Source organism: Lepidochelys kempii, chromosome 6 (assembly GCF_965140265.1).
Source record: "Lepidochelys kempii isolate rLepKem1 chromosome 6, rLepKem1.hap2, whole genome shotgun sequence".
In the NCBI taxonomy this organism is placed as follows: Eukaryota; Metazoa; Chordata; order Testudines; family Cheloniidae; genus Lepidochelys; species Lepidochelys kempii.
In genome coordinates, this window is record NC_133261.1 from 87,555,283 (window position 1) to 87,802,238 (window position 246,956).

The following is a 246,956-nucleotide window of genomic DNA, read 5'->3' on the forward strand; positions in this document are numbered from 1 at the left end:
ATTTTACTGTATTGACAAGCTATGTTATTCCATAATTTAATTAGAAATACATGTACAACCCTTCATTTTGCCATACTCTGACATATGTTATGCTGCACATAGATTATACAGTATTCACACACACTAGATCTACATACAATTCACCTCTCATTGTGGATGTCATAGACTCTTAGGGTATGTCTACACAGCAAAGAAAAACCCAGACCGCCCACAGCTGACCTGTGCCAGCTGACTCAGGCTTGCAGGGGTCAGGCTACGGGGCTGTTTCATTGCTGTGTAGACTTCTGGGCTTGGGCTGGGGCTCAAGCTCTGGGATGCTCCCATCTCGCAGGGTCTGAGAGCCTGGGCTCCAGCCTGAGCTGAGAAGTCTACACAGCAATGAAACAGCCCTGCAGCCTAAGCCCAGTGAGCCTGAGTCAGCTGGTACAGGCCAGCTGCAGGTGCTTAGTTGCTGAGTAGATATATTCATAGAGTTTGAGGCCAGAAAGGACCACCAGATCATCTAGTCTGACCTCTTGTATATCACAGGCTACTAACACCCTATGTCTTTTTTAAAAATTATTTTAGATAAATGAGTCAATTCCAGTGTTCAAGAATGTGAGAAACTGATAGCATGGGCTGAAGCCAGGGAGAATTTAAACAATTCTTCCCCATATAATTCTATCATTGCACTTTTACCTTGTTCTATTCTCAGACAACAGCATTTCTAAGGGAAAATGATTACTGAATTATTAAACAGCACCACCACTCTATTTGCTATACTCACAAACTGTCCACCACACATACAGGGCCATGAATAAGGTGTGTGAGTATGTATGGGAAATGTATTGCAAAAGAACCAACCTGATGTGGACGAAATGAAGCAACTCAATTCTGCATAATTCTCCTCTTCTCCCCTCAACACACAGATAGTCTAGGAACTCCCTAGAACTTGAGGAGTGTTACACTCTTGCAGTTATGCATACAGCCTCTCTCTTTAATCACAGATGAATTCTGATGTTAGGACAGATATACAGAATTTCAATCACGGCTAGACACAGGTTGACTGTGCATTGTGTGAAAAAATACTTTCTTTTGTTTGTTTTAAACCTGCTTCCTATTAATTTCATTTGGTAACCCCTAGTTCTTGTGTTATGAGAAGGAGTAAATTACACTTCCTTATTTACTTTCTCCACATCAGTCATGATTTTACAGATCTCTATCATATCCCCCCTTAGTCATCTCTTTTCCAAGCTAAAAAGTCTCAGTTTTATTAATCTCTCCTCAGACAGAAGCTGTTCCATACCCCAAATTATTTTTGTTGCCCTTTTCTGAACCTATTCCAATTCCAGTGTATCTTTTTTTGAGGTGGGGCAACCACATCTGTATGCAGTATTCAAGATGTGGGCATACCATGGATTTATATAGAGACAACATGATATTTTATGTTTTATTATCTATCCCTTTCCGAATGATTCCCAACATTCTGTTCGCTTTTTGAACTGCCACTGCACATTGAGTGGATATTTTCAGAGAACTATCCACAATGACTCCAAGATCTCTTTCTTGAGTAGTAACAGCTAATTTAGATCCTATCATTTTATATGTATAGTTGGGATTATGTTTTCCAATGTGCATTACTTTGCATTTATCAACACTGAATTTCAACTGCCATTTTGTTAGCCAGCCACCCAGTTTTGAGAGATCCTTTTGTAGCTCTTTGCAGTCTGCTTGGGACTTAACTTACCAAGGTGCGGTAGCTGGCAGACAAAAGCCCTTTCCCCTGGAGCTTTTAGGAGGCACAGTTTGAAATGCAAACACAAGCCAATGGTTCAGTGCATTAAATTGTCCCGTGTCTCCATCCCTCTCTCTCTCCAACCGTGTGAAGCTGCAGCAAGCAGCTGTATGGTAATGAGAGTGCTGGTGCCTGGCAGTAGAGGAAGTACCCCTAAAGAGAAACACAGTGACAGACACACAGCCCCAATTCCATCCCAAAGTGCAACTGCAGACACCTTAGATCATTTCAAACTAGACTGGACAAAGCTCTAACAAATGTACAATAGGGACCACCAACCCTGCACTGACAAGTGGGATGGACCTGATAGGAGCTACAGAAGGAAAAACCTATGATTCACTTGCTGAACAAGTCAAGTGTAGCTTGACACACATAGAAGCCAATCTTCCACCTTTACAAAGTCCTGGTGCTTCTTTTCCCAAGGAGCCCTGGAATGGGGAGAGGCTGTAAGTGCATGTGCTTTCTGTTGCCTTTTTTCGGGTAGGAATAAAAACCTAACTTAGCAAACTATATCAAGACTAGACACATGTCATTTAGATGGGAGATAACCTGGTAATTAAAGAGAAAACGACCCTTACATTGATATATTTCACCTACCTTCACAGGAGGAGGAGATCTTGTAAGGCTGGGAGCGGACGACTTCCTGTTAAGTTTATCCCTTTTCTTGATGTGATGGACTAAATTCACCTCACAGGATTCACTTCATGACGGGGGATATGAATTTGATCCATTGCTATAAGAAGATCTAAAACGTCTTAGTCCACGAGGCAAACGCCTTGCAGAAGAGGGAGTAAGTGATGGTGGGGCCCCGAGGAGGGAGGAAATAGCGAGACAGATACACTGAAGAACCAGCTACAGTCAGGACATAAACACGTGCAATACATTAATTCAGATCAATCTCCAGAATTTTAGAGGGAAGAGAAATTGCTTCTTTCACTTTACCAACCTCCCTAGCTTTAAAGAATGGTCATTCCAGGAGAAGCTCCCCTAAGGTAACTCCCTGGACTCCCATGGTCTTGGGAACTGTAGGGTAAGCATCGCCGAGAGCCTGCCTGGAACTCCCAGGGTGGGTCTCTAGTCAAGATGACATTTGGTAGCCGTCAGACCAGACACCTGGGGTTTCTGTGGCAGCCCATACCCAGCGCTGGGCTGGGGGGAGCTAAATTGGTCTAGCTACAGAGTGGTCAGAAAGGGGTACTCCCCGTTGGATGGGTGTATTGGTTGGTGTTATTCCAAACCCCAGGCAGGGACCATGAAGATCCAAGGGCAGAGTCTGCGTGGGCCCTGACCTGCGTGGGACGCCTTGTGCCTGCTCAGACCCTCTGTCCCTAGCGGGAAGGATGTTCAGAGGAGCCGGAGGGGCCCACCAGCTAGGACTCAGAGGGCCCCCCGCCGCTCACACACTTGAAGCTCCTTCCCTTCCCAGCCCATCCTCCTCCCCTCCCTCATCCAGCGGCGGCTTCAACTCCTCATTGGCCGCCCTCTGCTGAAGGGAGGATGACGCCTTGGCAAACAATAGGCGCCTTTAGGTATAAATGCACCTCGGGCAGGCGGCGCCGCGATGCTCAGCGCTCCTGGGGGGCTGCAGGCTCAGCCCGGTGCCCTGGCCCGCGCCACCGCCCCGCACGCGGGAAGATGCCCCGGGGGTTTCTGGTAAAGCGGAGCAGGAGGGCGGGCGGCTCCTACAGGGTGCGCCGCCAGGAGAGGGACCTCCAGCAGCCTCTGCAGGTGCCCCCCGCCCAGAAGCCCCCGCCCCCGCCGGCGGCTGAGGCCGGCCCCGCCTTGTCCCCGCTCCCCAAAGCCGCCCGGGAGGAAAGGGAGCCGGTCGCCCCGCCGCCGAGCCCAGAGCCTGCTCCTGGGATAGCCACTTGCCGGCCAACTCCGCCCGGGGGCCCGGCCGCCTGGGCTGCGGGGGGCGCCTGCAGCGCGACGGGGCTGAGGAAGGCTTTCTTCGAGCGCTGCCTCAGCTCGCCCGCCCCCGCCGAGTCCTTGCCGCCCGCCGAGAGGCTCCTGCTGCCGCCCCGCACGCCCCTCCCCGCCCCGGGCGGCCGGCTGGCCCAGGAGCCGCTCTGCCCGGCGCTGAAGCGGCCGCCCCGGGCCAAGGCGCCGGCCAAGAAGCCCAAGGCCCTGCGGAAGCTCAGCTTCGCCGACGAGGTGACCACGTCGCCCGTGCTGGGGCTGCGGATCAAGGCGGAAGGGCCGGAGGGCAGGGCCGGGCCCCCCGCGGGCGGGCGCACGCCGCTGGGCGAGTTCATCTGCCAGCTGTGCAAGGAGCAGTACGCCGACCCGCTGGCGCTGGCCCAGCACCGCTGCTCGCGCATCGTGCGCGTCGAGTACCGCTGCCCCGAGTGCCACAAGATCTTCAGCTGCCCCGCCAACCTGGCCTCGCACCGCCGCTGGCACAAGCCCCGCCCCGCCGCCAGCGCCGACGGCCCGGGCGCCAAGAAGCCCCCGGGCGCCCCGTGCCCCTCTGAGGGGAAGGAGAACAGCAGCGAGCCGCGCCCCGCAGCCCCGGAGGGGCCGCGCCAGCCGCCGCCGCCGCCGCCGCCCGAGCAGGATCAGCACCCCAGCGCCGCGGACAGCTCCTGCTGCCGAGACCTGAAGCCCGCCGGCCAGAGCGCCCTGTGCGGGGCGGGCGGCGAGGGGCTGAGGGAGGCGGCCGCTCCGGGCCCGATCCCCGGCGACAACGAGGTCTTCGTCTGCCCCTACTGCCACAAGAGGTTCCGCCGCCAGGCTTACCTGCGCAAGCACCTCAGCACCCACGAGGCGCCCCGGCCGGCGGCCTACAGCCCCCTGGAGCGGGGCCAGATCACCTTCCCCTGCCACCTGTGCGGGGCTCACTTCCCCTCGGCGGACACCAGGGACAAGCACCGGCTGTGGCACGCCGTGCGCGAGGAGCTGCTGCTGCCCCTGGGGCAGCCCGAGAGCAGTGCCGCGGAAGGGGAGCAGCAGATCTTCTCCTGCAAGCACTGCCCTGCTACCTTCTTCAGCTCGCCGGGGCTCACCAGGCACATCAACAAGTGCCACCCCACGGAGAACAGGCAGGTCTTTCTGCTCCAGATGGCGGTCAGACCTGGCTGCTAATGAGTAAGAGGGCATGGGAAGGCACGGGCGCCGACAGGGGACTCTCGTTCATAGGCATTGAGCGGTCACCTTTCGGAGTCCCTTTAAACTGGTGTTTGAAATGTGTAGTGCTCCCGGGGGAAGGGGTGGATTTGGTTGTAGTCTGCACTGTTAATGACTCTCCTATAGTTTAAATAGTTGATTTGATAGGATTCTTCAAAACCACCAGTAAACTAAACGAATCCTATCCAAGCTGTAATTCCTATGGAAAGTCGCAGTGTGTGCATACATGTCTACGAAGGAAAAATCAGGAAGGGGCAGGGGAGAGGCTGCTAAGTGGCAGCGAAGGAAAAGGCCCGTTGCCATCATGCCAAAAGTTTAATAAGTCAACCCTAAGTTGACTACGAATTATCCTTGCTGCCTTAATGGACTTAGACTGCAATGTGTGTTCTGTAAATCCAAGAAGTGAGAGAGAATTAGTGACAAGAGTCATATTTTCAGTAAAGTTGGGGCGTTGGTTCTAGGCACGCCCCCCCTCCCCTTACCACTGAAGGTTAGTAACAGTATTTTGAAGAGCTCTTATACAATGCTTGAAAAGGCGAAAACTATCCAAACATAAAAACCTCGGGCTGGCTGTGGGCTTTGGGGAGCGCTGGGGAAGAGGCTACTGCCAAAGTGAAAGTAAATCTCCTGTCCCCTCTCCCCCAGGATAGAAGTAAATATCCTATTTAAAAAGAGTATTATTTTTCGTCAAAAAGGGAGACTGGCTTAGTTAAACTGTTTTAATAGAAGCCCCGGCTCCTCAATTTTAATAATTTATTATGAAGTGTTTTCTTCGCTGTATCCTGTATTAAAAGTACATAAAGTTAAATGTTCATATTAAGTCAGTGTCAAGTCCTATATAACTAGCAATACTTATGGAGAATTAACCGTACTGTCTGCTGTTGGTTATTATTGGCTATTAAAATATGAAGTGTTAACTGCTTGTTAGCTATTTGCGCATTTTCTGATCACTCTATGTTGTATACTCTAGAAAATGTAGTGTAAGCGAAACGCTCCCCTCTAACAAGTGGAAAGCTTTTGCGATTTTAGTGGGTTGCTAGTTTAGCCACGACACTACACAGAAATGGGTACATTCCTTGCATTGTGTTTTATCCAGAACTAAGGCAAAGAGCACCAGTACAAAACCACCACATAGGATGCCTGTAAACGATCCATTTCAGCGCCCAGGATTCCAAGAGGCTACGATCCCGAATCCCCTCTTTCTCAATTAACTCACACTCCAGCTTTTGTGAACATTAGCTATGTTTAGAAGACACAATCCTTCTACCATGTTGCTAAAGAACAGATGTGATAAGCGCCCCTTCTATACTGACACGCAATATTAAGTTTCCAGTATTATGGCCATTGGGACCCAGGGTATTAGAGAGACAAGGTGGATGAAGTAGTATCTTTTATTAGAGCGACTTCTGTTGGTGAGAGACAAGCTTTTGAGCCCCAAAGAGCTCTTCTTCAGGTCTGGGAAAGGTACTCCATGTCACAGTTAAGCTAAACAATCTGTTTCAACTTGTATTTAAGTAGTTAACACACATTCTAAGGGACCATTCAAGGTGAAGAGGCCTGTTGAAAAATAAGATTCTCTCACCCACCTTGTCTCTCTCTACATTAATAAGTGCATTGACTATATATTTCCCCACATTGTAGGGCTCTGTCTAAAAGTTTTAGAATATCATATTCAGAATGCAAAGATAGTGATGTTTCCTCCTGAATCTCTACATACAAAAACTTATTTCAAAATAGGATGGTAAAACTTAGGCAAAAATGATATTTTAATAAAGGATTTAAAACTAATCCTTTTCCTGAAGCTAGCTGATAGGAATGGGTTAGCAGGTGATTTTGTATAGACTAATGGATTAAAATAATCAACACCTGTACCCTCTCAAATGAGCAGAAGAATCAATTTAAAATAGCTGGATTGGCATCCTCTACAGTAATTATTTCTTCACAGTTTAGCATCTATACACAAATAAAAGTATGAAGACAGAGTAGTGAGACTTATATAACACAAGATTAAAGAGACAATATTAGTTTCCTGAGTACAATTATGAATGAGAAGGGTGTTTCTCTTGTTTGGCTCAAGAACTCAGAAGAGTCAATCTATAAACGGGGGAAAACCTTCACACAAAACTCCTGCTGAAGCAAAAGTTTCAGCTCAATAACACCGTTTTGTCAGAACTTATCTGAAGAGTGCTATTATTTCAGAAGTGCATCTTTGCAGTGATCTGTTGAGAAACCAAAATGGCTTGTAATTTGGTATTCCAGGAAGGCTTTTAAAAAGTACCAAAAGTCTAAAGGGAGGTTTTACACAAATCTAATTAATTTCCTTAAAGTAAATTCTCCCTTGGAGAAACTCAATGAATGAGACTATCGCACCGCCAGCCTTAATCTTTGCTCCTACAATCAAACAGAATGAACTAAGAACAGACTAAAACCATATAATGACCATCAAATGCTGTTCCTGCAACTAGGTAAGAGCACATAGCTTACACAGCAAGATGTTCTCATGTTTTCAGAGGATCTGTGCTGGAAGCACTATGAGGGGCTAAGGCTAGAGATGTAAGAATTTACACCAAATTTAATAAGGATGAAAACAAAATCACATATTACACCAACCCTTCCCAAACCCTCTAATATATCTGATAACAGACTAAGCCACTCATTGATTTGAATAACAAGAGTCCAATCTTTGCAGAGGAATGGATAATATAAAGAAGGTGGTAAGAATAATTTTATTGTATTATTAAATAGCATGTCTTCTCTTTAACCATTACAAATTTGTAGATACTACATGAATGACAATACATAATTTATATTTCTATTGTTGCCTTATGGTATATTTACACATGCAGTTAGTACCAATGCCATGCTACATTTCGTTATAACAGAATATGCCCAACTCAAAACAAATGTGAGCATTTCATCACCTGTAGGAAAATACCTCTGGGTGGGTGGTATGTGTACTAATCTGCACGTATATGGTTAGAAACCCCCCCCAGCATTTCAGGTCAGACTCCTGGAGAATGTTCCCTTTTCTTCAAAAGTACACATCACTGTAGCAATGAATTTACATCAGAAAAGTGCTTTTATGTAAGAAAGCGTAATATAGATCTAAACTCTGCAGCCTGATGATAAAGGCCACAGCTTCAGAAAAGAATTGACTATTGATACCACTCAGAAAAGCAAACGTTATAAAAATATTTGGAAGCCAAGCATAAATAGAATTTCAGCACAGTGATTTTTCTTGTATTTGGGCATAGGTTATGGCATCACCTGCACAGTTATGAAATGATACATTACATTGTGAAGGAGTTGGTGCTGCTAGCAAATTCTCTTATTTGAACTCTGAAATGCTAAAAGACCATTTATTTTAAGTATTTTATTCTTATAACATAAATAATCTGTACACATCCTGTGCATTAACACTACCTGTGACATTTGATAAGGACGTTACAAATGCATTTTCAATTTAAAATTGTACATTCATTTTCAAATTGTACATATTTATTTCTGTTACAAAGAAAATTTCAATGGGGGCACAATAAATATAATGTAATAAGACTGCAGTCTCCAATTCTGTGTGTGCCTTGAGATTAACAACAGGGTTAAAAGTGGCTATGTTAGACATCATCATCCTGGAAGGTAAAAAGTGCAGAGAAGAAACTACACTGAAAATAATATGGCAGCCTGGAGTTTTATTAAAAAAATAACAAAAGCTAAAATATTAAATTACAAATAAAATTCCAGTGTCGCTGTCTAAAATAAATGTACAGGAAAAGCCTGTGCTAGCTATGGGAGACACACATATCAGGGACATTTTCCTTTAACTGAAAGCAGAGAGTCAGTGCGTTAGGGGGTTGCTGATCACTGTTTATTAGAAAGCTGCAAGTTTCTCAATGTTTAGGATTTGTTGGCTGAGCCAGAGGAGCGGCGAAGTTTCATGGACATTCGGCTCTTGCTAGTCCGAGGAGACATTGGAGAGGCTAAATCGGTCCCGTCCACCTGCACTGCTGCTGCTGGAATTTCGCCTGGCTGGGTCTCTGGGCAGAAGCCTGCAGAGGACACCAAGCTTGTTAGTACAGTCTTCCTCACTCACAGAAAGGAAATCTACAGACACGGAACAGATGGGAACTGGAGCTCCGCCATCAGTGCGCAGCATATACTAACCCTTTACCAACTGTGGGAGACTTCACTGCACATGAAAGTAGCAACAGAACACATTAACCTCGAGAGAAAAAACTATGCCAAAAACTCTGACTAGTCTACAAGGTACTGTAAACCTCAATCTCTGCAATGAGACAGGGTTGAAATGGGCAATACCCCCATTCCCCTCACCATGAGGGCAAGCACCACAGCTTTCTTCAAGGATGGAGAGTTATTATTCCTACTATAACCAGAGAGAAAGCGAGTTCACTTGGCAGTCAGAATGTGAAGGCTTAACAGCTTGGTGAGCATGCAGTGAATTCTAGGAAAGCAACTGAAAAGGCAGAACTGGGGGAAGGGGATCAGTAAGGAGCCCTTTTTGATAGGACCTAATCTTTAGTAAAAAGCACCAGAAGAGAGATTCCTCCAGATGCACAAGGCAGAAGCTTGAACAGATCTTACTAATTGGATGTGGTACATGTTTTATTCTCTTTATTAAAGGAACAAGATGAATTTAAGATTACAGAAGGCAACTCATTACCTGAGCACCCTCAGTGGGCCCAGAGCCTTTTTTTGAGAGCTGATTATGAAAACCACACCACCCAATTCTTCTGTTCTCAACATCCTTTTCCACAAAAAGATGCCAAAGGAAAAGTAACAAACGTGATATCAAATTTGCGTTCTCTCTAATTATTTCTGCGTGCAGAGATTTAGAACTGTGTTCATCAGTCCCTCTTGAGCATCTACAATAAACAGGGTTGGGTGAATTTTTTTCCTTGAATAGTTTATTAGCCAAAAAATGCAGTTTCAGCTGACCTGAAACTATCAGTAATGTGTTGAATTTGCTAAATAGTTTTGACCAAACTGAAGAACTTGAAATGTTTAGATAATGTCAGAACTAAGCATTTCATCTTGAAATATTTTGTTTTGATTTCAGGCATTTTCATGTAAACAAAGTAACAGATTAACAAAACATGTACAGGGGTGGGGAAGACGGTGTCCCTTATAACCTTTAGTCCAGTGGTTCTCAACCTGTTTATCATTGTGGGCTGCAGGTTGAGAACCACAGCACACTCCTCCTAACCTTCCCCCCCACAGTCCCTATGCCCAGTGCCCCCCTGTCCAGAGACCTCTCCACAGAGCGGGGTCAGGAGCGAAGCCCTGGGTGTGGAACCAGACAGCTGGGACCCAGACCCGCTGCATGGTGCTGGGCAGCCGCATTGGAGACCCTACAGCGTGAGGCTGGACCCTGCCAGCCATATCCTACCGCGTGGGGCCGGGCAGCCAGACCCGGACCCCGCCATGGGGGGGTCTAGGCAGCCGGGACCTGAGTTCCACTGTGCCTGGCAGCTAGGACCCCTGGCGCCAGACCAGGAACGGAGCGCCAGCAGCCAGACCCGAGGCATTGGGCCAGAAGTGGAGCCCCACCTAAAACCTGGGGGTGCTGCAGCACTCCTGCAAACCACTAGTTCCAGTGCTCAACCCCCTCACTGCCCAGAGCCCCCCCAAACCTGCCCAAAGACCCACTCTCCCCCGACAGCAATGCTCCTTATGCGGTCTTCCCCTCAGCCAGCCCCACCCCGTGCCAGACCAGAGCAGCACATTTTGAATTTCTTTTAGCACACAGCTGGTCCACATGCAGCCTGCGGGTTGAGAACTGCTGCTTTAGCCAGTGCTTAGAATACTCTCCTGGCATGTGGGAAACCCAGGTTCAATTCCCCTGATGAAGCAAAGGGATTTGAACTTGCACCTCCCACACTGCAGGTGACTGTCCTAGTCACCAGCCTATGGGATATTCTGGTGTGGGTCTTTCTCAATCTGTCCTGTTAAAGCTGTTCTACTTAAAAAACAAAACAAAACACAAAAAAAATTGAAGTAGTCATTGAAGCAGGAACTTGAACTTGCGTCTCCTACATTCTAGGTCTAATCACTTGGCTTATCAGGTCACTCTCATGCTCTTTCCCTGGCCCAATGACTATGGATTGCTCCTATGAATGACAATGAACAGGTCAACAGACTCTATGGCAGAGGTTCCCAAACTTTTTACCTCATGCCCCCCCTTACCCTTGTCTGTGCCCCTCTCCCTCCCCGAGCTGGGGCCGGGAGCAAGGTCGTGGCTCTGGTGGGAGGTGTGGATAGGGATAAGGGGGCTGATGCTGGGGGCAGGGGTGGGAGCGGAGCCTTGGCTGGGGCTGTGGCGGGGTGGCATTTCCTCCCCATCCTCCGTGGATGCTGGCCTGAACCCTAGCCATACCCCTGAACATTCCTCCCCTCCCGCAAGGGGCATGCCCCACAGTTTGGGGACCTCTGCTCTATAGCCTGGTAGTTAGGGGACTCACTAGGATGTGGGAGATGACCGAAGTTTAAGTCCCCACTCCCGTAACTATTTATAATAAATGGAACAGCTTCAACAGAACAGATTGAGAAAGATCCACAGCAGAATATCCCATAGCTCAGAGACTAGGACACTCTCCTGCACTGTGGAGATGATGAAATTCAAATGCCTTTTCTATGCCAGGCAGAGGGGAGAATTGAACCTGGGTCTCCCACATCCCATATGAGTAACCCTAACCACTGAACTAAGTAGTATAAAAGAGGGCCTTTCCTTCCCCCTGCACATTTTATGAATCTAAGCCTTTGCTCCTGTGAAAATGCCTGAAATAAAAAAAATTGAGGTTGAAATTAAACATTTAGTTTTTGATCCAATTCATTTCCCCCCCAATTTTTCTGATTACAAAACAAAAAAAACCAATGCCCCCCCAAGAATCAAGGAATTCTATTTTCATTTCAACTCAAAACCATTTTTTCCTGAATTTTCAGAATTGCCATCAAACCACAAACTATTATTCACTCAACTCTAACAGATAAACTTAACTAATTATAATTAACTTGTAGCACAGCCAGGCCGATTGATTTAGCTCATTACCTGAATCCTTTCTGATCACTTTGACCTGTAGAAACTATGGGTGAAAACCTGATCCCTCTTAAATCAAAGGTAAAACTTCAATAGGCTTCAATGGGACCAGAATTTCAACCTATATTTTTCCTGTACCCTGGCCTCTTCTGTACAACATAGATGTAACAATCAAAACTGAGGCTACCACTCCTCAGTGTAAGCTCAATGCACGGAGCGTATCACTTCATTACACATATACATCTCTGAATATAATTTATTCTGATGATGCCCTAAAGTGGCCAGTGAAATCACATACTCAAGTCAGAAGTATGCACCTAAAACATATTGCCATAAACCAAACTGATTAAACAACTCAGATGTTCTATTTGACCACAGTACTTCCCATGTTGTTCAAACTGACATGACTCACCCAAGTGACAGGGGGAGGAAAAGGCACTGTGTTATTTGTTCCCCAGCTGGTGACAGTAATTCTATTCATGAACTAGGTACTGCACTGCCAAAGAATCTGGAATGGTACTATAGTGCCTAACTCACTATGCCTTATAAAAAATGCAAGTGGGGAAACACCCCCCCCCCACCTTTTCATTTTCTGAAATTCTATCTTGCTCTAATTTTATAAGGAATTAAAGTACTTCAAATCATGGGAATTAGAGAACAGAAAACAACCACGGATGTTTTGCACAGCATGCCATTCACAGCTAGCATGGAAGACTTTCCGTTTCAAGCCTTTGCCCTTTACCTTGATGTGGCCAGTGCTTTCTAGTGGAGGTTTTAGAAGGAGAAGAAATATCACAGCATTTCTTTCTTTGTTGAGAATGAAGAAGTGATGAGGAAGGAGTGGACACAAGTGGGGGGGAGGGGGAGAAAAGATAAAAGTAACAGGTGTGAGACACTAGACACAAACCGCAAAGATTGAAGGGCATTAACAGATGAGCACAGATGACAGAATAGATAGAATTTCATTATGTAACTGCTGTTCATGCTACAGGTTAAAGAGAATGACAGGTTAGTATGCATAATGAAGCAATAGCTCTGAAATCAGGAGTTCTACTTACCAACTAAAGGTTACAAGGAAAAAGAAAGAAAAAAAGAGTTCTATAAAATAACCTAGATCCAGCAGCCATATTTACTACAAATGCAATACATGCCAATCATCTATCTTAAGCTCTTTTAAAAAGTTTGTGAAAACAGTTAAATACTTCCCTAAAAAAACCTAGAAGGAAAAAGAAAAATGGAAGTTTGATATTTGGTTTCTGTTCACCATCACTGTTTCACATTTATAATATGCTCAGAATTACACCTAGCATAAAAAAGGAATGAGCTGAAAAGATGAAATAGGGAAAAATATCAGTGTAACATTTGAGCTGTATTGTGAAAGTCAAAGGGTAAATCAGCGCATGGTGTTTTACCTATAGTGTCAAGAGAATTCTAACATTCACCAACTTTCAAAAGAAAAACCACCAATTATATTGGATAAAGAAATACTTCAAAAATAACATAATTTTGATGGAAGTATTACTCCAGTATTGCATAATATTTTGTTTACAGTTCTTAAACAGAATTTTTTCCCCAAAATTCTCTTTTCTAGGAAAGATTTTGCATTTCTGGTCTTTTGCTCAGATTTCGAATGAAAAAATCAAAGATTAAAAATTTTCTGTAGGATGGAAATTCCAGTTATGCACAGCCATAATTATGATCCTTGCAAGTACCTTGACCTAAAGCAGGGATAGGCAGGGGAATTCCTGAGTTCTCTCCCCAGCCCTGCCAGCCATGCAGCCTTAATAATGAACCTTTACAGTTCTACAGTACCTTTGCTACTGAATTTCAAACATCACAATCCATTGTAATTTTCAATCCCCTCCCACAGAGAGGTGAGCATCTTTATTCCCATTTATAAGTGGAAAATAGAAGGGAAGAGAGAGAGATTAAGTTACACTGAATTAATGGAAGAACAGATTAAAACTCAGTCCCCTCCATCACAATCCCCGGTCCCAAAACTAAACTACTAAATCTCACGGCCTTCTGTCAGGTGGACAAGTCACAACTTCGATGTGCCCCAGTTCCTCTACCTGTAAATTGGGATACATACCTACTGCTCAGGAGGCCGGAAGAACTGTGTGAATATTGTTTTGAAATGTTCAGTCACTAAACTATTCTCTATGGGATCAAAAGGCTCCTGCCCTGTTCAGGGATGGGCTAAATGGTTATAGGATCCAGACTGATCTCATGACACAATATTGTGACCAAATGAACTGTGCTAGAGGAACACTTTGTTTATAGGAATCAGCATAATTATCTACGCTGGTCCGCGGCATTGGAGTGAAAAACAGGAAAGGGAAAAAAACTCTTCAGTAACAAGCTAAGGATCTGAGCCTCACTTTGTCAATAAGCCCTTCCACAGCCATGATTTTAACATTGACAAGTATCCTGGCCTGCTCTGCATCAGAGAAAGCTGTCTTACTTTGGGGACTGGTATTAGCTCACCTCAGGTTACTGTTACAACCTCCCAGGTTACTGTATTCAAAGATATATTACAGGTTACTGTATTCAAAGATACAGGCAGGACAAGCATGAAGGCAAAATAGCCATTCTATTCTGTTTGTCTCAAACACACGGTAAAGCTCACTTAAAACAAAATCATTTTAGCGTGTCCACCTATTCTGCAAGTCCAGCTCCTATTAAGATAAACAAGCTATTTCTCCTATAGGCAGAGAGAGAGAGAGAGAGAGAGATATTACTTCAATTTTTAAACACCTGGGAAGTGCTCAGATACTATCATCTTCTAAGAAACAACTGTAGTGACCAAAATGAAGGTAACAGCTCTTTCTAAGGTTTGCATCTTCAGTAAAGTTAACCAGTGTGTTGAAGCACAGTGTTGAAAACATTCAACAGTGTTTAATTTGCCTGTTTTTCAAATATGGTCAAAACATTGGCATATCAAAACTAAACAACAGACGGTCAGGGACAAATGTATTTACAACAGTTGGTGATTTTGTCTTAGCTTCACACTTTCTGTAAGTTTAATCTTCCCCTAAAAGGTGAAATTGTACGTACTGCCTCCTTATAAAGCCTATATTCATCAGCTGTACTAACATATGACTGGTCTTGGAGATCATGGTTAGATTTAAGAAGACATTTGCCATAAGGTTATTAAAATAATGGAATTGGGGGCCCAGAACACTGAAAACCTAAAAATATTTTGCGCCCCTCTTCAGCCACCCCTATTTCTAGTCAAGAATGGCCATAAACTGTGGAATTAGTGAGCATTTTAAAAAAATCAGATATCCCCATTATATATCTTGAATTACCAAGCATATCAAATTTAACAAATATCCCACATGGTTAAGTAGAATTTAGACCTGTCAATATATTTTAAAATGAATGTAAAAACTCCAAAAGAAATCTAATACAATAATATTTTAACCCAATTTCTAAAAAATACAACAGTTAGTGAGACAGGATGCATCCTTACGGTTGTTGAGAAATTAGATGTAAAAATGGTTCAACCCATGGGACCAATTCTCCACTCTGTTATGATGGTTTTAACCCTCATATAACTCCATTGGCTTTAATGGTGTGTAAATGGCATAACAACATAGTGTAGGCCTTATATTTGTATCAGTGCTTTTTATAGAATCCTTTTGAGAAAGCATTTTGAAATCCAGGTTTAGGATTTCAATATTTACCTGGAACAGTAATATTTATTTCTGTCAGACAAGAGAGGGTTCAGTAAGTTTGTTAATTTACTTGGAATAAAGACGAGAAAATCCGAATTTAGTTTTAGCCATCTGCCCTCAAATTGGTACCTGGTAATTTTCCAGATTTCAAAACCAATTGATTTAAAAAAGTGATTTCTTCATTGTTTCTCTTATAATTTATAGATTACTCTGCACACGTGAAGCTAGCAAAAATAAGTAACTGCTGTGTAAGATGTACTCATTTTCATTCAATGACCACTAATATTTAGACAATGATTGCATAATTTAATCTATTCGATTTTTTAATAATAAAAGAACCAAGTACTCAGGGCTCTGATCAGGGATGGCAATACTTCTTTATCATATTTGTATTAACATAGCTTTTATCCATGTAAATATGTAACATTTATAAAAAGACACTTGTTTAATATAAGTTATTTGCAGAAATTAAACTGTGTCAATAACTTTTTTTTTAATGAAGTCTATAATAGATACAGTACATACATGGTTTATATATTCATATGTAAGAATAATTATAATATTCCTGTTGAGATTGCCATTGAAAAATAGTTCATTTGGTAGAACTGTTTAACCTAAAATAAAGTTTTAAAAGTATTTGTTCAAACTGCAGTTAGAGAAAATCAAGAAAGATTATTTTAAAAGGAATACAGGAATTGCCATTCCAGAACAGACCACTGGTCTAACTAACCAAGTGTTTGATAATCGATGCTTCAGAGGAAGGTGGCTTTGCTCCACTTCTCCCCAAAAATACACCAGACAAATTGTGCATACTATCCCTCTAGTGCAGGGAGGTAACTGAAAGCGAATAGATACAATTGAAACAAATACCTGAGTAAGTACAAAAAAAAAAAAAAAAAAAAAGAAGAGAGAGAGAGAGAGAAGGCAACTCCAACCATGTGGAATAACTACTGAATACCATTAGGAAGGAGGAAGCACAGGTATTTTTCCTTTAAATAAACACTAGTAGTGTAAATATAAATGTTATTTCTAAATTTCTTAGGAATCCTGTTTTGAATCTCAAATAGGTCAATATCCTGTAGCAATCAAGTCTGCTGATTAAGAGATGTGTAAAAAACATGTTACTTTAACATATTTCTTATATTTAGCTTATTTGTTCAGTTTAACATTTATTGTCTTTAAATTTAGCTTCCACTTGTTCTTGAGCACTTGTGCTAGATTTCACTATCCAATTTCCAATCCTATATACCTCTATTACATTCCTACTTCCGGTCACATTTTCAAACAAAGTAATCTCAGTGTTTTTAAGCTTTTCCAGTATTTTTAAGATGTCCTTAATCTTTTCTCGACCAACGCAGCCCATGTGTTTTAGAATGTATTTATGTAGATCTTAGACATTTTTGCAATCAGAAAACCAAATATAAAGAAGTACCAATTTACCAATTCTAATCTCATTTGATTTCCATCTATTGTTTTAAGAAGAAAACTGAACTGATTTTACTCAACTGCAAATGTGTGAATCATGGCATTTTGATTTGCTTTGCATTAAAATTACACAAGTTTATCAAAAAAATTTCAAGTGTTATACATTCTTCTCCTCTTCCTCTCCTACAGCACCATTATGGAACATCAACGCAAGACAGTACAGGGTACAAAACACACCACTGCCATTCAGTACTACTTGTTCATGCTGAGAAACAAAAGGTCAACACAATAAAAAGTGTTACTAGTTCAACAATTGTGTCTACCATTAGTTGCTTTAATCCCATAACCACTGTTAGTGTTTCATGCAGACCTGGGATTAGTAAAAGACTAAAACTTGAAGAAAATGTAGTGGTAATTTCTCAATCAATGTGAAATTCTTTTTAGAGTGAACAAGGGTAACAAGAAAAGTTTGCATATAACTTGGTTACAAGTTTAGTGCTTTAGTAAAAGTAGTAAGAACAGAGGGTGTTTTTGGACATTTTGTCTTACCTTCAGATAAACAGAACTGATATTTAATGATCTAAAAAGAGGGGAAATAAAATAAATGAAATAATCATAAGGAGTCACAAAATCATCATCAGAACAGGAAGGCCCTGAGTTTCTCATTTTCTTAGTGATTATTATTTTTATTAGTAACTGAAAATGCAGTACCTTCTTATAAAACAGATTCCTAAAGATAAAAAATGGATCTGAAACAATTTTGTTGCTTCTTAATATTTTGAAAATATAAAGTTGGTGAATGTAAAATTTTCTTGGCATTTTAATTGACCTTTTACATTACAGTAAGATAGCAATCTAAAGCTGTCTTAGAGAAGGTCTAGGAATAATACTTGAGGATTCATCAGCCCGCAGCCCAGAGATTTAGTTTGAGCATGTGATAAACATTCATTCTAAAAATACAGAACTTGGTTGCTCTACTAAAATGTTTTGCCAAATCATAGTGCCAGGCAACAAACTAAGGAATTAAAGGCAACTCTCCTGTGGTTATGAATTACACAGTTGCTCAAATATGAAAATATAACATCACTTTGTACATTTTCAGATTAATGATCAGTCTTCATAATACATAAAAGTTTGGAATTTACAGATTTTATAAGTAAGGATACTGCATTTTAAGTGTCATTAAACACTATGGAAAGAATTTCTTTATTGAATTTCTTACCTGAATCAGAGGGCAAATGGTGATAGGGTGCTGGACAGAAAACCTGAGCAGCAAAGTCCTCAAAAGTTGTGGGTTCTAGATGGTGTTGAACAATTGTTTGCAGATATCGAGCTCTCTCCTCATAACTGGTTTACCCAAGAGTTAAGGATCAACTTTAAATCACAGCACACATTTGCTAAACACTAAAGCTTACTCAGTAATTCAGCTATGTTATTCCCTTTAACAAATTTATTCATGTATGTGCATATTATAAATTTCAATGACCATTTGCAGTTTACTAACACTGAAAGTATGGCATTTTTGGATTAAATTAAATTATTCTCAAATCTTTATATAACATTATTTTAGTTAGCCAATAAAAATGATAGTTAAATAGTGCAACATACATTAATTAGAGATGGGTCTGAACCTAAACTCTGGATCTGAACCCCTTCTGAACACTGGGATAGGTTATGTACCTGATGTGTACCTCATGGCTCAGGCTATTTCAGTTATAATACTGTTCCAACAGCTGGATGCAGCTAAAGTAAAATATCTTTGAATAAGGCTACACACTGCCTTCAGGTCAATTTTACTTTCTTTTCTTATGCACCTCAAAATTGTTTCAATCAACCTAAGATTACAGATTATTTTCTAAAGCAGCAAACAGACTTGGTCATAACACTGTTTAAAATTAGGTTTTAAAAATTCTGTAATTGTAATTTGTAGGGGTATAGTGTGAAAAATAACTATCATTAACAAACAACAAACTAGAATCCTTCTCTCAAAAAAATTCTATATATTTTCAGTGAAAAATAACCGTTTCCATAATCCCTAAACAAATGCATGTAGTTAAGATAAATACATAGCTTAAAATGAGTATCAGAAAAAAAATACATAGTCAATTATGCCATTAAAAAAAGCAGACATATTTGTAAAGAATCTGCAGGACCCCTAAATACTGGCTAACAGAGTGTCGGAGGGCACTGACAGCAAAATACCGTACTTCCTTTTCACCACATTCTCCCTCTCTGATATTATTGACTGGAGACCAGTATCTTGAAGTGTTGTTGCTTTAGAAGAACCCTCTCCAGGTTTCTTGTTCCAGCAGGCCTGATTGTGCTGTTAGCACAGAGAAAGCGAGAAAAAAAAAAGAATATTTCTGCTGTTCATGAAAGCAAGTATGGAAATGGCTGTCAAAATGTAGAGCAGCAGGTAGCAACATACAATTATCAAGAAAAACGACCATGCTGACTTCATGTTGTATAGATCCTGAACTGAGAAATCAGTTAACCTTTTCTTCCACAACTTTTAAAGTTGTCCAGCTGGACTCAGTGTGTTGAGTTAGGCAGGCCATATTTAAATATCTTACGTGAGCATAAAAGAAAAAAAAACACACTCCTACAGTATATTCTCATTAACATGTGTATTTTTAACAAATGATTTACTCTTTGCAAGTATTAACATTTTCCATGAACATATTTTTGTTTTCATATTTTAGTAAGAGGCCTCACAGAGTGGAAGAACAATCTGAGGGTTGGCAGTTCGGAAGTCCTGAGTTCTAAACCTGGTTGTGCTGGTGACTTGCCATGTATTTTTAGGGAAGTTATTTTACCTTTTTTGGTCTCAGTTTCCCTTTCTGTAAAATGGGGATAATAGCTACCTATCTTTCTCATTGGTGTGTTGTGAGAAGTAGGCTGAACATGTAAAATGCTATATATAAGCACTAAATACTATTAAGTAGATGAGCCTGCCATTTTCAATTAGGATGAGCAATAAAATTTCAGCCCTGAATTAGGACTGAAGATAATACACTTTAGGTACTCTTCTGGCTTTCACAATTATATTTCAGCAATTAAAAGGGATATGTAGTGATAATCCTTATATGTAACTATCGCACAGGAAGCGATTACAACAAACGAAGTATATTTGAGTAAATTACTCTAAGAAAAAATGTGGCCAAAATCAATAAATACAATATACTTTGTCTAAAATAATTTTCCATCAAAAAATAGACACCATAGTATTCTTTGCTTATACCACAACTTGAGTACATATAAATATTGAAATCAACTGTCTCTCTGGAATTTTTGAAATTCTTTCAGAATACTGAGATAGTTGAACCTCAGAAGAATTCTACTCCGAAAACATTATAATGGAAACACTAGGAAAAGAAGAAATAAAAAACCCTCCATATAAAGTTCTTAAGTTGGGGGACATACACAGTACTGAGCCTTAACACAGGAGACTAATATAGCACAGTTTTTAAGAGGCTATATATAAGTGACAGGGGATGAAACTGATGGTTGAAGTCTAAATAATACTACATATCTCAACTTGTTGAAAAGCACTTTTTTCATTGGGGGAGATTCACAGCTGCTGAATTTTCTGCAGTTAATAGAGTCCTTTGATTCACAGCAGTGCCCCTTACACAAAAAATACTGGCCTTTGTGTATTACCAGAAGCTAATTTTCTATTTGGCTGAAAAGAGAAAAATGGGGTTATTGCTTCTCCCTCCTACGGAGCTTTTCATTATGCCTGATGCACTCAACTTCTAAGCTCTTCTGAGAAAAAAAAATAACTGAAGAGGCAAGAGGTAGAAAAATGAGCTTGTTAGCACATTAGAAGTGAAGTATCTTGGTGGGCCCTAGAAATTCCCAGTGGTGTGTTAACTTATCACTCTATGCATGCTGGCACTGATAGTCTCCCAATTGATCACTCTCTTTTCGCACCAAAGGTGCTGCCAGGAAGCAAAGGCTGAAGGCCCACAGGAGAACAAGCTGCTATCAAAACAAGCTGTTTTTAAAAGTCTGCTTGAATGGATAAAATGTTTCATGGAAAACTAGGGTAGAGACACTTACCTGCTTTAAAAATGCTCTACTTTAAGAGGTCTCTAAATGAAACCTTTTAGTTTATCTTGTTACATCTGAAGCTTATACATAAATAAGGCAGAAATGAGGCAAAAATTAATATTTCGAAAGTAACCAGGACATTCCCAATCTAAATACATACCTCCAAGTCTAAGGGGAAAAAAGTCCTGGTACAGTTTCTGATTTAGTAGGGCAGTACTTGTTTTTATTATATTATCTCAATACTATAAACCTTCACTTAGCAAACCCAGCAAAATCATCCAATTAGCAAACTTGCTCATTTTAGCAACATTTAATAGAATTTTTAATAGCTGGCTGAAAACAGCATCCTGTGTCAAGCTTTTTTTAAAACATGAAAGCCAAGGCCAGAATTACCAATATTCCATATTGTATGGCTACAATGCTCAATTCTTTAAAACAAACAGCTTTCATATATTAAGAACAGAATAACTGAGTGTTTGGGTTTTATGTAGACTAACATGGCATAATTTTGAGATTTACTAATTCACAACCCAAGAGTAATTTTATTTTTTAAACCTAAAAACAAGTTGATTTTCATGGTTGAAATGCTCTGATTATAAATTGCGTATGGATCTGAATATCTGCAATAGCAACTATAAGATACAGTAGTTAATTTCTACATCTATTCATAATAGGCTAGATATTTATCCTTTAAAAGGCTGCTCTCTAGGGAAGAGTTCTTAGCACCTATAAATTGAGTGGCACATATAAACTCAATGGCTAATAATAATAGGCCAACTCAAGCTGTACTCTCATTGTGAATGGATGTTGCCACTAGCATTGGGAGGATGCAAGAATGGACCAAAAGAGAAAGAATCTGGGACAAGAAGTGTCGACATAGACAAGCAGACAAATCTAAATCTGGAATTCTTTCAAGTGAAGCAAATGAAGATTCACAGGTCTAAAGCAAAATCTACAGATTTTGCAGAAACTACTAAGCTTTATTTATTGCAGGAACAGTTATTCTTCAAAATTTTATCGATACAAGGAAGAAAACAGTAGCAGTACCCTTACACATTTTAAATGCCACTCACACTTCAATCATTGCAATTAACAACACTGGTATTCATTAACTAAATCATTTTACATATGTATTCATTATCTTTCAATTACATCAATACTGTAAATATGGAAGTAGTTTTAGGACTACTGATTTGCACAGGGGAACTACCACTGAACTCTTGGTTGTCACATTAAATATGAGTAGGCAATCTGTCAGAAAAGCAACTTCTCATATTTCCTCCTCCTAATCACACTCCATCTTCTCCCTCCTCTATCACTGTTGACAATCTTAGTATCTTTATCTTCAACTTGGACTACTCATTAGGTCCTCAGGCTGCGTCTAAATTTTGCAGATTCTTTCTGCATCACATCTCTAAGATACAGCCTTTCACATTCATCCACCCAGCTAAAACTCTCATCCAAGCTCTCATCACATAGTATATTGATTACTGCTTTTTCTCTGGCTTTGGCAAATGCAGTCTTACCCCATTCATATCCACTCAGAATGCTGCTGCAAAGATCATTCTAGACCACTGCTTTCAACCATGTCACTACTCTCTTTGCATCCCTCCACTGGCTCCCCATTTTCTATTGCATAAAACATAAGCTGCTGGTCTTCGTTTTTCTGGTCTTTCATGGCTTACTACCACCCTTTCTATAATCTCTTTTTCACTATCAAAATGTTGGCTCCCATCTCTGATTGCCCAACGATATCAGCCTCCATCAGCCACTTGTCAAATTTTCCAGCAAGCACTTTTGTGCTTTTTCCCATACTGCTCCTCATGAGTGGGAGAAGCTCCCCGTAAGCATCTGTAAAACTACTTAATTGTTCTCCTTAAAATCTCTTTAAAACTTTTGCTATGATGACTACAGAAATATTGATCACAGTTAGCCATTCATGCACTAATACTACTGCCTATCATGCTGACCAGCATTGTCTCAATGTTTCCTTATACTAACCTGTGTCTGTCTCCATGTGTTGTCTCGTCTTATACTTTGATTGTAAGCTTTTGAGCAGGGACTGTCTTTTTGTTCTGTGTTTGTATGGCACCTAGCACAAAGGAACCCTAGTCATGGACCAGGACACCAAAGTGCTATGGTAATACAAATAAATCACACCCTAGATGTTTTGTGAATTTTAGGTTTTCTTCCTTTGTATCGTAACTAATTCCTCTACATTCATCCTTTCTACCCTCTCTTTACTACTACTAAAACTTCTAACCATGGTGTTCTCATCTTTCCACTTCATTAGTACAACCTATCCTCTCTGGCCTCCCCACTTCTCACCTCGGTCTCTCACATTAACAAAATGCTGCTGCTAAAAACATCTTCATCTCCTGCACTTTTGAACATGAACTCCTCCTCCATAAACACCTTCACTGACTTCGTTCCCACTACATTAAACGCATCTCCTCAAATTCACTTTCATTTATTTAAATAACTTGAACTTTGCCTATATCTTTTCTCAGTAACAGCTCCCCCAAAACTTCTAGAAACAGGCCAGACTCCATCGCTGTAGCATATGAATACAATTCACTATTTATCTATATAAACTTATTTTACAGATAAGAGAGAACTTGGATTTTATATCCCCACAATAAGCTGGGAAGACCTATGGTAAGTACTAGTTTGACTGAGGTAGTAATATGCATCCTATTTTGTAGGTCAAATAAGTGTTAATTTCAAGTGAGAAAAAATAAAGAAAAAACAATATCAACATCTAGCTATGAATATTAATATTATAGCTAATATTTCATTTGACAGCTTTATAATCTATACATCATTACCATAATCTCAAAGTACTTGCAAGATGTTGGAAGAAACAAAGAAAGAGAATAGTTTGGTTGAGATGGAATTCCCAAACAACCTGTGTTGTGGAGACCTGATTCCCATTTATGAAAGTTCATACTGAGGGAGTCAGCTGAGAGACATGTGTCCACTCATTCAAATTGAAATGCTAACTCAAACAGTTGAAATATATGAATAAACATCTCCTGAAAAAGAGCATGCGAAGCTACATTAGTATAAGAGTTCAAGAGAACTTACAGGGAACAAATTTAAATGGCGCACTTGAATCACAAATGATAGTTCATCTATAGTATTTTTCTAAGGAACAGAAAAAGTGACCCATCATTTCAGAGACTTGACATCAATAAGATGTTTATGTTCAAGCCTATGCGTTATCAGATGATTTTGTAGTCTTTGAGAACATTTGAAAATAAGTCAAAGACCAATTTGAACTCCTGAAATATCCTAGGCTCACACAAAGGTTCCAAGATTTTGGCTCAACAGTGTTATGATACTGGAGGAGCAAAATTTGCCTACAAGAGAGGAGATCCATGCTGACAGAAAGGTATCTCTGGGAAGACACCAAAAAGCTGTTTTTCCATCACTGAGATGATCTCCAGTTAAGAGGAAAGGCACTTGCAATGTAACACTGCTTTCTACAGTCCTCTGAGTTGATTCACCAATCCTTTGTCATATGAAGTGGGAGCTCCAATCTGTACTTAATTTTTAAATCATGCCAACTGTTTAAACCAGGGTTTCTCAACCCATGGGTTGAGAGAAAAAATTTTGGTCCCCAAAATGTTTCAAAGGATTACGTGACAGCTCCTGTCCCATGGAGCTGTCTGGGCTCGCCTCCCTGCTCCAGGCACAGCAAGCTGTAGGGTCCCAGCGCCACTATGGTTTAGCCCAGCTGTCATGACGACGAGTCCGGGTAGGCCAAATTTGATTGAGTGGCACTCCAATCCTATGAGCTAGGTCACAACTCCGCTCACACAAATTTGAGTCAGGGCCAAACCTGAGCCGTGCTGCAATCCCACAAATAGCAACACCTGGAGTGGAGAGCAAAGCCCAGCCAGCCTCATAGCACAGGAGCTGCAGGAGCCGCCCCTGTGGGGTGAGTGCTGGGCAGGACCCAACCCCCCCATGGGGGGGCAAGATCTGACTGAAACCACCCCAGGGCCTCCACCCCCAGATTATTTACTGGGTTGCCACAGGCCAAAAATATTTACAAATGGGTCTTGAGCATCTCTGTATAACTATCAATTTATCTAGACATTTATACTGCAACATCACCGTATTGCATGAAAGTAGAACCTTTGAGCACCTATGAGCACATTGCCTCAGGTGAAAGAGGCTCTTTTAAGGGTAGGCTAAAATTACTCCCTGTGACCAAAACATAGCTTAGAGGACATTTTTAAGAATCAAGAGAAACTCAAAATGTGGACATTACGAATGATCATCAGAAATACAGGTACCGCTGCCTCTCTGGATGCTGTGATTTGATTGTAGATGGCATGGCTATGACTGAGCCCTAGTCTACACTACGAGGTTAGGTCGAATTTAGCAGCGTAGATTGATTTAACCCTGCACCTGTCCACATGATGAAGCCATTTTTGTCGACTTAAAGGGCTCTTAAAATTGATTTCTGTTCTCCTCCCTGACGAGGGGATTAACGCCGAAATCGACATCGCTGGGTCGAATTTGGGGTAGTGTGGACACAATTCGATGGTATTGCCCTCCAGGAGCTATCCCAGAGTGCTGCATTGTGACTACTCTGGACAGCACTTTCAACTCAGATGCACTAGCCAGGTACACAGGAAAAGCACCAGGAACTTTTGAATTTCATTTCCTGTTTGGCCAGCGTGGCGAGGTCATCAGCAGAGGTGACCATGCAGAGCTCATCAGCACAGGTGACCATGCAGTCCCAGAATTGCAAAAGAGCTCCAGCATGGACCGAATGGAAGGTACTGGATCTGATCGCTGTATGGGGAGACGAATCCGTGCTATCAGAACTCTGTTCTAAAAGACGAAATGCCAAAATATTTGAAAAAATCTCCAAGGGCATGAAGGGGAGAGGCTATAACAGGGACCCGCAGCAGTGCCGTGTGAAACTTAAGGAGCTCAGGCAAGCCTACCAAAAATCCAAAGAGGTAAATGGCCGCTCCTGGTCAGACGCTAAGACATGCCGCTTCTATGATGAGCTGCATGCAATTCTAGGTGGTGTCCCTACCACTACCCCACCTCTGTGCATTGACTCCTGCAAGAGGGGAGTCTCACGCAACAGGGATGAGGATTTTGGGGACAAGGAAGATGATGAGGAGGAGAAGGATGAAACCGTTCTCCCCGACAACCAGGAACTGATTATCACCCTGGAGCCAATACCCTTCCAAGGCGGGCTCCTGGACCTTGAAGGCGGAGAAGGCACCTGGTGAGTGTACCTTTGTAAATATAATACAGGGTTTAAACGCAAGCACGTTTAATGATTAATTTGTCCTGAAGACTTGGGATGCATTCACGGCCAGTACAGCTACTGGAAAATTCTGTTAATGTGTCTGGGGATGGAGTGGAAATCCTCCAGGGACATCTCAATGAAGCTCTCCTGGGGGTACTCCCAAAGCCTTTGTAAAAGGTTTCTGGGGAGGGCAGCCTTATTTCATCCTCCATGGTAGGACACTTTACCATGCCAGGCCAGTAGCATGTGGTCTGGAATCACTGCATAACAAAGCATGGCAGCGTATGGTCCCGGTGTTTGCTGGCATTCAAGCAACATCTATTCTTTATCTCTCTGTGTTATCCTCAGGAGAGTGATATCATTCATGGTCACGTGGTTGAAACGGGAATTTTATTAAGGGGACATTCAGAGGTGGCTGTTCCTGCTGGGCTGTTTGCCTGTGGCTGAAAAGAAGTCATCCCTGCTGTTAGCCACGTGGTGGGGGGAGGGGTGAAGCGATCATCCCAGAAAATTGTGCGTGTGCGTGACCTTGTACCGAAAGCACATGTGCTATGTAATGTTAACAGCTTGGTTCACCATGAAAGAAAGAGTCTACCCATTGTTCTCTAAAATGTGTCTTTTTAAATACTAATCTCCTTTTTTCCCTCCCGCAGCTGCAAATGTGTCAACGCTCCCCCATCATCTCTGTCCCAGAAGCTAGCGCAGATAAGAAGGCAAAAAAACCGCACTCGCGATGAAATGTTCTGAGCTCATGCAGTCCTCCCGCACTGAAAGTGCTCAGCAGAATGCGAGGAGTCAGAGTCCAGGAGAGCACAAAATGAATGCGAGGACAGGAGGGATGCGCGAGAGGAGAGATGGCGGCAGCATGATGAGAGGAGGCAGGAGGCAATGCTGAGGCTATTGGAGGATCAAACTGATATGCTCAGCGTATGGTTGAGCTGCAGGAAAGGCAGCAGGAGCACAGAGCGCTGCTGCAGCCCCTGTATAACCAACTGCCCTCCTCCCCAAGTTCTATAGCCTCCTTACGCAGACGGCCAAGAACGCGGGGGGTCCGGGCACACAACCACTCCACTCCAGAGGACTGCCCAAGCAACAGAAGGCAGGCATTCAATAAGTTTTGAAGTGCAGCATGGCCTTGTCCTTCCCTCCTCACCCACCCCTCCCGGGCTACCTTGGCAGTTATCCCCCTATTTGTGTGACGAATTAATAAAGAATGCATGAATTTGAAACAATAATGACTTTATTGTCTCTGCAAGCAGTGATCGAAGGGGGGAGGTCGATTGGCTTACAGGCAGTGGTGAGCTGGAGCCGGTTCGCACCGGTTCACTAGAACCGGTTGTTAAATTTAGAAGCCCTTTTAGAACTGGTTCTTCCAGGAGGAACAACCGGTTCTAAAAGTGCTTCTAAATTTAACCAGCCCAAAGTGGCGCCTTAGGCACCGACTCCATGGGTGCTCCAGCCCTGGAGCACCCAAGGGGAAAATTTGGTGGGTGCAGAGCACCCACCGGCAGCTCCCCACCCCACCCCCGGCCCCAGCTCACCTCCGCTCCGCCTCCTCTCCTGAACGCGCCACCCTCTCCTGCTTCTCCGCCCTCCCAGGCTTCCCGCGAATCAGCTGTTTGGCGGGAAGCCTGGGAGGGCTGAGAAGCAGGCGGCAGCTTCCCGCTCAGGCCAAGGGTGGCGGAGGTGAGCTGGGGCGGGGGGGCGCAAGAAGGGCCGTCCATGCCGCAGGGGGTAACCCGGGGGGGGACATGCAGGGGAACCGCTCCCCACCCCAGCTCACCTCCGCCACCCTTGGCCTGAGCGGAAAGCTGCCGTCTGCTTCTCAGCCCTCCAAGGTTTCCTGCTGAACAGCTGATTCGCGGAAGCTGGGGGAGGGGGCAGAGAAGCAGAGCGGGGCAGCGTGTTCAGCGGAGGAGGTGGAGCGGAGGGAAGGTGATCTGGGGCTGGGCGCAGGGTGGGGAAGCTGCCGGTGGGTGCTCTGCACCCTCCAAATTTTCCCCGTGGGGGCTCCAGCCCAGGAGCACCCAGGGAGTCGGTGTCTAAGGCACCCCTTTTGATGTGATCAGTGGGGGGAGCGGCTGCTCCCCTGCTCCCCCCCTAGCTACACACCCCCACCCCTAGGAGCCAAGGGACCTGCCGGATGCTTCCTGGGAGCTGCCCCAGGTAAGCACTGCCGGGACTCCCCACCTTGCCCCCTGGCAGGTGCCTCTGGCTCTGAGGGGTGGGCACCCACTATGGTGGCCCACGAGACCCTCCTGCCCGGTTCTGGGGGCAGTCAGGGGACGGGGAGGGGGGTGGATGGGACAGGGGTCCTGGGGGGGGGCATCAAGGAACGCAGGGGGGTTGGATGAGGCAGGAGTCCCGTAGGCGGGCAACGACCCCCTCGTGGGGTGAAGAGGGAACCCGTTGTTAAGATTTTGGCAGCTCATCACTGCTTACAGGGAAGTAGAGTGAACCAAGTGGGCGGGTTTTCATCAAAGAGAAACAAACAGAACTGTCACACCGTAGCCTGGCCAGTCATGAAACTTGTTTTCAAAGCTTCTCTGATGCGCACCGCGCCCTCCTGTGCTCTTCTAACTGCCCTGGAGTCTCGCTGTGCTTAATCAGTGGCCAGGTGATTTGCCTCAACCTCCCATCCTGCCATAAACGTCTCCCCCTTACTCTCACAGATATTGTGGAGCGCACAGAAAGCAATAACAACAGCGGGAATATTGGTTTCACTGAGGTCTAAGCGAGTCAGTAAACTATGCCAGCGTGCTTTTAAACGTCCAAATGCACATTTTACCACCATTCTGCACTTGCTCAGCCTACAGCTGAACAGCTCCTGACTACTGTCCAGGGTGCCTGTGTATGGCTTCATGAGTCATGGTATTAAGGGGTAGGCTGGGTCCCCAAGGATAACTATAGGCATTTCAACATCCCCAATGGTTATTTTATGGTCTGGAAAGTAAGTCCCTTCCTGCAGCTGTTCAAACAGACCAGAGTTCCTGAAGTTGCAAGCGTCATGTACCTTTCCCGGCCACCCCACACTGATGTCGGTGAAACGTCCCTTGTGATCCACCAGTGCTTGCAGCACCCTTTCGGTTTATGTACTGGCTGCCAAGGTGGTCCGGTTCCAAGGTAGGGATATGTGTTCCGTCTATCGCCCCACCACAGTTAGGGAAATCCCACTGCAGTAAAGCCATCCACTATGACCTGCACATTTCCCAGAGTCACTACCCTTGATAGCAGCAGCTCAGGGATTGTGATGGCTACTTGGATCCCAGCAGCCCCCCACAATAGATTTGCCCACTCCAAATTGATTCTCGACTGACTGGTAGCTGTCTGGCATTGCAAGCTTCCAGAGGGCTACTGTCACTCGCTTGTGAACTGTGAGGGCTGCTCTCATCTTGGTATTCCTGTGCTTAGGGCAGGGGAAAGCAAGTCACAAAGTTCCATGAAAGTGCCCTTACGCATGCAAACAAGTTTCACAGCCACTGGGAATCATCCCAGACCTGCAACACTATGCGGTCCCACCAGTCTGTGCTTGTTTCCTGGGCCCAGAATTGGCATTCCACGGCACGAGCCTGCCCCACTGCCACCAGGATGTCCAAATTGCCGGGGCCCGTGCTTTGAGAGAAGTCTGTGTCCACGTCCTCATCACTCTCATCACTGCACTGCCGTCACCTCCTCGCCTGCTTTTGCAGGTTCTGGTTTTGAACATACTGCAGGATAATGTGTGAGGTGCTTACAATGCTCATAACTGCCACAGTGATCTGAGCGGGCTCCATGCTTGCCGTAGTAGAACACTTCAACCTCTCTGGCCACTCGGTAAAAGACTTATGGGTGGCAATTTTGCAACAGAAAAGCTTCAAAAACAGGCTCCAACTGAGAAACTGCTAAGCTTGAATTAATATGCAAACTAGATACCAGTATCTTGGGTTTGAATAGAGACTGGGAGTGGCTGGGTCATTACACATATTGAATCTATTTCCCTATGTTAAGTATCCTCACACCTTCTTGTCAACTGTCTAAATGGGCCATCTTGATTATCACTACAAAAGTTTTTTTCTCCTCTTGATAATAGCTCATCTTAATTAATTAGCCTCTTACGGTTTGTATGGCAACTTCCACCTTCTCTGTATATATTATATCTATCTATATCTATGTATCTATCTTCTTACTATATGTTCCATTCTATGCATCCGATGAAGTGGGTTGTAGCCCACGAAAGCTGATGCTCTAATAAATTTGTTAGTCTCTGAGGTGCCACAAGTACTCCTGTTCTTTTTGCTGTGGTATAGCATCTGCAGGAGAGCAGAGTTGCAGCGGAAGCGGTAGCCCTGACAGCCAACAGAGAAACTCGCTCTCGAGACAAGAGCAGAGTTGCAGTGGAAGCGGTGGTTCGATGACAACAGTTAGCAGTACTGCGCTATCTGCTGAAAGCAGTATGGCGTCCATACGGAAAAAAGGGGTGAAATGATTGTCTGCCGTTGCTTTCACGGAAGGAGGGGCTACTGACGACATGTACCCAAAACCACCCACGACAATGTTTTTGCCCCATCAGGCATTGGGAGCTTAACCCAGAATTCCAATGGGTGGCGGAGACTGCGGGAACTGTGGGATAACTACCCACAGTGCAACGCTCCAAAAGTCGACGCTAGCTGCGGTACTGTGGACGCACTCTGCCAACTTAATGTGCTTAGTGGGGATACACACAATCGACTGTATCAAATCGCTTCCTAAAAAATCAACTTCTATAAATTTGACTTAATTTCATAGTGTAGACACACCCTGAAAAACATTTGCAGACTACTTTAGGGGCAAAGGAACAAAGTTTCATTTCACTGCTAACTGGAAAATGGGAATCCTCAACTTGCAAATACTTTCTAGTAGAATGAATGGACTAGGACGCTGGTAGGCTGGATGTCAGCTCTTGCAGGCATTAACTAAAAACTGACACCCTCATAGTTGGAGACCAGAGGAGGTCACCCATATGTTAGTTTTGCTCAAAATTGGTATTCATATTAAAAAATGTATTTAGTGTTTAGACTCTATGAAATGCTTGTATGGTGCTGCATGCATTAATGACTTATAATATTGATATCCCATGTTATAAAGCAATACGTTTGCTCTTTAACTGTAAAAGTGTTTGCTCTGAAACTATAAACTCCCATAGTCAGGACAGAAACATTACCAAGTGTGAAATGCTAGTTTGCCACAGGTGTGGTCTCCTGCCCAACAAAAGCAGGTCCATAGACACCAGACAAACCATTGTGGAACATCATAGGACAAAAGACTTTGTTGATTGCTTCTCCCCCACACACCCACGAAGAGGAGACATTCAGGTGAACTCATCACATTATCTTGAACCCTTGGGAAAGGGAAGGGAATAAAAATCCCTGATAAGAAGAAAAGGAATCTTTTGGCTGTCTGAACTCTGAAGGGCCAGAAACTCTACACCAGCGGTTCTTAACTTGCGGCCCAATCAGCACACAGCTGTAGCCCATGTGACAACCGCAGGGCCATACAGTAGTATATATATTGTGTGGATGTCGCCCACATAACACAGATTGCTGCATCTGTTGTTCACAATGGTAAGTAAGTTGAGAACCACTGCTCTAAACTCCTCACCCTCCTGGGTCTGCCCCGAAAGAGACTTTGAATAGACGGATCACTACAACTCTTAGGATTTAGATGGTAACTCATTTTTGTGTTTATGTTTGCTTGCTTTAACTTGTAAATAACTCTCATTCCTTCTTCCTAGTTAATAAACTTTTAGACAGTCAATTACAGGATTGGCTTTATGCATTGTCTTTGGTATAGGACCTAGAGCAGTGTTTCTTAACCTGGGGTGTACACACCGCCTGGGGGTGCGAGACATGCCAGATTTTTTTAGAAGGTAAATAATTGAAAACACAAATTAAGCACAGACACGTAAGTACAACTACTTTGTTTCATCAAACCTATGTATTTAAGAACATACATTTTTAACGATTACTGTAATATACAAACAGGTTTAAAGAACTGACCTACTTCAACAATTTTTGATAAGGGGGGTGAGAACATATTTTGAGAACCAAAGGGGTTCAGGCTGCAGTAAAGGTTAAGAACCACTGATCTAGAGTATCAGTTGATCTGGGGTAAATGACAGGTCTCTTGGTACCAGAAGCAATATGGATGTGGTATGATTTTTGGTGTAACTGACCATTTATCACTAAGTCCAGTTTGTCTGGGTGGCAAGATAGACTGGAGAGTCTAAGGGGACAGTCTGTGACTCTATGGTAAAACTGTTAAAGTAATCTAGGAATTCACATGTGTTACTGGCTTGGTGAAATCTAATTACAGAACACTACCAGTTTGGAGTGTTTGCCCTGAGGTTGTGAGCCACTCCAAACAGTGTGATATAGGCATTTAGAATTTCTTTTAACTGCATAGAGTCAATTTCTATAAAGCATGGTTACAGTTAGAAGAGCAACTATGAGAAATGGCACCTTCTTCATCAACATATCTGCTCCTCATGAGTCTTGGGAGTCATATTTGCCTACTTTACGGCTAGAAATAAGTTTACAGTATTGACAGTGTACAGCGAATATAATTAAACAACCTGCTAAAACTGCTATTTGACATCACAAGTCAAAGAAAAGAAAAAGATCACCCTGTTGGTTTACTGGCAGCATATGTTGGGGATCAGAGTTTTGGCTTTTTGCTCCCTGGCTCGGAAGAGGCAGCAAGAAGCACAGAGGCAGTTATTAAACAGAAGATATACTACAATTTGGGGCCCTGAGAATGACGGTGGTGACAGATATTTTTGGATAGATTCCCCTAAGTAAGTTGTGATTTTTACTGTCAAGGGGATAAGGATGAGTCCATATGGAAATAGGACAAGACTTTTGTAGTAGGTAAAGATTTCTGTGGAGGATCGTGGAAAAACATTGCCATAATAGAATTTGTCTCTTGAAGGAAGCCAAGACAAAAAATTTAATAAATATTTCTCGACGTGAGAAATCTCTCTCTGAAAGAGAGGATTGGCCAATGGCTGTCAAAACAGCTGAAGTCACTTTGAGTCATTGGAATTTGTGCTCCTTATTGGCTCTGAGAATTAAAGATGTAGGATGGACAGCTACTGATCCAGTGTTGGAAGCTCTACACCTAAAACCATTTCATCTGTGGGTGGGTGACCAGTATCAACCAAACACACTGAGATGCATAGGTGAAGGTCTTCTGTATTCTAAAAAGTGATTCTGTTGAAGAGGCATTATGGCATTCCCTATTTGTTCTGCAAGGATTTCCAGATCTAATTTGCACAGTTTACAAATAAAGAAGTATTTTCCCCCTAACTGCCACTCCTGCTAACTCAAATCAATCTGGCATCTGAAAGTCAAGCTGGGTTCTTTTCTGCTTATCTTTAACCATTAATGAAAATGTGTATGACAAATTCTGCATTGTGTATCTGCGTTTTCTGTGGGGCTGCACAGATGTACTGTAACTGAGTGGACAATCTGTATCTGCAACTGAAAGTTATTAACAACTCTGCTGATGCATAAAATAGAATCCAATTCATTCTCCCATTTTTGTGTGCCAGCTCTGAAACACTGACAGAAGTAAAAAGGTAATTTTGTCACTAACGCAAGCACATAAGGAGTCAATCTATGGAGTAAGACCACCCTATTTTCAAATGGATCAATCATCAGAGTAGAAACTCACTTTCAAACAAGAAATCTTGTCTTGACCACACTGGACAGTGACGGTCAAAGGTTTAATAATTTTATAGTGCTATGTTTTTTCCACATGAACTGAGCTTGCAGTATTGGGGACAATAGCTTTGCCATAACATGCAATAATTTCTTTCCTTATCTCATGTACCTCAGCCAGAGGTTAGGGATCTATTACAGGAGGTGATAGGTGAGGTTCTATGGGTCTGCAATATGCAGGAAGTCAGACTAGATGATCAGATGGTCCCTTCTAGCCTTAAAGTCTTTGAGAGCTGAGCAAAAAAACACAGAGAATTCAATGTTGGCTGATGGTCAATTTCTCTTATCCACATTTTATAAATATTCTATTTAAAATGCTACAAAATATATTAAATAAGTTATCCAAAAAGATCTTAAAAAGAAATGTGCATATTATATAAGCATCTGTATTCATTAACCTAAATATCTCATGTTTTAATAAAACATTCACATGTAAAACAAAATTATCCAAGAATAAAAACTCTATAAAACAACTGAGTATTAAAAACAGTATCACATAGTATCAGGTAGGCGCACTACTGATACAAACAAGTTAGCCTTTGGTGTAAATCTTCTATAATTAAAGGCTGTTAGTATCAGGAGATGCTCTCTGATGTAACCTCCAGGAAAATGTAAGTATGCCTCCCCGAGGATAAAGTAATATATATGATAGCTTTCACATATGTGGTTAAATATCAGTTCCAATATTACTAATTTTTTATGTTGGCTCATTTACTTTTTTTTTTTTTAAATCAAAACATTTATGTTAATTATACCTTAGGAAAATGAAAAAGGAGAAAGCATCTGGGCCAGATGTGCTGAAGTCATTGGGAAGGCATCAAGTATTTTACAAATTTCTTCAATGATATTCTTAAGAAAAAGAAAATGTTGGATGAATGGCATAAAAGCTTTGGAGTGGCTATTTTTTATCGAACGAAATATTAGACTGTTCTAATTATTGCCCAATTAAGCTGATGTCACATGTTATGAAAACATGGGAGACAATTATTGAAAAGTGTCTGCGTGGAATAATTGAAATTTGGATGGGTCAACATGGATTTATGGTGGGAAGGAGCATAGCTGATGCCACATTTGTACATAAATCCTTATAAAAAATTCAAAGGAAAGACAGCAACTTGACATGGTCTTTGTGGATATGGAGAAGGTATGTGATCACACACCAACAGAATTAGTTTGGTGAAGTTTGTCTTCTTCAGGATATGATGGAGTGACTACTGTAGTCAGAACTAACTGGGACTATAGTAGAGAATTTCCAGTAAACACTGGCCTGCATTAAGGGTAAGAGTTAAATGCCTTTTTGTTTGCAGTTGTCACGGATGTAATAAATGAGAATATATGAAGGGAGCTACCTGGAAACATGCTGTTTGCTGATGTTTTAGTGATAGGTGCAGAAGACTGAGAGTCCTTGTCAGTCAACTCTGAATTATGGAAACATAATTTTGAGCAGACTGGACAGAGTGAACGCTGGTACGACCAAGGCTATGATAACTGGGGGAGAAGGATTCATCATAAAGGAGATCACAGGCAGATAGCTTAGAAAAGCAAAATAACTTAAATACCTAGGATCAATGGTGCCCTCCTGAATGATGCCTGGCATCATTCTAAAGCTGCTTGGTAGAAATAGCAGGAGCTGACCCCAGTTCTTTGTGACAAATGATGTCAATAAATTTAAAAGACAGAATGTTTAAAACTGTAATGCACCCATTCTAATGTATGGAACAGAGACTTGGCCAGCCACTAGAAAAGAAACTAGTACACACACTGAGACAAAAATGAAGATGTTGAGATGGTCAAATAGTTGGACACTATGTGAGAACAAATGAAATGAGGCTGTAAAGGGTTTAATACAGGTAGCTCCAATTGAAGACAAGTTGCGGGAGGCTAGGCTATGTTGGTATGGGCATATTTAGTGGAGACCTGAGAGCTAGATTGATAGGACGGCTATTGCAATGATCATGGATGGAAGATGACCAAGCAAGAGACCAAAGTCTCGGTACGCGGATAGGATATCACCAGACCTCAGACCGATCAATCTGCATGACAGCCTGGCATACGATCATGAATTTTGGAAGAAGGCTATGAAACTCACCACTCCCAAATAGGGAATTGTCAAGAAAGAAGAGGACACCTAATTGTTACTTTTTGTTCCAAAAAAGGAGTTCAATTTATTTTCAATTACTTTAAAAAGCCTTTATGAGACCTATAATATAACAAAATGCACATCTGCCATTGCGGGGGGTGGGGGTTCACTTATTTCCATTTAGCTATAGGAGGCCATGAGGTCACAACAAGGATAGTAAGCTAACAATGTAAAAGGTTGAAAATACTGCAAAACAAGCACAGTGTAAATAAAGTTATATCCATTGGACCAGGGGTGGCCAACCTGTGGCTCCGGAGCTGCATGTGGCTCTTTATAGGTTAATATGCAGCTTGTTGCATAGGCACTGACTCCAGGGCTGGAGCTATAGATGCTAACTTTCCAATGTGCTGGGGAGTACTCAGTGCTCAACCCGCTGCTCGGTCCCAGTCCCTGTTCCCACTCCACCTCTTCCCCCAAGCCTGCCATGCCCTCGCTCTTCCCCCCCTCCCCACCAGAGCCTCCTGCACACCGCGTAACAACTGATCGCAGTGGGTGAGAGGTGTGGGGAGGGAGTGAGGCACTGATTGGTGGGGCTGCCGACGGGCAGGAGGCGCTGCAGGTTGGAGTTGGGGGAGCTGATGGCGGGCTGCTGACACATTAGTGTGGCTCTTTGGCAATGTACATTGGTAAATTCCGGCTCAGGTTGGCCACCCCTGCATTGGGCTTTTCCAAGGAAATGATATTATAATTATCTGATTTATTGACAAATAATATATTGATAGACATTTTCTTAACATATACATTCATTTTACATTAACTTAGGCTTAATAGGAGGAGTGTTCACTTATACAAAGTAAGTACTTGCCACAAGTGCTATATTTTTGTCAGAAACTGTAAATGGAGCATGCATCAGCAGCAGTACAGTATATTTAATATACTGTTGTACAATCCTTCTAGAAACACTCTAGATATAGTACAGGTTGGGGCACAGTGTTTATTTTTTATGTTGTTCCATCAGATTTTATCACTAAATTCTTCAGTGGTTTATGATATCTTCCATGAAGGAAAAGCAGTGACTTGTCAGAGCAGACAAAGCTGAGCTTTAATCCATCCCTATAACCATATTGCCAAGTCTATATTGTTTACAATGCGTCTCAATTAAGAGACAAGCAGGACACCTGGTACTTCTTTATCTAAGTCTCACGGGCTGCCAGATGACTCAAAATCCATAACAGGTGCTAAGGCAGTGTGAGTGTAGGCACATTAATACAAGCTGGGTAGGATAAAATTTGGACCATACTTAACCACTTACAACACTCAATTACTAAATGAAAAATGTCAGAAAAACTGCAGCAAGCTACAACTCATTCTCTTCTAAAGTTCATATGAAAACATTTTAACAGATTAACTGTATCTGTGGAGAATTCTAAATTGAGGATTTAGGGTCACTCCTGTGGACTTACATTTGTAATTAATATTTTCAGAGTATTAACAAAACATCAAAGTTGTATAAAATTTTATATAAATATTAAAATAAGAATATATTCAATATACTTAACTGTTGATTTGGTCAGTTCCTTAGGTAACAAAAATTGCAAACATTTTAAGCACCAGTTCTGTCAATTTTGCAGTAAAAAAATAGCCATTGATTCAGCAACAATGTAAAACAATACTTCTACCCTTTAGAATTCTGAAGTAATTTTATTAAGCTCACAGAAAAAATGCAAACATCAACCAATTCTCTTCTTAAATATTTTTAAAACAAACATGGGTTTCAAGTGAGAAAAGCTAAGGGATAAGAGAGATTACTTGCATGGAAAAAAAAATGTAGAGTTCTTTTCAGCACAAAGATGTTTTAGTTCAGCTAACAAATAAAGCAAGCATCTGGAGTTAGTATTAAACTTAGACACTGACAGACCTAAAAAAAATAAATTTCAGAAATTTTACAGTGGGCAATTACTTAAGAGCTATCTGTATCTAAATGTGCAGTAATCAAATTAAGTTTCTACTTAATATTGTAATTATCAAGAACACAAAATAGTGATTTTATTACGAGAGTACGCAGTAACAAAGTACAGTAAACTGTCATTTAAGACAGTGTCATAGTATCTATGATAAGCAGCATACTGGCTTAAACTAATGCACTATATGCCTCTAGGGAATGACAGGCTCAGAGACTGGATTTTAACATTAAAATCTATCCATTAATCTTGACTTAAATATAATCTACTCTACAGTAAGAGGAAGAATGGGCATTCAATGAATTATCTTTTTGAAATACAGCAGGGGCATATTTACTAAATCATGTTAGTAGAAACTCTAAATTTTACTATAGTTTGCTGGTTCTATGTTTCTCATTCTATAAATCTTGCAGAGCTGAGGATTCCCATTTTTGGTATACTCGCCATTGGATCTCCATACCACAAAGACCAATTTCTCATGTCTATAATGGACTACCGATTAAATTCATGAGTAGAGAGGTTGAGACACTAATGGTTGTGTTTATAGACACTTCAAAGTTCGTATTTTAGTAACAGACTATAGGAGGTGAAAACAAAACAGTGAGATAGACTTGGATAAAAATGGTCCAGTCCTGAAGTCCTTATTCAGGCAAATTTCCTATTTTGACTTGAGTAGAATCTGTCTTATTAAAGACTTCAATATAGGGATCAGTGTGACTATAGGACAGTATGTGTTAATTATTAGAACTAGCACCACATAAGCTCCTCTTTGGGACTTATGCTGGCAAAAGCAGGCACAGTGTCTGCACACAGGCAGCCTCTTGCATGTCTTTGTGGGATGTCTATGTGAGACCCACAGAAGCAGCTCTGGAGGACAGGGATGGGGCAGGCCAGCAGACTGATGCTTAAACTGGTGGCTGAACTTTGTGACTTTGTCCTCACCCATAACTATTTCACATTTGGGAACAATGTATACCTTCAAATCAGCGGCACTGCTATGGGTACCCACATGGCCCCACAGTAAGCCAACATTTTTATGGCTGACTTAGAACAACGCTTCGTCAGCTCTCGTCCCCTAATGCCCTTACTCTACTTGCACTACATTGATGACATCTTCATCATCTGGACCTATGGAAAAGAAGCCCCTGAGGAATTCCACCATGATTTCAACAATTTCTATCCCACCATCAACCTCAGCCTGGACCAGTCTACACAAGAGATCCACTTTCTGGACACTATTGTGCTAATAAGCGATGGTCACATAAACACCACCCTATACTGGAAACCTACTGACTGCTATGCTTACCTACATACCTCCAGCTTTCATACAGACCACACCACATGATCCATTGTCTACAGCCAAGCTCTACGATACAACCGCATTTGCTCCAACTCCTCAGACAGAGACAAATACCTACAAGATCTCTATCAAGCGTTCTTACAACTACAATACCCACCTGCTGAAGTGAAGAAACAGATTGACAGAGCCAGAAGAGTACCCAAAAGTCACCTACTACAGGACAGGCCCAACCAAGAAAATAACAGAACGCCACTAGCTGTCACCTTCAGCCCCCAACTAAAACCTCTCCAATGCATCATCAAGGATCTACAACCTATCCTGAAGGACGACCCATCACTCTCACAGATCTTGGGAGACAGGCCTGTCCTTGCTTACAGACAGCCCCCCAACCTGAAGCAAATACTCACCAGCAACCACACAACAGAACCACTAACCCAGGAACCTATCCTTGCAACACAGCCCATTGCCAACTGTGTCCACATATCTATTCAGGGGACACCATCATAGGGCCTAATCACATCAGTCACACTATCAGAGGCTCGTTCACCTGCACATCTACCAATGTGATATATGCCATCATGTGCCAGCAATGCCCCTCTGCCATGTACATTGGTCAAACTGGAAAGTCTCTACGTAAAAGAATAAATGGACACAAATTAGACGTCAAGAAGTAGAACGTTCAAAAACCAGTTGGAGAACACTTCAATCTCTTTGGTCACTTGATTACAGACCTAAAAGTGGCAATTCTTCAACAAAGAAACCTTCAAAAACAGACTCCAATGAGAGACTGCTGAATTAGAATTAATTTGCAAACTGGATACAATTAACTTAGGCTTGAATAAAGACTGGGAGTGGATGGGTCATTACACAAAGTAAAACTATTTCCCCATGTTTATTCCTCCCCCACTCCTGTTCCTCAGACATTCTTGTCAACTGCTGGAAATGGCCCACCTTGATTATCACTACAAAAGGTTTTTCTCCGCCCCCCCCCGCCCCACTCTCCTGCTGGTAACAGCTCACCTTACCTGATCACTCTTGTTACAGTGTGTATGGTAACACCCACTGTTTCATGTTCTCTGTGTATATAAAATCTCCCTACTGTATTTTCCACTGCATGCATCCGATGAAGTGAGCTGTAGCTCACGAAAGCTTATGCTCAAATAAATTTGTTAGTCTCTAAGGTGCCACAAGTACTCCTTTTCTTTTTAAAAGGATCCAGTTGCTCTAATCACTACACTGCACAGGCAGTGCAGAGGGATTGCAATTGCTTCTCTACTCCAGAGGCTGGTGTAGATAGAATGTGGGGGTGCGCTGCCGCCCGATACCCTGATTCTAGATACGGAGAGGTGAATTTCATCTCCCCAAACTCCTTGCACTTTATCTGTGTAAAGCTTATGTATGTGAAATGATCTTCACTCTACCCTGTTTTTCTTTTCAAAAAATCCTTAAAGATTTTGCTTGGTAACAGTAGGATTGGATCACTGATGTAAATCTTGTACTCTTTGCAGAGACTACATTTTTAGCTAAGGTTAACTGTCTGGAAGCAAACTGACTGTTTACCCTGTGGCTCTAACATGAATGTAGAGTTCAAATGTTTTCATATCATCAGAAGTATAAGCTTATATTGTACATATATACAGACAGACAGGGACAAGAAGAAAAGTATTAAAAAGTTTCCTGTGAAGACACCACTAAAAAGGATAGGACTTTATAGAACTAAATTAGAAATACTGAAAATATGCCAAAGTGCCCAGTAGAAATAATATTACATTTATACACACATAAATGAATTAACTGTTTTCAATACAACACCAGTACAGAATAAGTAAACTTCTAACAAGAGAAATTTTGTTACTAAGTCCAATCGACTATATTTTCTTCATGCTTTTGCTTCTCCCATCACAGGAGAAGAAAATATTTTTCCTTTCACAGGCAAACTCTTGTGCAGATATTAGATTATCAAGTATTAAGCATGAAATTATGTAAAGGCAGCTGTGTAATTATGCCATTTCTATTTGATTTTTGTAACAAAGTTCTTTTATGCAAAAAACCTTGAAATAAGTATCAGATCTCAACTATTTTCCCCTTCCTTATTTTGAGCAGCAATTAGCAAAGCAAGCCTTTTACCCCTCCTTCCCTGTGCTGTCAAGCTGTTCAGAGCAGTTTGCAACCCTACAATAGTACTATTGTGAACAGTGTCTGGGCTTCCTTCCCACAGAGAGTTAAATGGGCAGTTCCTGCTGCCCATGATTGGTGTCCAGTGAAACAATACTCAACAGCCGGGTTTTATCTGCTCCACGCCAAAGAAGTGAAGCCAGGGAACCAAAGCCTTCATATCATGCTGAACCATATGCCAACCCTGCTGGCCCCAAAGGTTTATCACTAAGAATCAGGATCCATCATGTCCCCTGTGAAATTTCACTTCACATAGCTTCTGTGAAATGCATGGCTTTGCTGAAAATTGAACCTTTTTCACAATTGGCAAGAACAGATGGATGGTAACTGTGGCTTGTCAAATGGAAATTAAAAGATTTTTAATAGCCTGCATTCTTATATGTTTGAGAGGAGAAACATTCAGAAGGAAAGAGATAAATTTGTGACCCATATTTGTCAGATGGAATTAATCAGCAATTAAAATATTTTTAAAGTATTCCTAAAAAGAGTCTAAAAATGTATTGGGTATTAATTTTATTAGCAGGGCCAAGATTAGGATTCATGATCTCCTGAGTCTTATATGGTAATTCCCAATTATTGCAAAACTGATTTTTAATACTTGTTTTATAATGACTTCTTGAGTTTTTCTGTAAAATACGTGGCATAATACACAATGGTGTGTATATGGTTTTACTGGTACCACTTCAGGATGGCCTGATCACTTAATCAGCACTGTTACATCAACAAATCTATCTCTAAATAGTTACATGCACGCGCGCACACACACACAGGTTTAGATATATAGTTTTTTTTTCCTTAACAGTTGCAAAACACAGAAGACAAGTGGGCATGTAGATACTACCTTTTTTCCAGATTTCTTAGTAATATATATTTTTAAATCTCTCAGCTGGTGCAGGATAGTATGATCTAACTGTTTTGATGACCATATGTAAACACACGCAGAAATAGATTTGACAATATTCTCAACCAACTCTTTTGAACAGGGCCGGCTCTAGGTTTTTTGCCACCCCAAGCAAAAAAATTTTTGGCTGCCCTCCTTCCCCCCGCCCCCTTTTTTTTTTTTGGCTTTTACACGTTTGCACTTTGCTATTTTTTTTGACTGTTTAAAATAAAAAAAAAATGAAAAAAGAATTTGTAGTTAGTGAAATAAAACAAATTTCCTACTAGTGTACTCATTTAATTTTTAAAAAAATCACAATTACAAACAATTTGGGTTTAACTATACACTGTAATGAAAAAAGTTCGTGTCTTCCAGTGCGCCCCGTTTCTCATAAATTAAAAGAATTTATATGAACTGAATTTTTCTGGTTTTTATACTTGCATAGACCTTTAATAATTCAGTGAAATCTAAATTTTTTGCAACGGTACTTTCAACTGAAATTAATGAGAGTCCTAACAAATGATTTTGAGACATGGTGGACCTCAAATAATTTTTTGGTAATTTCAGTTTTGAGAAACTGCGCTCACCAGAAGCCACTGATACTGGTAATGTTAAAAGAATGCGGAATGCTATAGCAGGGTTTGGAGTGAAAAAATAATTTCTTGCTATAAATTCTAATACTTTTAGAGGAGAAGTTTTAGGACTTATTAGCTCAGATAAAGCTATTAATTCATCATACAATTCTACTGCATCAATGTCAGCAGCGTTATCAGTACTGAGCGCTAAATGTAGGTCTTGGCAGTGCTTCATGAGGTCTTCTTTGGAAAACTGATTTTTAATGTTTCTAATACTGTATATAAATTCAAAAGTTTCACAATGACCATGCAACTGATAAAATCTTTCTTCAGTGGAAATTATAGCTACATCCAAAATACAATAGAAACATTTAACTTTAAACCTTTCTTTTGGATTGAGAATAGGATCATCATGAGCCTCATAACAAAACTGTCTTGTTTTTTTTGAGAACAAATGAATTGTTGAGGTGTAAACGTTGGTTCCAAATCAAGATAATTTGCTATTGTTGTTGCTTCTTTGACCGTTTCGTCAAATCCTTCATCTGAATGGTATTTTTTAAAATATTCCAGCGTTTTATTCAAAATCGTCTTTGCCTCGGATACGTCTATGGTTATATCCTGCATAACTTTGCTGGTCAAATTAATTTGATTTAGAATATTATGCCAAATAACTGTGCAACATGAAAATTGAAACTGCATCATTTTCTGAGCCAATGTTTCAGCTTCATGTCGAAATAAAGGATCATACGACAAGTCCTGGCTTATTTCGAATAGTGCATCGTAAATCTCTCCTGATGAACATCGGAATGGTCTAATAGCGTCTATCCTACTTTCCCATCTCGTTTGACTTAGAGGTTTGTGTGTGAGTTTTTGTTCAAGATGCTTCTTCAAGACTGCCCAACAGTGTGTGGAAGCACTAAAAAAGTTGTAAATTGCTTGCACTGTGGTAAAATACGAAACGGCATCTTTAGATGATTTGGCAGCATCACTGACAACCAGATTGAGCGAATGCGCATGGCAAGGAACGAAAAAAGCTCGATTTAAATTCAATATTCTTTGCTGTACACCTGCATGTCGTCCTCGCATGTTTGAGCCGTTATCGTACCGTTGGCCACATATTTTCTAAAGGTATTCCATAGTGTTCCAGTCTCTGTAGAATTACATCTGAGAGGGCTTCCCCAGTAGTTTCGTTCACTGGTGTAAATTCTAGAAAGCGTTCACAAATTTTCACTTCTGCATTTTCATCAATTTTCACAAATCGTAAAACTATTGACATTTGCTTGGTTTTGCTCAGATCTTGAGTACAATCAACTATAATTGAGTAATATTTGGCATGTTTCAAATCCAATAAAATTTCATTATGCACTCCATTAGAAATTAATTGTATTCTCATTTTGTGTATTTTTACCCAAATAATGGGTGTGAATCTGTCCATCTTTCACTCTTCATACATGCTCAGCCAAAACACTATCAAAATTTTGCCAATAACTCAACCAATTTCAAGAAATTTCCATTGTTATTCTCATATAAAATATCCGAGGATCCACAGAATGCAAGATACTGTTTGGCTAGGAAATTAATGATTGCCAGTAAACGTTCCAACATAGCTTGACTACGTAGAATTTCTGAATTTAGCAGACATTGCTGTACCGCAATCGATTGTTGTACCAGAACGTAATCTGTTTGACAGCTCAATCCAATTTGTCAACGAGTGTAAATGATTTTTTGATGTTTCATGTTCTTTCAAAAGCTGATGCAAATTTCACCAGTCATTAAAACTTGCAGTTGCTAGAAGAATGTCCAAGTTACAGAACAGTTTGCAGAAAAAAAACCCAAAAACTACATCTTTAGTCTGTGAATACACTAACCACAATCTATTAATTTGTTCCCCATTTTTCATTTTTTTCTTCATACTGGATGACATAAATCGACGATTCGACTCATTAAATGGATACTCAAATGTAGGATCTAGTTTTGAAGGACCATTTTTCACAGTAATCATTTGCATTGCATCAGTAATTATTGTTGGCCATGTACTTGGATCCGATCCTATGTCAGTCTCTCCACCTTCCAATAATTGTACTTCAGTTTTACATTTGGATAACAGTTCTTTGTTTCTGGACTCTTCAGCTGAAGTAGTAAACCTTTGGATGGATTGTGATTATTCGTCTTTCTCAGTTAGTGAAGATAATCTTTGGTCGGACTGTTGTTCATCTTTATCAGTTGATAAAGATAATCTTTGGTTCGATTGGTCTTCATCAGTTGATGAATAATCACTTTTAATGCATTGCTTGGCGCTTTCTCCTTGATTGTCGACTTTTTAAAAACACTTATATGAAGTACGAGATAGTTTTTCTAATTCTTTTTGCTATTTCTCTCTTTGTTGCCGGTAGGCAGCACCGGAAAGTCGTTTTCGTTTCTGTCCGGGAAATTTAGCCCTATAACCACTGGCACTGATGCGACACAGAGTTGGCACAAATGGCGCCGATATGGTGGTACAGTACACACAAGTAATCATGATTCCTGATTTAATCAATCAATAACCCTTAACATTAACACAATTACGCATGTTCAAATTGAGTGACCATGTCACAGCGTGACACGATATTTTTCACGTCTCCTATCGCACTACTGTACTTGGCCGTAGGTAAGGCACTAGTCATTGGGGCAAGAGTGCTCCCTACGAGCTGGGACACACCCTGGACCCAGCCCTGCCTGGCATTTTCCCAGAGCTGAGGCCGCCCAGCTGGAACTTTGAGCCTGAGGGGCATGCGATAGAGAGAGCTCCGGGGCTGGGCTTCGGCCAAAGAAGAGGCGCTGGGCTGGCTGGCTAGATGCTGTCCCTCTCTGCCCGGTCACTTGCCCCCTGCAGGGGGGAGGCAGGAGGAGACCAGGCACCGGCGCGCTGTGCGGGGCTGGGGAGGTATGCGGCAGCCTCTGGGGCTCCAACAGGCAGAAGCTCCCCAGGTATCCTGGGGACCATCCTGCCCAGCCCAGCTCTTACCTTGCAGCAGATATGGCCTGTGGTGGACACTTTCTGGACGAGTTTCTGGGGGCCCTCATGCTCCCCCCTCACTGTCCGAGGACACATCTCCCGCCACCAACACTCCCGACGCTGGCGGTTGGGGCTGCTGCTGGATCCCGGCCCCGCTCATTCTTGCCTTGGCTCTGGCCATCTTCTCGGACTCCTGCCGAGAGAGAGCACATAAGTTCGGCTCAGCCCTCCCCTTCCCAGATAGGAGGTGGCGGCGGGGACAAACTGAGGAGGAGCCCGCAGCCACTATGTTCCCGCCCAGCCACTATGGTCTGCCGCCACCTCATGCGCTCTGCGGCCGGGGCAGGGCCGTGCTACCGGCTCCCGCCTGAGGGGGTGTGGCTGCTGCCCGTGGGAGAGCGACGGGGACACACTCCCCACTGAGCTGGCTTCTCCTGCCCTGCCGCACAGCCAATCAGAGCAACAGGCTGGTTACCGCCCCCCGGGGCAGTCAGGATCCAGCCCAGGACGCTGCCTCAGGTCGGAGCTGGGGCCCCAGCATTATGCTGCCCCTGGTAATTTTCTGCCCCAAGCACCTGCTTGCTTTGCTGGTGCCTAGAGCTGCCCCTACTTCTGAAACCACTGTTATATTCTACCAGACTGCTGTCTGTTAATTTTGCTTGTAAAAAACAAAAAAAAAAGCCATGATTCATAGAATCATACAAAACAGGACACACACATCTTTTGCATACCCATAACTTTTCTAATTTTTACCATATTAATCCATATTTGAATTGTATGTGAAATCCACATCTATTATTGCTGATGAAGATGACCTGCAAAGGATTAAATCAATATTTATACTGTTTTTTGCTTCTCTATGATGTGTAAAAGGCGGCCTCTTTTTTTTTTTTCCCATTTTTTAATTTTTACATTCTGATTGGGTTTGTTTTAAACCTTAGAAATATCAGGAATATCAAGTCTAGTTTTCCTCAGTTTTGTTGGAGAACTTCTGGGAGGCATCAGGGATGTTTGTACAAGCTATAACATTTAAAAAGGACAAGAATGTTAAAACTTTAAACAGAAGGCTTTTGTTACCCCAAAACGTTAAATTAATAAGGTTAAACAGGTATCAACAAAAACTGTAATTTCCTGCTAGCTACGATGAGATCATACTTCATAAGATTGAATTAGTCATCTTGTCTTACAGCAAGAGAAAATCCCATATTTGTTTTTATAAAACCATTTCAAGTATATTTTACAATGGTGTAATTAAATATTGATTACGCCACCGAGTTCAAGAACAGTATATTTAAATTTCAGGCTTTAAAACAGGAGTGAGAGACTAACAGGTATAAATGAGACCTCTCCAAGGCAAGCACTAACTCCTCACTATTAAGCCTATATATGCAGTTATAATTCCAGAACTTGTATGGGGGTCCCAGAGAACAATAGGATTCAGAACTACCTTACTGCTTTTCAGGGCACTCCACAGAAATTCTGTTTAAACAGAAATTCTCCTGACATAAAACAGTAAATACATTGAAGGAATTCTGTGTGTTGAATAATATATATCAGATATAGGCAGGTAGATATGGGAATGAACTGAAATATTCATTTTTCTAACGTAGGGGGGCAAAGTCAATCCATACAAAAATTGAGACAAGAACAATCTACAGTACAACACTCTAGCAACGATATGAAAAAGTATGTGGCTCTGAAATATTTTTTTCTGTAATAGAAAGTGACCAGTGATGCCAGTAGCCCACCTTGAAAGAGTTTCATAATACAGCTTTATGAGCGGCAAATTATGCTAGCACAGACAGGTCACTTTTGCCTCATTTATATTTGGCTCTTTCATCTCTTTCCAACATGTCTCCTGAAACTGGATAACAGAAGAATTGATAACAAAGCTGTGTTACTAATTCAGCAACAATTATTGACAACCTGTGTTTTTGATGCTAAAATTGTTATACTAAACTAATACTGATCTAGCTAATGAAAAGAAACAAAAGCTTGTGAAAAAAAGTCAGCATTTTTGAGTTTGGGGAGGGGCAGAATTTTTAGCTTTTGATAATTTCACTTACTGTTACCATTCTAATATCCTTTGTTCTGAAGAAAGAAATACGCAATGAAGAAAGTGAAGTAAAGTACTTATGTGTCCTTACAAAAATACACATATGCTTGATACATACATCCCCAACACAGCTATTGCAGTTATTTGAAGTGTTTATGTGACAAACACCAAGATAAGAGTTTAAAAAACAATCACAAATGCTGGTTCAATCAGTGGTCTCTAGTGGTTAAAATCAAGGCATTTAAAGTGATGCTCTGGAATTATTCATTGCAAAAAAATTCTATTCTTTCAACAGGTTACTAATAGATGATGTTTGAGAACAAGCTTGTACTACCCTTAAGGTCCAGTTGTTACTCAGAACACTGCCTAATCTTGCTCCCCAGTGTTGCATTTTAACGCTAATTGCATTGATCAAGCCAATAAATTGGACTCAAGGGACAAAAAACACTATCAAGTACCTACCCTGACAAAACTAGAGGTTGCAAGAAAATGCACTTCAAATACAAGTAAGGCAAGACATGATAAGCGAGGGAGAGGCTATCAAAGCTTGAAAGACAGTCATCAATACTGACAGATTACTGTAATTCTGGCTGTCAGGATGATCGATTTAAGCAGCATATGCCAATCAATACTCTCCTCATTTACTGAGCAACATTAGATATATAGTTAGGTAAGATGTCCCTCAGATAAGACTCAAACTACATTTAATGAACATAAATAGCACAATTTATGCTTTGGAATTTGTCTTTTTTTAAAAAAATGGGAATAAAACATCTTACATAGCAGTACAATTATCCATACAAAATTTAGTTTACATAGTTTTATCGTTTTGAATTTTCACTATTTATAGGACTACATTATCATCCATAATATATTTTAGAAATAGCTGAGTTTATAACATAAGATCCTAAAATGATTTGTTTGATTTTAGAATTTTTAAATATATGATTTCTTATGAATTAAAAGACATTTTCTTGGGTTTTCAAGAGGTTTGCTGTTCTGAGTACTTGAGCTGACTTTGGTTTACAGAAATCAAAATCCTTCCGATATATTTCCTTCAGTATTCTTTTTATAACTACTCATTATTGTTTAAATGTCCTTCTGAAATCAGTGACAAATGCATACATTAAACCAGTTTGCTCATAATAAAAAAACTATACAAAAATGGTTTGAACTCTTATTAGAGTTAAATGTAAAACAATTTTAACCCCACCTCTGCTCTCTAATATTTAGGTAATCTTACTTAAATGTAGAAAGTTGTACACTATGCTCGTTGCTTTGAAACTGGAATACCTGAATAAACTATTAAAAATAATCTGATATAAAATTAGCATACATACCCAATTTTTAAGGGTAAATAAATTCTTATATTTCACATGCAAAACTAACTTATTTAATCTTGAACTGGTTAGAAGATGAGGAGAGTTTTTAGTACAATTTAGTTCTGCAATAATTGTCAAATCTACCCATGACAATGTGCTAGTGAGTCTGGACAGAAAATGCATAACTGTTGTGATTTTTTGCTTGGACTTGGGAAGCAATTTCCTTCATGGCACAGTGGGAGGGACTTTGGATATCCGGCCTTCCTTTGGCACACTCAGCAGGGATCATCTGTTTGGATCACGTAGCATAAATCTACATACACAATCTCTTATGGTTAGGGATGGTGTGAATATTCACCTAAAATAACAGTATTGGAAATGCCCAGATATCTGTCTGGGGCAAAAAATCATCAACACTGAACACCTAAAATTAGCTTTGTTGTCCATTCCTCCCCATCTGTGCAGTGCCAGATGTACCTTTTTTGCCGCCCCAAGCAGTGAAGCAAAAAACAAACAGTTGCCGCAGAAGTGCCGCTGAGGAAGTAGTGCCACCCCAAGAATGGCTGAAGTGCTGCCCCTCCTGATTTGCTGCCCTAGGCACCAGCTTCCTTAGCTGGTGCCTAGAGCCGGCCCTGCATCTGTGGTAGGGGAGAGTCAGAGATGTACATTTTACCCCATGCCCTAAACTACATTGTACTTCTGAAATCCCACAGCCAAATCTTGGATGCTCTGGGTTTTCAGAAATATGGTGCAATATGATGAGTGTCCTAGAGGTGTAAGGTAGTTTGAACAAAACTGCAGCAGCAAAATTCAGTGCAGGGGCAACGACAAGAGGATGTATATTTCCCCATTTTCAGGAGAGGCCACAGTGATCAGTGGTAGCCTGCAAAGCTATCCCTAGGGTATGACGAATGGGGGCAACCGCCCCGAGCTCTGCGCTTTGGGAGTCCCCGTGCTTCCCGAGGAAGCGGGAGGGGAGGCAGGCAGGGAGGAGCCACCCCTACCAACCTACCAATCTCCCACTCCCCCCAGCACCTCCGGCCTGCCGACAGGCCCCACTGATCAGCCCTTCCCCTTCCTCCCGGTGCCTACAGCTGATCAACTGTTTCGCGGCATTAGGAGGCACTGGGGGGGAGGGAGCAAGGGTGAGACGGGGCAGGGGCCTTGGGGAATGGGTGGAGTGGGGGCAGGACCTGGGCAGAACTGGGGGGAGTTCCCCCCAGCAGACAGCAACTCGCACCTATGTCCCGGGCCCCACACCTCCCTAGGGACAGCCCTGGTAGCCTGGAAACTCTTCTGTCACTATTTGGGGATATATATATTATATATATGTGTGAGAGAGAGAGAGAGCGCGCGCACGCACGCAAGCAGCGCTTATGACATTTATATTGGGTATTCAACGACTGATGCAAAATATATGATATTAATTGAATACAAAATGCTGATATTTTTCTTTCCTAGACTTGAGAAATACGGTGGTTGGGGTAGGAGGAAAAAAGAAACTGGCATTAGTGAACCAGTTTCCTGCCTTCTACTTTTATATTTCTATGTTAGCAGTACCCATGTTTATGAAGAAACCTATGATTAGAATTGTGAATAATAAGCAATTCCAGATCATATAAGACAAAAAACCTCAGATTATTGCAAGTTGTACTTAAAGTTGTTCAATTCGTGAATTAAAAATACAACACGCAGAAAAAAATAAAGTGCTCTAATATATATTTGTTAAAAGGTTATTGAAGATACTAATTTAAGACCCATTATTCCCCCTACTTTGGTTTCTCTGGCATAGAGGAGTTTCCTGTGTTGTGTCATGGCCTAAACGCACAGATTTCTCATTATCCAACTAAGTCAAGGCAATCCAATGTTGTCTATGTTCAGCTCTCTGTAGTCTCCTGACAGAATGGCTCCTCATGGAGCCGGATTCACAGTCCAAAGGAAGAACCTCAAACTCAGTCTGCAATTACCTGAACCATTTTGCACAGAAGTATGCCATGTTGTGTAGCTGGCTACTTCGCTCACCAGCTCCCAATCCGTGGATTTAGATTGCTGCAGAGATTCTGCAGGATCTAGGAAAAAGGAGAGAGCATCCTGTGGAGCTTGCACGAACCCAGTGGTTCTCAAAAACTTTAGCTACCCGAGGACCCCCATTTTGATTTAAATTTTTTTGCAGACCCCAAGACCCCTGCTCAGCCCCAGGCCCCACCTCCACCCCCCCTCTTCCCCCAAAACTCCACCCCCACCCCACCTCTTCCTGCTCCTGCTCCACCCCTGCTCCTCCTGTTCCCCACCTCTTTCCACCCCATCCCCCAAGTGCACCCCATCCTCCTGCACACCGGGGAACAGCTGTTCTGCAGCATGCAGGAGGCGCTGGGAGGAAGGGAGAGGAGCTGATCCTTGGTGGCCCCGGACATGATTCCACCCACTTCCCTAAGTGCACCTCCTTCCCAGCACCTCCTGCATGCCGCTGAACAGCTGTTCCCCGGCGTGCAGGAGGCGCTGGGAGAGAGAGGGAGGAGTTGATCAGCAGGGCCTGCAGACCCCCTGGAGTACTCTCATGGACCCCAGTTTGAGAAACGCTGCACTAACCTTGATCTGTTGGTTTCAGTTCCACTTGTGGAAGCAGAAGAGCTCTTAGTCACTATTTTCTCCCCCCAGACATTTTTCCAGAGCTTGAGAATCTTTTATTTTTATATTCTGATTTAAAAATACACATCTTAGAAGTGACAAGATTAAAAAGAATTGGCTGTAGAAAGCAAAAAAGGATAACATTGCTCTCTAATACTTTTACTTTAGTAATAAAGACAATTAAAGTATCAAGTTCGGTGGAAGAGGAATACCTCTATGAGCCACTAACGTTCATTTGGTATAATACCCTTCAGTTCACTGTTCAAATAACTACCTTAAGGTTATTTTTTAAATCTCCCTTCTGACTATTCACAAATCACAACCTGAAAACTTAACAGATCAATATGAACTTTTCTTAATTAAATGAAAAAAATCTGCCCCAGAACTTGAATGGTACAAAATTTCTCAGTTTACGATATATTGTTACTTCACACCATTTTTAATTTTAAGATAAAAATAAGATGGAATTTCAAACATGGAAAGATTATCTGAAGGCAGATGTTAGTCTAAGAGGCACAACAAATATGAGCTCTGTTTTCCTGTAAAGCCCTCTTCTGGGCAAATCAGTAGAAAGCACATCAAATAAATCAAGTAAGCCCCTCTTCATTAGAGGTTTGAATTTTACAAGTAACTTCAAAGTATTTTCAACCTTTAAGTGAAACCTCAGAACATTATCTCATGAATAAAACAAGTGATGGAAACTATAAAGACTCAAAATGAATATGAAAAACAAAAGATGTAGGGAGAAGAGTAATGTGTTGGTGTACAAGGAAGATTTTTTCCATTCTCATTAAAACAAATATGTTGAAAGGCTAAAGGTTTGAGAACAATGTTTCAACTACTAACTCTTCAGGAATATACTATAAAGAAAATGTAAGACCAGTTAGTGTCCAGGCAGAAACCAGGTGTTTATAAATAGAAAGGCTAGGAAACACTATTTTCCTAACTATTTAGCAACCCTGCTTTATATATCTTAGTTTATTGATATTGTCTCCTTTTCCTTTAAATTTTAGGCAGAATTCTTAATGGACATTAGCCCACATTACAAAATCTCCAAAAACATTTTTCATGGATTGTCACTTTCTCCTAGCAGAGAGCTGCAAGAGCAAGATCATGTTATAGTTCAAGACCTATATGCACTGGCAGAATGGTGTGGAAAGATTCATACAGTGCCTATTTCCAACACACTTAGAGTTGCTAGCACTGCAAGCCTCTTACGAAAAAGTTTATCAAAGTAAACAAATTATTTATATTGAATGGCAAAGTTTTTGAGTCAAGAATAGAACTACCCCCTTTTCTGTAAACCTACATGCATGTTTTCTGAAACGTTTTCTCCATGAAAGCTTATTTTTAAAAAATGGAGGCTCCCACCTTTCCTCTTCTAAGCAAGCAGGTGAGTTATGGGCTAACTCAGCAATCCAACAGCATTACATGTACTACCCCACGGATATAAAGATCCTAGATTGATCATTTGCTCTGATGGTGGCCGTAGCATACTAACAGTATGCTTAGCTGTTGGAGAGAGAGTGCCTTTCATTATTTTGCCAGCAACTCTTTTGGTGGGTCCAAGAATGGCATTAGTGGCACTAGAAGGTGCTATAACAAGTCTTACTTATCCAAAAGACTGACTTTTTGACACAAGGATTTGTGGAGTGGGCAATAAAGCATGGAAATTCAGGGAACCAAGGATTTTTGAGATCTAAGAAATTGAGGGGGATTGAGGGAACAACTGTAAAATAAGATTCTAAATTCCTGATTGACCCAAAATGAGATTTTTAAAGGCTTCTGTATTGGTACTATGAATTAGAACAAACATCCTCTGACTTTACCAAATTCAGATTAGCTCACTGAACTGTATGGAAATCCCTGATCACATATTCTCACTAAAAATCCACAAATGAGCAAGACCACTTAATATCATCACATTCTATGTACTGAACCTACCTACTGATAGGAAAATCAGAAATGGTGGAGAGTTTGAACATTCCATTGTTCATGAGACATAAGCTGAACACCAGAAGAAAAAATGATCTACACTTGTATCATGCAAATACTGAAGCCAGGTGGACTGAGAGCATCTTGCTGGGCTGAGGGGTTAGCGGGTGGTGTCTCCTGCAGGTGCTGCTGCCGCTGGCACCTTGCACACTGGAAGGCAGATACATTAGTCCTAGAATATTAAAGGCCCTCTTCCCTACTAGCTGAGAAGGGGCTACCTCAGGTCAATTAGGGACACCCGAGTCCAATTAAGGGCTGCCTGAGACCATTTAAAACCCCTCCTTTGGTGAGAGAAAGGGGGAAGAGAGAGAAGCAAGCTCCTTCCAGGCTAGTGGCAGCAGAGAAATAAGCTGCTCCAGGAGAGGCTGTGCTCCTTCTCATATGGGAAACAGCCAAATCTGAGTGCCTGCTAGGGGAAGGACTGACACCCCAAGACAACCAGCAGGACGACACCCTGCACCAGTGAGGAGACAGCGAAAGGTGCCCCCCTGAGTTTTTGTGTTTATGAGACTGTTTCCTTTTTGTTTGGTGGAGGATCACCCCCTCAGGCTGACGCTGAGGCCTATCCTGAAAATGTGACCAAAGGAGCACAGAAGGGGGAAGGCAAACCCTGCCCTGAGTGGGGCTGATTATCTGAGGACCCACCAACACCAGAAGGGGAAATGCTAAGTCTGGCGAGACGAAGGACGTGCCATGCCACACTGACCCAAGATTGTCTCTCTAATCCTGAGACCAACACAGCTATAACAATACTGTAAATTACAATGGTAGTTATTTATAGACTGTGCTCAAGTCACCTCTTAATCTTTTCTTGAAGCTGAATAGACTACTGAGCTCCTGTAGTTTCTCACTACAAACATTTTCCAGACCCTGAATCATTCTTGTAGCTCTTTTCTGAACCCTTCCCAGTTCTTAAAAAAAATAAATAATTTTTTTTAAGTGTGGACACCAGAACTGGAGACAGTATTCTAGTAATAGTCTCATAAATGCCACATACAAAGGTAGTACCAGCTTCCAGCTCTTGCTTGATATTCCTGTGATTACACATTTAAGGATCATGTTCATGCTCTTAGTTACAGCACTATCCTGGGAATTCCTGTATAGTTGGTTATCTTCCAATAGAATAGCAAAAACATTTTCAAGGGTGATATCTATAATAAAATTCCAATTGCAAAGCAGTTACAGAAATCTACACACACACACGCGAGAGCCATAACATTTTGAAACAGTAAAACACAAAGTTAATGAAATCAAACTACATGCACCTAGACAGCGACACCAGACTCTTCCCTTCAGTCACCATTACTCTTTCAGGTTCCAATCCTGCAAAGAGTTGCAGATAGTAAGTAGTCCCAGCAAGCATGTATGTGGTTGAATAACTGGGGCTCTCGAGATCTCCACCTTGGCTTTTTATATCACTAAAAAGCCCCTTCCGGAGACGGAGAAGTACACAGCTGGGTATCACGTGACCAACAGTAATCCAAAAATGTCTTCCAGGTAGCATATACTACATACTGAATGATGGCATGGCATGGTGGGATGAATATCAGACTGGAGTCAGACTCCTGTGTTCTAATCATGGCTTTGAAATCAACTACTACAGTGGTTTTGAACAACTTTACCCTCTCTCAATTTCTCCAGCTTCAAAAAGGAGAGAATACTCAACTACAGGGCACAGCTGCCAACTTTCACGTGGTAAATAAGCACCCCGACTTTCACAATAAGCCAAAAATCAAGCAAACCCCATTTCAAAACAAGGCCAAAACAAGCCAATCCCTAAGAACCCCAACACTCTATATGACTAGATCCCCCCAGCGTGCAGTCTGGGCCTGTGGTGAGCCTGCTGTGCACCTGTGAATCTCTCCCCCGCTTTGCCCCCACTTTCCCATGTTTGCCAGGAGCGGAGCAAAAAAACAAGCAACAAGCTACAAGCCACGCAAGCAAAACCTACAAGCCAAAAAGTAGCCAACAAGCAACTCACAAGCCAATTAAGCCAAAACCAAGCCCAATTTCTGCATTTTTTTTTGCAGATTAGGCATGTCTGCTACAGGGTTTGAAGAATGTCTCTGACACTCATTTGCCAGAACACTCATCTAATCTGTCATGACTTGTCCCCTCAAAACCCAGTCTAATTTAATTACTATTGCCCCATCTTCAGTGTCATTAATAAACCACAATGCTGCTCACAATTAAATCTGCCCCTCCTGTCCAAATAAACAAACAAAAATAAATAAATAAAAATCAATTTGGTTCCTGCTACTTCTTTGTAGGGTTCTGTTGTGCTGCAACTGCCCCACTGCTGGACATTCAGAAGGTCCTTGACGTATCATAAACCTCTCCACCTGGGCCCTCTGTTCCTCCCTCCTGTTTACCCTCTGAAAAGTCAAGGCTCCAACTACTCTGGTCTCTTTCATCCTCTCCCCTCCTAAAAATGGACTAGTATGCCTGAGCCACTGTACTCCCTCTTTCTCCTTTTCCCTCCTTCTAAAGGAGCAGCAACAGGGCTATTCTGTCCTCCTCTTCTCCACAGGAGCAGGCAGGGGATTCACAGCCCAATTCACCAGGGCAAACATTTTATTCATCCTGAGAAGGAAGATATTTGAAGCCCTGCTGACATCCTTCACAGAGGTATCATGAAGATTAGATAATGCAAGTGTTTGCATTTACAGTAGTTAAAAACTTTTATCGTCAAAGTATTATGAAGAGCAGTGAACACAACACATAATCTGAGCATAGGCAGATGACAACTCACACTATGTCACCAATTAATAATGCAGTCATTTAAAACTGGTACCCAGTACAGTACATTGACACTTAATGTGCATGCTAAATGGGGTCACAAATTCCAACAACATACAGAGGATATCTTTCATACCAAAGCAATGCTAATGATTTAAAATGATAAATGTCCATATTTTAATGATGACCACTGTATATAATAATGATGTATGATAATATGTAGATAAGCAACTACAATTAGGAGCACAGAATCTGCAATCTTTGCAGGAGTTCTTGCAGTATATACAACCTTCAGGTCCTGGACAAATTCAGGGCACAGAATTTAAAACCTGCAGATTACATCTCTGGGATTTGTTACATGCAAAAGTACTCCTCACAAAAGCTCAGATACACTGCTACTTTGCATAGCACATAGAAGGTTATTTCAAGGCAAGTAACTTTCAACTGTCCACCCTGCATGGTTCAGTACACACATAAACCCCAGATCTTTTTGAGGTCAAATGACGGCAACACATTTGAAATTCCGAGTCCAAGCCACTTTGAGAGAGAGCCAAAAAACAAAAACAAAAAAAACCCATCAAACAAAAATTCAAACACAAAACTCAGACCTCTCCAAAAGTGAAATAATGGTGCATCTGCATATCTGTCAACAAAAAGAGACTGCAGAAATGTCATTAAATGTGATCAATGTGATACCATCATCCATCTATAAATCTATATCATCATATCAAATGGGACAATAAAAGCAAAATTACACAACTACTACAAAGTCAATTTCTGAAAGAATACAGAACATTTAAGTAATAGTCTATCGGCTGACAAACGCAAGGCAATAAATCTACACTGCAGGTAGAAGTTAACATACAGAGTTGAAAAAAAATCTTAATTCCAATTTAACTCTCCTGTTCATTACTTAAAATAGATACAAGAGCATACATTTACTTGGTCAAAAACATAATAGGAGAAGTCAATCTTAGAAAGGGGAGAAATGTAAAAAGCAACAAACCATTTACTATGTAATGATATATATGGATAAAAGTATGTAGCTATATTACATCAAGTGGTATTAATTTTTTTCTTTTCTTAAAGTGGACTAGTTTACCTCATGTTTTTATTTTCACTTCATGCTGTTCTGTAATTTTATTTTCTTGGGAGCGCCTAGTTCTGAAGTTTACAGAAATATAAAATTCTAACAGGAAAAGGCTATAAACTTTTCAGGCATCTCTATAAAGACATGCCTATGTAACTCTGATGATGGCCTGGTGCTCTTAACTGTATTATACAACTATGTATCGGGTACCACAATAATCAAGCTAATAAGCAGCAATAATAGAAAGTAATTTTTCTCTTTTTGAAACAAAAACAATCCTACTGGGATTGAAAAACAAAATTACACAATGTTAATGAATAAATATCTACTTTCACTAAAGGAAAAAGCTGCTAATAATACCACAAATCAGCTATTTTTGGAAAAATCTGTATATGAAATGGACTTGTATGTGAAACCATCATTCCTTATTTAAAAGCACAAAAGGGTCTTCATTTGGGCAATTTTAAAGCATTAATATGAAGTTTCTTAAAAAATATCAGTTTAAAATATATTCCCTGAATTAAGTTGATAGAAATCTAAGATTTAAACAAAAACATGAGAAAAATGTCTTTAGCCCTAAAAAGTCAATGTATGTGAAAACTGTACAGGTGAAAAGGATACAAGTTTTGGTATAATGGAATCAGTGATTTCAGCGCTCGGCTTGCATTTATAGCTGTTGCACGAACCATAATCGGAAGAATTTTTCCATTAACAATAGCGCCATCGAAGAGTGGACCAAAGAATGGAACCTGAATCAGAAATTAATAAATTCAACCCTAATATGAAATCTCTGCTATAACAATTGGAAATCAACATTAACAATGAGAGCGCATCATTTTTTCCCCTCCTCCTCATCTCTGGTTAATCAGAACAATTATTTGTGATAGACGTATTATTTCATGAAAATACACAGCCATATAACTACATGATATCCTTGGTAACAGGTAATTTTTCTGCACATTCTGTTTTAAGTAACCATTTGAATATTGTGTCTCATACAGGCTTATTTTCAACACTTTCTGCCAAAAGCCTAATAGTACGTCATGTATGTGACACTTGTGAAGTTCAAAGGCTAGGTGAGGGGAAATGACTACCCACTTTAAAAACAATTACATTTTCAGATACAGCATGCATCTATAGCGTGGAACCATCTAAATGTGCACATAACGGTCATCTGACTATTCTTAGATCTTCATCCACCACTCTTTCCCCCCATTCGTTGCTCTCATTTTTTATATCACATCTATAATTAGACCTGTATGCTTTTTGAAGCAAAAACCACACATGAAATCTTGATCCCCCACTGAAGTCAATGGGAGTTTTGCTGTTGATTTGAAAAGGGCAAGGATTTTACCTCCATGTCTACTTTGTGTGCGTAATGTATTTTAGCACACTTTGGGAGCCAAGTACCTGAATAATAAAATCAGTCTGAATGCTTTTTGCTTATATGTTAAACAAATTGAAAATAAAAAAGTATGATTACAGGTGGAAGGCCTGATTCCCTATTTGCTCTCATGTGTTTCCTTCACTGCAGTATTAATTATGATAACTTCATGTGAAACTCACTGATGTCAAATCTTGCATTTGTGTGTACATGATGAATTGATACATGGCTAACTATCAGATATGTCTGCAAATTCAGGAGTTGCATACACAAACTTATAAGCACAGTTTTAGAAGTTAGGCTGAGACTAGCAGAAAGTTTGATCCTTAATATAGGTATATCCCCAAAAGTCCACAGAATTATCTGGCTCTAATATTTTGACATCGTATTTTTCACTGACCAGTTAGCATCTGGGACTCTCCCATCACTCTGGATCAGCTGTGTGTGGACCTCTGGGGATCTGTGGAGCACTTGCTGGTGTTTCACAGATAGAGGGCTTGTTACACAATACTGGGTCTCTACTTTGTTTTTAGCTACTAAATAGCATCAAAAAAGTAAAAATATACGAAATACCTTCCTTTTTGCATATGTAAACAATTGCTGTAGTTACCACCACAAGGATTTTATATGACTACAAAAAGGAAGAGAAGTTGTCTATATGGTGGTCATGAAGGGGAGAGGTACCCAATAGGCAATCTGCTAAAATGTGATCCATTCTACAAAAGAGTTTTAGTTCACTATTTTTGCCATTACTCTTGCCATTACTCAATTTTGAGAATCTTGAAGTTATCTAGTTTGATTGGTGAAGTCATTCATTTTCCATGTAATGGAAGATGCTATTAGAACGGGATGTTCCCTTCTTAGTTAAAGCAATTAAAATAATAATAAAACATGGCAATAATGCAACCCCTCATACTTTCTAGTAAGAAAAAAATGTAGTTTTAATTAAAATGTGTGCTTCCTTGGTAGTACCATACCATTTATGGCATTAGTGTTATACTGAATGCCATATGAATGCCACTACCATGCCACATTCAGTGCCATATGGTTGACTTCCCATTTCTCTCATGTAGTGTATTAATATTTATAGTAAACAAAATCCAGTGTAGTGAAATATAAATCTGTAAATCCATGCCACTGCCATCACACCTATGAATTAAGCGATCCAACCATTCATTGCTGCTTCTATTCCAACAGCTGCTCAATCCACATTGAATGGTTGATCTGGTGCCGTTAAAGAGTACTGCTATGAGAAAGACAGGGAGGCAACCACACTAAGTCCCCAGTTCAACAAAATATTTAAGCATATGCCTTACTTTAAGCAAGGCAAATAGTCCCATTAAAGCTAAAATGCTTAAATACCTTTCTGGGCCTGAATTCCTGTGTGGCAGTCTAAAGGAAAGGTAGAAATGGCTGAGAGAGTAAGGCAAGGAAACCGGTAATAGTGAATGGAGCAAGGAGGAAGAGGTAGCCAGCTCAGGACAGATCTAGGATTTGGATTCATGTGCTAATACAATACAATAAAAATCTAACAAACCAGACTAATTTAATTTAATCTAATCTCAGAGTTAAAGTGACTACATAAAATACTCTAACCTTTGTTCTTGCAGTTTATATTAGTTATCAGAACTGCTTGATGGGATTATGGCCCTTTTGTTCACAGTTGCTTATTTTCCTCTCTACACTGCACCCAGTATACATGACTTCTATCTTGTAGCTATTACTACTGTCATTATTAAAGGAGGATTACCTTGTTGGATTAATATATCACACCATAAAAAACAGCAACATATCTAGACAACCCAAAAGTTAGTCAACACATGAGGGAAAACAAAAAATTTTACCTCTGGTTTTTTCATGATCTGGATACTGAACATGTGGTTTTTCATTGGATAGATAACAATAAGAACATCACCGAATTCTGTAGGAATTATTCCTCTTCTGTAGTCTCGAGTATGCTCTGACCAGACAATGTGCACTTCATCATTTCCTAAATGTCTTAGCTGGAAAAAGAAGGGAAAAACAAAATTATTTTTAACAGCTGAGTACACAGTACTGCAGCTGTACAGATATAGCCAAGGCTTGTATTCCAAATGACAATGAACTGAAGAAGAATTTGTGGGGTGCAGAGAGAGGACACATCCAAACCACATTGCAATGTCCCTGATTTAAATGCAAGTCAAAGCAAACATTCACAATTAGGTCTGTGTTTAGTATGTTGATGTTAGGTATGACTTTTTTAAAATGAACAGCTGTGACAATATAGAATATTTCCAAGTTAAATCTACTATTTTCCCTAATAAAATTGGTAGAAGATGCTTAGTGGCTTGTATTTGATTTACCAAAATACCTTCAATCCTCACACCAAGATTAATAGGGACTAAGTTTGTAAGTGTGAAACCTTTCTATATCAATTCTCAAAGCAGTTTGAATGCATCTGTGGCTACAAGATTTGTATTTGAGGAATTTGGAACTTTGCTCCTCTTGTCAGAGTGGAAATGGGCTACCATCAAATAAAATAATCATAGAGAAGAATGTAATCTGGATTTTCCATGGCCCCAAAACCACTGAAACTAAGTATGTATTTTTTCTTGAAACCTGAATACCTTTGCAAATTTTCAATGGCCAGAAGTTTTGTGATAAACAACTTATTCAAAATGTGCACCACTGAAATCATTCTGAACAATAATATACTAGGTCAAAAGAAATACTTTTAACTCATTTAGGGTGTGACTTTTAAAACTGGTCAAGATTGGCTGAATTCTTCCATTAAGTCAGTGGTAAACTCCCATCATCTTTCGTGAAAATAGAATTAGGCCAATGATGATCCGATGAAGTGAGCTGTAGCTCACGAAAGCTCATCTTCAAATAAATTGGTTAGTCTCTAAGGTGCCACAAGTACTCCGTTTCTTTTTGCGAATACAGAATAACACGGCTGTTACTCTGAAACTTTTGAAAATCTCAACCTTATGCTCCAAAATTCATCTTCTGTTAAAATGTATTCTTTCCTGAAAAGTCATTGCAAAAATGGCATGAGGTGGCTCCATGTTATTATTTCTCAATTGATTTCCTGATCCAATGAGTTCAGTGTACAGATAAAATGATGTTTCCTTCCACTAAGTGACAGCCCTGAAAACTCAACCTGGCATCTGAAAAAGCAAACTGCTTTCCCTCTCATACTTCATCACCAATAACAAAGGTTGTATGTGACAAATTAAGTCTCCAGTTACACATGTTCTATCCCAAAGTATTCCACAGATGACATCTCTGTTGGCCCATTGCTTTCAGTTAGCTTACACAGCATTACATGATTGGAATTTAGTAAACTATTCTGTTGATACTCAAGGAACAGAATCCAACTCACTCTTTGAACTGTGCCGGCTCTGCATTGATAATAAGAGTAAGAAGTAGTCAGCAGACACTACCCTGAAAACACACACACCCCTGTTAAATAAGAAAGGGCCTCTTTTACAGTCATTTTAAGAGCATATCTGTACTTTTATTTAAAGTAAAACCTATGCAGCATCTCTGGATAATAAACAGATACCTCTGAGTAGAGGATGATTTAACAATATAACCTACAAACCTTCTAGAATACTATTTAGGATTTACTTAAAAGGGAGTAAATTTTAGGGCCTAAACAGGTTGTTAGTGGCCTTCTTTGCATTATTACAAGTTTGTGCTGTTCTCTGTTGGTTTGTAATGGGATACAAGAGTTTTTAAAATAAAGACTCAGTGAAAAGAGACTCTCACAATTCTAGCAGACAAGGAGGATGTTCTTGTGGCCCCGTACTGTACTGAACCTACATCTCCTGAGTCTCAATTCCTGACTCAGGCACAGACTTCTTGTATGATCCTGAACAAGTCAATTCTCTCTCAGGGCCACATAAAACAGTTACTTACACTACAGTGACTGGTTCTTTGGGATGTGGTGTCCACACAGAGTTGCACTCTGATGTGTGTGTGCCCCATGCACACAAGAGGATTTTTTTTTTGTTCATGGGGGCCACACCTGCACCCTAGCACTCTTTATAACAGAGTGTATAAAGGGTCAGGTAGCTGAAAACCACATTCAGTTCCTTTAGTCAGAATCCCATAGGATCAGGACTCTGATTAGCAGGGAAGGAAGGCAGGCTATGGAATCTGTGTGAACATATCTTGAAGCAGCACAGTTACTGTAGGGTAAGCTACGGTTCTCTCTTCTTCTAGTGAGTCTCCACACAGATTCCACTCTTGGTGACCTACAAGCAATTGCCTATTGCCTGGAAGTGGATTAGAAGAGTTCTATTTGAATGAAGATTGTAAGAATGCCCTACCAAAGCTAGCATCTGATCTGGACTGCTTGTACCAGGCAATAGTGAATGGTAAATCATAGAAATGTAGGACTGGAAGGGACCTCACTAGGTCATCTAGTCCACACCCCTGCACTAAAGGTAAGACTAAGTATTATCTAGACCATCCCTGATAGCAGTTTGTCTAACCTGTTCTTAAAAATCTCTAATGACGGAGATTCCACAACCTCCCTCGGCAATTTGTTCTAGGGTTTAACTACCTTTACAGTTAGGAAGTTTTTTCTAATGCCTGACATTGCTGAAATTTAAGCCTCATCACTCCTTGTCCTGTCCTCAGCAGTTAAGGAGAACAATTTATCACCGTTTCTTTGTAACAACCTTTTATGTACTTGAACGCTGCTGTCATATCCCCTCCCCCGGGTCTGACGGGGGACAGGAGGAGTTGGATAGGTGTGGGAGTCCTGGGGGGCCTGTCAGGGAGCAGGGGTGTGGATAGGTCAGGGCAGTCAGGGGACGGGGGGGCGGGATAGGGGGTGGGGAACTGAGGCCAGGGGGTCCTGGGAAGGGGCAGTCAGGGGACAAGGAGCAGCGGAGGTTGGATGGGTTGGAGGTTCTGAGGGGGGCGGTCAGGGGGTAGGAAGTGGGAGGGGGCGGATGGGGGCGGGGGACCAGGCTGTTTGGGAGGAACAGCCTTCCATACCTGGTCCTCGATACAGTTTCGCAACCCCGACGTGGCCCTCGGGCCAAAAAGTTTGCCCACCCCTGTAATTACAGTCTGAGACCCACTTAGTCTCTGAGGTGACACGCGTTGTCCCTTAATCCTCTCAACAAATGCCATAAAGAGTAAAGGCATACACCTGAATGGCCTAGTCCTATGCAAATAAAAGGACAACGCTCTTACAACATTGAGCTTGTGGAGTTTAATTTCTTCTCGGAAAGAGAGCAGTTTATGGAAGAAAACGGGGAGATGAACGGACTGATTGATGTGAAAATTCTAAACTACCGTAGGCAGAAAAGTTGGGTGAGGACTCAGAGTGTCTCTGTCTTTGTGAAAGATCATATATGGGTGACCTGCCATGAAAGCCTAGATCTCTTCCATCTTCCTACCTGATATGATGGCTACCAGAAAAACGGTCTTCATTAACAGGTGGTAGAAAGAGCAGGTAGCATAGGCTCAAATGTGGACCCATCAGTCCTGTTAAGGTCCCAGAAAGAAGAGGATGGGAAAGCATGAGTTGAGGTCTCTTAGAAATTTCATCCATGTGGGATGTGAGAAGACTGTGTGATCGTGGGCAGACAGATTATCACAGATTGCTGCCAGGTGCATGCTTATTGAGCTGAAGGACAATCCCAATTGCTTTAGTTAAAGTAGATAGTCCAATACTGATGTAATTAAAGCTTCAATGGTGAGTTGCTGCTGAAATGCCAAAATAGAAAACTGTTTGCAATCTGGTTGAAGGTTTCTATGCTTTCTATAAGCTAAAACTTAATAGAAGAAGCTACAGCCTTTGTTCAAAGTAGTTTTCTCACCAATCTACCTTTCAGCAAGATGGCTGACCACCCGCCTACTCAGGATCACCCACAAAATCCAAAGTGCTCTGTTGCTTTGTCTTCTAGATGAAAGATAACTTGGAGTTCGTTGTCCCTCTCTTTACAGTTCAATGAAGGTTTGAAATGGATTCTTCTGAAGATTACCTCCCAAAATAAAGTTCATTCAAGTTGTGAGGAAGGCAACATGGAGTCTCCTGGTGAAGGAAGTTCCATACGGGTTTCTTGCCCTGCTGGTGTTTGCTAAAATACAAATTGATCAGTCTCCTGCAATCTCCTTCCACTACTGTCTTGATGGTTGTAAGCAGGCATGGTTGTCCCTCCATGTCTGTCTCTGAGGGATGCCACACCTCCTAACAGTCTGGTCTGCTAGAGTATGCTCAAAACAAAGAAAGGGGGAATTAGCAGTACTCAATGGGCCTTGAAGCATGGAGGGGCCGCAAACAGTCTGGGCTCTGGCCAGTGGTCAAGACAGAGCAATACTAAGTTATAAGTCCAGTCCTCAAGCAGGGTGGGGCAATAAACAATCAGGGTTCTGGCTTGCAGTCAGGCAGAGCTGTACTCCCAAACACAGTGTTTATGAGGCTCCGGCAGGGGTGAGCACCCAAACACACAGCCTATGGGGCACAGGCATAAGGAGCACAGACCTCCTGGCCTAAGGAGGGGGGAGTACTGTCACCCCATGGGTGGGATGGCAGGAGTAGGGGGACTTGGGCCCACCCAACTTCACCGAGTCCCAGCCCAGGGCCCTAACAGTTGCTGAGTGGTCTGCCACTGGATCAACGGGGAATCCACCTGCAACATGCTGACTGTGTTTCCGGTGGCACCACAGACAGATGGTAGTCTGGTTCCCCATAGCTGCTTCCTACTCTCCCCCCAGGGTGTACCTGCATCCAGGGGTCATCATCACTCTCTCCAGGATATATTGCCAAGGATAGCAGTAACAGCTCCTCAGTGTTGGGAGTGGCAGGGCTCTTTGGAAGGTTGGGCTGGTACTTGGGGCAACAGGAGTTCTCCTTAGCACCCCGCTCCAGCAGTGGGGAAGAAGCATCTGTCTCCCTCAGCAGCTCCCTCCCAACTGAGCTGCTGAGCCAGCCTTTTATACTTCCTCTTTCTGTCCTGCCCCTCTGCTTCCACCCACCAAGCAGCTTGCGGCGTTCCCTCCGCGTCCGCCTCGAGGGAGGCCACACCTCCTTGCTACAATGGTCCTATTTACCTATTATGTAATCTGCATTCCCATTGTCTCTGAGTGTACCTTAGAGATGCCTTCCAGGTGGCAGAACCACATTCCGTTGTCTATGGTGGAGTAACTTCAGCCCGGCCTGGCAGACACACTTGGATAACAATTTCCAATATTTTTGTAATTTTGAATTTGTCCTATGTACATATACCACACAAGATATTAATGATCAGTATGTTATTAGCTTTCTATTGATATCTGACGTGACACCTTTTAGATACAAGTTATGCCAGTACTGAGTTGGGGTACATTAACTAGTCAGATCAGCTGAAACTCACTACCATATACCAATGAGCCCCTTGTCCTCGTGCACTGGGATGCTGTCAGGGTCACAAGGAGTCTCTGAAGAGGAATGGAGCAGACTAAAACTGGATGGGATACCCCATGCTGATTCTCTTGAGGACTAACAGTCCACAGTTATTCCAGTTCAAGCCTACTGGAATTATGAAAGACAGTTACAAAAAGATGACTTGGAAGTGGATCCCACAGTGTTCCAGCCAAATTCTCGATATGAGAGTCAAAACTGGATCTTGCCTGGGGCCTTAGATTGTGGGGCAAGCCAAAGACAAGGCAGAGGGTCACCTCAAGTGAAATCATTAACTTTCTTAGGGGCTCCGGGGACCATTTCTGTGGCTAATATTGAGACAGTAGTCTCCGTCTTAAAATGGTTGTTTGCCTTTGATGTTTCCTCTTTGGGGCTGTGACATATAGCCCTAAGGACCTTATGAATGTCCTGGAGTCTTTTAGTATATGGAGTGCTTCATCCATGCCACTATTAAAGAGCTCACTGCCCTCAAACGGGTGGTCTCCTATAATCGCTTGGACCTCCCTCCAAGACCGTTGCAATCTTCTCATTTGCTGCAGCAGAGCCCATTGTCTTGTCTGCAGCATCTGATGCATCAAGTGCAGCCTTTAACGCTGTTCAGGCTGTGAGCTGGCCCTCAGCCATGAGGGATTTCAGTTCCTCATTCTGGTCCTTCAGAAGCCTCTCTATGAAAATTAGAAAGTCTGCCCAAAGCAGGAAATTGTATTTCAAAAGCAGTGATAATTTGCTACCTCTATTTGTAGACTTGCTGAGAAATATATTTTCCTCCCAAAGAGATCTAATTTCTTTGGGTTGTTCTCCCAAGAAGTAGATTTGGGTTGTTCTGGTTGCTATGATTCTTCTTGAGTTGCTTGAACCACGAGAATATTGGGGTAAAGATGTTGACAGAAATATTTATCTGGTGCAGATACAGAGTCCTCAAATGACTGCGGTCAAAGTCTCAGCTGGTGCCAAAGATGTGGCCAGTATTGTAGTGATGGGCCTTGGTACAGAGGTACTCAGTGCTATGGTTCTCAGTGCAGAGGCAGACAGTACCAAAGTACTCTGTGCTAGGAGATTTGGTGTCATGATCAGTGACTTGCTGATGGTACTGGAGGCAGTACGGTTCTTGGCGTGGGAGAGACCACCGGTGCTGACTTGGGTTTCAGTGCAGGTACACAGAGATGGGACACCATTTCTTTAGGCATTTAGAATAGTAAGCTTCAGGGGAGGCTTTTCGTCCCCCATTTAGAGAGGGGATTTTGTGTCTGTTCTGATCCCTAGTGCAATGCTCCTTACAGACCCTTTCCAAAGACGTCACCAATGTCACTGATGAATGCTGCTTATGAGGTTTCACAGGAACCTGGGGTGGTGTCTTTGCTCACCAGGTCACTCAGTGCATGGGATGAGCCTGGTACCTAGAGCTTCTTGGAAGGTCTGCTGGGATCCAGTAGGGCTTGCATGGACACTTCCAGGAGGAAGAGTTTCAGTTTTGCCTCCCTCGCAGCAGTTTAACACACACAAAGGACCCAAGGCACAGTAAACCTGTAGAACTCATTGCGAGGGAATATTGTGAAGGCAAAAGCATAACTGGGTTCACAGAATAATTAGATAAGTTCTTGGAGAATTGGTCCATCAAGGACTGTTAGCCAAGATGGTCAGGGATGCAACGCCATGCTCTGAGTATCCTAGCCTCTGCCTGCCAGAAGCTGGGATTGGACGAAAGGGGATGGGTCACTTGATAATTGCCCTGTTCTGTTCATTCCCTCTGAAGCACCTGGCATTGGCCACTGTTGGAAGATAGGATACTGTGTTAGATGGACCACTGGGGTCTGACCCAGTATGGCCATTCTTATGCTTTTTGAATCCTCTTGGAAAAGGACTTGTAAACTGGGCAGTGCTCCAAAGCACAACCCTCTTCCAGGCAGTACAGACATTGGGAATGCCCATCATTCACCAACATCGCTGCTTCAGAGGAGAGGCAAACCTTGAACCCCTGCAACTTGAAGTCAAACATTTTAAGTTCTTGTAGAGAGGTGCACTTGTACAGGGGAGTGGGCCCTTGTACAAGAAAAGAAAACCTATCACTACTCTGAATAAATCTAAAGTTTTGGAGGTTTTTTAAGCCAGTAGGCAAAGAAAATTTATTTAAGTTAACAACTAACTACAGAAATGAACCAGCTCAGAGCATGGGATGTGGACACTACAAGGTTTTGTCTTGCTGCCACACGTGGTAAGAAGGAAATTAGTGAGAGTTGGGGCTGCCCCACCCTTTATACTCTCTGGTGTAGGGAGCGAGAGGATGCCCAGGGTGAATGTGTGGCCCCCACAGACACAGCTATTTAAAATAATCCAATCTTGTGTGCCTGGGATGCAAACACACCAAGAGTGGAATCCGTGTGGATAATCACTCAAAGATTATGTTTATAAATTGTCATAGCATAATTGAAGTTGACGGAGCTATGACAATTTACACCAGATGAGGATGTGGCCCTTTGTGCCTCAGTTCCCCACCTGAAAATCAGGGTAACAACACTTTCTTTTTTCCATGCTTTGTCTTGTCCATTTAGATCATGTGCATGAATAGTGGCTAGCATAATGGATCCCCAATCTGAGTTGGGAATTTAAGGCATGACCATATATAAATGATAAACAATAGAAAGATAATTTATCCCTTTCAGCTACAGTATATGCTTTGAACCTCTTCTTCATTGTTAAAAATAAGTAAAAACACTCAAAAATTTGGAAAAGCCAAGTTATCTGCAATTTTAAATCAAAATACTTTAAAATATTCTTACTATACAGCCATCACCATGTGTCAGCTTTCCTAATATGTTTATGTTAACTGAATACAAAAGAAATGTGAAATAAATATAACCAGGAGGGATGATCAAATCTAATTTTGATACATTAGTGTCATATGCTGTACATGTTACAATACCAGCCAGACTTAATACTAAGCTGCAGGCTACACTGAGATTTCCAAATGGCAGATTGTTTTAAGTGATACCAAGTATAATTGAAGTAATAAACGATAGAAAAAGCAAAGCACACTGTCAGGAAAAATTTAAGTATTTACTTTTTAAAATTAAATGAGTTAGGTTTGGAAAGGCAAGACAACTGAAATAATGCAGGGCTCAATTTACAGAAAATTCCTTTTATTTATCTCTTGCATTAACCCTTGAACTCTTGCCAAAATTATTTGTAATTTCTAGTACCCACTTATCTAAAGAAGGAAAGGGAAAAAAACTATTTCCTTTTATAACGAAAGCTAGTCTTCAAATTTTATTTTGTTTACTTCAAAAATAAAGTTCACTAGAGAGGTACAGCAGGAACACAACACAGCAGAAAAATTTAGGAAGCAGCTTCTTATTGCAAAAAGGAGTAGTTGTGGCACGTTAGAGGCTAACAAATTTATTTGAGCATAAGCTTTCGTGAGCTACAGCTCACTTCATCAGATGCATTTAGTGGAAAATACAGTGGGGAGATTTATATACATAGAGAACATGAAACAATGGGTGTTACCATACACACTGTAACGAGAGTGATCACTTAAGGTGAGCTATTACCAGGAGGAGAGCGGGGTGGGGGTGGGGGGAAAAACCTTTTGTAGTGATAATCAAGGTGGGCCATTTCCAGCAGTTGACAAGAATGTGTGAGGAACAGTGGTGGGGTGGGGGTGGGGAACAAACATGGGGAAATAGTTTTATTTTGTGTAATGACCCATCCACTCCCAGTCTCTATTCAAGCCTAAGTTAATTGTTTCCAGTTTGCAAATTCATTCCAAGTCAGCAGTCTCTCGCTGGACTTTGTTTCTGAAGTTTTTTTTTTTGTTGAAGAATTGCAACTTTTAGGTCTGTAATCGAGTAACCAGAGAGATTGAAGTGTTCTCCAGCTGGTTTTTTAATGTTATAAATCTTGACGTCTGATTTGTGTCCATTTATTCTTTTACGTAGAGACTGTCCAATTTGACCAATGTACATGGCAGAGGGGCATTGCTGGCACATATCACTTTGGTAGATGTGCAGGTGAACAAGCCTCTGATAATGTGGCTGATGTGATTAGGCCTATGATGGTGTCCCCTGAATAGATATGTGGACAAAGCTGGCAACGGGGCTTTGTTGCAAGGATAGGTTCCTGGGTTAGTGGTTCTGTTGTGTGGTTGCTGGTGAGTATTTGCTTCAGGTTGGGGGGCTGTCTGTAAGCAAGGACTGGCCTATCTCCCAAGATCTGTGAGCGTGATGGGTCGTCCTTCAGGATAGGTTGTAGATCCTTGAGGATGTGTTGGAGGGGTTTTAGTTGGGGGCTGAAGGTGATGGCTAGTGGTGTTCTGTTATTTTCTTTGTTCTCTGGGCCTGTCCTGTAGTAGGTGACTTCTGGGTACTCTTCTGGCTCTGTCAATCTGTTTCTTCACTTCAGCAGGTGGGTATTGTAGTTGTAATTAGTTGTTATTGCAGCTACTTTTGGCAAAGTTACATATATTTAGTGTCTATCTAACGCACCTTCAAGCATTTGGTTAAGTTCTTCATAAAATGTTGTTTTAACATTAATTTTTTTACTCCTGTAAAATAATGGATGTGATTAATTGCAATTTTATAAAAATATTAATATTGCACTAATGGCCATGCTTTATGGTCTTATGCCTTTAACCATCCAGTTTGTATTAAAATCAAAGCAAAACAATTAGCTATGAATTATGGGTCTATAATTCTTTTGAAGGGCTTTGACAATGTCAAACTAAGCTTGAGCCATTTATGTAATCACCAAAAGTTTCAGTTGGATTAATAAGCTAATAATTAGAAAATGACCTCTTTTGTTTTAACACCATATGTATAATATATTAATTAAGACACTTTCACACCCTCCCCCTCCAAATTTCCTCAAAGTGCTAGCAGTAGCTAGATAAGGGGGTAAGCTGCATGGGTGAATGTGATATCACTCCCATGGTGAATTGTGAGATTTTATAATTCTTTCTTAATTTTGACACTTTCATCATAATGTTACCTTTGTAACTGTATTTAAAATATTTTCTATTTTGACAAATCCTTTCACTTAGAAAAATTCAAAGATGAAGGATACATATGCATTAAAAATTTTATTTTTAATTCATCGTTTAAATTTTAATCCGATCTCTAAAGCATTCCCTTCTCTTCCTTTTCAATTCATCTTTTTTTCTGCTCTCTAACTGTTCTCTTTTGACTCCAGTGTTTCTAAGGTATCTAAGATACTTAAAATTTTATTTACTATTCAGAAAGATTGATAGAAAATAAGTTTTAAATTGGCCTAGCATCTGAAGCACTAGAATCTTGATACTGCAGTGGTTGGGCTGGCAGGAAGAAGTTTTATTTTAATTAAATTTAATTTCCATTTATAAGATGAACCTATCATCTACCTCTAGGCACATTACAATATAGAAACCAGCAACAATTCTTCAGCCAACCAAAGTACAATAAATAAATTGTTCAAATTATAGAAATAACACACACACTTAAAAACATGGCTAAACACATTCAAAACCCTCAGTGAGTTCAAGATCCAAGGTCTTCTTCCACACAATTAGAATATGTCTATGCTGTAAAAACAAAAAACAAACAAAAAACCACAGCAGTAAGTCTTAGACCCTGGGTCAATTGACTTGGGCTCAGTAGCAGTGTAGAGATCCCTGATAGGGCTGGAGTTTGGGCTCTGAAACCCAGAGACAGGGATGGGTCTTAGAGACTGTGCAGAAACGTCTACACTTCTATTTTTAGCCATGTAGTGCAAGCCTGAGTCGATTGACTAGGGCTCTGAGACATGTTGCTGCAGGGTTTGGGGTTTTTTTCAGTGTAGACATACCCTTTTTTATCTCCCTTCATTTCCTCCCCTTATATCACCATTTCTGTGACCTCAGTAGCGACAGTTTATTTTTATTTCACATTTTATATAATCTTCTGCTGTAAAAGGTCACATGCTACACACTGTATTTAGCACATCTTAATAATAAAGAATAATATTGTGGATTACTACTGTGAGTACTGCTGAAGTGTCTAAAGGTTCCAACTGGAATCAGAGGCCCAGTGTGTTGAGCACTGTAAAAACACATGAGACATTCTCTCCCCTGAAGAGTTTAAAATCTAAATAGACAGACAGAAGATGGGAGGAAAAATAGAGGCAAAGAGAGGTAAAGTGACACGACCAAAGTTACACAGCAAGTCAGTGGCAGAGGCCTGGTCTACACTGGGGGGTGGAGGGGGGAAGGCGGAATCGATATAAGTTATGCAACTTCAGCTACATGAATAACATAGCTGAAGTCTATGTACTTAGATCTACTCACCGTGGTGTCTCCACTGCGGTGAGTTGACTGCTGCCGCTTCCCCGTCGACTCTGCCTGCGCCTCTTGTGGCAGTGGAGTACACGAGTCGACGGGAGAGCGCTCGGGGGTCGACTTATAGACATACCCTGAGTTAGGAATGGAATCAGGTCTCCGGACTCACAGTGTAGTACCCTATTTATTAAGACCATACTGCCTCTCAGAATAGTCTAAATCATTGAAGAATGTGATTACAGGTGAAAGTGGAAACAAATGGGGTTTAGGTGAGAATATCAAACTGTAACTGTGAAAATGGTGACTGATTTGTACTTTTAAAAAAAAAATTTATATCACCAAAGGACTGGACCAACTCTGAAATGTGGCTAAAGGTATTAGCTATGTGGAAAGGATTGAATTCTCTTGAAAACAGATATAAGATTCAGACTGCACTTTCTGCTGAAACCTGTAACGTTTAAAATGTTGGGTTTTTTTAGTTATCTAACGAATAGTGGAAACAAATTTTCATTACGTTTTCCCCACATCACTTTTTAAATCACTCTAATCCAAAAAGGTTATTGATACATATTTCTGTATGCAAAGTACACTGGTTTCTTCAAAAAGGCTGAGACAGGAATCATATTGTTACTTTAGTTATACTCATTAAAAAATTATGTTGTTTTTGCTCTTAAGATACTTTAATAATTTGGTTAGGAACCTAAATACATTGACTGCACTTTATGAAATAGAAGAGTAGAGTAGGAAGTACCCATCTTAGGCATGCAAGAAAAATATTTTAAAAAAATTGTATAATACCACTTTTAGAATTAAAAGTCAGTTTATAACAACAATAATGATAATAAAAAGATATAAATTATTTTCTTCAAGTTGAACAAAAAGAACAAAAAAAGTCATTAATAATTGAAGTTGCCAGAGGCATGGCTATTTCTCTCTATACTGTCAACTATCTAATTTAATTAGAAGTATTAAACTCCATGCTGAGGTCAACCAGCCTCACTTCCTCCAATATTACACTTCAGCCAGTGCTCATTAATGTGTCTACTGAATGGATTAGCACATCTGAAGATATATGTACAGAGGATAGGGGGACAGTCTAATGATAGCCAATTGTTCATTTGTAATAGGACACATGTTTGAGGCCTCAACTTATTATCACTAATGTGGAATTTATTAAATTCTAAAGAAAAAATACCAATACAGAAAGCCATTTTTCCCTTAAGGTGGATATAAGAGAGCAGACTTCTGCTGAACATTTGTGTCATCACCAAAGCTATACAACTAAATTCACTAAATGTTGTCAAGTTCCGAACATTTTGATTTTCTTTTAAAGGCAAATGTTCTATGAACATGCTTAGCTGCAAGACTTGCAGAACAACAAACATTCATCTTTGAACTATGTATTCATCAGCTATTTCGAGAAGTTAACAGTTCACGTCCAGAAGTCTCAAAGCACTAGAACATGTCATTCAGATTTGGAGCTTTTTCTTCCACATAGACTATTAACTCCGTTCCTTTTCCTCTCCTTACATCACCATTCTTGTGACCTCAGTAGCAATAAGATGTACAAATGTGACATCATCTCTGTCAAAATAATTGGTTGGTAGAAAGTAATTTAATAACACAATAGTCCACCCACCCCAACCAGCTTTAATAATATATAAACTGTTAGAGGCACAAGCATCGTATTCTTTTTAGAAAAAACCTACAAATTATTTTAAAGGAATGATTTCTAAAATCCCTTGATATACTGTTACCTAAGGGAAAAGCTGTATCCAAAACCACCTACCTTTTTTGTTAGAGAGTCATCTGAATCAGAAGGCATTCTTGTTGACACATGAAACATTACTTCCACTGTAGAGGTAGCAAAATATGGAGTGGTCAATCCAGTGCTTTTGTTTTTTTGCAATCCTCCCATAAAGCCACAATGGTTTGTGAGATTCACCTAAGATCAAAGCCCATGTAACATTAGGGGGGGAAAAAGTAATATCCGGTGACAAAGATACTCTTCAGAGAAAGCCTTTTCAAGCATCATCATATACATTTAAAAAACCCATAATTCTCTGCTGATGCTGATCCTTTTGTACTATTAAGTTTATCTAAAGGAGCAGAGACTTCCTAATTAGAACAGGTTTCAGAGTAGCAGCCGTGTTAGTCTGTATCCGTAAAAAGAAAAGGAGTACTTGTGGCACCTTAGAGACTAACAAATTTATTAGAGTATAAGCTTTTTTTTTTTTTTTTTTTCCCCACAAAAGCTTATGCTCTAATAAATTTGTTAGTCTCTAAGGTGCCACAAGTACTCCTTTTCTTTTTACTAATTAGAAGGATTTAATTAGAAAAGAAACTAACTGCAGTGAAGGAACGTCTGTATTTATTGGCACAAGAGGGTAGAACAACAATCTCAGAGACTGGTGGGAGGTAAAGGTTAAAGGGAAAAAAGCAAGAGTGGTGTCTTGTCACTCTCCTGGGAGCCAGTACTAGCAGTTGCTTTTCTTCTCCTCAGAAGACATGGGGAACCACCAAACAGAGAATCGATGGTGATTGTTCTGGCTTTCCAACAGAAAGGAAGGGCAGGCAACTGCTATAGTGCTGCTGGCCCCATCACAAACACAGATATTGCTGTCCCATATTTTTTCCCATTCCTGAACACTGAGGAGGGAAGTAAGCAGTAATCCTTTTGCAGTGGGTTATTTCTCTTCGCATTATAAATCTAAATTAAATGCCTTTTTAAGTCGGGATTACTTTCCTTAACTGAATATTAAATGTTTTAGCCTCTTGGCATGAAATTCTGGATTTTTTTGTTGGTATAATAGCAAATACATTATTGCCTAGTGTGAGATTAAATATGTTTGAATCTGCTTGATTTAACTTTGTAAAAATGTTGCTGCAGAACTGCAATAATACATTATAATACGTTATCAGGTTTACAAAACTTCTTTAATAGTAAAAAAAGTGCGTTTCCATCAAATTTAAGTGCAAATTTCCATCATATTTGCAAATTTTCAGTTATGGCTTTGAATTTCAATTTTCCATTCTTATAAAGTGAAAATTGATGCTTTCTGATAAGAAAAATTCCCTACACTTAGAATGTGTGTGGAAAGTCACTAAGCAAGCCAAAATTTGCCAGCTTTGGTCAAAGCTTTTTCATAGCTCAAGTCAGGAGCTGATATATTGCCTTGGAATTAACATACAAATTCAAAAAGCAAGCATTAGTCATCTAAGCTACTACTGTTTCTTGATCATTAAGCAAACTATTAAATATTAATTTCAGGTGGCACTTCCAAGAAAGCCAGAAGCAGTGATGATTCCTGCACTTCCGTGGGACAGGTCTGTGCCTGAAGCTTCTTCTTATTGGTGCTAGTGGGGGGATCTGTCTTGAGCAGCCAGAAAGAGATGGTGATGACTGTAGAAAAGAGAATTTGGACCAGGGGAGAGTCAGTAGAATAGAACTACACTGAACTAATGCTCTAATGGTGGTAGTGGTACTTATATGATTATGCCATACCATCCACTTCCGACTGGTGAAAGAGATGGGTGTGTGTGTGTGTGTCGCTCTCCAGCAGGCAGGGAGAAGAGGAGAGAGAAGCAGCATGCCATTATTTCTCCAACTCTCAAATCTGAGCAATGTGCAGAATCTTAAATGAATTTAACACCTTTCAGGCCTACACAGCAATACAGACATAGTTTAGTTAGTGTATAAAAGTCAGGAACAGGGTGGCTTATTGCACACTATTGAACAGCCTCTGATTATGTAGAAGCTTCCACAGGTTCCCCTTTCAAAGCCAGTAAAGCTTTGCTGTCTCAACAGTTGATCTACATAGCATCACTGACATAAGTATAACCAGAATTTCCCTCTTAGTGTCCTATTTTCAGAATAGGATGTTTCAGTAATTGTGAGCAGTAATAAGGAATAATAGAGATGGAAGATTAGAGAGAAAAACAATAAGCCTCCTGTTTTATATTTGTTTTCTACAATCTAACACAAAACTCAGAAGTTATAAATAAAACTTAAAACACACACCTCCCAACCCAGGCCTGCTACAAAATCCTCATAGGCTTGGCTTCCTCCAGTGTTAGTGAGGATGGAGTGTTTATCTTCTTGTCCCTCAGCAACATAAAATACTGCAATCTTGTGTGTCTCTCGGCTGTAAAACATAGGGTTGTCATTGGATTGTCACAGAGTATGAGTTCACTTTCAAGTCTTAACACAGACAGAAAATAAAAACACTATGCACAGATCACAGCTTTCAGAATCAAAAAGGCAGTGAAAGTGTAGTATAATTAAAAAAGTTTTTCTTTCTATTCTTTGACCATCTTCTATCTTTTCATGTTCTTATCCTCTTCTATTCCTTTGCCTTCTCTTTTACAGTTTGCTAATAGGAACTTTCACGTGTGAAGGACCAATTCAGCGTAGTGGGACATCGGCTGAAATCAGCAGCAACAAATGGTATAATAATGTAGTCAGAAAGTTGAATACGAGTTTTACAGCTGAAGACATGAAATAAACAAAACCTATGGGTTGGGCATTATTTTACATTATGAAGAAGACCCCTCATTACCATTAATAGTGGTAATCCTTGCGAATGATAAATGTGTCTCAGGAAGATGAATTTAATATCCTGAAGTAGCAAGGTAACTACTTGTTTCCCTGGACTGCTGATTGGTGGATACAGAGTTGAGCAACTTAACACAGTTTCCCACAACTGCCCTACTAATTCTGATACTACTAATTCTATAGCTGTTGAGACAGACTCTTGATCCTTGGAGGACAACTGACAAAATGAAGAGTAGCCAGCAAATTGTAAATTCCTTGGCCCACTCTTTAATGTATTAAATACAGTCTTTCATATTCAAAAATACCCTTCCAATAAAGAGAAAGAGCACTAAACAAAATTTAAGATCTTTTAAAAACTAAATGCATCTCCAAAACTTGCACTTACTCATCTTGAAGCTAACCTACTGATGGGAATAAATACTGAGATCTCAACAATGATACTTGTGTACTAGATTATATTTCTCTGACATTCACTACTGAGAGCAGATGCTATTTTGGCGTCCATTCATAAAAGATTTAATAAAACATCTTAAAAGAGAAACTACAAGCTTGAAAAAGTGGCTTGCAATGGACAGTGACTGAAACCTTTGTTGGTCACGATTTCATCCTGAAATAGCTTTAGCTCTCCATGAGAACCTCAACTCTAATCACTTTCATTCATTCTCAGATATTGATGGCTTTGATCCACAGCTATAAAATTAGTTTCAAAGCTACTGTAACTGAATTTTAGTATGTTTCCCTTTTATTAGATATGTAAGTACAGCATTTGGGCATTATAGCACGTTTTGCATAAGGATTTTCATGGAACACAACAAAAATAGTATTTGACAAATGAATTACTTGTTTTGGGGGTGCAGGGTTTATTCTCTTTTATGATAATCTATTAATTAAATTTTCATTTCATTTTAGTTTCACTTAATTTTTAGCATGTACTGCTTCCAAAATTTAGTGAACATGAATCACTTATTGGAATATAAACTAGTCTCCAATTCCATATAAACAATAGTTCAAACCCACTTTGAAAAATAAAATGATTAAATAAATTAGTAAGGTAATTAGGCAATTTTTAAAAGATAACTTACCATTGTCTTGAGTCCAAATTTCTAAGTTCTCGAAGTAACTTTTCATTTTTTTTCAGGAGATGAAAGCTCCTTCTAAATAGAGAAAATTAATAACATTTGTATTACTTGTCCAGTAATGGGTATAGGACAATACAAAAACATATTACAGTTCCATTCATGCAATCACCCACAATTTTCTTGCCTTCTCAAATTTCCTTTAAAAATAAATTATACACATTGTCAATTTTATGCCAGAAGGTCTTCTGCATCCTTCTTGAAGTCCTCTGTGTAACTCTACTTTTGCCAACTTTCCCCTCTCAACCTAGTGACTTCAGCTCTCTGCCGAAGGCTGGACAGGACTCCCTTTGGAGCCCACACAATTTACTACATAGTAGGCCTGAGGATAGCTGCTTAGTGATACATGACAGATTCACAGATCTCAAGGCCAGAAGGGACCATTTGTGATCATCTAGCCTGACCTCCTGTATAACACAGGCTATAGACAGGTTTCAGAGTAGCAGCTGTGTTAGTCTGTATCCGCAAAAAGAAAAGGAGTACTTGTGGCACCTCAGAGACTAAAATTTATTTGAGCATAAGCTTTCGTGAGCTACAGCTCACTTCATCCGAATAAATAAATTTGTTAGTCTCTAACGTGCCACAAGTACTCCTTTTCTTTTTACAGGCCATAGAATTTACCCAAAATAATTCCTAGAGCATATCTTGCAGAAAACCAACCAAACTTTATTTAAAAATGGTTAGTGATAGAGACTTCACCATGAGCCTTGGAAAATTGCTCCAATGGTTAACTAGTTTCACTGTTAAAAATTTACACCTTATTTCCAGTCCGAATTTGTGTAGCTTTAACTTCCAGCCATCGGATTGTGTTATATTTTTCTCTACTGGATTGAAGAGCCCATAACAAAATATTTGTTCACCGTGTAGACACTTATAGACTATATCCAAGTCAACCCTTAACCTTCTCTTTGTAAAAATAGATTGAGTCTACCACTATAAAAACTGAACTCTACATTCCTGAATTGCAGAGCAAAGCAGAGTATATCAGCCCACCTAGTCATCTGTAATGCTTTTTGTCTTTTAAGAAACAGTTATGTTTCAGTAAAATAACCTCTATTCAATTTTTAAACCTTCTTGATATTACCCATAAAATACACCGAAGTGAGGTTAAGAGCAGTACCCATTGGAAAACAGGCTGCTTTGGCAAACTAAAGGCCCACTTAAGTATTAAGAATGGTTGCAACACATTTGCTACCAAAGTTCTTTGTGATCAAAATGTTTCACTCATATGACTGCAATATTATTTTATTGATCCAGACTTATTCTAGGTCTATAGAATATCCATTTTCCCTTCACAGCAGGTAAGTATTTTGATGCTTAACCCTGATCTTCTAATTATGAGTTCCAGATTTCACTCAGAGATATGATTTTAGAAAGGCCCTTACATTCTGAAATACTAATTCTATATTAAAAAAAAAGGTACAGTCAACACAAAAAGTACCTTTCTTTCTCACAGAATTTTTTTTCACCCTCTATTGTTATTTGCAACATTCAAGATTATCCAAACTGAGAGAAATGAGTGGAAAAAAATCCCTCTACTTTTCAGATTTACATTTGTGCACTTTTCTAGGGAGAGGATATGTGCATCCCCTTTCCTCAGGCAGGGCAAGAGAGTGTTTACCAGTAACCCAGCAACAACAAACTTGCTGCTATTCCACAGCTTGGGTCTGGTAGGGAAAGGTGCCTCGTCTTCCCCATACTCCTACAGACGCATAGAAGGACAGCAGAGAGGAGGCAGTAAGGGTGTCTTTCTCCACCAATCTAAGGCTTCTTAATGGAGCTGCTGAGGAGAGCAGAGTAGGGAGAGAGAACATTCTCCCACCAATAGCATCCCTGCACTGAGCTGGAAAGGACCTGTCTTCAATCCCGTCTGCATGGATTTTAGGGAGCAATAAGATCATCAAGCTGTTCCCTCCTCTCCCCAGTTTCTCCACACAGTGGGTTGAAAGTAATAAAAAAAGTTTCTTCCCCGTTAGTAGATGCCCACTCCCCCATCTCAAAAACTCTGCTGTCAGTTGGCCAAAGGCATTCTTGGCCTAACCAGTTCTACTGCCTAAAGTTAGGAGGATTAATAAAATGATGGAGAGTTACATAATTGTTACCAAACACTGCACTTTTAAACAAACAGTAATTTGTGTTAAACAGTTTTTTTTTTTTTTACCTTTTATCCCACGAATTCATTCCCAATATACTGAGAAGTAATCTGCAATAGTAAAATGCTGATTGGGGCTTTTGTGGAGTTGGCTCATCCTGTTCCACAGCCTTCATGTTTAAGTCACTGAAGTGTTTTTCAACAAATTCTCTCTCTTCTGTGTGTTGTTTAAGAATTGCATTGATGACGTCATTTTCCTGTTTCTCTGAGATACAGACAGGTTGAGGAGCAGGTATGTTCAGTGAGACTCCTGCTCTCTGTAAGCATTCAGGACTAGTGACACCTAAATAATGTAACAGCTCATCAAGAGCATCTTCTTCATCCCTAATTGTATCCCAAGTTGGCACAGTTTCTCTAAATTTCCTTTTTACTTCAAGTGCAATTCCATCCCTTACAGATACAGCCTCTACACGATCAGATGATGGGGCATCTTCTGGTTTCTCTTGCTGAAATACAGAAAGCGCCAAAAAAGTATGTTCTGATAATCCACATAAAGACGATGGCCCATACAAAATGGCAGAATCCCATGAGTATTTACCAGACAGATCACGCACTATAATTCTGACATTCGAATTAGCAGATGCAAGTCCAGCAGACAATCCTCCTCCAGGCATATTCTCTTCTGATTGGATTTGTATACAAGAGACTAAAGTAGTGTTGTTTAATACAAAGAACTGGAGGTTTGGGCTCTCAAAAAGTTCAGGAGAAAGCTCAGGACTTTCACTGTAAGGATTGTCATTGTTCTCACAAACTTGGCTGGTTAGCATAGCAGGGCCTCCACTCATTGGATAGTGGCCTAAATGGTTCACCAGATGTGTTATCACAGTACGAGCAGCAATGGAGATTAAGCCTTGTTGCATGTGAGTTTTCACTGTAAGACAAAGAACACTGTATTTAAAATTAAATTTTGGGGAAGCAACATGGAGATTTAAATATTTATTTTGGATTTTTATTGCCTAGATTTTTCAACAAAGAATGAGCTTTATGAGACTAGGACACACCTAAAACAACCAGGGAAAATATGGATTTCCAGGAACTTTAGTTCTAAGTGTGAAGAAAAAAGTGAAATAATCACCACAGTTATAGAAAGAATAAACATTCTATAATTGTAGAGCGTAGCCCATTTTCTCACCACAGCTTTTATGAAGAGCATAGGTCCACTTAGATATACAATAGTGATTCTTAAACTATTGAAAACAGATCTTAAGCTGCTGCTGAAGTAGAAGCTATTGCATGATAAGCAGTCCATCATCCAAAATTGCAACAGATTTTTGTATTTTGGCACAGTAGTACTTTGATGAGGAAAAACACAGATATAAGTGTGTGCAAAAAAAAATCTAATCACCCTAATTGCCCAAGGGAGTATACAGCTGCAGGTTAAATTAAGAATGACAGTGGATCATTGGAAAACATTGATCAAAGTTCAGGCTATTTATATACAGGAAACTCTAGCAGTAGCAAAACAGAAAATAAAAATCTCACATTGAAACTGAAAAAAATATGTACATATAAAAAATTTCAGTCTGAAAAATTTCTGGGAAAATCAGCAGGGAAAAGAGGTAAGTTAATCCTGTCAATTCTGTATAAGTTTCATTTTGCTAAAGAAAATTCTTACTTCTTTGCCAAAGATTTTCCACTCTTATGGAAATTATATTAATTTGTAACAAAGGTTTCATAATTTTTATAACAAGCCAAGCATGCCTAAGAATTATTTTTTTAAACCACACTCTGGGCTGGATTTTCTGGTCCAGTAAGTCCATACTCATACAGTGCAAAGTGGCCTTAAACCCGTTGAAGATAACTGGTGGAGAATTCTTCCTGCAGAGGGGAGCTCTCCAATGGTACTACTAACCCCTTTCCTCTCTCCCTGCCCCCTCCACAGTGTAAATGGAAGGAGTGGGTATATTGGGAGCAGAGAACAGGGAGTGGAGGGAGTGTGCCAGAGCAAAGCTTTGTTAAGCCACAGCTTGCACCAGAGAGGCTGAGGCTGAGTAGTCCTGAGCAAATCATACCTGGACTCCCTGCAGAAAAGAAACAAGGCTCCATTTCTCAGAATTAGGTAGTCTATACATGATTGTAAAATATTACTAGAAAGTGTGGGTTTCTTTGGATTTTTAGTAAAAGTCTATTGGACTGCCTATTTCATTTCTAGCCTCTTCCTCTTTCCATGCAAAATTTAAGAGAATATATACCCAATGTCCAGTTTATGGTATAAACTGGAGTAAACCAAACCATTTCCTTTTATACTATACAAGTTACAGTAATTTTTATACTAAGCAATAAATATTGCTTAATAGATATAAAACAGTTTAAGGCACAAGGTTTCTTGAGCGCTTTGGCAAAATAAGGGTAAAATGCATAACCTATAATGAATTTCTGTGAAAATGATTTAATGCCTGAATTTAGCAAAGTGTTGAGTGCACTTTGCTCTAACTGTTCACAGTAATTACTGATACATATATCTTTGTCTTCTGAGTGCAACAGAAAGCATAAATACGACAATGTTTAAAGTATCTAAAAATCATTTGAGAATGTTAATTTACACAAATCTTCACAAAAGCAAAGTCTGAGTTTGGAATAGCTGTACAGCATCACCCAGATGTTAACTATTTAAATAATTTAACAAATTCTACTACATGCCAAAAAAATAGGCAAAATTCAAGCTCCTAGTTAATGTTTACAAAATGATTTCAAAATAGCTGAAAATATAGTATCATTACATATTAAGTGGATTTGACAATGTAGACAAGAGAACAAGAAAAAATATTCTAGCTTCTCTAGTCTCTCTCATGGTTGAAAACAGAGACTCTTTAAAAACAATCAGTTAAGTTGAATTCCATGCCCAGATATGGAAAGCATGCAAGCAAATTAAGTTATAGTGCCCTCTGCTGAAAAGTAGCAAGGACTTGCAAGCAAGTTTGTACAAGTCTTCTAGTGAAAATGAATGGGAGACTCTGAAAGTGAAATTTATCAAAGATTGTACTACCTATACTTCTGGGGGAATTCTGCACCAAAAAATTAAAAAATCTGCACACAATATTTTCACATTCTGCAAAATTCTACATATTTTATATGTAAAAATAACACAATATAATCACACCAGTTTCAATTATTTTTGGTCATTTATTTCAAAATACCTGTCAGCCAGTATGTCTATAACAATACAGACAACAAAAAAGATTCAGAAAATGTTTTTTGACAAATAGATCCTTACTAGGCATATTAATACAGAACCCTGAGTAATAATTCATTTAAACTACAATACGGAACCATATTTCCTGCACCTCTCAGAAGGAGTGCAAAGGCTTGGAGGAGTCAGGGATAACAGAGGAGCTGAAGGAGAGGGAAGTAATTGCTGGGTAGGAGCCTGGATGTGAACTTGAAAGATTATTGGGTATTGGTGGGAAAAGTATGGAACAGGATTTTTGGGGGTGCGGGGAGGAACTGTTAGGTAGCTTCCCCCATGCAGACCTTGGCTGACACCTAAGCCTCTACCCTTTAGTCAGGCACATCTGCCCCTGCACCCCCTTGTGTCCTTGCAATCCCTGGCCACATGTGTCCATTCACCCCCACTCAGCCATCTCCCTTCACCCTGTAGATCTGCACCTCTTTCCCCCCTCTGCCCATGTGGCCCTGCACCTCCACTCCCATTCAGCCCCTGCCACAGTTTGTCGTCCCCCATGAGCCCCTGTCTGAGCCCCCCAGCAGCTCCATGCTGTCTGTCTCCCCATAGCCCCCCCGTCTCCTGACCTGGCCCAACAGGCACTGTGAAGACGACAGGCTCTCTCTCTTCCCTAGCTGGCTGGGAGCAGCTGCTGTGTTCTAGTGCCAGAGTGCCCTCTGGTGGGCAAAAGACAGAACAGTAGCAAAATTCCAGCAGAAGCTTTTTTCTGTGCAAATTATTAAAAATATGCACAGCTCATTAATTATGCACATGCGCAGTGGCACAGAATTCCCCCAGAAGTATAACCAGTAAAGGGAGCTCTGCTATTGGATCACCTTTGCTGCAGATATTTACTCTAAGTGACTAGCACACTGTTGGTATTGTACAAACAAATAATATACTACTACTACTTTTGGGTTCCCAGGAGCACAGCAACTTTAGGCTTCCAATTGGTTGGCATTTCAAATTTGAGTCACCCTTAAGTGCTTTAGTTGATGCATCTCTGAAGGGTCAATCCATCCTTGTCTGTATACATGTCACCATAGAGGAAAAACAGATCTACTGAAAACTTTCAAAAGAAATGAAAGCTTGATAATGAGATGAGCAAGTGATTGCTGCTCTGTGAATTGATTATTAGTAATTTCTATATGGTATTGCCTAAAGACCCCAAATGAGATCAAGGTTGCATTGTACTCGACATTATACACACTTATGCATGCACATGCTGCACAGAGAGTAACTTGTGCCATGAAGAGCTTACAGTTTAAACAGACAAGACAGAAAAGTGTGGCGGGGTACCACAGAGAGGTGAAGTGACTTGCCCAAGGTCATGCAGCAGTTCAATGGCAAAACCAAGAATAGAATTCAGGTCTACTGACTTCCAGAGCAGTGTCCTATTTTTTTGAGCACCCTGCCTCTCAAGAATGCCACTTACGGGAAACCCATTAACTTCCTCTCCAAACTTCGAATTTCTTTCTTAGAGTTCCCACTCTTTCTAGAAAAGAAAGAGTTCCCTGAAGAGGGAAGGAGGGGCTGAGGGTTCACTATAATTTTAGTCAAAGTGTATTTTAAGAACTGCTCTACCAAAACAAAATGTCCAAAACAAAAACAGTTACATATTACAAAAAAAGTATGCAGAACACTCCAAATGGCTGTTTAGCATATATCTGACAAAAATTAGCTTAGTATATATTGCTCTGGCCCACCTACAATTTGTAGTTAGCTCCCTTCAAACCATCTTTACTGTAAGTGTGTAATAACTGATCTACTCTGATAAGTTATTAATCCTTTTAGAACATAAACACCAAATTATATAAACTGAGAGATGAGAAACCACCTTAATGAATACATTCCAGTTCCTTCTCTCCCTTACATTCAGTTTCTCTTTCCCTTGACTTAGACCATTGTACTCTGTTTTTTTTCCCTTTATTCTGCCCACTTCATTGATCTACATAGGAACATTGGACATGTGACCAGAAAGGACCTCCTAAATCATCAAGTCCTGTCCTTTGCTATCACACACAACTTCATCATATAATTCCATCATAAACTTCTGAAGCTTCATCTTAAAACTCTTCTAATGGTTACACATCTACTTCTAATTTCCATCCTAAATTTATTCACATCCAGTTTATACCCATTTGTTCTTGTGCCAACATTTTCCTTTAGCTTAAATAGAGCAGTCATATCCCCTTTCAGCTTTTGTTTTGCTAGGCTAACCAAGCCAAGTTCTTTTAGACTCCTCTTGTAAGATAAGCTTTCTTCATTCCCAATATCATCCTAGTAGCCCTTCTCTGCACATGTTCCAGTTTGAATTCACTTTCTTGAACATGTTTCAGAGTAACAGCCGTGTTAGTCTGTATTCGCAAAAAGAAAAGGAGTACTTGTGGCACCTTAGAGACTAACCAATTTATTAGAGCATAAGGAAGTGACGAAGTGAGCTGTAGCTCACGAAAGCTTATGCTCTAATAAATTGGTTAGTCTCTAAGGTGCCACAAGTACTCCTTTTCTTTTCTTGAACATGCGTGACTGGAATTTTTCACGGACACATAAGATTGGTGGCTATTAGTCAGACTGTGATCTATTAATACCCCCAAGTCTTTCTCCTCTTTTGTTTCCAACTGAGAAGCCCCCAGATCTGCCTTTGTGGTTTACACTGCCGCTCTCACTATTGTTAATACCAGTGGAATTGCACCAGTACTACAGCAACAGTGGGAGAATTTGACAAAAACAGTGAAGACAAAATCCAAATTTAAAACTCACCATTCTTTCTGGGAGAAAAGACTGGACATGATTCGCAGGAACAGAGGAGGTGCCAAATCAAGAAGTAGGAATATCAGATCTGGTAAGCCAATTTCATGGTGCCCAGAAAAGGGAAGTAGTACAGGAGGGATTAACTGCATTGTAGATGGGACACAGCTTTCATTTCTATAGTCACCACCCAAAATCTGATCCTCATGAGAAACTTGTTGAACCTTTTCAGGCAGTTTACTGGTGCAGAAAGGACTCCAGACTTCTTTAGAGTGAGAAAATACTAAAAGTAAACAGCTCTTGCTAATATGAAGGAACTGTAGATGTTCTACTGCTCCCGTTTCCAGAAGGGAGGCAATTGCCTCTCTCAAACTCACAAGAAAAGGCCCCTTAAAGCAATATGGAGGAGGATGCAGCACAGTGGTCTTGTGAAGAAAAAAGCTGGTGTAGTGGGTAAAGCACCGGACTGGGACTGCTATTCCTAGCTCTCTCTCAGACTTCCTGTTTGAATCATGTCCTTCATTTCAAAAGGGAGCTGGACTGTGCCATAACTCTCTCTGTGCCTTATCTGTAAAATGGGAATATTTCCCAACCTCACAAGGTTTCTGTAGGGATAAATTCATTAATATTGGTGAGATGCTGAGACAAGTGCCATAGAAAAACTTAAATATACACATTAAATAATAGAAAAATAACGTCAGGCTATAGCCCTTCTCTATTGTACCAAGGAACCGGATGTATAAAGTGATACATGGTAAAGTGATATGCTGGGGAAAACTAAATCTATTGAACCCAACAGTCTTTATAAAGGAGACCCACACAGCAGTTCTGATTGGTTCTCTTTAGGATCGCTTCTTAGAAGAAGTAGCAGAGACTAAATTGTTTTGAGATCACGGGATAAAATTTACTATCTTAAATATAAGTATTATTATGTTATTAAAGAAACCTGTTTTCTACTGAGGCTGAAAGGATGACTGTTGATGCTCTCCTGAATATTGTGAATGACCCCAAGATCAGTAAAGTGGTTGGATGCCATGATATTGTTTCCTTCAGTCTCCTTGTTTAGCATCAGTCTACTGTTAAATAAATTAGGACCCTTTAAGCACAAATCCAGTATCTTACCCTCTCTTTCATGAATGGACTAAAGTATGTAACCATGAAAACCTCCATAGCATTACCACAACTACTATTGGCTGATCACAGTGTCAACCTAAAATTCCACATTAAGGGACACATCATGCCCAGAGTACACCTTTTTGTTCTATGTATTTATGGCTCAATAGCAGGCAGCATCTTAGTTAGTGATTATAATCATACTTGCTCATGATCACTTGGTAGTTTGCCAGGAGATTACCCTAGCTATTTTTTCCAGACTCTGAGATTCCTTCTTTTATGGGAAGGCTTGATGGTCTTTCACCAATGATCTAACAGAGGCTGCAGAATCTAAGACAATGCATGGAATGGAGGATTCCATGTCCTCTTTATGATATTTTGATAATCTTGGATCAGCAGGTGGCCATGTGGGCTTATCGCTATTGAAGTGGTGCAGCTGAGTGGGAAAACAATGACTGAGTGTCTCTCCTACTCCCTTTGAACCTCCTGGGCAGATAAAGACATAAGCTAGCTGTACACAGTCTAAAGAAATATCCTTTCCCTAGGCATGCTAAGCGCAAGTCATTCTGGTCTAACTGCAGCCTGTCAGAAGTGAATTAAGTGCTTTCTCTCCACCCACCCCCAGAAAAGATACGTTACACCTTCAACTGTAATAGCAGATGGTGGCAAGACTTTAAGGAAAAAATAAGTTCTATTATTTTATTAATTTTAAATAAAAGTAAGAACTCAAAAAAAGTTGAGGAAACCTTTAGTTAATTTTAGAACCTAAAATCTACAAGGAAAGATATCTACAGTAGGTTGAATATTTGTTGAGAGGAATATGAAGAAGAAAATAGAAAAATATTCCAGAACAGTGTAAAAGCTGAGCACCTTTTAATAATTTTGACCCTGGAGTACAGTTCTGTGTGTGCAGTGGCTCTCAGCCTCATGTCCCAAGCACCAGCCTGTAAGAAGGTCTGAGGTCCAAGAGACCCAGTACACAGATCCCAAAAGTGGGGTCTGTGGATGCAGTTTTGTAAGAGAAAATGATTTTGCCTGCAGCTGTGGAAGAAGTCCCCCCTTTGAAGGTTTTATACAATTGTCTGATTTTTGCCAGCAAGCGACACTGCAATAGCTATGTAATATTTAGTATGGGTTTTTTTTGTCTTAGCCTAAATACATATTGCTTTCACACACTTATCACAGGAAAAAATCCTGCAACAAAAGTTGGAAGATCAGGACTAGGTAAACGAACAGATTTTCCCCCCCACTTTTAACATTTAGAATGCTACAAACTCTTGACCCTGGAAAAATAATACAAATTGATTTAACTTTGCAAGATTTGTTAATATAGGAAAAGCCTTCCTACTATTTTTTTTTATAGATTTGTATCTTGTAATTCCAGTGGTATTTAAACAAAACTCGAATATAGATTTTCATTTAATTTCAGAACTGTTTCTTGTAAAGGTCAGCTACACTACCACTTTGCCACAGACACATGGAAGGGAGGACATGGACACAGATTAACAAATTCTATATACCTCCTTAATCCCTACTCTTGCCTGCTTCCTAGGGAATTCAACAAGACTTTGCCTACTCCCTCATTGGGATGCCTGTATCAGTCTCTGAGCAGATGCTGACTCTAGTGCATACCAACATGTAGAGGGTTGCTCTGTGGATAAGCCTCCACAAGTCCCTTAATGGTGGACTTGTCCCTGAACAATGGGAGAAGTAATATGTCCCATCTCCCAATCACAGCGGTCAAACCTGCAAGGACTATCCTGCCTTTAAAATGCTAAACATATGACAACTGCTTATCTGATACAACAGACTCATGAATGAGCTTTCGTCCTAAGTAGAGTTTGGCACACTTTCTCCTTCTCCTTGTACATTTTCCCCACTAATACGCCTGCCCATTCTACCTATGTCCCCCAACGGAGTTGTATGAAAGCACCCGTACACTGCTAAGCCTATGTCTAGTGAGAGGAGTGTTGTGTGGTTTGGCTTCATTGTAATTCAAATAGTGTGCTTCTGCTCCAAATACAGCCAACCAGCATGCTCCTTTGCAGCTGAGATGCACTACTTGGCCCCCTATTTGACCTGGGTTCTGACTACTCTAATCCAAAAACTTTGCTTCTATCACATCCACCACAATGCAAACAAGAGAATATGCTGTGGGATGGGTAAAACAGTGCTTGGTACTGTTCCCTGGGTGATGGCACAGGCAAGGAGTGCCAGGGGGCAATTAAATCTATGTTATGGTTTGTCAATTACATTTGGTAATCTAGCCTACTCAGATTTACAAAGCCTTGAAACTTTAAAGAAAACATATAAGGTTACCATATCTCATCTAAAGAGACATAAGGAACACGGGGAATTACCTTTATTTAGAAATTTAACAAGAAATCAGAAAAGAACCAATCATGTGAGGAAATGCAAAATGAAGAAATCGATGCTAAGGCTTTGTGCAACTGGCATTCATTTAAAAAAAAAATCTATTCAGGGTTGTCTTTTCAGATTGTCAGATTAAACAAGCCACATAGCGTTTGTTGCAAACCCATAATTACAGATTATTATAGTATACAAAAGATGCAAGGCATAAAAAGCTGCTGCAATTCACTACACTGTAATAGAACATGCAGTGGAAGTTAATTCTGGCAAATGCTTTAAATATTAGCTTTACATAATACGTATAGGTGAAACTGTAATTAGGACAGAATGAATCCTTCAAAGCTGCTTTCATTCTGACCCTGCAGATGATTACTTTTTGCTAATAAGACCACTGCCATTTGACAAAAAGCCAAATACAGTACCTTTCTTCATTCTTCAGTAAATTTAATAATTACAGCTCCTCCTGCCAATAGTTCTCAAATCAGACTTGTTCAATCCAATACTGAGCTTATTAGGGGGCAGCTCTATGTTTAGAATTCTTTGGCCAAAAAAGTACTTGAGGATGATGAAGCGTGTCTTAGACAAGGGCACAATGATTAGCCATTTTCCCCACATAAAAAAACAGCACGTAGTCACTACAGACCACAAAATCACCTGCTGTTAGCACACAGCTGCTACAAAAAGGTTCTGCATTTATCTGGCTCTTAATATCTTTAAGGAAGCCTTCAGGGAACAACTTAATATGGAGGAAGAATAGCATTACAGAGAGTATTTGGTATCAATATTAAACTCATCTTTTTCAATTTTCTTTCCATTGAGGTCATTTGATAGATACATTTTACAAGAAATGTGTCACTACTTTAAATCTTAGTTTCTCGTGTCTGCTGTCTTTATTTCAGAAGAAAGTGTTCTTAATTTCGGACTCGGATAAAGTTTGAAGTAGATGACAAAACTGTATTCTAGAAATTAACTCTTTTTTTTTTTTACAAATGTGTAAAATAGGCACAGAATGAATTATGATAGGTTTCAATAATCCATTTTTAAATATGGAAAACTTTCAACAGTCTTTCAAATTCTGTCATGTCAGTTTAGTGATATTATAAAATCACATTAGGAAGATCATAAAAAACAAAATTATAAAAAAAAGAGCAAAATTAAGACTTAAGTGCACTCATTTACCTAAAACAAAATGAGAAGTAAAACACTTACACATCACATTGCAGTATTTTACAGTTTTAATACACATGAACAGAAGGATCCGTATAAGACTGATTTCCATGTTGTAAAGGATCTATTCATTTTAGTTAACGGAGTTGTAATTGTTCAAAATTACACTGTTTCATTCTATATTGATGAACACTACGTATTGTCTAAAATGACATTAAATATAATTTAAAATTCATTATGTAGACACACTTCAGTATTGGAAACCAAGAGACTGTCTATTCTCTTTTAAATAAGAGTTCATCCAGACAATTTGACATACCTTCTGTGACAGGCTGGAGCTTAGAAGATCGCTCTGAATCAGGGGAATGTAGTGGTTCTGGTTCTTTCAGGCTTTCTAAATGCATAAAAGGATCATAATCCACAGATGCCAAATCAGAAAGGCTTAAAGGAAAATATTTTGGGTTGCTGAAACACTGAGCTCCATAGACACATCCATGCAGAACCTAGAACAAGATCAGGATTTCAAGACCAATTACTAACTTTATTTCATTTTCTGATTAATTTGTTAAAAACAGAAAACCTACGACCAAACAATGAAACCTACTCAACAGGGTAAAAAGAAAATGTGGGCTAGTTTTAGACATTGTATGTTCATGGATCTGAACTCCTGTCTGCAAGTGCTATATTTAAGGAGGCTTCGTAAAAACAGCAGCATGTGTAAAAGGGATATGTAATAAAAATACAGTAAATATATAACTTATCATAAACCAGTAAGCAACCTCTACCTCTAGATTTCCTATTCTCTATGTATGTACATTTCAAATGTAAGATTTTGGGGGGGTAAAGTCTGTCTTTGTTTTGTACTTAATGTGTGGTGTAAATATATGGTCAGTGCCAAATTAAACAAAGGTTAAAATAATTCCATCTGTAAGGGTTACATTCCAATCTACATACATTGTCTTGTTTGTAGGGTTGACCTTCACCACGGCCCAGGGCCAGCTCTAGGTTTTTTGCTGCCTCAAGCAAAAAAATTTGTGCCCCCCCCACCCTTTTTTTTTTGGCTTTTAAACATGTTTTCACTTTGCAATGTTTAAGTTTTTATTTTAAACAGTCAAAAAAAAACCCCCAAAAAATGAAAACCGAGAATTTGTAGTTAGTGAAATAAAACAAATTTCCTACTAGTGCACTCATTTAATTTTAACATTACAATTACAAACAATTTGGATTCAACTATACACTGTTATGAAAAACGTTAGTGTCTTCCGGTGTGCCCAGTTTCTCATAAATTAAAAGAATTTATATGAACTGAATTTTTCTGTTTTTATACTTGCATAGTCCTTTAATAATTCAGTGAAATTAAATTTTTTGCAATGGTACTTGCAACTGAAATTAATGCAAGTCCTGACAAACGATTTTGAGACATGGTGGACCTCAAATAATTTTTTGGTAATTTCAGTTTTGAGAAACTGTGCTCACCAGAAGCCACTGATACTAGTAATGTTAAAAGAATGCGGAATGCTATAGCAGGGTTTGGAGCGAAAAAATAATTTCTTGCTATAAATTCTAATACTTTTAGAGGAGAAGTTTTAGGACTTATTAGCTCAGATAAAGCTATTAATTCATTATACAATTCTACTCCATCAATGTCAGCAGCATTATCAGTACTGAGCGCTAAATGTAGGTCTTGGCAGTGCTTCATGAGGTCTTCTTTGGAAAACTGATTTTTAATATTTCCAATATCGTATACAAATTCAAAAATTTTACAGTAACCATGCAACTGATAAAATCTTTCTTCAATGGAAGCTATAGCTACATCCAAAACCAAAAAACTACATCTTTGGTCTGTGAATACACTAACCACGATCGATTAATTTGTTCCTCATTTTTCATTTTTTTCTTCATACTGGATGGCATAAATCGACGATTCGACTCCTTAAATGGATATTCAAATGTAGACTCTAGTTTTGAAGGACCTTTTCTCACAATAATCACTCGCATTGCATCAGTAATTATTGTCGGCCATGTACTCGGATCCGATCCAATGTCAGCTCCACCATCCAATAATTGTTCTTCAGTTTTAGATTTGGATAACAGTTCTTCATTTCTGAACTCTTCAGCTGAAGTAGTAAACCTTTGTATGGATTGTGATTGTTCGTCTTTCTCAGTTAGCGAAGATAATCTTTGGTCGCATTGTTGTTCATCTTTATCAGTTGATAAAGATAATCTTTGGTTTGATTAGTCTTCATCAGTTGATGAATAATCACTTTCAATGCATTGCTTAGAGCTTTCTCCTTGATTGTCGACTTTTTAAAAATACTTATTTGAGGTACGAGATAGTTTTTCTAATTCTTTTTGCTGTTTCTCTCTTTGTTGCCAGTAGACAGCACCGGAAAGTCATTTTCGTTTTTGTCCCGGCATTTTAGCCCTATAACCACTGGCACTGACGTGACACGGATATTGGTGTGAATGGTGCTGTTAGGGTGGCACAGTACACACAAGTAATCGTGATTCCTGATTTAATCAAACAATAACCATTAACGATTACACATTTACACATACACATTATGAGTGACCGTGTCACGATGTGATACGATATTTTTCATGTCATGCTCCTATCACACTACTGGAGTGTTTTTTGATCTTCATGTATTATTTTTTTTTTTCAAACATTGGTGGATTTTTCTGAAAAAAGAAGAAAAAAAAAAAGAAGGATGGCCGGAATGCCGCCCCTGCTTGCTTTGCTGGTGCCTAGAGCCGGTCCTAGGCACTGCCCCTGAAATGTAAACCCTTTGAGTAGTATTCTATTATTTGTTTGGCACTGACCTTCTCCTGGACCAACATTATCTACAGCACTATATGAATGATTAAACTTCTTTAGATCAAACATCACAAAATGAGGCAAAAACTAACTATTTAGGATACATCCCAAGATTAAGTAGTTCTGGGTAAAATGCATAAGTTTACAGGCAGAAGACGCCTATAGTACAGTCACAGAATTTGAGTCAAATGAACAGAAGGGTTCTGTCTTCATTCCCCATAACTGACATCACCTTCAGCTTTACAAGTTTTCATTAAAAACAAAACAAAGCAATGTAAAGCACAAGTACCTTATACACACTATTAAGAACAGATTGTTCGGTCTTATTTTCAGCTCCTGTGGTGTGAAGAGGTTGCAGTAAGGTCTTTAAAGGCAAGGCCATTATCCAGTCCAATAAACAGAGAAGTAAAGAAACCACCAGCTGTAACAACAGTATTTTTAGTTATAATTCACTTAAAATAGCAGCCTGCGACTTTACATTTTTGACTGTATTTTGTTTTCCTGCTTTAGTCTCTCTTCCATACAGGTAATCAACCTTAGGCAATACCACCACATTAAAGTTACTTAAAAGCTATTGTATGCCTAAACTCCATATTGTAGGTGAAAGCTCTAGCTGCTGAGACCCCAACTTATATTCTGTCCAAGGACTATCAATATGAATAGCTTTTCATTAACATCATCGTGATAGGTGGGTGAACAGATGTGCCTGTGCTGATAAATTTCCATGATTTTGCAAAGTTCATTGAAAAACAAATTTGTTTAAAATGACAGATCAGCAACATGTAAGTGGGGCTGGTGGAATGTTTGCACTTGAGCCTCATGGTAAAGAATAAAAGATCATGCAAGAGTAAACTATCTGAATTGCCTTTACTACTTCATAAATATGGTTATTATTCCTTCATAATCTGCTACTATAACTATACAGCACCATATATTCATTGAAGGATATCCAAATGCTTTCCCATGTCAACAACTATTTTACTCTATAATACACCCATCTTCCTCTAGTGGCTATTTTTACATTGTTCATTACACAACAAACACTCCAAGGTTTCAAACATGGATCAGACTACTAGTTCAATAATAATGGTAAATTCATGTCAAACAGCTCTCTCATAACACAATTAAACTTATTTGTAGTTTAAAAACCTAAGGAAGTGGCCATCGTGAAATAAATAAAACTGAGTTCAAATAAACAGCAACAAAATTCTTCAAAATACTTTAAATATGTTTTAAAGAGTCTTTATCAATGTGACAACAAAAAACCCCTAACGCGATTTCTGAAACTATATTTTATTATAAGACATATAAGCATAATACCCATTTCGCAGCAATAATCGTAACTTTGCCCCACAGTGACATCATGCAATAAACACATGACGATTAAGGGATTTTAGTATTTATGGTCCCAGATTTAGATGACAGAACATAGCTTGAGAAGAAATCTAAATAGAGGAATCACCTGCCAGCGTAAACTTGGTGGAGGTGGAGCTCTGCTGTGCCTTACACCAGTTGCTACCCAGCCCCAGCATAAGGGTTCTATTATTAGCATAAGGAGAAGGAGATGGCATCTTATGTGTGTTTTGGGTCTGAGTGTGGAAAGAGGAAGGAATAGCTGTGGTGGAGGAGAGGAACTCTATGATCTTCCACGGCTGTGAGGACTGATGGAGCTTACGACAGTGGCAGAAGTTAAAGCAAGTCCCCTACTACTCTGCTTTCCACCAGGGCCAGGTGACCAAGGACAAGAGAACCACAATCAACCACATACTGCCCTGAGTTGAGATGCCCCTTTCAAAAATGGCCATTGCCTTTCATTGCTCCCAATAGAAGTGGAGCCAAACTGCCCTTAGGGGATGGTAATCCCCTATGTTATGAAGAGGCAGAAAGGAGCACTGACGAGCAGCTGAATGAAAGCAGAGGCCATCTTTGTTAAGGGCCTCAGGCCCACTCAGAACAACAGGAGATTGCCATCTTCAGAGAATTAATGAAGAATTATGTGCTACTCCTAAAGAATGCACTTTAAATTGTTCTTGGTAGCAATACAAAATGATAATTAATCCTAAAGTGGTCTTCAAACGTAGTCTATGCACAAGGTTTCAATACATTAACTATATAGAAAGTTTGAAAAGTCTACAATACTCCAGTATTAGGATCTTTAGGGACAAGAAGAAAAGGCCTGACACAGGGTGCTAAGTTTATTAATGGAAAAATTTTAAGATTAATTTTAACTCTAATAGCTCTACTTGTAAATTCTGAGAAAACTCATTTTATTCTCAAAGAATAAATGCTGTAATTTTGCGGAGAATATACTATATTTTACATACAAAGAGTCTGAATCCTTAAGGCAAAAGTCAACCGTAATCATGGAGCCATGACTGGCAATTCCATAGTTATATTAACAGTAGCATATAAAAAAAGCATGATTAATGTCTAATTACCCTTTTGTCCTGTTCATAAGAGGAAGCTTCTGTATTGGGTAAAAGCTGAGTAATAGTTGCTATCAGGATCTGTGGACAATAAGTAGTTTTCTTTAAAAGTTACAGTTCTTTTAAACTTAAATATCTCATCAGGCAAATGTGATACAATACCATACCTATGGCGAAATTCTTCTAAAATTATGTCAAACTGTAGCATTCAGTTGGGTTGTTGCTTGTAAAACTATTTTTATTGAACTTCAAAAAGACACAACCTAATGAACATTAGGGGCTAAGTTATATGTGCCTCATGCAGGTGTGCAAGGAGGTAACAGAGGCCTTCCTCCACCTACCTAGTACATCCATGAGGGCAGCAAACTTAATTTGACTAAAAGCACGCTTTATACTTAACATCTATAAAAACATTCACATCACAATCTTCAGTTTGCTACTTCAATTTCAATTATATGATTTCCTAGAATCCCTAGAAAACTGCAAATTGTTTAAAACATTTTGTAATTACTTACTTGAATAATTTTTAAAGGTGAATCAGCTTGGTATGTTTGAAGCCTATATACATAATGAATCAGCATGTTAAGCATATTGCAGGCAACATGTGCAACTGTTTTATTTGGAAACTGTAAAAAAGAGAAATGAGTGATAATTACTTTATGACTCTCCATGGTTTCAAGCTATGACACACTGAATATGATGGACAAACATCTCATTAATAGTATTACAGATTTAGAAAGAGATTAGCAGGACCTGTGGAATGAGTCCATTGCTTTATACTTACTGATCTTCAATTTAACATGAATTACTTTATGATCAGAGACATAAATGGAGTCACTTGATTTCATAGGAGAGGAAGAAAAGACCCATGGGCTGCACATCAAAGGGAAAAAACCTTAAGATTTATATTTAGGCTGGCTAATAGTCCCTAGTTCAGAATTGAAGCAGATGACAAGTAGCTGCGACTTCTTAGAGATTCTGTCAAAACCAAAAATGAATGAAGCAGTAAGCTTTCGTGGGTAAAAACCCCACTCTTCAGATGCATGAAATGGGTGTTTTTACCCACGAAAGCTTATACCCAAATAAATCTGTTCGTCTTTAAGGCGCCACCAGACTCCTCGTTATTTCTGTGGATACAGACTAACACGGCTACCCCTCAGATACTCAGTAAGCAACAGGATCATGCAAGTAAACTGGTAGATGAAGAGAGAAAAGATTCAGATTTACAGAACATTCATTTTCCTTTTGTTGGAGAGGTGGTGGCATGGATTGAACAGACTTTTTATGAACAGTTGGGAAGCCAGTTTTCAGAGTACCAGGACAGCAGGGCTGACAAGGAAAGCTTTAAACAAGGAAGCAAAGACAGAGAGCTCAGGTAAAAAAAAAAGCAGGACCTAGAGTAGCAAATGGGAAGACTATCAGAAGAGGGAGAGAGTGGAGGGAACCAAATGGTGCTGAGCAGACAGTTTCAAAAGGAACTCAGGGATACTGAGAGATGAGAGAGAGAACAGGTAAAAATGTAAGATGGGGTATTGAGAGGCAGGGGAGAAATGTATTTTTTTTTTTTTTTTAAAAAAAAACCTCAGGTGACTATAAAGAAAAAAGTACAACATAATGAATAAGTATTTCTTTTATTTAGGACACTCAGGTATAAAGGATGTTTTCCAAATCTTTTACATAGTTAAAGTGGCATGTGTTGAAGCAGATAACGTTAGAATCTCTTCATCGAAAAATACTCAATGAGGAAAAAACTTCAGGGACTTCACAACATAAAGGAGATGCAAACAGCTGACCAGGATACACAAGGACAGCAGACCCTTACTTGTACCCTAGCCTAGGCGACATCTGATGGTATGGGAAGGATTGAGACTGAGAACCATGTTAGGCTATTTCCCTTCCTATACATTTTACTGTTCCTTAAACTATTAACTGCGGACACAGGCTTTGGAAATTTAAGAGTCAATTTCATTCTGAATTCTAACATACCCCTCTCTCCCCAAACCTAAGCTAGATATACACAAAAAGCACAGTGTTATTAACACGAATGCAACTGTAGACAACCATTTACAGAGAGCATAAACTGCACAGAAGAAAAACATTTATACATAATACACAGGAAAAAGCACGCAAAGGAATTCTTACTCAACAATATAAACTTTCTGCATCCTTAATTAAACCGAGTACTCTAATCCATATTATCTCTGAATCACAGATCACCCAGAAAATCATTTTAAGTGATTCATGGATGAACTATATAGAAATAACAGGGCTGTAGTTTATGTTACTGACATACAGAATGAGCTCAGACATGACTTAAGGATTTTACATTTTTCTCCTTCATAGTTGTTTAATGTTGAAGATTTAGAAAATAAATCAGTTCAGAGTGTCTTTTATACATTTATTAAAAGATTAAGCAGAAAGTTACAGAACAAATATTACTTTAAACGAAATATGCCACTAGCTAGGTGAAGTTGGTTCTCCTGACAATTTACAAGGAATACAATACAATGGTCAAACTGATATTACAGTTGGAATACAATCTATAAGTCAATGGTCTGACTTATCTGGCTTGCCAATTAGTAATGAAATAATACTAAGTTAAGAAAAACAATCCTCAAGATTTTACAGAAAGGTTGATGGGAGAATCCCTTTACTTTAACTTGCTTAAATAACTCAAAGTCTGCTGAAAGTAACAGCTGTTATTTTGTCTTGATTCTAAAGACATACAATTCAAAATAATTTCCTGGTAGCCTCCCTTTTGGCTACCTGTCTCCCATTAAACTTTGCTGTTCACAAGGATTATATTAATCTTGGTTTGTCTAATATATTTCCCTCCCTATATAAACATTGTCTATAGTTTGCTGAAAGTCTGGCACAAACACCAAATATTTTCTAAAACTCCAGACTAACAGCAGCTTTAGAACGACACTGGTTTAACCCAGGGATCCCTCACTGTATCAACACTTAAAACACAAAAACATATGTATACATACACACACGCACGCGCTGGTGGGCACTGGAATGATTTGAGGGCGCTCTAATTGTTCTACAGAAGGATCTTCACACTTTCTTCTCTTTATAGTCTCTAACTCAAGTGGTTGGTCCTAGTTGATATTTACCGGTATCTTTGTTGACAAGATGTGATCTGTGCTTTTGCATGCAGTGGGGCTGTGATCTTTACCTCTCTTGGTTATACTTCAGACTTGGCTTAGTTGTTCCAGTGCTCTTCACTTCTCCTTCCCTGGGTGGCCAGTCCACAGAATAGAGCAGGATACAGCTCAGGTATCTTGTTGGTGTGAGAGAAAGTTACCCCCCTTTTTTCTGCAAATGGTAAGCATCTTTTGTAGGGATCAAGGATTCCTCTACTCTGCCCTAATAGATACTCTTGCTTAATTAGCAGTTCCAGGCTGGTATAGATCATCAGGGACTAATGACTTGACACCTTTGTCTTGGAGTTACATGGAAGGTTTCCAGACTAGGATGTATAGATTGTAACCCAAATCATTACTAAATGCAAACAGAGGTCTCCTGAAATCAGCACACAAGAAGTTGTCATGTGATAAGAAACTGTTAGGCAAGCTTCCACTTTAGGCCCCAGATTCAAATGTCTTGATTGTTTAAATATAATTAACGACTTATTCAAGGATATGCATTCACTCATTTCCACACATTCTCATGACAGTGAGTTAATTCTGACACTGGGAAAATAGTTTAAGAAGTGGGGTAGTGGCTAGGACAACTATACAGCCTTTATCCTAATAACCCTTTGCCTATGTACAAAAAACTGCTTTAAGCATCTCTTAGCAATGCTAACCTTTGTTATATATTTGGTCAAACAAAGTCACTCACAGGCCTAAGTCCATATACAGCCTATGTTCCTTACGTATCCCTCCCCTCTTTCGAATAAGGGGGGACGGGGGGGACATTGTAACACCGTAGTCTGGAGGGGAGACCTACGCTAGAGAACTTTAGGATCAATCAGTTGTCTTTACATTATTCATAAATTAACAATAATTTTAATAATAAAGCTGTTTATAAACTTATAATTTTAGAATAAAGCTAAAATAATTTAAAACATTATAAAAGTAAGGATTACATCATCTTAATGCATGTTAATTTTAATTTGATCATCAGTTCCACCAGGTGAACTTTGTATGTCATTCTGAAACCAACAGAACTCCACTGGCCATCACATACAGTCCTCAGCTAAAACCTCTCCAACGCATCATCAGTCTTCTACAACCCATCCTGGACAACGATCCCTCACTTTCACAGGCCTTGGGAGGCAGGCCAGTCCTCGCCCACAGACAACCTGCCAACCTGAACCATATTCTCACCAGCAACGACACACCACACCATAGTAACTAACTCAGGAACCAATCCATGCAACAATCCTCGATGCCAACTCTGCCCACATATCTACACCAGCGACACCATCACAGGACCTAACCAGATCAGCCACACCATCACCGGTTCATTCACCTGCCCGTCCACCAATGTAATATACGTCATCATGTGCCAGCAACACCCCTCTGCTATGTACATCGGCCAAACTGGACAGTCCCTACATAAAAGGATAAATGTACACACATCAGATATTAGGAATGGCAATATACAAAAATCTGTAGGAGAAAACTTCAATTTCCCTGGACACCCAATAGCAGATTTAAAGGTAGCCATCCTGCAGCAAAAAAATTTCAGGACCAGACTTCAAAGAGAAGCTGCTGAGCTTCAGTTCATTTGCAATTTTGACACCATCAGCTCAGGATTAAACAAAGACGGTGAATGGCTAGCCAACTACAGAAGCAGTTTCTCCTCCCTCGGTGTTCACACCTCAACTGCTAGAAGAGGGCCTCATCCTCCCTGATTGAACTAACCTTAGGTTTCAGAGGAACAGCCGTGTTAGTCTGTATTCGCAAAAAGAAAAGGAGGACTTGTGGCACCTTAGAGACTAACCAATTTATTTGAGCATGAGCTTTCGTGAGCTACAGCTCACTTCATCAGATGTTTACCGTGGAAACTGCAGCAGACTTTATATACACACAGAAATCATGAAACAATACCTCCTCCCACCCCACTGTCCTGCTGGTAAGGGTGGGAGGAGGTATTGTTTCATGATTTCTGTGTGTATATAAAGTCTGCTGCAGTTTCCACGGTAAACATCTGATGAAGTGAGCTGTAGCTCACGAAAGCTCATGCTCAAATAAATTGGTTAGTCTCTAAGGTGCCACAAGTCCTCCTTTTCTTCTTTGAACTAACCTTGTTATCCCTAGCCTGATTCTTGCTTGCATATTTATACCTGCCTCTGGAAATTTCCACTACATGCATCTGACGAAGTGGGTATTCGCTCACGAAAGCTCATGCTCCAGTACGTCTGTTAGTCTAGAAGATGCCACAGGACTCTTCGCTGCTTTTACAGATCCAGACTAACATGGCTACCCCTCTGATACTCGTATGTCATTGTGGTTTTAAAATATCAAACATTTTCCACTTTTGTTCTTTGACCTTTTGAATTTTTACCTAAGCAGTAGGGGTCAAGAGGAAAGAACTTTTATTCCACTTTTCTTTTATTATCCCACAAGACTGTGAAACATAAAAGTTATAAGTGTAGTGCTCAAGTTTCCCAGTATGTTTAGAATTACGTATTTTGATGTTTCACAACCTAAAATTTGAATTTATTACATTTGATTTTTATTATTTCTGTTTATTGGATACCCTTAGTTTCACAGCATGGAAGTTCCTATGATCCAACAATAGCCAAATGTAATTTAAAAAATAATTGTTTCAAAGAATTCTACAGTTGCTCTTTGAACCTTGGTATCCAATTATAAAAGACTATAGCTTTTAAATTTAGTTAAAACACATGGTTAGGATTACAGTCAACATCAGGAAATTTGGGAATGGTATCTAATGGGGGAGGGATAGCTCTAGTGGTTTGAGCATTGGCCTGCTAAACCCAGGGTTGTGAGTTCAATCCTTGAGGGGGCCATTTAGGGATCTGGGGCAAAAATTGGGGATTGGTCCTGCTTTGAACAGGGGGTTGGACTAGATGACCTCCTGATGTCCCTTCCAACCCTGATATTCTATGATTCTAATCTGTGTTTTTGCCAATCTTGGCCATCTAACTGAATTTGATGGAAATGCCACTTCTGTTTTCTTGTATCTAGTGTGACAGACCCAGACCAGTGGGGTACAGGAGTCTGGTCGAAGGCAAATATACTGGCCACTTGATGAATAGTTTTCTGTTCCCTGAGTAACCAGAGCAGGGGCTGCACTAGAGCAATCAGGAACCTGCTAGAACCAATTAAGACAAGCAAGCTAAGTAAGACACCTGAAGCTAATTAAGAACATACGAGAATCAATTATGGCAGGTAGACTAATCAGGACACCTGGTTTAAAAAGGACCTCCCATCAGTTAATGGCGGGCATGCAAGGAGCGAGAAGACATGCTGCTAGAGGACTGAGGAGTACAAGCATGATCAGTCTTCAGGAGGAAGATCCTACAGTGAGGATAAAGAAGGTGCTGGGGGGAGGCCACAGGGAAGTAGCCCAGGGAGCTGTAGCTGTCATGCAGCTGATACAGGAGATATTGTAGACAGCTGCTATCCACAGGGCCCTGGGCTGGAACCTGGTGTAGAGGGTGGGCCCAGGTTCCCCACATCCCCCCAACTCCTGATCGGACACAGGAGGACTTGACCTGGTCTGTGAGCAACACCAGAAAGGAAGGTCTAATTTGGAAAGGGATCTGGCCTGTTCCCGACCCTCTAGGTGGGACATCAGAGACTGCAGAGATTATTCTCAGTTTCCCCCATGCTGGCCAGTGATGAGGTTAGCTGAGTGAACGGCAGGTTTGAGCCTCTAGCAGAAGGAAGCCAAACTGAGGGCTGCCGTGAACCTCTGAGGTGAGCAAGTCTGCCAAAAAGCACAGGAACCACCAAGGCAGAGGAGGAACTTTGTCACACTAGTACCACTATAATTTTTTGGCTTTATATTCAATAGTCTGAGGTAACTTCCTCCTATTGACCTGACCACATGTGAATTTTCTTGGTCATTACTTAGAGTATCACTGTGACTTGCACTGGAAATTAAGCTAAATCATGTATTAGTTATATGTTAACAAGGACTTAATTACCATCATGACTGGTTTTTTTTTTTTTTTTTTTTTTTTACACACCTTTCCTGTGTGGTACGTGAATGATTCCATAACACTAATATTTTCACCACCATAACTTTCTAACAAAGCAACAAGGCATTCTATGCATATGCTTAGCACTCTAATTTATTTGAAATTTTACTTCTGCTTTCTCCTCCACTCCCCACCTTGCCACACTTTGCCAGGCAGAAGGGTGGCGAGTAGCGTTTTGTTCCATATTCCCCCCACCTTCCCCTTGCTGTACCTGTAAGACAGCTTTGTGTGAAATTTCCTTCAGAGGAATTTTATTTTAAAGGATTTATTTTAGAGGATTTTGACATTTTTAATAAACTTCAAATACTTATAGACTGCAGCAATATGATGAACTGCTCATCATCCTGCCTGAGAATCAAGAGATCTTACTTGGTTAGCTTCTTCTAAATAATCTTGTTTATCTAGGTTCCCTTCCTCAATTTCTGCTTCATCATCACCACCTCAAGTTATTTTCTAGATCACCTGAGTCTGTCCAAGTCTGTTAATAATTCTTGTACCTTTTCCTTACATTGCATATTAAATCCTTTTAACTTTTTCACTCTTCAGTTTTCTTACTCAGGGCTTGTCTACACTTACTGGGGAATTGATGTGTGGTGATCGACGGTCAATTTAGCGGGTCTAGTGAAGACCTGCTAAATCTACCTCAGATCACTCTCCCGTCGACTCCTGTACGCCACCGGATTGAGAAGAGTAAGGAGTCAATGGGAGAGCGTCTCCCATTGACATCGCGTAGTGTGGACCCCATAGTAAGTAGATCTAAGCTATGTCGACTTGAGTTACGCTATTCACGTAACTCAAATTGCGTAGCTTAGATCGACTTTTCCCTGTTGCGTAGACAAGGCCTTACTCTCTTATGTGCCTCATCCAAGCACTGACTGAGTACTCTATTTTTATATTACAGAGAGTTTATTACTAATGCAGCGAGTTCAACATCAGAGAGCAAAGAGTGATGGTTGACCGCACGACTAAAATTGTCTGGAATAAGAATGGAAGCGTTGGATGTAAATGTCACTAGTTGGAACTGTGACTAAAAGAAAATTTGCACTTAAAAATATTTTTTGTCCCAATATAAACTGATTGTTTCTCTCCTGTTGCTCTACCTTGGGACCTCCGTGAGACAATGATAGCAGTTCTAACAATGGGTTTCTTCTTGGGCATAAGTCTCTGAAGCTTAGTTTAGGGAACTTTAATAGTTCCCTAAACAAAGCACTCAAATTCAATTAGTTTGAATAGCAACAAGAACCACTGCTTTTTCCTTAGCAAGAAACTTCACCTCTGATCTATTAACAGTAACTCCTAATTGGAGACATCCTCTTTTTCCTTTGGCTGAAAGCAGACATTTGCAATTGTGCTGGCAGAGTACAAACTGGACCAGATTTTTCTTCAGGTTACAGGTCCGATATACACTATTCAAAAACACATTTAAAAAGGTTTATTTCTCAAAAATTCCAACAATTCGACTCCTGGTTGGCTCACCATAAGACTCAGTTAATTATGACACTCGAATAATAGCCTAAGGAATAGGGTAGCAGCTAAGACAATATTATAGCCTAATAACCCTTTGCCTATATACAAAAAGCTGCTTTAAGTATCTCTTAGCAATGCTAACTTTTGTAATACATTTGGTCAATCTAAGTCACTCAAAAGCCTAAATGGCCTATGTTCTTTACAACTAGGAAAAAACCCCAGGCTCACTGTGCTTATTTTTTTTTGCAGTATGGAGGGGAACAGTCATTTAGCATAGGTTTCCAACACTGTCAGAAGGCTATCAGATAGGTTTAGATCTTTCATTTACTTTCCTTTTACTTACCAGTGAACTAGAATACACCTTCTCTCAAATTCAGGGGATGCACTTCCATGTGGTTACGCATCCAGCTCTGAACTGAACCTAGGGTCAATTACCCCAGGTTGTAAAAGACGCTTAGAGAGACAGCATCTTTGATTTCCAGGAGATCCCATGAGGTCATTAGTCCTGTTCTATGACTCCTTGTTGGAATGCTATACCTTACAAACTTCAAAAAGGCAGACTTAAAAATGAAAGTTAAGAGTCGGTAAGGGAATACAGGTAGAGAATTAAGAGGAAGAGGAATTTAGGGTAGCTGTAACTTTCTGAATAGCAAAATATTCATGACAGAAAAGAACTACATTGCAAAAGAAAAAAGTAGTAAAATAAATTATGGTTGTCACAATGGCTTTTTGGAAACAATATGAAAAGGAAATTACAGTGCACAATAAAACAAGGAGTTAGACATTTCATGTGGCATAAGTAAAACAGCAGATGCTCTGAGAGGAAGCTGTATCCTGGGCCAGCTTCTTACCGCCACAGATGCTGCATTTTGAATTTTTCATATCTTCAATATGACTGGGAAGAATGGGTGAAGTTATACACTTTGATGAAGCACAAGAAAAGGTGCTGATTGCAAACTTTAATTTTCTTTATCTGCATCAGAATCAAGAGATCTCGTGGATGACTCTTGTGAGTCAGAGGGATCCAAATGAGCGAGCAGATATAAGCAGTTACTTCTCTTCTTCTGTCTCTCAAACTATTTAGTTTTGCACTTTTGTTTATAAGTGGCTACAGATTCTGCCACCTTTTTGCATTTGACTGAAAGAAGGCAGACATTTGCAAAAGAAAATTTAAAATCTGCAGGAGAAGCTTCAGAGGTTAAGTCTAAAACAGAACTCTCTTCTATTCCTGATGAAATAATCTCTTCTGATCTGCTAAACAATAATGCAGAAGTGGTTGAGAGTACAATAAGCAGACTACAGATTCTCTACTTATGTGCCTGGGTGACCTTCATAGTACCTTAACATAAAAAAACCCTGAAAGCTTGACAACTGGCTTACAGAATTTGAAATTAAATCCAGACTGCTGGAAGTATCTTTAAAAACCTGCATGACTACCCATCAAGAAACTCATTAATACTATGTGGGACAGACAGTGGGGTGGAGGAACTTGGGGACTGTATGGACATCCTGAATGTCCAGATTATTGAATTTAAGAATCCTTCCTGACCTCTGCTGGCAACTGACTGAAGCCCTGAAGCATGAGATTTAATTATGGTTATTGCTTTAATGCAGAGTTGCAAGTGCTAAGAGTATGCTGCAGGCAATGCAAGCAATCCTGTTCTCCCCACTGCCCAGGAAGAAAGGGGATGAACAGGGGGCACTCAGTCACAGATTTTAAGGCCAGAAGGGAGCACCATGACCACCCAGCCCAACCCCCTGCACACATACAGGCAATACAATTTATCCAAGAAACAGAATTAAAGCACATCTGATTAAAAAAAATAATAATCTAATCTTGTCTTCAAGACTCCAAGCCATGGTGAGTCCACCACCACCCTGGTAAGCTGTTCCAATGTTCAAGTGCTCTCTCAGCCAGGAAATTGCATTTTATTTCAGAGCTGAATTTGTCTAGCTTCAACTTCCAGCCCTTGGATCTTGTTGTGCCTTTGCCAGCAAGGTTGAAAAGTCCCCTCGCTATCAGATACATTTTTTCCATGTGTAAGCACTTATGCACAGTGACCAAGCCACCTCTTAACCATCTCTTCAATAAACTAAATATATTGAGTTCCTTAAGCCTCACACTGTATGATACATTCAACACTGGTTCAGCTGAACCCATTTCTGATAACTGGTGTCAGCAACAGGTATTTTTTGGAAGGCTTTGAAGTCACTCCAAGCCCAAAATATTATTGAGTCGTACATAACCTCTAGCTGCAGTGGTACAGATGGCCAATTAGCATCTTTCATGCTGAGACTTTCAGTGTGGTTAAGAGAGACAGCAGCATCTTCATAGTGTTTACAGAAAAACTGCTGGCTACAGTTGGACATAGCTTATTGGCTGGAGTTCTGAATGAGTTTCTGCATCCGAGTTATAAGCAAGCAATTTGCTTATGACATCTACACTCCTGTTCAATGGTGTACATACTGTACTTGTCAATACTTTAGACTAGAAATACAGCTTCCTGTATCTGTAGCCATTCATTCCTCTCCCAACAAGAAAATAACCCACTCTGGGAGTCCAAATCCTTGACGATGTGGAAGCCAAGACATTATTGATGTACCAATCTACATCTGGCTTGTTTCTCCATGACGCAAAACTGTATTTAAGAACTTTTCATATTAGACAGTACATTTGCAAATATTTTACCCCAGTGTTCAAGGTGACAGAAAAGGTGGCATGCTCCAAAGTTTTTGCCAACTTGCAGCAGTGTTTTTCAATTCAAGCACCAACTAGTCCATACTTAAGTGCACTTATTACAAGATACTGGTTTAAAATAATTGTTAATAAAAAGAATGGGAGAACAAACGGGAAAACAAATTATTTTGGATGACAGGATTAAAATATTGCACAAGTTTGATAAATTGGAGAGATGAGTTAAAATCAATTGTGACATTTGTCTAATATCAAATTCACACAGAAATTGGCTCAAACCATCAAATGTACAAGCTATAGGATACTGGAGAGACTATCAGGTCACTGAGAAGGTGTCACACCTAAAACGTGATGTGGCAAAATAGGCAATGGCAATATGGTGTTTAATTACTAAAAGAACAGTGCTGAAAACATCAGAATTATTTAGCTCCACTTGGCAAGGGTTAGCCTCCAAAGGTGCACCACCATTCTGTTTACCACAGACAAAAAAGACTATCTGTAGAGAGTTCAGGTGAGAATAAGGAAAATTAAGAAAGGTTTTGAAAATAAGACTTATTAGGAAAGGTTAAGAAAACAGAGCATGCTGTTGAGAAATATACCAGTCTGCAAAATGTTTAGGTAATAAAGATGCTATGAAGTGGGTAGGAGCCAGGTATTCTGATTATTCAATAAATGACAGAATAGTAAGGAATGGTTTTTAATAGGGAAAAATATAGTTTACATATTTGAGTTGGAAGGGGGGGGGGAGAAGGAAGATTGGCTAAAGAACAAGCTTGGCAATGGACAAGATTGTCAAGGAAGCTATAGAATACCATCATTAAGGCTGCAAGTCTTTCACAGAGGTCACAGAAGCCGTGACTTTCCATGACTTCTGTGACTTTTGCAGCTGACCCCAGGGCTGCCCAACCAGGCAACTAGTCCCAGGCTGCCCCGGAGCAGCATCCCCCCAGCATCTAAGACTGAGTTAGGGGTATTTTTAGTAAAGTCATGGACATGTCACTGACTGTGACTTTTTGGTTATTGCCCATGACTTTTACTAAAAATACCAGTGACTAAGTGTTAGTCTCTAAGGTGCCACAAGTATTCATTGTTCTTTTTTCAGTGACTAAATCGTAGCCTTAATGATCACTACAGAAACTTAAGGCTGTTTCAGAATAATGAGGGTCCTACCACTCCCAAAGGAAAGGACAAGATCACTCCACAATAAATCTCCTCCATCAAGTAGTACTGCGGTGATATTGGTCCACAATTGCTACTAGCTATATTTGAATATAGTGCTTTTCAAAATATTTGTGTATAGCACCCATGTCTAAATAAGGTACAAATGAGTGAACAAATGCCAAAATAGCAATCCCATGGACAATAATCCTTCACCCCACCTGGCTATCCAGAACACATGAAAATCTAGAGGTTTTTATAACAAACATCCACACAACCTAAAATTGTAAAAGTTTTAGTTTTATAAATTACCCAGATCATATTGAGGGGGAAGTGAAAAACTTTGTGAACAAACTGTAAAATTCCTCATCATTAACAAAATGTACTTGATAATTTTACAAATATATTCTAAAGTAAGACAGTAGTAAAATCAATTTCTTCCTTTACTTTTTTGCCAAAATTAGAGTTCTGTTATTCCTTTCCTATAGATGATTTCATCATAAACTACAACAGTGCAAAGTTGTAACCTGCTTTAGGTTCATATTATACGTTGTGCTGCACTGCCCCAATGTGAGCTCTGAGAGGCACTTTGCCCCAGAAAGGCATAATACCTCTTGGAGCTCTCAAGTGCACAGGTAACACATCCCTTAGGATGGTACAGCATACTCTGCTTGCACATCTCATCAGAGTTGCTGACTGGTCAAGAGCAGAGACAGAGCTATTGTTCTGCCTCCTCTGCTCCATTTAGGGTGGCTTGCACTATGAAGAAGAAGTTCCTGAGGCTCAGTCCGCAGGGACTATAAATGTGACTGGCACTTGTGCAGGTGTGTAAGGAAGGGATACTCCTTGTGCCTTCCCCTTCAGCACACAATCTGGCCTTTAGATATTAAGCAATGACTTGCTTTGGCAGGTAATAAAAATGTTAGTTTCATCTTTAAAATGAATTAATTCTTTTGCTTCAGAGTGAACACAGGACTGGAAGCCAGGGACTTCTGTATGTAACCCTGTCTGACACTAAATCACTAAACTGCGTAGGGCAAGTCACTTAACTTGTATCTCACTCTCATCATCTGTAAAATGACACTTGACAAATTCAGAGTTGAGGATTAACTAGTTAATTTGCACACTGGACTTTGATGTAAATCATTTTTAATTTAAGTTGTAACAGATTGCAGTACACCTAGTCTCTTACCTTCAAAGAGACACAAATCACATTCAGTGCTTCCTTGATCTGAGGATGATGTGATTCATGAACCAGTTCCTCACAGATCCAAATGCCAAGGCTGCAAAGAGCAACACATCTGCAAAACAAGGTTAGATAACAAAAAACAGATAAGGAATGGTTACTTACCCTGCATTAACTGTAGTTTTTTGAGATGTTGCAGTCAGTGTGGTTCTCTCTATGCGCATGAGCTCACAATCTTTTGAATAGCAGTGTCCGTTGGGACTGCACATGCATCCTCTGCTTTCTCATGCTCCTGTATAAGAGCATAAATAGCAGAGTGGCCACAACACTCCCTAGAAAGCTTGTGTTAGCCAAAAGCTCCTAACGCGGGGATGAAAGCCTTTCAAATTCCTGATATCTGTATGTTTTGGAAACAAGCCAAGGATACTACATGGGCACTGGTGGAAAGGGCCTTAGTAGTTGGTGGGAGAGGTACAGCAGCTAACTGGTACTACAGTGAGATAATGACTTACCCATTTTGTAAGTCTTTGTGACACAATGGCCTGATCCTTTGGAGCAGTCAACAATAGCCACAATAGATTTGGTCCTGTTGATGCAGTATTGAAGAGGTCTGGATATTTCTAGGGTGTGAAGTTTCTTCTCCGCTTGTATGGAATGTGGCTTTCAGAAGAACACAAGTAAGTTGATTGACTGGTTTAAGTGGAACTTAGAAACCACTTTGGGGATAAATTTTGCAAGAGGTCTCAGTACAATCTTGTTTGTTGAAACAAAGTGCATGGGGGCTCTACCACAAGTGCCTGAAGCTTGCTCATTCTTCTGAGGTGACAACTACTAGAAAGACTATTTATAGTCTAAGATGATAGATGGAGCGCCCCAAGAGGGGCTTTAGAAAGACAATGTTGATTTCCTGTGCTAGAGTAGATACTCTAAATGATGAATATGCATGTAGAAAACCCTTAAGGAATCTGAATACTGTTGGATGAGAGAGGACTGAGAATGACTGTATTAGAGGAAGATACTGCTGCAACATGAACCTTGACTGAACTAAATGGAAGCCCAGAGTGTTAGTTACAGCAAATAGTCCAGAATCCTCAATATCGGAGTGGCTGCAGTGGGTTTTGGCCACCGCGAGTCTGTTCTATTTGAAGATGTATGTCTCATGAACAGTTTTCTGCTTTGTATTAGGATTTCCTGAACATGTGAGGTGCGGTTCTTTCCAGGCGCTCAGCCAGCCAACATCCTCGCCAACAGTGGCAACAGTTTCAGTTCTGGGTGCAATTTTTGACCCTGATCTTGGAAAAACAGGTCTGGGCAATCTGGGAGCCTGATCAGTGGTTGCATGAACATCTGCTACAGGTCCATCAGCCCGAAATGTCTCAGCCAGTAACGAGCTATGAGAATAAGCCTGGCCTAGTCTCATCTGCCTGTAGCAATCAACCTGGAGATTAGGAGAATCAGTGGGAAGGCATAAAGAATGTCCCAATTTCAATGCAGATGGGTGTCCAGCAAGCATCCCAGGCTCATGTCTCCTGTGGAACAGAAGTCTAGGCAATTGATGTTGTTCTTGGTGGCAAACAGGTCTATCACTGGATCCTCCCATTGGTGGAATATCAAGTAGGTGATGGATTTCAGCAGTGTCCACTCATGGCTGGTGAGAGATTGTCTACTTAGAAAGTCTGTCAAGTCACTGTTCGCTCCCAAGAGGTGCATGGCTAGTGGGCATGTCATGCAGGTAGCACCAGTTCCAGAGTTATTGTTTTCTGGCAGTTATTGCTTCAGAGCAGGTACCCCCTCATGTATGTCATTTTACATCCTCTGAGGACCACATCTCTTGTATTTGCAGATGATTCAGGTGGGATTCTCAGCCTGTTCCACATGCTTCTGTGATTAATGCCTTGGGTGGTGATGGGTCACAGACAGTACCCCATTTTTAAACACTGTTGGGATGCAGGTACCAAATCAGCACTGCAAAGACACAAGATAGAATTGAAGCTCTCGCTCATCTGATTCTTCGCAGGAGAGTACACTGATCTGAGCCAGAGCTGTAGAGGTGTGAGATGAAGTCTGGCAAGCAATGTCCCATATGTACATACAGACATATGGCCTAATAATGTGAGGCAAGGCCATACTGTTACAGCCAGGTGCAATACCACCATGTTTATTAACAACTCCAGTGAGAGGATTCAGTCCTAAGATAAGCATGCCCTCACCCTTATGGAATCTATCCTGGCCCATATGAATTCTATCATGAGATGATTTCTTGTAGTTTGCCAGGAGGCCCAGCTGGCAAACAGAGGTAGCACATAGTTGAGGTTTGTCAGAGAACTTCCTTATGTGATCTGCTTCTGATCAGCTAGTCGTCTAGATATGGATATACATGGATGATTTTTTTCCTTAGGTGTGCATGTACAATGAGGCACTTTTGTAAAGACTCTCGGTGCTGCAGAGAGTCCAAAGGGCAGTCCCGTGTACTGATAATGGCTTGGCCCCACCGTAAATCTCAGGTACTTCCTGCAGGCAAGGTGGATGGCAGTGTGGAAGTATGTTTTCTATAAGTCAAGAGCCATTAACTACTCCTGAGCCTGCAATGACTGGATAATGGAGTTAAGTGTTACCATCCTGAATCTCAGGCAGTATATGTATCTGTCAGTTTCTTCAGGTCTATGATAGGATGAAGATCCCCTTTCTTCTGTGGAGTAAGAAAATACCAGGAATAGACGCCTGCCTCTCTCTCTCTCTCTCTGAACTTCTGCAGAACCTCTTCTATGGCTCCTAGATGAAGCACTGAGGCCACTTTTAGTAATAGGCTCCTGCGAGAAGAGTTCCAGAAGAGGAATGGGTGGTGATGTCCAGCACTCCTGTGTTGGCCATAATCTCCAATCATGCTCAATAGAAAGGGGCAAGATGGCTTCCAAAGGTCAACTCTGGGATGATTTTGAGGTAGCTCTCAAGTGTCTTGTCAAACCTGCCTTTGGGAGGAAATTTGATATGACAAAGAAGACTAAAATGGTATTTTGTCTTTAAGGGGGCTGGTACCAGAAGGACATACAGGATGGTACTGGAGTGTAAACACTTAAGACTTCAGCACTGCCCTCAAAATCATTCTCTTTAGGGTATCACTCCTGTCTCTTTGAAGAAGGTTCCCTGCTTGTAGCAGGTTCCTCAGAGACAGTGAGGAAAAGTGTATCTCTGGGGATGGCAGTGTCACAGGCTAGGATTCTAGCATGGATATTGCTGGTGCCAGTGAAAAGAGGAGGGTGGTGGTGTCTCCTTGAAGGCATACCTGAGTTGTCAAAGGGCTTGCTGGTTGGTGCCAGGGTCTGTATTGGGTTGGATCTTGCCGTCAATATTTATACCAGTGTGACAGTTGCTCAAGCCTTCTTCGCTGACTTTGCCTTCAACATCATAGACAGTTGAGCACTTATCTCTTGGCCTCAAGTCCTTGAAGGATGGTTGTTTGACCACTCTGAGTTGTATTTGCACTCAGTGTTGGTACTTTACTTGTCAAATCACTTTCCCCGGATGTTGGTGCCAATGTGGTCAGCTTCGGGAAACCCAGCCCTGATGTTGATGGTCTTGGAACCCTTTTAGATTTCTTCTCTCTTCTGGAATCAAAGATGTAGGCACTTGCAAACCTCAGCTCTGGTTTGGAGGACGTTTCAATGCCTGGATCAAATGCAACTTCATGGATTGCTCCATGAAGTGTAGTTTGAGTCCTGGTCTCAAGATTTTCCAGTGTGAGATGAGAAGGACAGGCATATGAAAATTTGTTAGGGATATTACCTTCCCCAAGGCAGAAGAGGCATCTGCTGTGTCCACCAATTAAGGGCATCAGACCATTGCAAGTAGTACAGCATTTAAACCCCGTTGGCTTAGAATCTGCCATTACCAATGGTTGGTGCAAAGTATTTCACCCTGGTATATCTGAATGTATAGGAGGGTCTCGCCTTGCTTATTCACTTCCTTTGGGAGGGAAGGGAGGGGCGAAGAATGCCCAACTAAAAAAAATCTCAATAAGGGGAAAAGAGATTTCTTCATGACTTGGAATTGGGTCAGACAGTCAGAGTTCTGTCTTGCGGCCACAGGTGGTAAGAGGGAACTGAAGGAGGGTTGTGGCCACTCCGCCCTTTATGCCCTCAAACAAGGCACATGAGAAGCCCTGACAAACACTGCTATTCAAAAGAGTCCAAGCTCATGTGTATGAAGCACATGCACACCTACAGCAGGATCTACACTGACACATTAAAAGAAGAACTCAAGATTCTAAGAATGCTCAGCTACCTGCAATAAAAACTATATAATATATGATATTTGTGATTTCTGGACTGCCTTCCAAGATACATTAAATACATAACTACAGTTTCCAAAACAAGAAAAACAAAAACCTTAATTTATGATGCTATATAAATGATTTTTAAAATTACAAGAATCTCAATTCCTCACCCCAGAGGCTAGAATAGGGTAAAAGTGGAGTTCCCTGCCAAGCAGTTGAAGGCCGGGGGAAAAGGAAGGACACCTGCAATAGTGCATATACTTTTCAGATTAAAAATTCAATCTGCAATTAGCACACACAAATTGTGGGTTAGGGCTACCCTCTACAGGTTAAAAAAAATAATCAAGAAACAGACCAAAACCAAACACAGATCAGTATTTTTAAAAATCTCATGATTTTTAAGACATCCTATTTATTATTATTTGCATCATAATAGCACCTAGGAGTCTCAGTCATGGACCAGTACCCCACTGTACAAACACAGAACAAAAAGACAAAGCCATGGGTTTAGTTTTGTGTTTTGGGTCTTGCTCATGGATGTTTTAATACTTCATATTTGCAATAAAGAGGAGATGGCGAATCTTAGTGGAAGAAATCTACATTGATTTTCTTTAGCACATGAGTAGAGCGAACAGATGTGAGGTACAAGACAGGACAGGAGTTTGGAAGGGTGGACTTTATGGTAGGAGAAGTCTAAGGAGTTGATTACAGAGTCAGTGTGGATGAAGGAGAGAATCAAGGGCACTGGAGAGGAGAAGATGGTGGTCAGAGAAAGAATTCAGCAATTGATAGGTCAGGGAGGGAATATTGCTGAGTGAAGATAAAGTCCAAGGAGTGGCCATTTTCACATGTGCAAGACATGACTCAGAGATGAAGGCTAAACATGAAGATGAAGGAGAGGAAATGGGAGAAGAAATGATTGAATGGGAAGTTAACATGAAAAGTTGCAGTTGCAAGGCTAATGTGGGAAATTGAAAGACAATGAAGAGATAGTACAGAGTCAAAATAAGTAAGGTGAGAAGGAGAGAAGTGGGTAGCAATTGACAGGTACATCAAGGGAAGGGGAAGAGTACAGTATGATAGATAGAAGTTCAAAGGCAGGAAGGGGGTTGGATCGCAGTGGGGGAGATATGTGGAAGCTGGAAGAATAGGACTGCACTGAATCCCTGAGGGAAGCAAAGAGCTGGAGAGTCTGCTGAAAAGAGTCAATGAGGAGACTTGCCTCAGGTGAGCCAGTTACTGATCTATGGGTAAAGTATGACTCATCGATTACTCAAGTAGGTTGTTACAACAGCCAGGCATTTGGTGAATGCCCTCGGTGTCCCTGACAGTCCAAATTGCAATTCCTGGTACTGATAATGGGAACTGCCCACTTGAAATCTTAGATATTTTCTGTAGGTATGATGGACATCTACACAGAAGTAGGAATCTTGAAGGTCAAGAGCTGAGTATGACTCCTGTGGATCTAGGGAGAGAATTATGGAGGCCAGGGTTACCATCTTTAACTTGAATCTGCAGATGAAAGTATTCAGCTGTCTCAAATCCAGAATTAGTCAGGAGACCCCCTTTTCCTTTGCTATCAGAAAATATTGGGAGTAAACCCCTTTCCTTCTGAATTCTGTTGGAATCTCTTATTGCACCAAAAGTTACAAGTGACTCAACTTCTTGATGCAGCATGCTCTAATGGGGAGGGGGTCCCCTGGAGAAGGAGGGGGAAGATTCAAGTGGAAAGGGTAGGTATTTAATGGAGTATCCTGGTTTTACTACCTCCATAGCCCCATGGTCTGTTATGGTTCTCCACATGCGATGAAAATAAAAAAGAGAGTTTCCAAAAGGGGGGAAATAACAGAGTGAGCAACTAGAAGTCATACATAGCTCTTGGCAAATTCTCTTCCTCTAGGATGTAGATGAATGTGAAGATGATAGAGAGGATGCTGATGGTTTTTTCCTCTGGAACTTCTGATGCTTTCTTGGGGGCTGAGGTGGTCTGTATTGAGGGTAATATGAGTGTGTAAGGTAAGACTGAGGCCTACCTGCTTTCCTCTTCAAAGCAGATGAATACACTCCTAAAGAATGCAAGGCCTCATTAGTCTTCTGAGTAAGATCTTTTTTTCCCCTGCAGTCCTGTGGGATTTTATTAGCAATTTGGAGAGGTTATCATAATTCAAATAGTCAAATGTTGCCAGTAATGCTAGCAAATTGGCTATTCTCATCTGTAGGCTTGCAAAGAAGCAATTTTTGCACTTAATTAAGTCTACTTCTTAAGTGCCTTATCTCAAGTGGTAGATTTGGAAGGACCTTGATGATTCATCTTTTCATGGACTGCTAACACTATGAGAATCTTGGAGCAGGATGTATATAAAACTGTATGAAACCTGTAGATGGTACTTGATATTGTTGCTGTAAATGCTTGCAAGTTGAAGCTAGAGAGGCCAGTTTCTGCCAGAGCAATTTCACAAGGTGCCTTCATTAGCAGGCATCACTAGACGACCTGGCATGGTTGTATCCAAGATGTCACAGAGCTTGTATGACTTCCCTTTGACAACTTCTACTAGGATCTCTAGCACATCTGCCATTCTGCTGAGAAATGCCCAAAAAGATGCTTTGCCCTCTGGCTATGAAGAAGGCATTAACAAAACTATAGCCATATGAGGAGATGGCAAGGTTATGTGAGCTAGAATAATGAGATCATCATTTTAACTTCTTCAGAGCCTTAGTCTAGATGTTCAGCAGAAGCATCTGGTTCTTGAATAGTTAAAAGTGCTATTCTTTGTGACAATAGAAGTGGAGATATAGGTCTGGAACATGTTGCAAATGCTGACCAACTGGCACACTGAAAGCCTTATCGAGCCCAATAGGGCCAAGGGTTCTGTAAAGCATAGGGACCAGGGGACCATGGTGGAAGATACCAAGAAATAGGGTTCATGTGAACTTCAGAAAAAGGGTAATGATAATGAGACCTAGACTCCCTATCAGAGATGTATGTATTTAATTCCCAGGGAATGAGAGGGAGAGGGCTCTCCACCATCATCAGAAGCTGAGAAGGAGAAGCAGCACTCCTTCTTTAGTAGTGGAGACATTGTGACAGAGATGCAAGACAGACCCTCTATGCAACTTCTGGCTGGTACTGCAGGTGTGCTCTGTACCAGGGTCTAATAAGCAGTTAGTACCACTATGGGGTACCTTAGTGAATGCTAATAGTGAGACCACTATCAAAGAGACAGATTACTCTCTAGGTACCATGTAAGTCCTCAGTACCAAAAACTCTGGTACCAAAGGTATGTGAACAGACTGCGTTGGTACAGGGATAGTGAGTACTATGCGCTTTGGTGTGGGCAATTTCTTATGCACTGAAGAGATTGGTACTAAGGATTGGTGACAAGAGTCTGCATGTGTTGCAGAAGGACCCTTTCTGGGCTTTGCATTACTCTTCTCCAAGGGTAAATGTGGAGTTTTACACTTTTTAGGGTTAGAATCTTCCTTTCCTCCCCTGCTAGGACAGCTATTATCAGCTGAAAAGGAAGATCCTTAGGCTATGTTTACACTATAGCCTATGCTGGCATAACTTCTGCTGCTCAGGGGTGAGAGTATCCCCCCTTCTCCCGAGTGACATAAGTTACACCGACATAAGCGCTTGGTGCGCAGCACTATGTTGGTGGGAGAGCTTCTCCTGCTGACATAGCTTCTGCCATTCATGGAGGTGGTTTTATTAGGCCGATGGAAGAGCTCTCTCTTGCTAGCACAGAGCTTCTTCACCTGATGTGCTGCAGCAGCACAGCTACATATGGACAGTTGCACCGCTGTAGGCATGCCCTTAGTTACTTGCACATCAAAGCAGTGCGCTGATGAGATGATGGGAGTATTTTTAAAAGATAATTGCTCTAGGTTTTCAGCCTTCGTTGCTCCTGGATCTGAGGAGGGATGCATTGATCTTTCCATAAACCCATTGGTGAGTGTGGCTCCCTAGCTTTTTGTGTTCTTTTTGAGAAGGACTTACAAATTGAGTACCTATCAACAATATGCCCTTCTCCCAAATACATTTAGCATCTGGTGTTCTTATCATTGAGGGGCATTATTCACATGAAGGACAGTTCTTAAACCCCAGACACTTCTACTCTGATACAGCAGAGGCAGGATAAACTAAAGGAATGAATTAAAAAGCAACACTGCACTAAACTATTCACTAAATCGGGGTGGGCAAACTTTTTGGCCTGAGGGCCGCATCTGGGTATGGAAATTGTATGGTGGGCCATGACTGCCTGGTGGGGGAGGGGGGCTCTATAAGGAATGTTACTGAGGTGGGGAGAGGGGGGACTCATGGAGTGTGGCGGGGGGTAGGGGAAGAAAATGCTCTACAAGGGCAGTATCAGGGACTCCTAGGGGCCCTGCCAGGAGCGACACCAAGGCGGCCGTACCAGGCACCGCCATGGAACACTAGCTGGGACGGTTGCGGTCCCTGGGTGGTTTTGAGGTTGTTGAGGGTGGGGCCGTAGGAGACTGGGAAGGGATTGGGTGCGCTGCTGCATGGGGCGGGACTGCCACGTAGTGGCGGGGTTACGATCCTGGAAAAAGCGTGGTGAAGTCACGCCTACGCAGCATGGCTATGCATGCCAGAAGATGATACTCATCAAGGGAATTGAGAGTCAGGGAGCGCCGAGTGGAGCGGGGCAAGTCCCTGACCCCGCTCTCTGGCAGGAGCTTGAGGCCCAGATAAAAACGTCTGATAGGACAGAAGCGGTCTGTGGGCCTTAGTTTGCCCACCCCTGCACTAAACTAACAACTACCTAACAATCACTACCTAGAGCTATTTACAAACTATTAGGAGGCTGTCCGGTGAGCAAGAGTTCAAACACTGCAAAGTTCAGTGAGGGCTCAGATATTACAAAGTTCTGACCCAAAGCCACAGGGTGTGAGAAAGAATTGAGGAGCGGTTGGGGTCATCCTGCCCTTTATGTCCTTGGACAGAGGCATGAGGGCTCTCAGGGTACAGACGCAGTCCCCAACAGATACTGCTGGCAAAAGTGTGCAGGGTGCACGTGCACCGTTAGTGGACTATATAGACAAGCACTAAAAGGAGAACATACCTACTTGAATATACTGTAATTATACAAGAACTATGGGGTACCTTAGTGAATGCTAATAGTTATTATTATAGAAATTATCCAATAATATGGCAGCCTTTCATCACTTGTTAGAGTATGACCTACCGTGCAGGGCCCGACGGCTCCTCTCTTGCAGAACTTAATACAGTTTTGATTGTGAGTTCCTAAAACAGAAGATGAAAATGTTCAAACTCAGTTGCCAGAAATGTCTCCACAAAAATCTTTAGAAAAAAAATAACGGCCCTGCTATAAAATACACGGGCTTATTCTTTTTTTTCTGTTGCACGAATAAGTCAACAATCCATTGTAATAAGAGCAAAAGCAAAACTGTGATTGTGGTCAATGCGTACAATTAAATGTGCACACTTCATTGTAGCAAATGGTTTAGGGTACAGATGGCAACGACCTTGTATAACGCTATACAAGCTTACTAGAAATCCATCAAAATGCACAGTGCCATCTAGAGTCAAATGCACAGCACTTTCTGAGGACTTGATGTGTCTGAAGGAATCAGCCTTGGTAATTATTCATTGCTGTGGGTAAAATGTGCAGCAAGTTTTTTTTCCTAAAGCTTCTAACAACCTGCCCCAGAATACATTCCACGACCCCCAGTTTAAGAACCTCAGAAGTACACAGATCATAGAATCATAGAATATCAGGGTTGGAAGGGACCCCAGAAGGTCATCTAGTCCAACCCCCTGCTCGAAGCAGGACCAATTCCCAGTTAAATCATCCCAGCCAGGGCTTTGTCAAGCCTGACCTTAAAAACCTCTAAGGAAGGAGATTCTACCACCTCCCTAGGTGATCCTAGGAGATCCATGACCCAGACTGCCTTCAGCTATGCTAAACTGTCACAGAGCCAAAACTTCATGTGCTGGAGTCTCCCTGATTTTATGTATTGTGGCCACCATGAAGGTGCACATAGGGGCTTTTGGCAGCCCCTAAGAAAATAAACTGCAAGTGGAATAAATAGTGCATCTAGAAACTTCAAGTCTTTTTCTTCTCTTTCTGAGCTGTTTAAAGCTGAGAAACTTTTCAAGTGATCACAATGACCAAGCATCAAAATGGTCAAAATAATGCATATTTACTTTTAGGAACATATGCAGAGACTTTTGATGGTTTTTGTTGATCAACAATAATTTCAAAATAACTACATGTTTAGAAGTTTAAAGCCTATTTTGACAAATTTTATGGACGTAAATCTTGTTTTCTACACACAAAGATCTAAAAAGAATATTAGAATGTCTAAATATTAGTAAAAATTACCTGGAACACTATACTACTAAAAAAAGACAGCTTGGTAGCTGCAATACCATACACATATTCTCAATATTCCCACCTTAACATCTGTGAAATGAGACACAACTATGCCAGGAGTGTTTGGGTGTAGAGCTGGCAATTCACAATATAAGTTGGGAAAGCAGACCAGAGATCCCAACAGAACTTGTGCTTCTACTCTTGGTGCCTATGGATGGGGAAAAACAAAAATATTTACTCATGTTGCACTAAGAATGTGAAATATACAGCTACTTTACCTAAGGTTGAATTTTTGTTAAGTTTATCCTGGTGACAATATGGAGGCCAGAGAGAAACTCAAGCAGTTTGTATTTATCACAAAAAGTACAGCTGTGTGATATACACTAAGACTGTTTAAATAAGCTGCTGTGTTGAAACGGATAAGTCAAATTTCCATTACCACGTACTGGCTCTACATCCCGTATTACCACAAGAGAGAATAATTTAAATAGCCTTCGTGATGAAACACTGTTTCTATATATTTTTCTTACAAACACAAAATAGAAAGTTTAAAAGGATAAATAATGCCTCTGCCAATCAAGCTGATCAGAAATAATGGAAAGGTATAAACATTTAAAAGTACAAACGCAAAAGCTAGCAATTTTAAGAGCCACCAGCCCCATTCTTGGAAGTCACTGTACAGCAACAACATTGAAAAATTTCAAGTATAACCCACTTTTAAGAAGAAAACACTGTAAAAATGAAAACATAATCCACCGTGTAATTTAAATTAATCCAATTTAAAACATTGAAAGAATTAGTAAATTGTCTGCACTGGAAGCAGAAATGCTTCTCCCAATACAAACTAACAATTATGTAAATAACTGTACATGGCAGTCATTATAATTTTAAAAGGTGAAGGTTTGAGCTTTTAGTAATTGGGTAACCATAGCAAACTCCACAGAGATTATACTGGATGGTCCAAAAACTAAGCTGACATCATCTCAACCAATATACAGGGGAAATTATTTACCTTCAGTAGTTGTTTTCTAAGCTTTTTGCCAAGTATTTTGCCAAGAACCCCATTCTTGAGGCAAGAGGTCTCCAACATACACCACCAACAGAGCTCTGAATATTTCAAGATTTTGAAGAGAGCCAACCTTGCTCAGTTAAAAATTAAATATCTCAGGGTGTATACAGAGCAAGATGACACCGACTCATGGTGAGCATTAATTGAAGGTTGTAGTATTATATGAACATCCCTGGCTAAAAGGTATTTAATTGCTTCTGTGGATCATGGAGTGTTTTGTATAATTACAATGTAATATCTATGGTATACAATGCACTTCTCCTAAAATGGAGGATTATCAACACAAACGCCAACTGCAACATTTTTACTTCTTAGTAGTCCCAAAGGATACATTGCAACATCAGTACAAAACCTACTACATTTAAATTGCCATGTATAGGATAAGCAGCTATGGACCAATAAAAAGCTTTCCTTCCCCTTAAAAGTTTGTTAATGTCACGTCTTCTAGAAATTAAAACAAAACAAAACAAAACCAAACCTCTGGATATGCATGTGGGTGAGGACAGATGAAATAAACTCTTAACTAAGAGACCACACATAAAGGTGTTATCTCATAATTGTTCCTGAAATTCTGAGGCTAAACAGACATCAGGAATAAACAGCAAATTTTTGCATTCTTTATATTATACCTGCTATATAGGATTTTTATAATGTCATGTATTAATGAACTGCTTGGTGATTTCAATAATAAAGCATTAAGTTCTCTCTTTGGGACAGGTCAATACACACTAGCTGAAGAACAATGTTGCATAGTATTCTTTCTATTAAACTTCTCATGATTACATATAATCACAAAAGAGAATGAACTGATGAACACTTACATTGAGAAAAGAGGAAGAAGCCACTCTACCAGCTGCAATAATGAAATCCATAATAAGCATGGTAGCACCAGGCAAACCAAGTGAAAAGAACTGAGGAGAGCAGTGCTTGATGATTGTATTAACAATATCCTTGGAGAGGAGAAGGGAAAGTATATCACATTCATTAGATAAACAAAAAAGCACACTGACAATGGTAATTATGCTCACTACTGAGCAAAATCTGCATAATTTAAAAATTTACTAATCAACTGTAGAGTTCAACAGGTTGCTTATAACCATTCATTACACTTTCTACTGAGGTACTTATAATCAACTATAGCAAGTACTGCTTATGACTGTAACATGCTTATAATACCTATTAAGCATTTATTAATCCATTATAAATTATTTGTAAATGGAATCTTAATATAAAGAATGACATATTAAAGTGTCTTGAAATGATTTTGTTTGCAGCTGTACATGACATGCTATATTAAGTGAATGCAGATTTAGTGAACCCATGAAATATATCATTAATAAAGATTTTAAATTTCTAAGTGTGACAAAGTTCCTCCTCTGCCTTGGTGGGTCCTGCGCTTATTGGCGGATTTGCTCACCTCAGAGGTTCACGGCACCCCTCAGTTTGGCCACTTTCGTGGCTCAAATCTGCCGTTCGCTCAGTTAGCCTCATCACTGGCCAGCATGGGGAAAGGAAGAACAATCCCCGAAGTCTCTGCTGATTCACCTAGTGGATCGGGGAACAGGCCAGAGACCTTCCCCTCTGGTGGAACTCACAGTCCAGTTCAACTCCTCCAGTATCAAGTGGGAGTTGGAGGGTTGGGGGGGGAACCCAGGCCCGCCCTCTACTCTGGGTTCCAGCCCAGGGCCCTGTGGATTGTAGCTGTCTACAGTGGCTCCTGTAACAGCTGTGTGACAGCTACAACTCCCTGGGCTACTTCCCCATGGCCTCCTCCTAACACCTTCTTTATTCTCACCACAGGACCTTCCTCCTGATGTTTGATAATGCTTGTACTTCTCAGTGTTCCCGTAGTACGCCTTCTCACTCTCAGCTTCTAGTGCCCCTTGCTCCTAGCTCCTCATACACAGGCCGCAAACTGAAGTGTGCTCCTTTTTAAACCCAGGTGCCCTGATTAGCCTGCCTTAATTGATTCTAGCAGCTTCTTGATTGGCTGCAGGTGTTCTAATCAGCCTGTCTACCTTAATTGTTTCCAGAAAGTTCCTGATTGTTCTGGACCCTTCCCTGTCACCTTACCCAGGAAAAAGGGACCTACTTCACCTGGGGCTAATATATCTGCCTTCTATCACTCTCCTGGAGCCATCTGGCCTGGAGCGAGAGGGAGGGCGAGGGGTGCTGTTCCTGCTGCTAGGCTCTGGGCTCTCCCTTCTGCTGTTGCTGCTCTAGCTGCTCCCCTGGCTGGGCCAGATGTCACGCCCGCTTCTCTGCCACCTGTTTGCTGGCTGGCTGCTGGACCCCCCCACCCTCAGGTGCTGCTACTGCCCCAACTGCAGCCCCTTGGGCGGGGGGGAGCCTGCTGGTCCGCTCCCCAGAGGAGGGGAGTGAGGGACCCCAGCCCCAGCCGTTGCTGCCGTGGACACCACCACCATCACCACCTGAGAGGGGTCCTTTCTGCCTGCCTGGACCACCACCTGGAGTTCCTGGAGCTGCTGCTGCGGAGTTTGCTGCCTGGAGCTGCTGAAGCCCCGAGGAGGAGAAGAAGAGGACCATCTACCAGTGGAGGAGCACCTAGAGACTTCGCAGACCACCGTGGAGGGGGCCTTTTGAACTGAATAACTTTCAAACTGTGCTCTGACTGTGTTTGTGGGGACACAGGGGGTGTGGTGTGGAGCTGCCCCCCGATCCGTGTCCCCTCCCCAACTCCCACCACTACCACCACCGTTGACCCCTCCACCACCTTCCCTGGCTGTTTACCATCTGCCTCAGCTCCTGCCTCTGGACTCAGCTGCTTGCTTGGCTTGCCATGCAATGATTCCACCATTTGGGCCAGAAGCAGCAGCCAGCCTAAACAGACTCTTTGTGCAAGCGCACGTGGGCACACATGCCTCCCCCGGACTGCCCACCTCACAGCTTTGCCCTTTGCTACCTGCCCCATTTGCCCTTTGCAGCCTTTTGCTCCCCCTTTTGCCCCAGCCCCCCTTTTTAGCTTCAGTTTGCTTGTCTGCCCACCCATTTCCCTCTGCAATCTTTGTTTTGTTTGCCCCGCCCCAGCCTCTGAAGCTAGCCCCTTGGTTTTCCTGTCCTACCTCCAGCCCGCTTAGCCTCTTGCTCCGTGCGCCCATGCCCCCTCCCATGCGCTTGTGCCACTCCACATTTTAGTTTAGTCCCTCTTCACTGCACCCTCAATGCTGTTGTATCCCCCCTCCTCTAGTGCAGCTAGAGGAGCTGGAATCCCAACTTATGTCGGTAACTGACCCCTAGTCCCTTTTTCCCCTCCCATCCAGCCCACCCCTTTTGGCACCTTCCTCCCCTGCCTGCAGCCTCACAGGACAAAGTGGTCGACCTGCTTCCTCCTTCCGGTGTCTCCTCTTCCGGTGTCTCCTCTTCCCTCCCTGCTCATGATGGCGAGGAATGAGACAGGTGGGGCCCCTCCAGAAAACCCCACTGCCCCCCCACCTGCCGCCCCATTGCCCCCCCCGAGCCTCTACCTCCGCTGCCACAGCCGAACCACCTGCTACTGCCCCCGCTGGGGCACCAGCAGCGGTGGACACCGGGATGACCTCCGCTACTGCCACGTCCCTCACCCCCTCCGACCTTGGGGAAGCCCCCCAGCTGGCAGCAAGGGCCAGGGTAAAAAGAAGGGTAAAGGCCCTACAAAAAAGACCAAGCCCTCCATGGCAAGGGCTGCCCCCACTGCCGCAGCCCCACCGCCGGCCGCAGCGTCCCTCCCCGCTGTTCCCTCCACCAGCTTGGTGGGTGCCCCTCCTCCGGCTCCCAGGGCGTACGCCCAGCTGGCGGCAGCCCCCCTGCTTGCCGCTACATCATCTTTCCCGCCCACCGCCTCTTCTACCATCTATAGCGGCTGGGGCCCCTTCCTGACCTTGACCAGGAAGCATGGCGTCCGTTGCCTCCTGGTGCCCGCCTCGGCCCAAGTAGAGACCTATGTGTGGGTGTTGGCGAGGTTGGCGCGTGAGGGAGAGGCGCTCAAGAGGTCATTCCTGGTTCCCTACCAGGGGGCCTGTTACCGGGTGCACTACTCCATGAGGGAGGCCCGGTGCTACCTCTGCCGGGCGATGGGGCACATCTGGAGGGACTGCCCCTTGGCCCGGCAAGGAGGCGCATCCGGGACCCCTGAGCCCCGGCAGGGCGCCGGCCCCATCATTGCCAGCGCCCCTGGCTGCCTGGTGCCTGAAGCCACCCCTCCTCCTTCCCAGTCCACCACTGCTCCTGCTCGGGCCCAAGGGGCACCTCCCCCACTATGCCCAGACGAGCAGGAGAGTCCCGCCTCCACTGCACGCAATCTGGCAGGGCCTGTGGAGGAGGATGCGGCAGGGACAACGCCAGGCATGGGAGAGGGCACGCCCAAGGGGGAATCTTCCCTCCCTCGTGCTGCCCCACTGTTACCCCCCTGAGTCCCTGACCTGACCCCTGAGAGCCAGCCCCCAGATGATGCCATGGAGGACTGGGCCTTAGTACAGGGGAAGTGGGGCAAGCGGAAAGCTCAAGCTCTGCTCCTTCCATCTGATGCGGAGGCCCCCCGGAAGACCAGGATGCGTGGCACTGATGCCGAGCCTTCCGCTTTGCCCATGGGTGTGTTTCATCCACCAGTGCCAGCTGGGGAAGACGTGGCAGCACCGGAAGGTAGTATCTCCCCTCCACGGGAGTCCCTCCCCTCCAGGGAGCCCATCCTGCCCTGATACCCTCTGAAGCCCCTGTGAGCCCTGAGGCGACCGTCACTTCGGGTGCCAGCGGGGACAAACCCGGGGTGGTGGAAAGCGATCTCCTCTCCATATATGAGGAGACCGAGGCCCTGGGTCTGACCCCAGTCGCCCAGGGGGAGGACGACACTTTGCCAGCGGGCCTCGATCTGGGCGACCTCACTCTAGCCCCCCTCTCCCCATGCTTCCTCCCCCTAACAGAGGGTCCCACCTCTGAGGAGCCCCTGTACTCCTCCATCAACCCAGCCACAGAAGGCACCCCGCTGATGGCCACCAAGCCTGTTGAGGCGACAGCCAGTGGCACGCGACCGGGACCCAAGCCACCAGGGGCACCCCTCGTTGGTGTGGAGCAATCAACCTCCTTCCCAGGCGGGGGCTCTACAGAAGACAGTCCACCTCCTGATGCCGTGGCTGCCAAACCCACCAAAAAGCCTGAGCCCGGCATCGCTGAGAGCCCCCTTCCCACCCCCCCCAACCCTTGAGCCTGACCGAAAAGTGCCACCGCCCAGTTGCTCGGCTTCTGAAGCTCAGAATCTCGCCTCTGCCCCATCCCGTCCCGGACTGCAGCCCTGCCCCTGATGCCGACCCCGTCCCTATCTCCTCCACCTCCCGTGATGTTACTGCCACCCCTAGGGCTGTCTCCTTCCCATTTGCGGTAAATGACCCCCAGGGAGTGGTCTTTGTGTTTCCCTGTCCCGACCCACTAGGGGCTGCTATCTTCCCTCCGCTGCCCCCTACTGCCCCAGAGTTCGAGGCGGGCCGCTTGGTGCCAACCCATCGGGCGCCACGTTGGTGATCCGCACCTTGCCTGACCATCTCGGTGGGCCACGGGGCCGTGCCAGGGGCCTGGTCCGGGGATAACCAGGAGTCAGTAATCCCACCCCCCCATGCGCTGCGAGAAGAGCTGCAGGAGTTTTTAGAAGATGTCCGTGACTCCCACAACAAGGTACAGCTTGCTCTCCAGCAATGGGGGGACTTTCATCAGATCCTCTGGGCCGCGAGGGCCCTTATGGGGGAGGGTAAAAGGACCGAGAAGCAGGCCGCCGCGGCCTACCAGCAGGTCCACAGCTTCCAGGACTCGTTGCTCACCTACGGGGTAGGTCACGGTTTGCTGCATGGCCCAGTGGGGGCCGCGAGCGTCCCTGCCAGCGAGGATCCCCCCCAGCCCTCCTCATGGCACCATTGGTCATCGTAACACTGAACACCCGGGGCTGTAGGATGGGTCTCCGCAGGTCCCAAGTGCTCTGCTTCCTTTGGGAGGGGGGATACTCTGTGGTTTTCCTGCAGGAAACCCATACGGATCCGGCTGCAGAAGACAGTTGGCGGCTGGACTAGGGGGACAGGGTCTACTTCAGTCCTACGAACCGTGAGATGGCTAGAGTGGCAACCCTGTTCTCCCCCGACCTCCGGCCCGAGGTGCTGGGGGTCACCGAGGCTGTGCCGGGCCGCCTGCTGCACCTGCGGGTCCGTATGGAGGGGCTTGTGGTCAACCTCGTTAACGTCTATATCCCGACATCGAGCCTGGAGCGGCTGCAATTCTATCAGCAGGTGTCCGCCTTCCTCGGCGCCCTGGAGCCTCATGAGTGCCTGGTCCTGGGCGGGGACTTCAACACCACCCTCGAGGAGCGGGACCGCTCACGGACCGAGCAGTGCCCGGCCGCCACGGACGTCCTCCGGGAGATAGTGGAACATCACTCCCTGGTGGACATCTGGCTCGACCACCACCCAGATGACATTTCCACGTTCACCTTTGTCCGGGTGGAGGCCCATCGGTCGCGCCACTCCCAACTGGACCGCATTTATTTATCACGCTTCCACCTTTCATGAGCACACTCCTCCAGCATCCAGCTGGCTCCATTCTCTGACCATTGTTTAGCCACCATGACGGCCTTCCTCTGCACGGAGAGGCCAGGGACGGCCTATTGGCATTTCAACAACAGCTTGTTGGAGGATGTGGGCTTTGTGACGTCCTTCCGGGAGTTCTGGCTGGCCTGGCGAGGGCAGCGGCGTACCTTTCCCTCAGCGCGGTGGTAGTGGGACCTGGGGAAGGTGCGCGCCCGGCTTTTCTGCCACGACTATACCTGGAGCGCCAGCCAATGGAGGGATGCGGCGATAGAGCAGTTGGAAAGGGAGGTCTTAGAGCTGGAGAGGCATCTGGCCGCCAGCCCTGAGGATCTGCCCCTCTGCGAAGCATGCCGGGAGAAGCGGGAGGAGCTCCGGACCCTCAAAGATCATCGGGACCGGAGCGCCTTTGTTCGATCCCACATCTGTCTCCTTCAGGAGATGGATCGCAGCTCCTGCTTCTTCTATGCCCCGGAGAAGAGGAGGGGGACCAAGAAACACATCACCTGCCTTCTGGCAGAAGACAGCACCCCCATCACGGATCTGGTGGAGACGTGCAGGAGGGCGAGAGCCTTCTACGCAAGCCTTTTCTCCCCAGATCCGACCGATCCTAACGCTTTCAGAGTGCTCTGTGAGGAGCTCCCTAAGGTCAGTGCGGGCGACTGAGACTGGCTAGAGCTGCCTCTCACTCTGGCCGAGTTCTCGGAAGCCCTCCATCGCATGCCCACCAATAAATCTCCGGGCATGGACAGGCTGATCGTGGAGTTCTACCACGTGTTCTGGGACGTCCTCGGCCCAGACCTAGTCACCGTCTGGGCCGAGTCTTTGCAGAGCAGGGTCCTCCCTCTTTCGTGCAGGGGAGCCATGCTCGCCTTATTGCCAAAGAAAGGGGACCTCCGCGATTTACGAAATTGGCATCCCGTCTTGCTCCTCAGCACGGACTACAAAGTTGCGGCAAAAGCAATCTCGCTCTGGCTAGGGTCCGTGCTGGCGGACGTGGTCCACCCAGACCAGACCTACACTGTCCCGGGCCGCAGCATCTTTGACAACCTATATCTGGTCCGGGACCTTTTGGAACTTGGGTGTAGGGAGGGTCTGTCGTTCGCCCTCCTGTCCTTGGATCAGGAGAAGGCATTTGACAGGGTGAACCACGGGTATCTCCTGAGCACTCTGCAAGCATTTGGCTTCCGATCCCAGTTTGCGGGTTTTCTCTGGGTGCTGTACGCCTCCACAGAGAGAGCGTGTGGTCAGGCTCAACTGGACCCTGACCGAACCGGTCAGCTTCAGGCAAGGAGTACGGCAGGGGTGCCCCCTCTTGGGCCAGCTGTATGCTCTGGCGATCGAGCCCTTCCTCTGTCTCATCCGCAGGAGGTTGACAGGGTTGGTGCTGCGGGAGCCAGAGCTGCGGCTGGTCCTGTCGGTGTATGCCAATGATGTGCTCCTCGTGGTCCAGGACCCGGGCGACTTGGCGCGGGTGGAGGCTTGCAAGGCTATCTATTCGGCAGCCTCCTCCGCCCGGGTCAACTTGGTCAAGAGCTCTGGCCTGGTGGTTGGGGACGGCTGGCAGGCGAGCTCCCTCCCACCCGCGCTTCAGGCCATCCAGTGGAGCGCAGGTCTGCTGCTCTATCTCGGCGTTTACCTTTCTGTGACACATCCCTCTCCGCTGGAGAACTGGCACGATTTAGAGGGCAGGGTGATAGACCGGCTCCGGAAATGGACAGAACTATTCCGGCGCCTCTCTCTTCGAGGGAGAGAGCTGGTTTTAAATCAACTAGTCCTGTCCATGCTCTGGTACCGGCTCAACACACTGGTACCAGCTCCGGGTTTCCTGGCCAACCTCCGGACATCGATTCTGGAGTTCTTTTGGTCAAGACTGCACTGGGTCCCTGCAGGAGTTCTCCATCTACTGCTGGAGGAGGGAGGGCAAGGCCTGAAGTGTCTGCACACTCAGGTCCATGTCTTCCGCCTCCAGGCCCTGCAGAGGCTCCTTTATGGTGCAGGTAGTCCGGCGTGGAGCATACTGGCGCATGCCTTCCTGCACTGCTTCCGAGGACTCCGATGCAACTGGCAGCTCCTTTATCTCCATCCAAGAGGTCTTCTGCGAGAACTCTCCGGTCTGCCGGTCTTCTACCAGGACCTCCTCCGGACCTGGAAACTGCTTTCAACGACCAGGTCCGTGGTGCCCACTGAGGGGGCAGATCTCCTCGCGGAGCCCCTGCTACACAACCCCAGCTCCGTGTGCAGGTGGCGGAGTCCCCCTTGGTGCGCCAGAGGTTGGTCCTGGCAGAAGTCACAAGAGTCGGAGAACTCCTGGACTACGAACGGGGAGACTGGCTAGATCCCCTGACGCTCGCTCAGCGCATGGGGCTCTCCAGACCTCCTACTCCCCGGAGCGTACTTCAGGAGGTGAGGGCTGCTTTGCCGCCCACTGCTCGGGTTTACCTCGACCGGGTCCTGCACGATAGCACGCCCTGCCCACCCTCCACCGCAGGCCCACTGGAGCTTTCCATCGGGCCCCTGCCCCGTGGACTCAACCGACCCCCCCGCCCCTTCACCATGAACTGGCTGCACTAGCTGCAGCTGGTCTGCTTCCAGACCGCGCCAAGGAAACATCTATACACGCTCGTGCTCCATATGCTTCACGTCCTCATCCTCACGTCCCACACCGATACAAAATGGCGGGACCTCCTGCCACCTCTGAAGGGCAAGGAGCCCCAGTGGGCCAGCCTATATTCCACCTTGGTCCCAAGGCCCGCCGGGGATACCAGTTGGCAGCTCCTTCATGGAGCCGTGAGCACGGGCGTGTACTTGGTGTGGTTCACCCCTATTCCAGACACCTGCCCCTTTTGCGGTGTGAGGGAAACCCTGGCACACACATATTTGGAGTGTGCCAGGCTACAGCCCCTATTCCGGCTCCTCACGAATATTTTATTATGTTTCTGGTTGCACTTTTCCCCTCACCTTATTTATGCACTCCCTATCCGCAGCTTCACAAAGTCACGGGATCTCCTGGTCAACCTCCTCCTGGCCCTAGCTAAAATGGTCATCTATAAAACTAGGATGAGGAGGTTGGCCGATGGAGTCTCCTGTGACTGTGGGGCCTATTGCTGATCCTCCGTCTGTTCACATATCCGGGCAGAGTTTCTCTGTACAGTGTCCACTGACTCCCTTGACGCCTTTGAGGAGCAGTGGGCACTGTCCGGGGTTCTGTGCTCGGTGTCCCCGGCCGGTTCCCTTTGTTTGACCCTTTGACCACACTCCTGTCCCTGTTATTTCATTAGTTGTCCCCCGTATTTATTTGGTGTCCAGGTCCATTAAATCCCCCTATTAGGCTGGGGGGATCCTTTAGCAGAAAGCCCGCCCACTTCCCAGATCCCAATAGGATCACTCTCCTGTAGCCATCTGGCCCGACACTGTCACATAAGGTACATATTGTGATTTCTCTAAGAATCTATGAATTGTTTAAATCTATGAATCTGCATGTGGACAAGATACAGTAAGTATAAAAAAACTCCCCAGTTCACATGCAAATAAAGAATATAATCCTTCTCTGAAAAAATTCTCTAAGAGACAGACTTTGTAGCATACCTTGATGATCAATGTTAACATGCAAATTTGCAATTCAGTAGGAGAGAAAATGTAGTTTAGTGGTTAGAGGAGGGGAAAACTGGAAGTTAGGTCTCTTCAGTTCAATTCCTAGCTACATGCTGACTGTCGTCTTAAGCAAGTCTTATTCTGCCTCCATTCAAATCAGTTAAAATTCTACCATTGACTTTCATGGGAGCAGAGTTGTTCAGGCCTTTAACCTCTGTGGGATAGATCCACAAAGGGATTTAGACACCTAACTGCTACTTTAGATGCCTAAATCCAATATTTTAGCTCCACTGAGATCTCAAAACCCCCACTCAGTTGCTGCCTAAACCTGGAGGTGCCTAAATTCTCTAGGTGCCTAACTTGCTGATGGTGGGCATGTGAAAAGCTGCCATGCTCCCAGGGACAGTGGACTGAATATCTACCAGTCTCTGTGTGCTCTCCTGAAGGAACTCTGCCTGGATGCCCAGTGATGTGGCTATGTGGAGTAAAAGGTCCTGGAACACCTTAAAGCCCTTCAGAAGAGAAGGGGAGGATGAACCAGCAGCACGGCATCATCCAGTAATGAGGAAGAGGGTCTTGGCTGAGCAAGAATTGGCTCTCGCCCGCCCCCCCAAAAGATGCATCTGGAAGTGATGACTCCGGTGGCTTCTCAGGGAGGAAGACAGCTGATACCTGGGCTTTTGGCTGATCCAAAGTCACCACCGTTGACCAGGCAGGTGACTTCAACTTTGAATGAGATGAAGAGTGGGATCTCTGCAAGCGAGGAATGTCCCACTGAGTCCAAGGTGGCCACTGATATGGGTAGGACATTGGTGACCAGTAGAAGCCTGGCGAAGGACCTCTGTCCTGGCCACATGCCAATTCTGGGAGCCACATTGGGCCATTGGCAGCCCCCAGAGTTCATTAGGAGATGCGTAGCAGGAGGATGACAACTGACTTGGAATCAGAGCCCCTGGATCTCGGAGACATGAGTGGAGCAATGCCTGAGGGAGCCAATAGGAAGTCCAATTCATCCACTGTCCAGAACACGGCAAGAATCAGCTCCCCCGATGAATGCAGTGCTGTCAGTATCGAGCATGTCAGTGCCGCAGGCAGCACTGGTCCTGGAACAAACAGTGATACCAAAGCATCCAAATGCATCGATGTCCAGGATGATGAGAGCCCCCATGGGAACAGCCGAGGTGTCAAATGTAGCAGAGCTAAAGAGAGCCCCGGTTCCAATGTCCCCCGCACTGATTCCAGTACCAGCTCCATGCCCATCACCAGGAGGAAGTGTCTAGGTGCAGTGCTGAGGGGCACAAAGGTTCAGCGGGGCGCTCCACTGGAGGGCTGCTGAAGGCGCGAGCATCGCAAAGTCTTGGACCAGCAGTGAGGACAGAATGGAAAGGTAGAGCAGGTCTGCTAGACTGGTACTGGCATCACCCTCCTCGGGACCTGGAGGCCGGCACTGTAGTCAATGATACAGGGTTTATGCCCTTCCCACTTGGTATCTGTGCCATCCCACATGCCAGAACTGGTCCCATGCCGGTCTGTGCTTTTCTTGGGTGAGGCAGAGGAGTTGCCCCACAACCTGGAGTAGTCCTGATTGGTCTTATGAGACCTCTTCCTTGGCACCAATAATGGAGAGCAGCTCCTTTGCCTCTTCGGAGAAGCACTTGCTCTGGAATGAGAGCCTGAGGGCCATCTTCAGCCTGAGGAGGGCTTCAGTACTGGATCAGGATGCATGGCTTGTTCAAGCAGATGCTGCTTGAGGGGAAGGTCCCTGCGCCACCCAAGTACACTTCTTGAATGATCTACAGATTGAACAATGCTCTGTAAGGTGGGCCTTGCCAAGACAAAGCAAGCACCTCATGGGGGGGGGGGGGTGTCACTGTTAGGGATCGCTCCTCCACATGAAGGACATTTAAACTCTGGTGTGGGCATCAGCAGGGCACACTATCAAATAACACTCTCTACTAACCACTAACACTGAGTATATACAATAAACTAGTCAAACTAATGGTGCCGCCCCTCTATGGGTACTGCTAGGCAAAAGTCTCTGGTTATGGAGCGCTGGCCACGCATACACCTAAGTGCAATACATGTCTGCATCTACTCACGCAGATATGAGCCACTAAGAAAAAAATTTAAGCCACGAAATGTCTTTAGTTTCTTTCATGCATTTTAACACTAACTGATCTGTTCTATATTTCCTTTCTCTAAAAGGAAGAACATAAGGGGAAAATTTACTTCATTTAATTCCTACAGGACAGCTAAGGGAGAGGATTTCAACTGTCAGCTAAAGAATCACACTAAATGGTTACCTGGAAATACAGTAAATTCTGAAAAAATAGCAGTGTTGCCCAGTCTCACAATATTTGGTGTTTTTCTAAAAAGCACCCCCTGCTCTCCTGAGTCCTCCTATTTCATGAGAACCTCAGCTTTCATAAAACAGTAAGTTTATAGACTTCGTGGGTGTGGAGAAAAGCTTGAAACCATGACCCACGTGTGTCCTAAAGGCTCAGAAACCAGAAAAAACTGCCAATTTTTTTTTTAAAATCCTATGGACTTTGGGGCCTGACCCATGATTTTTGAACACTTGGATGGCAACACTGAATAATAGTTAAAAAGACTCTAAATACTGTAGCATATAATTGCTTTAATATTTCTTCAGCCTTCTGTTTACTTTGTGAAGATAATTTCAAAGTTCTTCTGTCATATGGAAGACCTAAGATTGGAAATGAACTGTTTTGCTGTTGCACAGGAACAAGTGAAATTTCATTTTTTACAAAGCTCACAAGTGATATCTCAATAAGGCAGAAATAGCATCAGGGAATGAGGGAAAGAGAAATTAAGACAGAGGAAAAGAAAGGTAATCAAAAGCAGCACAATATATGAAAAAAATGTAGATAGGTTCCTTTTGTAAAAATGTAAGATCACTGCTAAATCACTCATAGGAAGATTGTGATTTGAATAGGTTTACCAGAACTAACATCTTCCTTACTGTGATGGGTTTTACCAACCCCACACTGAGGAGGAGAGGGTTAGGGAGCTTCTATGGATGCAGGAAGCTTTGCTCCCTCACCTCAGCTGGGCATGCTCCCAGTGGAGGGAGCATTCAAAAGGGAGCAGCTCAGTTCAGTCTGGGCAGATGGAGCAGGAGAGCAGTTGGGTGCAGCAGCCTCCTGTACAGGGCTCCAAGAAGCCAGGACTGGGCCTCACAGCTAAGCCACTGCAGACCTTCAACTACAGGGACTGCGGGTGATGAGTCACTGCCAGCAGGAAAAGGTGCTCCACAGACAGACCTGAGAGGACATCAAGTGGGATCCCAAGGCAGATCAGTGGCACTCAGAACAGCAGAAGTTGGGGGTAGGAAATGACTCAGGGAACTGGAGTAAGGGTGCCAGTCCCTAAGTCACCTGTATGACAATTATTTTGAAGTCAGAACACAGTGGAGCAAGGTGGGCTTGGGTTCCCCTACTCCTTCCCCATCCATACTGTAGCCACTAGGCAATGTGACCGTTCACTCTCACCATTGGGTGATATTATCTTGAACTGTAGCTGCTAGGCAAGGCAGCCATTGACTCTCACCATGGGGCAGCAGTGCCTCAGACTGTAGCCACAATTAGACGGTACTGGCCTCGGGGAGGTATCACAGAGTGCTCCATTATGACTGCTCTGGACAGTGCTCCCAACTCAGACGGACTGGGCAGGTAGACGGGAAAAGGCCCGCGAACTTTTGAATTTCAATTTCCTGTTTGGCCAGCGTGGCAAGCTGCAGGTGACCATGCAGAGCTCATCAGCAGAGGTGACCATGATAGAGTCCCAGAAGAGTAAAAGAGCTCCAGCATGGACCGAAAGGAAGGTATGGGATCTGATCGCTGTATGGGGAGAGGAATACGTGCTATCAGAACTACGTTCCAGTTTTCGAAATGCCAAAACATTTGTCAAAATCTCCCAGGGCATGAAGGAAAGAGGCCATAACAGGGACCCGAAGCAGTGCCGCGTGAAACTTAAGGAGCTGAGGCAAGCCTACCAGAAAACCAGAGAGGCGAACGGCCGCTCCGGGTCAGAGCCCAAAACATGCCGCTTCTATGATGAGTTGCATGCCATTTTAGGGGGTTCAGCCACCACTACCCCAGCCGTGTTGTTTGACTCCTTCAATGGAGATGGAGGCAACATCGAAGCAGGTTTGGGAACAATGAAGATGATGATGATGAGGTTGTAGATAGCTCACAGCAAGCAAGTGGAGAAACCGGTTTTCCCAACAGCCAGGAACTGTTTCTCACCCTGGACCTGGAGCTAGTACCCCCGAACCCACCCAAGGCTGCCTCCCAGACCCGCCAGGCGGATAAGGGTCCTCTGGTGAGAGTACCTTTTAAAATAGTATACATGGTTTAAAAGCAAGCATGTTTAATGATTAATTTGCCCTGGCATTCGTGGTTCTCCTGGATATACTCCCAAAGCCTTTGCAAAAGGTTTCTGGGGAGGGCAGCCTTATTCCGTCCACCATGGTAGGACACTTTACCACACCAGGCCAGTAGCATGTACTCGGGAATCATTGTAGAACAAAGCATTGCAGTGTATGTTTGCTGGCGTTCAAACAACATCAGTTCTTTCTCTCTCTGTGTTATCCTCAGGAGAGTGTGATCATTCATGTCACCTGGTTGAAATAGGGTGCTTTTCTTAAGGGGACATTCAGAGGTGCCCGTTCCTGCTGGGCTGTTAGCCATGGGGAGGGGGGAGAGGCTAGCCAGGTACCGGGGGGAGGCAAAATGCGACCTTGGAAGGAAAGCACATGAGCTATGTATGTAATGTTAACAGCAAGGTTTACCATGAAAGAGTGTACCCATTGTTCTAGAAAATGTGACTTTTTAAATATCACTGTCCCTTTTTTTTTCTCCACCAGCTGCATGTGTTTCAAGGATAACAGGATCTTCTCCTTCCCAGAGGCTAGTGAAGATTAGAAGGCGAAAAAAACGCATTCGCAATGAAATGTTCTCTGAGCTCATGCTGTCCTCCCACACTGACAGAACACAGACGAATGCATGGAGGCAGACAATGTCAGAGTGCAGGAAAGCACAAAATGACCGGGAGAAGAGGTGGCGGGCTGAAGAGAGGGCTGAAGCTGAAAGGTGGCGGCAGTGTGATGACTGGAGGCAGGATTCAATGCTGAGGCTGCTGGAGGATCAAACTAATATGCTCCAGCATATGGCTGAGCTGCAGGAAAGGCCTCTGGAGCACAGACCGCCGCTACAGCCCCTGTGTAACCAACCGCCCTCTTCCCCAAGTTCCATAGCCTCCTCACCCAGATGCCCAAGAATGCAGTGGGGGGGCTCCGGCCACCCAGCCACTCCACCCCAGAGGATTGCACAAGCAACAGAAGGCTGGCATTCAATAAATTTTAAACTTTTCAAGTGCTGTGTGGCCTTGTCCTTCCCTCCTCCACCATCCCTCCTGGGATACCTTGGCAGTTATCCCCCTATTTGTGTGATGAATTAATAAAGAATGCATGAATGTGAAGCAACAATGACTTTATTGCCTCTGCAAGTGGTGATCGAAGGGAGGAGGGGAGGGTGGTTAGCTTACAGGGAAGTAGAGTGAAGCAAGGGGCCAGGGGTTTCATCAAGGAGAAACAAACAGAACTTTCACACCGTAGCCTGGACAGTCATGAAACTGGTTTTCAAAGCTTCTCTGATGCGCACCGCACCCTCCTGTGCTCTTCTAACCGCCCTGGTGTCTGGCTGTGCAGAACCAGCAGACAGGCGATTTGCCTCAGCCTCCCACCCCACCATAAACGTCTCCCCCTTACTCTCACAGAGATTGTGGAGTGCACAGCAAGCACTAATAACAGTGGGAATATTGGTTTTGCTGAGGCTAACCGAGTCAGTAAACTGCGCCAGTGCGCTTTTAAACATCCAAATGCACATTCTACCACCATTCTGCACTTGCTCAGTCTATAGCTGAACAGATCCTGACTACTGTCCAGGGTGCCTGTGTAGGGCTTCAGGTGCCAGGGCATTAAGGGGTAGGCTGGGTCCCCAAGGATAACTATAGGCATTTCAACATCCCCAAAGGTTATTTTCTGGTCTGGGAAGAAAGTCCCTTCTTGTAGCTTTTGAAACAGACCAGAGTTCCTGAAGATGCGAGCATCATGTGTCTTTCCCGGCCATGCCACGTTGATGTTGGTGAAACGTCCCTTGTGATCCACCAGTGCTTGCAGCACTATTAAAAAGTACCCCTTGCGGTTTATGTACTCGCCGGCTTGGTGCTCCGGTGCCAAGATAGGGATATGGGTTCCGTCTATGGCCCCACCACAGTTAGGGAATCCCATTGCAGCAAAGCCATCCACTATGACCTGCACATTTCCCAGGGTCACTACCCTGGATAGCAGCAGATCTTTGATTGCATTGGCTATTTGCATCACAGCAGCCCCCACAGTAGATTTACCCACTCCAAATTGATTCCCGACTAACTGGTAGCTGTCTGGCATTGCAAGCTTTCACAGGGCTATTGCCACTCGCTTCTAAACTGTGAGGGCTGCTTTCATCTTGGTATTCTTGCACCTCAGGGCAGGAGAAAGCAAGTCACAAAGTTCCATGAAAGTGTCCTTACGCATGTCGAAGTTTTGCAGCCACTGGGAATCGTCCCAGACCTCCAACACTATGTGGTCCCACCAGTCTGTGCTTGTTTCCTCGGCCCAGAATCGGCGTTCCACCGCATGAGCCTGCCCCATTAGCACCATGATGCCCGCATTGCCAGGGCCCGTGCTTTCAGACAAGTCTGTGTCCATGTCCTCATCACTCTCGTCACCGCGCTGACGTCGCCTACTCACCCGGTTTCGCTTTGCCAGGTTCTGGTGCTGCATATACTGCTGGATAATGCACGCGGTGTTTAATGTGCTCCTAATGGCCAAAGTGATCTGAGCGGGCTCCATGCTTGCCGTGGTATGGCGTCTGCACAGGTAACTCAAGAAAAAAGGCGCAAAACGATGGTCTGCCCTTGCTTTCACGGAGGGTGGGAGGGAACGGTGGCCTGACGATATGTACCCAGAACCACCCGCGACAATGTTTTAGCCCCATCAGGCACTGGGATTTCTACCCAGAATTCAAATGGGCGGCGGAGACTGCGGGAACTGTGGGATAGCTACCCACAGTGCAACGCTCCAGAAGTCGACAGTTGCCTCGGTACTGTGGACACACTCCACTGACTACATGCACTTAGAGCATTTGTGTGGGGGGACACACAATCGACTGTATAAAAACGCTTTCTACAAAACCGACTTCTAGAAATTTGACCTAATTTTGTAGTGTAGACATACCCTTGGTTGTATTAATTACTACAACAAGGTCTTGAAAATTATGCTGACTAGGCACTCTCTTACCAGAACTTTTCTAAATTAGTTATTAGATTGCTTTGTGAGCAAGAGAAACTACTGGAACTTACATCTCTCTACAAGAAGCAAAATAACCAAAAACGTATAGCTGTCTGCTGTAGCCTGGACTCACTGTTCACACGTATTATAGTTACATAGCACCAGAGGTTTCTATGCCATTTTACAGGCAAATGAAGACTGCCCCGAGGAATTAAATCTAAATTACATTGAAAACACTCAGATAGCGACAAAATCAGAAGATTAAAAGTGAGGTCAGAAAAGAGGAAACTGGAAAACAAGTTCAAACAAAGGAATGATGTGGTCTGAGTGGCAAGGGATGAAGATGATTTTCACGGCAGTATTTTGCCTTCAATTTCTTTACACCTCTCAACTAATTATCAACTACATTTAACTCTGCAAGATTGCTTCTTCCAGTATTTTCAGAGAGGTATGGGGCTTGATATTGCTCCTACCAAAGTCACTGGCAAAACTGTAACTGACTCCAATGGAGGTAGGATTGTGTTACTGGTGAAACTCAGAAAAAGTACCAAAATGTTTTGGATTTGTAAGCTCCTACTTACACTTCTCTAATAGCTCCAGAATGAAAAATTTTTATTTGACTGAAAGACTGCTAATAAAAATCAAATCTGATCTTTAACTTCTCCTACCTACTTTTTCGGAAAGAATTCAGTCTTCACTCTGATCAGCTCATAGGCCTTCATTTGTTTGTAAAAAAAACCTAACAGTTACCCACTTTTTCGTTCTTCAAGGATGTGTTGCTCATGTCCATTCCATTACCCATCCTCCTGCCCCTTAGTCAGAGATGTCAAGAAAGAACCAAGAGGGCATAGAGCTGGCAGTGCCTGATATACCAGCGTATGAGCGCAGCACTCAAGGGGGTGACACAACCAGCCCTATGGATACCGCTAAGGCAAAAATCTCAGATGGCCATGCATGTGGGCGTGTGCACACTTACAATGGAATTGACATGAGCAAGTACTTGAAGAGTGGGAGTTTGCCTATATTACCGATCTGACAGGTATAAGGAAAAAGCTTGACCTTCACTGAAGGGATCCTGACCAGAAAAAGAAAGAAAGAAAAAAAAGATGCTAATCACTTCAAGTTTTAAAAAAATACTCCAACAAAACCAGCATTCTAAATTGGCTTGGATTACCATATGCAAACAGGACAATGGTATCTTGGGCAAAGATCATACTTTCTTTATGCATTTGAATAAGTTAATATGATGTATGCTTTGTTAACAGTTTCCTTTTGTACGGTATGCTTTCCCTGGGTCAGCGATGTGGTCTATATATAGAATGGGGAGCTGGCAGCACCAGGGGTCTCAACCCAGCTCTGACAGTCACTTAACCTTTTCATAAAAGGTTCCTCCACTGAAAATTAGGGACAATACTACCTATCAAATGGAAGTTAATACTGTGAAAATGAGCTAATTATTTCTATCGAAGTACAGTGAAGATTTATACTATGTATACGAAGATAGATTTGTTTAACTACAAGCACTAGGTATGGCGCAGCATGTAATTGCACCAACCAAGTAACAGACCAAGGACCATGTTGTGACTCAGAGCCAATATGGTCCTTTGTTCCTACTTTGCTCCTGGGATGGGAGGAAAGGGAAGTAGCAATCTGAGCCAACTTTGTACTTGGCACAATTACTTTCCCACCAGCCCAACTGCAAAGGTTGGTGCAGTGAAGGGAGGAAGGGAAGTCTCCCATAAGTTGCTTGTTTCTCCTTCCTCCATGCTGCAACCTTTAATATGGATAGCACAGCCTGTGCAGATGAAAAAAGGGGCACCTTCTGCCTCCTTACACCCCTGCACAAATGTGTATAGCAGATTATGATTGTGCTCATTACTATGAGCATGATTTACCAAGGCAATTGCTCAGCAATAGGATATAAGCCAAAGTACTGATTTTTAATTACCAACTTATTTTAATTGAAAATCCACCCAGTATTTTCTGATAGAGAAGTGACTCCATTTCAGTTATACTGTACATCCTCATCTGAATTTAAAAAAATATATAAAAAATCTACTTACCTGATCAACATGAAGAAGTCCACAGTGCATTATATTGTAAAAATGAGTTAAAAAATCCCTGTTTGGGGAAACATCTTGTCTTCGCTTCATTGTATTACAAATAAGCTTATAAGCATGTAGCTTGCCTTGTTTGTATTTATCAGTCAACATGGTTGCCTACAGTTTTTTACAAAAAAAGTACTTATTACACAAATGAAGTAACAGGTTAATATTAGCATTGTTCTATATTATATGAATGTCTCTTATCTACTGAATGGTTTATTGTATTTACCTTGAAAAGCCATGGAGTTAGAATTCTCAGTGGTGGAATTAAAACTGGTGGAGAGGGTGAAGTCAAGTTATCAGCTGAAATACCAAGATTATCTCTGATCTGTAATTATTTAAGAACACAGAGGCAGTATGTCAGAAATTTATAGTTTTTGATCCATTTTCAAGCTCTTGCCCTATCAAGCTGGTTTATAGAGAAGGTTCTTGTACCTTAGCCAGGTTCTGCCAGAGTTCACACAAGTAATCAAAAACTTGCGCATGAATTTCAGGGTCCATAATGGTGTTTACATCTCCCAAAATCCCTAGCATTCGTCTCCACATTACAGTAGCAACATCTGCATGCCATCCTGTAAGGGTGCCCCCTGCCATCACACTGCAACATTCTGATGGGAATTCACTAGTTTCTGTAATAGGAGAAAAAACATACAATAAGAATGACCTTTGGTAAAGTAGGATAAGGTCTTATATTTAAATCCTGAATAGTTTCCTTAAAACAAGTAATAAATGGAGAAGGCATGTATGTAGAGTAAGTACAATAAAGATATTTCTTATAGAGCTGGCCACCTTAGCACTGTGTCATCTGATCTTGCTATTAAATTAACTACACCAGTCTACTCTTCCTTACTAAAGACATTTATGCTTTTGCTTCAATGAAGATGCAAATATCCAACATTCCCTGTGCAAAGGATCGTCAGAAAATTAGCTTTTGGCTTTAAATCTTACTCACTAAAGCAGTTGGACCTTTTTCTTTAGCATTTACCACGATCAACTCTTACTTGCAAATTAGGGAAGAGAACAGAGAAGAAAGTGTGAACTGCTGTATCTTGCTACTAGTCCCTCCTTAGTCAGCTAGTGAGGTGGCAATATTCAGTAATTCAGCCCAGGAGCCTGAAAGCATCAGACAAGATGCAGTTCTCTCCACTTCAAAGTAGAGCAAACAAAACTTACTTTTCCAGCTGGCAGATAGTTTATCTGCTTTTCTTAGCCCCCCCCAAAAGCCTAAATAAGTTAAGAATGGTAAATATCTATCAACTGATATTAAACATTAAAAACTGTCAATTATAAATATTATGCACAAGCGCTTGAAAGTCAGGATAGTCAATGCTGTAGTTTCTCCAAAAACAAAAAAAACACACTTCACTATTATCCCATATCTCAGCTGCCATCCATATGTAATATTTTATGGTACAGTATCTAAACTCTTATTTGAGCATTACAAACAGAGGATATATTTTTTGGAGAGAGAATGAGGTTAGATTTGAATTTTTGATACATAGGATTAGTTTTTCAAAATACCTAGGATTTTAAAGTGCTCAGCACACACAACTGGAGACATATTTTAAACAAAAACACCCAACCCCACCCCACACTGGAGCTGGCTGGAAACCAGAATTTCCACAATTTCATAAACTAACTAAACAATGCTCTGAAATGGAAAAAAATAAAATTTTGAAATTTCCTGCAGAATGGGAATTCCAAAATTGTGTTTTGAAAAAGTTAAAAAATTTCCACCCTTTCAAAACATTTCTGAGGCTCTCCAAGCTGGCCAGAGCCTTGAGTAGCCTGGCATGTGGGGAGAGTCAGGGCTTCCAGGACTTAGCCAAAAGCCTAGAACCCCTGAGCAAACACTGGATTTTGAAAGAAACGTGCTTGATTTTCATTGGGATTTTGTGAAAATCAACATGTTCCCACGGAATGTTTTGATTTTGACAAGTTTGCATTTTTTGACAGAAATATGTTCCATCAAAAAATTTCCAATCCTCTCTACTCAGTTCACATTTAGGCAATTATATAAGGACGAGACCGTCAAAAGTGTTAGCGCACCACAGCTCCAATTGTGACACTTATGGTCAGATTTTCAAAACATTTCACAGCACCAGAACATATTGAACTCTTCTGAAAATCTGGCCACTTATTTAGATGCCTAAATAGGATCTGCGTTCTCTTGAAAATCTGGCCCCAACTGGATACTGCGCTTTTTAAAAAAAACTGGCACATAGTGGCTATGAGAAAACACTATTAAGATAAAATAAAAGGATATATATATTTATTTCTGTCTGTAAGTGAGTTGTAGAGGAGGGTCTGGAATTTGGGTCAGTGGTTCATCTAGGATATGTGGGAGGAAAATGCAGCTATGTACAATAGGGTAGATATTCTCTATATACCTTTACTGCATTTACACCATAGTAGTTAAGGGTTTGTTGTGCATGAAGTTTGGCAGTTAGGTATAGTTGATCCACATAGGGTCAGAGAAAAAGTTACCTTTCCATAAACTATCAATTTCTAGACTTCCAAACATTTCAACAAAGCAAGTGTGCCACACGATTAAATGGGTACCATTTATCCCCAACTAAGAGTTTGTATAAATCAGAAGAGAAAAACAACAGATATTCTAATATTACATTATAGCATCATATAAATGTAATGATGATTCATTACTTATGTATTAGTGAAGATGCAGTTCTGGATAATTCTGCACATTAAATTGAACTGCTGCGATTTTAAACATAAAAAGAACCATTAAAAGGTTTTTTGGACTGATAATCCAAATAATCCACTGATGAGCACCTGCTGTGATATACAAAAAACACAGGGCTTTCTGTAACTTTAAGGAACTTATTTTCATTCAAAAATTTCAAAATCTATCAATGTAAATTAATATAAAAGCCTTGTATGAGACTGTTCCATACTGAAGGGATATTAGCTATTAATTATATTGCATTGAAAAAGAAAGAACAATTTTAAAGTTTTCTATTCCAGATATTGCCTAGGTCATCTGGCGTCTGTAAAACTGAGTGGTGGAGCTTCTCATCCAGCTGCAGATCCTTCTGCTCAATATGATCTGCATTCAGAGTGGCAGGAGAAGGTGTCTGTGATCGGGATCCAAGAGCAGACTGGACTGGAGAAGCACTTTCAGAGCCTGTAAATGCAATTTTTTAAAAGTTACCTTAAAAATCTTTTCTATTTCTTAGAACTTCTGAAAAGCTTTCTAAACATAACATTAAAAAAACCTGAGCTCTTTTTATAATCATATTTGGCCAAGAAAAGAAATACACAACAAGCAGATGTCCATGTGAATAGTGCTGTGAAAGAAGTCATCAGTCAAGTGATAACCTGATACCAAAATATGTAAATGGATTAATTGGCAAATGTCTACATTAAGTACAAATAGTTTTAAAGTACTTATTTTCTCTGATAATACTTTCAGTGTTCTCAGCCAAACAAGTTTCTTCCCACCTTCCTTCACCAAGATCCCAATTCAGTAAAAGCATTTAAGCATGTGTTTAAGTCCTACTGAAGTGAATATTTTTCTCAACAGGTATAGATTTTACATATATGCTTAAGTCATGATTTAATTGGTGCCCAAATCCCTGAATGTGAAAAATAGGGTCAGAGAAAATTCAAAGAACAAGCAAACTGTAGTTAAATGAAAATTCTTATTCCTTCAACTACCAAGGGAAGTAAAATTCTGTGCTGGGGAAGCAATGCTGCAAAGACACCTCCTGATATTTTATTATTTCTTGGTATCCTTGTCAGGTCTCCATTACCAGCAGGCCTGGGAAAGGAGAGCAGGTTTCTGCTTCTCTTGCCTCACAGTTCACCTTGCCTCTGAGTCAGGGGCTGGCTAGAGATCCCCATAAGCAGCAGAGCTCAGGCAGCTTATTTAGTAAAGTAGCAGAGAACATGGGAGATCAGTGGTTAAATCATGTGCTTCCCTAAGCATAAATAAAGTTGTTACAATGAAAAGGCTGAAACTTCTGAATTTTAAAATTTAGACAAATGTAGCCTATATTTGAGATGTCAAGATAAACATGTATGTATGTGAAGTTCCAAAAGTAACTAATTTAGCTACCAGAACAAAAAAAAAAAAAAGAAAGAAAGATAAGGCTAACTTTCAAAACAATGATTTTTAATTAATTGTTCTCTCTTGAAAAGTTAGATTGATCATATCCAGAAAGCATTAAAGTAAATTCAATTGTTGTCTGAACAGTAATTATGTTAAATCAGGAAACTACATTAAATTGCTCAATTATGAAATACTGGGATTTCTATCCTGCTTCAAGTGAAAACCTCAACACAACTTTAAATATGGAATTATAATTAATGCCCTTATAATAAAAAGATAGTAGCAGTTCACGAAAGTGGACATTAAATAAAAAAAGTCTGAAGAACACCACTGATATACCATGGGGAAGTATTTTTCCCCCTTTCTGCACTGCTCTGCAACTGTTTCCCTCTGGTAGTTAAAAGGTAAAGGATTTTTATTAGCTACTGATTGCTTGTTCTCCATCTTTTCCTCAGACCTTATTTAAAATGCACATTTCAAGCTAATAAGCTCCAGGACTTCTCCAAAAAGGACATGTACAACTTTCCACACAGAAGCAGAAAATACTTATTTTAGTGCGAGGGAGGCATGGGGAAGAGAGTACATTAAGTACTGTATTTAAAACCTCTTAAAATAAACTTTATTTTATTTCTTCTCCTGTTTTCTGCTCTCTCCACATAGAAAGATATAGTGACCAAAACAATTCTGTATAGGAGTTGGAAAGGAAGGGGCAGATTAATTATGCAGAATATGATAAGCCATTGGGTTCTTTTGAGAAAACTGAAGGATACTCCTTCACAGTTGCCTCTAATTCTTACAAAGCGTACTGCAGAATCATTTTGCTCTAATGCAACTGAATGAACAATAATTGACAAACTCATTCATTTCCTGTTAATTTTCCGGTAAGAAAATTTCCCACTAAGAAACTGGAAAGCAGAGCTAAAAACAACAAAAATAACTATCTCTGACAAACAAAAATTGCCTATTCCTGAAATGTTGGCCCAACAAATATCCAAAATGTCAACAATTTCAAGGAAACAAGGGCAGTAAGATTAATCCTCATAACACTTCCATGCCAAAGAAAGAATTAAGACTGCAAGAGTACAACTGAACAAAGCCACTTCAGTTTATAAATATGGAGGGAACTAAGAAAAAAATGTCTAAGGAAGCTAATACCATGCTTCTCTGAGTATAAAGATAGCTTCAGGAAAGGAAAATAGAGTATTTCTATGGCTCATCTGCCAAAAGTAGAGATGTCTTCAATATGTCTGAAAATGCAGGCGTTTGACTTGTTATAGGACCCCCCCCCCCTCCCCCCAACAGCCCAGGGTACAGATGTCCTGTCACAAAGAAGAAACTTCAAAGTAGCAAGCGTGTTTGATCCTTGGCTTGCAACTAGCACAGCATTATACAAAACAGCTAGAGAACAAGGGATGTGAACCTGGCTGTGGAATCCATAAATCCTGGCCCTAGTAAACTCAACAGACACCTCCTCAGGACGCACCTTGGAGAAGCTTCTTTCCTACAAAAGGGAGTCTGCTCACTTTAGGCTCACAATCTAGTTCTTAAGAGGTTGATTTTTACCATGTTAAAAAGGGTGGGGAGAAGAGAAAAATGTAATAACTCAACATTCAAATGAACATGGATTGTATGCAGCACATATGTTAACGTTTTACATATCAAAAGCATCAAGCTCCATAACAAATCACACCGAGAGAACGTTAAGAGACAGGAGTGTCTCAGGCATCCCATGATGTAGCTGTAAGTTGATCTGAAAAAGTACTGTATACCAGAGTACTTTAAAGAGTTATTTATATAAAAAAATGAGTTGTTTTTCTAGTAATGATAAAAGTAGTTGGTAACACTTCATCGGTGAGATACAGTATATTATGTGCTCACAGTTTTGCACATGATAAATCTGTCAGTTTTTCCAGAGAAGACTAAACATATACGTAGCACTCTATGTCAATATTTGCTGATCATGTAAGTCAACAGGAAGTTTTTCCTAGTCATGTTATTTCACTCAGTTTTCATAAGGATTTCAATAAACACAATACCTGAATTTCAAATATCACTGCACACAGAAAATATACTAAATTGCAAAGTTGCTACCTGTATTCTTCAGCATAAATAGGAAAATATTTGAAATTAAAATATATTTATTTTTACAACGACTTTACCAGTAATAGTTGTAGCTTCAGCAGACAATGGTTGCTGGTTAAGACTGCTTGTTTCAGAATCAATGTGGAGTGTAGTTAGACTAGCCACTTCCTGTTCCTCGGCACTGTGTTGATGTCCTGAAATTGCATCAATCTCACTGGAAGCTGGTGTCCCAGCATCAGTGCCAAAACTGAAATCTATAGTAAGGAAAGAGCTATGTGGTTAATTAAACCATTGTTGATGAACACGAACTTAAAGAACATTGCCAACCAAAGACACTTCCAAAATGGCCTATGTAAAAATGTATACACCCCTTTATGTTAACAACAAACAGCTCAAGAAAATTACTCCAAAATCCACCCATTTAAGTAGGAAACCATTTACTATGTCAAATGATTCTCCAGTTTCAGTCACAAAACTGATTTATGTAAAACACACCGCTATTGCAATTCTATTTAGTTGGCAAGGTCAAATATTTTTACTTCGTTCTCACCATTTAGGTATAATATAATGCACAAATTATGGAATCTCCTCTCAACAACACTGATGGCTTTTCTACATGGAGACAGTATGCAGCAAACCAGGGTGTGAATATATGCCACACCAGTTTGCCCAGTGCTAACTGGCCATGTGGATTCTGCTACTGTGTACTGAAAGTTCCACAGTGCACTCGAAGTACTACAGAAATTTTAGGGCATCATAGTATGGTCCACACAGCATGCTGTGCAATGTAGATTTACATCCTGGCTTGCCGAGCACTAAGTCTCCACGTAAACAAGCCCTATGGTGCCTAAAAGACAAACATTTAAGTATTAACTTTAATTGATAATATTATGGCAAATGACAGTTTTCTGCAAATAGCACTAAATTGATTGTTTTGTATCCTGAATTTTAGATTTAACGCTGAAGACAAAATTTCATGCTCAAATCAGTTTGGCCAACATAGCTTTTGTTGCTCTGCTATAGTTAAGGCTATACAGTAAGATTCCAGGATTGTCATTCCACGTGTCGCTCTGAAGCCTACAATGTCTGTTGAATCAATGGAACAGCTACAAGCATTGTTTAGGGCTCTTTTTGTTGTAAGCATCACCAGGTTCAATCATTACTGAGATTCACAATCTCTCTTTGTAATTTTAAAGTTCTCACCCATTTTTGGCTTTTTTACACTTTACAAAGTACACCAGTAAGACAGCACAGGTTTTATCTGGTAGTTATTTAACTTCTAAAGTGAATAATTAATTCCCATGCTTTACGTAGATTTTCCAAAGAAAACCCATCACATCTCGCTTGTACAAGCTGTGAAGTCATAGTCCTCAGTGACACCTGAAGCCTCTTTCCATTAACAAGAATGGGAGTGGCATGAATAAAAAAATGCAAAAAAAATGGTTTAATAATTACCTATGTCTTATCAGGTAGTATTTTGCTTCACTATTCCTAACTACATAGTCAAATAGATTGCTATACTAAGAAAGGTTTTACTTTTTTATATTTAAACCGATGTTTTGAGGAAGTAAAAAAAGACTTCCAAAATGAATGCATGAAGATGTGTCAGTGTAGGGACCATATCTTCCTAGGTATGTCGTGTGGTGTTTTAGGGGGAGGGAGGTTGTTCAACACATTACACAGTAAGGCTCCATTTCTGCTTTGGGCTGTACTACAATACAAATAGTGAATAAAGCTATTTTAATAAGAATTACTGCATGTTTCAAGAACTATATTACTTCACTAACTAAACTACTGATAACATCAATGGATGTTCATATGAAATCCTCTTCATGAGGCAGCTGTATACAACTTATTTTAAAATGGAAATAAATACACAGATAAAAAACACTACTACTTTCGGAAAAATATACTTGCTTTCAAATTTGCGGCCATCATACTGGAAAGCACTGAATGAGTCAGAATGGCTATCTGAACTGATCAAGTCACTGCTTCCTGCACTGGCAGGAGATGTCCATTCAGAAGGCACACCTGGATCATCTATAGGGCGCATTTGGCTCTGCTTGTTTAATATATCAGGAAGGTCTTTTGGAACTTCCAGGCTGCCAGGACTGCTCCCTCTTCTTGTCACATTCTATTAATTGAAGAATTATAAAGTATTTTACAATCTAATAACGTTTCCTTATTCACAACAAGCAGTTATCACACATTTACAAATGTCAATATTCAGGGAAATAGTTCACAAATAATCAAATTTAAAATGTCTAAATATTATGAAGTATATAAATATTTTTTAAAAGTATATTTCTTTTTAGAAAATGCACTTTAGTTTATTGAAAGTATTCAAGTTACAATGTTTTGATTAGAAATTACCTCCTTTATTAAAATAATTCAAAAGTAATATTAAAAAATAATTGAACCCATTCTTCCAGTATTTATAGCTGTATCAAAAAAAATGCTCAGTGCAGAGAATTCTAGGGCCTTCATTTTGTGAGTGCCTAACTTGTGTGTGCAAAAAACCCAATGAGCCAATAATAAATGTGGATCTTGCACATACATATAACATTGTGCACACAAATCCCTTACCCACACTTGTGCATTGGGCTTTTTGCGCACCAAAAATAGGGAACAAACAAATGTGCATGCACTTCAAAAGACTGGGAATGAGGCCAATATGTGAAACATATTTGCTAAAACTAGAGAGATGCAAATAATATGGAGAGAGAATATTTTTAAAATTATCTCCAAAATACTAAACAAATTTTTTAACTTTAGATTTCTTTAAGTATTTGTGAGAAAAAACTCCATAAAACCTTGACAAATTTTGACTTGCAGCCTACAAAACTGAAAGCAAAATCTCAATATGTACCAAGACTCAAATCCTATGTATATCTTAATGCCCTAGACACTAAACATAATACTCAATATTCACTTGAATACCTTTTCAATGTATTGTGACAATGGAACCTACAGATCCTTCCTTATCCAGAAGAGACTAAAGTATGTGAAACCTTGTGTGTGTGTTCCTGGACTCTCACAACTGCCCTTTTAACAAGTTTTTATGAAACATCCTGAACTTTTCTATGAACTAAAAGTTAAGAGACTAAAGGTAACCTGTGAGAGGATTTTTTTGTTTTGTTTTTCAAACACTAGACCTGATCTGTTCTTTCCTTTGTCCTTTCCTTATTACTATCTGATCTTAAATTACAGGTTTCACTAGGTTGGTATAGTTTTCATGACGTAAGTTTGATGTTTCTTGTATCTCCAACTACCTGAATGGGGGTTCCAAAGAGGATGGCGCTAGGCTGTTCTCAGTGGTGGCAGATGACAGAAAAGGAAAAAAGATCTGAAGTTGCAGTGGAGGAAGTTTAGGTTGGATATTAGGAAAAACTATTTCACTAGGAGGGTGGTGAAGCACGGGAATGGGTTACCTAGGGAGGTGGTGGAATCTCCATCCTTAGAGGTTTTTAAGGCCCGGCTTGACGAAGCCCTGGCTTGGATGATTTAGTTAGGGTTGGTCTTGCTTTAAGCAGGGGGTTGGACTAGATGATCTCCTGAGGTTTCTTCCAACCCTACTATTCTATGATTCTATGGATCTAACAATGTAACACTTGTTGGGCTAACGATCTGGACCTTGCCTGACATTCCCTTTATGAATCTGCCATAAGGTCAAGGGGGAATTCCATCCAGCAACTGGGTCTCAGTTCCTCATTCCAGCTGACCTCAGCAGGGACCACAACTTTCTATAACACTGAGGTAAGAGCCATGTTTGCTGCCTGAACTGATAACAGGTATAGTCAACATGTTTGACCCCCTACTTATAAAAGAAAGTTTTTTCCTTTTCCTCACTCATCTGTCCTCTCTGTCTATTTCTGTTTTGTTTGAGTAAACTGATTTACCAAAAACACAGAATGAGTTTATGACGTTGATATAATCTAGTTAACATTTTCCATTTTATAATAAGGGTTCATTTGATTTTATGAATAGAAGGTTATTCATTCCTTAGTAACAACACATGATGTTCAACTTTGAATCATATAGAGCAGGGGTGGCCAACCTGTGGCTCCGGAGCCACATGTGGCTCTCCAGATATCAACATGCGGCTCCTTGTATAGGCACTGACTCTGGGGCTGGAGCTACGGGTGCCAACTTTCCAACGTGCTGGAGGGTGCTCACTGCTCAGCCCCACTCCCCCCTCCCCCCATGCCCCCCATGCCCTCGCTTCTCCCCGCTCCCCCCAAAGCCTCCTGCACGCCACAAAACAGCTGATTGGGAGGTGTAGGGAGATAGGGGGAGGCGCTGATCAGCGGGGCTGCCAGGGGGTGGGAGGCACTGGGAGCAGGGTGTGGGGAGCTAATGGGGGGGCTGCTGACGTATTACTGTGGCTCTTTGGCAACCTACATTGGTAAATTCTGGCTCCTTCTCCGGCTCAGGTTGACCGCCCCGATCTAGAGAAAGAACCAGATCCTTTCTAAGAATGGAGGTGCATAAGTAACATCTGAGTCAAATGATTTTGAATGGTGTAATTAAAAAAAAGACATCTTTAAATACACACAGAGAATGGCCAAAAATTCAGTGGTTTTGGAATTGAATAATGGAACATGGCAACAAGATAAAGGATTGGCAATTTGTTCTATACATGCTGTAGGCTGTATTGGGACTATGCAATATACTGTGCACCAACAGTTAAAATCTGATAAACATGGGATGTACCTTTGAAGGCAAAAAGAACCAGCATTTGAACAGATATTTAAGGCAAATCACCTGCCACTTATCTATCATTCATCAGATATGAAGATAAATCAATCCAAACGAACTACATGGAAATTGCTCCTCTTTTACCCCATACTATTAAGGAGCCCGACTACTCTTTGCAAACTTTATATGTGAGCAAACCTTAGAACGGCATTGGATACATCCACCACCTACTGAAAAGGAATTTGCTAGCCACACAAAATTGGAGTGATCAGTAAGTCTGAAATAATAATAAATTTAAATTGCTTCCCATTCTGTCTCTTCGTTGACAGAAAAACTTGCAATAAAATAGTAATTTTATATTTTTCCTTTCCCATCGCTGTCAATTAATAAAACATTTATCTTCTCCAATCAGCTGCCTCTTTTCATAATTCTTCAGTGACAACTCAATCCAATGCTTGTAATACAGAACTGCCTACATGATTATGAATGAGGACATCTCAAACATTGCATTACTGATCAAAGATGACAACAGTGAAAAAGCCAGGCTCTAGAGCAGAAAGCTATTGATACAAAAATATATTGATAAGAAGTGAAATGAAAAGAAGTGAAGGCAAACTATATACCATTTAAAAATATTTAGTCTTCTAGATTGTGCCAGTGAATACACCTTCACAGAACAATATACAATATCACATTGTGTATGTTAATACACACATTCAGGCTTTGATCGTGCAAACACTTATGCATACAAGTAACTGTGCCCAGGATTAGTGCCATTCAACTTGAAGAGACGATGCAACAGAATACTCATTTGCGTGAAGTGACATATATTGTTTGCAGAATCAATAATAATGAATAATGAAGAATTTTAGCATAAAAGAGTATGTGTGCATATTATGTCACTGCCCCTTATATTGTAAACTCTGTTTTTTAAGTCATGGTGTGTGACATAATATGCATGCAACATGACTTAAAAAACAGGATTTACAATCTAATGGGCAGTGATTTTCATATAATTTATTTCTGGTTCTTAAATCCAGAATAAAATATTTCTGTAACTTAAACAATAATTTTATAAATGTGTTTGCATATTGTTTTTACATGTAAAAAAGTCGTAAAAGCTTACCAATGCACTACCACTGCGGAGTCTCTCAGCTATAAACTCATCCATGAGGTCAGGAACATTTGTATTGCTACTGCCAATATCGCTAGCAAGAGGGTGCAGCTTTTGACTCATGTCCTCTCTATTGGCTAAAAGCAAATGAATGACTACATATAGTAAGGGATACTTTTAAAAATACATTTTAGAAAACAGAAGTCAAATCAAGAAACCTAGTCAGTAAAAAAAATTACTGCCCAAACATGCATTTATGAGTTTTCTCCTCTTGAATAGGTTCAATTTTAAGAATTAGTAAATCTCCTTTTTCCTCCCCACTAAGCAGGTGTTAGTCAATTTCCACTATAACCTTAAAGAGCAAGAAAGCTTACAGATAAGCACTACTCAAAGTTGTTAATGCTTGCTTTAAGGATACAGCATACACCCCTCCTCCCTTCCTCCACATTACCCTCCCCCCCAAAAAAAACCCTAGGAATTTTTATTATTTCTAATGAGGAACAATGTTGGTGAAGAAAGTACACTAGATAAAGAAATATGATAAATGTCAATGTAGTACTGTATACAGTTAGTATACTTGCAAATAAAGTGTTATGTAACAAAAATAATGTATGGTGCAACATGGAATACAAACTCAAAAAACTCTTTAAATGGTCAGTGATTTATGAACAATTAATTAATTGCTATATTTTTTAGTTTCCACATTATATAGAATTACGTTGCCTTAATTATACTATGAATGTTATACCTAATTATAGCATTTTAGCCTTTAAGGAGCAATTTGTTCAAGTTCATATTCCTACATAAAAATTATCCCTCAGGAGACTACAATGAAACTTATTATATGAATTTAACATAAGACCTTCATATCAAAATTTCAAATAAAATGATATTTTGGAATCATTTGTGTCTCAATACTTTTGCAAATGTAAACAGTTTCTCTTGGAGAAACTACATAAAATATGTTAAAACAAATGATACAGAAAATTTTTTTCTGAGACATTATGATAATAGTACCACTGCCCAGACTGTGGTGCTACGCCTAAAAGACTGCCCTCAGGTGGCATTAACATCTCAATGCAGGATGCATGACAGAACATTCTGTTAATCATGCTAGCATAACAGTGTAAAAAGGAAAACCTACCTTACTGCTGAAAGTTAATTTATTGTTCATTTAAGGTTATTTAAGATGTAAACTAAGATGATGAATATTATAATGATAGCCTTGTTCTGTCTGATCGATCAAGTCCACAGAGGTCCCATATTCAGCTGACAGAAGACTACCATGAGACCTTTATGTACATCCATGATCCCAAGAAAAAGAAAGCAATGATAGAGATTGCCGAGATGTAACTGCATCCACTTCAGTGAATGCATACAGAAAGGCCTAAAGCATGTTTTGAAATGGTTCAAACAAAAAATTACTAAAGCCATATCGGATTGTTCTAATGAAGCCATCCAAATAAGAGGAAATTTCTCTGTTTTACTTAATGTTAAAAATATTCTGTATGCGTTACATAACTGATTAAAAGCCAGGTCTCAACTTCAAAGCCTAATTTTGGGAGAATTTTTTGTTTTGGAGGAGAGGAGGAAGAAAACATACTAAATGAACTAGCAATTTTAATAGCTCAGTTTAACTGGCTGACAGCAGAGTCTTTTTTCCCAGACAGACAAACTATAGGTACCAGGACTTACTATTCCACTAGAAATAAAAAAAAAATATCTGAAAGCCATACAGTAGGCTGAATTTCAAAGCCCTCTAGCGTAGGCTAGGATACAGGGAGACTTGCATTTGATCCCTTGGTAGGTCATTTACTGTCTCTTCCTCTTCCCTAACTTGATGGTCTTCAGCAGCAAAGAGGTTCAACTAAGTATCTTTAAAAGGGAAATTAGTAATTTAAAGTACATAAACATAACTTATGCTGGGAAAAATTTCAGCTTGCTAAAGGCGCATGCATAACCAAACAGGGAAAGCAGTGATCATCCCAAAGCCTTTTGATTGCTTATAAGAGCTTGCTTCAGTTGCATTAAGCCAAACTGGTGCTGCCTTTCTCCTTTTGCACTGTGCACACTGTTAGTGCTCACCTGCAGCTTTCCTTCCAAAATAGCCCATTACATGACTGTACAGATCCCTCAGTGGAGCCTCTGCTGGTATTCTGTTCTGCCTCTGTGGGGAAACATTTGCCTTCGGCTTCGAAAGAGCATGTACAACAGTTTTATAAACACCACCCAGGGAGCCCTGTTGTGGTCCTGACTCCTGACCTGATGACCTAGGTGCACTACGATTATGCAACGGATTAGCTGCAATACCTTCTTTCTGCAACACGGGTGTTCGAGCTTCTGTGGATTCCTTAGTCTGTTTACTACTAACTGAAGCTGCATTGGCTGCATCTAGAGGTCTATACATTCCTGGTCTGACTAGCTCCAAGACCGCAGATGAGCCAGTGCTTGTGTTGCTACTGCTGCTGCTACCGCTACTACTACCACTACTGAAGCCACCGAGTTTGCGAAGTCTTGCCCTCCAGGGGGCCTCTTTGTTTTCTAAAGGGTTATAAAATTGAACCGATTCAGTGGATGGTCTAAAAGTAACATGAACGCTATTTCGTTTCTTAGCCGTTATTCTCATAATTTTGGCCTTATGGGTTACTGTTTCAGATATACTCCTTTTAGTTGGTAAAAGTTTGCCTGGAGCATGAGGCATTTCAGGGTTAACTGGTGCTTTAGGTAGAACTTTCTTTGCATGCATAACACGTGTGTTGGTTATTTTTTCGTTCAACTGGGCACTTCTAGGCTTCTCAGCTAAAGCTAGTTCCACAGCTATATCTACATCAACTTCAGTGGCTGTTTGTCTGTACAGGTATCGCTTTCTTCCTTTGTTATCAGGGCTACTTGACCCATACTCAAATAAGCTTTCATTGGGTTTATCAATATTTAACGGTTTGGCTTTTTCGATCGCTTGATTTCTTGTAACACTCTCTACCTGGGTAGGTGCAATGTTACTTATAAAGCCACTTTGGTTTTGTTTTAGTTGTAGTGCTACATGTTCAGCTCTTTCGGCAACAGTGTTGCTACCTGCACATTTAACAGTCTGATCTCTATGCTCTAATTCGTCCAGTTGTAAACTATCATTTCTATTTTCTGTTGTATTGACTTCAGGAGGAGAAGCCTCAAATTTATCTATCTCATAGTGACTGCAAGGTTCTTCTTTTTCCTTAAGATATGCTCTCAGAGAGGAAAGAAGATCATCTTCACCTTCAAGGTCAACATACTGGCTTTGTTCAAAAGATGTATTTGCAAGATCTACCGGCCCTATCAAATGACAGAGATGGTCATAAATACTATCCCCAACTTCCAAGGAGGACTCTCTGCTATTCGTATCAGTAATATGACCTTCAGTGGATCTATATATTGAAGAGGTCTCAGTGGAACTCTGTAAGCTTGGCGCATCATGGGATGAACTGTCAATGACAGGAACTGCACCTTTGGCTCGTTCAACTGTGAATGGTTCCAGGATGTCAGACGTGCTGCTACTTCTTGGCAGTGGCTGTTCCTCATTCAGTGCACCAAAAACTTCGCTTGGAGGGTCCTCGCTCTGTGAAAAATGTCTGACTCGAGATGGACGTGGAAGAATTTGAACATCATCAATGTCTGTAGAAAAAAATTATAGGTAATGTGCACAAGGTAAGTCTATACAGATTATTATTATTATTTTTATTCACTGCTATATCCTAATTATAGGCTTTTAAAAAAAAGCCCAGAAGAGCACAGAGCCTTGTTTCTTAAGTACAAAGATATTTTATCCAATATTAAATGTTGTTAAAAATACATACACAATATTCACTACAGAATATGTTATAAATGAGTTAGACCATCAGAACACAGTTTAAACGTTAACATGCATGGAAATGGACAGTGAGATCATGGAACATTTGGAAGTACAGTTAAAGCTAGAGCTGTGCCAATAAGTTAAATAATTTAAGCAAGATTATTTTAACTAACGTTCAAAAGAGAAAAAGGTACTTGTAATATTAATTATCTCAACAACAGAACTCTTCATGGATTTAAACTCTTGAGAAATATATAATTCAAGAGGAGAACATGGCAGTTATCTGGAAAAATAAGAATGTTCAGTACACATGGGTGACACCTAATATTTATCAGTCTAGTAATTTTTTTTTAATCTAACACATAATGCATACACAAAGGCTTAAGTTTTAAAAAAAGAAGATGTGGACGAGTTTGGGTCTCTGGGACGCACATGTACAAATGAAGCACAAGTTAAACCAACTTAATTCTTTATTGTTAAAAGGACATTTCTTAATATTTCTAGTCTTCAAGAATGCAAAACTAAAGGGATATCCATTATCTATGTATCAGTTATTACGACACTAACTGTTAAAAAAATCCCATTTTTGGGAAGCCAAAAAAAACAGACCAGGACCGGTACCAGACCAAAAGACAAAACAAAAAAACTTCCTTCGAAAAACAAAAAAAAAAAAAAACCACCACCACCACCACAAAACCCTTGCCCGCTCCCAAAAACCAAAAACCAAACAAACAAACAAAAAAACCAACCCCCCTAACAAAACTGTTTTATTCAATTAAATTTAAACTTTGTGAGAGTTACCAAACCGAATACAGTTAAACAGTATACAAGAAAAACTATCTTTCACGGTGAAAGGAGAAAGCACTCTATGCCCGTTCAATTATTAGTTCTTGGCCCCATTGCTGAGCCTGCTAATAAAGTGAAAGTTAGTACTAACTGAAGTGCAGGGCTGCTGCAGGTCTAATATATATCCCCGAGCAAATGGGCAGAGATCACACCAATTCATTTCACATAATCCATTGAATTGAGAAACTATAACTTCATCCCTCAAATTTCCTAAAAATCTAAAGGAAACACTAACATTACAACATATATACTACGAAATCAGCAAGGTAAGATACAGAAAAATGGATAACAGCAAGTCTGTTGCAGATGCTCAGATAGTATCAGTTTCCTGAGAGGAATTACAGCTATTCGAGGCAGTATTTTTAATGGAATGTGTAACAGAGTTTTATTATAAAAATATCTGCCTCATTTTTGTTAGAATCACTCACTTCCTGGTTATGTTTTTTAATTGCAGATTCTTTTTAAAAGCCAGAAACAATATTAACGAGGTTGAAGGAACACCATTAAGGTTACGTGATCATAAAAATGGAGGAATTATTAAGGTTAAATTAATTAAAACAGTCATCTTCAGGACTGCAATGGTTTATTTGAAACCAGGATATATTCCACCCCAAAATTTAACAAGAGAGAATCTGACATGTTACTGCCAGATTAACCATCCTATGTTAAAGAAAGTGGGCTGGCTTCACTTTAAAATTTTCTGAATTACTAGTTCCTAGTCACCTAAAACGATGACAGCAACATTTAGTTAAGATTGAGGCTGAAAAGACAGTCACCTTTTCAGTAACTGGTGTTCTTCGAGATGCGTTGCTCATGTCTATTCCACAATAGGTGTGTGTGCTTGCCACATGTACCGGTGCTGGAAGTTTTTCTTCTAGCAGTACCCGTACGGGGGAGCGCAACCCCCCCCCCCCGACCCCTGGAGTGGTACCTGCCTGGCAGGGTATAAGGGGAGCTGCGCACTCCTCCCACCCTCAGTTCCTTCTTGCCAGACAACTCCGACAGAGGGGAAGGAGGGTGGGATGTGGAATAGACATAAGCAACACATCTCGAAAAACACCAGTTACAGAAAAGCTAACTGTCTTTTCTTCAAGTGATTGCTCATGTGTATTCCACAATAGATGATTCCAAGCTATATCTGTTGGAGGTGGGTAGGAGTTCACAAGTTCCCAGGATGCAGGACAGCCCTGCCGAACCCAGCGTCATCCCTGGTTTGGGGGACGATCACATAGTCCGAGGTGAACGTGTGAACGGAAGACCACATGGTGGCCCTACAAATCTCCTGGACGGGGACGTGGGCCATCAAGGCAGCCGATGAGGCCTGCGCCCAAGTCGCGTGTGCCCTCACAATAGGTGGTTGGGGGACACCCACCAGCTCATAGCAGGAAATGGGCTGGCCCCTTGCACACTCAGCCGAGGTGACAAACAGTTGCGAGGAGTCTCTGAACGGCTTGGTCCGCTCGAGTTAGAAAGCCAGAGCCTGCTGCACATCGAGCGTGTGGAGACAGTGCTCCTCACTGGACATGTGAGGCTTGGGGCAGAGGACCAGTAGAAAAATGTCCTGACCCATGTGGTAGGCGGAGACCACCTTCGGGAGGAACGCAGGGCGTGGGCGGAGCTGGACCTGGTCCTGAGAGAGCAGGTCCGGGCGGAGCGACAACAGCCACAGCGGAGCTACCGCCAGGCCTGTGAAGGTCCCATACCAATGCTGCCTGGGCCATGCCAGGGCAATCAGGAGGACCCAGGCCTTGTCCATCTTTATCTTCTCCAGGACCCTGCTGATTAGACGGAATGGGGGAAAAGGTGTAGAGAAGCCGGCCTGACCAGGACAGGAGAAAGGCGTCGGAGATAGCGCCCCTCCCCAGACCCCTTCTGGAGCAGAACAGGGGGCATCACTGGTTCTGCCGAGTCGCGAATAGGTCCACCGGGGAGCTCCCCACCTTCGGAAGAGCCAGTGGGCCACTTCTGGGTGGAGGGACCACTCGTGTTGCAAGGAAAAGTCCCTGCTCAAGCAATCCACCCTCTCATTTCGGGTGCCTGGTAGGTGGAAGACCTTCAGGTGGATGTTATGGGCTATAGAGAAGTCCCACAGCCTGAGGGCTTCGTGGCAGAGGGCAGAAAATTGGGCCCCGCCTTACCTGTTGACATAGAACATCGAGGCAGTGTTGTCCTTGAGGACCCTGACTACCTTGCCCTCCAGGTGCGAGCGGAAGGCCATGTACGCCAGCCGCACAACCCTGAGCTCCTTGACATTTATATGTAGGGTCAGGTCTTGAGCCGACCACAGGCCTTGGGTCTGAAAGTTCCCCACATGGGCCCCCCAACCTAGGTCCGATGCATCGGACACCAGCTCCAACAACGGTGCCCTGTCCCTGAATGGGACCCCTTGGAGCATGTTGTTTGGGGCGGACCACCACCGTAGAGTGGTGATCAGAGTCCAGCATGGTAAGGACCTTATCCATCCTGTCCGTGGCCTGGGAGAAATTTGAGGCCAACCAGACCTGGAGGGGGCCTCATCCTGAGTCTGGCATGATGGACAACGTACTTGCACGCCGACATGTGACCCAAGAGTTGCAGGCAAACCCTGGCTGTTGTCACTGGGAACCTTGTGACCAAGTCGATGAGACCTTTCAGGGACTCGAATCTGTCTGGTGGGAGAGAGGCGCTGGCCGACACTGCGTCCAGCAGTGCCCCGATAAACTCTATGCATTGGACTGGGACTAACGTGGACTTGGTGTTGTTTACCAACAGGCCCAAGGTGCACGTGGACAGGAGGAGCACCATGTGATCCCTCACCTGCGACCGGGAGGTGCCCTTGACAAGCCAATTGTCCAGATAGAGAAATATCTGGACCCCACACCGTCTGAGGTAGGCCGCTACCACCAACATGCATTTTGAAAACACCCTGGGGGGCAGTGGACAGACCAACCACGAGGACCGTGAATTGGTAATGATTCTGTCCCACCACGAAACGGAGGAAGCACCTGTGCCCCTCGAATATGTGGCTGTGGAAGTACGCGTCCTGGAGATCGAGGGCAGCATACCAGTCCCCGGGATCCAGGGAGGGGATGATGGAGGCCAGGGAGACCTCACGGACCTTGAGTTTCACAATATACTGGTTCAGACCTCACAGGTCCAGGATAGGCCTGAGCCCCACTTTAGCTTTCGAGGTAAGAAAACAAAAGGAGCAATACTCCTTGCCCACGAACTTCTCGGGCACCACCTCTATCGCTTCTAGTCCTAGGAGCTGCCCCACCTCCTGCTTGAGCAGAGCTTCGTGCGAGGGGTCCCTCAAGAGGGACAGGAGTCGGGGGTGGTTGGGCGGGGAGGAAGTAAACTGGAGGGTGTAACCCGGGGAGATGGTGTTGAGGACCCATCAGTCTGAGTTTAGCTGCAACCATTCTGGGAGGAAAGCACACAACCGGCTGGAGAAGGGTAGCTTTATTAGGGGTGGATCTTTGGTGAGGACTGGCAGGGTGCCCACGAGCATCCCGTCAAAAATGCCTTTTCCCCGCCTGCTTGCCCTTGGAGGACCCAGGCTGGGGGGCAGGCCAAGACTGCCTCTGAGGGCATCTCTTACAGTCCCGCTGCTTCTTATGGGCGGCCTCGTACTTCGGGAGGGTGGCCTGTGCAGGAGTCTGCTGCGACTTGAACTTAGGTTTTGCCGGAGCCGGGACAGAGAGGCCCAGAGTCTGGAGGGTCATGTGGGAGTCCTTCATGCCATGCAGCCTTGTATCGGTTTCCTCCGCAAACAGAGCCTTGCCATCAAATGGGAGATCTTGCATGGAAGATTGCGCCTCGCTGGACAGCCCAGAGAGCAGGAGCCATGTTGCCAGTCTCACGGACACCACGGAGGCCATTGTTCATGCAGCCGAGGCTGCCTGCAGGGACGCCCTAGAGGCCGCTACCCCTTCCTCCACTAGCACCCTGAATTCCTTCCTATCGCGCTCCTAGAGGGAGTCCTTAAACTTGGGCAGAGAGCCCCACAGATTGAATTGGTACTGGCCCAGGAGAGCCTGATGGTTTGACACTTGTAACTGGAAGCTTGAAGATGAATAAATTTTCCTTCTGAAAGAGTCCAGTCTCCGAGAGTCTTTGTTCTTTGGGGTCGGGGCTGGCTGACCCTGCCATTCCCTATGGTTGACTGACTCGACCACCAGGGAGTTGGGCGCCAGGTGGGTATACAGGTACTCATGTCCCTTAGTGGATACAAAGTACTTGTGTTCCGCCTTTTTAGAGATGGGGGCCAAAGAGGTCAGTGTTTGCCACAGGGCATTTGAAATCTTAGCCACCCCTTCATGGAGACGCAAGACCACCCTGTCCGATGCGGACAACATGTTAAACAGGAAGTCTGAGGATTCCTCCATCTCCTCGGCTTGGAGGCTTGCTGCCACCCTCTTTAAGAGTTCTTAGTAGGCCTTGAAGTCCTCCTGCGGAGTGGAGAGGGGCGGGGCCGCAATCGCCTCCTCTGGGCAGGGCGAGGAGGCTGGTGCAGTGCTGGGGTGTCGGCTAGCACTGGAGGGTCCATCCCCTGGTTGGACTCCGGGCATGGTGCCAAGGATGTACATCCCACTGATTCCTTTCTCAGGGGTCTGGAGAGGGAGGCCAATGGTGCTTCTGATGCTCCAGCCACCGAGCGAGCTCCCACCCAGGGCTGCGCCAGAGGCCACGGTGCCCACTGGTACCATTGGGCCGGCCACGACACTCTGTGCCACTGCATCTGCTGTGGCACCGCCGGGGCAGGCTGTTTGGGTTGGCTGGTCTGGCCCATTGAAGGACGGCTACGAATGGAAAGCGGAATAGCGCAAGATCTGCTGCTATCTCTGGACCAGGAGGAGCGGCAGTGCTGGGATCTATGGTGGCCATGGGACCGCGATATCGACGTGGAGAACCAGTACGGACAGTAACAGCTGCTCCGCGAACAGCCTCGATGGGCGGACCCGCAACGGCGAGACGCCGGCAATCGACACCCAGGGCTGCAGTGCCTTGGCGGAGACTTGGAGCGGGAGTCCGAGCAGGAACGGCATCGACGACTGTGCCGTGACCGACTGCGGTACCCTCTCCGAGGATCATTGGCGATGTCCGCCGCGGCCCCGTCGATATTCGCTCCTTGAGGACAAGTGGTGCCGAGAGTTCCGGCCGGACAGAACCCAGCCAGACAGTCTAGTCAGTGTCGAGGGCGATCCACATGGACTCTGCCCCAAGCGGTGAATGGTGTCGAGAATGTTCCCTCAACCGAGGCCAGTAGCAGGCCAGAGACGACTGCCGAGATCCCAACGGCAGCTTGCCTCTGGAACATGGGGCCAATATCGGTGGCGCTCCGGGCACCGGCATGGTCCCTTTCTCTTTTGGTCTGAGGCTTAAACGACTTGCAAATCTTGCACCTTTCGCTGATATGGGTTTCTCCCAAACAGCGCAAACACTTCTTGGCATAGAACGCCTACAAGAGCCACACAATTAAACAGCTAACTAACTACAGATACTAACACTGAATGATCAACAGTTCTGGGGACAAACTACAGCAAAGCTGGAGCAGAGCAGTTCCGATGCACCTTCACTGGCGGCAAGAAGGAACTGAGGCTGCGGGGAGCGCGCAGCTCCCCTTATACCACTCCAGGCAGGCGCCACTCCAGACTTCGCGGGGGGCGTTCCTCCCTACAGGTACTGCTATAGGAAAAACTTCCAGCACTGGTGCACGTGGCAAGCACGCACACCTATTGTGGAATACACATGAGCAATCACTCGAAGAAGTTACCTTACAAACCTCCAGTTTAAGAGCTTGTATGCAGAGCAATTTAACCTTTGAGCTGAAATTTCATTTGTTATTCAACCACAGGTGAATATTTTGGAGAAGTTAGATACACTTCCATGTAGCCATTTCTGAGATATACGAGTGTGTCCATTTGTGGGGTGGTGGTGGAAAAAGAAAGTAGGTATTTTCATGCTAAAAGTAATTGCGGGGGAGGGGTGGGAGAAGAGGGTGTGGTTGTGATAAATTTGTTTTTATTAAAAAAATTCTATCATGGGCTTAATACTTTGGGGCAGATCTAGAACCCACTGACATCAATGGGCATCTTCAATTACTTCAATGGATTTTGGATTAGGCAATTCATGAGAAGAAGCAGGGGGCAAATTAGAAAAAGGTTTATTGGTACTCATCCAAGCTCTGCTCTGTCCACAAAATAAGCTGCACCCACTTGAGTGGCTAAAATGAGATTCCCCTCACAGGAGAGGGTGCAGTTCTTCATAATATGCTCACCTTACTTCTTTCTTCCCCACTTTGATTAGCAGTGCATTAGTTAATGATAATAAAAATATCAACATCTTTAAGTACCTGAGTTAACACCTTATTGAGATGAAGCAATAGTCTCAGGTTTCAGTGGGGGAGGTCTAGGTTGGATATTAGGAAAAACTATTTCACTAGGAGGGTGGTGAAGCATTGGAATGGGTTATCAAGGGAGGAGATGGAATCTCCATCCTTTGAGGTTTTTAAGGCCCGGCTTGACAAAGCCCTGCTGGGATGATTTAGTTGGGGATTGGTCCTGCTTTGAGCAGGGGGCTGGACTGGATGACCTCCTGAGGTCTCTTCGAACCCTAATCTTTTATGATTCTATGTTCAGAAACAAAGTTATGGTTTCCTAGCAACTGTAATTCATCTTTGTTGCACACTGGCATAAATTCAATTTTGGACACTATTTATTCGGGGGAGGAGGGTGCGTTTCTTATTAATTGCATTGCAGAAACACCTACTTGGGCTTTGAATCAAGTGGTGTACAAAACATACACAAAAATACAGGTTTAACCCTTCCTAAGATTGACCCAGGATTGACCAGTTCCTAAGATTCTGGGAGGGGGGCGCTGCAGGACAGGGAGAGTCTGTAGTTAGGCAAAGGAAGGAAAGGCTGCAACTCAGGGCTCTTAGATGCGCCAATGTGACCCAATCACATCTCTCCTTCCTCTGACCTCCCTATCCCCATCTGCTGGGCCCACCCATTGCTTCATGCTGAGAGACAGGACAAGACGACTACTTCATAGCAGCTGGTGGGGTGCATGAAGGAATAGGCACATAGCCATGCTCAGAGATCAAACAGCAGCAGATGGGCAAAAAGCAGGAGATTTTCCACAAAAATTTATGGGGAGAGGTCCAGCTTCAATATCTGCAGAAGGGTCACAGAAGTCAGGGAAGGCTTGTTCAGAGGGTGGAGAGAAAGAAGCAGATTTTTTGGCTCTCATCTATCATCTTAGAGCTCTTAAAGACAAATATTTTCATTCTGAAGATTTCTAGGATTGACTGTATGATATATAAGAAAATATAAAACATGTGCAGAGATAGGGTTGAATTATAGTCACTGAGATTATAAAAAATAGATTTATCTACATTTCAATTCTCAGTCATAATATTGTTTCATCAGAGTTTTGCACTGAACTTGGAGGAAAGCTGTAAAGGCACAATATTAAGCATCTCCCTCTGCTCCTCCCTACTCTCTCAATTTATGGCTTCCTTTGCCTCTTCATCCCAATCCATGGAAAATTTCCCACTTCCTATTCAGTAAGCCTGTTCTCTGCCCAACACCTTCAAATCCATTTCTTCCAGGCATCTTTGCTTCCTTTGCTTCATCAATAACATTGCCTCACTCTCCCTTCCTTGAAGTATCCTGTATGTTTTAGTTACCACAGTGTGTCCCAAATGGTTATGGAGCCATGTATAATTATTTTAAAACATTCTAATTTAAAAATTTTCTTTGATAGAAGACTGCAGATATGCCTCCAAAGAAAGTAGACTGTACTAATCACATTTCTAACTACAAGGATCAATTTGCAAATCCTCATTTTTATTTTGTGAATTAAATTTGGAAAGTTTACTGCTATTCTATTCATGGAGCTATAGCACAATTTAGAAGCACCTGAAAGGTGTAGAAATGACAGACTTGTATTCAATAACTACAACCATAATAAAAAAAAAAGTGTCCTATATGTAAAAAGAAAAGGAGTACTTGTGGCACCTTAGAGACTAACCAATTTATTTGAGCATGAGCTTCCGTGAGCTACAGCTCACTTCATCGGATGCATACCGTGGAAACTGCAGCAGACTTTATATACACACAGAGAATATGAAACAATACCTCCTCCCACCCCACTGTCCTGCTGGGAGGAGGTATTGTTTCATATTCTCTGTGTGTATATAAAGTCTGCTGCAGTTTCCACGGTATGCATCCGATGAAGTGAGCTGTAGCTCACGAAAGCTCATGCTCAAATAAATTGGTTAGTCTCTAAGGTGCCACAAGTACTCCTTTTCTTTTTGCGAATACAGATTAGCACGGCTGTTACTCTGAAACCTGTCCTATATGTATAATCCAGAGTAAACTCGAGATTCAGATGTTCAGTTTTTGCCACAAGTCTGTCAGCTGATTGACTTTCAAAGAGAAATGTCACATTTTCCCCCACCAGAAAAAGTGAGATCTCAGACGCTGGATTGGAGCTAGTCATTTTCTTTCTGAAAACTAGTGTATTACAGTGCACATGCAGAAAAGGTTTTGGAAGTGTTTCTTTCTTTTGAGCCTTCTTAACTAGTGAACTCTGGCTGGTGGTCAACTACTTTTTTCCTTAAGTGTGGATTTTCAAAGGACTGAAAGTGAGTTGGGTGGCTAACTCTCACACAATATGAACAGGATTGGCACCCAATTCCCTTAGAGTCCTTTGAAAATCTTAAACTCAAAGTCCAGTGGTGCTGAAAGCCAGTTTTGATAAAAAGATTACTAACATTCTAATATGCACCCTTGTGAACAAGGGGGCGGAAGAGCTGTCACAGCCAATTTAGCCAGTCTCACCTTCTGTTATGTAGAAGTAAGGCATGGTGGACAGCCAGATCAGGCCCTGATTGCTTCTCCACTCTGTGCTCAGGCACTTGGGCAAGGAAAGCCCAGAGAAAAAGATGGTCATATGCAATTGAGCTGACATTTGAAGAATGCAGAGATACCAGAAACGTCTGGGCTATTTGGGAGCAATCATGACGACCCATGCTCTGTCATGCTTCATCTTTCTCAGTGCTCATAGTAAGAGTGGGACAGGTGGAGAGTGGTACATCAGCTGCCGTGATGCAGTAGAAAGGCCTTCCCTTTGGGGCCTTTACTCTGGGTTTCCCTAAAGCAATAGCTACTACATTTTGCGTTGTCCTGAATTGTAAACAAGTCACATGTCAGGGTCCGCATTGCTGGAATGTCGATTGAACCAGACAGTTCTGTAGTTCCAATTCTTGATTCCCAGATAGGAATCTGCTGAGGCTGTCCCCAAGCATATCGTGCATCTCTGAAAAGTGCACTGCTGATAGAATGATGTGGTGACTGATTCACCAATTTCACAGGTTGATGGCTGGTATACAAATTGATGGCTGGGTTGGATTTCATGCTGCCTTGCTTGTTGATATAGAATACTGCCATCATATTGTTTGACTGTACTTGAACATGTCCTGTTTTTAGGTTCTTTTTATGGAAGAAACCTTTTGCAAACTGAGGACTGCTTACAAGTCCAAAATGTTTAGACATTTGTAGAGTTCATATGTCTCATGCATGCTGTGTGTTCACACAGATGAGTGCCCCATCTCAACAAGCAGGTTTCTGTGATGATTATTTTCTCACATGGAGGGGAAATGAATGGGAGTCCCATACACACAGTTGATAACTGTTTATTTCCACCACTTTAGTGAGTCTCCTGCTCTCTGGGAGATAGATTCATGTTTTTCCATGCTCTCTCTGCTTGGGACATATACTATATTGAGCCAGACTTATAGGCTGTGAAGTTGAAGCCTTGAAAACTTTGTTACATATGCACAGGCAGCCAAGTGGCTTAAGAGACTAAGCTCTGCCGTCAACTCTGGAACTCCACTATGGCGAGAGGCGGAAGTGGAGTCGACGGGGGAGTGGCAGCCGTCGATCCCACACTGCGAGGACGCGAAGTAAGTGATTCTAAGTCGATGTAAGGTATGGCGACTTCAGCTATGCTATTCTCATAGCTGAAGTTGCGTATCTTAGATCGATCCCCCCCCACCCCCAGTGTAGACCAGGCCTAAGACATGACCCAACCAATGTCTGAACTGGCTTGAAGCTTTGCGACTAGTGCCTTCATGATCAGGAGTCTGTCCTTTGGGAGATATGCCCTGACTCTGATAGAGTTCAGTGATGACAGAACTTTATCAGAGCATCTATGTAGGGACCAACATGGATTTCTCTTTGTTTACACAGATGCCCAGTGATTGCAGCAGCTTGAGAAGAGCTGTTGTTGCTGAATGGACCTCTTGATGAGATCTTCATGTCAACAGCCAATCATTGAGGTATGGAAAGATAGAAATTCTGTTGTGTTAGAGGTGAGCTGCCACAACTGACATCACCTTTGTAAACACCCTTGGGGTTGTAAGAAATCCAAAAGAAGCACCTTGTAGGGATAGTGTTTTGGACCTACAGCAACTCTGAGAAATTTCTTGTATGCTGGGTGGATATCTATATAAAAATAGGGATCTCATGTTGAGAACTGTGAACCAATCTCCTTTGTTTAATGGAGAGAACTGTTGCTGCCAACATTCCCATTCCGAAATGTACTGCTCGAATGTAGACAGTGAGTCACCATAGATCTAGGATAGGTTTCCATTCTCCCCTTTTTGGGGGGGGGGGGCAGGGGGGAAGAGGGGAAATCAGGAATCTTGAATAGAACCTTTTTCCTTGTTATTGAGGAGTGTACGGCTCCCAGATGCAGAAGGAACCTTTTTCCTGAATGAGCATCTCCTCATGTCAGTGGTCGCTGAAGAGAAAGAGGGCTGGACATTGTAAAGGGGGAAGGGAGAGGAACTGTATCATGTATCCCGCATGAACAATGTCGAGGACCCATCTGTTGGATGTTTGATCCACCAGTTGAAGAAATAGACTAGATGGCCTCCAAATCGGGTATAGGAAGACAAGTTTAGCAGCAGACTTGGTTCACAGCTCTAGACAATCTTGTCATAATTGTTTCCTTATAGATGGCTGGGTTCCAAAGGTGAAAGCAAGAGGAGCAGTCTGTCTAGTTCTTTGCAGCCTCTGACACTGCCTTGGAGGCTCATAAGTTCTGCGGTGGAAAAATGGTTGGGAAGTAGATCTTTGCTTGTATGATTGCAGCCTACGGAACTCTCTCTAGGGTGCTGGTGTATAAACCCCAAGCAAACGGTGAGCACCTACTGTTATTCACACCTTCTTGTCAACTGTTTGAAATGGGCCATCCTGATTATCACTACAAAAGCTTTTTTTCCCTCTTGCTGATAACAGCCCACCTTAATCGATTGGTCTCGTTAAGAGTTGGCATGGCATCCCCCATTTTTGCATGTTCTCTGTATATATCTATAGCAAAATATCTTCTTACTGTATTTTCCGCTCCATGCATCTGATGAAGCTGGCTTTAGCCCACGAAAGCTTGTGCTCAAATAAATTTTTTAGTCTCTAAGGTGCCACAAGTACTCCTCGTTCTTTCTGCTGATACAGACTACCACTCTGAAACCTATAATTTTTTTGCTAAGCGTAGGGACTTCTGTCTTCTCACTAATGAGACTGCTCTCCTCAAAGGGCAAGCCCTCTACCGTGGATTGGACCTCTCCCAGGAACCCAGAGGACTGAAGCCACAATGCTCTCCCCATGAGCACTGCCATGGCCATTGAATGGGAGGCTGTGTCAGCTACAGCAAGTGCAGTCTGCGGTGATGATCTCGCAATCAGCTTTTCTTCCTCGATAAGCACTTCAAACTGTCCACTAAATTCCTGTGGGAGTTGATCTGAAATTCTGTGAATTTCTTATAGTTACAAACTTGAATTTGTCCATTCTGATAGTTTGTTATTCTGAATTGCAGGCTAGTGGAGGAAAAGACTTTTCTACTGAACAAGTCCAAACGCTTAGCCTCTTTATCAGAATGGGTTAATTTTGGCTGGTGTCTGTTCCTTTCTGACGCTGCCTGGTCCACCAAATTTTGGAGTCGAGTGAGTAAATAAAAATTCTGCTCCCTTGGCACCAATATTCATGCTTTCTGAGATCTAAAGGAAGCCCATTAGATTCAACACCAGGACTGCATTGGCATGCTGGTGGAGGAGGAGATATCCTTTCACCAATGTCTGAGTCATCAGATAAAAAAGTTGGATTATGTTCCATGAGCGGTGCTGATGGTACTGTATGCTTCATAGTATCTCTTCTTGTAAAGTGTACCAGAGACCAAATCTCTGCATACACTGACAATACTGTTGGTTTAGCCACACCTTGATTAGTAGAAGGTCTAGTGGAAGGACTTCCCCCCATTGTGCCACTCCTGGACAGATCAAGTCAGAATATCTCTAGAGATGGTAGGGCCTGAAAGAATGGGCAAAACTTAGAATCCTGCACGATGAGGATGTCTTGCTGAGCACTGTATTTTTCTCTCAATGAGGGGGGAAATGAGCGCTCCTCTCCACCTGCACCATCAGAGTCAGCTTAGTGAGAGCTCTTGGCAACGAGGACTCCTAAGTCAAAAATCCTGGTACCATCTGTGCTGGCTGTGGCCAATAGTCTTCTTTCAACAGTGCCTTGGACAGTAGCGGGGTAGCCGATGGTGCCAGTTTCAAAGCAGTCTTGCTTTTCAGAGCCAGGGTTTTAGTGCTATGCTCTGAAAGTGCTGTGGTACCATCCCCAAGGACTTATAAAAAGGGCTTTCCTTCTTAGGAGAGAGCTCAAATGGAGATTTATCTCTCTTCTTATGATAGGATCTTCCCTCATGTTTCTGCTTAAGAGGCTGCGGAGGACTTATTCCCACCTTTCTTGGTAGCTGTAGTGTAGTCTACAGAGCCTGGCGGAGCATTGTCCCCACCCCAAGGGGTTCTTCTGGGTCTGGTCCATTAGGACTCTCTTCAGTCGGTAGGTACTCATGTACCTTGCAGGTTCTTGGAGGAAAGGATTGGCAAATTGAACTCTTGGAGTAAACATGAGCTTCTCCAATGGAGTAGACTGGTCGTGGTTGTCACTGAACTGGGAAGGATCAGCGACAAAAGATGTAGTTCTTAAAGCCCAGGATTCCGGGGGGGAATATCGCCAAATTTAGCAACACTGTATAAGCTATTACCCTAAGGAAACTAATAAATATTTACAGATAAAATCACTGAAGGAAGCAAGTGCTGGACCCTGGAGCATTCTGTTTCACACTATGGGCAGTAGAAAGGAACTGGAGAGGTGATCGGTCCATGCTGCCATTTATACCCTTGGTCTGAAGCACCAGGAAGATGACTGTGCAGATGCGGAACAACAGCCATTGCTATAAAAAATTTTCTGGTCTCAGATGCATTGAATGCATGTGCACCCCACAGTACAAATAGGAACCATTGCTCAAAGAACACTCCACCCCCAATTTGGAAGACATTTGAAGGTGAGGTGAAAGAACAAGGAAGAAGCAGAGACAACATTATTGGTATGAGATGATGAGGGACTCGAACCAGCTGACTGAAGCCTGTGAAGAGGTATAAAAACTGCCATCTGAGCACACAAACCATAACAGAGGGGTCCTTCTTTGGTTGGGAGCCAAAGGTAACAAAACAGGGAGAAACTGTTCCTTAGCAGAAATAAGCTTTCCAGCTCACTGCTGATAATGTAAGCTAGGTCCCCCGGCTCTGGGGTCAGAATCAGAGCCAATGCCGAGGGGTGGATAGACTGACCAGATGTTTGGTATGGCTACTGGCTCCAGTGTCCACTCAGCTGCAGAAGTGGGATCGCTTGTGGCTTTAGTCATCTGCAACTCCCCTCCTACAGAATTTAGCATTATAAGGCTCTCTCAGTAGATATTGTAGTTGCCTAATCTAGTCAGATACTCTTCATACTAGCAGTATATGGCATTTGCCACATGCACCTGGGTTGGCAGTTTTAGAGGCATGGGAGAATGCACATGGTATGGAACTCAGGGACAGAGAGAAGCAGTGGCCAGGTAGTGAAGGCAGACAATGAGCTTTCAACATAGGTTTATGTATAGCTATACTTTCCAATCCAGTTCAATTGGCTCTGGTTACACCATTGGGAAGTTTTCTCCCACACCGTTAGAAACCTATACCAAGGCCTATGACGATATTTTATGCCAATAAATTGAAGCCTGCATCAGACCACCCTCACATGGTAGAAATTAGAACAAGTGAGGTTCTTAGGAAAGGTTTTGAGTCCCTGCCAGTCCCATTTAATACAAAAATAGGCGATCTTACCTTTGGGAAAATTTATTCACCATCTACCCTGCACAAAGGGGCAGTCATGAAAGCAGTATTTTTCTAGCTTATCTAGCTGTGCATTCTGAAATGTATTCAGTCTTATGAACATGCTAAGGATTCGGAACAAGCACATGTGAAAAGAATACTAAAAGAAAAAAGTGTAATGGGATGTGAAATCCCTGTTCACTCAGATTATCTTTAAATTTTGGCCTCTATTCATTGCTATTACTTACCATAACATAGACCTGCTAATATACGTGTTTCCTGTAAGACCTTACAAAAATTAAGGTTGTATGAAGAGTGAATCACTATAAATACAGCCTCTATAAGATTCTTTCCAAAAGTATTAAAGAATTAGCAACCCCAGTGGGAGAACTGTTCAGGGATGCTAAGATGCTCTTCTACATGGACTGGCTGTAGTCAACAGCCTAAACTGACAGAACGCAGAAGGTTAATGGTATTGGCCTGGGCATCTATGCTGCAACATTAAAGTTTAACATCCTCTCAAGAGCAGGCCAAGTTGCTGCTTCCTTATCCTATCAGGTAAAGAGATTTAGAGCTTTCATGCCAGATTTTAAATGTGGTGCCCATTCAGGTTACCAGTTCTCTGCCCTTGATCACTAGAAACACTGTGTTGGACATATAAATTGCCACAAACATTCAAATATTATCAGAATCTAGAATTTTACTTGGTTCTTGGAGAAAATTGATCTGCCAGGTGATTAGACAGAACCCTCTGGTATCCACCAAACATGCCACCATCTCACTGCCTGATGTTCCTGAATGCAAGGCTAGAGCCTGACAACACGGAACCTTAGGGCCCAACAGAATAACCCTTAAGAACATGGATGCTTGTAAAACTGAAAGACAGAATGAGCATCAAGAATTCTCCACCATTCATCATATTATATCAAGCAAGCAGAAATGTGATTTAATAAAGCTGCAGCTCATGGCCACTATAAAGGGGTGTCCATCTTTTCATTATAAGAGTGTTGTAGTAGGAACTACATTTTTCATATTTTTCTGATAGACATTAATTTCTCTTGCTCCCCACTTCATGCTAGGAGATAGGAGCAGGTATCCTCATAGCAGCTAGAGCACACAACAGAAAAGGCATAAATCCAGGAGGATTATCTTTCAATGAACTAACTCAGGTCAAATGGTGACCTGCACTACATGAAGACGGTGTAAGGATACGAGGGGGCACATTGTGCCCCCTTATGCCCATGTACCAGCTATCTGCATCACAGATAGCAGCACTGCAACTAATGCAGTCTCCATAAAACTGCTCCAACTACCTCCAAACAAGTGGAAAGAAAGCTGCTGAAAGTATGGAGCCTTAACTCACTGGATCGCAGCTTCCCTCTCAGGCTGTTATGGGCAATGCTGGCTCTAACAGAGGGCTTACTGCCAGAAGCACGATTGACTCTCAATAGCGTCAAATGAACTAATTTTATGGAGTACAAAGTATACTGAATACTTACTCGCTGGGTGCATTCGGAAAAAAAAGTAGAAAAATGCTTGCTTATCTTAAATATTAGATGATTTCAACATAATTATAATTGCACTTATTACTTTCATACCAAAGGAAATGTCCTTTTAAAGCAAGAGGCCCACTGCAGAAAAAAGATCTTTCAAAGTAATATTTTTAGAAAATCCAGTCTCCAGTTCTGAGCACCATTAAAGGAATTCAGTAATCAGTTTTCAAATTCATAACTCCTAAGAATGCGTAGGAGGCAAATTAGCAGCCTTCATTCTCTGATAGCAGCTAATAACTTTTGAGTGGGTCCTTCCATTATGGGGAATAGCATTCAGCATATTTTTTCCTTTCTTTTTTAAATGACCTCTCAAACGCTATACACCACAAAACAGAATCCGGAAGGTGTAATTTTTTCTCAGCGCAATTCAAGATGTACTATCAGGGAGAGGGAGGTAAAAGCCTTCCGTTTCCCTTTTTAAATACTAAGGCTGATCTGCAGTGATTTCTGTTCATTTAATTAAAACAACAACAAAACCCAAGGTATTCCAAGCCCATGTTAGTCACTTTAGAGCAGGGGTGGGCAAACTTTTTGGCCTGAGGGCCACATCGGGGTTCCGAAACTGTATGGAGGGCTGGGTAGGGAAGGCTGTGCCTCCCCAAACAGCCTGGTCTCTGCCCCCGCCCCCTATCCACACCCTCCCACTTCCCGACCCTGATTGCCCCTCGGAACTCCCGAAGCATCCAACCCCCCTCCTCCGTTCCTTGTGCCCTGACCGCCCCCTCCCAGGACCCCCCGTCCCTAACCACCCCCCAGGACCCCTTGTCCCTTATCCAACGCCCCTGCTCCCTGCCTCCTTACCATACCCCTTAGAGCACCAGGACTGGCTGTCGCACTGCCCGGCCAGAGCCAGCCACGCTACCACACAGTCTAGTGCAGCGGGGCAGGCCGGCGGCTCTTGCAGCTGCACTGTCTGGCAGGAGCTCGCAGCCCCACCACCCAGAGTGCGGGCGATACAGAGAGCTGAAGCTGCGCAGGCGGGGGGACTGCATGGGAGAGGCCGGAGACCAGCCTCCATGGTTGGGGGCTCAAGGGCAAGGCAGGACGGTCCCGAGGGCCGGATGTGGCCTGCAGGCCATAGTTTGCCCACCTCTGCTTTAGAGCCTCAGTTATTTTTGTGGGAGAGGAGGATGATATAGGAAAAAGTATCAATTGTTTTGAAGTCAAAAGTGTTTGTTTGATTTTAAGATGTATAGGCACTCAAGGATCTTTATCACTATATCTTAGTCACTTCCACTGCTCTTTATTACATATGTATGCGTGCATACAGTGTTTGGTGCTTCATCTACCAGTATACTGATGCTGTACTGAATGCATTTTATTCTTTACCAAGGAGAATATTTAATCAAGATTTACAGATTAAAAGATCAATATACATCAGAATAAGGCTACTAGATGTTTTATAGTGCTAATTAATCTTCCTAATTCCATTCTACCCGCTGGCGTATTTAGAAGCTCTTTTAGATTAGCCCAATCTTTCATGAAACAGATTTTAGAATAGCGTGGTATTAGCAAGCAACATTGAGTCTATAACAAAAAATATTACATTTAAATTCTGCACAAAAACCTCAATGCATTATTTTCAAACACTAGGGTAAAACACCACAGTTGGGCTATGAGGGAACACCAGGGAAAACACCAGTGGGCACAAGGCCCCACCATTAACTTTCTTCCTGTCCTAGAAACCTTAAATTCTCTAACCCCACTTTTTTTAGATCTACAACTGACTGAATAAATAATAAAATAAAATAAAAAAATAATGCTTTCCTTTTGTAAGAATCATATCTGTCCCAAAAGATTTGATTTTTATAAGCGGTTGATTCTTACAAGCAGAGTATAGGTTAGTAAAGGGAATTATTTTGTCCCCGTGGTTTTGATCACTATATGGCGCTTGATTCTTTTATCAGCTATTCTTATAAATGGGAGTACACTGGCACCATCTAGTTTTTAATCTATTTTCACCCACACATCTCAAAGCACTTTACAAAGAATGTTACAGATGCAGAAACTGAGGCACAGTGAGGCAAACTGACTTGCTCATGGTCACCTAGCAGACTAATGGCCGAGACAGGAAGCCTCAATCCCAGTCCAGTTCTCTATCGACTATACCATATTGCCCCCCTAAAACCCCCTTCCCCCAAATTATTCAGAGACCCAAATCCAACCATTCTTTACACATAAAAGATTGCAGGATACGGTGGGTTGTGGATTTAAAAAAAAACAAAAAAAAAAAACAGGTTGAAACCCATTTGTTCTAGTCCAACCTGCTTCCCAGAGTAGAATACCTTGGAATGCTGATAGGGTTAGCCAGGAATGCACATTTTAGAGGAAAGGTAACAAGTTGTCAGGTTGCTTCATGAAGACCTTGTTAGGCAGGGGATAATAAGGAGGTATGTTAGCAGAAAAGAAACTAACAGCTTAATGAAGGTACTTACAAAACAGCAGGAAAAAACCCGACACATCTAGCACAACCGGCTAGTTACTTTTAAAATGTGTTTGTGCTAATTCTAAATTTTACTTATTTGTTGACAAACTAAATACTCCAGAAGAAGCTATTGTCAAACTTCCAGCCAACCATCCTGCAGCACCAACCATGTTTTCATAAAACTTCAGCTCTGTACAGAAAACATTATCCTCTTTAAAACAAACAAACAAACAAACAAACTGTTTGGGGATTTCCAACTGTATTTTCCACTTTTTATATATTTTAAAGGAGGAAGGCATATTGTAGAATATATTTTGCCATGCTACATGGCTTTTCTGAAGATAATCTCTTTATAGATATTCAATCACAAATTACTTTTCTATTACAGTTGCCATAATGTTGACAACACAATGTCTGTGGACAGCATGCTCAAAAACTCTTATGCTGAAAGACTGCCTATGGCAAGCCAATCAAACAAACAATCTGTTCTTTTTCTTCTCCTTCCCCCTCCACCACAAATAAAGCTTTAGAGCAATTCTATCCCCCAGCCTATGGATGTTAAATTACCCTTATTGAGTAAACTGAAAAAGCAGAAAAGTTCCATTATTTTCACATTAATAATAAAAATTGGCACAGCACTAACTTCTAACAGCTCCAGAATGGGTTGCAAATATAGCATGATATTTCACATAACTCAAAATGTTTATTCTTAATCTCTTCCCTTCTCCTCCCCCTGCCCCATATTTTACTTTGAAGAATTTATTGATTTAGCAGAATTTGAAAGCAGAAGAATTAAAAAAGTGATAAAGGGGGTGCAGAAATTAGCAGAGGTGGCACTACCTGAAAGCTCATCAGAAAGGGGAGTGAGAACAATATCAGGCAAGAAGGGTTTGGAAGTATGGATCAGAACAGGAGCACTTTTAGCACTGCGTATATAGGCCGATGGCAGAGCACATTCACCAATGGATCGGCTTCTCATGGCTTCAAAAAAGGAAAAGAAAGAAGTGGGGAAGGAAAAAAAGAAGAGTGACTATAATGAAAGGCTTGTGTCACAGAAAAAGCAGCAACAGAGAAAACAAAGAAAGGAAGAAAACTTTACAAATTAAAACATTTCAGCACGGCAGATATTGGCAGAGCTGTAAGAAAAAAAAAATCAGTGGACACATAAGACATTTTGAGTTTTAAACTTTTTATGTAAAGCAGCAATAATGCCTTTAGTCTAACAGTTACAATGATTTTCCATCCCAAACTGATAAACTAATTAAATAGCATTATTTTCCACTGCATCAGGGGTTGAAAAATCAGCAAGTTCAACACCATTCCAAAACCAATCAGAATTTGTGCAATTTTAATCTAAAAAGTAATTTACACTCTTAGTTATATTTTTCTAGACTAGCTTTAGTGTTGAACAAGAGTATCCTAATTTTGAAATAAACCAACAATTTTCAATTCAAGAATTTCCAATGGGTTTAAAATACTAAAAGAAAATTAATTTGTCAGAGATTCACAGTTTACACACAATACTAATAAAAACTACTAATAAATAGTTCACAAAAATCTAGTTAAAGTTCATTAACAATTTCTTATTTGTAGAGAAAATTTCAGTAGTAAGTTCTGAACATAAATGGATATTTGATAAATCTTCCCAGATATGAATATTTTCTTTCTTCAGTTTATTCGACTAGCTCAGTTCAATGACAGGTTCAAAGTTGAGAAACCAACTGAGAGCTGAAAAGGCTGAAAAGATTGTTTTCCACTTCCAATTTATGAATAAAAATGAGGTGTGTGAAAGGAGATCTACTAGTTCTAAAATCTTGAAGGACATAGTGACCAGAAACAACCAGTTCAGTTTGCTAACTACAGATAAAATACTTCCTTTGTCTAATAAATTAGTTTTAAATGAAAAATGAGTTTGATGGAATGGAAAAGCAAGCTTATTTCCAGCTCATTTAGTTTGATTTTAGTTAATTAATAAACAATTTTGAATTGCAGTTTGTGTATTCTTATTTTAAATTCTAGTTTCCATCCAAATGCAGCTTGACACAAATCACAAGTAAAAGTTAATCTAATAAATCAGAAATGTGCCATTCAAGATTTTCTAACAATTTTAAAAAATGCAAAAATTAAGAACCTCAATAAATGGGTTAGTCTTAAATAAATAGATATAGATGTAGTGTTTCCTCCTGGTTATCAAAAGGTATCAAATTTAGTGTAAAAGCTGCATGTTTTAGTCACTAATCAACAAGTTTTATTGGATACCAGGCAACAAGAATCAACCACTCTTTAGGAAAATAATTAAAACTACAAATGCAAAACAAGATTAAAAACAGATTATTTATATAAGGATTCCTGCTGGTTGATTCTGAATTAGTCAATTAAATCACTTTGATTTAAGTCAATCCATCCTGATTGGTGGGATTATTTATATAAGGGTTGCAAGATAGGAATTATATTTGCCATATTCCCAATAATCTTTTAACAGTTCCTTGGATAATATTGGTTTGTTTCCATTTTGCAGTATATCAGCAAGAACATATACTACAATTTATTTCTGGCAGTATAACTAAAGCTTATAAAGATACAATTCATGATCTTCCAGTAGTTTTCTCCTTCGCATTTTCATGATGGAAATCTTAATTAAATGATTTCAAAAACCACTATACACTGACATTTTTTTCCATGGGAATTTCAGTGCTTTTTTTAAAAAAAGCAAAGCTTGATTAGTAAATACAATATCTATAGACTTGTTACTCAGTTGCATGTATCTTCAAAACATCTTGAAATAAAATATGGGAATCCGATTCTGCATGGGAATCAGAAGTACATGGAAGTGGTACAAGTTGGAATTAGTCACATCACACTTATCACTCCAATTAAAGGGATGCCTCTAACATAGCAACATGCAGAAAAAAATGGTGAGTCAATGTATGTGGAGCAGGAAACACATGGAACAAGTGGAGTATACAAATTATACAGTTCTAAAAGCACTTTGAAGAGAGTCTGGTAAGACATCTTTTAAATCAAAACAGCTTCTTATTAAACATAGGGCTTCTCTATACAAACATTTAACTGGAGGCAAGTTGGGGTATGAATCTCCTCTGCATTAGCCCACTACACACTAAGGGCTAGTCTACACTGGCAACGTTAAAGTGCTAAACATTAAACAAAAACCACAAGGGGCGTGGACTATCTACACTGGTGCTTTACAGTGCTAAAACTTGCTGTGCTTGGTGGGTGAGGGTGTTCACACCCCTGAGTGAAAAAGCTGCAGTGCTGTAAAGTGACAGTGTAGACAAGCCCTAAGTGTCTGTTAGTGTCAGTTCATTTGTGTACTTTGATCTAGTCCTGTTTCAAAGTCCTTGATAGATCAAAATGCACTAGGGAACTGTTAGTGCATATCATCAGGGTCCATAAAGACAGACAGTGTATAGCAAGCTAGCGCGGGGTCAATTCACACAAACTCAGTACTGTATAGACAAGCCCTCTGCTTATGAAAGAGAAACTGACTAGAAGTAGCTTTGCCGCAAAGTCTACAAGTAACCGTAAGTGCACGGCTCCAGCTTCCTTTATTTTCAGAATCTACAGTATTAAAATATAGGCCATATTCTATTATTAGATGCACAGCATGCATTATTGTGTATCTTAAAATAAATCAAATGAACATGGATATTAGAAGATTTTTTAAACTACAGAGCATGTACCTAACTTTTATTATAAGATACTAGACCTAACACAAATCTTAAAATGAAGTGTTCCTTGTAATCAGGAGCTTGTCTCCTCAACTCAGTGCCCTGGAATAGTGTTTCACAGCCTTCTGAACATTCCAGCCCATTTGCAATTGAGATGATGGAAATGTAAACTGCCTTTCCAAGATAAAAATGCAAATCAATATTAAGACAACTGCCTATGAGGTGCTGTGAAATACATTAGCCAGTCTAGCTCAAAATTTTTAAATTATTTTAGTTTAAATAAGATGCGCTATATTACTATCAATAGTCAAGTAAGGGGAGTCTTATTACCAGGATTTGAGGTTTTCAAAATGAGTGAAGGTTGTATAGCAATATTTTTTTTTACAATAAATTGTACCAGATAATTCTGAAAGTTCACAAGGAAAAGTCTTGATTTTTTTCTCTGTCTAAATAGAGTAATAATAAAATTAAAAATATTTATTCTCCTTCCATATCATGATTTGGGGGTGGGGGGAGGGAGTAGAGGAGGCAGATAGATATGCCATACTTGCTGCTTTCATTGTATGCCTATTTTACCCTGACCTGTTGACTATTTGGGGCCACATTCTCACCTAAGATATGCATCAGTAAATATCTCACATCATTCACTATTGTTCTTGCAGACATGTGTAGTGATTAGTGGATTTTTCATGTTATGATATACCTCTAGGATTAGAATCTGCTGCTTAGGCTACGAATCCTGGACTCTAGCCCAACAAAGATTTTTCAACCCATATGCATACAAAGTTAAAAGGCCCTTTTTGAAAAAATACTTTACATAAGATCAGGCTAATAAATGTACACACTGCTTATCAGAGAAGCTGTGAATTTTACTCGAGTCAAACATACACAAAAATTTGGTGTGCAACTAATGGGTGCTGGCATGAGGATGGCTCAAAACAGAGGTGACACAGACGTACACAAAACATACAGATAGAAAAATAACCCCATCTTTTTCTTACCATAAAAATATTCGACATATACTTCCCCTACTCAAACATATAAGGAGTATATTACCAACAATCAAAGGAAATCTACTGTATATCAAAGACCAAACATCACGTCTAAGGACTGACTCCATTCCAAACCTAAATTCAGGTCTGTTTGCAGGGTCAATATAGAATTTAAAGAGGATCTGATAGCCAAATATTGTGTAGGAGAATATATATTCTACCCCTGGACACCAAGGTCTTACAATTACAACCATGGTCATAATCAATTTATGTTCTGTTTATTTCAAATAAGAAACCAAGCAATGCCTTCCTAGTGCTTTACGATATTAGCAATTGGTTAAGATCTTGGTCTCCCTCTCCTCACCTGATGAGAACTATGCTTATGAGGGAGAAGAAAATAAAGCACAGGATTAAAATATGGCAGGGTTCAATTAACTCACCAGAGCCAGCCTTACATATTTAGAGTGGGAAGGGGAACCTTGACGTTCTCAAACCAATTTATTGCTAATGCTACACATCACCACCAGCCGCAGAAGTCTTTAAAGTGAACTCTGGCTACTAAAAATCATTAACTCTCTGTATTTAAAAACTGAAGAAGGAAACTCATTACACATTTTACTTAATTTATTGTATGTCAAGTAGAACAGTAATAGTTTGATAAAGATGTGAATAGTTTGCAGAAAAATTTAGCTAATATCGGAGTAAAATTTTTTAAATTATCTGATTACTTATTCCAAACAATTGTAAATATATGAGAAAAATTTAGTAGCCAAAAGGATATTGGAGTATGTTACTGTAGATCACAAATAGACCATTTATCACTTCATAATTTTTTTTAAAACATAGGAATTTGGAGGGCTGGCTCTGGCACCTATTTTTGGTGTTTCCACCTTATAACTGTAATATTAATGCTAGGAAACTTGTGCACAGAAAATATATTCCCATGTAAGCATGGAGATTTATGATTTTTTTTTAAAACGGTTACATTAATAAAAAAAGTGTCCTGTTAAGATTCCTTCATGCAAAAGGATTGTTTGGGAGAGAAAAAACAAACAGATGATATGTTACAATGAGACTAAAATCAGATTCATTTGTTACTGATTAGGTCAATATATAGCTTAACCTGGATAAGTTTCAGTGATTTAGGAATGAAACCATACAACATCTACCTTTTGAAATGTTAATAATTAGAGACAGCAGAAATGTAACAGGATCTTTAATTTGGAATCACCTTGTTAAGGCACTTAAGGTTAACAGAAAACTCTCATACAAGGATAATCACAAATGAACTAGAGAGAGAGACAATAATTACATTTTAAAAATCTGAACCATAAGGAAGAATACTTAGTCAAACTAGAAGTGGTCAACTTATCAGCATGAGAGATAGGAAATGCATATTAGCGTTTGAATGCATGAGAAAGGCAGACATTTGAAGTTGTATTTAAGCTTTTTGTGGCAGAGATTGTGTCTTCCCACACATTTGCACAATGGATTCCCAGCCCTGATGGAGGCTTTAGGTGCTACCATTAAATAAATAATCAGAGAATCATAGAAATGTTGAGAGGTCATCTAGTCCAGTCCTGGTGCTAAGGTAGGACCAAGTATATGCTAACCATCTCTGGCAGGTGTTTAAGATGCTCTTAAAAACCTCTAACAGGGATTCCTACTCCAGTGCTCAACTACACTTTTAGTTAGAAAGTCTTTCCTAATATCTAACCTAAATCTCCTTTGCTGCAAATTAAGAACATTACTTCTTATCCTACCTTCACTGGACATGAGAAAAACTGATCACTGTCCTCTTTGTAACAGCCCTTAACATATCTGAAGACTTATCAGGTCCCCCTCAGATTTCTTTTCTCAAGATTAAACTAGTCCAATTTTTTTAAGCTTTCCTCATAGGTCACATTTTCTAAACTTTTTTTCTCCAATTTATCCACATCTTCCTTAAAAAGCGTGACACCCAAAACTGGACACAGTATTCCAGGTGAAGATTCATCAGTGCCAAGCAAAAAGGGACAACTATCTCCTGCATTTTAAATACAACACTCCTATTAATACACCCCAGAACGTTAACCTTTTTTACAACTGCATCACATTGTTGATTCATATGCAATTTGCAATCCACTATAACTCCTGGATCCTTTTCAGGAGTACATACTGTCATTCCCCATTTTGTAGTTAGGAAGAAAAATATTAAATGCACAAGTGTAGTACTTTGCACTTGCCTTTATTGAATTTCATCTCGTTGATTTCAGACCAACTCTCTAATTTGTCGAAGTCATTTTGAATTCTCATCCTGTCCTCCAAAGTGCTAGCAGACCCTTCCAGCTTGGTATCATCCACAAATTTTATAAGCATTTGCTTCACTCCATTATCAAAGTCTTCATTAATGAAAACACTGAATTGCACTGGACCCAGAACAGACCCCACTAATAATAAATAGCAGAAACTAATAGTGTTGTAAAAAGAAAAGGAGTACTTGTGGCACCGTAGAGACTAACCAATTTATTTGAGCATAAGCTTTCGTGAGCTTTCCAGAAATTCTGGAAGGTGAGAAATACTTTCTGAAAGTCTACGTCAATTATATATTCAACTGCTGACATGCATTCCCTGTGTCTCAAAATGTGTTAAAACATACCAGCTGTTAGGCAGTATCAGTAAAATTTCTTCTCTCACTGAATGAGGCTAACATCATTTACCATTATGGAGATATTGAAACAGCAACAGACATTTCTAAAAAAAAAACAATTTCTCTTTTGAATTTAAACAACTGCAATTTTCCTTCAAGCAATGGAGAAAAACAGAGATCACTTTAGGAGATAACCCATAATAAGTAAGTTTTTAGTCCAAGACATACAAACATGAATGAGACCTCCATTAAGTAATCCATCTAAAACACTGTCTAGCATGACTCATTTTTAAAACAGGAAAAAAAAATGTCTTCAAGGAATACAGTAGTGGCATTGATCACTGCAGGAAGTTAGCGTTGCACATGTTTGTGCCTATTTATAGTTACCAGAGGTTTTAGGATATGTCCAAGAAGACAAAACACTTCAAAATACTTCTAGCTGATTCACACACTTTACATGCCTCATTGCTCTACTTTGGAAATCCATTGCATATTTTGCACAAAATGTATCCAAATAGCATTACTTAGAGAGCCTCATACTAATCACCTATGCATATTATTCTTGACATGCCTACTCTTGTCATCACCTCTTTCTAACACATAAAACAACAGCAACAAAACTTTTTAGTACAGCTAAACTGTGCCTAAGCAATTGGGTAAAACATTAAGCATGAATACACCATTTGCATGATCTGTATTTGTTAAAAATCTATGTATAAGTTATGAAATGCTATTCACTTACCCCAAAAACCACCACATAAGATTGCATAATATATATTTACATACATTACTAATTACCACACACGAAACCTGTGTGGGAAAGTTCACTATGTAGATACAAAAATGTTCAGTTATGAATCCCCCTCCCACCCCCCCATCACATCTCATAGTTTGTACAGATACATACCAACTGTTTTCTGCCGTACTATGCTTCTTGCCTTTTCTGTCCCTGGAGATCCAGTCGTCGTAGCACTGCGCTGTCTCATTGGTGCCTGTCCAGGCTGATCACGGCTCCAACCTCTAGAAAAGGACTTATCGACAGATGATTTTTGGAACTCATGCCCAACTCCTGCAAAAAATATAAATTTTGAATCTATTCACTTAGTCACCTGAAATGTTCATATATTAAACGTTTGCAGTGGTCACCTTTTCGAATATTTTCCACTTAGCTTCAAATGTACAAAGTCAAAAACCAGGGACTGAGGTGAGGCTGACTGGCCTGTAATTCCCCAGATCCTCCTCCTTCCCTTTTGAGTTGACAGACACAGCTAATTAGACATACACTAGGGCCCACCTCCCTCTTTCCCCTCATCTCCTCCAGGACTCAATGCCTCACCTTCTCAGCTTGACCTATATAATTAAATTATATAATGCAGGATGTCTTACCTTTGCCTTTGTGCTTTTTCTGTTTCTGCTCACTTAATTTATCCAGTGGTAAGTCATTGAGGTCCAGGCTGTACAGGTTTCTAGCTAATACTTTTGTTAGTGTCTCCATAGTCAGTGACCACTCAGTGGCCAGCTCTTCCCAATATGTCAGTGATGACATTACAGACAGCAAATCATCCCAAAGCTCTCGAGAGATGTACACGTTTAGATTTGCTTTGATCCAGGCTACTATAAGAGTCTAAAAGAATAAGTAATTTAAGTGACAATAGTTGGCTTGTTAACATAAGCCAACAGAAGAGTATTCGAGCATCAGATTTTACTGTCTAAAACAAAAACAGAAATATCCATATAGCGTCCACAACGCACACACACATATACCCCCACCATCTCTACCTCACACAAATCTTACATGAATTTTCATGTGATGATTAAGCCTTAATGTTTTTGTTTTCACTCATAGTTGTGTGGTATGTTTGGTCATTTACCTGTGGAAACAAATTGGTTTGATAAAAGATTTCTTCAGATCTTAACATAGTTTAGTCTGGATTACATCCCATGCACTTCGTTTCTTTTCTTTTTTTTTTTTTTAAAAAGCAGCTGGAGATTCTCCAGACCCCGGAGAAGCAGTCAAAAGACCAACTTGGGGCTATCTACTTTGAATGCCTACTACTAGCCCTTTCCCATGAAACAATATTTTTTGCACAGGAAGGGCACTCCCTACAAGGGGAAAAGGTGGGACTGCAGTTTTCCAGCTAAGCACATGGCAAAAGGAGAAAGACTACTTAAGAAGGGTGTTTCTCTAAAGCAGGAGGGGCCTTACCATTGCCACATGAAAAACAGGATATGCAGGAAAGAAGCCATGAGGGACTTTGCCCTGCTGGAAATACTGGCAATCTTTGGATGCACAGAAGGGATGAGATCAGACTAGAGGGTATTTTCCCAAAGATCTGTAACTCTCAAATGCTTTAACAGTAACATGATTACAGTTCAGAAACTCCTTTCTTAAGCCTGTATTCCTTGTTTTCTTGCCATGTTGTCCCCAAAATGGGCTTCTAACTTAACCCGAGTGCCCACAGCATCAGTGGAACTCTGGGAAAGCATATGTAAATTAGTGGGGGGCTCAGGAGGTCTGAGGCATTTGGTTTAAGGGTTTAAGCTGGCTGAACAGCAGAGTCCCATGTCCCAACCCCAGCCTCACGTCCCCATCCCCGAGCCCCCAACCTGGCCCTCCCCACCGCTTGTCCTTCGGGGCCAGTCCCCGGAGCCCCAAGTAGCCTCTTTCCCTCCACTGTCCGCCTCCAATCACCTGCTTCTACCACATCCCGGCCTCCTACCATCTCCCCAGGGCTGCTATCTGGAGTCTCATTGGTCCCTCCCACTACCCAGAGCCTCCTTCCTGCCCCTCTACTGTCCCAGCCCCCAGAGGGGCATCGTACCTCTAGCTGATTAGAGTCCAACAGCTTCACCTCCTCAGTCCAAGCTCAAAAGTACTCTCACACATTCACACCTTGTTTTGCTGCCCAGATCCCAGCCCACACCCATTCCTCTCCCCCCACCCTCCCGGCCCATTTCTGCTAATTGGCTCCATTGGAGGCACAGAGGAATGGTTGGGGGGAGGGGAGGGGGAGGAGGAGCAATGCCAGCCTTGTGCATCCTGTTTTCAGTAAAGGAAAATAAGATCACCTTACTCTCTGGGCAGGGTGGGCATAGAGCCGGCAGGAAACCAGGGGGTTAGGGGAGGGGAGCTGGACCTTGACAAAAATAATTATCCCCAACTTAAACAAAGAGTTGTCAGCATGTTGTTATACAGAATAATGCTACTATTAGATGCAACTAGCCCTTTAACATGTAGTGGTCTCAATATTTAGGCAATATGCTTAATATTAAAAATTCTAGTCTCACAGATGAAAGAGAAACAAAGTGGGTGATGTAATATCTTTTATTAGACCAACTTCTGTTGGTGAGAGAGACAAGCTTTTGAACTCTCAGAGATCTTCTTCTGTCCTGAAGCTATGTAAGCTCAAATGCTTGTCTCTCTCACCAACAGAAGCTGGTCCAACAAAAGATACTACATCACCTACCTTGTCCCCAATACTCTGACCTACACAGCTACAATACCACTGCAGATGACAAACAAGTCAACTGCTTTTGTTGCAACCAGCCTCATAGCCAAAGTTAAACTCATATTAAAATTATATTTAATTGCCTGAAAAAGAGGTCCTGCAAGCCTTCCTGCTAAAGTGGAGTTCTTTCTTCCTTGATACTGCAGGAAAGCCTGGGATGGCATCTTCAGCACAGATTCTGTGACCCTGAGCAGCACAAGTAACATCTGCTCCCTGCAAAGCAATATTAAATTGAGTTACTTTTTCAGTATATATTTGGGCCGTGACACTTAATAAATGATCATTGTCTATGTTTCTCCGCTTACACAAACATATTTTTAAAAACACAGAAAGAGTAGGGTCAGAAACAGCCCAACATCGGTCTATTTTTAAAAAGTTTATCACTCCTGCCCCTTATTGCCTGTCTCTCTCCACTGCCACAACAAGGAACCCCTGCAGGATTCCCTTTCATATGTCATATAAGCCTTTCTACCTGCTCTCTCGAGGAAGCATGGCTCTCAGGAGTCCCAAATGGCAGCAAAGTTATTTTTAATTAGATCACTATTTCTGATCCTAACCTAAACTTTTTTTTTTAAAGCACCAAGTGAGAGTATTTGGCAGGGGACTGGTGTCATAACAGAAGATAACTTTCTAAATATACTCTACCAGGTCTAAAGGGGTGGCAAGAAAGAAATGTCTTCACAGTCACAACTGAATAACATTGGTTGAAGGTTTGTTTAAAGTTATATGAGGCCTGTGAAGGCATTACATTTAAAATTATCTATTGGAATTTGCTAGAAATTCCCATTTTGCTCCCAAGTCTCCACTGGATAGCAGAGAACCAAGTCTGACTACTTTTGTTTTTCCACATATGGATACATAGTGATGGCAGCCCTACTTACGAAGAACTCAGGAGACATCAGTAAGGGACAATGAAATTTAGATTACGACGAAAGAAGTTGGAAATTTAAAGATTTGCTGCTGCTCTCTGCTGCAGCAGACCATGGTGGCATTCAACTATTCCATTAGAACAAGGCGGCCGAGGGGGTGGGGGGGGGGAGAAGGGAGGAAAGAGAAGAGAAGAGAAAGAAGAGACGAGACTGACTGACTACAGAAATGGCTCAGCTTTGGAGCTGGGTTTTGCCCCATGTACCTGGTTCGTTAGAAAATAATAAACTGGTTAAAGCGTGGATGGATTTTTGCATAAGTTGCAGAATAAGTTGCAGACAGGGATCAGTATAGACCTTTAAACATTAAATTACTGAACTTGTATACACCCACTACCTTTAAGCTAGCCCTACTCCAACACAGATCTCTGAAAAGAATCTTCCTATAGCTTTCCTAGGTGGGTGGACAAGTACCCCTGGGTCACAGAGTGGGACAAAGTAGAACAAAAACAGGTCAATGCACCTCCCCCCCACAAAAACAAACTGAAGTGGTCACAGGTACCACCATGGGGGGATGAAGTGAGGGGGGGGGAGAAATACCCACAGACAGGAAGTGGTAGAATGGGCATTCAACCCCAACATCCCTCCTCCAAAAGTAGTAGAGCTTGGCTTCCCCAGCTCTTGGCTCTCAAGCACTATTCCCCCCAATGGGTAGTACAGAACCCAGCTTTTAATAGGGTTGAGGTCAGGAAAGGGGATGGCGATATTCACCACCCTCCCAAAAGCTGGTAAGACTGGTCCTGCCCTTGGAATAGAAGCCATCAGTGGCCACACAGGAGGCATATAGTTTATCTATTTCTTTCCTCTCCCCACATCCCAAATGAACATTCAGCACTGGCCACTCAGAAAAGGTGCCTGTCTATGACCCTTTCAGTAGCTCTGGAGAAACGACAATTGCAGCTGCTGATCTTTGCCTCACAGGTCCACTGACCATCACTGATGCTGTCTTTTAGTGCTGAGGGTGTCTATTTCTATCCCTTCCACTAAGCAATCCCCTTCCAGCTAGGATGGAGGTGTCCACGTGTGCCTGTTGTAAGAGTTATCTAGATTTATTTAAAGGGTTTTTTTTTGCAGGGGGAAGGCAGGAGGTGGTCCATGTGTACTTTATACCCCCAACTCCATCAAAATGATACTTTAAAGTAAACCTGGATACTCATCACTCTTAAAAAGACTGACTAATTGAGAGAAATTGACTCACTTAGTAGAAACCATCCCATTGGACTTCCTGGGTATTAAAAAGTTTTTAAAATATTTGGTCCAGTTCATTAAAAATCTTAAAGATAAAAGCATAAGCTTTTTTACCAAGTTTTCTTGTCCATTGTTACTTGCACCACCATGTGACGGTAGATATTAAGAATGCGTTTACACATATCAGTGTGTTCATCCAAAAGAGTTTTAATTTCATTTGAAGGCTCAAGAAGGAATATATTTGAAGAGTTTATTATAAAAACCTATAAACAAAAGAAGTGGCAATTAAAATTATTAGCCTGAGAAGCTAGCCAGTTTTAGCTCTGATTAAAACAACCCTACAGATAACTGTAGAAAATAAAAGTAAAGTAGTGATGTAAATTTCCATAGGTACATCACTGGTTTATCCGGCTTTAATGAGTGACAAATTCAAGAATAAAATTGGTTTAAGTTTCAGTTTAGCAGAAGAGAGAATTTTTCATGTTTTCTATATAACATTTGTACAAGTTTCTAAAGATATATTATATGGAGAATTACTCAAGGCTGTGTTAAAACTGGAGAACATCCAACAGCATAAATCCACTGCTGTCCTCTGTAACACTACAACCACAAAGTAACATTTGATAAAACCACGATAGTGTATCTATATATACACACACGCTGTGCCTGACAATGACTGTGGAATTTCTATATTTTGGGACTTGAATTTTTATCCCACAGCGTGTAGCACGGCTTGCTAAGAGTAGGGTATCTGGGATATTTACCAAAGAGGCTGCCCTCACACTTAGCTATACAAAACTCCCAGAATGCTGCTCTCTCAAGATTCCAACACCCTAGTCCATACTGCCACAATGAACTCTACGTATCAGAGTTAGCCATGTACAGTTATCCATTTCCTTACAGAATTTAAGGTATCAAACAAGTCTTGCTTAGCATTAAAAAAAACAAACACACAAAACAGCAATGGGGACAATTTAGAAGAACAAAGAAAGGTGATTGCAATCTTTGAATCATCATGTATGAGATAATGCTCCAAGATGAGCATCCTGACATTAATGTCTGCTGTGCTTGGGTCCTGGTCAAACTTGCCCAAGCCGAGTGCCAATGTTGAGACTTGGTCCAGTCTCGAGTGGTGGCAGGACTGCGCTGAGAATCTAAAATGAGTGGGTGAAAATCTTTCAGATAAAGACACACCTTTTGTTCTTTCTGTATGCAACTTAGCCTAATAGGACAGCTAGAATCTCAGTGAGCATGAGAATAGCTATACACATTTTGGAGACTGGCCACAAATAAAGATTAAAGACCACTGGAACACATACGTGTGCAAATGTCTTGGAGAGACTATTGCATTCAGGGTAAGCAATGAAATATATATAATCCTAGAGAGGCCTCTTATTGCTAGTAAGCATTCCTCTAAGGTAAGAAGTGTTTGTAGATAGGCTTCCCAGCTGAAATGGATCTACTGATGGAACTCTACTGCCCATTCTCCATCTACTAGACAAAGCACCAAGCAAATCAACCAGAAAGGGTACTAAATCTACTATGTTGTAAGCATTCGTTGATCACAAATGTGATGTCCTGGGTATTTACTTTAGCTGGCCTGCTAAAGCGCATTATGTTTAGAGCTTCAGGAACTCCAGCTTGTACCAGATGGGACACTATTTTTATCATGCACACCAAAAATTAGAGTGCAACTACAGGGATTCTTGGGACTCTGCCTATTCTTTGCTTCCTGGGTAATGAAATTATACCTGGATTATCCCAGGAGCAAGACATTGCTTTAAATACTGCCTCCAAAAGAGTTGAATATGCCTCTATGAGGCTGAAGGGGAGATAAGACATCTTTTGAAATGTTATATTGTATGTCCCAATGCCATTTTGGGATGCTGTAGTTTATACAACAACTATATGACAAAAATGGGGAAGTTTTCCCCACAGACAGAACAATTTGGAGACAAAGTTAATATATCTCAGCATCCTCCAATTACTGATATACAGGAGACCATGTCAGGAAAGCTAACAATGCAAAAAGTGTTCTCTGCCAATACAGCGGCAAATGGGAAACAGAAAAGAAAAATAACTAATCAAGTCTCAACAGCTGTAGGCTACAAACTGATCTGTGCACTGACTTTGAATATCTACCTCTTGGATATGGATAATGCTCAAACTGATTAAGTATGGGAGTGTTCTCTCCCCCCCCCCCCTTTTTTTTTTAAAGCAACTATAATTTTTGACTAATTTGTCTGTTTCAAATTCGAAGACAAAACATTTCAGGTATAAATGTCTTTATTTCTCATTCTTTAGGAAACCATGAAACATATGGTATGTTGTAAAATACAGCTTTTAATAAACAATCACACCCCAACTGAAAATAATATAGTTTGTAAGACTGACTGTACGTTTGGTTAGCGTCTGAGTTACTACACTGAGGAAAACCATAGGTTTAGGGCCTGATCCAGGGCTCATTTAAGTCAACGGGAATTCTTCCATTGATTTCAATAGGCATTCAACCAGGTCACTGGGGACAGTGTTAGTAAGAAAGAGTACAGAGTAGGATAACAGGTAGGACAAGAACAATGTGGAGGTTAAAGGAACCTCTACTAGAATGAATGATTCCAGAGTGAGGTTGGTGGACACTACATTAATACTCCAGTGTAAGTTCTCACTCTTCCTTTTTCATGGTGGGAATAGAGGCCTCAAATATTTGCCTCAGAAGTTGAGTCTGGCTTTCTGATTCTTCGGATTTGCATCTTTTGGCCTATACACACATGAAGTCATTGGTTATATATCTGCAGTTTTATTTTTTTGTCTGCTTTGGGTATCTGCAGCTCAATATTTAGTCCTTTGCCGGCTTTTTCCTCTTCAAGTTTTAGAAGGGGATCTGGTAATTTTCCTTTTCTGTTCCACTGAAATGCAAGCAGCTGCAACGGAAGGGGGCTCTCAGCACCTTCTAGACTCAGCATGGCAGCTGTGCCTTCCTGGCCTGTGGAAGAAGCAGAGCAGAGATTAGTTGTATTTGGCAGCAGGAATTTATTCCTGTTGCAGGACTGGAATGCTGCTGTGTGCTGGACTTGAAAGAATGTAGAGTTCCCACTGTTAAGATCAGCCTCAGGAAGTCACTGGTAAAATACTATGTATTCTAAAGAATGTGCGCCATTAGTTTCAGAAATGTTTATTCTTGCTTAGTGCTTTTAGAAGCAAATAGTAAGGAACTGAACAAATAATCACCATAAATATACTTTTCCAAAATTTCTAACGCTTTGTATGTTTCTGCCCTTGAATGTTGTCTTTATTATAAGGAGAAAGAACAGAGGGTGAATATCCGTACTAAATAATTGTCCTTATCCTGCCTGCAAATGAGGAATTCTGGGCTTCATGTACCAACTACTTTATTACTGCTTGGGACTTTGGTCCCCAATAAAACAAAGCCTTAAATCAATCTGGTGTTCTATTTGGCTTTAATAAGTTTACATAAGAGACTGTGTTAAATGGGCACGATTGCTATTTAGCTCCTTATGATAATAAGCTACACTGACAACTAGAAGCTTATAGAAAAAAGCAAATTTGGTTGCAAAGGCAGCAGGAATGGGAGTCTGGTTATGCCACATTAACTTGGGGGGTTTTGGGCAGAGAACGAAGCAGCACCAGAGATATTCTAGGCTCCATTTGCAGCTTTGTTCATCTCTGGGAAATGGTAAGCTTACTTTTTTACTGGCAGCTATCATTGTCTTTATAACATCAGCATCTTACAATGCTGACTCAATAAACCCCCTTCTATTTTCAAGCACACACCAGAAATAAGATTCAGTAAATGTAGAGAGAGCACAATACCTTGCATGAATATCTGCCTCTTGATTGCTCTGGTTTGTCTCCTCTGCCAGCTGTGCTTCATGCGGTAAGATACGTTGTTCTGGACTCAAAGCATATTCATCTTACTCACTTGTCGAGGTGGCTCTGATAAACTGAGGAGGCTTGATCAGTGGCCTGGCCTGGGCCAAGAATAATGTACATCACATCAAAAAAAAGGGCAGGTTATTCGTGCTGAACCAATACTACTGTTTTTGTCTCAGGACTTACTATACCAGAGGCTTTAATGTTCTCCCAACAATGCTTAGCATTTCATCCAATCCACAGTTTAGCTAATCTCTGACACTGTGTTGTAAATTTCCTTGTTGTTGTCAAAGAGAACTCAATCTGGATGCAGTTATCACTTCAGATCTTGATGATAGCATCACAGAAACGTAGTGGAAGGGACCTCGAGAGGGCACCTAGTCGATCCCGCTGCACTGAAGCGGGACCAAGTAAACCTAGGCCATTCCTGAGAGGTGTCTGTCCAACCTGTTAAAAACCTCCAATGATGGATTCCATACAACCTTCCTTGGAAGCCTATTCCAGAGCTTAAATTACCGTTATAGTTGGAAAGCGTTTCCTAATATCTAACACAAACCTCCTTTGCTTCAGATTAAGCCCATTACTTCTTGTCCTACCTTCAGCGGACACAGAACAATTGATCACTACCCCCTTTACAACAGCCCTTAACATATCTTGTTTTCTCAAGATTAAACATGCCACTTTTTTTTAAAAAAAACCTTTCCTCATAGGTCAGATTTTCTAAACCTTTTACCATTTTTGTTGCTCTCCTCTGGACTCTCACCAGTTTATCCTCATCTTTCCTAAACTGTGGCACCCAGAACTGGACGCAGTATTCTAGCTGAGGCCTCAGAAATGCAGAGTAGAAAGGGAAAATTACCTCGTGTCTGGCATATGACATACCAGTTAATACATCCCAGAATAATATTAGCCTTTTTTTGAAACTCCGTCACATTGTTGATTCTTTCAATTTGTGATCCACTATAACCCCCAAATCCTTTTCAGCACCACTACCACGTAGCTAGTTATTCCCCATTTTGTGCTTTATTATTTGTATTTCTGTAGCACTTACATGCTTTAGTCATGGGCCACGACCCTCCTGCAGCATTGTAAGAGGGAAGGGTGTGACCACAGGAACCCTTCAGTGGCCACTGGCAGAGCCCCCCCACTTCCCCCCCCCATACTGTAACTTACATCAGGCCTGACGCACATTGCCCCAACACACTGTTGTCACTATCTCTCTCTCTCAAAGGTGTCATCTAAGGTATCATATGTGAACTGCAACATGCTGGTTCTGAAAATAATTGTGTGATGTATGCATAGATCGTGTACAAAGAGTTGTAGATGTGTGCTGGAAATACGATTTTAAAACTTATTTGGGAGGCACAGCATGAACCCAGACTTGTGCGTTTACCTACGTGATTGGTTTGGTTACAGGCAAAAGGACAACAAATACATTTACAAATAAAGTAAACAGACATCAAGCTAAACAAGTGGGGGAGAAGGCTATTTAACAACCATGTTGGGGGAAAGAATCTGCACCCCAAGAGACCTTTCTGAGATTGACAATGGACTTTGAAGTACTAAAAAGGGGAAGCAAAGAGACAGTTTAGTTACCCTTCACCTAAAGGTAGATAGGGTACAGCACCTGTTGTGTCTATTAAATCCGATCCTTTTGGCCTGGAAGGCAAGAGTTGGTGGAAACTTTACTGTAAGCGAGAAACTTGTTTACACAAAGATTGTAACTTGCTGAAATTAAGTTTTAGACACTAGAAAGTGTTGTTTGCTTTGTAACCATACTTGCCTTCTACTCATATTCAGTATCACTTCAACCTTTGTTTTTTTAATCAACTGATTCTTGTTTTATTACAAAACTATCTCTGTGCGGTGTATTAAACTGGAAGGTGAGTCCTCAGCGAGCTATACAGGCTGGTGTGTACATTCCCTGTTTGGAGGCAGTGAACTACATTTCTGTGAATGTCCATGTGATGTTGCACTCCATATGTTTATGGAAATATGCTTATGAGTGTAAATATAATGTAACTGGAATGCGCTTTATGCAAAAGGTCTCTAAGGTATCATTACAAAGCTTATAATCTACTGAGTGTGTTCATCCTATTTGTATGAATATCATTCTTGTATCTGAAGCTAGAAATATGAAGTATTACTCTGAAGTCTTATTGTAACTATGCAAAGTGTGGGCCATTAATGGAGCTTGGAATCTTGATGGCTCCCATTAACTAGGACAATTGGTGGTAAATGGCTGTGTTTACTTGTAAGCCTTCCTGTATACTTGTGTGCCAGCCAGTGGGTAATGAAGTCTCAAGGACATGTGGGGAACATGTCACAGGATACTGAAATACATCTTAAACCTTGTGCTTTTCTATTTAGAAGGAAGGGTGGGAACCCAGAGAGAGAGACAAAGGATTCCTACCTTGTGCCAAAGATATAAAAGGGGGTGGAACAGAACAAAGGGGGCCAATCATGAGAAATCCCCTAGTTATCACCTGAGCTGGAACTGACAAGGACTGTATCAGGGGAAAGGACTGGGCCCAGGCTAAGGAGTCTAGTCTGTGACAGAAGCTTATTGGAACATCTCTGAGGGTGATATTTACCTGTATTCAGTTTCTTAAACATATTAGGCTTAGACTTGCGTGTTGTGTTTTATTTTGCTTGGTAACTTACTTTGTTCTGTCTGCTATTACCTGAAACCACTTGAATCCTGCTTTTTATACTTCATAAAATCCCTTTTGTTTATTAACAAACCCAGAGTAAGTGATTAATACCTGGGCAAGCAAACAGCTGTGCATCTCTCTCTATCAGTGTTATAGAGGGCGGACAATTTATTTGTTTACCCTATATAAGCTTTATACAGAATAAAACTTATTTATTTGGGGTTTGGATCCCATTGGCAACTGGGTGTCTGAGTGCTGGAGACAGGAGCACTTGCTGAGCTGTTTTCAGTTTAGTCTGCAGCTTTGGGGGTGTGGTTCAGACTCTGGATCTGTGTTGCAGCAGGCTTGCATATCTGGCTCAACAAGACAGGGTTCTGGAGTCCCAAGCTGGCAAAGAAAATGTGCTCAGAGGTAGTTTCAGCACATCAGGGGACAGTCCCAAAGGGGTCTCTGTGACCAAACCGAATGTACTAGTACATTCCCTAGTAAAGCTCACAGTCCAGTGAGGAGGGACTGGACACTGCAGAGGAACATCTCTGGGTAACTCAGGAGTTGGATTCACAGATTGTTATCTGTGAGGCAAGATTTGGACTAAGAGTCCTGAAGAGTTTGCTGGCAAGGCAGACAAGCTAATGTCTCATGGAGCTCATACCTCGTTTGGGAGCAGCAAAATACCTCACTTGTTGAGGCTGAGAGGAGTTACACAGGGGTTCAAAATTCAGGGTACCCCAAGCAGGAGGTCACACATCTGTCTACACATTCTACATTACAGGAACAGTTTTTCTTAAAATCCTCTTGGGTGTCTTTGTTAACTATTTGTACTACCGTAGTGCCTAGAAGCTGTAATCATAGACCAGGACGCCATTGCAGTAGGCATTGTACAAACACAGTAGTGGCCCATGTGAAAGGTTAATGGGGTGGAGGGAGGAGCAAATGCACATCTCTGCTGCTACTATTGTTTGGTTGGATTCTGACAGAAGTGCATAGGATAAAACAGTAAAGGCTAGCTTCATGCCAGAACAGCCTAGCCTGCTACTCACTAAGGCCTTGTCTACACTACAGCAGTACAGCTATGGCACTGCAGCTGTGCCACAGTAGCATCATAGTGTAGACACTTCCTACAGCAATGGCAGGGGTGTTTCTGTCAATGTAGTTAATTCACCTCTCCAAGAGGTGGTAGCTAGGTTGAAAGAAGAATGCTACCATTGACCTTGCCATGTTTACACTGAAGGGATTAGGTCAACCTAACAATGGGACTCAAGGTGCAAAAAATGCCGAGTGACATCAATTTAATTTTTAAGTGCAGACCCAGGCCTGAGTATCTGTGTGGACACTGCTGCCACACTCTACTCCTGTTTCAAAGAGGGGTAGCTCTTGGGCACTGTTCATGAATGGCAGCAAGGTCTATTCAGACAATTTGCATAGACAAGCCCGATGAGACTTGCAGTCTCCTCCCTGCAAAAGTTTCCCGGTAACAGCCAAGAACAGCAGCCTCTATGTCTGCTAGGGAGAAAGCATCCCTATTCCCTAGTACATCACATAAGCAGAGACTCACTAGACTCAGCTATCATATAGCCTACAATTTCAAAAAACTTATGCTCAGGTTGCCTGCTGAGCTCAGGAAAGCTCAAGGATTTTTTCATTCAACTTAAAGAATGGGGTTTTTTTGCTCAACAACTAAAAAGTGACTAAGCATGCTCAGTGATCATCTAAGTGCTAATACAGTACTACTAAGACCTGTGCTCATAAACAACATTATGCACATGAATAATCTCATGGTCAGACTCCAATGTACACTGAACACACTCAAAAAAAAAAAATTCAAGGTAAAAAAAAAAAATCTCCAGTGTCTTATAATACAAGAACAAGGCATTTTGCTCAAAATGTCCAAAATAACTGACCTCAGTGCTGAGACCAGTTATAGAAAATTTCAACTCCAAAAGCAGAATTTTCAGGAAGTTACAAATAAATGGGGGGAAAAAAAATAAGGCTATACAAACAACTCCAGCTAATCTTTACTACAGCATTTGCAACTTATTCAATACTAGTGTTGTGAGTTATTTCCAATTAAAATGCACCCATGCAAAGTTCCACAAATCCTCGTATTTGATAAACACCTAATTACATTTTAAAATGTAAATAAACTGTTAATACAATATGATTTAAATAAGTTAGGAAGATCTAATAAGTGTTTATCTCCAGCTATAAAATTAAGCCACCACATGTATTCTAATATAGATAAAATTTCATAAAGTAAACAGGAGAGCACTCATCATCAATTCATAAAAAACCAAACAAACCAAACAAACAGCGTGGATTAGTTTAGATAATTTTTTCTGTAACACCCTATAGAACAGAGTACACTTTCGGATGTAGTAATGAAGGTATGAAATAAAGATTTTTTTTTCATTGTGTGAGCCAACAGTAGTAAATGCAGTCCTGTTATACTATACGTTAAATTATGTCAAAAATGGAGAAAGAATGCAGGAAGTCACTAAGAACACAGTAAACTATCATTATAGCTTTATTATCCATCCCCTTAATTAAATCTACAATCATTTAGCAAAGCTGAGATGTTATGGAATAGCAGACTCATTCTGTAATCATGTTTCGTTTTATCCATTAACATTTTATTTACACAATATTAAAGAAAACAAGTTAAACATGAAAGAATAAAATTGAGGTGGGAAGAGGAGTGCATTCCATACCTGTAACACTGATTGTACTCCGGCTCGTATATTTTGCTCAGTGATATCTATTTCAGATGTTTTATGGGAAGCATCTTGGTAGCAGCCATCTCTTGTCCAACTTGAATTTCGAACATGACCAGAGTTTGTTATTTTTTCCTGAAGCATAAAAATATTTTGTTTCTTAAACTCCCAGAGAAAAAACACATGAGAATTAGGTTTTTGGCCCCCCCCCCTTTTTTTTTTTTTTAAATAAAGGAGAAAATAAGAGCTGAAAATGACAACTGAAAGAGCAGCCTCCCTCCCAGAGACTGAGAAATGGAAGAAGAAGGTGTATGTCTAGGCACCTTAAAAAAAGGATACAATTTAAAGTCTTAGAACAAATATTCAAAATAATAGGGGGGAAATTAATTGCTACTTTGTCTCATTCTGCGTGGAACACTTTTCGTATAGTGCAAGGATATAGTGCATAAGCCATCTCCCTAAGGTAGTTTATAGTTCATTGCTAACTAATAAGTATGGATACAATTTTGTCACAGTAAAAATTATGCAAAATGTACAGAGCAATCATGGTAAAAAAGTACAAAATCAGGGTATGCCCAAGCCAGAGCCAAAGAAGTCTCTGAATCCGTGACCAAATCACATTCTTACTAATAAGCCATATTAGAGAGTACACTAGACTACTAATGCAGTCGTAGTCCTCAGTGTCCTGCTCCTTCTTGTACTGAAGTCATTGGGGAATTTTGCAGTTGACTTAAAATGTGCAATGTCAGGCCTCAAGGGCATTTGCCTTTCACCCTGTGCATCTAAGGTATATTTTATATTATATAAAACCAATGAAAACGCTTACAGCTATTCTGAAGGAAATTGAAAAAAATAACCACCGCATTTAAAGATGGTAAAGGTCTGCCTATTAGAGAAAAACTCAATTTTGTTTTGGTCCCCAAACTGAGGCATTTTCTCTTAGGAAGCTCTTGGTAGGAGAATACACAGTGTCAAGTTCTAAATATATACATAATCACTAACATTAAATTACACTATTATAAATTTAGAGTAGGATTAGGTTTTCAAAAGGCATATGAGCAGTTAGGTGCCTGGCTTCCCATTGAAAGTTAATGGGACTGTCTGTGACTTTGAAAATCTCCCCCTTAAAATTTAATTTAAAATAGGATTTTTCTGTATTTGGTTCATTTCATTTAATGCCAGCCCCTAGAAGTCAGTTACTGCTGGGTTAAATATTTTTTCTGGTCATTTGCATAAACAATCTGAACAGAGAACTGATATGAAGGTGAAGTGCAGGCATGAATTGAATGATTTGGCAGCATAGCTTTTATGGGTGGCAGGCACCTTCACTGGGCTGCTGCTCTATTTACTCATACCTGAAGGGACAGATTTGTGCCCTTCACAGTTTTCATCTCAATATTTCCTTTCATTCCTCTTTCCCAGCTCCTGCACCAACTAGACTGCTATGTGGAAAAGACGTACATATGCTAAATAGTTCAGAAAATGAGACATCTATTTAACAATGGTCTTTTTAAATTTTAAGGAGGTCTTTTATTTTTTTTACCTCATCTCTCTCTTTTCCCTTCTCTGCTGAATTATGTTCTGCAACATTTTCATCACAATCTATATTTACAGATGTCAATATTTCTTCAGATTCTTTCATAAATAAAGGCTTATCTTCCTGTTGGATCCACTCCTGGTAAACCTTCACCACTTTCCTCATAGCAGCTGCTTCGCAAATTGGCAACAAAAATGCCTAGTTGGGGGGGGAAAAAGTTATAACATTTGAGACACTTTATCTATGTTCTCACGATACTGCTAGTAGTAAACAATTTCAGGAGCATGCATTTCAATTTATGGATGTGATATGAAAATAGAAAGTGGACAATGTGACTTAATTTTATTTTAAAAAATTTAGGACTCACTATACTATCCATTCTGTCTCTTCGGGGCAAAATAGTGGATTTTTATTGGGGGAAAGGAAAAGTGAGAAACATCCAACCCACTTCTTTGAACTCTAGGAAAGCTCCTACCCAAGCATCAGGCTCTACAGATGGAGAAACAGCTGCAGCCACTCTGCAGGAATTTAAACTAAATGCTGATTTCCATCAGTATTAGTTTATTAACTTTTCCCAACACCACTCTGGAACACCCTGAAAGTCGGGGGGAGGGGGGAAGGGCAGGAAAAAAGTCTGAAAGGAAAAAGTGACACCTGGCAAAAAAGCTTTACTGTTAGGGACCTGGATGTAGTTAGCATGGAAGGGGAACAGCAAGCAGTGAGACTCCATGCAGATCTGTTCCTGCATAGATCTTAGGGTCCCACTGATATTTGAACAACAAACTCTCATTAAAAGAAAGAAAAGAAAACTCAGTGGAAGCTACTGCTGCATCCAGTCACATACATGGGGGGAGAAAGAGTATGGGGCAATAGGATATTATATTAGCCATTTGAATTTGTATTGATAACAAAGAGCCATGTTTTACTGCTGCTATGAATGAGTGGCGCAAAACAGATGACAGAGAAAAGGCATTTTTCATAACTAGAGTTATGAAAAAAATGCATTTCAGGAAGCCAGTTTGCTTGCAAGATGCTGCTCTCTTCAGGAAGTATTATGTAACTGTGGGGCTAATACAAAAGTGCTCTCAGATCAGCAGTCTCCAACGTTAAGTTTTGGGCTTCTGCTAAACTTAACTATGTTCAAAGACAGCCTACATTAATGCAATATACTTGTTGGAAATTTCACTTTCTTTTAAATTCACAATTTTACCAGCTTGTGCACTTTTACTGTACTGGCTGTATTAAAAAGAATAAAATAAACTGAACCTGTGTGCATTTTCCAAGAACCACTGGATATACCAACATCCCAAAGAAATGCATGATTCTTGCTATGAACAACACATTCTCAACTTTAGGACTGAACACTTCAAAGGAGTATCAGAATGGGACGCAGCTATTCTATGACTTCCACAGTCAGCTAAAGAGTAGGATAGGCAACTGCTACCTTTTAGAGAGTTTCTTATGCTTTGGCTTTGTAACATAGAATGCTCTACAGCTTTCACAGTACAGGAAATATGATGTAGCTGAGGGAATGCTGCCACACCTGCTGGGCCATGGTTATTAATGAATTCACAGATTCCAAAGCCAGAAGGGATCACTATGATAATCCAGTCTGATCTGTGTGCACAGGCTGTAAATTTTTTTCTAGAAGCTGGATTAATTTTAGCAAGTCTTTTAGAAAGGTACCTAATCTCATTCTAAAGATTCCAAGGGATGGTGATTCCATCATCTCCCCTGGGGTAAGATCCTCTGATGTTTAATTACCCTCAGAGCAAGAAAATTGAGTCTTATTTCAAAGTTGAGTTAGTGTACCTTCATCTTCCAGCCACTGGATCTTGTTATGCCTTTGTCAGCAAGACTGAGAAGCCCCTCACTATCAGATATTTTCCACATGTAAATATTCATACACAGTGATCAAGTCACCTCTCAACCTTCTCTGATAAGCTAAGCAGATGGAGCTCCTTAAGCTTCACATCACATTCATAGAATATCAGGGTTGGAAGGGACCTCAGGAGGTTATCTAGTCCAAACCCCCTGCTCAAAGCAGGACCAATCCCCAACTAAATCATCCCCGCCAGGGGTTTGTCAAGCCCAACCTTAAAAACCTCAAAGGAAGAAGATTCCACCACCTCCCTAGGTAACGCATTCCAGTGCTTCACCCCCCTCCTAGTGAAAAAGTTTTTCCTAATATCCAACCTAAATTATTGTTTTCCAGCCCCTGAAACATTTTTGTGACCTTTCTTCAAACTCCCTCCAGCATTGCCACATCATTCTTCAACTGTGGACACCGGATCTGGGTACAGCATTCTTGCAGCTGTTTTACCAATGCTGTGTACAGAGGCAAGGTCAGTTCTCTACACCCATTTAATAGTCCCCTTTTATACATCCAAGGACCACATTAGCCCTTTCTGCCACAGTAGTACACTGAGTGCTCACTGAGGCAGTCATCTACAACAATCCCCAAATCCTTTTCCGAATTACTGATTCCCAAGACAGTATCCCATCCCATAGGTATAGCCTGCATTCTTTGTTCCCAGATGTATTAACCTTGCATTCACCTGTATTAACACACATTATATAGGACTGTTACCATTTAACTAGGAGATTCAGATCACTCTGTAGCAGTAACCTGTTCTCATTATTTACTACCTCACCACACAGCATGTTATCTGCTAACTGTATCTTTTCCAGATTCATAATTAGACAGGCAACAATTCATAATTAGCTAGGCAATCCAGATGGAGGATTTTTGGCTCCCAATATAGTTAACCCAGATAACTTTGCTAAAATTGTCCACATTACATGAAGTCAAAGTTATGTCCCTCAAGTGATGAGCAAAACAAAACCAGGAAGCAGGGGCAGATTTTTCATACTAGTTGTTTTAAATTAGCTTTTGCTTTCTACACACAAGGGAGAGAGTGTGAGGTGGAAAAAACAGATGGAAAACTTTGCTGAACAAAAACCAACGTGTTTACCATTGGCCTAAATTTAAAATGAACAGTGTAAATAAAAACACAATCAAAGCTTTTACACTTATGTACACTCTTACTTAACACAACCTATTTGAAACAAAAACTATCAATATTATCAGGGTTTAAACTAAAAACAAAAAATTCTTCTACACTTGATGGCTTCTTTACCTGTCGAAATATCTCTGTAAGAAAGTTAACATTACTTCTTTTAGAAGAAAAGACTTTGCGGACTATTTCAATATCAGTTAGATGCTCTTCATCAATACTACAAAGGCTGGAGGAACTTGGTTCTCTCTCTGTTAGGGTGCTTGTATTAGAATGAGATTGTTCTGGCTCTGTATTTCTATCGGGTCTATCAACAGTGTCATTTTTACTGTCTTCTCTAGAAGCCATGCTAGCAGCTGCTCTCTGAAACAAAAGAGCAAGAAAATAGTTCTAGTAATATAATTTAAATACAATTCTTAAAACAGCACAGAGAATTCTGCAGACAATGTGAGAAATAAGTATCTCAAAGCGCTACATATCTACTAGATAATGTAGAAAGTTAGTGGTTGTCTGAAGCCAGTTAAAGTACAGATCTCAAGCACAAGGGAAGTCCAGTTATTGTCCAGTCAGATCAATGACCTTCACTAAGAATTCTAATCTGTGTTGCCTTTATTCAGTTTGCTAACCTATAATCAGACATTTCTTGGGAGTATTTAGAAGTGTTATCACAAACAACCCAGTCTTACAAAACCTCAGCAAACAGAGCCACGGAAGTCAAAAAGCATTTGGATTGCTGGATTGGGCTTTAAGGGAAATTGAGCATATCACTCTATGCAGAGAAGTAAATGTAGATTTACTTCAACAATTCACCAAAAAGTAATTTATAGATCAAAACATTTTGTTAGGTGAATGAAAACAGTACTTCACAGTAAATTTCTATTATTTTGGTATAAGATTTAAATATTTGGCGATTCTTTCCATATTGGATTCAGGCCTGGAGATTTCATTTAAAGACAAATAGTCTTTCTTCAATTAGCTAAAACTAAGGAGATGTCTACACAGCGCTTTAATGTGGCTGTGTAATCGTGGCTCCAGCTCTCCCAGTGCTGTAATAAAACCACCTCTGTGAGGGGAATGGCTCCCAGCACTGTAGCACTATCTACACTGTCACTTTACAGGGCTGAAATTTGCATCCATCAGGGGTGTGTTTTTCCACACCCCTAAGCAAAGAAAGTTTCGGTGCTGTAAGTGGCAGTGTAGACAAGGCCTAAGAGAAACATACAGTGGTAGAATTTCAGTGTTGACATCACAACAGAAGACTACTAAGAAATCTTTCAAAATAGAGAAAAACTATTTGAAATGTGCGTTTGGTGATACCTGAATATTCTTTGGCACAATTTCACCACCTTCCATCCCAGGAATATGAGGTCCTGTATGAGGTTTTGGCTCAAGCCAGAAAGACACCAGCCATCGAATGACAATAACACGAGCCTTAAGGAAAGGTTCCTTTGTGCAATATATTGCTTCATTGGTTTCAGCATCTTTCTTTACCATTACATAGTGTGGCTTTGGTCTCATTTGTGGTATCTCTGTGATGAAAAGCAAGCATTTTAAAATTAGTGTCAGAAGAAAGGCTTACCACCTCAAAGCCCTATCCAACCCAATTGAAATCCCAGGGCTTCTGGGTTTTTGAAACTCCCAGGATAGCACAGTCATTAAGTCCACAAGGGCATGGGACAGACATTCTCTCAATAGCAATAAAAGAGAAGAGCATTAAGCTTCAAAAGGCAGCCCTTGGAAATTGTATTTGTGGCCTAGAAGGCTGCAAACATTTTCTACTGGATGAACCGCTCCATTTACCCCTTCTTTATGCTCTCGTTTGTGGGGTAACAAACAATTCTTAACAAGTAAAGTTTAATTTATAAAAGTACCTTTTTATCCAGATGATCCCCTAAGCTGTTTTAAAATTATGTACTATACTGAGGAATTACATGGCCTGCCACTGATATGGAGTGAAACCCAGCAAAATTTTGACAGCGAACAGCAACACTACGCCACTGTTCAGAACAAAAAAGTAAAGGAAGCCACCTTTCAGTTAAAACTACGTGAGTAATTTTAAGTGGCAGAATGTAATTACCCAAACTGGACTTTGGCCCAAACAAGCACAGCATTTTCATTTAGGGTGGGAAGAAACTGTTGTAGGTTTATTTAGAAATGAAAATTTGTTTATAATTGATCAAATAGTTTATTGAGCAACAATTCACAGATGAAGTAATTCACCCATTTTGCAGAGGATCATATCATACCACTTAAGCCCTGTGGTTGAACCTCTAGGGGTTGTGGGGGGGAGAATGTAGGTGAATCAGATGCAAAGTGATGTCAACACACTAAGTGGGACAGAAAAGCTATCCTTGCTGATCTATGTGGGTCTAGTGTGGAAGGTCATGAAGGGAACAGGCAGTGAGCATACTAAAACAAGTGTCATGAAATCTATGTTGATGTAGATCCACGGTTCCAGCACCCCTGGCATGGTGGGTTCAGGGCCTCTATTCCAGTCCACAGGATTTAACAGCAGTTTTGAGGAACATACAACAGCCCTTGCTGGCTTTTGTGGAGGCCAGCAAGTGGGAGGAAAGTGTGTGGCATGAATTTCACCTGCCCAACCACTCTACCCTTATAGGCTTTGTTTAAATTAGGATGGAAAGGTGTGTTAAATTGTGTTAGCTAGCTTAATCTAACCAACCCCTTTTAAAACTCTAACACAAGGCAAGTTATATTTTAACATATGCAAAACTTGTTAATTTAGAGCTTGGGAGATGCCACGGTCTTAACATGACCAGCCTAGCACATGCTAACATATAATTTGCCTTGTCTTGACTAAACTTTAGAAGGTATTATGGAGTCTAACTGATCTGGCTCTGGGTCAATGGAGTGGATATTACCCAATGAGCAACACTGCTAATTTCTTTTGGATCCACAGAACTAACAGTTTTTTTCTCTTCTAAATGTAATTTAATCCATGATATAGGGTGCATTACGTTTGATTTTTTTTTTTTTTTAAACTTGGTTCTTAGAGCAGTGAGTGTATCCAAATGACTAATATGGTTTAGATAGAACAGCAGACTGCCTCCTGGGATAGAAGCTTGGCACTACGATTGGCTCACCTAGAAGCTAAAGAGCGAGTAACATTTTGGAGAAGAGGAACCTAAGAAACTTGAAAAGATCTTGTCTAATTTTTTTAGAAACCTTCGATTAATTCTTAAGTGGATGGAAACAGATAATGCTTTCTTTTCCCCTCCCTGCCCTTGTTCCTTCTGCTCCTTTTCCTCCCACCCCATTCCTTTATATATTTTTCTTTAAGTTATTCCTTTCTGTTGTCCCCTGATTTTAGGAATGTGGGATGAAATCAAAACTATAAATTTAAAAAAATGATTTTAAGTATGTAAGAGTTAAATTTATTTAAAGTGAATCAGAGCAATACAGCATCCTGACTGTTAAATAATTAAAAAGAGAGGTCAAGGGGTGTTTCCATCAATACAGGTGAACTCAGTAGAATTGAAACCATACATCATAGATAAAGGCCATATTTCTTAACAGTAAGGGAAATGTTTTTGATCCAAGTTCTCTGCAAGCAGCATCTCTATACTGTAAGTTGCAAAATGTTTAAGCATCTGTACAATCATTAAACACCACTTACCAAGTACAGGATTATACAAACTGGTCTCCTTACAGATGTTTGGGAAAATATAAGGCAAGTAATATTTTTTAAAATATGAAAACAAGAATGAAAATCCCTTTTCTTGGTTTTCCTTGTTCTTCCATTCTAAACTCTTGACCTTAAAGAAAAAAAAATTACTTTTTGAGGCTGAAACATGGAATATTTGTTTCAATATTTCCCAAGTATATCAAATGTTTCAGAAGTTTGCTGTAGTTTTTTGTTTTTTTAAGTTGTCAAAAGTCAAACAAATTTCAGTTTTAATTAAACGTCAAATGTACTTTAAAGATTTGCTAAACGGAGCAAAGATAAAGTAAGAGGAAAGATTCTATTGCTTAATTATACAAGAGAAATTACTACATTAGGACTGGATTGTATGCATTTTAATAATTATAATGTTACATTTTCAAAATGGTGGGAGGGACTGGCTATCTGAGAGATTAGTAAAACTATGCAAATCTTTTCCTCTAAGCTCTGGATTCAGCAGAATACTTAACCATATATGTAATTTTAAGCACATGCAGAATCCCACTGAAATCAGAGATTTTAAGAATATCAAGCCTGAGGTGGCCCCTCCAGAAGTGGGTTTAATTTGTAGTAAATCATCCTGCTTTGTTTCAAAGTTACTTTATAAAATATAAAAGTATATTTGTGCTTACCTGAAAGATTCCTTTCTTTTTTGTGTAAAAATGTCCAGAGATCTGTTACAATAGGTACTTCAGCCTGCCTGCAGCTCAAGAGCAGAACCAGACCTGTCAATCACTGACAGCCGGGGTATGCTCTGCTTTCTGAAGTTCCTTCCAGTTCACGTAACTTCTAGGGACAGCATAATTCAAATATACTTTCTTAAATTAGAGATTGATTTGTTTTTCCTCAAAGCATATTGACTGCAGAATATGGTAAATTCAACCTACTGACAACATACCCAAATCCTTGAATGTCAGTTTACATCTCTGTCCTGGGTAATCCACTTGTCTCCAGAATGGGCTGGATCTGTGGACCTTAGTACTCAAAAGTAGGAAAATTTTCAGGTAAGCACTGAGAAGTTTTCCTATTCTTCTTCATGCTAAGGTCCAAAGACCCATTAGAATGGGATTTTCAGAGCAGTGCCCTCTCAGGGATTATCCTTCAAATATGGACTTCCAAAACAAGATAAAGGAGATACTTGTATATAATCTATCTAGTCGAGGGCACTAAGATACCGAGAACTCTTCTCCAAAAGAAGAGAAGTAGCATTGGCTATGACTGGATGACCAATATGCAGAATTTGGTCAACTAATGGCCATCTGCAGATCTCAGTACAGGACTACTCTGCTCTGCAATTGTGAGTGCGCCTAAGAACTAGACTCTGATGCTTAATTGAAGTAGGAACAGTTCTTGAATTTACTCATGGAATGGATGCTACGACACAGTTATGAAGAGGACCCGTCTGAATTAAAAAGTATAATAATAGTACTTTGTTAGAGAAAGCTCCCAAACTCAGATAAAAAACATCTGATTATAGATAGTAGCCACTGGGAAGCCTACTCTAATGGACAGGAAATATGACACTTTCCTTCAGAGATTCAATCTGGGTAGTGCTGGAAGATGCGGAACGAGGTTCCAAGAACATACTGAATGACCTTGCAGAGTTGCAATAAGGTGGATGCCCAAATGAAGCATTTAATATTGGATTGTACAAAACTTCCTTTTCTTTAAAATGTTGAGAACATTATACCGAATCTTAGCAGAATTTGATTTTTATAATTTCTACAGATAAAAGTAAACATTCATGTTAGCATCTTTTTTTTCTTATGGATTTTAAATGTTCACAGTTGTGGAAAATTATGGGGAGGATAGTTAATGAGATGATTAGACAATGAACGTTGAAAGATTGTTAACAAGATGAAGATGGCCCTAATGGTGTGGTGTCACAGAAACAATCTTCTCATACGATACTTTGTTCCCAACAGTATTCATCCTCCCCAGCCCTATGACTGACTTCCCTGGCACCATGTGTCTATTTGACCTGAATCAAAAGACAGAGTGATTTGGTTCCTGAACTATGTATTCTTCAGTCTTATCTCTTCCTGGAAAATGTTTTTGATCAGGGTTCTGTAGAGAGAAGTGAACTTCAATCTTCTCTAAAGCCATTAATATTGCTACTATGATCCCAGAGAGACACCCTGGAATCACACGTCAGTTCAAATGATAATGATCAAATCTGGGAAAAGAAAAAGGCTGCCATCTGTCTGCAAAACATAAGAATTGTCCGAGGATGGTAAAATGGGAATTCTTGAAGAAAAATCTCCTTTAGGAACTTATTTAGATGATTCAGCTAAGGCTGTGCTCTGTTCTCAATTCCCAGAGTATAGAAATAGGATGGGGAGAGCGTTTTAATGCTCTGATCTGAAGAAAGATTATGGATGATTTCATTCATGTAATGGCCTTTCCATGGGTTGTTGAGACTGGGAGTGGGACAGAGCTGTTTCTAAAATTCTTGCACAGCTCCACAGGGTCTCCCCTCTGGACAATATCCAATGATCCCATCTGATCAAAGCTATACATGTAGCTCTAGTATTCCCAAACTGAGAAAGCCTGGCATCACATGGGGTCTTACTCCACATGGAGCTGGTTAAGAGGCCTGCATATATCTCTGAATAGAGATGAGCAATAGAGATCAGATACTGACCATGTACTTGTTCTAGATACCTCTTGCAAAGAGATATTTTCTCATGTTGTACTTCAGAGTGCTTCTAATTTCCCATATCACCAATATTCATTTCCACAGTACCTGGCAGGACTCCGGATTGTAAGCTGACTTTACTGATGACTGAATAGTCTCAGCTTTCCATAAAAGTTTTCCCATCGTATCACTTACACAGCTGGGAACTGCTTTGTCTGAGTTTCTTACCCCAAGAACCAGAGACCCACTATACATGAAACAGGATTTGAATCCCATTTCCCCCTCACTCACTTTTTATCCAGGGAGAAGCTCTTGGTCACACAATTTTAAGTCCCAAAAAGGCCATATTCCTTACAATTAGGGCTGTCAATCGAAGTTAACTCATGCGATTAACTAAAAAAAAATTGTGATTAATCGCACGGTTAAATAATAGAATACCAATTGAAATTTATTAAATATTTTCAGATGTTTTTCTATATTTTCAAATGTTGATTTTTATTACAACACAGAATACAAAGTCTACAGTGCTCACTATTATTTTTATTACAAATATTTGCATTAAAATTATAAACAAAAGAAATAGTATTTTTCAATTCACCTCCTACAAGTACTGTAGTGCAATCTCTATCATGAAAGGTTTCAGAGTAGCAGCCGTGTTAGTCTGTATTCGCAAAAAGAAAAGGAGTACTTGTGGCACCTTAGAGACTAACCAATTTATCTGAGCACAAGCTTTCGTGAGCTACAAATAAATTTATTTATGCTCAAATAAATTTGTTAGTCTCTAAGGTGCCACAAGTACTTCTTTTCTATCATGAAAGTGCAACTTATATATGTAACAAAAATCTCCATATCTGCTCTCAAAAACAAAATGTAAAACTTTACAAGTCCACTCAGTCCTACTTCTTGTTCAGCCAAATAAGTTTGTTTACATTTACAGGAGATGCTGCTGCCTGCTTCTTATTTACAATGTCCCCTGAAAGTGAAAACAGGCATTTGCATGGCACTTTTGTAACTGGCGTTGCAAGGTATTTATGTGACAGATATACTAAACATTCGTATGCCCCTTCATGCTTCGGCCACCATTCCAGAGGATATGCTTCCATGCTGATGATGCTCATTAAAAAATAATTAAATTTGTGACTGAACTCCTTGGGGGAAGAACTGTATGTCTTCGGCTCTGTTTTACCCGCTTTCTGCCATATATTTTATGTTAGAGCCGTCTCAGATGATGACCCAGCACATTTATTTTAAGAACGCTTCCACAGCAGATTTGACAAAATGCAAAGATACCAATGTGAGATTTCTAAAAATAGCTACAGCACTTGACTCAAGATATAAGAATCAGAAGTGCCTTCCAAAATCTGAGAGGGATGAGGTGTGGAGCATGCTTTCAGAAGTCTTAAAAGAGCAACTCTCAGATGCTGAAACTATAGACTCCAAACCACCAAAAAAGAAAATCAACCTTCTGCTGGTGGCATCTGAATCAGATGATGAAAATGAACAGTCTGCACTGCTTTGGATTGTTATCGAGCAGAACCCATCATCAGCATGGATGCATGTCCTCTGGAATGGTGGTTGAAGAGGAAGGGACATATGAATCTTTAGCGCATCTGCCACGTAAATATCTTGCCACACCAGCTACAACAGTGCCATGCAAACACCTGTTCTCACTTTCAAGTGACATTGTAAACAAGAAGCAGGTAGCATTATCTCCTGCAAATTGTAACCAAGTTTGTTTGACTGAGTGACTGGCTGAAGTAGGACTGAGTGGACTTTTGGCTCTAAAGTTTTACACTGAAAAATAAAACAATTCAGTTATTTTTTGTGCATAATTCTACATTTGTAAGTTCAGCTTTCATGATAAAGAGATTTCACTACAGTACTTGTATGAGGTGAATTGAAAAATACTATTTCTTTTGATTTTTTACAGTGCAAATATTTGTAATCAAATATATAAAGTGAGCACTATATTGTTTGTATTCTGTGTAATTGAAACCAATATATTTGAAAATGTAGAAAACATCCAAAAATATTTAAATAAATGGTATTCCATTTTATTTTTTTTAATGGTGCGATTAATCGCTATTAATTTTTTTTATTGCTTGACAGCCCTACTTGCAATATTATCCACCCACATTAGCACTGCTTGTAAAAGTATGCAGGGGCACTTAGGGAGTCACAGAACAGTTTTTGTTTATTTTTGTTGTACTAATGACACCTGGAAGTTTTCATGCCCCAGGGAGGGGACTGAAATTATGCCAGCCCACACATGGCTAACTTTGAAAGGCCTGTATAGTGAAGAGACCAGTCTTTCAGGTAAAAATCTCCCCAGTTAAAAATCCTAAGTCACTGATCAGGATAGCCACATTTATATGCAGTAGTGATACCACATTAAATTTTAACTAGTACACTATTGGGAGCCTACTGACCTCATAAAATGGAAGCTGGGAAAGAATGAAAAAAAATGGCGAGCCATGAAAACCCTTTACTGCCTGCTGACTCTTCCAGATCTGGGATGCTGCCCCTCTCATCACTCCGTAACCATCTGCCCCAGGGAGGAAGTAGAGGCAGTGGAGAGGCAGGGAAGCTGGGAACAATTATCTGGACATTAGGCCATGGTGACTGGGAATGATAGCCCAATACTTTCCCATTCTTTTAGGTATGGCAGGAAATTCCTACGCCACTATTAGATCCTTCAAGGCTACATGAGAAGGAATATATAGCTACAGGTTGCCTTGGGTTGCTGTACACCTCCTAAGCTTAGTTTTACAGTGAACTCTTGCCTCACAATCTATCCTCTGGTGTTTAGATATATTATTTGATTCGCAACTGATTTGGACTGGAGGTCTTCTTCCCCTTAGGAGAAAGAATTTCCTTGGGAGGTTCAGGGAGGGGTGCACACCAACAGGCATCAGCATATGTTTATGGCCTGGTCTTTTCTGCTCTGATTTGCCATGCTGCAGTCTGTGGAGCTGAGCAGGGGAAACAGGCACTGAGGATTATCTGCTCTGCTGCACTCAGTAAGGTGAGCAGGGAAAACAGAACTAATTAACTTTCCCTTTCAGAGTCTTTTCCCATAAGCCTGCTTCAGAGGCAGTATGAAATCAGGCTCAGAAGACTCCAAAAATATGTCAAAAGGCTAGTGATCTCCCTGTCCTCCAAGCAGCTTGGTTTATGAGTTTTCCCTCCCACAAACGGGCCTCTCCTGAGTTCCTCAAGAAAGGTACTGACTCCCCAGAACTAGATCCCTCTCTGTTGAATGGAATTTACATGCATCAGATAAGTCTGTTTTCCCAGGAGGTTTGAGCCTCGGCCATGAGTTGGGATTGCCAGGGGAGCAGAGTTAGAGGTGGCAGCTGAGCCCAAAAGCCCCTTACTGCATTCACTGGCATCAGCAATGTCCAGTGCCCTCCATCCTTGGTTCAGTGAGAGGAGGCGGCGGCAGCAGCTGAGCTCCACAGTCAGAGATCTGGTTGATGGGCCATAGGACTCAGGTGTGATCTTCCATCTGGCAGTCTGCCCTTCTCGCTTCACTTTCCTCATGTACTATGGGGAGAAAAGGGCTGGCTGCCCCAGAGCAAATTCTTTCCCATTCCTGCCTGGCTCATTTCCTGCCCTGGGAAAGGAAGGGAGCTAAGGGGACCCTACCCAGCTTGTGCTGGGAGGGTGAAACTGCATCCTGCCTGCAGAGCCAGCAGAGCTCCCCAACATGCTTCATCCCCTTTTTGAGTAAGGCCCTTTTGCCTCTGGGTTTTCCTCAACCTAGCACACTCCCTCAAGCCTGCAAGAGCATCAGCTGCTAAAAACACCTCACTAGCAAAAGTGGATTTTTGGGGAGACTGTTCCCTCAGCTCCAATGATGCCCTAGGGATGTACTTGGGAATTAGACAGACATATTATTGGATTAAACTGTTAGTCTAAACATTTGAAATAAAGTTTGAAATTTTTCCTCACTAAAGCTTGGCAGCAGGTAAAGTTGGGTTGAGCCCATCAGCCGCATGGGGGCAGAAAAAACTGGAGGTAACTTCCAGAGGCCAGGCTTTCCCCTCCTATCAGTGACTGACAGGTCTGGTTCTGCTCCCAAGCTTTAAGCAGGCTGAAGTATCCACTACGATTGATCTGTGGACCTTGGCACAAACGAGAAACAGACACTTTCTGAAAGTATATTTTCTATAAGATACGCTCTTGGAAGGTGAAACAAAATAATTAGTCATTCCTGTGTATGTTTACAGTGCTGTTGGTCCATTACAGTAGATGGATCAAAAATAATTACTCTTCTTCTGTTTGCAACCTATGGAACATACCTGAATTACTATGTATTTCAAAAGTGCTTCTAGAAAGTAGCTTGTAAGATCTTCTTGTCCTTTATCTCCTGATTGTGGAGGGACAAGTGGAGTAATTTCCTCTACAGTCACTTGCGCTGTCCAAAAATAAAAAATAAATTTATTAACATACTGGAACAAATTATTAAACAATCAATTTGTAAGCACCTAGAAGGTAAAAGGGAGATATATAATAGCCAACATAGATTTGTCAAAAACAAACCATGACAAACTAATTTGATTTCCTTTTTACCAGCCAGGTGGATAGGAGGGAAGCAGCAAATGTGATTTATCTTGATTTCAGTAAATTCTTTGACAGTCCCACATGACATTCTCATAAGCCTACAAGTGAAATGTGGTCTATATGAAATTATTATAAGTATGGTGCGCAAATAGTTGAAAAACTATACCCAAAGAATAGTTATCAGTGGTTCACTAGCTGGGAGGATGTATCTACAGGAGTTCCACAGGAGTCTGTCCTGAGTCTGGTACTACTTAATATTTTCATTAATTATATGGATAATGGGATAGAGAGTATACTTATTAAATTGCTAATGACACCAACCTAGGAGGGCTTGAAAGCCTTAGGAGGACAGGATTAGAATTCAACACACCTTGACAAATTGGGGAATTGGTCTGAAATCAACAAGATCAAATTCAATAAAGACAAAGTGCAAAGTACTAAACTTCAGAAGGAAAAATCAAATGTAACAAATACAAATTGGAGAATAGCTGGCTAGGAAATAGTACTGCAGAAAAAAAATCTAGGAATTATAGGGGATCACAAATTGAATAAGTGATGCATTTGTGAATAAGGCTAATATAATTCTGGGGTGTATTAACAGAAGGGTTGTATGCAATACACAGGAGATAACTACTCTGCTCTACTTGGCACTGGTGAGGTCTCAGCTGGAGTAGCGTGTCCAGTTTTGGATACCCACTTTAGGAAAGGTAAGGAAAAAAATGGAAAGAGTCCAGAAGAGAGCTACAAAAATTATAAAAGGTTTAGAAAACCTGACCTATGAAGATGGATGAAAAAAATGGGCATATTTAGTCTTGAGAAAAAGACGACAGAGGGGATTAGATATCAGTCTTCAAATATATTAAGGGCTATTATAAAGAGGATGGTGATCAACTGTTGTCCTATCTTCAGTGGACATGGACAAGTAATAATGGGCTTAATGTGCAGCAAGGGAGATTTAGGTTAGATATTGGGAAAACTTTCTAACTACGAGGAAAGTTAAGATCTAGGATACATGCTACAAGGGAGACTGAGGAATCCCCACCATTGGAGGTTTTTAAGAATAGGACAGAAACACCTCTAGATTAGGTATATCTGGTCCTGCCTCAGCGCAGGGGAATGGATGAAGTGACCTTCAATGGTCTCTTCCAGCACTATATTCCTATAGTACATTTCATCAATAAATAAAAATATATTGTTTCCCTTAATTTGTGTTTGTCTGCAAAATTACAACAAACACGTGTTGGAAAATTGGCTGCTCAAAACAAAATCAAATACAAATTACAACCAAAAACCCTACCCTTAGAGGGATTCAAATTTAAAAGACTTTACCAATAAGTCCCCACAAGTTGCCTTATCCCCTTTGTACTTTTTTCACTTTTATGTGGTAAGCACACATCAGTCATTATCATCAAGGCTATCTGTGCTTACCTTTGAATACTTCTTTTACTAAATCTGTCTGCTGAGTTCCTATTTTAAAAATGTTATTGTTCCATTTTGGAATTTTCCTCATTTGTCTTGATTTTATGGATTTCACACTTTTGTTTTAAGGAATTAAAATATCTATCCTATGGTTCTTTCAGTTCCTCTTTCATTAGTCAGTAATCTTAAACCTGTTTTATCATTATTGTTGCTGCTTTTAGATTTTAGTTACATGTTTATTTAAACTCTCCAATTACATTAGTTCAGTGCTTCTCTATTTTGTACTCTCTTGTAATTGGCGCTTGGAATTTTTTCCAGCTCCTCGTCCTCTAATTCTTTGCTGCCTAACAGCATATGAAGTCCTGCCCTGTTTATTCCTCCTTTCCTATTGTCCTGGACACTGTAGCATGATAGACAAGACAACAAGAACCTCTAGGGTCCCTAGCACAATCCTCACAATGGGGCTGCTCTGAAGCTGCGAACCCTGGAAGCCCCGGTGTCCCCAGCAGCCCACCAGGACAGCTGCTGGGAAACCAAGCATGGCCTGTGGTGATTCACTGGAAGTTCACTGAAGTGAATATTGACAGGTTTCAGAGTAGCAGCAGTGTTAGTCTGTATCCGCAAAAAGAAAAGGAGTACTTGTGGCACGTTAGAGACTAACAAATTTATTTGAGCATAAGCTTTCGTGAGCTACATCTCACTTCATCCACAAAGTAAAACTATTTCTTATGTTTATTCCCCCCCTCCCCGCTACTGTTCCTCATACGTTCTTTTCAACTGCTGGAAATGGCCCACCTTGATTATCACTACAAAAGGTTTTTCCCTCCTCCCCTGCTGGTAACAGCTCACCTTACCTGATCACTCTCCTTACAGTGTGTATGGTAACACCCATTGTTTCGTGTTCTGTGTATATATAAATCTCTCCACTGTATTTTCCACTGAAATCTTCTGCTCAAATAAATTTGTTAGTCTCTAAGGTGCCAAAAGTACTCTTTTTTTTTAAATGAATATGTTTCCACAAAATATTTTACATTTTGACAAATCAACAGTTTCTAATAAAAGCCTGTTTTGTCAGAAAATTCTGACCAGCTCTAGTTAGGATAACCAATATGAGAGGAGATGATGCTATGAATCTGTTTGCTTTTTTTTAAAAAGTGAAGTTGAAATAAATCTTCATACAGGGGTCTTATGGAGATAGTGATACAGCCGCAGGTATAAATGTTGCTCCGAGCGACCTGCGGAACTCATTGTCCCAAGAAATCATTGAGACTAAGAATCTAGTAGGAATCAAAGGCTCATCCATATGGATAACGAAAATATCCAGTTGCATTAGCTAGTATAAAAATTAAGTCATAAGAGGATATAAGCCCTTATGCCTCAGGGCATAAGGCCCCAATTAGAGGTTACAGTTTCTCCTATGGGCAAGTTATTCTATAAATTGTTCACTATGTTGGTTCATAAATCTTTCACTTGAATACCAGGTACTGGCCACTGTCAAGATACTGGATTAGTTGGACCACTGCTCTGCTGCAGTAAAGCAACATGTATGTTCCTAAGAGATGTGGGAAGAGAAATAAGGGTCAGGGTCAATGACAACACCAGGATCCTAGAAGCCCTGAGCACAGCTGCACTCATTAGTGGTTCCAAAATCCCCATGGGTAACAGAAAGCATGTCAGACTACTTACTTTAGTTATTTCTACAGTACCTGAGCAATGGAAAAGTTAGTGAAATGGGACCATGTAAAGAACTGGGTAATGTTACTAAATTACTTACTTTCTTGTACATTAAGTGGAGGGTTAATGAGATTATCTAGTGTTCGAGGTCCATACTCAGATTGTGGTGATGAAAATCCAGGAATTAAGCAAGAAAACATACACAGCTGTTCTTTACTACAGTTATTCTGAAGTGCTTGCAACCACAAGAGGAAGAGACGCACACCTTCTCGACGGATCTTAAAAGGGGAAAAAAGGAGGAGTTTTTTGTTTCTCAGACTCTTTTCTTTTTACGCTGCATTACACTCTAGTGTGTACACTTGCAAATAGCTTCCTTACATATGTATACGAATAAGCAAAAGGACCAGGTCTGGAGAATACAAAAGTGCTATTTTTGCACACTCCCTGGCACAATCTCCCTTTCAGTAAAGAACTACAACAGAGGGCATGTCAACAATACCACTCTTTTTTCCCTCAAAAGTAATCAGTGTTACAAAATATATTTCTTAAAAATTATTAGATATTTCTGCTCATAATCAAAACTATGAAAGAAAAAGATTGAAGTCTCATATTATATAAATGAGCCATAAACTATTCCTCTCCCCATATAAAGTAAAAATTAGGACTTCTTTCCTCTTGAAAGCAAAAATTAAAGCGCCACTCCTGCAAATACTATGCACCTGCTTACCTCTATGGGACTTCTCAAGGTACTAAACCAGGTGCACAGAAGTTGACAGGTTTGGGGCCTATTATGAACGTAATCAATCTTGTTAGTCAGTGTTACTGGTTTTGTGCCAGTGATTATTCTAATACAATATACACATCAAAAATGCAAAAGCAAAGATATATATTTATTTTTCTTACCTTTAAGGAATTTCCGGTGTGAAGCAGTTTCTTTAAAATCAAGCCTAAAAGGAAAATATATTTTAAAGATGTTCTTTGCTCTTTATTTAACTTCAGATGTCAGAGTTCTCGGTCAGACTTGATAATCTTTTAAGCAAGTCCTTGGCAATCTCCAATTTACTCTTGGTGAACTTGATATCCTCTGACAATCACCTCAATGCCAGAAGGGGGGAAAAAAGATCACCTTCTACAAGATCTGTTCTTTTTCTCATAATCAATACAAAAAAAATTATAGAAATGTAGGATGGTGTAAATAAAAGCACAAGTGGGCAAATCCCCCCAATTCATCAATGTTGTTGCTATTCAAATGCCTAGTTTAGGGTTATACTGGATAGCTTGTGTTCCAGTGTTCCTCTTTTTTACATTAAATCATTACCAGACAGGAAAAGGACTTCCTGGGTCATCTACTTTAACTCATGGCATAGAGCAGGATTTTCCATCTACACTATCTTTATGTTTTCTCTAATATGTTCTTTTATACAAAACTCCAGTAATGTGCCTATGACAATCAGGGTCCAATTATTGCGTTAAAAAAGTATGTCAAGTAATGTCTTATGAAACCTTGTAATGTTCTGAACTTAATGGTCTTTAGGAGATATGTATACAGACTGTGGTTTTGAATTTATACAGAGAAAACTGTGCTAATAATCTGTGCTACAACATTCAGCTCCACCTCACAACAAGGTGGTAAGTAGTGAAGACTGGGAAGGGATGCCTCACCAAGCAGACGAGACTAGCTCCAAGCACCTAGCACTGTACAATCCTAAAAAAGATAACTAATGAAACATTAGTAGGAAGAAACTAAAACACCCCAGCTATAAAGTCAAGAGGGGACTTCCCCCACCCTGAATCACTAATCTGACAGAAAACAAAAAAAAACCCTGTAAACCCTTTTTAAAAGGGAAAAGGTTTGAAGTGAAGTCTATCCAGAATCAGAGGGACAGTCTTGAAGGTGGGAGGCTGTCTGAACGCTGGATCCCCACTGTGGCAGTGGGCATGATTGGAAACTTTTCAGAGACAATAGTAAGCTTTATTAGAAATGGGAGTTTAATTTGAAAGCAAAGAGCTTGTGGTTGCATCTTTATGTTTATCTTCTGTGTAACTTGTATGCGTTTGCTTCCCCTTATAATTATTCTTTGAATCTATGGTTTTTCTATCAAATAAAATGTTTTGTTTATTTTTAACCCAAGCAGGTCTCCAGTGTGCGAACTATGTGGAGTGTGTGTGCCAAAGCAAGCTGCTGTCTTGGGGCGGGGGGGGGTGGAGAGCAGGTTTCGTGCATTTCAGGGTGATGAACCAGATGGGAAAAGTGCAGCTGTCCGGTAGTTAAGAACTCGGGGTAGACTAATTTGGGGGAGACTCGGAACTGCAAGGGTCACCTTGAAAGGAGTAACTATTCTGGTGGAAGCCAGGGTGAGACTTTATACTTGCGTGCTGGCTCCTGGTATCAGGGTCCTGAGCCATCACAGTAAGGCACCTAAAGTTACAAGGCAGGCAGTGACAGAAGCCCTTGCTTGTCTGAGTGATCTCCAAATGTCACAGTGCCTTAACTATCTCTCTAGAAAAAACATTTCATAATATCAGTTACCTTATTGTTAAGAAGCTTAAGAACATCGAGACTAAGTTTCTTTTTTAAAAGTTGCAGATGTTTCAAGTCCTTGCTCCTTATTATGCCACTTTAAGTAATCCCTATCCCCTCCTTTATATTATCACGCAAATAAAACTGTCAAACTTAAGACATTAAAGAACTCAATTACACTTTATATAGTATCTTGTTTGATTCTATTTTTTTAAACCACTTATAATAAAAAAAAAAGATTTCTTTTTTAAATACAAACTCACCTATACTATGAAACTGCCACCTCTGGTGAATCCTTTCTGGAAGAAGCTGTAAAATTTTCTACAAAAGCAAAAGCCAACAATCCACACTACACAGTTATTACTTAAAAAACATATGCGAGAATTACCAAAGATTAACAGCCGTTATCAAGGAGAAAATGTAAGTTTTCTTAATTAATAATGCTGTCTTTTTGCGGCATCCACCCACCCCAAAAAAACAGCCACTCGCAGGAAGAAAATAAGCAAATGTTTAGAAAATTATTTTTATCTGCATCCAAGATTCAAGTTAAATATACATATGCAGCATTTCTCTGTAATTATATAAATGAACAAGTATTTCTATAGTGTCTTCCCACATATCTGACCACCTCCAGTATATATTTCCACCATTGAATTACATTCTTTGTGGGGACACAAGGTAGGTAAGGTAATATATCTTTTATTGGACCAACTTCTGTTGATGAGAGAGAGAAGCTTTTGAGCCACACAGAGCTCTTCTTCAAGCCTGGGAAAGCTGCATCATAGCTAAATCCAATGTGGAACAGATTGTTTAGCATAAGTAGCTAGCACAGTCTAAAGGCACCATTCAAGGTAGAGTGGCCCATTAACACCTCTACAGTCATAGGACAAAAAGAGGGTTAGCGGGTTACAGATTGTTGTAATAAGCCATATATACAGTGTCTCTCTTCAGCCCATGATTTTTAGTACCTAGCAGAGTGATCAATTTAATCCCAAGCTTGTCTTCTGAAAAAGTGTTGTGCAGGTTTCCTTTGAGGGTGAGGGCCGATCGATCACTCTATATCTGACCTCTTTGTGAAGTGTTCACCCACAGGTGATAGGAAAATGATAAAAAGACAAAAATATCCTGTGAGAGTTCATTTGAGAGCACAGCAATTGTCTGATTTCACTCACATAGTTATTGGGGCATTTAGTGCACTGGATGAGGTATGCCACATGTTGTGTTAGACATGTGTAGGATCCACGGATGACTGCAGAGGTGTTAATAACAATCTGCCTTGAATGGTCCCTTACAATACATGCTAACTACTTACCCTAAACTATCAGCTCAACTTTGCATTTTGCTGTGATGCTGGAAGTACCTTTTCCAGAATTGAAGAGCTGTGTGTGGCTTCTCTCTCCCCAACAGAAGTTGGTCCTATAAAAGCTATTACCTCATCCACCTGGTCTCTCTAATATCCTGGAACTGACACAGTTACAACTACACTGAATACATTATTTTTTGAGCAGTTAATGTTTAACCTGTGTAGTTGCATCCAAAGAAGCAGGCAACGGCCCTACCAAAACCATATTCACTGATCCTCCCCATGAAATTACATGATTTGCTCTCTCCAGGTTTGCTCCAACTTCTAACAGCCTAATCTTACAGTTCCATTGTGTTAAAACTCAAAAACTTTTCTGGCAAATTATCCGAGTCAAAAAACAATACTGGAAGATTCAAAACATCTTACCTCAAAAATAAAAAGTATAGCATCTAATTCTTCCCTCTGAGACTTGTGACCTAAATTTAATTTAAAAAGAATCCTTAAATTATGTAGTTTTCATTATGAAAAGTCATTTAAGGGCCCATTGACTAAAAATATAAATACACAAAACATCTATACTTCTACAGACACAGAAAGTAGATTTACATTCCTTCTATTGCAAGGAGTTAGACTGGTTGAAAACAGTACCCTATATTTTGACATTATATTTAGAGTCTACAGATGAACACACCTGAAACCAACTGTAACTATGGAGCTAATGACTAGTGTAGTCACTAAAAATATAAAATGCAAAATATTTTGCAGGGATAACAATACAAAACCTAGATGTAAGTGGAATTTATTTAGGTTTCAGAGCAAACTTAGATTTCACTTTTTAAATTGGATTAAAATGTGAAACCGCACTATTAGATGAAAAGGTTTTGAGTTCTGGTTTATATTTTTCTCTCACAGAATATTAAAGCAAACTATGGAATGGAGTTATAACATTCAACAAGAGACAATTAAAGAACTTTTTAACAAAGGTGACTTTTTTGACTTGCCCCACTCTCCAGATCAAATTATACCACACACTTTATAAAACATGCAGTATATTTTGGGAAATAAAAACTATTTCTTTAAATCTACAGTACACAGCTAGCCTTAAAATTTGAGTCTCCTCAAATCTGCATGAAGATTAGAAGGGCTAGCAGGCGAGCTTGTCTCTCCTTGCCCAATCTGAGTGTCAGTAGCTTCTCCCTTTGTATCTTGCTAAGAATGATCCAACTGGTGAACCTGCCTTGGATCTCACAGCCCACACAGATGGTAACAAACAGTTGAGCACAAATGATGCAATCAAGGCCAACCCTGATTCAAGGTGTCAATAAACAGCTGCAGAGAAAGAAATTTCAAATTTGAAAGACATCTGAAATTCTTACCTTTTTGTTTGAGACCTACTTCAATAGTCACAAAATTTTCAAAGAACACATAATATATATGTGAAAAGTGTAGGTCAAAAAACTGTTTAAGATCATTGGACTCTGCATTCTCTGAAACATAAACAAAAGGTTATTTTTCTCTCTCATTTATCTAGCCTTATGCTTCAACAAGTTATATCAATGTTTAATAATAATACCGGAAGGTGTTTAGGATGACTAATATATTCAATACAGAAGTCAAAGCACATTTACAATTCCAGCTAATGAAATTCAAGTCGGTGGGATCGGATTGCTTAGTATAGATTTATGGCTAAGCAAGACAAACAATGACCATTCTTTCTTAAATTTGTTTTGCATGCAAGACATCAAAGGTGTCACACCAATTCTATCTTAAGCATTCCTTGAGTTCAGGACACTTTAGTACAGTGGTCCCCAAAGAAGTGCCCGCGGGCGGCATGGCGCCTGCCGGAGCATTTTTGTGCACCTGCAGGACACTGTGCTGCCTAAATGCCGCCGCCGAAGAACCACCCGCCGAGAAGTGTTGCTGTTTCTCGGCTGCAGCGCTTCTCGCCGCTACAGCTTCTCGGTGGCATTTCGGCAGAGGGGTGTCCGGCGCCCACCACAGCCTTCTGGGAATAGCAATATGCTATTGCCACAGAAAGGTTGGGGCCCACTGCTCTAGTACCTAGAAACCCACCAAGTACTTCCACCCCTACCCCCACCAAAAAAGAAAAATTAAATTAAATACTTTACACAACTAACCAAAACGTGGACACATACTTCACAATTAACATCATTAAATTATATGGGCCAAATGCGTCAGTATACAAACTTCACTATATTGTTATACATTCGTTCCACCTTAAATAAAGGCCTTTTTAATTATCAGTCTGACCATAATCTCCTAATGACAGTCCTCCTCACACCATTGTTCTTCTGATCCTTTTGTTTAAAACCAATGACTTCACAACTACCTGCATTCATGATAAGCTATAAGTGACAAAGTGTAAATGACAGATGTCAAATGCTTGTGCTTCAAAGCAGCACCCTGGAATCCCCATATTCACCATGGTCAAAGAATTATTATATATTTTGTGCAGAGTACGCCTTCTAAGGTATCATTTTAAAAGTCTTGATCTGTTGAACATTAATATCCTGTTGGATTGTATGTGCTATCATTGTAGGGAAATTATGAAGTTTTGCTATGTGTGTGTTACTAAAATATGTTGTGAGGTTGGGAACAACCACAACCAGCCTTTTAGGTGCAACAATGGAGGAGCCAGACGTGCTGATGGCCCGTTATAGGAATCCACATTCCCAAGGACTATCCCAAGAACTGTATACAATTGAAACTTCTCAGAGATAGCACAAACAATGGAGACATAACCAAGGATCTTACCAGCAAGCTGATGAAGTGGGTTATATCCCACGAAAGCTTATGCCCAAAAAATTTGTTAGTCCCTAAGGTGCCACAAGGATTCCTCGTTGTTTTTATAAAAGAGAAGTGACATCATCACTTGTCCTCATTCCCCACACAACTCAACACCTGAAAACATGTCTGGAGAACAAAGATAGAACTGCGAAGGTGGTCCCAGGCTGAAGGAGAGTTCCAGCCTGTGTATAGAAGATTTGTAACCTGCACGTATTACCTATCAGGGTGAGACACTGCTTGATTCAAATCCTGTCCAGTTTATAGAACTCACATTGTGAATTTACTTTTATTTCTTACATAACCAACTTTTATCTGTAGGCTTACTACTTATAATCACTGAAAATCTTTCTGTAATTAATAAACCTGTTTTATTTTTTTACCTAGAACAGTGTTTTGGTTGAAGTGCTTGGGAAATCTGCAGGACAGTAGAGCCTTGGGGTCCTAGGCTGGGGGAATTGGATGGAACCTATTATTGGTTCATGAGTGGCTGGCAAAAGCATTCATGTAACTCATTTGGGTATGTTCCTGTCTGTGTAAGTGCAGTACCTGCTGCAGAATCACAGTGCGAGAGGGAGCCCAGGTTGGTAAGACAGAGTACTCAGCGGTACCCAGCTCCAGGTTGCATCCCGGGGAATCCGTCACAACAGTAATGAGTAACAACTAATTAAAGAAGATGGCTCTAAGTACAGCAAGTTACCAGTTGTTTTTTCTGCCGCCTAAGTCTGCAATATTGCCATCTCTCACAATGTCATTCCAAGTATTGCCATTTATTTTTAAAGGATTCTCATGAACATCTGATTTCTTCAATCTTTTTCAACATCAAAACTTCAACTGTACAAAGTTTTGCTCTTACCCAAAGTGACTATCTCCGATCATCAACAATGGGGCTAACACCAGATTGCTCTCAGTGAAGATTGTGGCCCTTTAATCATCACGTGAGGAGCAGGAATGGCACGGGTAATTTTTACCAGGTTAAATCATGGTTTTAATCACACTAGAAAAAGCTAGGTAGTCTGAGTTTAAAGCATTTTCTATATTAAAATGATTTTGTTAATGCACAACACAACACTTTTAGCTGCATATTCAAATTTTGGTTACATAAGCAGTACATAAGTAGATTAATTTGGGGTTGTACAAATAGACTACAGTGGGCTTAATACTAATGTGTAATTGTAATACTGAACACTAGAATGTCTACACATTTTGGTTTGGTATTTTCTCAATGAAGTTATACATATGGCTCATATTTCAGTTTTCAATATTTATAAACTGAAAAGTCAAAAACATTGTATTACATAAAAAGAACAGGAGTATTTGAGGCACCTTACAGACTAACAAATTTATTTGAGCATAAGATTTCGTGGGCTACAGCCCACTTCAGTAAGATTATTATATCTACACACACACACACCATGAAAAGGTGGAAGTAGCCATACCAACTGTAAGAGGCTAATTAAGAGGAGCTATCATCAGCAGGAGAAAAAAAAAAAAAGCTTTTGTAGTAAAAAGAAAAGGAGTACTTGTAGTGATAATCAAGATGGCCCATTTAGACAGTCGACAAGCAGGTGTGAGGATACTTAACATGGGGAAATATATTCAATATGTGTAATGACCCAGCCACTCCCAGTCTCTATTCAAACCCAAGTTAACGGTATCTAGTTTGCATATTAATTCAAGCTCAGCAGTTTCTCCTTGTGAAGCTTTTCTGCTGCAAAATTGCCACCTTTAAGTCTAAAGAGAAAAGGAGTACTTGTGGCACCTTAGAGACTAACCAATTTATTTGAGCATAAGCTTTCGTGAGCTACAGCTCACTTCATCGGATGCATACTGTGGAAAGTGTAGAAGATCTTTTTATACACACAAAGCATGAAAAAATACATCCCCCCACCCCACTCTCCTGCTGGTAATAGCTTATCTAAAGTGACCACTCTCCTTACAATGTGCATGATAATCAAGGTGGGCCATTTCCAGCACAAATCCAGGGTTTAACAAGAACATTGGGGGGGGGGGGGCGGGGGGAGGAAAAAACAAGGGGAAATAGGCTTGAATAGAGACTGGGAGTGGCTAAGTCATTATGCAAGGTAACCTAAGTTAATTGTATCCAATTTGCAAATGAATTCCAATTCAACACTTTCTCGCTGGAGTCTAGATTTGAAGTTTTTTTGTTGTAATATTGCAACTTTCATGTCTTTAATCGCGTGACCAGAGAGATTGAAGTGTTCTCCGACTGGTTTATGAATGTTATAATTCTTGATATCTGATGTGTCCATTTATTCTTTTACGTAGAGACTGTCCAGTTTGACCAATGTACATGGCAGAGGGGCATTGCTGGCACATGATGGCATATATCACATTGGTAGATGTGCTGGTGAACGAGCCTTTGATGGCATGGCTAATGTGATTAGGTCCTATGATGGTGTCACTTGAATAAATATGTGGACATAGTTGGCATCAGTCTTTGTTGTAAGGACAGGTTCCTGGGTTAGTGTTTTTGTTGTGTGGTTGCTGGAGAGCATGCGCTTCAGGTTTGGGGCTGTCTGTAAACAAGGACTGCTCTGTCTCCCAAGATCTGTGAGAATGAGGGATCATTTTTCAGGATCAGCTGTAGATCTTTGATGATGCGCTGGAGAGGTTTTAGTTGGGGGCTGAAGGTGATGGCTAGTGGTGTTCTGTTATTATCTTTGTTGGGCCTGTCCTGTAGTAGGTGACTTCTGGGTACTCTTCTGGCTCTGTCAATCTGTTTCTTCACTTCAGCAGGTGGGTATTATAGTTTTAAGAATGCTTGATAGATATCTTGTAGGTGTTTGTCTCTTGTCTGAGGGGTTGGAGCAAATGCGGTTGATCAAGTCACCTCTCAATCTTCTTTTTGATAAACAAAGTCTCTCATGGGAAGGAATTTTTTTCCTGCCCTCAAATCATTTTTGTGGCTTCTCTGCACCCTCTTCAGTTTTTCAGTATTCTTTTTCAAATGTGCAACACCACAGCTGGATGCAATATTACGCTATCAGTCTCATCGAGTTGTATAGAAAGGTAAAATTACCTCCTTCCTCTTCCATTTATACATCCAAAGACCACATCAGCCCTTTTTTCCCCCACTGCATCGCACTGGGAGCTCATGTTGAATTGCTTGTCTACTATGATCTCTAATCCTTTTCAGAGTCACTGCTTTCCAGAATACAGTCCACCATTCTGTCGGTATGACCTGCATTCTTTGTTCCTAGAATGTATAACCTAGCTTCCTCATGTTGTGCCACCATCAGCATGTCTCAACCCTACACAGAGATGTTGACCACCTTTGGAGTAAAGAGGCAGTTCAGTCTCATGGAAGCTCAATCGTTTTCTTCGCCAAGATGGCATAACAAAGTTGAAAGTTGTGGTGGGGATTTCTGTGACATGAGCACCCGTTCATTACGAACTGCACCAAGACCACCAGCTTATTTTATGTAGGCTGAACAGCTACTGGATATTAATTGCCAGATGTGACTTTCTACAAGACTTTAATAATGGATTTCCACCACCATATTTTTTGAAGTTTTAAAGGGGTAAAGATGCGATGGGTGAGGAAAGTTGAGTAGGGTGACAGTGAGTAAGAAAAGGTTATGTAGCAGTGGGAAATGAGAGGAATCCTTCAATGGTCATTTCCAGACACTTTAGTGTTTGGATTTTTAAAAAGGTAGTTTGTGTAATCTTGGTTGTGGATGTTATTGGGATTATAATGAAACACACCTTCAATCTTAACTAACAAAGTTAGTTTACAAATAGATCTCTGTATCTTTGATCTGCAGCTACATACTTCCAACACAACCCAATTTATTCCTTGTTTTCTTGGTAACTTATGCTCTAATGGAAATAAAACTCTCAGAAATAAATCTGGCACCATGTAATTCAGTCAGAAAAGTTTGTCCCGGGGGGCAGGGGAGAGGAAGGAAGGGGATAATGTACAGTACTTCTATATTTAGAGGCTAGAAGGCCAAAGCTTGAACTGTATAAAAATAGCTCTACCATAGTAAAGTTCACTTTCCCATCATCATTAAAAAATTCTGAGTGTATATTAGGAAAATACAGTTCACTTAACACCTTGCTATAGCATAAAACATAAGAATGAAGTACTTAAGCAGATAATTAACTCTGGAAATACATTTTCAAATTGCTGAATCTCAAATTTCAGAATACTGCTTCAATATTCTACTTTAAACAAATACCTTGTAACAGAAAAATTGGTTTAGAACCTGTAATATCTAGTCACTAGTATGCCTTGTGTATGGTATATGCAACTTTTCCTTAACACTTTTCCCCCATTTCTCCAACCTAGTCTTTATGTTCTTCTAGATTTATTAGAAAGAAGATTTTAAAATTAGTTTGTCTTTGTTTAAATAAAAACGTTAAATAGCTGAGCATTTTCCAAGTTCATTTTATGACAAAATGAGTGTCTTATTTTTGTTAACCTGACAGAAAGAAGCAAGGAGAAATACAATGAAAGTAACAACTATAATTTTATTTTTTTTCTTAAACCATTAAAGAAATCCACAATTGGTATGCAAATACTATTGGATAGTCATTACTTTAAAAAAAAAAAAGGACTAAAAAAACCCTTTGAATTACAAAGGTTTAGTGTATTTTAAAAAAAAGTAGAGCCTGAAATACACTGAATTACACACACACTAAAAAAAAAAAAAAAAGATACACGTACTTCACAAGCCCTATTAGAGAGGTGCCAAAGGAAGACAGCCACTACCCACCATTGGCGACTGTTCACTGGTAAAGCAACTTTACATGGCCACATGAATGGGTACCAAATGCCCGAAATCTACTTACCTACTTAATATTTTTATAGTGGCCAGAGACAAGTAAATATAAGATGGCCATTTTTAAGTTTACTTCAAACTGTTAGGGGGAGAGAATTTTCTTGTGCATTTCATGCATTTCTAAAGTTGATACTTCCATCCTCAAATATATATAAAACCCATAATAGGCAGATTGAAAGATCCAGCTGCATCATCCAGCACAGTTAATACAGTTTAGCTTACTGAACCTCCCACCTCTCATTTGTATTTATATGCAAGTTGGATTTAGCAAAACAGTCAGACATTATAAAGAGGGATCTTTCTGTGTTTTAAAGATTTATTATTTGTATTTCATTTAGCTTTTTAATGCCTTATTTTTAGGGTTTTTAGACTGACAGTCCTGAACATCTAAGATCTCTACTGATTCACAGAATCACTACTGCAGACTCAGTGGCAGTGCAAGCTTCTCTCATACACCCCTGCTGAACAGGAATGTGGCTCACTGGTGGAGATTATCTACTGTTGCAAGAGGATCGTTCACACACTCTGTCTCCTACACTATAAGCAAAATAGCAATTTGATAACAGCTTTGTGGGTTATGGACACTTTGTCTTTAGAAACTGCACTGATATTACCAAGCCCTTACAGTCACACCACCAATCATGAAATGGCAACAACTTCTGATCACTATGATGGACACAGGTTCCATTCAAGTCAGTGACCTATTTATCTACAGTACTTATATGGCCTCCATTACCACAGTATCAGAGTATCTCTCAAGCTTTAAATGCATTTATCCTCAACAACCTTATAAGATATGGATGTCCTATTATCCCCATTTTACAGATGGGAAATTGAGGCACACCGACATTAAAACCAAGACTTTAAAAAGTGACTAATGATGATTTTGGATACCTACATTTTCAGGAACCTAACTTCACACACTTTAAAAGGGCTTGATTTTCAGAGGGTTGGTGCACAATGTTTTCAGAAAAAAATTACCCCCTATGGTGGGCACCCAAAAAACAGGTGCCCAAAATCTGTGGTCTTTTTCAAAAGTCTTGTTAAGCCAGTTCCCCACAGGATATCTGGCAAAGGAAAGACCTGAATTCAGACATTTAGGATTTGCAACTACCCATTGACCACTGGATCATCTTTCTTCTCAACCAATATGCAAGAAATTTTGTATCCACAATACCAATCCTGCTAAGAAAAACATCTTAACACTACAAATGTCACAAAATACAATTTGTTACGCAGAATATCAATTTAAGTTTATAAATCAAAAGTGAGATAAATCACAACTTGTTGCTTCAAACACCTTAACACAGTGACCCTGAAACAGATGTGCAGCATAGAGTGAAGGAAAATTATTTTTGCTGTGTACCTAATCCTGTAAAAGGGAGTCACGTGGGCAGCTCCTTATACCCATGAAGCATCCCAATAAATGAAAGTCTGCACAGGCTTAAAGAGTCCACCCATCCATGCACACCTGTTTGTAGGATCAGGAACTTGGGGAGCTTTTTTTTTTTTTTTAAAATAAAGTTAAACTGTTTTAGTATAATTTGTTTTTATTCATTTTACCCAATTTCTATGTATTATAGAGTGCAATCACAGATTTTTATACCACATTGATAAGTTAAATTACATATAATTTTAAGTTTCAGAGTAACAGCCGTGTTAGCCTGTATTCACAAAAAGAAAAGGAGTACTTGTGGCACCTTAGCGACTAACCAATTTATTTCAGCATGAGCTTTCGTGAGCTACAGCTCACTTCGCTATGTCACCAGAAACCATCAAGGGAAGTTCACCTATGTTACTTAGAATTATTAGTTTCCATGTTAAATGCATTTTGCTTTCTTGACTAGATTATCTACTAAGTAATAGTAGTAATTTAATTTTATTTTAAAATAAAATAATAGTCTCTGCATAGGACAGAGGATCTCTCTGCATAGGACAGAGGATCAATGGTGAACAATAAAACTCACTTAACAAAACTTGAAATTTAAAAAAAGAAAAAGACCAAATATCTCCTCTACAATCACGGTATATATTCAAGGTAAGGTAGAAACAATCAATGTAGGACTAGAGTTTACACTACAAAGAGTTATCGCTACTAAATGCTATACATGTAATGCTGTAAGATATTATAAGCTTACATATCAAACCATAGTTTCTTTTACATATGATTTTGACTGTTTATTGTTGAAAACTATTTAGTTCTTTATTTAAAGATAACGAAAAATTATGGGTGAACACAGAGTATGTGGCAACACTAACATCAAAAAAAATTCTCACTTTAAGGCAGGTTATACCATCTTAACAAAGATACCCAAAGATACTGCTATATAACTAGAAAACTTACAGAGGGCTAGATTTATATTGAGACTTTATACTATAAGGACTTCAAATGCAATTTTTGTAATGATCTGTGCAACCAATAAGAAAACATTTCAGTGTCCAAAATTCCTCTACGCATCTGATCAAGAAGGTAAATGGTACCAAAATATATATATATTATTCCAGACTTCAAGTCCAGTAATCTGCTTGCTGCCTTTCAGTAGGTTACAGTAAACTGCACAGAGCACCAATATTTATAGTGACAGTTCTCTTTGAATTAAATAAAGGAACTAATCATTTGGAGAAGTTCATTAGAAAATTCTCAGAACTTAATGTTCTGATAAAAGTTAACAAAAAACGTTAAAATAAGACTACAAAACATTTGATAAGCCATATTGCTTAAATTACTATACTCCAAATACAACAGGGGGAAGGTAGCATTGTTATTCAGTAAGGAGTTTCCCAGCTCACTTGATGCTTGACTGTTAACATGGTAGAAGGGTTTTTTAAATCCCATTTAACTCCAACATTTAACTAAATGTTGGGAGAAGGGTGGCTTTGTTAAAGATACAACACCTGTGTCCCTTTAATTAGGGTGTGAAAACATACAATACACATCCTCAGAGACTTCAACGGACTTTGGATCAGGCCCAAAAGTGTATACCACTCAGTGCATACTATAAATAAGTCTGTATCCTATATGGTACATCAGGCCTAAATTACACAGCATGAGCCCAAGATCTATGCAAAAGTCCTTCCAATATAAAATGATCCATTTTGGTTTCTTTATGTTAATCTTTTTTAATGCTGCCGCAGATTATTTGAGTGCAACCAGACTTCCGTATGGAAAATTCATTACTGCTTTATAGGAGTTGCCAGGGGAAAGCAGCTGGAGGTTTTGACATTTGGGATGTTCAGCCTTCAACATTCCAAAAATTAATGAACAAGCACATTTGCTGGATGTTTTTGCTAAACTGAACAGCAGTAAAATAGTGAACATTGACATTTACATTGTCATCAGGTTTAAATTTTGACATTCCATTGAGATGAAATAGAGTACCCGAAAGCTGTCAAACCTAAGTTGTTTCAGGTTACCAGCAAACTCAGGAGGAATCAACACTTCTTTACATTTATTCAATTTTTAAGGTTCTCTTTGTAACCATACAAACTGGAGTCTTAAAACTTATTTTAATGAGAACTTTGGCTCAGGGGGTGGGGTTAAATTACATTACCTTTACATTAGCAGCTATTAAGTTGGTCTTAGTTTTAAATATTAGATGCAAAATATTCAGCAAAAAACAAAAACTATTCTTTCCCCATTACATTTTTACTGTGGAATAAAACTATCAGGACCAGAAAATAAAATCTTAATTTAATCAGAATTTTGTGTATTCTTAAAGGACCTAGTTTACAGCAATGTACATTTATTTAACTTATTCCATAAAGCAAACAGAACTCACAGAAATTTGAGGGAGTATTTACTTTTTAGCACATTTACACAGCCTAACTTAAAAAAAATATTTCTTATGCCTTCTGCTTCAGCAAGTGGAAGCATCAGTTCAGGTACTGACGGCATGGCAGCACAGCAAGTCTACATCGTTAAAGTTCACTTTCATGAAAGGGTTAATGATCTACCTCAGAACTAAATTTGCTCATGAAAGCTTATGCTCAAATAAATTGGTTAGTCTCTAAGGTGCCACGAGTACTCCTTTTCTTTTTAATTAAATTAGTGTAACCTGAAAATTTTCCCCAACCCCTTGTTCTAAAAAAAGCTTTCATGTATTATTTGTGTTACCACAGAAAATAGGGGCCCCAGCCAGTACAGTATTTAAAGGACCCCTAGAGTTTGTTTTTTCTTAGCACTACGTTATAGTATCATGTAACTTTTTCTGCAGTTGATTCACTATAACTATTCATCGTTTGTGTATGTGTGCACACACACACACACTTCACTAAAAGCATCTTTTGATTAAGAATGCTGTGACTAGTCATGGCAATTTTTATCAATTATCATGGGGGGGGGCGGGAAGTCATGGAAATACTGCAGAGAAGTGATAGCTTCGCTGTTAAGGTTGCAGCCAACTACTATCATAACACCCAATTTTAGCATCTGTAGAGTTTTCCACACCAACATTAGTCTGGAAAATTGCCTTATTTATTCTGAAGGCAAGACCCACCTCAATAAGGAGCATGAAGCACACCTCTGCCCCTCCCGTTAAAGCAGTCTCAGTTGCTGCCCCTGGATTGAACAACTAGCAGCCTTCCCCAACAGATGGAACTCATCTCCAAAGACATGGCCCATTAGCAATCAAGTCACTTCACACAGGCCATGAGAGATAACACTAGGAGGTATTTACATAGGAATAACTTCCTTTCTCCTACACAGGGAGAAAGCAAAAACAAGGAGGAGTCCTTGTGGCACCTTAGAGACTAACAAATTTATCTGGGCATAAGCGTCCGTGGCCTAAAACTCACTTCATCAGACGCATGGAGTGAAAAATACAGTAAGCAGTATAGATATATTACAGCACATGAAACGATGGGAGTTGCCTTACCAAGTGCGGGGGTCAGTGCTAACAAGGCCAATTCAATTAAGGTGGAAGTAGCCTATTCTCAACAGTTGACAAGAAGCAGTAAATATCAAGACAGGGAAAATTATTTTTGTAGTGCTAATGAGGCCAATGCAATGTCCCTGCTTCAGGTTGCTGTGTTAAAGCATGTGGAGTTGGATGTCCTCTAAAAACCCAAGGTTTCAGAGCAGCAGCCATGTTAGTCTGTATCCACAAAAAGAAAAGGAGTACTTGTGGCACCTTAGAGACGAACAAATTTAATTGAGCATAAGCTTTCGTGAGCTACAGCTCACTTCTTACTATATGTTCCATTCTATGCATTTGATGAAGATATATATAAACCCCAGGTGGCTCACATTAAATAAAACTATGTGACTGCCTTTAACAGCATACATCAGGTAGCCACAGATAAGCACCCTAGCTCAGTAAAATCATGCTGAAATATAGCGATACCATTAAGAAATCATATGCCACACACAGAAGTTCCTGATGACTACAGAAAAAATTTCCACAGGAACATAGGAACTGCCATACTGGATCAAGCTAGTGGTCTATCTAGTCCAGAATCCTGTTTCCAACCATGGCCAGTACCAGCTGCTTCAGAGACAGAAAACACTGCAGTAGGCAATTATGGGAAAACTTGACCAAGGGAAAGTTGCAACCTAACCCCCTGCCAAGAGACCGATATGCCCCAACACTTAAGGATTTCTATCCCTTCCTACTTTAAATATATATTTACTATTGTAATTCTGGATATTATTGTTATCCACAGAAATGTTTAAAATTCTTTTTAGGATGCTGCCAAGGTCGTGGCCTCCATACAAAATCTTGTCACAATGATATCCATATCTTGATTGTGTGAAAAATATTTCCTTTTATCAGTTTTGAATTTGCCACTTTTCAATTTCAATGCATTTCCCCTGGTTCTTGTAGAATGAGAAAAAGTGAACAGACATTTTTACTTTCCCTGTGTCATTTATTATTTTGTGTATTTATAGGCCCTCTCTGAAGTCAGTCTCAATCCTTTTAATTTCTCTTCATAGCAGAGGTTTTCCAGATTGGAATCACTTTCATCTCCCATCTTTGAACCTTTTCTACCTTCTGTTATAGTCTTTTTGTGATGGGGGTTAGTAGAACTGAACACTGTATTCAATGTGATGGCATATCATTGTTTATATGGCATATTTTCCTATTAGTCTTCATCCTGTTCTTTATGCATCATTACACTGTTTGCATTTTTGACTGCTACTGCACAGTGAGCAGAAGTCTCAATTGAGCTGTCCACAACGATGCCATGGTAGTTCTCAAGATGATGCAGTTACTTTAGAACAAACAGAGCTGTAAAACTAATTCAAATGATTCCTTCCAATGTCTATTACTTTGCGTTTGTCAACAATAAATTTCATCTGTCATTTTGTGGTCCATTCATCTAGTTTGGTTAGGTCTTCCAAAGTTCGTCTCTTCTGGTTTTGACCAACATAAACAATATTGTGTCATCTATGTGTTTTGACACCTCATTGCTTGCCTCCTCCGCTTTTAAATATATTTAAACACTGGTCCTAATACAGAACCTTGTAGCACCCAACTGTTAATCCTTTATGATGATGAAAGCTGACAATTCCTATTCTTTGTTTTCTATTTCTGATCCATGCCAGCACTCTGCCTCTCCTACCAGGACTACTGAACTTCACTATTTTAGTAGCCTCCTATGAGGGACTTTGTCAGAGGCCTTTTAAAAAACCTAAACAAGTTAGGTCAGCCGATTCTCCTTTTTCCATTATTTTATTAACACATGCAAAGAGTTCTAATAAAGCAGTGACTGTCCAGGGCTTGGATCTGTGGTCACACAATCACCTACTGGACCAAACTTTAAGTGTACAGCAGACATTCAGATTCCAAGTAGGTTACCTTAAGTGTACTTTGCAACTCCATTAAGGGGTTTTAAGTTTATGAAGGGAGGTAAACTCTTATCTTCTCTGATGGATGTGAAATGGCTAGAGGATTCTCCTTTTGCTACAACTTGCTGATATGCAGGGGTTGGGAAAGAAGTGATCTGACAGGTACAAAAGTCAGTCTTCACATAGAGCGGAAGCAAAATAGAGTAGAGATTGGGAAAAGCTTTCCCCAGAGACTACGCTGGAGCGGTTGGGTTGGCTCCCCTGGAGCACATGGCAGAGTGCCCGCTATTACAATGTGGTGGAGTAGTCACAGAAGATGGTAAACAGGAAGACACAATACTTCACTGCTCAGACTAGGAGACAGCTCCTGGTGTACCAAATAAATGCAGACAGTTATCCTTATCTATTGCTACCAGACATCTATCTGATACTGGCACCAATATTTATAAATTTGGTCGTGCAGACCAATCATGAAAGGAAGATGGGAGAAGAGGCAGGGGTCTTGTAAACAAGCAGCAGATTTGCTTGCACTGTGTGTTTGCACCATGTTTTTAAGGAGTGAAGGAAAGGAGTAATCCTTATAGAACAGAAGGTTACAGACAGACCATCAGCAATCCATTTTGTTTATTGTCAAGTGTGTATGTGGGAGGTGCCAATAGGAGCATACGGAATAAGTCCTGTCATTTTTCCAATTCACGGATATGTAGGAGAGCACATCCACAAGGCGGCACAATTTTGTAGCCAGATCATGGCAAAAAAGGAAACGATGCGAGACAGATTCACGCCCAGCAATCTGCCTTTGTCTACATAGTCATGCACTGGACTGTACTCTAAGGCTATGTCTACACTGGCAATTGAGCAACAAATTTTTTGTCTTTTAGAGGTGTTTAAAAAAAAACCCAAAAGACAAAAAAGTCTTGCCAATGACAAGCGCCAGTGTGAACAGCATTTTGTCAGCAGGAGCGCTCTCCTGCCAACAACGCAAACGCCACTTCTCGGGGGTGGAAGTTTTTGGCGACAGGAGAGTCAATAAACCGCAGCTACACTGCATGACTTTTAGTGGCATGGCTGGTAGTGACACAGCCATGTCAGTAAAAGTTGTGCAGTGTAGACATAGCCTAAGACTGTGGCAGAGGGAACAGGCAGGTGCTGTGTTTCTAAGGATGCGGTGTGGGGAGGAAAAGTCATAGGAAAACATGCTCCAGTAGATTTAATCTGTTTTAAAGTCATTGCAAAAACCTCAGAGTAACTAAGGACAATTAGCTTGACACTGTGATGATGTTCCTAACAGAGCTGCAGCCCTTGTTTCTTATCAACCACATCTGACTTCCAAAGGAGTGGAAGTAAATACTGGAAGTTCAAACCAAACAATACACAGACTAAAGGTAACCAAATAATATAAATTCAGAATTGCATTTTGTTCCTTTGTGAGGCTGGTTCCTATTGCAGACCTCTTCAAATGCTGGAGAAGATGAGGTTACTTGTCTTCTGCCTCTTTTGCATAAAAGTAGAGGGCAGAATGTGCAAATGCATAACCTCCTGGGCAGTATACTAGTCCCAGTTACTAGACTGAAGATTTGTATTGGGAGATATCAGAAATGCCAGTTAATAGAGCTTTCTGGCTCATAAAGTGCCGGATAACACAGCTTTTACTGTATTTATACACAACGCAAGCCACAACTGGTCCAATATAAACAGGTAAGAACTGTTCAATGATTTCAAGGATGGGGAGATAGCTGTTCCAGCCCATCCCAGCAGTAAGAGAAGTTAATTACAAGGATGTAGTATCCTCTTTTGAGACAGCGTAATTATAATTGCTGTAAACGGTAAGGCTACCACATGTTACTTGCATTGGCATTTAGTGGAACAAGTACCAATAGCAATAACTGATTTTCTTAGCAGTTTGGAACTGTAAGCAGAGAAACTTATATACCCCCAAATAAGAACAGCTGGGAGCATTGATTCCTACCCAAAAACTAAGAAATGCAGTTGCACCAAGGTCACTCTTCTTGACCCAGCTCTAATCACATGTACAGAAAGTGACCGACACTACAATTGCACCTAGTGTATTTCAGGGCAGAAAAAACAGGACACAGAATTACTTGCAGTGAAAGCAATCACTTTTTCTCTTCTCTAAGTATCCTTGAACAAACTTGGATTTTTACAAATGTATTTGTTATTTCAACCTACTGACCTTTAACAAAATTATCACCATGGCTACTGTGTCATGTATTCATTACCTATCATTCACTATTTGTACTAAGCTACTGCTTAGTGCCGATTCCACTCCTTGACTGAAGGACTCCCAAATCCAAGGGCGCTTTCAGGATGGTCACATGAACACGTCCAACATGAATACATATATGAATACATTTTAACAAGTATTTGTGATGCTGTTACTGTGAAAATTCTTACGAACAAAATTTGCTAATACAAGCATTAGTGAAAAATGGATATGGGGTTACAAATGCCATTAAAGCTCATTAGCAATTTTTATTCAACAAAGATATCAAACAATTTTGTAGTATTTATACAGATCTAGCATATATTTCTTTCACAGGACAAATTAAACACATGAACGTCTCCCTTTTTATCACAACTTCCAAAAAACTCAGCATTACTGGAGTCTTTCATATTACACAGGCTTCGTGGGGGGTAAAAAGAGGTGGCATGAACTTGATTAACCCTTCACTCCACCTCAAAAATTGCCTCAGCAAATGGCAGAGCCATGGTCAAGGACCAAAGGAATCAGATCTCAGGCACTCCTGCAAAGCCCTTTTCCAAACAGATGTTCCATGACCTGAGCTACTTAGGAACACTCAATGTTAATGTCATTTACACTTAATCAACACCGTGTAAACTATCATGCCAACAAAGAGGTTTGGTTGAGGCTCTGGGCCTGCCCTCCTATTTTTGGGTGCGGATCCACCCACCCCTCACAGGCAACACCGCCCATCCTCCCCCTTCTCTCTCCCCCTCACTCATGCAGCGGGGCAGACACAAGCCTCTAAGTTTTGTCTCTCTCTAAACCAGGAACCTGGGCCAAGAAGCCCTGCCGCCAGCCGAGGGAGGAAGCACCCAGCCAGGACTCACCAGGAGGAGCCCACAAGCCTGGGTCCCCGAGCACAGAGCACACTGTAACACACCCCAGACTGGAGTGACCCCACCTCTCTGCCCCACCGGGGCCAGGCCCCCTCTCGCTCCCCACGCCCCCCGGGCCGGGGCACCGTCCCCGCTTGGGCCCCCTCTCGCTCCCACCCTGGGCCTCACCGATGAGGACGCGCAGGTGCTTAAGGCGGGTTAGCGGGTCCTTGCGGGTGTCCAGCACCTTCTGCATGGATTTCCGCACATCCCCGTGCGGCTTCTTGGAGAACATGCCGCCGGACACCCCCGGCCCGGCAGTCGGGGGCCTCTCCGCTCAAGAGGCGGACAGCGGCCTCCGGATGCGCCCGCACCAGGCCCCCTACATAGCAAACAACGGCAGCACCACCGCCTCCTCCGGGTGCGATGCGGCGGGGGAGGGGGAGTGTCGCGGAGTCAGTGCCCCAGAAGAGGGCGGAGGCAGGGCCCGGGCTCCTCGCACAGCTCTAGTACTCTCGTCGTTTCACGACAGCCGTCAGGCACACCCCTGTGTTCCCGTGGCAACCGCGCCGTTACGTCACAGCGGGTCTGAAACGCAAGTCGAGGCGCAACGTTCAATTCTGCCTTAGGGGTCAGCGCCCAGCGTGGTGGCAAAGGGGTGGGACTTGGGGAGGCGCATGGGGAGGATAGTGCACAGGACTGGTCTGGGTCAGTAGCTGACGCAGAAGCTGTGGGCTGGTTGGGGTGAGAGCAGGCATTGGCGTCAATGGAGAGTGACCCCAGCCCTGGGATAACCCTCACCAAGAGAGTCAGGAAATAAAGTTTCAGTTTCTTGCTAACACTTCTCTGTGTCACACCCTTCTTATGATCAGTAACAAAATCAGTTTTTTTGATACTACACCTACCAGGCAGGAGCAGGAAGGGAAGACATTTGATATAAGGACTCAGTGCTGGGTCTCCTTCAGGGCACCAAAATGACAATAGCCAGAGAAGGAAAATATCAATATTCCAAATATTTAAAAAGTCCCCAAAAGTTAAGGTTGCCAGTATAGCCAACACCTGGCATTCAAAAATCATGTCACCTGCCAACATCAAGTCTGACTTAAAAGTAATGAGTTGTAACCCTTTCCCCCATTTTTTGTCTTTTCATTTGACTTTTGGTGCATTTAGTGTTTGTGTTTTCAAGCATTTCTCTGCAACCGTGAGTAAAGCTGTGATTTTGACACAGAGGTCATGATGTTCATGGTAATATGAATTTGAATAAAGTCTGTGAGAAGTCTGTCCTGCACTCACTCTGCAGTGGCAGTTGCTGTCCTGCATGTCTGGTTTCAGCTCACCGCTCTAGATGTTGTGACCTCGCACGGGCCTATCTGTCCTCCATAGATGGAGGCAAAAGGGACAGACACATCAAACCTGAGTGCGATCTTGTGTGCTGGGTTGCAATGCCCAGAGAGCAGGGAACTAGACAGAGCATCGCAGTACATGTATCTCTGCTGTGGTGTGAGTGCAGGGTGGACTCTCATAGCCACTTTTGTGACTTACAGGCTTTTTTCCACACCTCTGCCATGAAATTTACTACAAATGTATGTGCCAAAATCATGACCTTAAGTATGAATGCTAAAAGGTTACTTTTTTTAAAATGAAAGCTGAGATTCTCAGGAGATAATGTGATCCCAGCAGCTGGAGCTTTATGAAATATACCAACTGTTGCAAGATTCATGGTAAAATTGCGAGAATTGGCAACATTATGTTGCTGGTATAATAAAAGAACACATATTTCATTACAACACAATAACTTTAACTCTGAAGGTTGATTCTTTAAGATTAAATATATATTACTTTATACTTAATTAGAATAATTTATCCAATCAGCTGACAGTGCAAGATTTATGATATCCTTAACAATTAATTTCTTTATTTTTAAGTGCTTGGTTTTCTAAATTGTGTGACAAGTAAATACACTTTGTAATTCCATAACCTTAATTTTTTTAAATATGTTTGTTTTGAGAATTTGCCAGGCCTTATCTTTCTTTTATTTTTAGGTAACTAAAATGAAGGCATAGTTTTAGAAATTTTAAATAAATAGAATGGGACTGTAACAGGGAGGTTTGGAGAGCCAAGCAGCCTAGTGGTTAGAGCACTCAACTTCCAGCCCCTTGTTTGGTCAAGGTGCCCCAGGCTTTAAGGCTGAGGGGGAGGTAGGAGAACCCAGGCCCTCCCACTCCACCAGGTCCCAGCCCAGGGCCTCCTGTAAGTCAACTCTTGGGTAGGGGGCCTCCCAGCAGGGAGTCTACATACACTGCACTTAGCTACTTCCTATCTCCATTCCTTCAGCCCCTATAGTCCAAGTTGCAGTAGTGACTTATCTCTAATATTATTCCCTCATAGCCATTGGGTGGCATCCTGTTGTGGTCCCAGGTTCCTCTGGGCAGGGCAGCCGTGTGTTTGGCGGGGTCAGAACTCTACATGGTCCCTGTGCTTTAGTCACACAGTTCTGTCTTAGGCAGGGTGCTCCTAAGCCTCTTCCTCTGGCCAGGGAGATGGTGCTTGTCATAGGTGCCGGCTTCCTCCTTGCCCTGGGGGTGCTCAACCCCAGCTCTGCCCAAGGCCTTGCCCCCACTCTGCCCCTTCCCCGAAGGCCCCACCACCTGCCCCGAGCGCGCCCTGTCCATGCTACCCCCTCTTCACCAGTCAGCCCCAAAGTGAGCCAGGTTTCCCTCTTTTCTCTCCACTCCTGGCCTGGCATTGGCTCCTGGTATAACAGGACAGGGCTAACTGGCCCGAAAGGCTCTCTTTAACCCCTTCCGTGCTGTGAGCGGTTTCTCTGATTCATCACAGGGACATATCAACAAATTATTAGAGTAAAGGAGAGAGTGATGCTGGCCAAGCTAATAATGACTCCTGCAGAGCCATGCTTCATTCAAAGCAAAACTGGCAAGATATGCCTGTTCATTATGTAGCTAAAGCTGTGATCTTACAAACATGTTAGCACATGGGGTGGGATTTACGAAGGGACATAGGTGTTGCAATACTGAGTGTCACAACATTAGCAAATCACAGGAACAAGACTGCAATCCACAAAGCTGTTAGACACCTAGGCTCCCTATACGATGAATGGGGAGAGATAGGCACGTCAGAACAGGATCCACAAAGCCAGCACACTAGGCCCAGAGCTGCCTAAATTAGCCAATGGGAGATGCTGACTACAAGGGTTTATGCTAAGCTCTACTTCTCTCTTAGAGATAGGTGCCCAAGTCTGGTCTGCAGGGAGGCACTTATATCTGCTTGTGATCCACAAACAGGAACCCGCTGCCTGGAAAGTCAGATAGCTTAGATGCCTAAGGCATTTTTTGAGGGAATAAGTTAGGCACCTGCCTCCCACTATAGAAAATAGCCAGAGGCAGTGGAGTTGCCCATGTTATAACTTTTAGCCCAGTAGTTAGAGCAGTGATTGCCTGAGATATGGGAGATCCAGGTTCAGTTCCCCCCGTCTGCCAGACGGGGAGAAAGAATTTAAATAGGAGTCTCCTACCTTGAACCACGGGATGTTCAGATGCAGGGTTCCCTCAGTCTCTCCTGGTGAAGCTGTTCCACATTGGATAAATAATGAAAGAGTGATTGGACCAAGGGGACTGGATGCTGGCATTCCTGCCTGCCAAATGAGTGCCCTAAAAACTGGACCACAGAATCATTCTCTCTCTCTGGCGCAATAACTGTTCCACTCTGGATAAATACTTAAATAGTCATTGGGCCAGAGACAGACAGCGTATGAGAATGGCTCTGTGATCCAGTGTTTAGGAAACCCAGGTGGGATACCCTGGGTCCAGTCTCCCTCTGCTCAGGGGCAGATCAATGATATAGATTTTATTAGGATCAGGGCCACAGTTTTTCCCTAGCTCGCTGTAAAAAGCATTATAAGAGAATGAAAATGTTAAAATCAGATAAATTTTTGAAGGGCTTTACATCAGGAACACTTGGACCAAATGATCCCAAATTTACACCACTAACTCTGCCTTCAACCTGCATAACAATTTTCAGGTAAATCTGACTTTGCATGTGGAGTGACAGGTTCAGTTACAGAGACCCCCTTGGGACTGTCACCTGATGTGCTGAAACTACCTCTGAGCTCATTTTCTTTGCCAGCTTCACTTACAGAACCCTGTCTTGTTGAGCCAGACAAGCTACTCTGCTCCTGCACAGACCCAGGGTCTGAACCATATCCGCAAAGCTGCAGGCTTTAACTGAAAACCACTCAACAGGTACGCTTGTCTCCAGCACACAGACACCCAGCTCTCAATGGGATCCAAACCTCAAATAAATCCATTTTACTCTGTATAAAGCCTATAGAGGGTAAACTCATAAATTGTCCGCCCTCTATAACACTGATAGAGAGAGATGCACAGCTGTTTGCTCCCGCAGATATTAATCACTTACTCTCGGTTTAATAATAAAAGTGATTTTATTAAGTATAAAAGTAGGATTTAAATGGTTTCAAGTAATAACAGAACAAAGTCAGTCACCAAGTAAAATAAAACAAAAACACGCAAGTCTAAGCCTGATACATTAAGAAACTGAATACAGGTAAATCTCACCCTCAGAGATGTTCCAATAAGCTTCTTTCACAGACTAGACTCCTTCCTAGTCTGGGCCCAATCCTTTCCCCTGTACAGTTCTTGTTAGTTCCAGCTTAGGGGATTTCTCATGACTGCCACAGCCTTTGTTCTGTTCCACCCCCTTTTATAGCTTTGGCACAAAGCAGGAATCCTTTGTCTCTCTCTGGGTTCCCACTCTTCCTTCTAAATGGAAAAGCACCAGGTTTAAGATGGATTCCAGTACCAGGTGACATGATCACATGTCACTGTAAGACCCCATTCTCCATTCTTTCAGGGTTGGCCTACACGTACCCAGGAAGGTTTGTGAGTAAACACCTATTTACAACCAATTGTCCTGGTTAATGGGAGCCATCAAGAGTCCAAGCCACCATTAATAGCCCACACTTTGCATAGTTACAATAGGACATCAGAGTAATACTTTATATTTCTAGCTTCAGATACAAGAATGATACATTCATGCAAATAGGATGAACACACTTAGTAGATTATAAGCTTTGCAATGATACCTTACAAGAGACCTTTTGCATAAAACATATTCCAGTTATATTATATTCACACTCATAAGCATATTTCCATAAACATATGGAGTGCCACATCACTTGTGGATTTTAGAGCACTTTGAAGAATCAGTTCTAAACAGAAAGTTCCACTCAATCTTAACTTAATGATATGACTAAGGCTATTCCATAACTGGGTGTGATACTGCTCTCACTGAAGTCAATTGCAAAAAAAAACCCTATTAGTGTCAATGGGAGCAGAACTGGACAAAAATGTTCCTTTATCACAGAATGGCTACCACACATCTACATATTCCCAGTATCTGACTGCATAAACCACAGAACATATATAACTATTTTTCTCATTATCATCAGTAAACACAGTAAAGAACAGGTAGCCGATGAGTAGATATTGTTCCTGGGGTGATGCAGCCTTGCAAAGTTGTCACGAAATTGTAACAGGACCTAAGAAATGACATATAGTCTATCCTATGCAGATCTTTTCAACATCTGTGGTTTGAGTATATTGGATCTATCTGACCTAGATTAGAGACACTATTTTTTGTATTTTTACATGTACTTTTGAGCTGTGATTCTTGCAGCACTCTGCAATAATCATCATCATCATCTCCTTGTGAATTGCGCGAGTCATGAATACACTCACAAACCATCAAACTAACATTTTGTAGTTATCAGGTGACAGCCATCACTCTAAAAATATTGCCCTATTCTATAGTAATAGCTCCAAACTCTAATACTGTATTGTTATAGTAGGGTATAGTTGTTTTTATTTTCTTTACAGGGATGTCATTGGAGAACTCATGGAGGATGGGAGAGAGAGCAAAGAACTGGAAAAGGGCAAATATATAGCATCTATCTATAAAAAGGGGAATAAGGACAACTCAGGGAATTATAGACCCGTCAGCTTAACTTTAGTACCTGGAAAGATAATTAAACAAATAATCAATCAATCAGTTTGAAAGTAAGGTGATAAGTAACAGTCAACATGGATTTGTCAAGAGCAAATCATATCAAAGCAACTTAATATCCATCTTTGACAAGCAGGGATGGGCGGAAGCAGTAGAGGAGATATATCTTGACGTTAGTAAGGCTGTTGATAGTCTCATATGAGATTTTCAAAAAACAAATTAGAGAAATAAAGTCTAAATGAACCTGCTATAAGGTGAGTACACAACTTTTTGGAAAAGCAAAATCGGAGAGTAATTACCAATGGTTCACAATCAAGCTGGTAGGACATATTTGTCGGGGTCCTGCAGATATCTGTCCTGGGTGTGGTTCTGTTCAATATCTTCATAAATTATTCGGATAATGACATAGAAAGTACACATATAAAGTTTGTGGAGGATACCAAATTCAGAGGGGTTGCAAGCATTTTTGCAGAACAGGACTAGAGTTCAAAATAATCTTGACAAACTGGAGAAATGGTCTGAAATCAATATGATGAAATTCAGTAAGGACAAATGCAAAGTACTACACTTAAAAATAATCAATTGCACAAATATGCAATGGGAAATGACTGCTAAGGAAGGAGGACTGCAGAAAAGGTTCTGGGGGCTATAGTAGATCAGAACTAAATATGAGTGAACAGTGTAACACTATTGCAAAAAACGTGAACATCATTCTGGAATGTGTTAACAGGAGTGTTGTAAGTAAGGCATGAAAAGTAATTCTTCCATGCTACTCTGCATTGATCAGGCCTCAACTGGAGTATTGTGTCAATTCTGGGTGCCACATTTCAGGAAAGATGTGGACAAATTGGAGAAAGTCCAGAGGAGAGCAACAGAAATGATTAAAGGTCTAGAAAATATGACCTATGAGGAAAGATAGTAAACACTGGGTTTGATTAGTATGGAGAAGAGAAGATTGAGGGGGGGACAAGATAACAATTTTCAAGTACATAAAAGGTTGTTACAAAGAGGAGGGAGAAGAATCGTTCTCATTACCTCTGAGGACAGGACAAGAAGTTATGGGCTTAAATGGCAGCAAGGGAGATTTGGGTTAGAGATGAGGAAAGGCTTTCTTACTATAGGGGTAATGAAGCGCTGGAACAAATTATCTAGGGAGGTTGCGAAATCTCTGTCAATTGAGGGTTTTAAGAACAGGTTAGACCAGTGGTTCTCAGCATATTTATCATTGTGGGCTGCATATGTCGCTCTCTATATGTTATGTGGGCCGCATCCACACAATATATATACTACCTATACATAAAAAAAAAAGGTTTAGTATTTGTTATTTGACAGCAATACAATTCGACTCGATATAGTACCTTTCATTTCAACACTGGTAAATGTCTACGAAGAGATTTTAAATTAGCAAAATAAGTCAAAACATTAACTGTTAAAATTAATTAATTTACTATAAGTGGGCCTTGGCATGGCATATTGCAACCCGCACTTCCACGTTGCTGCTGGTGGCACAGCTGATCTGAGTGCCCACAGAGCACGGCTGCGGAGCCTGCCTTACAAAGATGGGAGCCCTGCCAAGTGTGGAACACACACACACCCTGCTAAGGACTACCCCTACATATACCCAGCCCCCCAGCCAGGGGCTGCCCCTCAGCCCCTACCCAGACTGCCTCCCCCACAGCCAGGGAATGCCCCCCCATCACGCAACTCTCCTGGAACTATCCCCACAGCATCCAGACCCCACCCCCACACCGGGCTGGCACACATGCTAGCCCTGCAGGGAAAGGGTGCCCTGTCCTGGGCAGAAAGGACCCCCCAGGGATTTCCCCCAATGCACCCAGACCCCCCACCTAGGGACTGCCCCCCAGCAACTTCCTCCAGTGCCCAGCCCCCATATGGACTGCCCCTTAGCACTCAACCCCCCCACCCCATTTACGTACTGTCCCCCAGTATCTAGACCCCCACCCAGGGACTTCCCCCAGCCACCAGTCCCACCACCTAGAGTCTATCCCGCATGCACCGGCTGCACCCCTCTCCCCATGGCCCTAGCCCCCTGCATCTCCTCCCCATGCACCAGCCTCCTGCGCCCTCCACAGTCCTATCCCTCTGTACTACCCTCCCTGCACCCGCTAGTCTCCCACCTCAGCTCTTGCAGGTGGCTTAGCCATGCAGCGTGCCCTGCCTGCCTGCTGCTGTGGTCCTAGTGCTAGAGAGTCTGCTCCAGCCAGAGTCAAACCTCAGTCCTGCGGGGTGAAGGGGTGTTGAGCACCCTGACCTCCTGCCAATGCTGCCGGGCCCGATCCTGCCAGGGTGGGGGCTGATGTCACTGGGCCCGACCGTGTCAGGAGGGCTGATGCTGGGCCTGATTCTGCACCACCCCATTTTTGCACCTCCTCACCACCTCTGCAACCAGGGCAGGT

The 246,956-nt window shown here is 41.3% G+C and overlaps 2 protein-coding genes and 1 long non-coding RNA gene across 19 annotated transcripts; 1 reads left to right on the forward strand and 2 right to left on the reverse strand.

Annotated features, from left to right (window-relative positions):
• The first annotated feature begins 3,409 nt into the window (after positions 1 to 3,409).
• Positions 3,410 to 5,726, forward strand: INSM2 (INSM transcriptional repressor 2). The gene has a single exon (XM_073350690.1). The coding sequence runs from the start codon at positions 3,410 to 3,412 to the stop codon at positions 4,856 to 4,858; it is 1,449 nt and encodes a 482-aa protein (XP_073206791.1). The 3' UTR covers positions 4,859 to 5,726.
• Positions 5,727 to 7,598: 1,872 nt separating this feature from the next.
• On the reverse strand, positions 7,599 to 239,047 carry RALGAPA1 (Ral GTPase activating protein catalytic subunit alpha 1). Of its 16 annotated transcripts, XR_012159487.1 has the most exons (43): positions 238,690 to 239,046; positions 222,396 to 222,506; positions 221,446 to 221,495; positions 219,980 to 220,037; positions 218,099 to 218,142; positions 217,296 to 217,473; positions 213,841 to 213,956; positions 206,854 to 206,992; positions 204,534 to 204,745; positions 203,340 to 203,579; positions 200,206 to 200,397; positions 198,660 to 198,797; positions 189,521 to 189,669; positions 187,376 to 187,505; positions 185,170 to 185,407; positions 184,691 to 184,852; positions 177,314 to 177,454; positions 155,700 to 157,262; positions 153,627 to 153,751; positions 149,720 to 149,936; positions 147,880 to 148,056; positions 144,641 to 144,793; positions 142,084 to 142,277; positions 141,878 to 141,976; positions 141,607 to 141,762; positions 122,860 to 122,988; positions 121,052 to 121,177; positions 119,818 to 119,876; positions 110,344 to 110,452; positions 97,161 to 97,271; positions 96,658 to 96,726; positions 94,509 to 94,640; positions 91,721 to 91,904; positions 80,847 to 81,708; positions 78,632 to 78,703; positions 77,016 to 77,139; positions 74,784 to 74,939; positions 61,151 to 61,309; positions 58,544 to 58,671; positions 18,279 to 18,403; positions 17,606 to 17,636; positions 12,694 to 12,758; positions 8,932 to 8,946 (listed from the first exon to the last, which is right to left on the reverse strand). XR_012159487.1 is itself a non-coding variant. In XM_073349038.1 (42 exons), exons 1-42 carry the CDS (start codon positions 238,793 to 238,795, stop codon positions 8,878 to 8,880), a joined length of 7,767 nt encoding a protein of 2,588 aa, XP_073205139.1. In that variant the 5' UTR covers positions 238,796 to 239,047; the 3' UTR covers positions 8,790 to 8,877. The 16 variants fall into 16 exon arrangements, 15 of the variants coding, with proteins under 15 accessions (XP_073205138.1, XP_073205150.1, XP_073205148.1 ...); XM_073349038.1 differs by lacking the exon at positions 17,606 to 17,636 and having other exon boundaries at positions 8,790 to 8,946; positions 238,690 to 239,047; XM_073349041.1 differs by lacking the exon at positions 12,694 to 12,758 and having other exon boundaries at positions 8,858 to 8,946.
• Positions 19,087 to 58,530, reverse strand: LOC140913166 (uncharacterized). Of its 2 annotated transcripts, none has more exons than XR_012159489.1 (4): positions 52,060 to 58,530; positions 51,438 to 51,539; positions 46,102 to 46,285; positions 19,087 to 19,379 (listed from the first exon to the last, which is right to left on the reverse strand). It is a non-coding gene; the product is annotated as an uncharacterized lncRNA (long non-coding RNA). The 2 variants fall into 2 exon arrangements; XR_012159488.1 differs by lacking the exon at positions 19,087 to 19,379 and adding an exon at positions 43,980 to 45,516.
• Positions 239,048 to 246,956: the final 7,909 nt, after the last annotated feature.

Bases quoted from the DNA above. Each gene is read 5' to 3' on its own strand.
- INSM2 (XM_073350690.1), top strand. From the start codon at position 3,410: ATGCCCCGGGGGTTTCTGGTAAAGCGGAGCAGGAGGGCGGGCGGCTCC.
- RALGAPA1 (XM_073349037.1), bottom strand. From the start codon at position 238,795: ATGTTCTCCAAGAAGCCGCACGGGGATGTGCGGAAATCCATGCAGAAG. The intron at 149,937-153,626 runs GTAAGCTTTTAC...TTCAATTAATAG, and splicing joins TCCGCAGTGGTAGTGCATTG to AATGTGACAAGAAGAGGGAG. The intron at 81,709-91,720 runs GTATGTCAAATT...TTTGTCTTACAG, and splicing joins GCTCCAGCCTGTCACAGAAG to TGAAAACTCACATGCAACAA.